At 40.4% G+C, this 259,641-nt stretch overlaps 6 protein-coding genes and 1 non-coding gene across 9 annotated transcripts; 3 read left to right on the forward strand and 4 right to left on the reverse strand.

Moving 5' to 3' along the window:
• Window positions 1-1,047: 1,047 nt before the first annotated feature.
• Window positions 1,048-93,287, forward strand: CDK17 (cyclin dependent kinase 17). 2 transcript variants are annotated; one of them, XM_048302114.1, is made up of 18 exons: window positions 1,048-1,455; window positions 38,607-38,755; window positions 43,296-43,334; window positions 52,002-52,166; window positions 58,324-58,457; window positions 75,105-75,230; window positions 79,110-79,166; window positions 81,129-81,243; window positions 81,758-81,852; window positions 82,481-82,543; window positions 85,234-85,357; window positions 86,330-86,450; window positions 86,980-87,077; window positions 87,335-87,440; window positions 88,220-88,262; window positions 89,132-89,222; window positions 89,453-89,530; window positions 89,951-93,287. In XM_048302114.1, exons 2-18 carry the CDS (start codon window positions 38,638-38,640, stop codon window positions 89,986-89,988), a joined length of 1,611 nt encoding a protein of 536 aa, XP_048158071.1. In that variant the 5' UTR covers window positions 1,048-1,455; window positions 38,607-38,637; the 3' UTR covers window positions 89,989-93,287. The 2 variants fall into 2 exon arrangements, with proteins under 2 accessions (XP_048158071.1, XP_048158073.1); XM_048302116.1 differs by lacking the exon at window positions 43,296-43,334 and having other exon boundaries at window positions 1,050-1,455.
• Window positions 93,288-97,015: 3,728 nt separating this feature from the next.
• ELK3 (ETS transcription factor ELK3) lies at window positions 97,016-132,856 on the reverse strand. The gene is made up of 5 exons (XM_048302117.1): window positions 132,436-132,856; window positions 115,324-115,532; window positions 106,336-107,130; window positions 101,252-101,374; window positions 97,016-98,632 (listed from the first exon to the last, which is right to left on the reverse strand). The coding sequence occupies exons 2-5, from the start codon at window positions 115,528-115,530 to the stop codon at window positions 98,534-98,536; spliced, it is 1,224 nt and encodes a 407-aa protein (XP_048158074.1). The 5' UTR covers window positions 115,531-115,532; window positions 132,436-132,856; the 3' UTR covers window positions 97,016-98,533.
• Window positions 132,857-174,901: 42,045 nt separating this feature from the next.
• TRNAD-GUC lies at window positions 174,902-174,973 on the reverse strand. Its single transcript has one exon. It is a non-coding gene; the product is annotated as a tRNA-Asp (tRNA).
• A 244-nt stretch (window positions 174,974-175,217) lies between these two features.
• Window positions 175,218-190,161, forward strand: LTA4H (leukotriene A4 hydrolase). Its single transcript, XM_048302206.1, has 19 exons — window positions 175,218-175,401; window positions 176,358-176,488; window positions 178,628-178,748; window positions 179,205-179,273; window positions 179,960-180,064; window positions 182,351-182,403; window positions 183,044-183,116; window positions 183,429-183,569; window positions 183,785-183,808; window positions 184,787-184,857; window positions 184,971-185,082; window positions 185,918-186,062; window positions 186,143-186,246; window positions 186,603-186,673; window positions 186,904-186,958; window positions 187,802-187,897; window positions 188,410-188,492; window positions 189,227-189,331; window positions 189,641-190,161. The coding sequence occupies exons 1-19, from the start codon at window positions 175,255-175,257 to the stop codon at window positions 189,759-189,761; spliced, it is 1,827 nt and encodes a 608-aa protein (XP_048158163.1). The 5' UTR covers window positions 175,218-175,254; the 3' UTR covers window positions 189,762-190,161.
• Window positions 190,162-192,206: 2,045 nt separating this feature from the next.
• Window positions 192,207-204,579, forward strand: HAL (histidine ammonia-lyase). The gene is made up of 20 exons (XM_048302437.1): window positions 192,207-192,583; window positions 193,005-193,065; window positions 193,234-193,261; window positions 193,559-193,633; window positions 193,732-193,804; window positions 193,889-193,955; window positions 194,144-194,181; window positions 194,266-194,391; window positions 195,764-195,903; window positions 197,297-197,344; window positions 197,953-198,100; window positions 198,177-198,272; window positions 198,388-198,446; window positions 199,218-199,298; window positions 199,918-199,983; window positions 200,084-200,249; window positions 202,376-202,510; window positions 203,086-203,194; window positions 203,288-203,357; window positions 203,800-204,579. The coding sequence occupies exons 1-20, from the start codon at window positions 192,337-192,339 to the stop codon at window positions 203,947-203,949; spliced, it is 1,983 nt and encodes a 660-aa protein (XP_048158394.1). The 5' UTR covers window positions 192,207-192,336; the 3' UTR covers window positions 203,950-204,579.
• Window positions 204,580-207,218: 2,639 nt separating this feature from the next.
• On the reverse strand, window positions 207,219-216,776 carry AMDHD1 (amidohydrolase domain containing 1). 2 transcript variants are annotated; one of them, XM_048302424.1, is made up of 9 exons: window positions 216,553-216,776; window positions 215,597-215,703; window positions 214,260-214,324; window positions 213,380-213,657; window positions 210,443-210,668; window positions 209,352-209,476; window positions 208,409-208,502; window positions 207,852-208,012; window positions 207,219-207,475 (listed from the first exon to the last, which is right to left on the reverse strand). In XM_048302424.1, the coding sequence occupies exons 1-9, from the start codon at window positions 216,636-216,638 to the stop codon at window positions 207,361-207,363; spliced, it is 1,257 nt and encodes a 418-aa protein (XP_048158381.1). In that variant the 5' UTR covers window positions 216,639-216,776; the 3' UTR covers window positions 207,219-207,360. The 2 variants fall into 2 exon arrangements, with proteins under 2 accessions (XP_048158381.1, XP_048158380.1); XM_048302423.1 differs by lacking the exon at window positions 216,553-216,776 and adding an exon at window positions 216,238-216,395.
• Window positions 216,777-221,629: 4,853 nt separating this feature from the next.
• On the reverse strand, window positions 221,630-223,210 carry SNRPF (small nuclear ribonucleoprotein polypeptide F). The gene is made up of 4 exons (XM_048301306.1): window positions 223,072-223,210; window positions 222,773-222,898; window positions 222,327-222,391; window positions 221,630-221,747 (listed from the first exon to the last, which is right to left on the reverse strand). The coding sequence occupies exons 1-4, from the start codon at window positions 223,072-223,074 to the stop codon at window positions 221,681-221,683; spliced, it is 261 nt and encodes an 86-aa protein (XP_048157263.1). The 5' UTR covers window positions 223,075-223,210; the 3' UTR covers window positions 221,630-221,680.
• Window positions 223,211-259,641: the final 36,431 nt, after the last annotated feature.

Consider the following 259,641-nt stretch of genomic DNA (forward strand, 5'->3'; position numbering starts at 1 on the left):
AGAGAAGGTAGGCAGCAAGGATCAGCAGATATCCAAAAGGAAAAAAACCCAAACAATTTTCCAAATTCTGGCCCAAGTGTACCTATGCCCTGATACTTTAAGTTCAAACCCATGTCCCTAAAATCACTCCAGATTTGGCCTTCCTGATAGATCTTATTCTTTGTGTGACGGAAATGTGAAAAAAGATAGTACAGAATAGGTGGCTCTCGAGACTACCTTTCACTTTATAGGTCTTGTTCAGTAACACACAAAGCCTAAGAAATTTAGGGCTGGAAAAGGCTGAGAAGTGAGGAAACACAGACTAGATCACTTTGAGCAGAAAAAGATTCTAAGCACACGAAGGCAGCGCGGTTGGCCCTGTCAGAGCAACCAGGAGGACAAGGGGGGATGGTACGGGGATCGTGAATGCAAGAGACAAAGAAAATACCACACGAATAAATACGGAAAACATGAGTTAGAAATTGATCTAAAGAGACATCCGGCTTCCCTTAACTTCGGCTACTGATGCGTCAGCCGTAGGAAGGGAGAGCAGGGGGATGCCTCAGAGATGAGCTAAATCGCCCTGCAAACCAAAGAGGAAACGCTGCCAAGGAACCGGAAAAAATGAAGCGAGCAAACGCCCCTTTTCCACCATGCCCTAAACGAAACCGCTCGGGGAGAGCCCTCGGACGGCCAGCACCACGCAGGGCCTCGGAGCGTCTTCCCGGGAGCCTCTGCCGAGGACACCCACTTCCTCCCGCGGGAGGACGCGGCCGCGCAGAGCCGCTAAGGAGCAGCGAAACGGCAGCAGCGCCCCACTCGGCTCGGCGCGGCCGGGCTCCCCTCCAGCGGGGAGGGCGGCCCAGAAAAGCGCTGCTGCGGCAGCCCCGCTCCCCGCGCCGCCGCCCGGGGCATTCCCCGCGCTCCGCCCTGACCCCCCCCGTTCCTCGCGCAGCCGCCGGCTCAGCCGGGGCAGCCGCGGCCGCCAGGTGTCGCCGGCGCACGGGCGTCCCCGCGGCCCCTCCTGCGCCCGGAGCCGGCGGGGCTGGCTCAGTGGAGCGGGCGGAGGCGTCAGCCCGCAGCGGGGACGCGCAGCCCAGCCCGGCTCGCCTCGGCTCGCCCCATCCTCGCACACCCCCGCGGCCCGGCTCGGCTGACGCTCTCGGCACCGCCAGCGGCCGGCCGGGCGGCTCCCGAGCACGGCCTGCGGCCGCTCTCCGGTGGCGGGGAGCCGCGGCGAGGAGAAAGCTGCTGCTGCGGCGGCGGCGGTGGGGGGAGCAGCCATGTTGGAGCGGGGAATAAAGTGACTTTCCTCAGGGAGGGAGCGCGGCCGGCGGTCCGGCGAAGGCTCTCGGGCTGCGAGGGGAGGGGGGGGTTCGGCTCCCGGCGGCCGGATACCGCTCCTAGGCGGAGGAGAAAGGGAAGGAGAAGGGGCAACGGAACCGCCCCCGGACCCGCGAAGCTCCGGCGCTGCTGGTGAGTTGTGGCTGCTCATTGTCTCCCGGCCCCGGGGTGCGGGTCCGGCTCGCGGTGGGGTGTTGGCTCTCGGCCTGCGGTGCGTGGGACGTCGCGGGGGGTGAGGTGACAGCGCGGCCGCGGAGGAGGGGGGAAGTGATGGTGGTCGTGGGGGAAAGCCCCGCGAGGGGGCCGGGGGCTGCCCGGGGAGCCCCGGGCGCGGGGAGCACCGCTCCGCGCCCCCGGGTAGGAGCGGGCCGGGCTGCGGGGGATTTCCGCTGCCCGGTGGCGGCTGGGAGCGGCTCCGCGGCGGCTGGGGGGCAGCTCCCGGAGGCTGAGCCCTCTGCGAGCGGAGCCGGGCGAAGCCGGGCCAGAGGGGTGAGCCGGGGATGCAGCCCCTGAGCGCTGCCGGATTTTTTGGTGATCCTGCGTTCGTCACCGTCCTTTCCCCACCGCCTCCTCCTCTTCAAGCGAGGCAGCGTTCTCCTGACAGCTCTTCTCCTCGCAGCCTCCGCACGTATGACACATTCGCTCCTACTGCAGGTCTCCCCCCACACGCACACCCAAAATATGTAGGTTTAAGTGCTTGGCATTCGAGTTTTTCTGCTCTGAGCTTTTGAGTTCGAAGGTGACAGGATACGTGAACATTGTCTGACCCTGAACTTCTGTGAACTCCTCCCTCCCCTTCCTTGCTCAGATATGTAATGGCTTGAGACCGGTGAGAGCAAAATGGTTCTCTTGAAAGGACGGGGAAAACCAGGTGGAATCATGTATCTTTTATATTTCTTGCAAATTTATTACGCCCCACCAGTGCCAATACCGTGTTCATAGGAGTGGATTAGCTGTTGTGTTAGAAGAATGCTGACCTTGATCCCCTTTGTCTCTCCTGCAACAATTTTGGTAGCTGGCTGTAGTTGTTTTAAACTCATTGCTGTCTTTGGCACTTTGCTAATGGTTGTTAACAGTGTTGTGGGCGTTATGAGCAAAGCGGGCCTGACTTATAATCCAAACTCAGAGATTTAAAAAGCATTCATTTCATCTTTAAATTTTTGTGAATAATTTCTATTCTTTTGTAGTTTAACAGAAGACCAGTAGCAACATTCTTGTAGGTATCACGGTATAGATATGAGAACAAGCCTGGTTTGATGTTCTTCCATTACTTCTCTCCCACCCCCCACTTCTTTTTTAATTGTATTAATTGAACTGGAAACTGTATCACCAAAGGTTAAATACAGGGAAGATGCAGGGCAGAAGAAACATTTATGAAAGTAGACTTAGTACCAGATTCAGATTTGTTTTTCTTACTAGAAATGGGAAAAAAAGGAAGTAGGTGATCTGGTATTTTATGTGCTTAAGATGTTAAAGAAATTGCCATATTGCTTTGTTATAAGAATTCTCTGTATTCACACACAGCTCTTGTTATTTACATCTGCACTTCAGTAAGTGATATGAGAGAGGCTTATTTTGAATAATTAATGTAGAAGTAACTGATATGAAAACATAAAATCACATGTTTGAATACACGGTGAAATTTTTCCTTAAAAATTGTTGGTGCTTGAAAGAACAAACTGAATTTACTTTTCCAACATAGATAAGCCATTATAATGTTAACTTGGCATTAAAAGGGCCACTTAAATTGGAAAGATGAAAGCGTCTTTTGCTGGCATTATTTAAATACTGCTTTGACGATAATGAGTCTGACTTACAAAAACCTTTAGGAAGGATAACGCAATGAGGTTCATACCTTGTATTTGCATATTGTGCTGTGTAGCCCTGTGTTTACCCAGGATGTAGCTCTATGCAAATAATGAGGTGGGTTCTGCCTGCATCCATACTGAAGAGTTTGCAAATTAAAGCCCTTGTTGTCTGAAGCAAATTATAGTTTGAATGTGGGGAGTCATTTATTTTAAGCTTGGCTAAGAATGTAGTGTATTAATTAATCTTTTTAATATGTAAAATGCCACTAGCGTATAGTGAAATACTTAATTTATAATTGCAAATATAATTTAGATGAGAAACAGGTCACGGCTGTGTATTTCCCCTGAATGGCTCTGGCTTCAGTTTCTGCCTGACACTGCAGTGTGTAAATATGGAATAGCTTATGACAGGGATGTTAAGATGCTAAGTCTGCATGTGTTACTGTTATGATGTGGAGCTCTTACAGTAAAACTGTGCAGAATTTTTTGAATGGCCTAGTAACATACAAAACCTTCTAATTTCTTAAATGACTACATGCTGCTAGGAAAAAAAAATAATGTTTTGCTCATCTTAATAAGCTTCTGTCCAGCAGTATATTTGAGTAATTGCACCTAAAAAGTGTAGTTGGGAAAGGCTTTGTTGACATCTGATTCAGTCAACAGTCTACATTAAAATCTTTCAGTGAGTTTTCTCTTGACCCTCTTTTCATTTAGTAGAAGCTGTTGATATTCCATGTACCAATCAGCTTCTATTTTTTGTCCAAGAAAGCTAATGAGCTGTATTTTAAGAAGTTGTATATAGTAGTTGTGTGTTTATTGAATGCATTATATGGTATAATGTGAAAATGGACAAGATCATGTCTAAAAATCAAGCTCAATAATGATAAAGCTTTTCTAGCGTAAACTCTCTAAATGTTGCTTACAGTTCTTAAGTTATGGGTATCTTAACTTGTTAGCTGGATGCTTTCTAATGGTTACTCTTTATTTCTGCAGCAAGCATTGTATAGCTATTGAGGCAGCTGGACACCACCGTAATCAGTGGCAGCTCAGAGTTTTATATAATACACTACAAGTTTAGCATGTAAAAAGGCTGTTAAAATGCCGAATGTTTACTCAACAGTTATGGTTCACATCTAAAAAACAAACTAAACCACTCTATTGTTAGCAATCACTGCCTTATTCTGCAGTGCACATAATCATAGCAATGGCTTTTTCCTTCTGAGTGTAAGAAGTGGGATTTTTTTTTTTTTTTTGGTGCCTTTCCACATACGGATACAGCAACTTGGATGATAGAGGTAAAAGCATTTTATATTTACATCTTTTGATCACTAGACAATAATTTGGTTTTTAAAAGTAAGTCTAGGCCTAGGGGGCTTTTAAACTTTGAATACTCTCTATCTTGTTATTTATTCCTTTGGGATCCTAGTAATGGTTTTCAGGGCTTTCTCCAGAAATACACTCTAATGCTGTGGGATGGGGTTTTTTTCTGTTTATTTTGTGAAGAGTCGTGATGCGCTTTTGACAACTTTTATCTGAAGAATCAAAGTTAATGCTTGTTTGGACAAATGACTTTTTATAATTCTGTATTGAATACAGATTTATATATACTCATTCTTAACTAACTTGATGGATTGGCAATTCTTCCAGAGTTGTTGGTTTCCTGAACTTGTTTTAGCAGTGATGTCAACTCCAGAGTTTAGTAGAACTGGCTAATTAGAACATTTACAAACAGCAGTGTAAACCACTGGTAGTCACAAGGAATAAACAAGACTGGTACTTGAGCTGATTTGTCAACTTGGAGCAGAAGAACATTGGGAAAGAAAAAAAAAAAAGAGTTCTTTAGTTCTGTGATCCCTTTATGTGGAAAACAATGACCATAATGGGTGCATAAATCAGGTAATTTGCATTGGATCAGCTTTTGATACATCTGTCCTTGGATAGTAAGGCTTTAGCCACATCCTTGGAAATCATTATACCCTATACCTGTATTATAAAATACAGTAGACAAATTGATACTGGAAATCGTTGTAACAGTGCTTTACTGGGATATTTGGGCTTTTGTGGTGTAGTGCTTGCTTTTAAAGGATTAGAAATTTCATTCACTAGGAAACATCAGTTTATCAGGGGTGCTGTGCATAAGCACGAATGTTGGAGAAAAAAGAAATGTGAATTGTCAATGCAGCACCAGAAGAAGCAGCTGTCGAGTTGTGTTTTAATTTTTCACACGGTAAGACAGAATTAGGCAAAATGACTTTAAGAAGACAGAAAAGTACCAACTTTATAACATTTTTAACTAAACACTCAAAGGCTTCTCTGAATTTCAGGACAATTTTCTGCTTGCTTATTTCAGTAATACCTTGAAAATGCTGTAAGCTGAAGGACAGTTTTATCTTATGTTTTGATTATGACCTTTTTGGTTTCCTTTTTTATTTATCTTCTCTGGAACAACTAGTTTTGCATATTTTATGATCATCAGGGCTGTGTTATTATACCAAAACAAAGAAATGACGTGTCTTTCAGTTGCACTCCTAGCCACAGTTCTTGCCTATCTTTAATTTTAGGTTGAACTTCTTAGGTATTTTGCGTAAGTGAATGTTACTCTGTGCCCTCTAATCATATTGCATTTAATTATTTTCTGTACCTCATAATTATACTCCTTTCTCTGACTGCTGTTGTTTTCAAAGGTTTGGTAGAGTTGCACGATGGTCTCTGATTTTTAACATCTGCATTTTGTCAGCTTTGCTAAGGATGATTGGATGCTTTCGATTTGTATTAAAGTTGTCAGAATCATGACGTTCTCTTCTTTGCTTGGTGGATTAGAGCATTTTGCAGGCATGTAGCTGTACTGAGACAGTAATATCATAGTCAACTGTCATAACCTGTATAGTCTTTCAGAAGTGTCTTTTCCCAAGTATTTCTGACTTCCTGTTCTTATCTTACTGATCTGGAAGTATCTTTGTTCGGATGTTATTCAGGTATGTGCAAGGGGTCTTTATATAGCAGTCATTAAAGTTAAGATTTTGTGAGGTTTACAGTTAATTGGTGTTCACTGAAATAAATATCTTTGCAAAATATGGATTACTGAGAATTATCAAAGAATATTAGTCATCAGCAATACTGTTATCCTGTAATTGAGAGAAAGCTGTTTGGATTAAAAAGTTACAATGGTCTATAGCTTAGTTTGCAAAAATGTGAAGAAGCCAGTTTACAGAAATGTAAAGAAATAGACATTGAGATCAATTAATAAGGTTTATAAGAGAGGCTAAAGGCTGTGATGAGGAAAGCCCATGCTGTCACCAGCTATTAAAATTAGGTGTATTTTAGGATGAAATTGAATTCTAACAAAGCCATTAGCCAGTTAGAAAAGCTAACGAAAATGTTATCATTTGATGTTCTTAGAATAGGTGGATGTTCATGAAATAGTGTTGTATTCTTAAGTAAACCAGCCAATAGTCATATGTGGTTCTCTGAGGCATTTCCTAAGGGAACCTGAAGGTGTTAAACAGCTGTCACTGAAGTTGTGTGGTAGGAATTGTACAAGGGCACTTTCTGGAGTGGAAATGCTGGTCATATATCTTGGTATGTCTCAGAACACTGAGAAATTATGTAATTTCAGCACAACTAAGGTTTCTTTCAGTGATTTTAGAAGTTAGTTATATGCATAGTAATGGATATTGGCAGAGCGGGAGATTAAGCAAAGAAAACAACTGTTGCTCAGCATGTATTTATAGAGGACCAGTCTTGTGAAATTAACGTCTGGTTCTCTTGATAAGATTAAATACTTCGTGTGGTATGTTGTTGATATTGCAGACAGGCGTCACTGACATTTTTTATTTGGTTCTTACGTGGCATTTTGATTAGGGAACTAAAATGGTAGATCAAGTGTCAATACATGAAATGGTTTAAAACCCAGTGGATAATGTGAATCAAGTGGTTAACTATAAATAGTTGCCGTTACGTAACTGTGTGTGATGAGGGCTCCTCATCGTCAAAGTACGTTCCTGAAGGAGCCCTGGGAAACCTGCTCACTGTCAGCTGTTGGGCATTGCCACTAATGAAGTGAAAGTCAGTGAAAATTGCTCATTATTTCTGTAGCTCCAGAAAATTGGGAAAACAATAGATACTGAAGAATGAGTCATTAGCGCAGGGTGGATGCTTGGAAAAATGGCAGCTTCCTGTTTGTTTACTAGATGTAGTATTTTATATCAGGCTTTAAAAGATTGAATACAGTGTATTAACTTTTAAAATAAATTAGTTGTATTTGGTAACTATATCAAATATATGCAGCTATTAATATTAGCTTTTAGTTGGGTATTTATTTTGTGAAGGTTTGGCATAGTTTCTCATGTATAATACAGAACAGATACTAAGTGTTGATGTATTCAGTATGTAGGGTTTAGGTAGAGCTTTTATTTTGAAGATATAGTAACCAATAATGTAATTCGTGGTACACAAGAAGAGGAAAACCAGTTATGAAATAATAGATTACATTTTATATTTCTATCAGTTTTCTGTATATGTTGAAATGAAGTTGAGTTTCTCAGTGTAGAGTTCGTAAATATTCTGTGTAGGCCAAAAAAGATGTCTATATATACATTTAACTGGGGAAAATGAAAAGTCATTTTTTCAGTCTGTTGTTAGCTCATTGCCAGTGCAGCTTTCTCTGTCCTTTCTCTCTTTGTCGGCATGTGGTTGTCATAAACAGCAGTAGAGTATCTACATGTGCAGGGGGCCTGTTGCCCGCTTAGCTGCTATTCAGTCTTAAAGCTATGTCATAAATACCGTACTAAATGGTTCAAGCATCTCCTTGTAAAGCGTGAAACTATTTCATAATTCACCTTATTTATGTTTGCTCTGAAACCCAAATACAAATTTAAAGACTTCCTATATGACTAAGCTTGAGCTGCTGCTGCCTGTGAATAACTCAGTTGCACCACAGAAGTTCAGCCTGGCATAACTCTGGTGCTATCACTCAAAGCCACGGTGATTTTCACCATTGCTGGCTGCCACTCTCATCCCCACACTGCTGCCTTTGTATCAGCAGGTGTCCTGTGCCTCTGTCAGGGAACTGGTGCAGGTTACATTGTGTGTTTGGGTTCAGCTTTACTTTTGTGTTTACAGGTAAATAATAGTCACTTTCTGCAGTATCAATGGAAAAACAGCACTTTGTAATTATTTATTTTTTTAAATATCCAGAGCAGATGGGAGGGGAAACTTCCTGCGTACAGAGAGGAAAGGAGGTGCTCAGCTGCTAAATATATCAATCATATATGCTGTATTAAAGTCTTTTAAAAATGAAGTGTAAAACAGCAGCTCAAAAACTTAGTTTGGTACTGGCTAAGAAAGGACAGTGTGGAAAAAATTACTGCTATATCTTATAAAAGATATTCTTAATTTTTAATATGGGTACACGTTTGAGGTGAGAGTTATGAATTGAAATAGGATTTTTGGTGTGGAAATCAGTGTTGGAGGACAGACATCTAAGAAAACTAAAAATACTTTTTTTTTCCCTAGTAAATAATATTTAAACTCTGAACTAAATAAGCTGAAAATAAGCTACAGTAGGAGTTTGAAAATATTTGGAAGATGCAACAATAAAAAAATGACTTCATAACTATAGTGTTCATATTTTAAAGGGGCCTAGTAGTGGAGTGGTGCAGGGTCCTTGTTTTGTTTCTGAAGAATTGATCACCTCTAGAGAGACAAGATCATTGGCTTCACTGAAGCCACAGTTTGAATTTAAATCCCTGAAATTCACACTCAGTGTTCTTGAGAATAATGACCTGTACAATACATAGGTAAAGGGATTTCAGAGGCAATTCCAAAAATTTAAGGTTTTTCATAATGTTTCATTACCTTTTTCGATGTGATTCAGTAGGTTATGGCAAAGAAGCAAAATATTTTGAAGCTTATGTTATTTACCGTCAGGATTAAACAAGATAAACAGCTTAACAGTGTTCCCATTTGCACAAGTCACAGTATTTTTAAACCTGCTGCTTGTAATTCTGGGTTGTTTATCAGGGAATACAGTTAAGCTAAATGTTTTTGGAGGCTTGTTTTTGATACATCTCAGTATAATTCTCAAAACCAAAAATGATTGATCAAAAAGCCAAGAAATAGCTTTAAAATGTATTTAGTTAGAAGGTGGCCTTTGGCTATTAAGCACAGTCTTTCTCTTTTCTTTTTTTCATTTTCCCTTCTGAGCTGAGGAGAAACAACAGAATGGCGTATAGTAATTAGTTTGTTCAGTAGGTGTATGCCTTTCTTCTTCTTCTTATGCAATTTTAGTATTTTAGAAGCAATACAAAGTAGATTATGAGTTCTGAAGATATGGATTTGATATGCTTTGGTAGTAAGCTTAATCACTGTATTTTAGAAGGTGTTTGAGTATGGTTTGTGTATAAAACACAATGTGCTGTTAATTAAGTGTTCTGAACCTGCTTCCTTTAAGAGGGGCTTTTTTTTTTTTCCTTTTTTTTTTCTTGGTGGTCTTACATAATAGGAGTTTTGGCTTCCTGGTATTTGGGAATATTTCTGGTATTAGTTGAAGGATTTAAGTCATTAGTTGTTTGTCACTGTTAAAAGTTAATTTGGGCATGAATGGATAGCTAGTGATCATTTTGACCTGTAGCTGCACCTTAACAAAATACCTATATTCATCTTAATCATCTATTTCTAGCAGTGGGTAGATAAAACCTAAATTTTTTTTCAGTAAATAAGTTATTTGCACTAAAGTATGAATTATGCCAGATTGACTGGTGTGCATTGTGCCTTTTTTTTAATGCATATCTCTGTAATCAGTAGAAAGAAATAGATTCAGAGGGTAATCCAAAGATCTTATTACAGAGCTGTCTTTCTTTCCACGTTTACCTTGGAGGGAGCCCATAAGAACCATTGTTTTTGTATTACAGCATTACAGTTTGTGTTGAATTAAGTGCTTATTTCAGAATAATTTCTGTTGCGTCAGTAAACTGAAGAGGTTTCCACACCTGTCTACATTACAAAGTTGATGGTGAAGAAGAAAGAGAGAGACTGGCTGGGGGATGGTGCCAAGCATTTTTTTACTGGTAGTGGGAAACTGTAATGTCTCCAGCACTGGCATGAAACTTTCCCTTAAGTGCCTCAGGTGCCTAAAGATGAAGTGTGTCAATTCACACCCCCTTCCACCTCCCCCATTTATGCTTTTAGGTCTTTTAATATGTAAGCAATAAAACATGCAGATTTTTCTTTATTCATCACTCTTGCTTGCAAGTGCTTAGCATGAATTAAAATTCTAGTCATGTGAGTAGTACTGATAGTATATTTTAATATCGAAATAGGTTCTTGAATGAACTGTGTTCATGTTATGTCTTCTGGCAATTTCAGAAGCTAGGATTGGAAGGACAAATAAAAGTGATCTGGTTTTTTGTAGTAGGAGAATCTTATTCTTTGAATATATGTGCTCTGTGATAAAATAAGTGAAGATTTGAGCGTATGTTACACCTGCAGTTGATGTTCATTCTTGACTTTTTAATGATATTATACTGCATTAAGTTAATGGTAAATTTACATCTTCACATGATTGGATTGTCATACGTGCTTTTGGTAACTGGAATTGTATCTTAGTTCAGAGTTTGTTGTTTGTTGTTTGTTTTTACTTGAAAGATAGGATGTGGAATCTTCCTTGTACTTACATATTGAGAATTATTTTCGTGGATTGGTTGACATTATTTGCCAAGTTCTATGCTAGTTTGGATTACTTGTTGAACCTTTTTTAAAATAGAACCGCAATAGGTTTTGTGTCGTGACATTGGCCAGTTCTCATGAAAAGTAGGGTATCACTAGCTAAAGAAGTATGTAGGAATGGATTATGTCAATTTTTGGTTATTTAACTTGAGGCTTCTTTAAGATACTGATCTTAAGGGTATAGGTGCTGAGGATGTTTTGAAAATCAGCCTTAGTGGGGTTGTTTGCAGAGACTTGTTAATAGAAATATTTACCAGAATCTATGCCACTAGGTTTTCAGACACTGTCAGGGTATTATTTCTAAGAAAAAAATGAAGGTGAAGCAAAGATAATGTATCTATAAAATACTGCTAAGCCACCTTTATACAAACAGAATGACCTAGCTTTTCCTTTTTCTATGGCTAGATGTTATCTTGCTCTTGTTCTGTTTATACCAATGTAAGTGAATCTAACCTGGATTATTTAATGTACATTAATGCTTTATGTCTCAGTGTAGTTAATTGCACGGGGCCTCTTCCAGTCATATGTCATACAGAACTAACATAATATGTAACCTCACTGCTTCCAGCCAGATCTGAAACACAGACTTGGAAAACAGCCCCGTTAACTGTCATCAAGGGAATGTTTTCTCTTGACTACATTTGATATGCAGGGCTTCCAGTAGCAAGCTGTTTTAAAAACCCCCACAAGGTCTTTGTCACTGAAGGAGGAAAAAAGCCTCAAACGTCTGATAAAGCACAGGAAGCAAAATTGTTGACAGAGAAAATTCCTTTTCTGTATAGTCACTTTTATGAGAAGAGCCACACCCCAAAGGTAATACATTTAACTGTTAGTGGATCCTGGTGTCATAATAGATTTTTCTTTCTCTTGTATTCAAAGGTTTAAGAGGGATAAAGAAAATTATGTATGTTAATATTCTTCTAATGTTTTTTGTGGTATTTTGCTGTGTTGTGCTATGTTCTAGTTTATAAATGTTTGCCTCTCTATGATCATAAAAGGCTTTGGAAGAAAAACATGTTCTGTTTCGTGCAGAAGGGGGAGACATATATGATGGTCTTTTCATTTTGTTTAACTCCTGTCAAAGCTCCTTCCGCAGTGTGCACAAGCCTTGCTTTTTCTGCTAGATAGTAATATTCTTCCAGTTGGATTGATTTATCATGGCTCTTTATCAGAAATTCTGGGAAGCTTTCTGATTAAGCAGTCTGAAATACAGAAAAGCTGCACTGTTTCACAGCATAGAGATACATTTTTATTTTTAATAATGTCCCTTTCCCATCTTTGGATGAGTGGCTCTGTTGTATTTTTGAACCAGACCCTAGGGTTAGCAGTGGTTTTGTTGGGTAGCAGAGGGGACAGGTGTCAGAAATGGGGGAAAGAGTGCATAACCAGGACCAAAAGAGAACTTTTCAGGTTTGGTGGTCAACTTTTCAGGGCATGGTGTTCTGTGCACTCATCCAGAATCGGGTATTACTGGAGTGTGTTCATGTGAAATACTGGGAATCTGGTGGGGTGTTGTTTCTTGGTTTTTTTAGGTTTTGTTTAACTTTTGGTGTTTGTTTGTGGGGTGTTGTTTTTTTGTTTGCTGGTTTGGGGTTTTTTTGATTTTAAGCCAGAAGACGACCTAGGGGTTGTCTTAGGGCTCTGCTATCTGTGCAAATATCAACAGTGTTTTGATCTAAAAAGTCAGACATTGATGTTTATCTAGTGAAACACAAGTACATCTGCTCTCAGATCCTTGTAATGCAAGTTTTCTTTGAGAGCTCATGTGTACCGTATTATTCATGATACATGCTGATTATCTGTTCTAAGAATAATAAAATGTTTTGAACTCTAGTAGGCCATAGGGATGTATCCAGGTATTCTTTTTTCTTCTCTTTTTTTTTAGATTACTATCATGAAACACTGTAGATTGAATAACACAATGTTGTAGAGAAGCTAGAGGTGATTACTGAATGATGTTGATTGATGTCAAACCCATGCTCTGCAGCATCAAGAGTTTTATGACAGAAGAGATTGAATTGACGCTAAGAAATGGTTCATGTGTGCTAATGCATTGTCTTACAGTGATATTGGTTGAATCTTATCCAGGGTTCTGGCACAATTTTTGGTTGACCGACCCTGTAGTAGAACACTGCTCATTTCTGCATCTCTACCCACGAATGGAATGCTGGGCTCAAGATCAGGTTATAAAATGCCTTGTACCAGTTCTCTTTTTTCAGTGCCTTGAAGCTTTAAGGATATGAAAGTTGGATATTGGGAATTCCATTAATAAGGTTTAAAATGCTGAAAGGCAAAAAGCAGATTTTCTCCTTAACAGTTTTGCTACCTTTTTTTGTCTGTCTGTATTTTAGGAAGTGCTGTGTTTCATCAGTAGGGGCATGCTATATAGTAATTGGAGATTTTTATATAACTAAACCTTTGCAACTTACCTGTTTTTTTGTCCTTGTCTTTTTCAGAATTTGGCTGCTACTGGAAATGACTAATATTTAAATGTGAAATTTAGATTTTTAATTTTAGAATTTTGAAGAGCCCTCTGAATATTTTTTATCTGCCATGTTGATCACAGATCTGATGGTTTTGGTGTTACTTCAAGTATCCAAAATCCCTGAGAGGCAAAGTGAATTATAGAGTCTTTATCTCAGCCCAGGTTTTCCTTACTCTTTTCTGGGTTTTGCTACATATGTTGTGCAGAAATTTATTTACTTAAATAATTCCATGAGATTAGCTGTAAGAATTTGTACTTTTGTAATAAAGATGGAAACTTGCAGCTTCTGATCAGGGAAAGCTATGTGTGAAAACAGTACAAGATTGCCCTGTAGAATTACTTAGTTCTGTGTCATTTCAAAACACTACTGAGGGACAGTCCATCTATTACATTGAAGGGGGATTTTATGTTGAATTTTGTTTTTAAAATGGTATGCTATCTAACTCATAAATCCAAATAAGAAAAAGGAGGAAATATGACGTAGATTAAACATTAATTAAATCAATAGAAAAAAGAAAGGCAGATGGATAGAAATTGTGACCTTGTAGAAAACCAAAGGTATTCAGCATTATAGTAAGCATTAGTAGGCCTTTGTATGCTTTGCTTACAGAGTCTGAAAGTAACTCTAATAAATGTGACTTATTTTTAGATTTTGGACTATTGAAAATCCTACTTACGATGTATTTGAAAGTGGTCTTACTTGAAAGGTGCAATGAAAGTTTCAGGTATTTCCTTAGTGAAACTTTTGTGTATTTTGAGAGGAGGAGGTTTAAAATTGCAATCTTATGCCTGGGTGAAATTTGTATCTAGCAAATGAGATGTAAAGAAAGGCAACCACATATTCTTCACACATGCAAGTGGATGTTCTGTAAGCAGTTTCTGCAGTTACTTTTGTTGCACACTTCATGATTAGTTAATGCATGTTGGGCATGTTATAAATGCATGTCTGGCATATCGGAATATGATTTATACTGTGTAAATCATAAATACTTCATTCAGTATTTTTACTGCTCATTACACAGAATTGTCTAGCAGCACTTGAGAGAGTAAATGAATTCTCTTAAGACCTAAATGCTGTCATCAGCAATATCTGTGTTTACATTCTCTGCTGCATGGACCACTTTTTGAAATTACCCACTGTGCAGATAAAGAATACCAAAGTCTTTGTCATGCTAAAGTAGGAGTTTAATACAAGCACTAAATAAATTAAAAATACCATTCGTTTCTGAAAGAAATTGATGTCTCAAATTTAGATATCCAATCTCAAAACAGCAGTATTAATCATCTAGTTGAGTTAAAGAGAAAGTTGCTTTTAAACAGCTTTTGGTAGTTACTCAAAGTTAATTGTGTATTTTAAAGGGGGAAGTGAACTTTCTTTGTATGAAATGGTGTACAATGCTGAAATTAACCTGATCTGTAGCATGTGATGTACTGTTAAACAAAATGATGCACCTTAATTTAGAATTGTTTAAGAAAATAGCAATGTCTTCTAGGTGTTTTTATTTTTACAATCAGATCAACATAAATAATCTGAATTAAAACCAAAATTTGAGTCTTATTCACAAGAGGTCGTGCCTCTCTAGAAATACAGGTATGTGGGAGTGACATTTCTGTCCTGGAAGGTATGAGACTGGGTCAGGGCATGGTGGGGACCAGGCTCCTCATAGCCTGGCTGTGCCATGGGGGTTATGTGGCCACTCTGGCTTCCCTTCTGGTTCCTCTGGTGGGTGTAATCTTTAATGATAAAACTAGCTTGCTACTTTAAAGCTCAGAAGAGCATCTTAAATTGTTGCTTTAATGCTTTTTTTTCAACTAGTGATGTCAGGTAAATTCTTGAGTTCTTGTTCCTGTGTGAATTCTCACTAACTTGCTAATTTCATCTTCCTAGCTGGCAGACATACACTCAGTTAAAACTTAATGTTGGTACCAATGTAAAGAGATCTCTAGGAAAGAGACTAGGTTGAGAATAGTGTGAGCTGCAGGAGAATGAACCTTCATTTGCAGGGTATTCATCTATTCGGAGCTATACTTAAGGATAAAAAGAAGTTGTGGTTTAAGCGTAGAAAACCTTTGAAGTAAATATGTATTTGCTATCACCTCCAAATGTCTTTATTGACTAGGTTATGTACCAATGTGGAAGGGGTCCCATTGTGATTAAATGCTTTCTTAGTTAACTCCACCTGTCCATAGAAAAGGTAGCAAATCTGTGTTACTCTGACTTCTGGGTTTAGTTCATAAAGCTGTAATGTGAGGCACAAACAAAAACATTGCTGTGGTACTATAAAAAGTGTTCTTGAACTGAGGACTTGTACCTGGTGTTAGCCCCAGCTATGCTACAGATACAGCACAAAAACTGATTCTAAGCCTGCTCTAGTGATGCCAGTAAATGTCTTTATATACAAAATCTGGATGGGGTGTGCATGTGTTTGTTTGTTAGTAGAAGACTGTCCTGAAGATGAACCAACTTGAGTAAATTCTTTTTTTCCCCTGCTGCACTCTGCCTGACGTTGAAAATAGCTTGCTTTAGCCTAGTCCCTACATTGTGTTTTCCATCAATGTGATGGTCATAAGGGTGGAGTAGAAAGATGGCCTTTTCCATCACCTGGTGCTCCAGGACAGCCTTCCTGCCCTGCAGACTTCAAAGGACTCCCATGGTAGGGGGATAGAACACAGGGTGGTAAATACACTGTGATTTTCTCTCTGAGTGGGAACGTTATTTAATGGCATTTAGAAGAGTTCATGTTTAGTCATCTCGTTTTGTTGCATGAGTTATTTGCTGCGAAGCTCTTTCCTGTATATGCTCATTGACCTAAGCATTAATGTGTCAGACTGCTGTTCATCAGACCTGTGCATTCCAAAAAATGGCACATTTTTGATTTGTCCTCCAAGATGCTCTGCAAAGTGCACGTAGTGTACTGCAAAACAAAGGGAGGTCCTTAGGTCTTTTAGCTGACTTGGTGATTAAATTAGGTAATTCTCATAGAGGATACTTTGACTCTGGTAATAAACGAAGGGATCCCATGAAACCTGTTCTTTACAAGCCTAATTAATAAGAAACATTTATTCTACCCTTACACCTCATGCATAACCTCATCATTTTAATAAATGTCAGCTAGTATAATACATAATTAAACTGTTTTGAACCATTTTTCAGTTATCATAATAAATTGTGAAACAAATAATGTCAATCCTTTAAGTCATATCAAAGCAAGTGGTTTTGGGCTTACTGTGCTGTCTTAAGGAAATATGTTCAATGAAAATTTTTGCTGGTGGTTTGCAAAGCATGAACTGCACAAGAAATTAAGCTTCAGAAGTTTGTTGAGCTGTAGATAGAGTAATACTGTTTTGATAGTAGCAGACTCTGGTCCCTATTCTTGCTTTTATTTTATTCTGAAGACTCAGTGTTTGAGTACAAGGGGTTCAGCGTGGTATTTACAACTGGACTTGTTTGTTACACCTGAGAATGGAAAGTTTAGCTTTAGATGTCTTGCTAGTAAGTATGACAGGAAGTGTATGTTTCGATTCTTGCCACCCTTTTTTTTTTTTTTTTTTAAGTTCGATTTGCTCTGTATTCCTGTGAAGAAAATGTAATAACATTTATTTCAAAGAGTTGATACAAGATATTTCAAGTGTTTATAAATCCTCAGATTTGGCTTATAAAATTCACTTAGTCTCTGTATATACTAACTGCATCAGGATGCCACATGTATGTAGCTTAATTTACTAATCTTTGGATTGGGGATTTTTATCTCATAAATCTTCTACCAAATGAAAGCTTACTACTGCATTTTGATATTTTACATCATCTTGCTGGGATACTCATGAGCATCTATAAGGTTAATTTTCTTTATATTGGAATTTCTAATCAACTAAAAGTATTTTCTGCTTGACTTCTGTACTTGTTTATAACTGTCATGTTTCAATAGTAAGCAAGAGCTAATCTAGTGTGGAATGGAGCAGGATACCTGGTTTATGTATAGGTTTCCACAGCATGCAGAGAGTATGAGTAGCAAGAATAGACTTTAAAAGAGTTGGTCCCAACCCTTCTTTGCTTTGTAAATCAGATTTGAATGTTTAAAATGCAAATTTAACTATAAATATAAATTCCAAACCAAATCAATGGTAATTGTATTAACCCTGTAGAGGGGAGAATCTTTAATAGAATTATATAGGTTTTTATTTTGAAGTCTTGTTAGAGTGATCAAGAATGTGGATGATGGATGTGGGAAAAAGGGCAGCTCATCTAGATCAGTCAGCCTTACTCCTAGGGCATCCTGACAGTGTCACTGACATTCAGCATGTGAACTCTGCCATTTTTTTTCTCTGATGTCTAATTTGAGACAAGTAGCTAATTTTGATTGGTTTGAATTCAAAGTTTAGAGCTTTTTCTAGCAGGTTATCAGGTAGTTAGTTGTATGTTTAGTTACCTCAGAAGTTAACTATGTGACTATGTTAATTGTTTCTTGTTGAAGGGGGAAGTTGCTTTTCGGGCATTGCTTTTTCAAGTGCGGTATAAATTTATCTGCGTGCATGCTGTCCTCTACATGCGTCTGAGATCTGCAAGCTGCCTATAGTTATGTTTGCAGGTTCAGTATTTTTTTCTTAGTCTCTCATACTTAGTGAAGTTCTTCAAGCTTGTTACAGGTACAGATTAATTCTTGGGAAGTTAGTTGATCTGTACCTACAGAATTTATGTTGCATGTGGGAATCATATTGTCTTTGTTATAAGGATCTGATTACAGCTCATGGAAGCATATAATGGGGAATTAGGTGTTGGGAAAAGAGGTCCCTCTATGCTTGCTTTGTTTCGGATTTGCTTTGGTAATGTTTGACTGTCTTTGCTTTTATGCTGTCAAAATGTCATTATTTGGATCTTTCCCAATGTTTTTATTCAAGTGATAGGAAACAGAAGGGAAGGAACTAATTGGTGCATGTCTCGGAAACATGCTCTGAATACACGTGCAGCATTTGTGCTTTCTTACCCAGATTTCCAGCATGTGAGATGTGTGATGGCAGAGGCATTGTCGACAATATAGTTACAGCTCGTGGGGAGTCCAAAATGTATTTTCATCCCTGCTGCCACTAAAGCAAAGTGTGTATATTTCTCCTTAGTGAGGTTCTCTTAAATTCTTGCTTTATAATAAGGAGCTTGTCTTGTTAGTTCATGAGTAATGGCTACATCCTACCATCTCTTTTGTCAGCAGAGGGTAGGATTTCCTCCTACACCGAGGAAAAAAGAGAAAATTAGAGTGATAGAAGGTAAAACCAAAATAAATGTGAGAATAGATAGGCCAGATTAATCACTGATTCTGTAAGACAGCAGTTCTTTCTTTAGGTAAGAAAATTACTCTATTCTTGATAGTGCTGTCTTTAGGAGGCTGGGCAACACTGATGTTGCTGGGCAGAGGATACTTCCATGTATTGATGTTACATATTTGATTAAGGCAGAATGGAAAGCTACCTGCAGTTCTGAAGCACCTCATACCTTGGTTGCTTCATTGCAAGAGGCTAAGGCACTTTAAAAACTCAGTAAAATCCTAAACTGTGAAAGCTTACAATTCTATTTGTGCCTAGCATAATTGTGAGGATAGTATAGGTGGCAACAATTTAAATAAAAGATGAAGGGAAATAGTTTGTGGTGGATTTTTGTGTGTGGTCTTTTTTATTATCTTCTGTGTGTACTGCAGTCACTGCAGCAGTGATACCTGAGCTGGCTATGGAGTAAATGGTATGCACATTGCTACTGACAGAAGCTTTTTGTTGGAAGTGGTTCCAAAAAATATTTTAAAACTTTCTATGAAGTCTTACCAGTCATCTCCCTCCATGACTTGAGGTTTTTTTATTTCTTGCAGGTTAAAAACCTTTCACTTTTCAATGTTCCATTTAACTTCAGCATTTGGAGACTGAGTCAACATTTTTTTCAACAATTAAACTGTTTCATGATTCACTGACAGCAAGTGGGCAGTGAATGTTTATTTCCCCGTCACCCCAACAATTTGTTACACGATTTGAAAATACAGTCTAAATACACAGAATAAAAATAGTCCATGTCATGCTGAAGTTGAGATGTTTGCTGAAGCTGTGCAAAGCAAGAGCTTGTTTGAAAACTGTGTATTTTGTTGGATTGTCATCACCTGCTATCATATTTCAAGTTTTCAAATCTAAAATGAAAGTATTCCATTGTCAGTCCTGAAATAAGCAATATCATAATGTTACCTGGGAAGTAATATTTGACAATCCTTCTGATATTCCTTGCTCTCCAGTGTTGTTATGCTAATAGGATTTTTTTCCGGTGGGGGTAGACAGCTTAAAACATCCCTATCGGGGAAGTGTATGAGCTGAAGTGGTTATGAGCTTAAGTGGTCACGATCTCCATTTGAATCACTGGTAAGAGTTATGTTAGAAAACAGGTAGTGTGGCATTGCTGACACGTCATTCTACTGAATGAGAAAATTGCTTGTAACTTCTTGCCTGTAAACCAAGCTTTCCCCTCCATCTCCCATCACATCTGGAAGGCCAGGTAATTGGTTTTTTGTCTTTTTTCTTCTTTATTTATGCGTTAGCTTGGCTATTTTGTTTTTCGCTAGCCAAGTGTCCTCAAGCATAATGACTTAGCTTTAGTTGACTTTCATATTGTCATTCTAGTGGCAAGATTTAGATGTAAGTTTATATGGAAAAGACAAATAATACTTACCAAAAATAGAGAGGGGAGAAAAAGTACTCTTTTTTAAAAATTTTTTTGGTAAATATTTAGATTTAGAAAATTCCTAGTATTTTTAAGGTTAAGGTGAAATATTAACACATTTCTGTTGATTTTCCAGTGTCTATGATAATTATTGATTCTTGGGAGTCAGCACTTGGGCTGAATATTTTGATGGTTGATAAATTGATTCAATATTTCAGATTTTCTAAATTACAATTTGTTAGATTTGCAAGTTACAGATTTTACCAGAAAAATTAAATCAAATGTGATCTTTATTTTTCAAAAGGATTTGATTGTGTATATCCTTCTTATAATCCCTGTTAATTTCTTCAGCTCTTCTTTACAATAACTTACTTGATTCAAGTTTGGGAACTTCAGAAAAATGATATGATTTCTTACGTATTTCCTACGTATCCTGAAAAGGGTAGGATTTCCTACGTAATTCTCTCAGCATCTCTCAATACTAAAAATAGATCTGTGAAATTCTTCCCATTTTTTGGCAGTTTTTCATTTGTGATTGTGCAATTTTAGTTATTTTTATTTCTAATAAAAATTTATAGCTGGTGTTTAAACAAACTAGGCTAGCACGAAAGTGGGAATTTTTAAAATCAAAGCTAAAAGTGGAAAAAAAAATGCTAAAAACATTTCTCAAGATTTCAGCATTAGAGTAGTTAATTTCTGATGCTTTCAGTAGAAGCCTCTCACAGATTACCATTTTATTCTTTTTGTTTCAAGTCTTCATTGTAGCTTTGCTTATTTGACTACAACTATGTCTTTACTTCCAGAAAGGTTACCTTCAGCAATTTAGGAGAACTTAATCCCTCGCCTATCTGGTGCAATCAGAAATAAGCTTTGACACACAGGGAAGAGTAAGCTAAAGAGCAGAAATGCATATTAAAGTACTCTTACATAAGGAGAGTATTTTTAAATGATGTTGGCTTAGTGGTGTGGATTTTGTAAAGGCACTCATATGGTCTTGTAAACACATGCAGTTAAAAAACAACACTGTCTTAAGCATGAGAATTTTTCTGTAGAGATCAGGGAGGGCTGAGAGACTAAATCCATTGTCAATGTTCTTTGTCATTTTACTTGGAAGGTTGGAGGGTTATTCACTGGGTTTTTTTGTTGTAGTTTTTACTTCACAGCGAGATTCAACTTGCACGCAATTTTCAAGAGCTTTCACAATTTCCTTTTTTGATGTTTTTATTAAAAGAAGAAAAAAAGGAGAGAAAATGATGAACACACAAAAAAAATTCACTACCTCTAAGGCATACTTAAGAGTCTGAAAATGCTTTTCTGAGCAGTATCCATCATAATGGAATCTGAATCAGACTAGGAGCAACTGTAAAATCCATTTACTTTCTTCCATTGTTAGAATGGCAAGATGTGAACTTCAGCTGTGTTCTGGGCTGCATCCAAAGCAGCGTGGCCAGCAGGGCGAGGGAGGGGATTCTGTCCCTCTGCTCTGCTCTGGTGAGACCCCACCTGCAGTGCTGCATCAGCTCTGGGGTCAGCAGCACAGGAAGGACATCGACCTGTTGGAGCAAGTCCAGAGGAGGGACACAGAGGTGATCAAAGGGATGGAGCAGCTCTCCTACAGGGGAGGAAAGGCTGAGAGAACTGGGATTGTTCAGCCTGGAAAAGAGAAAGGCTCTGAGACGACCTGAGTGCAGCCTTCCAGTACCTGAGGGAAGACAACAAGAAAGGTGGAGAGAGACTGTTTCCAAGGGCATGTAGTAACAGGACAAGGGGGAGTGGATTAAAACTGAGAGAAGGTTTAGGTGGGATAATGAGATGAATCCATTTACTGAGAGGATGGTGAGGCACTGGAACAGGTTGCCCAGAGCAGCTGTGAATGCCCCATTCCTGGAAGTGTTCGAGGCCAGGCTGGATGGGCTTTGAGCAACCTGGTCTAGTGAAAGGTGTCCCTGCCTATGGCAGAGAGGTTGGAACTCGATAATTTTAAGGTCTCTTCCAACCCAAACCATTCTAAGATTCATAGAATCATAGAATGGCCCATTCAGTACACCTAAATGTGGCTTTAATATTTGTTGATGCTATTAAAAAAGGTAAAATAATAATAGATTAGATAATGGGGGAAAAGATGGAAAAAACGGATTCTAAAAGATCTTTCATATTTTATGCTTTGATGTCAGGCTAGTAGCTGAATTTGTAGCTAGGTAAGCAGTCCTGAAAATTGTCAGGAAAAATGGGTATGTTTTTGTATTATTGACTTACTAACCACTTTATACAGTTCTCTGTTTGATTTTGATCCATAACTATTCTGAACATGTTTCCTGTTGCAGTTCCTTGAAAGCTTTCATCCTAGCATTGAATCCCAATTTGTCTACTGGATGACTTAAGTGATCCCTACAGAGAACTGAGGATTGCTGCACACATTTATCCAGAGCAAATGCTTCTTTGAAGATTAGTTTATAGATACGTTGTTTACATTATTTTATTTCCAGAAGTATTGTTTTTGATGGCATACTTTTTAACAGTGGGAATGCAAGTACAGTGAAGTTACTTTTTTTTTCATATTAATATTTTTCTTGTTAAATTTATCCATTTGTGGCAAAATGGTGAGACTGTCCACTTCCAGAGATCCAGTAGTTGGTTAATACGGCTTTATAAATTTTATATCTATATGGCTATATATTTTTTCCATCTATTGTTTAGCCATACCTGCTCTTACATATTATGATCGAATGCTGCAAATGTTTTCAGTAACTGTACCTTCAGTAATAATGCATTTTTTTCCAAGTAGTCTTGTTGCTCCTTTGCTGAAATAGTTTTATAAAATGTGAAGCACTGAGAAAACAGAAAAATCATCAGTGATGGCCATACAGCCTTTAGCTGTAGTGTATTACTTTTCATAGTCAAGAAGAATCATTCTTTCTTCCAAGAAATCAATTCCATTATTAATATGTATGCTTCAGCAATGTGCTATTGTGCAACTATTAGTGTATTCATATATATGTCATGTTTTACGGATTCAAACAAAAATTCATTGTGGGTCAGTAGCTTATGGTATCAGAAATTTTAGTTGTAGTTACTTCAAAACCAGATAAAAATATGCATTGTGACACTGTTGAAATTATGTGAAATATCAAATGTTCCTATCAAATTGGCTGAGTCACATATTTATCTCAGCTTTTCTTTTTTTGTTATTTCAAATTTAAGGAACTGTTTTGCAGCATACAAGACAATTAGAAATAATAACACACTTCGGTATTTTTACTTTGAATAGTTTCAACTGCGTGAAATTTAAGTTGGCCATCTAAGGTAAAGGACTGGACACAGACGGCAGAGCAATGGCTGGCTAGTGATCTGCTTCATAGTTTAAAGGAGTGCTTTAATTTTACAGGCAAGGAAGTCTAGTTTTAAAAACAGACTAGAAGAATTAATTTTTTAGAGCAAGCAGTTTAAGAGCAAAAGGATACATGATATTAAAACAGAATAACTTCCAAGTGCTTTGCCTTTGCTTTAAAATATATCTGATTTACCAAAACCAGTAAATTTATTTGCAGTACACATTGAAAATTTTACCTAGGCAGTGTAAGAGGTTTGCATATTGCTCTGTTTCTTACTCTGTGTAAGAGTTGGCATTTGTTTTTGTGCTGGCATCCTCATAAATCACAGCATTGGTCTTTTGCTGTTTCTGAAAAGGAAAGAAATTGTTGGTTTACCTGCAGGGCATGAGTTACAAGTCTGTTAGGAAACCGTTTTGAATATTACCTTATTTCCGAATAAAACAAAATTCCTTTGATTTGATAAATCTTTTTAGACTGTATTCTTTACTTCAGTTTCTCATGGTCTGGCTTCTTGTTTCATCACATTTTTGGGCTTTCCACTGTTTTTAAGGATGTAATAAATGAAGAGAGTACCAAAATGGAACCTGCATAATGTATTTGTGTCTCTGAGGAGTAAGACCAATTTCTGTGGTATCGGTAGTCATCATTCCTTTGACTAAATGTTCAAGTGATTTTTAGAAGATAGTAATTCTGCATTGACTGAAGGCTTCCTGTGCACAGTAAAGGAAACCAGAGATGTGTGAAGCACTGGAGACCTTGTGTGTCATTCCCTTTTGAAGATTAAAACCTGACATAGGCACTTAAGGGTTCACTAATTAGATGTGGCAAATCATTAGCATATTTTTCAATAGGTTGAAGATATATTACTGCTTTTATTCTTTCTTGCATTATTTTTATAAGAAGACTTCACAACTACAAACTAGCCCAGACTTTGTCGTTTCGTCTTTTGTGTCCTTCTTAGGAGTGATTTCTGAAGGAACAACCCCTTGAGGCTAGACACTTCATCGAGATCTGACTAATTTTGCAAAGTTAAATAAAAAGCAAAAACCATGACACTGAGTAAAGAGGAGAATGGTATCTTGACTGAACAATTCTTGTTCCTGTGCAAGACAGAGGCTTAGTTGCAAGATGGTCTTGGTTCTTAAACTTAGAAGTGGTTCTTGAACTTTTTTTTTTTTTTTCTTGAAAACACTTGAGAAATGGGAAGGTGAAGGTCTGGAAAACAGAAAAATTCATATTTTACTATAAAATTTCATGAGCTGATGTAAACTTTTGAAAACTTCCATTCTCAAATGAAATTTAAAGCAAGGCTTTTAGTCTGAGGTGTGTTATGTTGGTCTAATGGTTCTCATGGAAGTTGATGAGAGTTTTAATGTCTTCAGTGGGAGAGTAAGTCAACGATAGAAATAAAAAGCAGGAAAAATTTTACTCAATGGTGGAAAAGATTTTTTTAAAACAAAATACAAATTAAGAATGTTAACTCATAAATGGACTTCTTGCAAACCATTGTTTCTTTGATGTGTGGAATAAGGCTACTTAGGGAGCCATAGGGTTTTGTGGTTGCTGTTTTACTCTGGAAAGCTGTGACTACAGCTCTCCCTCTGTGGGCTCCTGTACCTCAGCTTACAGCTGCACCTCCAGCAGTAGTGGATTTCTTCATTATGCTCCCTGCAGGATCACCCATCAGTGCAAACTAGATCCAGATCAAGTGTAAGCAAATAATAACACTTCTGTTGACTGGATCAGAACATGCAACAATGCTGCCTTTCAGCTTTGTGGTGGCTGTGGTAGCACAGTTGATCCTCTGTTCAGTGTAGGTTTGAAACAGAGTTATACTTACAGTGTTTTGAACAAATTTCATACAGAAAAGCTGGGAAACTCTGGTGCTATGCATCATGTGAATGTGTGGGCTTTTGATCTAGTAATTAGGCAAGCTAATACCCAGTTTACTGTCTTGAAATGTAGATCAAATCTCTGTCGTTTTCCCTCTTTATTGGTGAGGGAACTTGTTGCATACAGCTTACTCTAGTCCTTTCTCTCACTGCTTTTCAATACCTTGTGAATCTTCTCTCTACTTCAGTTTCTCCTCTCTTTTCATTTTGGTTTGCATCTGGCTGTCATTCATTGCCCATTGCAGTTCCTGGCTGGAACTTAATTCTCCAGTGCTCTAGTTGCTTTGTCATGGAAATATCAATATGTGTTTAGCTTTAGAACTTGTTTTGCTGTAACTTTTTAAATTGTAGATTCCAGAGTAACTTCGCTATCAAGAACAGATTTGTATGTACTGCTTCACAGTCTTTTTTAGTAAATGCTTAAATATTGGTATGATACTAACAATGAAAATAACTGATTCTTTTTTTTTTTTTTTTTTTCCCAGAATGATAGGACATAATTTCTCTTTTGTAGCTTATATGCTTTAGTGGAATTGAAGACTGATCTGCTGAAGAGACAGTTGAGGTAGCTTTTATATAAATTATAATGTGGACAGCAAAGTACAGGTTGAGCTGTTAAAGTGAACATTACAATGAGGTTAGGATTGTGTTTAGATCATTATAATCTGTGCAGTTCTTTCATATTATCTTGGTTGCTTGCCACTTTCAAAGATTTTTGTTTGCGATTTTGCTCAGTTTCTTTTATGTTTGTTTGGTTTCAGTAACAGTGTACCAAGATAATATATATTTTTACTTGTTATTTCTCTGAAAATTGAATTTTTTTTTTTTTTAGCAAGCCCTGTTTAATTTAGCAAATTTGGTCTTGATTCTTGGAAACAACCTTCACTTTCATTAACTTCAGTATGTTTTATATTTTTTGCACAAAGCAAAAGTGATTATGCTTCTACTGCAATTTGTCTGACACTTCATGCCTGCCACATGTGCTGCCATCATCAAATTTCTTCTACTGTTCTTTTCTTAATAAAGCTAATGAATTCAGAAGGGAAATACTTCATAACCGCAGAACAATTTGTGTCTGTTTTATCATTATTTGTGATAGATAGCTCTCTCTACTGTTGGAAGCAGGGTCCAAAATGAAGCTAAGTTGTGAAGATCCAATGGTCTCTTGATTCTGTAGGACCGATCATAGAATGGTTTGGGTTGGAAGCAACCTTAAGGGATGATCCTGAACTAGATGATTAGTTCCAACCCATCTGCCATGGGCAGGAGCACCTTGTACTAGACCACATTGCTCAAGGCCCCATCCAACCTGGTCTTGAATATGGCCAGAGGTGGGGTAGGGGTCCACAGCTTCTCTGGAATGTGCTAGGGACATACTGGGTTCATAGATGGACCTTGGAGAAATGTTATTGTAGGTGTCAGCAGTGGTGTGGCATAAAAGATACAAATACCCAATAAACCTTGAGCAGTGAGATGGTCCCAATTGTTTGAAATTACAATAATAATGATAATAATTTTTTAAAAGAGTCCGTGAGATTAATCCAGTCAACTGATATCCAACTGTAGTATTTTTTAAGTGAAATTTCTAAATTTAATATTTTTAAAGTAACAAGATCTGGAAATAGAACCTCAGATTTGCACTCAATTCTAGTAAATTTGGTCAAAGGGTATGGCTTGTTCCAGTGAGTCATTCTGATGCAAGAAATGGTAATGCCTAGAGGATTACTGTTAGAGATGGTACCTGTATAACATGAACCATGAAGAATAAGATACGAGTTCATTGTGCTGTATGAATATACAGTATACCTTTAGGTGCCATATTGGTTGGACTGCAACCCAACAGTTTATTTCATATGATTAAAATCAGAAATGGCAGAAAGGAGAGTGCATGTCAGCAGTTCAACAAAAGGAAGCATGCATAGTTCAGTAGACAGAAATAATTCAGTTTTTCATTTCCCTGTTGCATGGTTGCTATAACCAGGCCTTCCTTAAAACCACTATTTCTTTGTAACTAGCAAGGTTTGCTTACTATTATCAAACACAAGCATAAAATTACCTAACTCTGTATGTGTATCTCGTTTCTCTGTGAAGCAAACCTATAGTTTACTGCTGTATATGGTAATAGTGCCTCTACTAATAGAAGCCTCTGGCATTCTGGTTTACCATTCAGCTGATGAGAAGTTTCATTCTCGAGTCTTGTTATAAAATGTATTAAAAAGATAGAGTCCAGGGAGATAAAAAATTAAGGCTCACTTCACGGTAACAGTCTGGCAGATTTTTATTCTTCAGTTTTCATCAGAATGTAAGAGCGAAATAATTGCATAACCAGAATCTTAAAGATTTGGAGTTTTTTAGTTAAGAAACCTTCTTTAACAGCAAGTGTAGTTAGTTTTTCATAATAAAAACACTCAACAGCTTGTTTTATTTACTTCAAAGATAGATATGGTTACCACGTATTGTGCTGAAACTGTATTCAAGATGCACAACTTAAATTTCAGTATGCTAATTCTTGATTATTTTGTGCTTTACTAATGAGGCAGAGGGCTGGTCCTTTAAAAGTCGTTTTCTTGGGTTCCTTTTTATTAAATAGTAATGTAGAAAAATTTTGAAGAAAGTAAAGCTATAAATCTGAATTACAAGTGAAAACTAGAAGCTTCTTGGACTGTTTAATTTCAGGCTTATGGATCCTAATTATTAAAAGGAAATAAACTGCGGTGGGAAGATTTCTGATTACTCTTCAGCATGCTTTGGTATATTGAAAGGCAGCATAGTTGGGTGGTAACACAAATACAAGCTTCCCTTAGAATGCATGTAATATTATTTTAAAGAATATTTTGGCAAAAGGATACTGTTTTCCAAGGCTGTTGAACTGTGTAATTCAAGATCAGCTCAAGTACTTGACGTAGAAACAGTAGTTTGGTGTAAGGGTTTATAGCATGTTCTAAATTTTTAAAGAAATAGGCCTTCAGTTACATCAGTCAAAACGTGATCTTTTACTCTGAGGTGACAGATGACATCAATTGGACTTTGTATATTAAGGCCTGAATACAGGGGGAAAAAACCAACAAGGGTGTTCGAAAGGAGGCTAAGGAACAAAGAACCAAATAGATAAAAATAAAATAAATTATTAAGGTAACATCTGCTGCTCTTAAACTTGGCTTATTAGTTTTGAATGTTAGTGCCACTTTAGCATGGATTTTCTCTGTGTCTCTCTATCCCAGCACATAAATTCCGGGAAGAGAAAAGCATTATGGGAACAAAGTTACTGAAAGAATGTAGTGGGAGTGGGAAGAAGGAATTAGAGGAGCTTGGCCATCTCTCTCTTCTAAAGGGATAGTGGTCCAAATTGTCCTTGAGCCTGTTGTGATAGGACAATGGGTGGTGGTTTTAAGCTAAAAGAAAGTAGATTCAGACTAGATAAAAGGAAGAAAATTTTTGTGCTAAGAGTGGTGAAACACTGGAGCAGTTTGCCCAGGAGGTGGTAGATGCTTCATCCCTGGAAAAGCGCAGTCAGGTTGGACAGGGCTCTGAGCAGCCTGGTCTACTTGAACATGTCTCTGTTTATTGCAGGGATGTTGGACTGGATGACCTTTGAGGGTCCCCTCCATCCCAAACCATTCTGTGATTCGAGCTCAACTGGACTGTTTTGAGAGTTGTGTCATCTGGTGACATTATAATAACAGGGTTCTTTTTTTCTCCCCTGAGTTTTCCAGCAAAACTGCTTCAGTACTTCTCCAAGTGAAAAACTTATTTTCAGTACAGATCTTTATTAGACCATAATAGTAAATGATGCTGAAGTAAGATTCTGTAGGGAGTTTGAGTCTATGTAGAAGCAGCAATTTAAATTTACCTTTTCATAAAACATTTTCTGTTGGTGAGACAGGTCTTAGAGTTTGGAAGCTTTATCCAGATCATTGACAGTAATAGCAATATCAGCCTTTGCAACGTGATTAACACCCAGAATGGAAAGTAGTTTGCTGTGCAAGGGTTTGGCTCACTGTCCTTGCCAAGATGAGACTGTGTAAGCATTAGGCTCTAACAGCAGAGAAGTGATAGTGTTTATAGTTTGGAAGAAATTATTTTGAAGATAAATATAAAATTTCACTTCTTTCTTCTGCCTGAGAAACAAAAGAGAGCAAATGTGTCTGCCCAGCACAAATATGTATTTGGAAACAGTACTCTGTACATCCTATTTGATTCTTTCACTGTTTTTTTACAGAAATTTTTTAGTAAAATATCCATCTGTCCTTACTTTGCCTTTAAAATGTAGCTTGCAGGAGGATCCTGGAGAAATTCTGCTTTTGTTGATGATATCAGTGTTGCTTGCCTGGCACTAGTCACAGTTATTTTACCTTTTTATAATTCTATTAAAAACAGATTTGGAGACTACATGTCCTTCAGGTTATGTTTCCTAATTATTCGTGTCTGGTTTAATGTTATTGATTGACATTAATACTTGTGACTCTCCAAGGTTTCTACTTGTCTGACATTTACTTGCAGATACATAGTTTAGTTTTCTTTTTTAGTGGTTTCTGTTTGTCTCCTCTACTGAGTCCAGCTGAAGTCTTGTCACTGACTCAGTTCTATATAACCTTCTGTTGTTGTTTCTTGATCTTCCTCTGGTCTCTGTTCAAGGTCCAGAAAACTTGCTTGGATACCGCCAGGTAGAGAATTGTTTATACTAAAAGCAGGTAATGTGAAGTTTGAGTAAGTGTCCTTTGATGTGCTAGACTGTTTGCTCTGGAAGGGGAGTGGCCTCTCAAACTGATTAACCGGAGTCGCCCAGATTGCATAGTGGTACTTGCGTTGTTCTGCGTAGTTTCAGAATCTGGGAACTTTTATCTGGACAGCCTCAGTTACCTGGAGGAAGAGCAGTATGTAAGATTGTGTGTAAAAGATGCACAGGGAAGAACAATCTGCTCAGGCAAAGAAAAGGAACATCAAGCGATACCAAAAGGTCTTTAGTCTCCATATCTGTTAGTCTCCACTTAGGGTTCTTGTGCTTGAGCAAACTGTGACAGTTTTGACAGCTTGATGTATGGCAGTTGCCTACGTTTTTTTACAACGGTCTTCATATGTTTAAGTAAAGAGGTACCTTTTTTCCTTTCCCCTGGCTTCTTGAATCCTGAAAAATACCTGTTGTGAGGCTGCCACCTGTTGAGACTAAATTTGGGAGCAGGATGTTGGTGCAGGAGTAAGGAGACAGAAGAAGAGCCTGCATGTAGTTTTTGTGGTGGGAATCGTAATGGCCTGAACACATTGCAGTGGATGAAGGCACTTGTGCTTTACTTTATCTCCTATCCATTTGTTATTTTCCCGTGTCACTTTCCCTTAACAGCCCTTGCTGTTGTCCTTTATTTTGTTCACAGATTGCTTTTATTTTGGATCCCAGGTTTTGTTTAGCTGAGCTAAATAGGCTTTAGGCAAAACTGCAGTTTTTCAGGCTATTTTTCTGGTGCACAATAATTCTATCCTAGTGCTCCCTGTGAGGACAGTCTTACCTTGGATTTGATGTGCACTAATGATCAGTCCTCTGCTTCTGTGGAGGTACTGAATTGGCTTAAGCAGCCTCATGCTTTCCTCTCTGCCTCGTACGGCATACTGCCACCACCTTGTTGCCAGCACAGCTATTTGCAAAGCTGCTTGGAAAAACATATGTTAAAACTCTTCTTTCTTTCCCAGGTTGTCAACTAAATAATCATTTGCATTAAGAATAGTGTCATACGTGTCTAGTATCCTTGGCAATGGATACTGCAATGATCCATGTGTGTATATTTGGTTGACCATTAAATGGCAGCATGAACACTTCAGACAGATGTAGCAACATTTGTCTGAATGCTATAATAGAACAAGTTGGTGCCATGCTGGGACAATCTTGACTGCTATGTAAAAATTAATACAGCAGGGAAATACTGCAATTGACTTACTGTTCAGAGATTTTTTGTTACTGAGGAATCTCTGAAGTTGTACCAATGACGGGATTGGAGAAGGGAAGAAAAGAGAATAATTTGTGAGCTTTAAAAAAATACTGAATCAGAGAAGTTTATAAGTTTGAGTAAAAGATGTTCATGAATTCGAACAGATTTTTGAACTGCAGTTCAAAGATTATTTATTGCAAGAATGAATTTATTTACTGCTCCTCTGGAATTACCTTTGAAATATCTCAGTGGAGCTATTAAACTTACTCAGCCTGACGATCAGACACTGTTATAGGCTGTTGCTTCTGTCAGTAGTTGCTTTCTTAGTTGTGTCCAAGGTATTCTACCTTTCTGTTATTTCAGGAATAGTAGTTGTACCGTTGACAATATTACTATCATCAGAAATCTCTAGAAAAATAACAGAATACAGAAGAGACTGATAAATCTCATGCATTAAATGTCTCAAAAGTGTCAGTTTTATCATACCATTTTTTTCTTAATGTTTTGTTTTGTATCTCTGTGTAATGCCTTCAGTGCATCAGATCTTCTATGTGACCTGTTATTTGTTGGAAAAATATACATACCTGTCATCAGTACTGTAGAGGATGTTCTGTACCATGATGCTTATTGGTCTCTTAATTCACTAAGTGAAAATTCTTTCTGTGTTGCTAATATTGTTCTTTCTTAAGAAAAAAAAAAATCAAAACCAAACCCTATTGTGAAAGAGCTTGTTTTTCCTGGCTTGGTTTGTTTGGGTTTTTTTTGTCTTCTGCATGTACATAGAAGTGTAAGAGAAATGCATCCAAAGTTGTCTGTTTTCAAACCACTCATGGCTTTTTGATATTATTCTTAGGCACAGAGCTGTACATACAGTAATTATGGAAGGGTTTGATTTTACATTGCCTGATTGGCTTTACTGTCAGGACTTTCTGGGTTGCTTGATGGTGCTTTTTTGTGTTCACACTATACAGAATGTGTATAGAGGTTCAACAAGTAATAAACCAAAAATTTGACATTTGGAGGAAAAATTGGGAGCTAGAAATCTAGTTTTTTACAATAGTCTTCATTTTGTCTGCAGTCTTAACAATTTTTTTTTCCTGGGATGAGTTCTCCCTTGGTGGGTAATTTCCAGGTAGGCCATCATAAGGTTTCCTCAACACCTTCCCCAGAGCAATTAATTTCTGTTCTAAGAGAAAAAGGCCAAACTGTTTGGATTTTTTTAACCATGTTTAGAAAATTGTACCCTTGTTCTTTGTTCATCCAAACAGCTGTGTCTTTAGTTTTTATCTCAGTTTATATTGCTCTGGTGTCTTTGTCTCTTGGTGCTTGATTCAAGAACATCGAAATAAGTTGAAAGCTTTTCATTGCCTTGGGTCTCAGGCTGTAAATAAAACTTTTTTGTTAGCACAACTAGAAGCAAATGTTGGGGGCTCTGGTGTGGGAGTTCAGATGCTTAGAGGACAGGTGGTTCTGGGCTGAGAGCTACTGGAGTTTGGGAGAAGGTTCTTTGGTATGAGATTGTTTGATTTGGTGCCTGAATTGTGATTAAAAAAAAAAAAAAAGGCAGCCTTGAAAACTGTGCCTTTTATTGACAAAATTGCTCAGGCTCACCAAAGATTGCAGATGCTTTTCAGTCTTAGAACCAACATTGTCTTCTTGAACCTAGAAGGAATTTTCTGCTCAGTGTTTTTCCAAAGACTTGCTTGTTTGCAAGACCGAGGAAGATTGTCCCAGAAGTGATACTGCAACATTGTAAATCTGTTGCTAAAATAATCTTAGTATTAGGGAGCAGCAAGCTTTGTGTGCACAACTTTTTTTTTAGTTGGTTGTTTTTTTTTTAATTTTTTTTCCTGAAGGCTCTACTAAGGCTTTATGATTATTAATCAAAGCTCAAAAAATTACAGACATTGCTTTTGGTTTCCAGTGCTCATTACACCTTTTGAGATCTGAAGTTCTGTGACTGTCTGGTAGTATTTATGCTACATCCATGTAACCTTTTAGTTTTTGCCTTCCCCTTCAATAGAAAAGAGACTTTCAGTTTATGGGTCTGACAGCCAGTGTAGAGCTTTGCCAGTCAGCTCATTTGTTTTCTTGGCTTAAATGTCAGCCAATCTAACCAGACTCGTACTGTGTTTTTTCACTTGGCAGTTGAGAGAACAGAGCCTTTGATAATTAACGTGCAGTTATTAATCAGTATGACATATCTAATCTGGGGAGATCTATCAAATAGTACATCTCTGTTGATTTTGCTGTTTGATATTGCTTGAATCTACATGGGAGTGAATACGTCTACATTTTAAAGAATGTAAATTTGCCGTGATTACCTAAGTAAAGCTTTTTGAGTCCAGAGAAAGAAGATAAGCGTAAGATATGAAAAAAGGACTGCAAAATTTGACCTTTTGGGCAAATTTGGTGGTTTTCAGTGTTTTAAATTCTGTACCAGTTGCATAGTTAAATATGTCTATAGTAATGTTCAGTATATTTTTTTACTTAAAGAATTAATAAAAAAAAAACCAACCATGAACCCCTTTTACTAATTTCTGTCCTTCATTATTCTTTAAATGCAAAGGGATTGGGTGTGGGGGGGAGTGAAGATAAGAAAAAGTATTCATCGTCTACATTAAATTAGGACAGGGTAATTTCCATATATTTCCTCTCTTTGGAGTGGTTCTTCCAGTTGATGATCTAGATCAAGAGCTGAATATAGATGCTCTCATTCACTTAGAGAGGAGCCTATTTGCCTATATTAACTAGTAAAACTATCCTCGGATAAGAAGTTAACCTCTGTGAATACCTCTGTACCTCCAATTTTGAGTAATTGTTTGGCTGTGATTCTATAAGTACATAAAAAAGGGCTTCACTGTGAAAGTTTAGTTCCATATTAAATATTGTTCATAAGAAAAAGGCTGTGAGGGTGCTTTTGCCCTTTTTGCACTGGGGAGGTCAGACTAAGCTGTGCTATTTGACTTCACAGTTTTCTTTCATCAGTAACAAAGGCCTTGTTTGTCAGGTGTCATTATATCTGTACAATGTCAATTCTTTGACCCAATGCAGCATAAAGCTAATAACTGTTTACGTAGCTGTGTTCCTGACAAGAGAGTCTAGTTGACCGGTTTCATGTTGTTTCCAAAGACAAATTGTGGGAAAATGCAGTAGAAAATTTTTTTCACTAGTGTGAACAAACGTGAGTTGAGACAAGTAGAAAGAACAGATGCAATGACTAAAATTCTGTGTTTATAGTCCATTCTTGTAGAGCAGAATTGTGATTGTAAGGAAGTGCATCTGTACTTTATGTGAATTTTATGAGTGCTCAAACTGGTTGGTTGTGATCTTGGGTAAATTATCCATGTATTTCTCATTAGTGTAATTAACAGTTTGCTCTGTATTTGATGTGCGACATGCTGATGTGGTCAATAGTTGCATTTATTTTTTAAATTCAGGTAGATTGAGAACAGTTTAATATAGTGGAAATCTGGTTTTCTTTTTAGAATAAGGGGACAATATCCTTGACAGGTGTTTCCTATTTCTCTTTGTAATTAATACTGTTTGCAGCAGTCCTGAGTTTTTCAGGCCTCTCTTTCTGACACAAGGAGTTCATATGGAGCGCTGTTACCTGTTTTCTTTGATGTCTTGTGCCTGGGCTTTAGTTTGCTAGCCCATCTTTAAGGGCCATGCTGTATCCATGCTGTTGCTCATGCTGTCAGGTAGGATTTCTGATCCTTTCCTCCCACTTCAGCTGTTGTCTTACAGGTGAGTTTTCCAGAACAAGAACTGCTTTTAGATGTTTGGAAAATCCCTACTGCCTTGTAAAGCAGCCTATAAAAATAGTCAGGTTGCATTTTCAGTGTGTATCTAAGTGGAGAAGTAATTTTAAAGTGCTTAATCTCTATGTAGATGGGCCTCAATGCAATATAACTTAAGGAAATGGAAGCGTCATCACTTAGACTGATCCAAAGCTAATTGAAGTTGAAGGACAGGTTCCCTTTGACTTCAAAGGGCTTTGAATCAGCAAAATCTTAGTGAGCTTTCAGTATTTGTGACCCTCCTGAAATAAACTGACTAAAATTTTAGCAGTTAAATAACTTTATTGGTTTTGAAAATTTTAACTGAATTTGTTTAAATTTACAAGGATTAAGCACACATGGTAATTGTGTATGAAAATCTTAATGTATTCCTTTTTTAACTTCCTAGAAACCAAGAGTCTGGGAAATTGAAGGAAGTGGTAGGGCTTTTGGAGAATTTTAGCCATTGGCAGTTTAAGACCTCTAAATTTTGGTGAATACGTGAGTGCAGAATCTAGCTGAGTTACTGCTTTGGAATCAAAATGCTTTCATGTCTGTCTGCTATATAGCCTGGGTGTTGTGAATATATGTGTGTGCTTAAAGAGAAGTGCTGTCCTTCAGGCATCGTGGGAAGGATTGTTGTGATTCAGAGAAAGTGAGCCAGAACACACCTGTTTAAATCTAAGCTTACCTGGATCATTTTAAAAAATGGAGTTTGTTTTCAGAACTGTATTATAAAAATCACTTTTAAAAGATGCTGGGTTCAAGAAAGGGTTTAAGACTAGTGAAGTGAACTGAGTTAATGACAGTGAATATTGGAAAATAGAAAAGGTAAATTTTAGCATTGTTTTCAAGGATTAACTTACGTGGGTTTTAAGAACAAAAAGACCAGTTTTTCAGGGTTAGACTGCAGATTGTTTTTAAGAAGCAGCAGTTCCTTTAATACAGTGTTGCTTCCTTTATTTCATATCGGTATAAGGATTGAACAAATATGTCTCTGCCAGCTTTTGTAGGTTGTATCAGATAATGTCATATCAGATTGCTTGTCCTCATTCTGTCTGCAGAAGACTAGAATTTGCATTAGTTGCATTCAAGTGTATGCATCTATCTACTGTGACATCTGAAATACTTGATTTGGGTATGACTTACTCAGAGTAGAGAAATTTAAAGAATAGAATAGTCAAGCCTGTGGGCTCAACTGTTCTAAAACTAAATATAGAAATAACTGTATTCTTCTCAAAGTTGTTAAGAATTTGGGGGAGCATTGCTTCTACATGTATATTACTAATCAAGTAACTCTGTTTTGGATTTAAACTAGATTTACTGTTAAAGGGAGAGAAGAAGTATGCATCTGCTATTAACTGGTGAAAATGAGTATCAGACAATTTGGACTTTCCTGTGAAAGTGCTGTCATTCTCAAGAACCAGTGTTAGTTTTGGATTGTATAGATCATATTTTCAAAGCTCTGATCACCTATGTCTTGTCTTAAACTTCCAAGATTGAGCAGGTTCTGCAACTTCGGCCATGAGAATAAAGAGGTCAAAAAGAAGACATGTCTAAGTGCTAGATACTAGTCAATTCTTCTTCCTTTTATTTTTTCCTCCTTTACAAATCTGAACTAGCAAGAATACTGGCACTTTAAGGGAGGAAAATTTGGTTTCGTATCGGTGAGCATCTTTTCCTTTAAAAAGCTGATATACATTTCAGTAGAAGAAAACATTCCCTCACATGTGGATTCCCACTCCTCATCCTTTTTACTGTTAAATTATTTGAAAGTCAAGCCATGAATTTATTCCAAATGTTAGCAAAAATGGTACTTCATTACTCCATGAAACCCTCCCATAACAGGAGAAATGTTACAATTATAGTTAACAAAATACTTCAGGGTTTTTTTATTAGCTTGAAATTTAGAATGTGTCCTTCCAAATTTTTTACGAAACTGGCCTTTTTAGAGAAACATGGGCCGTTTTTTTCAGAAAAGTTTAAATGCAGAAATAAAACAGTTTCAAGTAAGATCTTTAAAGCCTGGTCCTGAACTGAAAAGTAAATGTTCCCTTTGGAATGTCCTCTGAATGCAGTTTCTTAACAATAAGAATATCCTGCTTTTGAGTGAGAGAGAGCAGAATTATTCATACTATGGTGTGGCTTTATTGCACATACAGCAATGCATTAAAGGGGCAGTTTAAAAACTGCTGGCTTAACTGTATCTACAGCAGTATATTTTATTTCCTGTGTATCTGTACCCAGTGCCTGACTAATTCTGCTTTATAATAGCTGTGACTGTTTAAGATGTTAGTTAGCCTGTCTTGTAATCCACCTCTTTCTCCTTGGATGCAGCTGTTGCTTTGCAAGTGATTTTACTGTTCATCTCAGACTTTGGAGCTCATGTCGCAAAGGTCTTCTTTTATCCAACCCTAATGTGTTAGTTGCTGTCCTAAACAACCTGGTCTTGTGAAAGTTTAGCCTCTGTATGCGTTCTCCACCAGCAGCCACTTTCAGATTTGTTCTACCAATTTGTTCTCCTTTTTATTATGGAGCAGCTAAACAAAGAGTAAGTTCCACAGTTGAAATGTGTATACTTAAAGGGATGCTGTCAATATAAATGTAATCATATTCACAAATTGTTATTAAATGTGAATCTTTGGCATATTACTTCTTGCATTGCTCTGTTTAAAGGAGAACACTGAGGAAAATTTGATTTTGTGTGTGAATTACAAAGTCTGGAAGGCAAAGAAGCTCATGGGGGAAAAATTATATGAGCATTTCAGACTTAAAAGCATGCTGTGCTTGTGTTGAGCACTGCACATGTTATTCTTGGAGGCTATGAGCAGATGAACAAGTTATTGTGAAATAACATCAAGGGTGAGCTGTTCATATGGAGTAAGGAAAGACAGAATTGTGCCTCTTGTTATGTGCCACGTATGGCACACCACAAAGTTCACTTACCAGCTCAGACTTGTGGCAACGTGTTTATTGACCTGGACCTTTGTTAGTATGGTTTGTTTGCTTACAACTTTCCAGGGAGAAAGTGCCTTCTGCTTTGTTCCCAGTTCTGTCCTAGGGCTTGACTCTTAAGAGGAACATCCATTCTGGTCACTGTTACCAGACCCTTGCTGTCTTATTTCCTTAGGTGGGATGGTGTTTAAGAAGTGCTTTTGTGTTTTCAGAAGCACTTTCAGCATTGTCCCCTTCTTCCATTTCTGAAAAGGGCAAAATATAGAGGAGTTTGGTAAGTTTTCATCATAAAAAATTGGGCTGAAAAAGAGAAAAGGTTACAGTCTCCTGTTTCGTGCGATTAGTGACTGTGGAGGAGGCCAGAGAGCACACACAGAGCAAGTTTTCAGATGACCATTCCCTTTATTATTGGATTGTAAAACTGACAATCAAGTTAACTGTTTTCTAAAAAAAGAAAAACCCAAAGGTTCTTTTTTTTCCAAACAGAAATAAAAATTTCAAAAGTGTATGGGCATCAACCTCTGAAAACATTCTTCTTCAGTCCAGTAGACTAACCTTGCTTTAAGGATATTGTTTTAAGTATAACTTGCATACTGCCCAATTTTTCTGTAAGCCTTCCTGCATTTTTGTCAGTCAATTAAACTTCATTTTCTGATTAACTGATTTTTTTCTCACTTTTTGTTGTTTATTTTTGTTTTCAGGCTTCCTTAAGCCAGACTTAATATCGATAGCATGAAAAAATTTAAGAGAAGACTTTCCTTAACCTTGCGAGGAAGCCAGACCATTGATGAATCGCTGTCTGAGCTAGCAGAACAAATGACAATTGAAGAAAACAGCAGCAAAGATAACGGTAAGTATATCTTTCACTTTGTGGAAAGTGTTAAGAATTTTGTCAGGCCCTACTCAAGTGAGCATTGCTGGGGTTCATTTCAGTTTTCACGGTTGCAGGGACTTTCTCACTAACCTTTTTTTAATTTATATTACATTCCACTGCCCTAGTTCTTTCAACAGGTTGATATGTTATTACATATTGGTTTGGTTTGCTTTGGTATTGAATTGTAGAGCTATTGGTCAAAAGCTACCTAAATTTATCTTTTTATATTGTGTCCAGCAAGGCTTATAGATGCTCTTGCAGTAAACAAACTCATTGTATGAATTTAGTAGGTCTCACATCAGCTTCATATGGCTTCAAATTCAGTCTGTTCTCAAAATCATTATTTAGTAATATGATTGACTAATTGCTTAAGCATTATGTATAAAACTGTTTACCTTACATTGGTGATGCAGTGCAGTAGTCTAAATTCTGTCATCTCTTTATGTCGCTCAGTAGTACTTCTCTTCACCAATATGAAGGTGACTAGAAGCATTCAGGATAACCAGCTTGTCTCTGATTCTTACATAAGTCTTTGGCTGATCCCATAAATGTGCTGGCTGCTGTAAAGTCCACGTTAATGATGATGCCGTTTTTGGATGCAATCTGCAGTAACAATGACTGGAAGAGGTTTTGTTGCTTATTCTGTTTCCTGGGCTGCAGCATTTAAGTCATATTTCATCTTCAGTGCTGATTAGTGTTATTTTTTGCTCTGCTCATATCTAAGATTTTTCTCATTTATCAAGTGATCTGAATTTTATTTTTCTCCCACTTAACAACAGTAAAGGATTCTGAATTTTCCCACTGAAAACTGACAGGGCCGGGAAATTTGAGTGGAGGTAGAGGCAATGGAATTTGCCATGCAGATTTTTAAAACCCCATTCAAGATATGTTGCATACCGAGGTTTTGGAAGCAGAATTTACCTTTGGCAAAACAAAGCTAATAGTGTTTTTCATTTTTACCTTTAGTCCCTGGTATATTCATTGCTGTTGTCCTGTTTTTACTATGGGCCATCCCAGTATTTTGGGACACAAGGTTTATTACAACTTTTTATATGTTGATACAACAGGTCTACTCAGGAGCAACAACTGCAGTATTTTTGCACTGATACCTATTAAGTCCTTTCTGAGACACTGAGTTGTCCCACATGATTTCACTTGTATTCGCCTTTTACTGATGCATATTTTTTCAGACCTGTATATACTTCTGCAAGATTGATTTCATTATGTAAATAAGTGCTAAGAATGTTACTTTCACACTGAGAAATGAGCATGAAAAAATTGTTACCAGCATTGAGGAGGGTAGTGAACTGAGTTGCTGAATTGATTCATTGTAAACTGAATCCAGGAAGAATAAAAAGATTTTACCTTAAACTGGACCATACCTTGGGTGCCAGCTCAAGGGACGGAGAACACAATAACTTGTTTACATAAGCATGAGCTTATGCCATCTTAAACCATCTATAAATCCATTTACAGCTTGTAATATTTATCTGAGAATTATCCCAAGCAGTAATACTTGGATGTCTGCATGCTTGTCGCCAGACTGTGACAAGCTGAACTTCTCCTAGATATTTGAAGTGTTAAAATAAATAAAACATACAATTAAAGAAAATGCTCCTAATTGCAAATTACTTATCTAGCTTTTAGTGCTGTTTTTATTTTGCTTTCCATGGTAATTCATTGGCCAAAAGGAATCTTACGTGCTAAAATTGTGAAAACAATGTATGCTATGCTTATACATGCAAAAGGTTGTTGATGCCTTAGTACAGTCTTCTTGGATACGCTGGAGATGTTGTCGGTCCTCTTGAAAGAAGACAAAGAATATAAACTGTACTTTTGCTGTGCCTAATCTTTAATTCATCATTTTATGCCATTAAAAAAAGTTTTACTGACACTTGCTACCTTTTTCAGATTCTTCCAGAATGCAGTTATAAGTACTTGTCCTGTCTTTGATCTTGCAGAGGTGAACAGCATACTACATTGTGGATTTTTGTTTTCCTTTGTTTTTCCTTTCCAACCCTACTTTTCTTAGAAAGTAGGGTTGGAAAATGCTTGCTGCTCTAGCTAGTCTTGCTTTTCTGAAGGACACACTAGCTTTCCCACAGATGAAGATATTTTGGAAAGAGTATTTTTCAGACAGACCGCAGGGACTGGGCTTTGGGCAACAACAATTGTTGGAAAAAACAGCCAAGAAATTATTTTTCTCTTTTGGTGAAAGACCAGTTTGGTAAAGAACATTGCCCGGAAAAAATCCTTCAGTGGGCATTTAAAGAATTTTGCTTACAAAGGAGTGCTTAAATGAGAAAGGTTTGCCTTGGCATCTTACGAAATCCCAGTGCTAAAAAGCCTCTACTAATTGTAAATATCCAGCTGAGACGCATGAGAGGATGTAGTCTCTTGAAAAATATTGCATAAAGTGATAGCTGCATCAAGATCTTGAAAGTACATCCTTTACTGTGATGGTGCTGATCTCAGGAGGCAGGAGTAACCGTCTCCTTAGTTCTGCTTTTAAGAATAAACAGCTCCTTTACCCTGTGGAGCAGAGACACACAAATGTGCCCAGTATAACAGGTTTTGAATCTGTTCCTAAAGAAACTTAAAAAGCACTGTCTAGTAAATCAAAGGCATGCCACTATAGTAATCTACAGAGAATCAAAGTCAGGGGTACAAATAATCTTCAGAAAGTGCTTCTTCATGTGTGCTTAATTTTCGAACATTACATCATGAACTTGAGAAATAAGAGTTGAAGGGCGTTGAAACTGTGCATTTCAGGTCAGAAGGCAAGACTAGGCCCTGAATGCTGAAGGCCTTTACAGCAGAATTTTCTTCCATTGTTACTGTCCAATTCTTTTGATTTCACTTTTTCTTTCTAGCAAATCGCACATCTTGTCTCCTGTCATTCCATGCTGATGGCTGTGTTCACTGAAGGTTATCATTTTATACATGCTAGTTTTTTTCCTTCCTGGGAAACAGCTGTGTTACTGGGTTATAGAGATTGTAGAGACTGTGTCCATAGAAGACCATATCTGTGCTGACCAGGAATCCAGACTCATCTCCATCTGATTTATATCCTGTAAAATATTTATTATAAGTTGCAGTTCAGCACTGCCGTTCCAGATGTAGATCACTTGTGCATAGTACCAGGGCCCTTTCCTTATGGTCACCTTTTGCAATAACCTGTATTGTTCAGCCCCCTGTCAAATGTTTCTTCCCCCGCAATTGCCTGTAATTTCAAGTAACTGCAGCTCCCATCCAGAGGCCCACCTTGTCATTAGCTCCAGCTTTGAGTGGGTTGTTTCAAGATTCAGAGAACAGTACTCCTAAGTAGAACAAATTGTCCCATTTGTAGTTCACGGACATAAAGATAGATCCATAACTTTTGATTTCTTTGCAGTGCATTGATACCACTGAATCAGCTAACCTTTTGTATGCAGTCTCACTTAATACACAGCCTCCTTCATCGTGTGATGTCAGTACAATCTCAGTATGCATCACTCATCCATGAGCAGCAAAATGGGATTAGCAGGGATCAACCCATACTGTTCAATGCAGCAGCACAGAGCTGTTGCACTGAATATAGAATAACCATTGGGTTTGGGTTTTTGGAACACCATCAAATTATTTAGTGACCAGAAACATATATATAATTAAATCTTTCTTACAAATTATATTCATCATGATTGGCTTCTGGGTGAGGAAGCGCTGCCAAATCAGGTCATAAGCCATAAAAATAGGGGGACCAGTGAAATGCCTAATAATATATCTGAAGCCTTATGAACTGTGGACTGTATGAGGTATACTTCGGGCTAGTCTTTTATCTAAGTACAAAAGCTTTTCATGGTCTCTGATGTTTCAACATATAAAAACAATTAGGTGGATTTGTTGTTTATTTTTAATTCTGCCATATTTTAATTTCTCATATTAACAGTGTGCTGGCTTGCTTTTTAAATTCTAGATTCTACCTTAATATATGAATTTAGATTAACATTAAAAATACTAAATGATAATTTTTCGATTTGGCAACTAAATTTGCTCCTGGAACTTTTGTTTGCCAATGACATACTAATGAAATTTGGCTAGGAGTAACATCCAAATCATGCATATTTAAATCCTAATTAAGTGTAAAATTTATGCAAATACTTCAAATACATTTGATCTCTAATGAAAGCAAAAAATGCAGCTGTATTGTCTAATACTATGAAGTGCATTATCACAACCTCCAAGCATGCTTTTAAAAAGAACTGCAAGATGCGTTCCAAAATACATCCACAGCTCTTGCATTAATTTATAAGTAACTTGGAAAGCATTCTATTTTGTTATGGTTGGGTTTTTTGGGTTTTTTGGTACAGAGAAATACACATGTACATAATAAACCAAAAAAGGTGAAGTTCTGATAGAAATGGCTACATGAATTTGTAAAATAATACTTATCTCCATTTGGTCTCTTTTAGCTCAGTGATGTGATCATAGGATCCAGTCTCATGAACACTTGCATAATTTTTTTGTAATTTTACAGGTGTGAGTAATAATGGAAGGATCAGCTACGGTAAAGTGCGTAAGTGTTTTTTAGGTTTAAGGCATTAATGACTAGTTAATACTCTGATAAGAGGGATGAATGTTTATAAAAATCAACACATTGCAATACTGTCTCAGAACATCCAAATGCCTTTGTAGTTTTAATCATTTCATATCATCTTCAACAGAGCTGAGAAATTTCCATTCCATCTGCTATGTATAATTCTTTGAGTGTGGAAGGAAAACAGTGTGTTGCAACATATTTTCAAGACAGTGTTCTTGAATTGAAAATATGAGCACAGAAATGCTTACTGGTAATAAATCGGTAAAATTTCTCTGTTGATGTTGGAGGAAAGTATCAGTATGAAGGTGTGGGTGGGTGAGGGAAGAAGAAATCCCCAGAATTGCTAGAGCTCATTTTAGAGCTACAGATTACTGTGAGTAATTGGCAGTTGTCACAGCTAAACACTGATCCTTGTACTGTCCCTTACACTGTACTGGCAATGTTTTTATTATAGTCTGTACGTACCCTTCTGTGCTGTGGTATACATCCATTTTTGTTATTCCTGTTCAGTATGGTTTCTCCATCCTACATATACTGCACAACATAGTGTTCTTTCTTCCCTTCTGTTTTAATTTGCTTCTTCCCACAAAACCTAGGGTCTCTGTTCATATGTGAAAGTGCTTATAAAGCAAAATGAGCATGAAAATTCAGTGCCTGAAGCATGCTGCAGAGACCCACAGTCTTGGGGGGGCCTTGTGGGGGCCTTGTCCACTCATAAGTGTTTTCCTTAGAAGCAGAATGCAAGTTCAGCAGGAGAACACAATGTTTAGATGCAGAAGTGGACTCTCTAAATACACCAGATTTCTGTTAGTGTAGGCTCACTGATGGATGTGCAGAGATTTGTTCTCAAATGGTATTCAGATGGAGTTGTTAAGTACAGAAAAGTAAAATACACATAACTAGCCAACACAATTTATTTCTGAAAGTAGGACTAAAAGGAGCTAGATCCTGTTTCCTGGTTTGGTTGGCAGTGTGGTCTCACAGATGTTTGCACTGGGAGTTGTATGTGTGGATGCAAGGATAGAGGCCAGGGATACTTGCATCTTGGCTGTGGTATTGACTTGCATTAATGAAATTGTAGCTGAAAAATTTTTCTGAAGGATTTGGTGTAGTGTGATGCCTTCTGCAGTTACAGTTTTAAACTGATGGCGTGTTATGCTTATCTGATTTGAGGTACAGAACTACCATGCCTACATTCCAGTACAGGTTCTGATGGCCAAAAATATTATCTGAGAATTGTCTTCTAAGCAGTATGAAATACATAAATCTTAAATGCGGGGCTTTGGTTTTGAATATATTTCACTTGATTGTGATCTTTATGATTTTGGTACCCAGACTGAAGGCAAAACCTCACTCTGTATGAAGTCAACTTTGAAAGGTTTTTTGTAGTGTTTTTTAGATGTCTTGATCTCATTCTTTGCCTGGTGTATTTATAGTTTGGTTTTGTGCATTGTTTTTGTAGTTCAAACAGACAGAAAAAGTTCTGTCCTTTCTGTCTCAAATTAAAAAAAAAAAGTTTCTAGGACGTTACAGTGCCATTTTAATAATTGTGGTACTTCATTTCTCCGAGGAAGCTGAAGGCTGAGTTTCTTCAGGGTTATATTGGCATATTTTTTCAAATGTTCTACCAATATTTTTTGCCTTGTGTTGTCCAGGTGAAGAATATTTGCTCTGGAATGACTGCTGTACTCAAATGGATTAATTTGACCAGTGGGAGGAAACCCTTGAAGTTCTGCCAAGTTTTTAAAATCTTAATATTCAATAGTTTGAAGATTTCATCTTATTTTTTAATGAAAAATACTGGTTTAAGTGGTATTGAGTGGTTGCTCTGTTTTTACAGTGACTTAATATTTTCCTGAGTATCACATAACAGAATCTTAGGAAACAACCCCATAAAATAATCTGTAAATACACAGTGTTTTGTAGTGTTCCTCATCCAGCTCCTGGAGAGTACAATATAGCAAGTGTATTGCTGCTTTGGGTTATTTAAATGTATCTTTTATAGCAGCTGTCACCTGCAATCAACTAATTTTACTGAGTGGGTCTGACTGCCTTACAGCAGTGTAATTAAATATTATACGGTGCAGCATGCCAGCTCTGAAATATCAGAAATTCACCTGCTTGCATTCTACATTTTCTGAAGAAATAAAGGGCTCTTGACAACAGCCTCTTCAGCAGTTGTTCGAAATATTTTGTATTCCAAGTCCAAAAAAAGTCAGGTTTTATTATGTAAAAACTGAGTAATCATTAGCAGAGCCTAACATTCAGATCAGGTAAATGAATGTGTAGTTAATGATGCTGAAATATGATTAAGCTGTATGACAGTAGCATTTGAGAAGCCTACATAAATAAACTTAAAAGGTTGTGATGATGCATCACAAGCTTCATGAATGCAAAGCTGTTCAAAGAATGAATATGTAGTTTCACAAACGTAGATTTTTGACACTTTTCTGTTCTCTGTCAAATTGGAAATGATAAAAAACAGCCTTGGAAGTTTTCTGGAGCAAGGGTGAGGTCAAGGTGGTGGAAAAGAAACTAAATAGAGTCCTGTCCTATAAAAACCAGTAGTGGATTCTCAAGACATTTAGTGAGATTTTGTTACACTTGAGCCAGTCCAAAGTCAAGTTGCAGTTAAAAGTGTAAAGTGAGGTTCTGCCTCCACGCTTTTGCCAGCAGCTGTGCTGTGTATACCCCATGGAGATCTAGTTCAGAAACCTAAATCAAAATTGCACTTCTTTTTTGTTGGGGGGGGGGGTGGACCTTGAGCCACATTTTTGGTAGAACCAGTGAATTGTGGCAGGCACAAAGATTCATCCTTACTTAGAATATGGAACATGCCTGGGTTCAATCCCCATTCTGTACCCAAATCAGTAATCATAAATGCTAAGTCTCCAATATTTCTTACTTTGACTAGAAAATCTCCACATGTGTATTTTAATTTTATTTATATGAAGTTAAAACATGTATTTATATGGTTTACATGTCCAGAATGGATAGTGGTTGTGGAATCAAGCATTTTTTTGCAGACATACTCAGCTCTGTTTCATTTAAGGGAAAATGCCACCTTGTATGACTGTGATTTTAGTTCTTTATTAAAGCTAGTTGAATCAAATTTCATTGCAAAATTTAGGTAGTGAAATCTGAAAAACAGCTTGGTCTCTGTCAAATAGTAGAGATTCTCACAGGACATAAAAAAAGGAAGAGTTAGGTGAGCACATGAAAATATATATTCATAAAAAGTGTTTTAAAATGCATTTACATTCCTAATGAAAACACTTTCTTTCTTTAATCCACCAGCTGACTGACATGTGACAGTATGTCAGTTACTGAGACCATGCAAAGAAATGCCAGGCAATTCTGCAGGCTCTCTGGAGCTCAGCTTAAGTAAATCCAGTTAAGTAAATCCAGCACAGGAAAGAAGGTGATAGTGTGGGTCTTTGTTATCATAGATGGATGAGGAAAAGAAACATTGTGGATTAATTGAAAAATGGCTTAACTCGGAAGTAATTTGAGGTCAAGGTTTGTGGTTAATTTAAATTGCAGTTAAAGGAAGAAGAGGAAGCATCTTTATAAAATTGTTGGGTTTAGTTAATTCCTTGGCCAGGTGTCTTGTTTATACACACTGCTGTTCTAATTGTTATGGCAGTTTTCATAATTATGAAGTAAAAAAAAATTCAGTTCCACTTATGTTCAAACATAAATTTATTCCACTTTACAATTGAATAATTTCAGTGGTTCATTTGAGTTGCTTTCTGGTTTCTTATGTTTGTTAGCATTGGTGTTGGCATTATTTCAAACTTAGCAAAGCAGTGGTACCTTACTGGGTACAGTGTTTTCCTAAAATATATGTGTGTATTCTAAAACATTCCATGATCTAGAAACTTATAATCATTATTAAGCCAGGCTGATTGCATTTTGAACTGTGTTTTCTTTGAATAGTGCTGTTGTATTTATTTTGGGTTATGCCAATAGTAACAGAAGTTTGAATGACAGAATGTGAGAAGTACAAGAAAATGCTCCAGATTATATAAAGGGTTAGCTCAGCACTCACCAAACTTGAAAATCGAGTAATACAACAGTGCACAGTCACCATGCATTGCTCAATTTCAAACCCTGCTGAAGGTGCAAGGTTAAGCCAGATGATGTGGACGTGGCATTTAAAAAAAGGGATATGCATTTTTATAGATACAAAACAAATGTGCACATCTAGGTATACTTTATTAAAGGATGTCTATTGCAAGAATTTTTCAGGGACATTGAAAAGAAATCCATGTGGTCATCCTGTACATCAGTATAATATTTATAACTATTCTCATTGAGAATGTTGTTTAACCTTTTTCACACTTAAAGACTAGATTTGCACGATAGCTTAGTAGGCTGCCTAAGAAATGTAAGGGTTGAAATGGCATTCCTTGAAAGACGAGTCCAAGATTATATGATGGTGTAGCCAAAATAAGAAGAGACTGTAATAAAAACTGATGAAATACAATTTAAAAAGACCACTGAGAAGTCTGTGTTTCAGCTTGTTTTCCATACCAGTTTATCAGTTTGGAGTTACAGATGATAAAGTAGGGTGAGGAAAGAGAGCTAAATGATTAATAAGACCCGTATTGGAATGGTTGTGCCAGTGAAAGCAGCACAAGTGAACAGCCACTGCAGAAGTCTTGTGCTGTAAGGACAGCTGGAGTTGTGCCTGTCTGTTCTCCAGACTCTGAGGATGACATTTTAGGGCAACTCTAAGATTAGAGCCAAAAGTACAATATCATTTCCCCAGTGTATTGTATCAGTTTCTAGCTCAGAGACTTCCTGAACTAGGCAAGTCTCTGTGTGGTTAGTAACCCTGAGCAGATTGCTTGTTCAGTCTCCCCTTGAGTCTTGGAGGTTCTGGTAGTTGTAACATCCTGTGGTGAGGAGTTTCCGCAGAAGAATCATTTTGTGTGCAGTATGCAACCTGCCATGGCTGGCTTTTTCACTCTTGTGCTGAAGGAGGTGGTGGATGCAGCGAGTTCCCAGGTGTCCTCTTCAGCCCTCAACTGAGTCCGTGGATTGTATCATGCTTCTATTGTTTTAATCTATATGAGAGCGGAAGATGAGAGCTGTGCATGATCTCAAAATGCAGTAGATCTACACACTTGCACAGTGAATTTTCTAGTGGTTTTTTACTCACCTGTTAATTTCCATCATTCATTTTGCCTGTGGCTGAATATTAAACCAATAGCAACATATGGTTACTGAGTTATGTTTACCAAGTACAGTGACACTAACGTAAAGGATGTTTGTGAGTTTTATATGGGGGAAACATTTTTTTAAAGACAAATCAAACCTATAATCACAGAAATAAAATTATAAGAAGCAGTTTTTATAGATGTATATAGTAAAGGCATTTAACTTTTACAGTTTAGATGTATTTTCAAGCCCAGACAGTTGACTTAACTCACATCTTAAAACTGCAGTGTTATACTTTAAATATAGTGATTCAACGTATTAATAATTCTGGAAAAAATGAAGTGAATTAAAGGAAATTGTAACTTCAAAAGAAGTACTTGTGGGTCTTTGGAGAGAGAGAGAGAGAGAGAGTTAAGTAGTTGTTTCAAAAGCACTTTATTTAACTCTTGTATCTCATAAATGCATGAAAACTGTAATAAAGAGTCTTGTAAATTAATTTCCAGCAACAGTTTGCTTGATGATCTTCAATATTTGTTCCAGCTCTTGGCTGTTAACAGTCGCATTTGCAGGGAGGAGGTAATATAATGCAGAATTCATGCAACCATTTCTTTAGAAGTTCCTAGCATACAGCAATGCACACTGAATTGTTTGTAACAATTCTTCAACAATACTTTTCCGAACCATAAGCCCGTACCTTATACCATCATATGCCATACGATCCCTCATTTTGGTAAATTAATGTGTATCAGGATTTTAAACCCCTATTTATAAGCAAGCAGGATTAATACTCGTCTTAGTCAGAAATACAGTGTCATGTGAGTGTTTTTTTAACCTTCGCTTCATTGTCTGCCAGCAGTTATGCCTGTCCTACTACATAACCTAAATTATTGTTGCAAAATTTTATAATGGGCTCCACAATTTAGTACAGTACTTAGGACAGTGAAGGAAGTTAGTAGTTGTCTATGATGACAAAAGTTATTTCTGTGTAATTGGATCTTATTATATCAACCATTTTTCTTTCATTTTTATATAAATTTACTTAATAGTGTGATCTGTATTTATCCTTATATTTGAGCTGAACTTTTCATGTGTTAGGATATTTTAGGAATTTTGTTTTAAACTGTAAAATATGTACAAATGTACCAGTGCCATGAGGAAAACAAATTTTTTAAATAATCATCTCTGTGCATCACACTGTCATGTTATTAATGAACATAAAACCCAATCTCTACATAGACATTTGGTGTATTCATAAATGCTGGCCTCTTTTGTGTACTTCACAGTTCATGAAGGTAGATTACTTTTAGCATGAGTAGACAAAAGCCATAACATGCAAGGTACTATTCATTTGTGCGCCAGCACACATTAACTCAGTGTGAGGTGTTTAGACTCGAAACTTTATCAAATTCAAATCAAATTAGCAAGAAAGTTGGAAAGCAAAAAGCAGATGTTAACTTACCAAATGCAGTAGTTGTGCTGAAGGTGGACCTGTGTCCTGTCATGTGGAAGTAGTAATAGATTGTATTAAAAATTGCTGAGGAATTTGCTGCCTGCTGCCTTAGGATAAATCTGCTGTTGAAGGCATGCAACAAGGAAGCTGGTACCACTTAAGTCAAAAGGGTGATGCAAACTATTAGAACAGAAATAAGCATTTGGGGTAGAGATGTGCAGAGGTCTGAAGACCCTGGTCATACTTCACAAACATATACACAGATGTATGGTGTATTTTTCCTCATGTTCACCCGCTCTGAAGCTGTGTTTATCAAGGATGCAGGCAGGTTTGTAACAGTGCTGACATGTCCTTTCTGTTTTCTGCCTGCAGCATGTTTTTTTCCCAGGGCTTTTGTTTTTTTCCCTGCAGCAGCTGAGTTAATGTTTCTTGGGTTTTTGTCTCACTGTGTTATTCATGTTTATATGCAAAAATTCCTTGCATAATTATTTCTTAAGGTCACTGACCTGTCCTTGGGTAATTCTGTCTGTGTACTTCTGTCTCTGCTTCAGACTAATCGTAACGATGTATCTAGAAGGTTTTTGTGTTTGTGGGGAGGGAGGGGGTTCCCTTCAGGATCCTGTTTCCTTTAGGTTATTAGGCATTTGTTGCTGTTCCTTCTCTTCACCATTGAAATTCTGCTTTCCATAAAATATGTTCTCCTAGCTGTATTATTCTTACTACCTTTTTTGGAGCTGAAAGCAGGATTTTGGGGTCCCTGCATGTGGGAATATAAGTTGGAGTGGTGAAATAGCATCCCAGAGTGCTCCCTGTCCCAGGAGGCATGAGTGAAGCTCTGAGCACACCCTGGGAGCAGTGCCTCTGGTGGGTGCTGCTCCATTCAGTAGCACTCATGCTGCAGTTGCTCAGTGCATGGCTGCTGCCTTTTCTGTCTTCTGAATAATACTAAACATTAATCCTTTATGTTAACAAGAATCAAGTAATGGAAGAGTAAAATTACTTGAATCTCAGCTGTGCTTTGGGCATAGCTTCTGTTCTTTTCTGTAGTATAGGGACAGTGCTTGCATGTAGCTGCCAGATGACTCTGATCCCATTTTCTGAAGTGAGAGTATTTCATCTTTATTTCTGTATGAATGACTCCACTGGTGGTTCTGCTAAGTCCACTGCCAAGACAGTCAATGCAAGTGGACATCTGGTTTGCTTCTTTTGGGGGTAAAAAATGTCCTCATGTTTTTAGAGTTAGCCTGCTTCTAGGACCGTGTCGATCCTTGAGGGCTAGTCCATGTGTGAGGAGTCGGGTTGCTGAGGGAACATGAATACTCAATTTCTGTGCACACTTGTAAATAAGATTTAAAAATTTCCAAGTTTCATTCTTTTAGAAAGTTCTTATCAATGATAATAACTTTTTAAAAAAAACTCTGTGAACCATCTGAAACACAATCCAGTAGAAAGTCAAAATAAAGAATTGAACACTTAATTTTTCTGATACCCTGTAAGTTAATAACCTTAATTATGGCATGACAGGTCTGGGAGGTATAGACAGGTACATTTACTTCTAAAGATGTCCAATAGCAAGGCCTTGGTAGTAGTGACCTGTGAGAATTCTGAGAGGGAGAATATTTTCAAAGGCTTACAGTTGATTTTGCTCATCACAGTTGATCTAACAGCTGTCCTGTTTAAAAGTAAAGATGAAACATTGTGCAGTAAGACAGAAGAAAATAATTAGTGTTCTGGTTTTATTGATGTTCTAAGACTGGATATTCAGGGCATTTACTCGTCCAGCAGCAAAGTGACAGGATTTAGTAAAGTTAAATTTGGGTAACGCTTACTGCCATGTTTCGTACTTTTTTGTTAATAGAGAAATGGCCGTAGTATGATGGTCTACTGTTAGCATGAAAGATAATCTTACCAGACTGGTGATTTCCTGTTTACTAATTCTTTTTTTTCTTTCTTTTTTTTCTTCTGGCATGTTCCTGACAATCCTGCTTGCTTGTGGCAATGAATATTTTGATCCCTGTGAATTGTAGAGCCTATTGTGAAGAATGGCAGGCCTCCAACGTCTCACAGCATGCACTCATTTCTCCACCAGTACACGGGATCTTTCAAGAAGCCCCCTTTACGGAGACCACACAGCGTCATAGGGGGCAGTCTCGGCTCTTTCATGGCAATGCCCAGAAATGGGAGCAGATTAGGTAATTTCCTACATTGTTTGTTTAAATTGATTTTTCTGTGAAAAAAAACGTTTGTATGGATTTGTAGCAAGAGGTACAGATATTCTAATGCTTTATTAAATCTCTAAATATGCAGTAATTTTTTCTGGAGTTTGAGAAATTTGGTTTTAAGGAACTGAATGTCTCTTTAAGATTTTCAGGAAGAAAGCAATTAGAAAAACACACAGAAATCACCCATTAATTTTTGACAAGTTACAAAAGTAACAAAATAGTCTTTCTTAGTACTTTACAAGGAACTCATGTATCCGTCTTAGTTAAGCATTGGCAAGAATGTAATACCAAAAAAAACAAGAGGATAATCATCCTGTATGTGAGATTTTAAAAAAAACTGGTGTATCGCTTCGCATTATTACAGAGAAAAAAAATGTTTCTGTCAGTGACAAATTAAGGCCACTCAACTATAATTATGTTTTTGTTGTGGTCCTGAGCTATATTTGTGCTTCCATGAAGCAAATAAGTTATGAAATATTTTTTTCTTCTTCAAGTAATTTATCATGTTGCTGCCTCCAGTCACCATTAATGTTTTATCCTGCTTTTATGTTATTTTAAATTATGCTTAATTAATTGATACTAGAAAATGAGAGCAAGTCACAGCTTAATTAGAGTTTTATTATTTTTTCAATCTCCTGCCCTCCTTTAGAAGTGTGATAAACTGATCTTCAAGATTAAGCTGTGAATCTTCAAGATAGTAGTCAAACCACTTATATCCTCCTCTGGTGTAATACCACTCATCTTGTTCAAAACCATGCCTTTTACTGTTTGAGTTACCATTCAAACTGCGAAAAGACTTACATCCTTTTGAATTTACTGTAGCAGCTGTTGCTGTCACACAAGAAAATAGGTTTTAGTATGCACGGTTTGACTACGACATCAATTTCTGATTTCACTCAAGTCCTGTACACAGTATTTGCTTTTTCATTTTTGCCAAGCCAAGCTTTAGTTAAGTTGCCAAGAATCTAACAGGAAGAGAGAGTTTTAAAAAAAAATTAATCGTGTACTTAGAGAAATCTGTGTTTAGGAATATGTAGTCTGTATGGATTATTTGTCAAGCTAGATATGTGTAAACTAAGTACAGGAGCAGCAAAGATGTTTTTGAGTACAGAGATGCCTGTACTCTCTTAATTGTGCGTTGCCTTAACAATTTGTAATTTTTTTGAAGTAGTATGGAATACATGTACAGAATGTATTGTGGAATCACAGAATGGTTTGGGTTGGAAGGGACCTCAAAGATCATCTAGTTCCATCCTCTCTGCCATGAGCAGGGACACCTTCCACTGGGCGTGGTTGCTCTGTATTTGTATGCTAAACCCCTCTTTTTGCTTTGGATACGATAATGTCTTATTTTTTAGTGCCTTATTTGATGGAAATACAAGCTACCTGTACGTGTTATATAGTGGTAAAAAACAGGAGTACAAGTATGTGCAAGCATAATTCCTCTTTCTGCTCCTTTTTCACATCTTTCTTTCTTTCTTCTGTTCCTGCCATATGAGAATGGTTATTACTCATCAGGAAGCTGAGGTTTTCCCTGTTGGAATAATGACATCAGAAACAAAACGGTCAAATATGCTGCACTGCATGAGACTTTTATTTTCTTTGCTTTCTTCATCCACCCTCTTTTCTTTGCAGTTTTTCCTCTATTTCATAGGTAGAAAAAGGGTATCAGAGAGATGTCCTTGAAATACCACAAAATCATGGCAGGTAAAAGGATGGTTATTTGGTTAAAGAAAACCAGATTAATCTGAGACCTGCCACAAGTGCATCTTTATGCTGCCTGTGTTTGAATGAGATTATCAATATAAAAATCGATTGAGGAGCCCCAAGGTGTTTTGGAGTTTTGTTTGCTTTTTGAGCATTGAACTTGAGTTTCTGGAGTTGTGGTAACATGTACAATCCCAAAATACTTTAGAAAGTAATTTCTACTTGGAAATTCTCTGTTAGCTTTGTTTTGTAAAATGCTGTGTAAAGGAAAAATTTTTGAACTGTGCCTTTGTTTAAAAGTTTTTAGCAATTTTTAAATTTAGTGTTCAGTTACCAGGATGATTTTAAATAGCAGAGGTGTTTCTCAGGCCAAACTGTAAAACTACTGAATGAGGGTTTAGCTGACGGATTTTTTTAGTTCACTTGTATCTGTACAGCTTCTACAGTCTTGTACCTCTGGAAGCATTTAACTGCTGCAGTCCCCGACGAAGCCAGAGCTAATAAACCTTTTTTGGACCTGACCTGGCTGAATGAGGAGCAAATCTGATTGTCCTTGTTCCATATTCATATTAATGCTGCCTCTGGGGAGGCTCCTGGAATGTGCAGAGCTAACTGAAGCTGGTCCTCCTGGTGAACTGCAGTTAACGGCCAGGAGAGAGTTAATACTTGCTTTTTCCAGTTACGTTGATACAGTCATGGAGAAGTTTTGTTTCATTGTCATAAATATTAGTTGAAAGGAATGATGTTTCCATACACCTTTCATAGTTCAGTAATGGTAACAGCAAAGGCAGTTTCTCACTATGGCCTTCCTCAGTTTGCATTATATTATCAGTGAAACTAATCGTACAATGTAGACACTTCATAGAAATTAAGCTTCAGAAAAGTGCACCTTGGAAGAAATCCATTATGCAAGTCACATGATTATTCTTGTAATAATTTGAAGTAAGGTGGAGAGATCATGCAGTCTGACTCAGTACTAATTAGTGACTTTGATTATGGCTCACTTGGAGGAGTTCTCATTTGCTGTGCTGTAGGTTCCCTGTATTAATTTCTTCTGTGATGCGTTCCTCACAGCTGAAATGAGGACAGCCTTTTCCTTTAAGTGTAGTTCTCTAGTTTCCCTGTTATATTGTAGTCATCTACATCTGGCTTTTCATTACATGGCCATTCTGGATATTTAATAAGATATGTAGAGTACATTAAAATAAACATCTGTGTAAGAGAATGGCTTGGTATTGCAGTGAAAGCAATTCAATACGTTATTGAATGTTTAAAACCTCTGAAGACTATGCAAGCAAGCTTTGATGCAGGTAAACTTGTCTACAGAAAGACTTAGAGAAATTAAGGAAATATTTGCATGGCTTTCATCATTGCTTAATCAAACATCATTGTGCACCTGTGTAAAAATGATTAAAATGTCTGGGTTAATGCCTTCGTCTGGGGTTTATGCTATTAAAATAATGAACGTAAGGCTCTACCAATGCCTTTTTAATTGAATCAAATAAAAGGATGCATTTGTATCAGATGATAACACAGTCAAGTTATTTTTTAAAAAGCTTATAATTATATCTGTTTAGAAAATAATTAAAACATCTGCAAACCCTTATAAATTGGAACAGTGGGGTATTTAGCCCATTGGAAATACATCTGCTTAATGATATGTTTTTGGTTGCTACAGCCAGTATTCTGCTTAAACCCTCTTGGTTGTGGATATGTAGCTTATCCAGACTTACCAGAATTTATCATAACAGAGGGGTATTCAAATCATCATCCTATGTAAGTCTGAAATACTGCACTTTTAGACTTGAATGGTAGAGACCCTTTTTGTCTTCATATTCCTGATTTATAAAGAATAGAAGCTCCTTGTTAGCTACATTATCTGTCCCAAATATATGGGTTTGTGTTACTAGTTCTTGAAATAGTGCTTAGTTGTGTGTTATTACGTAGCTGATATTCTTAGCAGAAGAATTATCATTGTCAACTAGGGTGCTCTATGTAATTCTGAGCATTGCATTTCCAATTGTCTTTTTTTACTAATTATTTCATAATACAAATGTTTTGTGGAATTAAATGTGTAAAAATATGACAGCATCAATTCCATAATTACTTTATTTAAATAACCAGTCTCTCAGAAAAGAAATAATGTAATTGCACCATGGCTTAAAATGCAGCACTACTTCAATTTTGTCAGTTTTTATTTTGTGAGATTGGTGAGATAAGTGTCCCTTGCCTAGCTTCCATAAAGAAAACAGACTTTGGGTCCCACTGATGGGCTTTTTCTAACATGAGGATAAATAGATTGGGGAACCCCTGTCAGTAGCTGTTGCACTTCATTTTACTAACAGAATCTCAAGAGCTGTAACTGCTAAATTGGATTACATGACGTCTCAGAAAAGAGAGTTTTTATTAAAGAACCAATACGGTGAATGTGCTGTTTACCAGATAGTGCTGGCGTAACAGCTTTGCTGCAAGTAGTGTTTTCAATAATGCTTTTATATTACTAAAAGTAATTTTCCACAGTTTGTTAGAGATTTTAAAAAAGACAGCTGTCAAGTCACTACAGAGAATAAGACATTTCTTAGAAACTTGGCAAAAGAGAATTACATTTTTTCTGTTTAGCTTTAAAACTAAGGCTGATCTTTAGGAACCGCTTTCTGAAAATCTTTCCCTGTGATTCAAACTGCAGTGCCTTTAGAAGCACTGGTGAGTGTTTAGCTTGTTTGAAATCAGAAGATTACTTATTACATAAGGAGTGCAGGTTAATTTTTTTTTTATTTAGTCCAAATCTGAGCGTGACTTGCAGGGAAAATTCTGATTCAGTGTGGATTTTAAATAGAAATCCAATATAAATCCGCATCACTGCTGGAAAATTTGCTTTGTGCATGAGATGCATGCTTAGTTTGTGTATTTAATTACAGTATTTTGAGTTAAAATATGTTGCTAATAGCTTACAAGTTAATCTTTCTTTTTATATCCATTCTGTTTTCCATAAAAGGAAACTTTTTGTACTAAGGAAGAATTTGTTCCTTTGAAGTCTGCATGATGCTATGTGAGCCAAACTAGACAAATATTTTAGAAGATGTGTAGATAACGAAACATTGCCCTAATGGCTTTTTTTTTTTCCCTAGAAAATCCAATTTTCTTGCTTGTTGATGGTGGTGAAACTTGCAATTTCTCTGTTGGTTTTGGGGGGCTTTTTAAAGTTGCTGTAATGCTTTGCAAATGTTAAATACTTTCAAATGTATTGGTGGTAAGGCTGAACTGATCTCTGTGTGTTCTGCTAATATTAGCATTTTTTAGGGATAGAGTTCTGGGATTTTTAGTTGTTCCTCAGGTTCTCTTACACCTTGTACAAGATAATGATTACTAACAAGGATCAGAAGACAGCAGGGAAACTGGTGTCTTTTGAAGCACCTACTTTATATGTATAGGTATTCAATTTCTACACTAGTTTTGGAGTTCAGGTATTTCAGAGGTGATGATGGAGCATTATTCATAGTGAAGTGCTTGTATGACCAATTTCCCATGTGTCCTTTTGCAAATCATTTGGCTCTTCATGCTATTAATGACACCACCTTTATTTTCTTTTGTTCGCTACAGTGTTTGTCTCCGAAGTCTGAAAAATTCCTTGGTGCTTAAAAGCAACGTACATATGTATGCATATATGCATAAACTTTTATGTGCCTGAATCTTCAGGATTGTTTTAAAATTACCAGTTTCACTAGATATGAAGATCCTGCAACATCACATAACTCAAGTTGTCTGTTACGTAAATTCCTTCATAAGGTCACAAATTTCACTTAATGGCTCTTAAAAGTCAGGTCCACTTCTGAATGTACTTTTATCTTGTGAGCCTTGATTTAGATGGTCATAATACATCCCATGACTTCACACATGGATGCCTCAGGGTTTTATATCTGAAGCTTCCATATTTGTCATTTCTCAAAATAATACTATACTTCTCAGTAGGATTTTTAAGCTTTCTGAAGATACATTTAGGTTACTAGCATCAGGTAGTCTGATTTGAAAATGTTAATTATTCTCAGTAATGTTGTATATCCAACATTCTCTTCTAAAAGAGAAGTGGTACTGAGAGATTTTAGGAACTGAAGCTGGGAGAGGGAGGTGGCTTTTGGGAATTACAATTGGGGTTGAAATGTCTGTCTTTTGTTTTGGAAAATTGAGTTCTGCTGCAGTTCAAGTAAGTTTGCATAGAACTCCTATAAAGTAATCCTGTTCATTTTGTGGTTATTACTGAGCCATATAAAGTATGTATCAAGACTGCCATGGCTGTGATGAGTCTTCCACTCTGCTGTGTAACTCAATGCATAGTAATGATTCAGTTCTTTTCTATCTGTACAAGAAAGCTGTTTGATGCATTGCTGTTTAACCGTTTTCAATTCTTTGGATTATTTTAAAGATATTGTTCACGAAAATTTGAAAATGGGGTCAGATGGGGAAAGTGACCAGGCTTCTGGAACGTCATCTGATGAAGTTCAGTCTCCCACAGGAGTTTGTCTCAGAAACCGGATACATAGACGAATCTCAATGGAGGTAATTCACTTTTCATATAAGGATTGTTTAAATTGACAAGAGAGCTGGGGGTTGCTTTAATTGTTTATTGTAACTGGTTGTCTTCTCAATTAACTGTAACCAACCGTTCTGCCATATATTTCATGCCGAAAGCATTATTTGAATACTATTTAAATTTGTCTCCATTTTTCACACAGAACGATGGTTATCTTGCACTGTTTATGAACCGTTAATTTTGAAAATCTAAATGTTTTGGAACTTGAATTTTTGGGAGGAATTTCTGAAGTGTAGCATTTGAGTCGCTTTCTCTTGCATTGTGTGCAAGCCACTGTATGTATTCAAGAAGATACATGGTTTAGACATCTTTTACTTAACACTGTTTTCTAGTCTTTGCAAAACTAATGCTACAGCAGCAGTGGTCCTGACTGCTTCAGCCTCTTCCTCTCTTCCTGTTTTTTTTCATGAACGGAACTTTACAGGATGGTAAACAAAAGGAGGAAAAGTACCTTATGAATAACTGTGCACATAATTTCCTTTATTTATGAGTCTCATTATGAATACTAGCCACCCTTGTGCTTGCTTTGTTGTCATTTCCCTTGGTGAACTAAAACAGAACACTTCCCTTTTTCTAGAGTGTATAAAAGTTACAGTTATAATGATGCCTTTGTTACAGAAGCATGTAGAATTTTGTAGTTGCTGCTTTATAGTACACATAGGAATATGCATAGTTTTAAGATTTTGAATCTTCATTCAAGGCCTCATATCAAATACTGCATTGGGAAACAGATTTGGATAAGTTACAGTAGGGTGTACATGCCAAAAATTTTTTATTTGTAAGGCATTCTGTTATGCTTGAAATTCCAAGACTCCAAGCGTGTAGTGCAGATATGATTTCAAATATATGTAAATTAGCTGCATTAATTATTTATATAGTTTCTTGCACCTGGAAGGTTTTGTAGTCAAATTTTTAAATTTGTATGTTAATCTCAGGTTTGATCTCCAAACTTTGTTCTCCCAACTTTGCTTGTTCAAGTTTATTTGAGGGAACAAAGGTGGGTCTATTGGTTTATGCAGGATAGTTAAATTAGGGATAAAAGTCATTGTGAAAACTTGCTTATCAGAATGTATGCTGCAGAAACTAAAAATCAAGGAAATTATTTAAAAGGATTATTTACTTTTTGTTCATTGTCTGTTTCCTCTACATTTTGAAATGCGTATTTAGAACAGGAAAGAAATAAAGACATTTATGATACATAATGAAATTAAACAACTGAAATGGAAATCTGTCAAATCTTCCAGAGAGGGCTAAGAACCATTAAAGGATTCTCTTTTGTTTTGGAATTCAAGAACTCCAAAAGAAATTACTAAAGAACTCAGGAATAGTAAAGGTCAGGAAATTACTGTGTAATTTTTCAGAAGGCTTTTTTTAAATGAAAGCATCTTTTCATTTTAATCTTTAATTGTAAAACAATTCTAATATTACTGTTTAAGAGGCTTTGGGAAACTTTTAAGTTTTGTTTATGCAGTGCTAATTTTCTCATTTTCCTCCAAATTCCAAATGCTTGCTTCTGACTGTTGAAATTAACGTTATTTTTTTCATTGACTGGCTCAGTCAATGAGAGCATGAATAGTTTTTTGGCATCTATTAATGTATATTCGGTGAGAATTGTAATGTTTCCCTCAAATCGCCATAGTATTGATTGATACGGTGATACGGTGACTTTTCCTGTAATATTTCACACTGATGTCTGCAAAGAGTCTCAGCTCTGAATTTTGAGAATGCTTTCAATGAGAGATGTTTTTGGTGGCCTTAAAGTTTGCTTCTTAAAAGTGCTTTGTAGCAGAGTAGGTAGGACTTGTACCTGTTCGTGCATTCCAGAGGGAGGAAAATATAACAATCTTGTAGCTTTGGTTAAAATACCTTCCTAATGATAATCTTTTCAGTCAGCTTTATCATTTCCTAAGTGAAAAGGCTTTAAGTGATTACATTGTCTGCCTGTCTTTTTCTCCTCGTATTTATCCCATGGGTCATTTTCTGTCAGTTTTGACAGATGGATAAAAATCTCCATTTCTAGTTCTCTATTAATTTCTGTAAAAAAAACCTCTGCATTGGGAGATACTGTGATGTATCCCCTGCTAGTTAAAAACCACACTATCCAGAGATGAGTTGAGTTGCAAGCTGTAAGTCCACAAAAACCCAGTTTTAGTCATTTTGCTCTTTGTGGAATGGAATCACTTGCTTCCTTGGCCTTTGAGGGAACCAAAGCAAGGTTTCCTCTCGTAACAAGTTGTGCCTGTATGCCTTGTGTGATTTGTGCCATGAAGGTGGCTGATTCAGTAGTAGCAATGTGATTATATAAAGAGAAAGAAACAATCTTTGTTGTGAAGTAAGTTTCTATTATTTCAGTTTTATTTTGATGGCTGGTGGGAATCTGTTGTCTATAGAAATTGGGTAGCCTGAGGACATACTCCCTTTATAGCCATTTAGAATGAGTTATAGCTGTATGCTGTACATCACAGGTTGGAGTAAATTAGTACATGTGTGCCAGTATGTTTTTGCTGTAGTCTGCTGAAGTCATTAGTCCCAGTTGGAATCCATTGTAGAATGAATTTGATTAAATATACACAGTTGGATGAACTCAATAAAGCAATATTTCTTGTTCCTCCTCACTAAGATGGATGTGCCTGTCACACTGTGGCTGTGTCCTTCCTTATGTTTAGTTTGACCAATATTTGCTGTATTTATAACAGTTTTGTACATAATTTCTTGGTTATATATGCTTGGTTCTCTCTGCTGAATTGACAAAAGTCCTAATTCATTTTGAAGGTAACTAACCAGGTAAAGTTGAAACCTTGAAACGGTCTTTTTTACTTACAGGAATTTTGTGTATATAACCAAATTTTTGATGCTCGGCTTGAACTTCCTATAGAATTCTGAAAATTAGCAACCTAGCCAGGTTTTTCTAAATTGCTAAAAACATGCATACTGTACTCAAGTGCAACTTAGCAAAAAAAAAAAGTATTATTATTCCTGATGTATTTTGTCTATGAGAATACACGTTCTGATTTTTAGTGCCCATCCCCACTGCAGTTAAATAATGCATAGCTACAAATAAAATGTTGTCAAAGAGCAGACATATTCTCTGCTGCAGAATATATGGAAGACTCTGTTGGGAAATAAAACTGGATCTTTCTAAAATTTTCATATAGAGAAATACAAAATAGACAGTGGAGAGAGAAATGGAAAATGTGTTTGTTGTAGCAGAGTCTCCATAGCAATAGAAAGCTGAAATTTCATAACCTTAAATTGCTGTGCTTTAGATAGAAAATCATACTGCAATGTAACCTAATTATGAGGCATTTTAAATATGAAGTGGTGGTAGTATAATGAGAAAAAGAATCCTGCTCTGCAGTGAAAAGTCTGCTGGGGTGAAAACTTTCTATTCACAGTAGCAGCCATGGAGATAGCAGCTTTCAGTCTGTCATATCCACCCCCCATTCCCCCATGACTTATAATTTAGGCCAGCGTGACAGGGAGATGATAATACGTTTGCTTCTGAATTCGACAACGCTGCAGTTGTGGTTCTAGATTTTTTTTTTTAATGATTGTTCCTTGTTATCATGTGCTTAGAAAACAAAGAGAAAATACCAGAATCTCATTGTGTTGCCTAGATAAAGTTTATTTTGCTTGTAATCCACAGGCTACAAATTGTCAGTAAAGCAGTTGCTTTTTCTTTCTCTTTCCTTCTACTCGTTCAGGCAGGAATCATGCTGACAGTAGGTGTGAGCATCTATTGTGTGAAGAGTTTGGCTTCAAACAGCTGTTAGGTTTTAATTAAAATGTCTTGTACTCTCATGCTAATATTAATGGTTATTTAGTAAGTCAGTAAAATTGTTTATCAGACATCGGATGGAATAATTTTTTCAAGTGTCAGAAGCAATACAGCTTAAGAATCTCTACACATATTTCTCTATTTTATAAAGTGCAGGTCATGCAATGGGAAACACTTCTGCAGATCATGGGACTATAGCTTAAAGCATTTTCAGTTTGATTTTGCTGGAAAAGAAGACATGGACAGTAATGCATTAATATAACTTCATGTTACAAGCTGTAAGTGTTCACTGGGGGCCCTGTGCCCATGCACTGGATAGTGAGTGCATCATTAAGAGCTGTGGTGGATAAAAAATAAGGAGAAACAGTCTGTGCAAATTGAAACATCTGTTTCCCTTTCCCAGAAGTCCAAGGTCTGTTAGCTGTCTTAGCATGTGAACTGGCGGAGCGCCATAACCTGCTGTTCACCAGCCTGTTTCCCAGATATTTTATCCTGAGAAGCAGTTCTTATCCATCCGACTGTCACATTAGTGACAGAAGTGTGTTCCAGATCAGACTGCTCCTACCACACTGCTATAGGGTATAATTCTCCCCTGGGAGGATTAGCTCCAGGGTTAGTACTTGTAGCTGAACAGAAGGAAATACGAAGGCTGTGAATTGAAGCTGTAGGCAGGTGTGTGTTGTGCTGGTCACCTTCCAAAAGAAAGAATGTAGATGAGAAATAAGTTTTTATGAGCTTCACTCTTTACCAGGGGTGTAACTGCTTAGGGGGTCTTGACACAGCCTGAGTAACACAACATGCTGCTGGTCCACCTGGGCAAGCGTACCTTCTAAGAAAAATGCACAAAATTAATTGATGTTTCAACTGATAAAAGTGTTAAGAATTGGTTCATAGGCTTCAGATTAGAATGTGGTTTGTAGGTCCCCATTCTCACGTGCAAATAGTGCACTCTCGGCTCCGTTCAGTTGTTTAAATGCTTGAAAAGCAGACTGGATGCAGTACTGACCCAGGGTTTTGGTCAGGGGCAGTACAGCATTTTTTTCTGCCATTAGTTTTGGAAGCAGGAAGCTACTTTTTCCAGGATAGCCTGAGAATTCAGCCCTACGTATCTTGCCATCCAGGAGGCTTCCTTGTATACCAAGCAGGCATTACTACCTGGGGCCTTCTCTGAGCAAAGTTTCTTCCTTCCCCCTTCTGTTCTTGGCAGCTACAGAACCCTCTCTGTCTTATTTACTGGGTTTTGTCTAATTTACATCTCTCCAACTCCTGAGAAAGCAATAGCTTTTTTTCTGATTGTCTCTTCTACGAATCCAAGCACGTGATCACCTACCAGAAGATTTCAGTACTAGACAGAAAAAAAATTGAAGCTTGACACAGTCAAGACTTCTTTTGCTTTTCAGTGGTCACTGTAATTATCTCCATTCAGTCATGCTTGGCTCATTTTTTTCAACCTTTTCCAAGGTTACACTAGAAAATATGTTATCATTTTTATAAACTCCCACTTTCATGTTTCCATGAAGCTTGGTGATTTCAAAATCCCTCTTCTAAAAACCCAAGTGTATGTTCTAAATTACTAGGATGGTTTTGATTAAACTGACGGACCTCCTTTTGATTGGCAGACTCATTTCTTCCACAGAAGAAAACTGACACTGCAACAAGAAAAAGAATTTCAGCTTAGATAACAGATGACTTTAACATGCCTTTTACTAGACTTTTTAAAGGGTAACTGCCTTTGTTATCAGCAGTTAACACTTTTTTTGCCCTTCTGTTAGGAACCTTTGGCATTTTGGTGCTAAAGTTCTTGCATTCCACTTGCAAACGCTCCTTTAGTAAAGTTACTGCACTAGGCAATATTCTTTCTAAAAGGATGGAATAGATGCTTTTTTGGTTTTGTGTCTTCATGACTTGGATTTCCTTTAAGTTCCATTTAGGAGTAGTCTGGTATCGCATTGGATGTGTTCAGTCACCTATAAAACACACAGAAATTCATCAGATGAGAAATCAGTAATTGGGTGCAGTTTCATACCCAGTACTCCAGCCACACTTTCGTCAAGGAAGGTCAGATTTCCCATTTTCATATTCAAGAAGTTGGTTTCTTTTTAATTAGCCTGTTTTTTCATGGGACTTCCCTTTTGGTACTTGAAGTGCTGTTGATGATGTAAATGCTAGTGTTAGTAATGAACGTTACACAGAACTGTTTCAAAGGTCCAAGTTTACATTTTTGCAGTGATATGTTCTGTTTATCCTTTTCCTTCATCTTTGCCTTGTTTTTCTTACAAGCTGGTAAACTTGCACTACCTTTTTTCTTTCAGGGCAGTTTCTCTTACTACTGTGTTACAGAAACTGATGAAAACATAGAGAAATCCATGTTTACAAATCCAGAGGATGTAGTAGTAGATGAGGCAGAGCTTGCTTTGTTAGTTTCTGTTCCTGCCCAGCACCTACCACTGAGTCAAACAGCCACAGACCTTGGATTTTTGTTGAGGCTAATGCTGCAGAGTGATATCTTGATAGGTGATAATTTAGCAAGCAAACAAAATCAGACATGATATTTTTATGGTTATTATTATTATTTTTCATAGTCTTCCTTCTATTCTCTAAGTTCACTTCCTTACAAGCTTTCTGATGCAATAAAATAATAAAACAAAACAAAAAACAAGCACAAACAAACAAAACCCCAAGTAAAACAAAAGCAAAACCAACCAACCAAAAAAAAACCCCAGACGAAGAATTTTCAAGTGTTTCTGATATAATCTATCACAAATTCCCTGGGTATTTACATACTTGCTGAAAGGAAAGTTAATGTCTCACATTTGATTTTCATTTCTCCTTTCTCATATTTTTCAAAACTGGTTTTATGACACATGTATTTGTTTTGGTTTGGTTTCATTGGTTGTGAATAGAAGCTCCTGGAATGCAGTTTGTGAACACTGTGTTTGTGCTGATCAGTTTAAACCTCTCTCTTTAAAACTAATAGGAGATACAAAGTAAATAAAATAACAGCCTGTGGTTTTTTTGAAAAATGAGTGAAAGAGCCGGTTTTATTCAGCCAGTTGGTAGCCTAAGTAGCATATCCATGAAATGAAAATTCTTACTAAAAGTATTTTGAAAAAGAAAGTGCTCAGAATTCATATTTTTGCGTGCTTAAAAAAACCTATTGGCCTGTAATTCTAGTTTTGTGCCTTCAAAAATACTCATGGTTGCAAATACTACTGAAAAAGATGCTTAGCATATTTCAGAAGTTTTTCGTGCTGCTGAAGTAAATAAAAGAAAGATATCTGCTTGCAGTGCTGGTTTCTATGCTTTTAATTTTTATATTATTTATTTTATATTTTTATTTGAGGGCCATAGCTACTGTAGATATTGGCAATAATTTTCTTCAGCTACTGTCAGTAAAGTCCTTGCTCTGTTGGTTGATGATAGTAGATGTGCTGGGAAAATGAGACACCTAGTCCCAAAACAGAGACTAAACCCTAGAATTCATGGTAATAATATTTCACCGATTACACTTGGCTCATTGTCTTTTCCTGGCATGTCAAAATCAAATCTGACAAACTGTGTTTATGTTGGGCAGGAGGCAGAGAACATGCATTGTCTGTGACCAGTGGTATTTCTTGTGAGTCTGAAATAGCCTGTGGACCCAATCTCATGATAAAATCCCTGAAAGTGCTTTGTGTATTCAATTAGCATATTTGGGAAAAAAAACCCTTTTGATTTAATTGATGAATGAATTCTACCATTATTTGGGGTCAATTCTGTCACAAATGTAAAAAGCCACTTGACTCAGTACTTAAAATTGACACTTTCTCTGAAATTGTGTGCATTTTGACAGACTGGCTGAAAACCAGCATGGATTTGTGGTGTGAGATGTAGCAGTGATCCTTCGTAGATGGATCTTAAGATTGTGTTTTCATTATTGCTACTAACAGAAGAAAAGGTTCTTTGATGACCCTGTCCTCAAATTTAGCAGAATAGTAATTGATTAATTGTGAGTTGATGTTTTCAGTAAAATAATAACAATAGCAACATTGAAGTATAAGGGAAAAATGTAATATTTAGGTATAAATCACGCTACTGAAGGCAGAAAAAAATGCACTTTATGCATCATAATGAAATTATAGCTAAACCTGTCAGTTGTGTGGAGGAATGATGATGGCTTTATATACATATAAGGAAGACTGGTATAGATAACTCATCCCAGCTGTTAAAATAGTCTTTTTGGCTACAGTAATTGAAGCCTATCTATAAAGGTGTTAAAATAGTGTGCTGCAGGGATGGTATAGGTTTATTTTGGTGGATGTGTATGCTGATGTTTTACTTTGAGACCTTGAAGGTCTACAGAACTGTAACCAAACAACACAGTTTTTTACAAATATGTTCTCGTTTTTGGGGCTGGTTTTTTTTTTTTTATATATATATTTACTTTTGCCTCTAGCAGTCTTGTTGTATGTCATAATTCTGTAGAGGATCCAGTTGGCTTCAACTGTGCTGTCATTTGACAAAAATGCACTGAAATTTGATAAGGCAACCTTCAGAAAAAAGCTCCACATGGTATCTGATACTAAAATGATACAGTAAGTACATGCTTTAAAATTGTGTATTAGAATGTGTAAGTTCTCACTGGCATAAGCTAATGTCTTAAAAGTAATGTGTTTGCTTTGTGTATCGTGAGGTAGCACATAGTACACATTCTTAGTTAAAATATGCAGGGAAAGAATAGCGTAAAAATTTGATTGGTTTTGGGCTTTTTTTTTTACCGTAAGCATGTCATGAAGTTGAACTGCATTGCATAGAGGGTTATAGGATGCAGCATTTTAAATGTCGTTAAGCATGTGAACAAAAGCACAGTGAACAGCCTGTGGTTGCAGCTGAGATGTCTCGCTGCTGCTCACTAAAGCTGGTGAGAATGCTAATTCAGACTGATGCTTACACAAGAGAGCATTTTCATTTGATCCAGAGTGGATTGTTTGGGCCATAGGACTGATGTCTGTAGGCTTACAAGAACAATTCTTTCTTCTTTGTGAGGCTGTAATAAAATTTTATGGATGGAATTTAGCAGAATCAACTCTTAAAAGATAAACTAAAATTTAAGGGAGAGGTGACCAGCAAGTTGTCTGTTGCCATATGGTAAGTACATACCTTAAGTAATGGTTGGTCTCAAAATGTAACTCACCAATAAACAGAATAGCCAAAGCAATAAGGATTGGTATATAATGACGTAGCTTGGCAGTATAGTTTGTGTCATCCACTGACAGAGACAGCTTCCTACTCCTGGGCTCCTAACCTTGTATCAGTGGATAATTACTTCCTTTTTTTGGAAGGGGTAGTTACCAGACTTTCTTACACCCAGCCCGTTCTCCTCCAAAACCAATGGGAACATCTGGCCACAGGCAATGAAATACTGGCTTTGGAGATACTCAGCTGTTACATTTGCTAAATGAAACATTTAGTAAGAGTGAACTGAGGCTGATGTTATCAGGGTTTTCCCTTCCAGTTTTTTTTGACAAGAGGCATTAATCTTCCTTCTCTTGCTGCAGTTGCAGTTGTGAGTGTGGTAGCAGTCTGAAATGGCCTGTCAGTTCAAAGATTAGCAGCATTTGTAGCCCAGTAGACACAAGAGAGACTTACTGTTGGAGCAAGAAAGAAGCACTCTGCAAAATGGCACATTTGTTACAGGTTAAAAGTAAAAATAGTCTGGTTTTCGTTTTTGCTTTTTGTAGTGTAGTAAAAATTGGACTTGGGAAGACCTCAGCAAATCCTTCCCTGGGGCAATTTTCTGGTTGTGTATTTTTTGTGGTTAATGTTTTTTCTGTTTTGTCAAAAATATTAGTGTTTATTGTCTAAATGTGCTATGTAAGTCAAACACACAATGACTTGAGTTGAGAGAAGACAGCCTAAGAAATGTGAATGTTTCAAGTTGCTTCTTTTTAGAGCAGTTATAACATGTAGAGTTCAAACATTGTCTATCCGGAGTTAGAATCATCTTTATCAACTTCAGTGAAATTAACTGAAGTCTGTAGTGCGTCTTAGTCAAAAAAATTTGTGAGTTAAGGATATCCAGAAGTTTTTTTGTTATAATACTTGATTTAAAGTAGAAAACGTTAACAGTGTTGTTTCCACAAATAAAAATAGGTTTATTCTGTAAAACAATGTACTTTTTTTGACAGGGTTTAAGAGGAGTGAAGATTTACCTGTTGGTCAGGAATAAGGCTTTCTGAGAAGTGGCACTAAATAATATTAAATTAGACAAGTCAGGCAATTATAAAGGGGAATAGCTGGTAAGTTTGTATTATGGAGAGTAGGAGATGAGAAAAGGATAGGTAGCTAAGGAAGAAGTTGACAGAGGTGAAAAACAGAAAGTGGTAACAAAATTCTAGTATTAAAGTCTTGTGAATGGTTTTCTATGAGTGGCAAGTCAAGAAGCTGATGTTTGCAGCAGTATTTTAGGCCACCCAGAAGGGGACCAGAGGTAATGAAATAAAAAAAGTTAGGATTTTTGGGGTTTACTTATATGTGTGAAAAACAGGCCAGGTTTGGGGGCAAGGTGGTTGGTTGTTTTTCATTTAGAAGACAGGTTTGTTTACTTAAAATGTCAAATTCCTCAGCTCTCAGGACCTGCAGGATTTAAGTTGGAATTCCTGCCTCCTTTTCTTGTGTCCAAGTGTAAGTAGTTGGTGGTAGACAGAACTTCCACATCAAGGAACACACTTGGCTGTTAGGCAGATGAAAGAAAAGGCTGGACAAAGTGTAGCTCTTCCTAGAGCATTTGCTGTAGCTGGCATTAGAAATAGATGGTAAAGATAAGCACAAGTTAGAGTAGTTTATTTCCATGAAAAACAAAGTGGTATTAGTGTCACAAGTGCTTACATGTTTATCTGCCATGAAGCAGAGTAGGACAAATGTGAAACTCATTTCAGACAAATTATAAAAATAGATTACATTTCTCTGCCAGTAGTACCAGTAGTAAAGCAAAACTGAGAATAAGCCTTGCATATGAAGATAGAAAATGTGTTTTTAAGTTGTAGAAGGAAAATGCCACAAGCATTCCGGTTCCCCTAACAAATCAAATGGTGCCTAAATATGTTCCCAGAGTATAGCTTGGAACTGGATTAAAAACCAGCTCATTAAGTAACATACAGTTAACCACAGGCATTTGATAATTTAGAGTACTGCATTTATTGAATACTGATATATTTTGTTGCAAGTTGACCCTAAAGATAACTATAAAGGAATTAACTAGAAAATGCTATGAATTGACGAAAGTTTTTTCATAAATTAGACCTCATTTAGAAAAATAAATCTTAAGTGATATACAAGAAAATAATATAGTTTAAATTCTCTAAAAGATTGTTTGTTTTACCTGAAGTACTTTGTTGCCCCCAAAAGCTAGGGTTTTGCATTCCATTAAACCCTTGCTTCTTAAGAGTTACAGAGGAATGTACTCAGATTCCCTCTGAATAGTTGAGGATCTGTGTACACCACTTACACACCTGTTATGTTTAAAAAAGGATATATAAAATAACACAGGGAGTTGCTCCAATTTACTACCTTTAAATATTTAGATTTATAAAGGGATGCAAAATTAGTGTTTAAAAGGGACACTAAACTTTAGTGTTGACAGTCTCAAAGAGCATAGGGAAAATTCAGTCCTGCCATTAATTCTACATGCTTCCTTATTACTTCTTTAAACAGCATTGTAGCAAGGCATTTTATACCTTGGTTTAAGTTGTTCAGTTTTTTCTTTACTATGGGAAATGCTAACAGGTCATTATATTCAGTTGGTCATTGAAATAAGTGTGAGCAAAGTCCTCTGTCCAGAAAGTCTCTCACTGCTTCCCAGGATTCCACAGAGACTTAAGACAATTAGAAATTCTTAAAAATCTGTTTCCTACTGTTGCTGGCCCCTCCAGCCTGGTGTCACACCAAAATAGCAGCAAGCCATGTGGTTTAGAAGAGCGGGTTTTGCTGCTGGTAAATCAGCAATAGCAGGATTGCAGTGGGATGGCTGCAGGGGCAGCATGGGGAGCAGAGATGGCGACTGCATCTAATGAGCAGTCCCAGGCCTCATATACCAAGGCCAGACTCACCCTGAAGGCTGGTCAGCACCAGCAGGGAAACAGGTTGTTTCCCCTGGGCTCAACAGCCAACCCAAACTGGCCAAAGGGCTATTCTGTGCCATCTGGCATGGCATTTGGCAATAAAAGCTGAAGCAGGAGGGAGGAAGGAGGGACATTTGTGGCTATGGCATTTGTCTTCCACTTCTTGAGCCACGTGCGTGCTGAAGCGCAGCTTTCCGGGAAGCACTTGGACACCTGCGTGCTGATAGGAAGCTGTGAATCAGTTCCTTTTCCCATTCTGCTAGGGCACACAGCTTTTGCTTTCCTTATTAAACTGCCATTACCTACACCCACAAGTTTGCTCACCATCCTTCAGTCTTCTCTGCATTTTGTGGGAGCAGAGAGTGAGTGCTCCACTAGGTGAAGGCTTGACTGTTCACCAGGATCAGTCCACAGTGGGGGAGCAAGTGTCCTGCTGCCATCAGATGACCAGGCTGCCCAAGTGTCAGCAGACTGCCCGGCCTTGAACACTTAAGCCTCAAAATTAGTAGGTGTGTGGTAGGTTCTTGCTTTTCTTTTAGCATTATCTCAGTTAAATTAACTGGGATTTTCAACTGTGTCAGACTGATGCAATTTCAGTTTCCAGTTTTTCTATTTAGCCACTGTGAAACGTTGTGCTTATTCCTCTCATGCACATCTAATGAATCCCCTTTCATGTTACTGTATAGCATTTAATTATAATTGCTTGCTTTTCCCAAGAGGTAGTTGCTTCAATTATTGCAAAAACTGGGAGGAATTAAGTTGGTACAGACAAACAAGGCATAATAATTTCCTTCTTTCAGATATTTGTGTTTGTAGACTAAATTACTTTCTTCAGTTTTGTCTATTTTAAGCAGTTAGGTAAAGGAAAATTGTAATACAAAGAAGACTTCTTATATATAATTCTATGATCTTTCAAATATTGGTGTCATAAAAGGTTTCTGTCTGGTAGGTAACAATATATGGTTTTAAAACGGAAGTCTTGGCTTGGTTGACATTCTAACATAGCCAAATATGCATGAGCTTTGGAAGTATAGTAGTGTAAATCATTAGGAGGAAAAATCTGTAAAATACCTGCTGCAGATTCCATGAAATCATGGTTTTCTCACAGAAAAGAACCTTTCTTCAGCTCAAGAAATTTAAGGTGAATAGATACTGTTTTGATTTTATTTAGAACATGACAAAAATTTAGATTTTCAGCACTTAATAATCCTTTTTTTTTTTTTCTGAGGGGGAAAAAAAGAGCAATTGCCGTCATGTATTGTCTATTACATTACAAATGTGGGGAAGGAAGTGTTACTAACATCAGGTATTCCAGTTCTGAAAAAAATGTCTCCTTCTCCCATCAGGTTGTGGTGTGCTGTTCGGGGTTTTTTTAAAGACATTGCGGGGGATGGAGGTGAGGGTTGTTGTTTTATGTAAAAGTAGATTACTGTTTGTGGGGGAGTTACCCAAATTGGAACAGATTTTGGCCTTTGCAGCAGTAAGTACTTACATTCAAACTGTACTACCTACTGTGGAGCAACAAATATAAGTTTACAGATTAAGCTTGGTTTAGAACTGAGAATGTCACGTGAATCTCTGAAGTGAAGTCATCGTGCCTATTGCAAAAACAGCATAGGCAGAGGTTTTGAGAATGAAGGAATGGGAATTCTGTAATAGAATTACATCTGCCTCCCATTATCATGTTTTCTGCACCAAAAATAATGTTATCTCTAGCCTCTGTGATAGCTGGGCTTCAAAGTAATGGATTCTTTGTACCTGTGTAGAATCTCAGACTGGCTTTGTTTCCTTTGCCCTCCATCTGAAAAGGTGTGTGTTTGGCAGATGCAGTGCACACTTAATGGCATAGTTTTCAAATTGCCGTCACAGCCTAAAGGCTGCCTTTGCTTCCATCTTCCTATATACCCATCAACTTTGTATGCTTGGGAATGCTTCTTGGAGGCTGTGGAGGTGGGTTTCACACATGGAGAGCTTTGGGATACAATCAGGTCCGTATTTCATGAGGCCTTTGAATTGAGGTCCATAACTTCAATATCCCTATAAAAATTTTCTGTTAAAATTCCTATAAACAGATTTGTTGAACAAGCACTGTGGGACAGTGAGAACAGAGCAGTGCAACAGGTTTCTGTGCTGTAAGAGTTAATAGGTAAGAGTAGGAGAAAGCTATTTTGTCACAGAGTTTATAGGATAATGGTGGTATCTCTTGTGTTCAGGAAGTTATATTGAAAAACTCAGCTCACTGATCTTTTATCCTGGTCTTTTAGTATTTGTCAAATTGTTCTTCAGCCATCAGAAAAAGCAAAAAGCCAGTATATTGGCCCAGTGTTGATCTGGGATTACATTAGGAAGGTGAAGTAGAGATTGATGCTGATCCTTTTCCTGTCATCCCTGTCTTGTTCCAGCAGTTTCGTGGTTTTACTCTGCAGTGAGATGTCAAAGCTACTTTCTTTAAGTCAATGTGGCATGCTCAACTGTTTTGAACAGCTACCAGAATTTTCTGAAGAATGCAGTAAATCATAGGAGAAATAATTTTTTTTTCATAATCTGAAACCCTCTTCAGTAGGAGAGAGGCATTAGCAGAGCCTGGCAGAAAGAAGGAAAATACTGTAGAGGAAAATACCGTTTTACTTCAGGGAATACTTGTAGGTCCTGTTACAATTAGCTCCACCACTCTCCCAAAAACCACACTGGCAGTTTTACAATGGCTAATGTTTTAAAAAATTTAAAATACACAAGTTGAAAATGAGTTAATAAACTAGAAAGTATGCCAAAATGGAGCCATACTTTTTTTCTTTTAATTTAGCTTCAAAATGTTGGTCAAAGCTGCCATTCTGTGAACAGCACTTTTTTTTGTTTAAAGACAATTAAAAAATTCTATACTAGATGAAAAACAGACACTGATTTTTCCAGTTGTGCAAAGAAGCTCATGTTTGGCAGCAAAGCAGAAGCTAACAGACTTGATGCTCTGTACCTAAGGAGGTGTGAGGAGCAAAAGGAGAACAGGAGGATCAGCTGCCAGAAATTAGAGCTTTGCTGGCCTCTCTCCAAAAATTTCTGCCTGTATCAGGTGGCCATAGTGAATAGCATATGTAAATCATCCTGGAGGGTATATTATCATTTCAATCCTACCTGAGATTCAACTAATTCCCAAATTACATAGGTTTTTTTCAAAGTATATTTCTTTAATTGGTATTTTTTGCTTAGCTTTTGCTCCAGGTATGTATACAGGTCATGCATATACATGGTTCAAATACATTCTCATCACTGAAAGCTTAGCAAGTTGTTCACCAAGATCTCAAGTCCTGAAAAGTCTGATGATCCAGTTCTTTGTCAGCCTAAGCCAATTTGGCTGCTGGCTTCCCGGGCTTGCCCTGCTGTGCCTCTCTTGCCCTGCATTCAGGCTGTGAGCTTGTCTGACCTTACACTGAACCTGTTTGGAGCACAAAGCTGGCAGGAAGCTATGCACTTCTCCTGAGATAGTTTCTTGGTGATTTAGCATGCTGAAATAGTTCAAAGCTGCTGCAAAGACATGAGTAGAAGCACATGGTCAAGCCTGAGGGGAACTGAACTGGGATACAGCTGCCAACATTTGGGTTAGCTCAGGATGCCCAGCTGGAGGTGATAGTTAAGGATAGAAAAGGGTACCTTCAAGAAGGGTTTACAGCCCTCAGGTCAGTATTGATTAAATCTGAGGTCTACCAGCAGAAATACAGAGTTGCCTCCTCTGCTGGAGAAAAGTGTGAAAACAGTGATGCTTCCAGAGATGTCCTCTTCAGGGTAGAATCTTTGGGGGTGGATTGTGCACTTGATGTTGAGCATGACTTTCTTTACTTGGATAAACTACCTACACTGAAAAACAATTCCCAGTGTTTCAGAAATTGCTTCCCATTTTTTTGAGTCTGGCTATGTTGTCTTTTTATCTCATGAGATGGTGACTGGCCATTTTAAGACAATATTTAATATTTTGGGGTTTTGGCATGTTTGAGATTAAAGCCAAACTAAAATAAAAACAATAAGAACGTACAGTCACCCCAGAAAAATCTTCTTTCCCCCTCCCATTTGGTAAAAGATGAAGCAATCTTATTTCCCTCTTGCCTTCGAAATAATGTATGTTGTTCTTGAAAAAATTTACTGGGGAAAAATAGGATCTGATGCAGAGAGAATGGCTTTTATGTAATGGCATTTTCATTTTCAAAAGATCCTGTAGTAAAGAGTTATAAAAAACCAAATGTAATAATATTTGTAATAGTTGGCTCTAATAATGAAGTGATTCTGTTTTGTGAGACTGGAAAAAATGGACTAAGTTAGTAGCTTTTTGTAGTCAAGAGAAAGAGAGGGTGATATATTTTGAATTCTGGAAATCTCTTCTTATACTAAAGTAACTGCTATATGAAAATAAATGCATCCACAAGTCTCTGAATTCTCAGATTCTGGTGTTCCAGGTCTCTCTAAGTGTTCAACTAAACTCGATACATTTATCCACAATGTAGTTGTTTGCATTTTAATATTTCATTCCTCTTGTCAGAGTAATAAGTTTGCGCAGGTTTTTTAACCTGTTATATAAGCAAATTGAGGTATTTTAAGAAGAGAATATGTTTTTAAAACAATTTCTCTGAGATTATTTTTCATTGTATAAATATTTAAGCTTTAAATAGTAACACTACAGATGTTAAAGGATGTTTTAGGAAATTCTGAACTCTACTTGTCCCTTCTCTTTTTACCATTATTTGCTGCAGGATTTGAACAAGCGCTTGTCCCTGCCTGCTGACATCAGGATACCTGATGTCTACCTGGAGAAGCTGCAGATTAACAGCCCGCCCTTTGACCAGCCAATGAGTCGGCGTTCTCGTCGAGCATCCCTAGTAAGTGTAATGCACCTGCCTTTCTAGCCAACCTCTCAGGTCTTCAGAATCCATTTAATGCACAGGCCTGTGTTCCATAGGTATATTTCAGCTTCATTCGCACTTTGACTTTTTATTTCTGAACATCAGCATGTACCTGTCAAAATCCAATGAAGAACTTCACATTTTCTTTCATTTTTTTCTGCTAACTTGGTCCGATTGTATTTCTCTCTGAAGGTCTTGTCCTATTGAAATCAGTGGCTAAACTAAACTCCCGAAGTACATACTTAAATCCTTCTGCTTTTTAGAGCAGGGATCTGTTTGAGCAAATAGGCCACACAGTTTTAGGTCAAGGCTGGATCCCCTTGTGATTTAGTAGGAAGGCCCTAAAAGCAGCATAATATGAAGGCAAGTCCTCCTCACTGTTCGTTTTGTGTTTGATAACAATTCTTCCTCAGAATTGTTGTGGAGACAATAGTGGATGTTTTGTGGGGTTTTTTGTTTTCTTTTTTGAAGCACATTTCCTAAAAGAATGAAGGAATAAATCCACATATACCTTTTTAGATTATTGGGTTACTTTAAAAAATAAGTCTTTTCCTTAGAGATGACAGAATGAGGATTCCTATACTGTAATTAAAGTGCTAGAAAACATGGATATTTGTACATATAAATTATGCACATCCCTGGAATAATAAAAACCAAACATTATTGTCTTTATTTTTTTTTAAATTGCTGTGTTTCAGTCATAGTTTCAGCTATCAGTGTTCTTTAGTGTTGCGATTTTAAAGGGTTGCTAGACTGTTACTGACATCCTCAGTAAATTCATTGGTGAGAAATTTGTCACAGAGTAAAACTGAATAGGTTTAGGAAGTGTACATTGTTGCTTTCTTGATTTAATTACTTATTTGCTGAAAAATAAATATGAAAGTACATGTAGTGAAATAGGTTTCACTACAACTGAAACTGTAAAATATCTTTATTTTATTCATTATAAATAATATCTATAACAAAGCACTATTTGAGTTTTATCATGTATTTTTACCCTGAAAGAAAAAAATTAGTGTGCTGGATTAATTAAGCTCTGATCTGCATGCCACCTTCTGCAGGAACAGTATTAAAACCAGAAAATATTTGAGTGAAGCTCTGAAAGTAGTGATGATGTATCAGGCTTAAAAACCCGTGCTAGAATTTTATAGCTCCTTCACCACTTAGTTGCTACTGTAGCATGGAACTGAGGAACAGACTTCCCCAAACCTCTCTTCAGGTGCTGGCAAGATACCTTTTCAGTAGAACCTTGCCAGTGGAGTTAAGTATTTGGGGGCTGAAGGAATTTTTCCTGTGAATCTGAATCCCCTTGCTCATTTAATGGTGACCCCTGAGAGTAGTTGAAGTTCTCTCCTCTTTACCTCTGAGAAGACTGACAGAAAAACAGTGCCCTCTAATGAATGTGGTGTGTTCCTGGAATCAGCTTCCTGTCACAAGGTTGTTTTGTTTCTCCTTTTTAAATGCTTTCACTTTTATGGGGCTTAAAAGTCCAAAGTGAAACCTACCAGCACTGCTGTGGTATGCAGGCATACATTTGCTATGATTTCAAACTAAGCTTTCAAAAAAAGAAACCCAAGGACTGATTACTCTAAAATTGTTATTGAAAGCCTGCTAGTAGACTTTTACTTACAACAGATGAGTATTGTGCTCTGCTTCAAAGGCATGTCTCTTTTCCAGACTTAATAGGAAACACAGGAAAAAGGCTATAAAAAGTACCAGGTGAGGACTTGTTATACTTTAGGTCTGGTGTTCTTCTTTGAAATACAAGAAAAAAATTAATTTTTACAGTAATTGCATTTTGTGTATACATGTGCAGTATTGTATGCACAGTCATTAGAAGTAAAAGACCGTAAATATGGTGCATCAATGTTTCTGTGTAAAGTCAAGATAGATGCATATTGCAGAAAAAGATGAAACAGTTCAAAAATCATTTTGAAGAAAAGATGAAACTGATCTTTGTTTGAGGAATGTAAAACTTAATTTTTCTTAGGAGTGATAAGGAACCGAGACGTAATAAAAAATCTAAACACATTAAAGCAGGTCTTGAAGAATACCTGTCTTCTGTATGTAGGAAATACTGCGTGATTTTTTTGTATTAAAAAGATACTAAGTTTATGCGTCTTAATGAAAAACATTGAGGTTTCTTAGAAATGAAGCTTTTACATTCCAGACTGTCTGGTGACAGCAAGACCAATGGCTATCAGTTCTTCTTTAGTTTCTCCAAGAAACTAAGCAGCCTGTCTTTTTCATTCTAATACCATCTAATACTCACTTCAAGATATGTTTGTTTAAGTAGGTCAAAAGGCACAGTGGAAATATAATATTTATTTTGCTAACATTGTACCTATATCAGTGATATGTTTAAAATCTCACTGGAGTTACAAGGTTAGCAAATACCAACTTCGCTTGTATTTTGAGATAAACAGTTTTTCTTCAACGAGCTCCTAAATATGCATGATGCTAAAGTCTCTTTACCCAGTTCTAAAACATTTCAGTTCTAACACTAGTTTCATAAAGCAGAATTGCTCTTAATGTTATATTAATGTAATTATACATCCTTTTTTCCCTCCCTAGATATATCAAATATGTTTGCAGACAAGATCTTACCCTTAGTTTAGATGTATTTTCATACATGCGTTCTGAAAACTAAGAATTAATCAAACTTTTCTGACCTTCAGATATTGACAATGACATTATTGTCAAATCTTAATACAGTCAGCAGTATTTATGTTACACTGTGTTACCATGAAAGAGTAAGAAACTTTAATATCCATCAGGTTTTTAGGAGCAAATGAACATGTGGCATGTGGATCTAGGTGCTGAAGACAGCTTAGGTTCAAAGGATTGTTCCTTGGAAAGAAACAGCCAGTGAACAGGCTCTTTTGTCACAATGTGTGTTCAGTTGTCAGTAAAGCATAATCCCATGAAGCCTATAAATTTTGGAGTTTGACAGGGTACAGGCTATATGCATTTTGTAAATTGCTTCAAGATTTTGCATGTTTACATGTTTATTTTCAGCATTCTTTACACTGCAGGAACAATAGAAAGCTTTGGTGTAATTGACAGTAGTCTTAGGAGAAAATAACTGTAAGAGATAACCATGTTAAATATGAGAGTAGCAGTGGATTTGAACAGGAAAAGAGTAATGATCTTAGTGTCTTCAGAAATAAATCTGTTACATAGGCAGGCACATCCTTCTGGCTTGCATTGCGGAGCTAAGTTGGTGACAAAAAAAGAGAAGGTGAATAAGTAGATCCAAGTAAAATACACAAAGATTTGGAGTTAAGAGGTATCAAATGTGAACTGTTGAGACAAAGCTGAAACTTGCAGAGAGTGATGTTTAGGGATTTTCTTGCTAAAGTTTTAGTCCAAAAGATGAGCTGTCAGAATGGGAGAGGAAACTTGGAGCTAAGATCTTGAACATAGCAAACAAATAAGATTACTTTGAAAAAAGAAGCAGCGTATGGTTATGCTGAGCAAGAGAAAGGATGGACTAGTTTGAGATTACTTCTGTGCTTTAAGCTGTAACAACCTCATTAGTAGTAATCAGATCAGAAGAGTGGAGAAGACCTAAGTAGGCGTTAGGTTAAAGTCAGGTTTTGGTCTAAGTGTAACTCAGCTCACAATCCCTGCAGGATACACAGTAGACTGTCCAACAGGCTGAGCACTGGGCTTGAATGCTGGGATGCATTTATATCATAATGTGCTAATTTGTTCTTAAAATACCAGAATCATGCCGTTTTCGTCAAGTATTGTCGGGTAATTTTCATAAATGAAGTTCAGCTTGTTCATTAACTGATGTATAAATGAAGTGTTTGGTTTTAGTGATCAATTTGCCATTTCTTTTCATTGCAGTCAGAAATTGGATTTGGAAAAATGGAAACCTATATCAAGTTAGAAAAGCTTGGAGAGGTATGTATAATTTTCTTTTGGAATGATGACAATGTGCTGTTTAAAATTTTGCCTAAGTGTTAACTGAAATTTTCCATATCCTTCAAAATACCCGTTGAATTTATCTTTTCAGTAAATCGAACACATTCAACGAGTAACAATGTCACAACCACACAAATGTTTATGCAAATATAATAAGCAAAAGGAAAAAAAAAGCAGGAAAACTGTCATAGAGTTGGGGAGGAGCAAAATTCCATTAGCAAATGTGCTGTGATCTTCTTACATAGGTTGGCTTTTTTTGCATAGACAAAATCATTCTGTTGATGATAAGAATAGTTAAGTCTGGTGTCCTCCTGGCATGACTTAGGTGTTGAAACACTCATGATAGACTACAGACCAGTGCTTTTAAGGAACAGCCGGTAGCTATGCATGTTCTGGTAAAGAAGCCTGCACACCTGGGCTGGGCAGCCAGCCAGGTGCTGCCAAGTGAAGTATGTAACACTGGATTTTGTCTATCCTTCTGTGGGGGGTGGCAATGTGGCTTTCCCCCTCCACTCAGCCTCTGACTTCCAGAGAAACAGTGGAATTCAGGAGGGGCCGAGTGTCATTCCTGTCCAGTTTGATTGAGGTTGACCAATGGGATTGAAAATGGGCAAGGAGCACTGAAATGGGATATAGTGAACATTGCAGGAGGAGGCAGGGCTGGTCAGGATCTCTGCTGTGAATATTGCAGTCAGTCCTTCATTTAAAACAATTCAATTTCCTGTTACCAAATCTAAGCCTGCCTGATGCACCTTCAAGCCTATTCCTGTTTTCCTATCTCTTGTTACCTGGGAGAAGAGGCTGACGCCCACCTGGCTACAGCCTCCTTTCAGGCAGCTGTAGAGAGTGATAAGATCCCCCTGAACTTCATTTTGTTCAGGCTAAACACCCCCAGCTCCCTCAGCTGCTTCTCATAGGACTTTGTGCTCCAGACTCTTCACCAGCTCCTTCCCTGGACACTCCAGCACCTCAATGTCGTTCTTGCAGTGAGGGGCCCAGAACTGGATACAGGATTTGAGGTGTTGACTCACAAGTGCTGAGTACTGGGGGATGGTCACTTCCCTGAAATTGCTGGCCACGCTATTGCTGACACAGGCCAGGATGTAATTGCCTTTTGGCCACCTGGCCACATGCTGGCTCATATTCAGCTGCTGTCAGCCAGCACCCCAGGGTCCTTACCTTCTGAGCATCTTTCCAGTCACTCTTCCCCAAGCCCATAGTGCTGCATGGGGTTGTTGTGACCCAAGAGCAGAACCTGGCACTCGGTCTTGTTGAACCTCATAAAATTGTCCTCAGCCCATGGATCCAGCCTGTCCAGATCCCTCTGCAGAGTCTTACAGTATTGTAATGATCTAGGGCAGTTTCTGTACCTTCGTTGCTGCTTCTTGGCATTTGTAGGGATTAGTTTTTCGTACTTGTCAGGATTTTTTGTCTTAATTTAACATGCTTTTAGAGTTTTGAATCTCTTGCTGTCTAAAAATACATAATGATGACAAGAAGCTATCAAAAAGAGTTACATGTTTTCTTTAAGGTTGTGGAAGAGTGTGTCTGCAGCCTTTGGAAACATAACTGCAGCATAGTATAGAGATACCCAAGCTAGGTATCCATAGTCAGAGAGAGGCTTTCAGGAGTGTAAATGATCCCAGCAGTGAACTTAGCGAACTTAATGATACCTGATCTGACTTCTTTGGTAGCTCTGTGGTATTTAGGTTTCCATGTAATTTCCAGAACTGCTAAGCATATACATCCCTTGTGAGTTCAGTCCTGTGCTTAAAAAATATTTCTGTGCTTTTACATATGTCAAAAGAATATAATGTAAAAACTGTTCATATCCAAAATGGAACCGATTAGATCCTCAGACAGAAGTTATGTTTTTTTATTAAACTAATGTTTTGATGAAGGAACAACTTGTAAAAGTTCCCTTCTTTTTCCATTTTATAGGGTACTTATGCAACAGTTTATAAGGGGAGAAGTAAATTGACAGAGAATCTGGTAGCTCTGAAAGAAATCCGCCTGGAACATGAAGAGGGAGCACCATGCACAGCCATAAGAGAAGGTGGTAACTTTTTTTCTTAATTCTTAGAATTTCAGATACTTCTAGATTTCTTTTTGACCAAATCACCATCAGTACTTGGAAATAGATAGGCTACATAGGACATTAGTGAAATTGCTATTACTATTGATGAGGAAAATTATAGTCCAGACATATTCAGAGTTTTGTTTCAAATTTATTTTCCTTATGGGGGGTGATTGTGATCTCAAATGCAGTGGGTGATTTAATACTGAATTAGACTGCTGTTAGTAAGTAACTTTCAGGTACTCAGAATACATTTTACAAAATTCCTTCTGTCTGAAATGTATAGGAAATACTTACAAGCTTGTTACTCAAGTGGGTGTTTGGTGTTTTGATAAAATACCTTTCTTATTAACTTGATCTGTATGAGTATTATGTTCTTAAAAATAGCTTTTTTATTAAAAAAACATAGTTTATATGTGTGAATTTAACTAGAAATTGCATTTACTCCTCATGTGTTTTGCACTATTATTGTTCTTCCTATTCTCTCTTGCAGTGTCATTATTAAAAGATCTGAAACATGCAAATATTGTTACATTGCATGATATTGTGCACACCGACAAGTCTTTGACTCTTGTTTTTGAATACCTGGTAAGTGCTTAAACAATTAGTGAGCTTTACATTTTATTTATTGTTTCTAAGAAACAGAAGCACAACAGAATTCTGTACTTTTTTTAAAAATACTGGGACTATTCGAATTTTCTCCTGCATCTACAGTCCTTCAGCTAAAAATGAGAAAAGTGTATTCAGTTCTTAAATTGCTGTAAATTAGTAAATACTGTTGTGATCATTTCAGAGTTTCATTAATAGCAGATAGTGGTGGTCTGCCTGAGCAAACTGTCTACTTGTCCAAAATCATTAACTGTATAAAATGGTAATCACACTGTAGTTCCAATGATATTTTTCTGTTGTGACATAGCTGACTTTCAATGTAATTGGAGAATATACCAATTCTATAAAATACTGTGCCACACATAGATGGAGGAGAAGGCAACAGCAAATAATGTTGCCTGAGACAGTACAGCTTGCTGGAAAATGGGTCTTTCTATCCTCTGGAAAGCCAGGGGTATTTGTGTCCAGGCTTTTGGGGTTTTTATCATTTAATACCTTTTGCAGAAATCTCATTTTTCTGATAATCATTTCAGTTCCAACGATAAGTAACGTTCATGTAATTTGTTGCCCATAATTTTACTGAACCGTGATGATGGTGTTTTAATAGGACAAGGACCTGAAGCAGTACATGGATGACTGTGGTAACATCATGAGTATGCACAATGTAAAGGTGAGTGGTTTTAGTGACAGTGACTGCCTTCCAGCTTTGTCCTAAGAATTTCAGAGAGCTAAATAATCAGGAGCTATATAGTTTAGTTTCTTTAAAACTAAAATAAAGAAATTTAACTTCCTTTTTAGCCTGACTTAGCTACATTTGACATCGGATGGTATCTTTTTGTTTTAAGCGTTTAAAACATTGAAAAGAGATTATATAACTTCATATGTTTTCATTCTCTTTGAAGTTACATATCTAAAATTTTAAAATTCCTTAAAAATAATACATTCTTAACTCTTTTGACTTCTTCTTGTCCTCCCATTATTTTATACTCATTGACTAAGTCTGTAGTTTGGTATATCCTCAAATTTATATATGGACATTGAGGAAAATGTAGCCTCAATCATGAATGTGTTTTTGGGTGCCACTGCCTACCACACAAGTAAGAAATTAAAAATATATATTTAAGAATTAGTGATTTTCATCTTTCTGTTAGTAAGAAAATGGAAATAATTTTCCTTAAGGCCTAATTTGCTTTTTCTTTTAGCTATGGTTGTGGCCAGGTCAAGTGACTCAGTTTCCAATCTGGCCTGCTGAAACTAACTCTGGGTCAAGTGTTATTTCTCTTGTAAGAAGCAGGCTTTTATTTGGAAAACTGGCATAACTCGTTGTACTCTTTAATACTTAGGGCTTTAGAAGAGACCAAACGGAGTACAGTACTGTTGTGAAATGATTTGGTACTCAGGCTAGATATTGGTTACTGTTTGGTGAGCTTTCCCTTTCATTCCGTTGCCAAGTATCTTTAGGGAAAGACATCTGCCCATAACCTACTTCGTTGGTTCCTCTGAGAGTCTGCAAAGGGAAATTCTTTAATCTGTTTCTACTTCAGAGAGACAACCAAAAATCATAATTATGCTTGTGTTTTTAATTATCTGCAAGTTATTAAGCAGTGCTTTAAGCTTAAAAAAAAATGCTGAAAAGCTGTGAGTGAGAACCTGACTCTTACAGTAAGTGTAGTTAGAGAACAAGCCAGAATCTGCTTGTGGTAATCTGAGCTAAGCAGAGGAACTGTTTTTCCTTGTTTGCCTATGGTTTAAGCTATGCTCAAAGAGAAAATTTAAATGGTCAGTACCTTTGGCACTGGGAAACCAGAACAGCTGCTTAGCTGTGGTAGCTCTAGGTGCTTACCTTTTAATAACTGTGGGGGTTTGAGTCATCATTAACATTTGAGAGACCTCCCTGTCATCACTTCCCTCACATTCCTTGGCTAATTTTAGGTTTTTGTGTTTTGACAAAATGAAGGTATGTGTGATCTCTGCAGGTATTAGTGTTTTAACCAAAATTTTGAGCTAATACATGGCGTCCTGTGCATTTCCAAAAGGATCCCTGCTAACTGTGGTGAAGCTTCACAATTTCTGTAGAGCAATCTGCTTTGGATTCTTGACTAATCCTTGCAGTCCCAGTGTACACTACGGAAGGCCGTTGATTTCTATTGAAGTCCTGCTAATAATGCTTGGGGACTGATTACCCCTGCAACATTATGGGCATGAGTAGATGGAACAAGACTTGTTGCTTCTCATTCTGCTCTTCAGAAAAGAAAGCAAAGAGAAAGAAATCAATCCCAGTTCCTGTTTTTCTAGCACAGATGAATCCCATGTCAGCAGACTGAGAACAGATGGATGTAACTACACCTGCTGTGTATTTGTCCAGTTTATGAAAAAGAATTTGGTGGTGTCACTTGGTGCAAAAATAAACCAATATGTTAGAACATGGTCATGTAAAAACATTCTAGTGTTTTTCCTCAGAGGTCCTGTTACATGATGAATTTGTCACATTGTTTTCTGCAATGCTCTGTATTTTTTCATTGTACATTTGATTACCTGTGCTGAGGACTGCTGTGTGGTAAATGCCAGCAATGGCTACCCAAAAGTCCTATGTTCAAGATCAGACCCTTTATACATACAGAAACTGCAGAGTATTTGCAGCAATACATGAAACTTGCTTGGCTGCCCACTGCTAAACCTTTCTTCGCCCCATACTACTTTTATATCTATGTATGTGCCGGATTGATATGCATGACTGAAGTTGTTGCTTGGCTTGCTATTCCAAAGGATTAAAATAAACCTGTGTGTGTCAAGGTGAGGGGATGAATGTAAATACCAGAGGCAGTTGGGCTGTTTTAATAATCCTCATTTACCCATTTATCCATCTTCCCTAAGCTTGTGAATCTATGTGTATTTTTCCAGTAGCCTGCCAAGACATTCTTTATGTAGTTTAGCACAGTTGGATAGAAACGCTGCTGAGCTGCATTTTCAGAAGAGACTCTGCGGCAGAAGGGAACTTGAGTATATAGTCAGAGACAGTTATCTTTAAAGACATTAGTGTGGGGAAGAGAAGTGGTAAATGCTTACTTTAAAAATAAACAGCCCTGTGTTCCTCTTCAGTTAAACTGAACAAATTGCTCTTAAAGTCTTTGTTGTAAAGTACGGTGTTAAAGCAGTGCATTAGCATAAAAGGATTTTAAATCTTTGAACAATAATGATGATGTCCAGAATTTGCTCATAAGGAGAATAATTCACTTTTTGAGAAGTAATTTTGTCCTGCTTTCAGTACTTAACTCTCCAGTGCCCAAATGGGCTGTTCTAGTCATGAGATCTGTAGATTAACATTGTTTGTCTAATTTATATGAATGTTCTCTTTTGTAGCTATTTTTATATCAGATTCTTCGTGGTTTGGCATACTGTCATAGGAGAAAGGTGTTACATCGAGATTTGAAGCCGCAAAATCTACTAATTAATGAGAAAGGAGAACTGAAGCTTGCAGACTTCGGTATGGCCTGAAATTACTCTGTAATAACTTTCTTTTTGTCTCAGCAAAGGAAACTAATTTTGCCTTATAAAGGAGAAATGAGTACCTTGGGTCTGTAGTGAATTTGGCTGTTCTCAAATGGAAAATGAAAGTCAGTCTTTTACAGGGTATAATCAGAGTCTCTATAGGTAATACTGTCACTCGACTTGCAATTTGAAAGTAGTCTTAAGCTTCCTGTGAAATTGATACTTAGTCAAATCCCTAAGGTGGAGCTCACATTGCTTCTCCTAACACTCCACAGTCACTCTAAAGCAGGGTAACCATGACAGGAGAGAGGAAGGGCTTGTTCATGTGCTAAATTGTCAGGTGTTATGCTGTCAGTGATACACCAAATTCCTTGGGATTTACAGAAGAGTGGGGCATTCACATTTTCCTGTTTCCTCCTGTGTCTGGAAGATCCTTTGAAAGTTGTGCTCTGTGCCTCTGATTTTACCCCGTCTGTGTGAATGGAAGTTGCTCAGAAGATTGCATCTAACATGATAGACCTGAATTTTATTAAAGATATTGCTGACAAATTGACAGTGTTAGGATGGAAAACCCCTGCTGATCCAACACTTATTTGGTCTGTTTCCATCATTTAGTTATTTGTTTGCCTTCTGCCTTTTGCAGTGTAGTTTTCCAGAAACAGTGTAGGTTTTTGCAGCAAGGAGTTGTCGTATTGATCTAATGCTATACCAATTTAATGGAATTTACAGGATTAGTCTAGGTTTTGATCTGTTTACCTTTCTTCTGTGCTTAAAAATGCTGACCATGAGATTGCCATAAATACCAAAACGCAATCACAAGTTGTAGAAATCTATTTATTAGGGCCTTAAATAACATTAAGAGACAATATTTAGCAAGTATAATAAGGTCTTTAAAATAGTTTGTCAGTTTCATACAAAAAGGATTTCAGCAAGCTGTACATGACTCTTCATTTCCCTTTTTATCAAGGATTGGCTAGAGCAAAGTCTGTTCCTACAAAGACCTATTCCAATGAAGTTGTCACATTATGGTACAGACCACCTGATGTTCTCCTTGGATCTTCAGAGTATTCAACTCAAATTGACATGTGGTTTGTATAGCTTTGTCTAATTTAAATTTTTGTTCTGAGTCAAGTTGAAAAAATGTCAACTTTGCTGTTAAATAGTAACATTCAAATACTCAACCTTTGAATTTTTATAGGCTGCAACTGAGTTGGATTTTTAGGGAAAGGATTGTTAGACTGGGAAGATGCTATTATTCCTCTCTGAAAATGCAGAGTACTTTCTAATTTCTCAGAGTAAGCAAGCATTAGGCCCACAGTATTAGGGAAAAAAACAGCTGCCTTTTCCTAATGACAGGGTAACATGGTATTTTACCATGAACTTTAATAAAATTGATTAACGCAACATGTGAAGGAAGAGGATGTAATATAGCTATGACACAAGTTTTGTTTAGACTTTGACAGCTCTTCTGTTGCTACACATCTGTCTAAATATTTTAATAGCAGGGCGTGGCTAACAACCAATCATTTGTTTTAATTGAAGAGAAATCCCAGAAGCCTTTATGAGCTGAAATTACAGGGTTATTGCTGCTTTATCTTTTTCTCTGTCTTTATAAAGGGGCGTCGGATGCATATTTTTTGAAATGGCATCAGGAAGGCCTCTTTTTCCTGGTTCAACTGTTGAAGATGAACTGCACTTAATTTTCAGACTTCTTGGTAAATGGATACTTTTAGCAATGTTAATGTTAATGCACCGTGTTTGTATGAGAACTGTAGAACAATATTATATATTGCATTGTAATCAAGGTTATGAAAAATGATTCAGCTGAGTGTACAGCTGAGGGTGCACAATATGGGCTTATTGAATGATTTTTTTACCTTTCTCCTTTAAATTACAGGATTAAATGCTTTTTTATGTCAATGTTGTTTGTTTCCATTTTTTAAGTTGAATTTGTTACTGCTTCTAAATGCAGGAACTCCATGTCAAGAAACATGGCCAGGCATTTCTTCCAGTGATGAATTTAGAAACTACAACTTTCCTAAGTATAAACCACAACCTCTCATCAACCATGCACCAAGGTACTTCGTGTTTTATTAATAGAATATATGCATCCCTGTGGCTTTGCATATTCCTAAGTGGGAATGCATTTCCAAGTACAATCTGCTACTGAATAGTGTAAAACTATTCATCAGTTGTGTAACTGTGGGCAGATGATAATGCAGAGCAGAACCTGGTACTGTGTGATTGCTTTCTCTAATACCATTGTAGGTACCACAGCTCCTTAATGACCTATGGAACAATAAACTCTGATTAATGATATCTCCATAGTAGGAGAATTCACACAGCATTTCCCAAAAAACACTACTTCTCTTCTGGTTATATACTAGGCCTAGGCCATTTGTTAAAATGGCCAGGTTTCCTGTAATCATTTTAAAACCGTAATGACGAAGTTGAAGGGTCTGTGCAGTTATTATAAATAAACTTAATAACAAAGACATTTGTTGTTGACTTTGAAGAAGAAGGTCTAACATTGTGTCCCTCTAGTAAATGAGTATTATTAAGCTTAAAAGAAATAATTTAAAAAATTCAAATAAATGATCCATGTCAAGCTAGTAAAAGACAATCCAAACTAAGGATTTGTGTGTCCCCAGTGTTTTCCAAATAGTCTTGTTCCTCGATATTAGGACTCATGTATTCACATTAACATGAATAAATGTAGTTTGGATGAAAGCATTTCCATGTTTAGATATAGTTTTCAGGTTTGATACCATTTAATGAAGTCAGCTCCTCTGCAGTTTTACTTTAATAAATACAATTCCATAACTGTTTTAATTTTTTAAAATATTTTTCTTTTTAGGCTAGACACGGAAGGAATTGAATTGATAGCGAAGTTCCTTCAAGTAAGATGTGCTTTGTGGCTTTACTTTATAAAAGTGCAAGTTTCAAGTTTTAATATATTATATACAAAATGTATTAGAAGCCAGAGTATTTAGATCTATCTCAAAGTGGAATGTGCTGCTGAGTCTGTTGTGGGTGAAAGATGTGGGAAGAAGCCAGTCTAGTGTGAGAATTAAAGAACTGATGCTTGTTTTTTTTTTCCCCCAGAACCGATTTCTTCTCTTACTACCTTTTGTAAAAATAGAATTATTCTATTAGCCCTGAAAAAACTAAATCTCTTGTGAAATACGGTATTAAACCAAAACTTTTATCTAAAAATGCTAGATTTCTTTAATGATAAGCTGAGTTTAGTACTAAAGAAGGAGTTCCTAAGGTGTAATATTACTCCTTGATGTTGCAACTGTATTCAAAAGCTGAAGTGGTATGTGGGTTTTATCTTTGAATCTGTATTAAAAAGGAGCTGGAAGCAAGATGGGAGGCCAACTCTTGCATCTTTGAGTAGATGCAGCACTGTAACTTGCTTGTATGCAGCTTTTAAATGTCTGCAGCCTTGTCCAAAATTGCACAGATGCCAAGCAGGAGACATCTAATCATTGTGCCATCTATAAATAAAGAGTAGGTGTAGTTTTGACCTGCATCCATTTGCAGAAGTTGTTTTTACTATTTTAGTGATCTTGTTACATGTTGGCAGTACTGATTCTGATACAACGTTAGATTGTCATGTATGAAATGAAAGTAATGAAAAATAATTGTCTTAGTGAATTATGGGAAATATTGAGCAAATAGAACTCTTTCTCCCTTTGATGAAATCACTTGATGCAAAGAGATTTTTAATGGAAGCCAACACACTTGTATGCTTTTATATTAATAGTATGAATCAAAGAAGAGAATTTCAGCAGAAGAGGCCATGAAACATGCATACTTCAGAAGTCTTGGAACAAGAATACACACTCTGCCTGAAAGTAAGAGGAGTAGAAAAGTAGCAGACTGTTGTTAAGATAGTGCATTAAAACTAAGTACATGGTGTAAGGAAAAGCTCTCTAATCTATTAAAGAAGTCTGATATCTAGAGACTTATATATTTGTGAATTGAAAACATTTTTTATCTAAACTATATAATTAAGAATACAATTTTGATCAATAAAACATAGTTTTACATTTGTATATGAATTAATTTCTTTGTTACATTTCAGGTGTTTCAATATTCAGTCTAAAAGAGATTCAATTGCAAAAAGATCCTGGCTTTAGAAATTCCACTTACCCAGAGACCGGTATGGAAAGCTTTATTTTTTCTCATGCTTGCTAAAAGAATGCTGTGCCAGAGGCATTCGGAATTGAAAATGCTTTGTTAAATTGGTTTGTGTGAATATAGTGTCACAAAAATCCAGAATGATTTACTGAGATTCCTGTAGAGACATATAAGCTAAGTGCACAGAAAGATGTGAGTTTTACAAGGGATGGTCAGGGACTGCGAAGGTGAGAACTTTTCGGAGTTCCAAACCAGTACCATGTGGGGGTGAACGGTGGCAAAGTGAAAAACCAATGCAGTGAGCGCCGTGAAAAGAAAGATGCTGATGTTGGGTGAAGCACAAGGGGAGTTGCCTTGAAGTAGGACAAAGATCTTGGTAATAACTTAATACTCTGTTGTGCAAGCGCTTCGGTTTCTTACCATGGTCCGTGTTGTGTTGCAGGACATGGGAAGAACAGAAGGCAGAGCATGCTTTTCTAAAGGGGGCAGTGCAGAGTCAAGGCCAAGCCTATCCTGTCGGTCAAGGACTCGGATCCGAAGGCAGTGCTTTTTCTTGGTGGACTTGGAATCGCAGTTTGTCTACACTGTCCTCTTAACAGTGGAGTCTTTTTATTTCCAACCTGCAAATTATGTTTTTATATTTGTTGTCACAGTGTGACAATTTTTTGTACAGTTGGTTTTAAGGTCTCCTCTGCCACTAGAGCCAGTAGGTTACAGCTGTTGATGTAACTGTAGCTGCAATTTTTGTGCAGGACTGAGAAACACAGTGCATTATTTATTGCGGAATCATTGCTGCTAAATAACTACTGTCTGTATAGTTAACACAACAGTTCCATGCCTGAAGAAGTTGCAATGGCTTTATAATATGTGAATGCATCTGTTTCTCTTGATAAAATGTTCTACTGCTGCAGGGCTTTTTTGTATTTCTTAAACTGCAGTGTTTCCTGGAATGTAAACATAGCTTTGCTTGGCTATAGGTGAGCCATCTTTAATGCTCTAAGTTCTTGGCACTTAATTCCTTATTTAACATTGGAAGTATGTGTTGAAATAGTTGAAAAATTATAATGCATATTATGTTTTTGAAAAGCACATGGTGTGAAGGTTGATTCAAACAAGTGAAAAGTAACTATGATTTGCTCTCAGATCCTATGTTAGTTATTGATGAATTAGAGCATGGAGGCTGGACATTTTGTCAGGCTTACTCCAGCATAACATATTTGCACATTGTTGTGCATATGGGGCCTGCAGAAACAATAACTTTTTTACCTTGTTTTTAACTTAGAAATACAAATAGTAAAAAGACAATTCGTACATGTTGGACCCTGGCTTACTTCTTATTACAGAGGAACAGGACAACTAATTACACAAACATGGGAATAATGTCACACTTTTCCCACCTTGTTGGTCTCCCATTTGTGCATTATTCACTTGAAATCAACTGGAAAGATGCAAGTTTGTACTTGAGAAGAACTCACTATGCTAACAGAGCTTTTACAATGGGAACTTAGAGAGTTTTTCAGATCTTAGATGTTACCTGTTTTCCAGAGATAGTAAACATATTACTACTATGCTTATGCATCTCAGTGAGTATCATAAGTACACCCTTGGTGATGGTTACAGTATTTTTAAGCATTTGTGTTCACCTTTATGAACCTATTTGTTTAGTGCATCTTAAAGAGACTGTAAATCTTTATTGGTATATTTTGAAATGGTCATGTAAATCTTTGGCTGGTATACCATGAAAATAGTCATAGGTAACTTAATTTTTCCTGACATTCACTGTAAAACGTTCAGGGGTCCTACCATTTCTGTTCAGGAAATCTCGTAGTTTATTGTTATTTAACAGTATTAAGTGAATTTTTGTATATTTCATTTTAACTTTATTTGTGAATAGTGATTGTGGCATGTTTGGGGGTGTTTTATTAATATTTCATTGATACTAGTAAATTTGAATTGGGATTTTTTTTTTTATTTTATTTTCTGGAAGAGAGAAATTCATGTGTAACGGTGACTATTGGACCACTACTGCTTTTCAGCATTTGTAAACCGGTTTTACGTTAAATCTTGTAGACCTAACAAACTGCTGTTATTTCTAACTGACCGACCTGTATTAATATTGTACTTTTGAAAGTATAAATATTATGTGGAATTCTTTGGTTTTGTTTTGAAATTTATAATAACAAAAGCCCTGTGTTGTTAAAAATACAGACTAAGTGAACTTGCGGTTCTTGGGGCATTGTTGGCAGTGTTTAGCAAGGTCCATGTGTTGTGGGAGCCCCCAGGGTCACCTTTGGCTGCTCCTTTAGTTCCTTCAGTGCAGTGGCAGTGAAAGTGACGTGACTCATCCGTGACTGAGGCTGCTCGGGACCTTCTCAGTAGCGTGGTCCAGAGTGTCACTGCTGGTGAGCCAGCCCCGCGTGTCACACGGCCTGGGAGCATGACACGAGCCTCGGACACAGGCGCGGGGCTCCCCTGATCCCAGCATGAGCACTACATGTGTGGCAGAGGCACAGTTGGCACTGATGACAAACCTTGTCCTGAAATAGTTATTATATATTTTTTTATAGTTGCTATGGATCTGATTTAGATTTTATACCAATTAACTTTGTAGGAAATACATTGTAGATGTGACAGTGTTGAAGAAAGAAGTATCAGAAAAACATCTCCTTTTTTTACAGAAGTAGTGAAGGTAGACGAAATGTTCACTGTGGATAAATGTGGGATTTAGCATTTCTAGAACAGTAATACTTCATAGGTCATAAAAGAACAGGTAATAATGTGACACTAATTAGTAAAGGACTTAAAGGTTTACCTGGTAAAATGAAGTGCATTAATAAACTTAGAAAGGGATCAGCCGGAGCTAACAAAAGCATGTTCCATTTTAAGTAGGAATTCAGCTTTTTTGTTACAGATGAAAAGATCTTCCATAAAATTAAAGCAGTCTGTTTATAAAGAAATTTTTTCTAAGGACCTACAAGTGAATCTGTGTTCTTTGTTAGGAGGTAGCTTTAAAGAACATATTTAAGAAACTTGGCATCTGTGGTCAAGCCAGTTTGGGGCTTTTAAAAATTGTCTATTACTGAAATTCCTGCATCAGCAGAGACAGTTCTGTGGCAGTTGCCTCTTTGGGGCAGTAGTCTGCAAGTCTGAAGTTGCTGGGCATCTCTGACATCCTTTCTATGGAATTCGGTGCTCTGCCTCCTGTCCGGCAGAGTCAGGTACTACGGCCTTGGTTTCACTGTCCCCAAGAACTGTAGGAGTGTTGGCCTTTTTGAGAGAAGACCTCAAGTGTGGCAAAAACCAAGCAGAGAGTCGGTGAAAGTGGATGGCTTTCAGTGTTTGGTATGACCACCTTTGCTTGACGATGAGCAATCAGTTAATGAGAAATGGCCTGCAAGTCATGGCTGATTTTAAGTAGTTATTTTTAGATGATACCTGATGTGTCCCACCTAGCCCAGGGTAGGGATGGCAAGGTGTGGGTGTAGGTGTGTGTCAGAGTCAGGTGGGCTGGAAGCCAGGACAGAGGCAAGTGCTGGTGATGTGGTTGCATTCACGTGCAGGTGAAGGTTGAAGGGGAGAGGGTGGGTGGAGGATGGGAATTGACAGGACAGGGTTGGGAGAGGAGAGGGGCAAACCAACAGCTCAGCAATGCTCTAGTGGAATGTGCATCTCAACATGGCTGTGTTATTTTTGTGCTGCTTTACCACAGCATTCAGTAGCCAGAGTGTATCCCTGAATTGGGCAACAAAAGTTAAAATAAACAATTATTAAAGAATCAACATACTTTGTATTTGCAAATCATTTGAAAAACTGCAAGGTAGCGTTCTTGGGGCTGCTTGCTTGTTGTTTGTGCATGAGTTTTTCAGTGCAATAAAGGTACATGGTTTCTGTTCAGCAATGTTAAAATGGAATTAGGGTTAAGAATACAATTTCATTATTGAGGACAAAATATATGAAAGCTATGTTGTAAATATCCCCAGGCTAAGTATTATAAACCCAGGAAATACTCGGAATTAAGGTCAGACTTGAAAGAAATCCAAACAAATCAGAGTATGGAAATGCAGAGCCATAGCACATTGTGACACTGAAGAGAATTCAGAACTTGCCTTGTCTGTGACATGATCATTTTGTCTGGTCACTAATGAGCAGAGTTCAAATAATTCATGCACCTTGTTAGCACATTTCAGTACCTTATTTACCTTCAGAAATTTTGGCTTTAAAACAAATGTAACATCTCTATGAAATGCTTTAATTTTGGGAAGGAACTTGAATGCTTACTTTATGCGGTTTGGGGGTTTTATTTTTTCAGAGGTTGGGCTGTTAGAGATTTAATGCTCCCATTTGGCCTTTGTGTTGTTCAGCAACATCCTTGTGTCTCACCGGTATCCATATCATACCAGTCTAGGAGATGGGCAAGGGCAACAAGTGAAATTGTGAAACATAAAGGAGGTGTGTAGCAGTTGGAACATTGTAGGTAAGCTCTGACTGTACAGGTGGGATGATTGTGAAAAGTATAAAAGCCAAGCGGATATATGGACTTTGGAGTTCCTACCATGCACCTTCTTCATCTGTGGAGTTCAGCTGCACAGAAATCATAGTCCTGTTCTCAGCCATAGTGGGAACCTGTTTTCAGAACTGGGATTAGAGTTCAGCTATTCCAGATTGGTTTTTTTAATCTCTTGTATGTTACTTTCACTGGGCAGTACTGTGCCTCTCTCAGTAACAGAGTAAGATTGATGTCAATGGAAAATGTGAACAACTTCTGATTATTTTTGCATGTTTTCTAAAATCCCTTGACTCGTTTAAGTTCTGTAACTTTTGAGCAAACTTAAACTGTGAATGCAGACATACACACATGCTACTGTGGTAAATGACTGCTTCATTTATTGTGCTGGCTGCATCCTCCAAGCTCACTCAAGAAGCAGGCCTGCCTGAGTGCATCACTTTCATGGTCCTCCTATTGAAATACAAGTCTTACTTGGCTCAGATGCCCTGCCTTGAAACACATTTTTCCCCAGAGAGCTATGAAATTCCTTCATTTGTTGCAGTGGGATCTTTCTGCTGATGGAATTACCACGGCTGTGGATTGCAAACCAGCGAAAATGCTCTTCCCTGTCTCTTCTCCAGCGTGCTCTTGCAGAGCACCTCCCTGCAGGCTTTGCATGGCAGCGTGTGCGCTGTCACCTGCCCCTCCTCTTTCACACCCTGAGTTTGTTTTTTCAAAGACTGTTTTTTCCTTTTTTCACTGTCTTGTTATGTGATTTGCAGGAGGGGGTAGCTGGCCTGGAGCCATGTTAGGAATAATTAAGTTTACATTTATGCATTTGCACTTCTTGCAGAGTGAATGTGAACTGATGGGAATCTTTCACAAAAGAACTCCAACGTATCCTAGAATCCTCTCTTCTAGGGTGCTTTCTTCAAATAACAGCCCCCACCCAAGGCAGGCCATGCTGCTGATTGCTCCAGAGTCCTTGCTTGAGGTTCAGTCTGCTTTTTTCATTTAAATAAATTCATACTGCTTCTCACTCGTGCTGTCAGTCTCTTTGCCCTCAAGAAATAGGTTTGTCTCCATCTGTGTAGGCAGAGCACTCACACATTAATTGGTAAGAGCAGTTACAGTTTGGGACTAAAACAGATTTTAAAAGTTGTAGTCTTCTGATGACTTTGGAGGGATATGCTTAAATCTGAGGCCTGTGTTTGTTTATCCTACAGGATATACAGACAGTCTGAAGATCAGAAGGGAATAGTTATGCCCTTACATAAAAGACTACCTGTACTTACTGTGCCTTTTCTAAGTTCATTTGGGTGTCATGATGGCTTCTGAAGATGTTTCCTGTAGGCACGAGATCACACAGCCTCTTAATGCAGAGATGTTACGTTAAAATTAACCCTATGGTCTTGCTTGAAAGGACCACCTCCCCTTTAAACAGAAATCTTAGTGACAGTTCTTCACTTCTTTGGTAGGTATTTCAAGATGGGTGCGTGCCTGTCTGATAATAACCCACTCTGTACAGTAATGGGAACTTCTTGTGTATTGCTGAAGCATGAATAAAGTGCAAATGTTATAATAAATCCCCCAAGTATGATCAAATTGCAGTTACTACCAAGAATACTGAAGTGAGAATAAACTCCCATTTTGTTCCCCAGGATTGCTGGCTTGGAGGCTCTCCATGCCACAGAAACACTGACACTTCCACAGTATTTATTTAAAAACATTTATTTGATTTTTCTCTACAGTTAAAAAGATACCTGTTAATAAAATTCAGTAGATTACCAATAGAATATTGTCTTCAAAGCACAAGGCACAACAGTCTAGTGTTTCATGTAAGTGTTAGACTTGAGAGGCTGGACTTTATTTGCATAAATACCTCCCAAAAGCAAAATTTTTTGTTTCACATTATTGACTGATTTAGAAGGCAGATTTTGACAGCCTATTTTTTTTCAACTGAAAAGTCAACTAGCAGAAGATGTGCTCTCTTGCTATTTTTATTCTCTCAAAGATGAGAAGACAGCACTCCTTTGCACTTTCGGTGTCTTCCATTGTTTTATTGGATTCTCCCAGATCCTTTCCAGTAATTTTTTGAAATAGGATTTTGTCCCAGAATTGTTGCTTTCTGCTATCTTTAAAAAAAGTCCAAAATCATTTAAGGGCTGGAGGGAAGCTGTGGGTGTGTTGAGCCTTTTGAGAAGAAAAAATTCTGCCTTATTAATAGTAAAACCTTGGAAAAAAAACCCATGGGAATCCGGGTACTTCCAAGAAGCTCTTCTCTGTCACATACTCCCTCCTCTCATGGTCAACTGGTTTTTTGCAGTGTAATATTCAACACTAGTATGTTTTTCATCTTTACTTTTTAAACTCATAGTGAGGAACACTGTCTCCATGCCGGGTTCTCCCATTAGCTACAGTGGCACGTACAAGACAAGACCCAATGCTGCTGTTCATGCCTTATAGGTGTAAGTAGGTATTCATTTTAAATTTTTAGGTTTTTTTAAAATGAGGCAGGAGTCAGCTCTGTAGTGTGAAATAATTACCTCTCTGTAACTTTGGTATTGAAAACTGTTCCATGTACCTGGGAGGAATGCATGGGAAGAGAAATGTTCGGTCTGCGAGCCCGTGTGATTTATCTCCACTAACGTCGCCAGTCCCATCAGTTACACACTGCCCTTTCTTCCAACCTATTCTGATTTTACTTTGTATAAAATTTGCATTCACTCATAAATTTTGCATAGGTTCATGTTCTGTTTTTGACTCGGGGGTGGCACGTCTTGAGCTCTTGAAATGCTGAGTCGAGCAAATGATGTCCCAGGTGCTTCATTTGTTCTCCTCATGTCTGGCATTTAATTGCTGTGTTTATCAGCTGGTACTTACATGGATACAGCAGGTTTGTATCACTGCAAGTGGAACTGATGAGTCATTTTTGGTTGTGACACCCAGGAGCCTGAAGAAAATTCCTGCTGTCTTTTGTCAACCACCTCTGCCCCAAAAATGGCTTTTCAACATCAGAGCTGCATTAATAAAATGTTTATTTAGCACCTTTCAGGTTGAAGGATCCAAAAGCACTTTACAAATAACTACACACATCATCACTGAAATGCATCCAAGCAGAAAATCAGCAGACAACTCACTGCATACATTTCAAAAAGAATGGACTGTGGCCAGCTGCTCGGCCAGAAAGCGAAGTAGAGGTTTGAATGACCTGTCACAAACAGGAATCAGATTTGGGGCTGGCTTTTAGGGTCTCATCTGAAAAACCAACACAGTAAAGCTGCATTCAAGCCAATTTAGCCACCTCAGGAAACTGAAGATTTGCATCAGCCCTGCCAGGATTAGAGTCTGTGGTGCCAGGGAGTCTGGCCTAATCCTAACCTGACATTTAGATGACTAAGCCATCCCCTCAAGGTAGAGGACATACCCAGTAAGTCCAAGTTGCAAGTATATAGTAACACAGTGCTGTTTTTTCATCCAGAATTCATCTGTTTATACATAAACATCCCACATGTACAGTCTCTGCCTCTTTGCAAGCACCAGGCATCAATTTACAGACCTGTAACTTTTCCAGCTTTGGGGGAAGGGGAAATGTGACCTTCTGAGCTTGAGTAGCTACAATAGTCTTTCCAGGGAAGTAGTACAAGGCACTTGGCACAGCTGAATAAAGCACCTGGAGGTTATCAGGAATGATCCTCATTCCCTGGGTGGACAGAGATTACCTGCACTCTTTCCAGCTGTAATGGTGACAGTTCATGAGAAGTACAGGCCAAATAAATTGTGAGCAATGTCTCCTTTTCCACAGAAGTACTCTCAAATGCTGGAAACATGTCATGAACATACACAGCCCAGTTCCTCCCATTTGCAATTTGACAGAAGAACTTGGGCATAAATGTGGCTTTGTTACTCTGAACTACATCTGGCTGTAACATGGATTACGTTTTTCACTTCAGCAAAGAAAAATTATAAGGCTATTTTTATACAATTTGAAAGCACTTAATACAAAGTTACATTAATACACTGCATCATATGGCCTAGCTGTGGAGAAAATACTGAAATACTACCATAGGGCTGTTCAATACTAGTTTTTTTCTTTCAACTTTTTATCTTAATACTAGAAAATATATAAATCATTTACATGACTTTATGCAAAAGAAGGCACAGCCGGTTATAGTTTACACAAGCACAATGCATAATATGCAGAAAAAGGGATTAAAAAGAAGCTTCACATCCCTATTAGGTACATTGTTGCAATCCATTACGAAAAGTACTTCATCAACAACAGAAGTGTTCAACACTTGAGAGCTATGATATAAAAAAATTATAATTCATTTAATGCATAACAGATTTATATATACTTTTATATATAAACACTGTTGAAAAATGCTAACATAATAAAAGTAGATTATCCATGTAATGAAAAGTGCAAACCAAAGTAATAAAGGGTTTCACAATGTCCTTCTCGTGACACAGGAAAAACTAGCCCATAGGAATGAAGTGTTAAATCCACCAATACGTCCTTGGTGTGATGAGGCATCATCAGGATTTCTGAGCATTTGGAGGAAGCAGTACTGGTGAAGAGGCTCTGTCCAGACTGGGGAGTGGCACTGGTATGTGACCATTTAGCAGAGTTGGAAACTGTTAAGAGGCCAAAAGGTAAAAATCACTCTTTATCTCAAAACATTCAGCCCAAGAAGCACATGGATTTAGCATTTGCAAATGGCTCCAGATGGTTACAAGAGTTGTGATGTCTATACAGTAAGACATATATCAAATGCTTGCATCAGCCATTAGGAATGCAAAATAGAGGACAAAACCTGAATAATTTGTAAATGCACGAGGATATAAAAATCTGTTTTTGGCCACTTTATATATAAAAGTTCACATAATACATTTATCATCACCCTGGGAAAGTGAACACTACAGAGCAGTCTTTGCCATCCATTCTGCTTCCAAAAATGTTCTTCAGTCTACATTCTATTAATTACAGTACATCCTTTTTGTCTGTCTTTTATGCAGGAAAGAGTTTGGCAAAAGTGAAAGCTGAGATGTAGTTTTAGGGCAGAAAAAGTACAACTGGGGGTACAAAGCATGGGGAAAATTACTCTCAAGTAATTACAGTTTCTGCATTCACTCAGAACCTACAAATGAGCTACGCTGGGTCATTCAGCATGCAAAGCACAATGTATTGTCATTTAGATTAACCTGCTGCTTCTGAAGTACTGTGCAAAAAAACTTATTCAATACAGAAGCTGTATATTCCTAGTTCATGACGGTATCATGACAGCACCTTGCCTGCAGTGGTGGGTATTGACTAGTTCTTAACTTCTGACCTGAGAAAAAGTAAAGCAAGTAGGTGGAATAAACTTGCTGCAGCATGAGGCAGGAATTATCCCAGTGGTAGATACTGATCTGGCCTCGAGGCCCAGCTCCATGAGCTGTGCTGGGTTTCTGTTGGCTTGAGGGAGACAAGAGCTGAACTTTAAGCATCTGATGTATTTTTACCCCTTATCAGATCAGTCCTTGGACAGACAACTGTGGTAACCACCCCCTCCACATGCATGTAATAACGTGCTCGTAACAAGTTTACTCTTCCATCAGATGGTAGTTGGTGATTCCTGTCTGCCCCACTCCGTGTAAGGCCGGGCCGAGCAGCGTGGTGCTGCAGGGGGTCTGGCACCGTGCTCCTGGTGTGGCCCGGACTGGCTGATACCTCTGCTTTAACCACACCAAACCTCAGGAAATGCTTCCATCACTTCTGCCAAGATTCATTGAAACACTGAACCTGATTACAAGCTCTTCCCTGGGTATGCATGGAGTGTGGGCTGGCCTGTGCAGGCAGCCTGAGGAGAGCTCTGCCCTGGCGCCTACACTGGCTGACCCATCAGTTCTCAGTGGGCCTGACTGGGCCTCAGCTGTGGTTTTCATTTCCTATTTACTGTTAAAATAAGGCTTTGTGCTCTACAACTTGTCATCGTGGCCTTGGCTTGAATCAAACATAATTTATAAGGTCCTTTGGGTCTCTCAGAAGGGAAAGCTAGGGCCCCTCCTCACTTTCAGTTTCCCCAGGGAATGGCCAGCATGTGTCCATAGGAGCTCATCCCAGGCCTTGGTGTAGGCACTTCTCAGATGAAATGTCTGGCTGTTTCTAACCATGTGCGCAAAACTAAGGTCCAGTAGGGATTACTGAGTTTATCTGAAACACAAATAAGGAGCCCTGAGCTCCATGTGCAGCTGGAGGTGGAAAGACTTGACTATCTCAGTGCAGACAGTACCTGACCAACTACTTGAACTAAAGCCCAGCCCTGGATTTGGGCAGTCAGCCTCCCTGAAGGTTCACAGACTAACACAGGGTCCCTGTCTAGCAGCAGCCTTCTCCTCTGTTAGTGCTGGCCATCCACAGCAGTTCATTCCAGGGGTATCCTTGCACTCTTCAGATGGCTGTTGGGCTCCTGTGCTTCTTGCCAATCAGCAGATCAAAATAATTTTTTCTGTGACTTAATGAATCAGCTGTTTTGCAGCAGCTACAGCTGGAGCTGCAAATACCATCCCCACCATCTTCTTCCTGAGCCTCAGGCAAATGCTGCAGCTGAGTGCTGTGGCCATCATGGCTTACTTAATAACTTTTGTATTTACCACATCTCTATAAAACTTTGAGAATTTTACTCTGCCTATACTCAGGAGAGAGTGGACACAGTGCTGCCTTTCTGCGATTACATATGGCGAGGTCATGCGCAGAGGTATGTCCTTGCTTGAGGACACATGGATAATTGGCAGGAGAACTGGAAATAGAGCCTTTAGGTTCAGAGTGCCTTGCTTTCTGAGTGAGAAGTAGCTCATTAGGACAAAAGGATAAACCTATATCCACCTCACTGAGAGAGACCCAAACAGTCTTGGTTTTCCCAGAGTCTGTGTTCCAGCCCTTTCCTGGCTGGTCACTGACTGGTCTGCACTCTCTTCCTGCAACTCTGAGAGCTCTGTTACCTGTGCTCTCCAGGGTCCAGCATTTATTTCTCTTTCCTTCACACAAATATGTGTGTGCTTGCTGCAGCAGACGCTGCCGTGTAGGTTCCGACTGTGCTGCCAAGGACTGGAAGAGGGTACAAGTAAGTAGGCCTCTCGTTAAAAGTGCCCGGTAATGCCCGTATTTTCTTGATCTGTTTGAAAAGCTTCAGGATGATGTGAGGAGATGTTCCCCCAATGTCTCTTCCATGTGTGCACATTTAGCAATGAAAGCTGTGCATTGGGAAGACCTACCTGGAACAGAGTGTTTGGTCCCTGCAGCCTGGCAGGACTCAGAGGAGCAACAGGACTGAGGCTGCTCCAAAAGTGAATGCTAGACAGCAGTGGGCTGGGGGTCAGCAATAATCCACTGGGGGTCTGCAAGACAAAAAGCACCCCATCATGCACAGCTCAGAGTTAACAGCTCCATGCAGCACTCTCCACCCCTAAAGCCTTACACATCATCTACCCGCTCTGTTTCCCAGTGAATTCAGACATACAGCATGGTCAGCAGCAGCTGCCCATCCAGCCCTGCATCCTGGCCCCACAGTGGTCAGTACTGGATACTTGCACATTTAATATTCTTTCATATGTAAATTGATTTAATTTCTATTTGCTTAACAAGATGCACAGTTACTGTTTATTTGAACCACACTCATGCATTGTAACATACAGAATAATACCATGGTGCCTGCCACCATCACCTAGTCTCCTTCAGAATCAGTTTTTGCCTTTTGAAGGGCAGCAATTCCTTGACCTGACTGCAGCTTTTGAAGCATTACTGCAATCATGTGTGGAGCTGAAAGAATCACTGCTGGCCTTGGACGTTTAGTCCCCTGATGGCACCTCTTCATAATGGAAGAGGCTTCAAGAAGCATGCTTCAAGAATGCATGGGCTGAGCAGGGAGAGGCAGGTGTATGGGCTGGGTGCCCAGGGGGACACAGAGAGCACAGCTAGTTGTTTGAAAAGAACCAAAATGGCAAGAACTTAGAATCCAAGGCTTTTCCCAACTCAGAGGTGCCTCCTTCCAGTGCCATGATGCACAAGAATTGCTGGGATTGCCCTCAGCATTCTTAAAGCACAACTGGAGGGGAGGTAAGAGTTGGAACACATGCAAATCTTCATTTCAATGAAGAATTACGTGAATTATTCTGTATTCAGAATAACTTTCATCATGCCAAAAAAGAACATGTGACAGTTTTGAAAAAAGTATATGGCATAATGAGTTAATCTCACCAGTAATCTTGATGCCAATTATCAAAATCAGTCCTATTTAGTAAAGCACTTAATGGAATTTGAGTACACACTTAGCAAGCAAACATGTGCTTTGCTGCGTAGAACAACTGCCTCGGTGCTCTGCTGAACTGGGCCATCCTTTTGTCCAGAGTTTAAAATATGTAAAGAGAAGATAGAAGATAGAGAGTATCTGCATCTCCCTGTAGTAACAGCAGGTCATGTATTCTGGTGCTCCCCACTGGGCCAGAACTACAAATTCCCACGTAGGGCAGTCGCAGCCAGGGTCTCCCTTACCAGCTGCTGACTCCAGGGCCCATGACACCCCGCTGCCTGCCAGCCCCGGCAGAGAGCAGGCTCACACAGGCACTGCCACAGCTCACGTGCATTTCGAGTATCACAGACTTCATTCGCCAAGCAGTGCCTGAGGCATCAGCTGCGGTGTTTGGGGCTCTGTGCAGATACACAGAACACAGACCTGCTGTGACATGCTTGCACTGCAGTTCACAACAAGGTCAAACAGTTTGGCACCAGCAGAAGAGATGGGAAAGACAAGGAGCAGCAAACATTAAAGTTATCCTGGTGATTCTGAAAGGCTGTTTAATACAAAGACCTTGGCTGCTCTTGAATGGTTTTGCTAAGGAATCTCAGAAGAAGTGAGGTTTGTGGAGAAATGTGCAGGGAAAGGACCCTGCCACCTTCCTTGTGCTGAAGAAGGTGGATCAGAAACATGAAACCCCATGGAAGAAACCACAGTTATGTCCCAAGGAGTAATAAACCCATGGTATCACTGGGAAAGCAAAAGGTGTTGATGCAGTAAATCAGCAGGTCACAGGAGTACCAGTCAGGGCTGGGATATATCTGCATGACAACAAAAGGAGCAAAGAGTGGATGGAGGCCTGGCAGGGAGAAGACCTCAGTCTTGATGTCAGTAAGTGACAGCTCTTGTCAAAAAAAAACAAAAAAAACCCCAAAAAAAAAAAAAAACAACCCAAACCACTTGACAAGCAGGCACTTGTCAAAAGTCCTTTACAAAACACTCTCTTCCCAGGACCATGTTGCTTTCATGGAGAAAGAAATCAGCAGCACCAGTGAGAGCCCCTTTCCTGTGCTGCATTTCAAGCTGATGTTCCATTGGCAGGCGGCTACCGATGGAGATTTTTGAGGCTGACAACACACTGAATTAGGTCAGGATAAATACTCAGATCTACTTACAGAAGAGCCTACTAACCTTAAAACCAAAGATGTAATCAGCAAGACCCAACAACACTCAACTAAGGACACAGTACTGTGCCAGCTGTACTAAGAACTCCAGTGAGCAGCCTCCATTCTTTATTTTTTCTTTAAGAAGCTGCAGATATCCAGAAATGAAAGTGCAGTTCTTGAGGGGGTCTTTTGAAAATAATGAGGAAAATTTGGAGGTGTTTATTCCTATCTAGATACAGCCAGAGCAAGTCTTCAGAGACCTGAAACTGAGCTGCCCTCCGTTCATCTCTGCTAGCATGACTAACAACAGTGCTAAGCAAAAGCTCACGTCCTTTGATGAGCAGAGCACTAACATCTGCAAGTTCTGCCAGAACCAAGAGCCAGCCAAAGCAAGCCTCCAAATCTGTTTAATATTTAGTGTAAAAAGAGCACAGGGCCTCCCAGGCTTGTTCTCAGTGTTGCCATCAGCCAAGCATCAAAACCACCAGAGGAAACCTAAGTGTAAACAACACCACAGGACAGGCTATCCCTAAATTACATGCGTAAATTGATGTGTCACTTCATTTTCTGCCTGCATGCAGCTGTACATCTGGTCTTAGATGTGGAACCCATTGGGAAGTTCCTACTTTAAAAATGTCATTATAATCTAAGCACAGGAACAGTTTAAACAGAAATCATTCATTGCACAGGATTATGTTAAGCAATGATGCTCATGGCTCCTGACTTCCATGACAATGTGTGTAAGCACAATCTTGTCACTTCTAGCTGTTAGATAACAGGAAGTGCTGTCACACATACATTTCTGTTCTGAAATTGATTGTGTGTATCATGTGGCCTTTCACAGCATTCCACCTGACAGTATTCCTCATGACCAGCAGGTACAGTGGAAAGCCATTTGAAATACCCTCTCAGGCAGCAGGACCTTCTCAGAACCTACATCACTCCTGCAGCAGACATTCTGTTCTGCACCTGCCCATGGCAGCAGGTGTTTCACACTGGGATCTGATAAATCAGAGACCATTTGAGATATGATGCATGTTCTTCCTTGGATAATGGGATGAACAGCAGATTTCCAGTCTAAATTATGGTTTTAGTTATTCTGCATTGTGATATTACAGTTATCTGAATACAGCTGTTATGTAATTTTCAGTTTATATTCACTAGGACAAGCGTTTAGGATGCAGGGTGCTTCTTATCCACACTAGAAAAAGGAGGCTAAAGGAGAGGATAAAAGCTATGTTGCTGTATAGCCAAAAGTTTAAATAATTAGACCCAGAAACTATCCTACACAGATGCCATATGCCTCTTCTGTGATAGGACAACCTATCACAGAAAAAGGTTTGTGATGGCTTTAAGTTGGGTAACACTCATCCCAGCCTTAGCTATCCTTCCTGCTAAAGGAGTGCCACAATCCTCAACATAATTCCCTTCTACATCTTTCAGGGCAGTAAGTACACCAGTTTATAGATGAATGGGAAAGTTAAATATTCAAAGAAATAATTACAAAATGAGGAAACAAATCTCTGTTCATCCTGTGGTTTGGGGCAGCAGCAGATTAAAGTGGGTTTGAAACAACTCACACCGTTATTGTGTCTGGTTGGCATCTGATGTGATTTGCTCCCAACAAACAAAATACTGTGGTTATACCACAGTTAGAGGTTATACGTTTGTCAATGCATCTCAGTTTTGGTTTGCCACACTTCTGTTCTTCCTGTCAAACATAACTTCACTTAAAGGCTTTATGATGTCAAAAATGTCAAAAATGACAGGTGTCAGCCCACAACTCCTCTTTCTTGGTGACACACTTTTGTATCTCAGTGGCTTACAGGTGTGCCTGAGCTGCACAAACTCGCTGTGCAGCCAGCTGAAAAGCTCAGAAGAGCAAGTGCTGTGCTGGCTGAGAGCACTTGCCAACATTCATTTCTGCCAGGCCTTTGTGCCATGCAGGCACACAATGCTGCCTGCATCAAACACCTCCAACAACTTCCAACAGGGAAGAGGTGACAGGATTCTGGATACCATGTGTGTCCTAGACAGTCTGAAGTGAGTGGGAGCTTGTAATACACCTTTGTACATATTTATTTACTGTCCGGTTTGCTACATTCAATGCTAGTATTTGCATCAACTGCTATTTCAAGGCTGGGGATCTTGGGGGATATTCCACATTGGGATGATTTTACTCTTGGACTTTTTTTTGTCTAATTCTGAGGTGGTATTGTGAGACAAAACTCACCAATGAACATACATAGTCATATCTATATGATTTTCCTCTTCTGCTCTGAACTCCTAGGGTTTTTTTCACAGACTTGCTTGAAAATGAGAACTTGCTGTTGACATTACCACAAATATGTTATTAAAAAGAACAAAATAACCTTCTGGTTATTCACTAGGTCTGTGCTGAAGGGAAGCTCTGGCAAGTACTCTGTGGATCTGTACAACTTTGGAAATTGAAACTGACTTCAGAGCCTGTCTTAGGAATCACTTAATTTGCTCTGCATTCAAAAATTAACAAAAAGGTCACACTGTTTGAATGGATGCAACATCTAGTAGAGAAATCCCACATGCTCAAGTTGTGACCTACAAAACCCCTGTGGTTTTCTTTTTTGCTTTTTCCTGCTTGTTTTGTAGATCTGGAGGCTGGTTTGAACTGATAAACAATTCACTAATGGCTGCCCATCTCCTTATCCTTCCAGGCAGTCTGCAAACAGCTACGGCTTTTCCCACACTCAATTAGGAACAAACCCCAGGAGAAACCTACTTTCCACCCCTTGTTCAGAGCACTGCTGTGTTTCCCTCTTTCCCATGTGTTGGGGTTTTGTTCCCATCAGGTGGTGACAGACCCATAGATCTAACACTCTTGGCCACAAGGAGGGAATACCTGGAGACAGGCAGGTCTTACCTGTGCAGTGAAGAAAGCTGGAGTCAGGGATCCTGAAGGAAGCGCAGGGCTGTTGAGGGCGATGGAACCGATGTCAGTGCTGGAGAGAATCATAGGTGGGGCAGAGATTTCCAAGCCTTTGGGTTTTTTAGCCTTTGGGGGAAGAGATGGGGATTTGGCCTTGGAGCCTGAGGAGAGGTTCAGAGGCTCAAGGGAATCTGAGTCGTGGCAACTGGACTCAAGGAAGAAGCTCCTGTGTTCTGTAGGGAGGGGTGAGGTGGGAGACAGAGATGGTGACCTGGAGGAGGATGATGATGGAGATGAAATGCTGGCACTGTTGGGTAGCATTAAGGAAGATATTTTAGCTGATACTGAAGAGTTGAGGAAAGCAGAGGCAGCTGCTGTTTCAGAAGTAGAAGGCAACGACACCATGGGCCTTGTAACTTGTTTGTCTGTTTTGTTTGTCACAAATCTGATAACAGTCCGGACTTCTTCAACTGGTGTGTTTCCTTCTGACTTCTCCTCCAGTTTTTCTGTTTTGATTGTCTTGTAAGGGTCCGGCTGGTTCTGTAGAGAGTTGATAGTGAAAGAGGAGTACAGGCCAGAGTGGATATATTCATTACGGCTTGTGCTTTTCAGTGCTGACAAGCTGTGCTTGTGCTGATCCCTGCTCTCCGAAGGCATCTTACAGTCGCTGTCCTGCAGCAAAAGGCTCTCTCTGCTGATTTCCACAGCATGTGGATCCATTTTTAAAATCTCAGGAAAGGAGACAAACTTGTATACAAATTTTTGTCCGATTACTTTCTTTATGATGTTCTGCAAATACAAAGAAGGTGCTAGAAAGATCAGCATTTCAGAGGCAACCAGTACTGTAAACACAAGGGCAGGAGGCAGTGCTCCCTTGTCAAGCTAAGCAGGTCATTTTGCAGGGCTCCAAATGCTGATCACCCTTGACTTACTCCAGTACCTCTTTCTGCTCAGCCAGGGAGTCCACTCCCAGCTCCTCATGGTTTCCAACAAAATCACCATCATTAGGTGACAAAGACCTACTGGTGGCCTGTTTTACTTCTGCTTCCTCTGAAGCAGCTTGGGAATATTTTCTTTCCAGTAAAAGCAATTCTGCTGCCTTTGTGGATTCAAGCCATGCCACCACTTGCATTCTGCAATAAAGGCAAACTCTTTCATTTATGCCTCCTAAAACTGACACCAACTGCCCTGAGGATGAAGTACTCTCAGAATGTCTGCAAGGGACAAAACCACCTCAGCCTCCTGGCCCCAGTTATTTACCCTCTGTTCCTTACCACATAAGGAAAGGATTGAGCTAAACTGACAGTGACTGTCTTTCTGTCAATGATCATGAACTTATGTCTGCAAAAATGCAACCCCTTGCATGTGCTGGAAAAGTACTTATGTCCTGTGGTATCCCCTGCACTACCTCCAGGCCTGCATTAGGCTCCGGATGCTCACTGGTGCAGGCAGAAGGTTTTCATCAGTCTAAGCTAACTACGGAAATTAATTACTGAAAAAATCCCAAACTTTTTAAAGGTTTGTAGAGCCATGTATTTTTTTCTTAAAGTGTCCCTTTGTGGAAAGAACTGATTCCTTTTGAGACTTTTTATGAGCATCCTTTTTCTAGTCCTAGCTCTCCTCCTGCAAACCCAGGCTGGCTGCCTGCTCTAACACAAAGCCCGACATCCCCAAGGATATGTGAGCATATCCTTGTGTGCCACAAAGGCACTTTATGGCACAGGCCTGGCCTAGGGACTGGAATATTTACCACCCTAAGCCAAGATTTCCATGCTAATTTCTCTCTCCTTGAAGCCTCTGGTGGAGAGTTTAAATTGCCTCTGAAAAACCCTTTCCAAGAGGCTTCCCTTTAGTCCAGCACATCTGCTGCACCTCCAGCTGCTATTCTGCAGACATCTGCTTTGCTGTACATATGGGAGTGTAAATATTTACAAATTTCCTAAAAATCTAATTGGTTTTTCGTTCTACCACAGCTTCTGACACCAATAGTGGAAACATTTGTTAAACTAAATGAAAATTTTAAAAAAATTAAGGAAAAGGAAAAGAAACATCATCTCTCTCTATGTATGGACAATATGTAGGGCTGGGTGCTTGTAGTGCCTGCACTACACCTTGTTCAGTCACAAAAGCAAGGATCCTTTTGTGAAAGAATCTGCACTTGGGTATCAGAACCTCTTCTGTCTTTCAGCTGAGCTACTGCACTCTGTAATTCATCTGTTTGAATGTCCTGGCATTTCATTCAGGCACCTTCTTGAATACAAAACTAACCCTACAAAGAACCCTGGGATGCAGCTTTGCATCACAGGTCAGGAGCTGTGTCACAAATAGAAGATGTTGTTTCCCAAATTGATAACGGGGATCTGTAGCAAAGAGAAGAATTAAATTCAGCAAGCTCAGACTAAAGGCACAAAAAAGCTGCCCTCTTCCATGCTGAACTGTACACACATCTACCCACCTAGCAGATGCTGCAGTGTCTTTTTTTGCCCTCCAAAGGTTCAGGACAAATAGTTAGCCCACAGAATCTCAATCTGCATGATCTTTAATTCCCATGGCTTTGGGCTTGGCCTAGATTTTTTTTCACTGCTAATTAGATGCAACATTGGATGAATGCACTTCTTCTGCACTCTCAGTATTGCATTCTTTTTCCAAAAAGCAAAACCTCCAAACTACTCACAAATGAAAAAAAACATCCCAACCAGATTTTTGTTTTCTTTCTTTAATATATATATACTAATTTAAAATAATGCCTCCCCTCTGCTCCTGGCAGCTTTGAGTTATTGTAACATCAAGCACTAGCAACTGAGATCCTCCTTGGAAAATGTGACTCTCAGCAGAACAAGATTAACTGTATTTAAGGGTTGCACTTTAACACTGACGCAGGCTTGAAATGGGGGAACATTGCTATAAAAAGCAACTGAACAGGCTGGTGAGTTTATACTTCCTTTGTTATTATTAAATATAGTTATATTTTAAGAACATTGCAGTGCTGCTCCTCCGACTCTGCCAGCCTGCAGCAAAGGCCCACTTAGCGATGGCTGGAGATGAAAAGATTCAAGTGCAGATCCCTCAAGCACTTTTCAGGTTTCTCTTAAATGTGTAGCCTGAGGAAATCTCCACCAGCATGCAAGAGAAAATAAGGACACAAATTAATTAAGTGCCTTGGAAAGGCACCGACTTTTCTATATTTTGACAAATAATTGAAGGTAAAAAGCAGCGTATTTTTACCATCACATCAGTGATCTGTCAGAATCATTCTGAGCTATGATAGCTCAAACAGAAGACAGTGACGGGCACCACAACAAGCAGTTTGAAAGGGCAAAGAATGCATCTGCAGGAAGACTAGACCACTTGCTTGGTAGCAGGACAGTAAGTGTATGTGAACATTTAGCCCTATTTTATTGCTGTTGTTTGAATTTCCTAGGTAAATTCCCTCACGAACAGGCTTGCAATGAGTGCTAGTGGCTGCTGGCCAGGGCTGCAGGGAGCCAACAAAGGACTGCTGGGTCCATGCAGCTGCTGCAGAGAAGAAATGAGCAACTAGGACAAGAGCAGGGGCTCCAGTCCAACAGCTTAAAAAAAAAAAAAATCTTATCAATAGACAGCACTCTGGCACTGGGAGAGAGGGCAGGCAGTAGGGAATGCCCCTCTTCTGTTGGCTTCTTGACTCACTTGAACACTTTACACTTTCCCTCCTCTGCCCCCAGTGTACAAAACAGTGACTACAGCAAACGCGACCACCCCACCCTGTTGAGAAGTGCTTAGAAAGCTGCTGATACGAGCTGGGCAGAGCACTGCCTGCTGCCTGCTCCAGCACATCAGCCATGTTAGGGAGCTCAGGCTTATTCACACCCCAGCACTTCAGGAACTCGCTTTATGAACCCTCCAAAACCAGCCTCACCCGAGAGCTCTGAATCACCAGCTGCAGGGATGGGTCTCCTCTGCCCCTGTCCTTCTCCACAGAGCAGCTGGCTGAGCTGGATGCCAAAGGCTCGGTGGACTGGTTCCCCTGCAGCTTAAACTAGACTATACTACAGCAGGGTCGTGTCAACTATGCATATGCACTACTGAAATCTATCATGTGTTTGTGTTTTATTTTCATCAGCTCTGACTCCTACTCCCTGTTTGAGCCATTTAGAGCAAATGTGTAACTATACTACCAGCGTGACTGAAGGACTTTAGTGGCTTGGCCCAAACCTGTTAGCTAGCAAGTTTGCTGGCTGCAGGAGCCACTTGGGAGACTGAGCTGAGAAGAGGGATCCACTTCCTAGTTGAACTTCAAACTAATGAGGGACCTCAGGAGCAGGAAGACCATTTTCCCCTCCTCCCGGGAAGTGACCTATAATTAGGATGCCTGAGATCACAAAATTTATGACAGAGCAGGATGAACTTGTCTGTAGGTACTAAGCATCCCTGGTCAGGAAAGAAGAAAGATCAGAGCTGTAGCTGCTGCTCTTAAGTCCCACTTGGACGTGTTGGAAGTTCCCTGGCTCCAAGAGTCCTGAGGGGTGCAACACGTGTTAAAACACAGGCTACGAATTCCTCACAGAACTGTACCCAGGCTGCTTCCAGCTATTGGGACCCCTACCCAGACAGAGGGCTGCTCACACTCCAGTGTCTGAAGTACGTATGCTGGCAGGAGGTACCTGTGGCAGGATAGTTTGCTCTGAAAAATGGGGGTGTGTCCACATCAGCATGTGCAGGCAGGCAGATTCTGCTAACATCACAGATTATGGAGGTATGCTTATTATACTGGGTGTGTAGAAGCCACATTTTGTAAAATTTTTGATGCAGGCACAGGTGCTACTACACTGTGCACCTCTACTGACCTTTGGAAGACCAAGGTTCTCATTTAGCTGGATTGCAGTCTTTCCTCACTCACCTCCACTCATCTGGAAGACAAAGGTTATTTCTCTGGCTGGCACCTATGACCAGGTTCTCTGCTCTCTCTACTGCAGTTCACTGGACATCCCTTTCCTCTCACATCAAACATGAAATATTTTATGTCTCTTTTTGAGGCAGGTGTTCTTGGTTTTTCTCCTCTACCCATCACCTCTTACTGAGTATCAAATTCTTTACTCCCATCTTTCCATACGGATATCACTATATAACCATTTATGCCAGTTCAGCCAAGCACTTTCTTGACTTCCACAAATCACTTTTGGATGAAGCTCCTCCCAGTTTTCTATAAAGGTACTTTCTAATGCTCCTTAAAGTATTTCCTTGTAACACCTCTTACCTGCACCACTACAAAATGTCTGGTTGGTACTCCAGCACAATCGCACTGCTATTGTTTCATTGTAGGATTCTATTTCCCCTGAGGTATCTTAAGAGAAGACCTTGCCAAAAGCAAAATAATAGTTTTCATTATCACTTTATGCCCTGAAGGTCTGTAAGCACCCAAGCAAAGGACCCTTGCCCAAAACAATTCTTCCATGCTGCCACCTACACTTGGACATTAAAAGCAGGAACCAGTAACCAGGTTACCAGGTTTGACCTGTTATGGGAGGGGAGTGAATGCGCTGGAACCTCTGAATCCTGAGAGCACCTGAGAAGCCCTGTCCCCCACACTGCAATAAGCACAAAGCAGCCCATATTATTTTAGTACCACTGCCAAGCCATCTAAACAAGTGGGCAGCCATTAACTGAACCTAAAACTGAAACAGACTGAATAGCACTCACTGAGTAAAGCCTGGGCTCACATACTGTTCAGAGAAGATGCAAAAAATACTGAATAGCTGCTCATTACAACAGAATGTGACTGTGTAATTAAAGATGCAGCATAACTCATGCAAACATTAGGGTTATCCAGGGAACTTTGACTCTTGTATTTCCTAACTTCTGAGGACTTGACTTCCACAATTGCTACATCCTATTAATGTCAGGATCTGCATGTAATTTCCTGGATTCACTCTCCTTTCCTCAAAAATAAAAACCCTCATGGGAAAACTCACTAGCTTCTCTCTTGTGGTGTCATCTTGAAATATTCACAGGGACTTTAAGTAGTCTTGAAACCCCTGGTGACTTCCAAAAGATATGTTCCATTACAGCTACCAGAAAAACAAAATAACTGGGCAACTTGAGGAAAAAAAGGAAACTTATTAACCCTACTTTTAAAGGTATTTTACTTCAAGCTGAAGTGCTCTGTGTGGGAATAGTGCCAAAGCATTTCCTTGCCTGAAATCATTACAAGAGATTTCAGACCGGCAGAAGTGTGTGACAGGATGGACACAAGCTGTAGGTAGAGTGCAGGATGCCTTTCCTCAGTGCTATCTGTGCTGCTGCTCTGTTGAGGCAATAGGGGAAATGCATTAAATAAAAATAAGAGTGGAGGGGGAGGGGGAGGAATTTGGGGAACAAATGAAACAGGAAATGGGGTCTTCAGATTATCTACAAACCTTTAGCATCTATAATCATGGTAGCAAATTACAATCAAGACATGCCATACTCTACATTTCCTGGGGTGCTTTTTATGTGAATTTAACATAAATCTAGCCATCAGCCTCAGCAGCACATCATGCTCGCTTTCAAAGCCAAGCTAAGGAACTTGTCCTAATTGTGTTATTTTTCTCCAGTACTGGAATTAATTTACTTTTAAGTTCAGATGAATCAGATGATGAATTTTAACAAGTTAGTGTTTCCCCCAAGCAAAAGGCAGAGCTCATAAACCCCCATTTATCCAGCAATCAGGTTTTATTTCTCCATGGTGAATAATTTCAAAGATAGACCATGAAACATTAGTTCAGTGTCAGCTGTATGCAGTAAGAGCAGAGGCCAGTCCAAGAAAGGAAGGTCCAGCCCATGTGCTACCATAATTTCTAAAAAATCACTGACCCCTGTCTCAAACTCATATGCTGCCAGATCACTTAGGTTATAGGTAGAGAAATTCCTGTCATTAATTCCACAATGCAAATGAAGTCTTGTCCAGAGTTCTGCCTCATCTTTCCTGCTGCCACTCCCCCATCTGCAGCTCAGTGTTTGTCCCATTTGTTCAGTGTGCATCCCATTTGCCCCAACACCCGCAGCTGCCAAGACATCCATCACTGCACACAAGTAGGGAGAGGACAAGGATCTTAGAAGGCTCCTTAAGGCTACCTCAGCTCTTTCACCTCCCCAGTCCTTCCCCCTTTGTTCTGCAGGAGGGAAGGAAGAGTGTTAAGGGGAGCCTTTCCTCCCCTTCTTGACTTCTTCCTTTCTGTGCTATGCAGTATAGACTGAACTGAAGGCAGAGAAAGCATTTAGGACTGAACCCACTGCCAGTCTACAAGGATTCACTATCTGCTATCTTATGCCATTATCTCTCACACTTTAAAACCTGCAGCAGGTTGCTCTGTCCCTTTGCACTCTCCCAATAATCCACGTTTCTCCACTGTCTGGGAACCTACAGGACACAAAACACTATACTCACAGAGTGAGAAGCTCCCACTCTTTTCTTCTAAAGGAGTTACTCTTTCAATTTAAATAGGAATAGCCACAGGTCTGAGTGGGGGTGCAAACCCTGATTGCAATACACGGTGAAGAAAGAACTTGCTCTTCTTTCCATCTAGGAGCTCCAACCTCCATTGGACTGCAGAACGCCTGAAAAAATGGCCAAAATCTTTGTGCCACACTTAGGTAAAACTGTCAGACAGAAGACCTTCTCTACAAAGAGCAAGCAGCCACCTCAGCCACAGCCCTGGTGAAGAAATTGTACAGCTACTCTGGCAAATGATACTTGAGACACAACAGATGACAAAGGGGTGTGTGTGTACTGAAGCAGGGGAACCGAAAACAGAACTGGGGTTAAAAAAAAAGGTTAAGGGATAAAAGAGAGTCTGAGGTAAGGAGCCATTATATTCCATTACATCAAAGAGATCAGAGAGATCTCAAAGCACAAGTGCTACAAACATCTTGTTCCTTGTTTTTAAGCAATGTCTGTTCTGTCATTAACTACATATTTGGGCTCTGCCTGGCTGTGCTGCTCATGCACCAGCAGGCACTCTGTCTCCATTGATCCCAGTCAAGTTTATAACCAGAGGAAGCTCAGCAAGCTTCCCCATGCTGAGCAGAAGCCTTTTTAGCACTTAGTGAAGGGGATTCATCACATCAACTGCTCGGAACAGCCACTGCACTGTCCTCGCCAAATCCTTTTGTGCCTTCTCAGTCAGGCCACCTTGGAAACATGTGAAGTGGGAAAATCTGACTTCTAGTGGACAAAACACTTAACAGCTCTAAATCTGAAACTAAAAAATTCTTTCAGGAGAAGGAGTCCTTGTGAGTCATGAAAAGTCTGATCATCAAATTGTTCATTGTTAATTTGCAGTGAATGTGTTTTTTGATCGTGGTGTTAGATTGACAGCATAGAACTCAGCCCCACTGTGCCCTGCGAGAATTACTGCACTACAAATAATACATGACAACAGTACTTTAAGGTCAGTCCAGAAAAAACATCTACTCTCTTCTGCCTTGTGCAGGCAGCAAACATGCCCTAACTGCTGAATACTGGCATTACTCACTGTATAATCCCATCTCACCCCCTTTTCTGAAAATCAAGATGAGAACAGGGTACTAAGCATGGCTGTGAAGTTTTCCTTTTTAATATATAAAATATGTAACAGTCTTTGTTATTAATATTTAATCTTAAAGAATATAGGAAATAGTAAAACCTAATAACTTGGAATTTAGATAGTTTATTGAAAAATATCAATTTAAAGAGAGCTAATCCTGAAAAGATTTAATATCGATTAGTAAAAACAATATAATATTCATCCAAAAAAGGGTGCAGAAACCATTTGGAAACTCCCTGAATTTACTGGAGTCTAAAATTGAGAAATGTGAATATGCAAGATTTGTGTTCTACAATATTTGTGTATTTGTGTCCTACGATCTTTTCCTTCTAGTATCTTGACTAGTTAGAGGAACTTTTGAATAGCTTCCACACAGAGGAGAAATATTAACTGGTATCATTTCTATTTTATTAGTCTGCATGAGAATAACAAAATTTACCTTGTCATAATAGTATCTGAGCGCTCGGCTCAGCTTGTCATAATTCATATTAGTTTTGTTTTTTCTGAGTCCCCACAGCTTAGCCACTTCTTCTGCCTTGAGTAGCTTGAATTCGCCATCATTAGACGTCCAGCAAATGAGGTGCTCGTGTTTCTGGTCTAGCAGCAACTGCAAAAGGAACTGCCACAGTGTGATTGCACTCTCCATACCTACAAGGGACAAAGGAGAGCAACAGTGTGAAAAACATTTGGGAGCAGGTGTTCCACCCAACGCTCATTTCAGTAATAAGCTCTGTGCAGGAGTCATCCTACATAATTGAGAAAAGGAAGCTACCACACCATTTACAACCAAACAAGCACAAGACCTACAGGTCTTCCACTGCTTTTTCAGTATTTTTCCCACTGCTGTTTTCTGAAGGACACACAAAATAGAGGAAGTATTTAGAAAAGCACTGCCCACATAGTTCACATTGTACGAGGTCACCACCAGTTGGCGTCTTCCATTCAGTGTAAGCAATCACTCTTCAAAGGAACACATAAGGGCGGGGAAAGGACTTATATAACTATCCACTGAAATGATATTAAAATCCTGCTGTTTACTGCTGTTTTTCCCAGGAGGATTATACTGGACTTGTTTGGATATGTCACTGTGAAAAAGGGGGGGGACGAGGGAAGACCAGAGCAATTGCCTTCGATTAGAGGACCAGAAGCCACATCCCTTCCCCCTCCCACCACCATACAGCCTTTGCCTATTTTGTTTTTTCCAGGACCTGAAATTACTCTTGCTGTTTCTGCCTGTCAATTCAAATAGTTCAAAAGATATTCTTTATTTTTTAGAAAAGCTGGAAGTTCAGTACACTTAAGCACAGTAAAGTATGTTTGTAATGATGTTTACCCTGAACTCTCTTTTCTTTCATTATCATACGTACTACTGAGAATTAGGAATATTTTTAACAGTGCCTGAGTCTCACATCTGAGGTTGTTTGAATTTTTTTTCTCTGCTAAAGGTTGTTTGAATATCTTTTTCCTCTGCTAACTGCCTGTGCTACTGAGCCCTCCCTAGAACAAACCATTTGTTCAGGCACTGCAATAAAAGGATAAACTAAAGGCTGGCTATATTCTAACTCAGCACAGGTATATACACAACTTAAAAATTGGGAGCATTATCACTGCTAAAAACTTATCATTTTCATGAAGATGCAGCTAAAGTTGACCTTTTAAACTACAGAATCAGAAAATGAAATTTTCACCACTTTCAAAAACATTCCAGCCTTATCATGTTAACACTGGATCAAATTATTTTTTTCTTGGCCTCTTCTTATTCTTAACTTGGGTATGTTATGTCACACAGATTTATTGCTGGTATTGATTAATTGACTATGGTGCTAATGGGGCTAATTATTACCTGACTTACCTCTCTGCATGAAACAATGGATATTTTTGTCTTTATCTAGACAAGCTCACGATTTTTAGCGCCCTTGTTCATTTTGTTTCCCAATATATTGTTGTTTGTGCCCTAACAGATGACACGGAGAGAAAGCCAGGCTTGCTGCCTGACGCTTCCCTGGATGTGCATACCACAAGAGGGCACAAGACTTCCAGCTATCCACGGCAGGGAACGAACGGAACAGCAGAAGGCTGCGGGAACAGCTGCCTCTTCAGGTCTGCCCCAGCATGAAGGAAATCACCGTGCATAAGGTTCACGAGTATAAAGAAAAATAAATTGCACGAGCTTCACTAGTGTAAAGCAACTTAATGCTACTAGAGAACACTGTCAACAGTTTTATGGAAAAACAGGGTTTGGAACTATGTTTTGGTCCAAATAATTTCTAAGTACACTGGCCAAACAAGGGTCGGCAGAATTAATGATGGTTCTACTATCTCTTCAAAATCTTAATTTCTCTAATTAACTGAGAGTCCCATCTGAATGACAAAGACAAAACCACTGATGCCCAGCTGAGTGATACCATAACGACGCAGCACTTTCAAAGGTCCATTTGAGGTTCCTAGGACTGTTAGGGATCCTGGAAACAGAACTGCCCATATGGATGGTTGAGCACTTTCAAAGGTTTGCATTTACTTCATTGCATTTTGATACAAATCCTTTCCCACACAGCATAAGGCAAGAAAAAAAATTCATAGCTAGAATTAAATATACCTGACAGTTACTCACTTTACAGCCTTTAAAAGTTCCTTTAAACTACATCCTCTGTGCAGGTATTAGCATCTTTAACAGATTATTTATCTATAACTTCATAGATAATAAAGTGTCCCTATTAATCTGGTATAATAAATATACAGATACACATCATATATATATATATATACACTTTCTAATACTTGTAAGTTTTGCAATTTACTTTGCTAAAAAGGCATATTTATATACAATCATATTCCTCTTAAATAATCCTATTTTCTGTATATCACACATTTTGCATCATACAACTCTTCCTAACAAGAAATCACAAACAGAACTTTTGTTGCTCTGGAAAATTTTAAGTAACTTGTAAATACCTTGCTTCAAAATTGTACTAAAATGTGTCCCATGCTACAAAGACCTGTAAGGAGAACTTCAGCTGAGGAAAGTAAAGATGGATGAGAATTGTAGAAGTACCAATACAAACTTCACCACCATTATCATCACCCAAAACAGTGTAATACCTCAGAGACACAATTCTCTCATCCAGATCTTAAACTACAAGATCAGCAATTGTGACTCTTCAGAGAGGTTAGGTGGAACTGAACTAAAAGTGAAGAACATTTTGCTGCAGCCTGCTCCATCCCCATTCACCTCTGCCCATGAACACTCACAGGGTAATCTCCAGCTAACTTTGTACTACACTTTCCATTATGAACCTGTTTTCTGATGCTTATCATCTGTAAAATGTAAACAGTTTTGGATTCCATTTTATCTAATGAGTGTGGTGTTCATGGCGACTCAGCCATAGGCATAATGTAAAATGCATGAACAGCACAAGCCTGGGCAAGAGAATCTGACAGGAATACTCACTCCACAAACGGTCTATGCCAGCGAGTAAGGAGAGGTGACTCCCATCAGGTTATTACATGAAAGGTTACTGCCACCTTTCTGGAAGTGGCTCAGTTATTCCAGCTGACATGCACGGATAATCTCTGGGGGTCACTTCAGGTGATGGATCCAGGGCAGATGGCTGTGCTGGGATTAGATTTAGGCAGCTCCTCACAACCCTGGCTTGCCTGACCATCAACTCTCCCAAGCGTGTGGCTCTGAACAGGCTTTATAAAGGACCTGTGTACCTCAGAATTCAGCGTCAATGTGCTCAGTTGGTACATGCATAAATCTTCTACTGGTATGACCCAAGTCTGCCCCTACAGAAATGAGATTAAAACAGCTCAATGCTGCATTGTGCTTCATCCCTCCATCTGCCACTGAGTTCCTGTATAAAGCTTCCCATATTGCTGGTACAGCAACTGTATGTATGATCCCTACATGAGGCAAATCATGCTAATTACCTTTTCAGCTGATCATTAATTGTATGGTCCTACTGTTCCAATCACCACACTTGAGGTGTTCAGGTCTGAGTTGCACTGAATATTCACAGCTGTAACTACCTATAACAGAACCCTTGTTCTAAGCATATATGGTTAAGTAAAATCTCAGATTCCTTGAATTTGGTAAACTGGTGTTAATCTCATTTCCATTCTGTAAAATGTGATTTGCAGGGGAATAGTTGTAGCAGGATGCTGTGCGTGGACTCCTCTCTGAGAAGGTGTTTGTAAAGCAAAGGGGTCCCTTCTGCACGCCATGACTCAGTGGGAAGGCTTCTCTAATAAACTTTGTCTGAAGCTCCCATTCTGCCCATGGCAAATTCCCATTCTGCCCACAACAACAGTTAAAAATTTAAGATCCTACAGTGACAAGATTTTTTAACTGATACAAAATATTTAATTTCCAAACAGGCCAATAGAAGTATTAACCTGCCTTTCTCTGTGGGAACCATCTGGGGTTCCACAAGGCAATAACTGTCCCCTTGGGAGGACAGAATGGCCACAGAGTTTACTAGGGCTTAAACTTGTGCCTCATTTGAGTGGTCAAGCAAGAGAATCGCGACAGATGTACTGGATTTATTACAGGACATGTAATTCAACCAAAAATCTGGTACCTGTATTAGAAGTCATAATAAATTATGACTGTGAGGCGTGGGAGATCTTCAAGAAAACATTATATTTCATTTATGTATTTTCTAATTCTTTTGAATTTCTACTGACTCAAAGGGAATTCAGTGCCTTGCCTTACTTTGACAGAAAGGGTTGTTAGGATGCGGTCACTTCCTACAGTGACCACATTTCATTCAACTCTTTATTAATATTACATAGTAATAAAAACTATGCCTCTTACTTCTGTTCTCAGTACAAGATTTGAATGCAGGGCAATAAATAATACATGGAACCACATACTGAATTACATGGATTAGCAGAAAAAATAGTTTTAAAAAAACCCTTATCAATGAGTGTTTAAAAAACACTCATCAATTGGACAAAATGAGAAACAGAACCTATTTTAGAAACGTATATCCTGTGTCATGGAGAGCCTTATCAAAATTCATATGGACAAAAGAGTCGATTTTTTTAATTCATTAACTCTGACATATCTGATTTTCCCATCTTACCATTTTTTAAATAATTATTCAATGCATTTGACAGTCAAAGATGCTTTCTAAGCCATGAAACAAAATTTGCTAGTTTGACCTGACCTAGATAGCCAAGTAATTTTACTTTGTGATCAGTTCCACTACCACTGATGCAAATAATCATGGGCATAGTTAGAAGGAATTTTACTTGGAAATGCTGTGTTAGACAGCAAAATCATATTTTGAAGACTGAGTTTTCTGAAAATCCATTTCTCTGGCAGCTGTGACATGGAACCACAGTAACACCATCTGCATTAGCAATTTACATTCCTTGCAATGTGCTTCCCCCATACAAACCCTTAGCAACTGCATGATCAGTGTGACGTAACATGCTCTCCACACACCAAATTTTAAGTTTAGGTCTGATGACAGAAGGTGGCAAATCAGAGTATCTGTGCTGATAATTCTGCTCCTATTTCAACCAAACTGAGGGACTAACAGAAATGCCTAAACTTGGAGCAGCAGCAGAGTCAACACCGTAAGATCTCCCTGAGGAGGATAATGGAAATGGACAGACATCCATAGGGCAAAGTGTCCCATCTGAGAGATGATGTTCCTGTAAAGGGGCTACCCAAATTTCTCACTTAGGCAAGGGACCTCCATGCCAAACACTCTCTCTCCCTTTAGCATTTGAAGACTGGCTTCAACCAGCATGAAAAAACACTATGAAAACATTATTCAAGTTACACTAGAAATAGTTAAGATGTGATAATATATGTGCTGATGAACTGCATAGGCTTTTTTTTTATTACCAAGAAAATACTTATGAAATTCCACGCGCTAAAATGGCAGTCAGTAAAGTGGCATTAAAATACAAAAATACAGTTATTAATCTGCTGGTCAAAATAAAACGAATAAGCAAGGCATCTTAAATCCAAGCAGGAGAAAACCAGGAGGCTCAGAGACAAATCTAGCTAAGTAAAATCTCAGTATCGGAAAGATTTATGACATGAACTGTGAAATAAGCAGGATAGTCCTTGAAGCATTAAGTTTTGTAGGACTCTTGGATAGGAAAACCCAAATGAAAAAGACAAAAAGCTGGAAAGCAGCTCTGTAGCAATTGAGGACTTCTGTAGAGCTCCTTAGCTTCCATACAACTATGTTACAGCTGTAACACAGCTCTGCTCTCCAAAGTAGTCCAGGTTTCCGACTTAGATTTTTTCTCCATGTTAGCTCCCCTAGAGCCTTTCTAAAATAGAGATAAACTGCTGATCCTGGACAATCAACATGAACAAGTTCTGAAGGCTAAAACTAGGAATCCCTCCAGGCACTAGGATCAAAACCAGTCCCTTTTGCTTCAGAGGTCTGCAGAGGAACAACATCTGGGAGCCTGAGCTATAAACCAGGTCATGGGACTTGGGGCAGAGGAGGGACAGCTGAGTGGGGACAAACTGGCTGGGATGCCCAGAGGCTGAAAAAAAACAGCTGGAGATCAATTAAATCAGGAAGACATAAAAGGTGTTAGCCAGCATTAAGCCATATAGGTAGTCACAAAAAGATGGTGATCAGACATGTACATGAAAAGGATTAAGAGGCTGAGTCAGGACAGGGAAATTAATTTCCCTTAGCATATGAAAAAACTGCTGATTCCTTCTGTAGCCAAAGCAGCTGCAAAAGATTCAGCTCCTTTTTGTATGCCCCATCACAGCGGGCACACACCTCCACTTCCATTTCCCTTACAGGCACGTGTGTGCTTTTGCAAGCACACAGCATTTCTCAGTAACAGATGCCTTTTTTACCATTTCAACTACTCTGGAAAACGTGTGTACATTTTTTGTACGTCCATTTTCTGCTTTTGTATCCTAATTCTGTCCGGCACATTTCTCTGAGCAGCATGACGTGGGGCATTGTTAGTTTCTCATTCACGTTAGCATTTGGCTTCCTTTATTTCTGCAGGTTGCAGCCAGGAAACTGGAAAATGGGCCACAGGAAACCTGGCCTCCTACATCTGTCCCAGTTTGTAATAGCAGCTCTGGTTTTATTTTTCTAAGTGTCTCAGGTTCGTTTTAACCCTTGAGATGACTGCTGCAATACCATGTGCAAGAATGTGACTGTTTTGCCATTTTTTTTAACCACCATTTCTCAATACTAGAAATGGAGATTTTTACTTAATTAATTTTAAAGGCTATTAATACTTAGAAAATAAACAGTTATATGAGTTTTTTAAAAAACTCTTGTTGAAAATTACCAAAACAATTCCATATATAAATTTCATGCTATATAAAATATCAAAGAGTATATATAGCGAAAAATATGGAATAAGGCAGTGTCTATATACATCCTAAACATAGTTCTAAAGTGAATGTCCATATGAAATACTGAAGAGCTTATAAATCCTCTAGTACTATTTTTCTATTTCACATTTTAGTTTCCATAAAAAATTGAAGTACACTTGTTTTGCATTTAATTACAGAAGCAAGAGTGTCGATCAACAGAAGGAGCTTTCCTAAAATAATTAAAAAATCAGTCAGCCACAACATTTTTCACTGAAAATTCATCTGTGTAACTATGAGTATATCATGAGAGGTTAATGACAATTGCCAAATCTTCCCAAATGTTTGCTCAGAACTATTTGAAAGAAAAGGCTGAGTCAGTCCTAACACTTTATTTCTCAACAGAGATGCTTCAAGGGTGATAAATAGGATGTGGTTGCTGAGGAGTTAGTGATTCTGCCAGAAAGGAGGAAAAACAAATATCAATTTGTTTACTCAGAAAGTTTTCAAATATTCATCGAAGGAGATCTTACTGCTAATTTAATTGGGCTTGAAAAAATAAGCTCTCAACTACGTGTGTAAATATACCTTGTTTCATTTGATGCAGAACTTTCTCTGTTCAAGGTAATAAATCAAACTAGTGGTGCAATCCATACCCAGGACACTTTAGGGAACCAACTGTGTGTGTGATACAGAATGCTGGTAATTTTTCCACATCCAGAAACCAGGACACTTCCTGTCAGAGCATCCTCCAAGTCCTTCCATTGTGTTGAAACTGCAAAAACTTTCTAAATCAGGACTTCCTCCTATTATATTTTAGAGGCGTCTTTCTGGGAAATGCAGATTCAAGTGAAAAAAAAAAAAAAAAAAAAAAAAAAAAGGGAATTCCTGCAGCACCACCCAGTGGAAACATTAGAAAAAGCTACGGGGTGCCCCAGAGCACAAGTTCCGATTTACTGCAAAACTACAGTAATATTGCCACAAAACCAGACTGGTTTAAGGATGTGCCGAAAAAACACAGAGGGTTTTGCTGGCCGACGTACGTAAGAGAGTCATACAAGGTTTGACTACTCTGCTACTCCTGCGTAACAGTCATCTTTTTACTTTAAATTCTAATTGCAAAGATTATTTACAGTAAAAATTTACAAGGTCTCCTTCTCAAGCAAGAATACCCACTGTTATGATGCAGCACATAAAAGAAATAAACAGACTCCTGTGATTAAGAGCAACACAAAAGAGACAGCAGCACAATCTCGCAAAATATTAAGGGATAACATCGAGTTGCACTGCAGAGAAGAAAGCACTCACACATACGTCCAGTAATGCTTCAAGTAGATACGTTTGGTAATACAGTGTTTGCAGTTTTTAATTTTTTTACCTAAGTCAAAGAAAAGCAGAGGCAGATGTCCATGGGAAGAAAGTTCTGCAATCTCCAAACTAATACAACAAAGGACTGGTTGCCTGCCAAGCAGAGGTGTGATGACATTGCCTTTAGAACACAAGTGTTTTCACATTTTCTGTAAGGATGCAGTTCAAGAAAGAGTTTTAATCCCACTGGAGTAAAAGCCCTTAGCAGGAGGGAAAATGGCTAGTTGCTTCCCTGTGAAGGCTTAAAAAATAACCTGCTCAATTATTTCTAAAGCTAGCCATAAATAAAACTACATAAATCTGTAATGGCTCCAACCCTTCACCTTGGGACAGACATAAAATGAGTGCAGACTCCTCACACTGCTTTCTGTCTGCTCATGTGGTGCACATCTGTGGCATGCTGGCAACACGCTATGCTGCAATCTGAGGGACTCCTGCTTTCAAAGCCAGTCCTATATGTTTATTTTCCCCATATGACTTTCTCTTATATTTTTGTTGGCATCAGTAGGACGCAGATCATGATTACCTGACCGTCCTATATAAAACTTCTGATGTTCCCAAAGCTGAAGAGGGCAGAGGTTCCAACCTCCAGGAACAGTGGCTATTCTAAAAGTTTACTTGATATATCAAGTGATGATTACTCCCAGATGTAAATGCTTTATCTGTACTCCCTTCTTCAAATGAAGTATTAAAATTTTCAATTTTGCAACAACACACCAAATGCTTTGTAACTTGTGCAGTGGCTCTAATATGTTAAATGGTATACTATTACTATCTGCTGCCTCAAATGCTGCTTTAATACATTTCATATTCAGATGTTTAAACTAATATTCCCCTTGTCGTTGATTTTTCCTAGACTAAAACTCAGATAAAAAAGCAAGTATCTTTCATAGTGTGAACAGAGAGGAACCTGGCCAAAAGGACAGGAAATAGTCCTTGGAGTTCTGTTAAAGAAAACCAAGGTTGCTGGCAATTTTCTTGAAACCTGAAGCACAGCAAGATCATCACACCTTAGACTGGTAGTCATACTTGCCTTACTATGCATACAAAATTTTCAGAATTTGCTGGATTAGCAAGATGAGCCATTGAACTGTTAACATTCAGGCTTACCTGCATATTGCATGTTGCAAGGGGAATCAGTTATAGCATTATACCAAAAATGGTATAACACAATTCAGCAGATGGTAACCTACAAATATGGAATCATTTTACCTGGACAGTTTGTTCCCAAAACATTGGCTCTATTGCAGTAGTTCTTGTAGCACAATACAGAGTATAAGTTCCTTAGCCATAAAAAATAAGCACCTAGGCACAGCACTAGTCAAGGTCTGTATTTTTATTATCTCATAGTAAAAACATAAATTAAGAATCACTCTTACATGTAAGAATCTCAAAGATCTGGTATTCTTCTTTGTCAGTGCTAATCAAAGTTCTGATATGTGTGTTTATCATGCACTAAGCTAAACCAAAGCCCAATTAAAAGATTTTTATCTTCTGACATTATTCATTTGCCTACTACGCCAACAAGGACCTACACATTTCACCTAGCATTCTTCATTAAACACTGGAATACCCCACAGAATGCATCATGGAATACATGAGATTTCAGCCAGGAGAAGATCTGATTGTCGCTCTCCTGTACTGTGTCCTGTGTGCTTAAACTAATTCCCATAGCTGCTGCAAACGATGAATGAGAGACAAATGAGACACTATTTCAATGATTACAGCAAACTTTGCTGTACACGAAGTGCTCAGATTGCACATGTTTAGAAGTGACATCAATACACCAACTGGTTTGTGAATGTCTCTGCTGCTCAGGATTACGTAACAGCCACTATTTTGACTTGTGTGCTGAATCCTGTAAAAAATGACACATTTAAATAAAATGCAAAGACTCTCTTTCCTCTCCTCAGCTTGGATGAGACTGCACAGTCAGCATTATTGTGCCCTGCTCCCAGGGAATCAAACTGCTCTGTTTTGTAAGGGTTTTTATCACAGAGCTCCAGCACTGAAGGGGCAGCACTGAAGGAGTGCTACAGTCATACTTCCTATACCAGCTCTATTCCACACTCACAGTTTGCTAAACTAACCACACACACCACTTGCTCTGAGTCTGCTCTGAGTCACCAGACTTCACAGAGGTCTATATCCAGAATCTAAACCCACATTCCCATCTCAGCTATGTTAGTGTAGCATGGAAGAAATTCTCTGAAGGTAGTCAACTTTCTCCAGATTTCACTAAATCAGCTGCAAAAGTAATTTGTTCTTATTTTCTAAATGCTTTTTAAAGATTGTTTCTTCACATGAATTACTGTTAATTGCTAGGAAGAGATAATGGTGGTACTTCAGTCTATAAACTTTTTGTTTGTGCCGTATTGTGACTTGATACAGCAAAGGCCATTCAACATTACCGCAATATAAACATTTAAAAACAATAACAGACATTAGCATCCTTCTCAAAAAGCCTAAACTGAAATACATCTGATCAATTTTCATTAAAAAAACAACAACAAAAAAGAAGAAATATACAGAGACATAGTAAAGAGGTGCTGTCACCACATTAAAGGCAAATGGATGTGGAATAGAAATCTGTTTTCCAGATGAACTATCAGCTGTGTTGCAAAATGAGGATGGGAAACTTATAGGAGGACATTTGATTAAAAACATTTAGGTTCTCTAGATGAAGGATATAATCCAAGTCTACTCTTATGTGTACAACTGCAAAAGCATGTTTAACACAAACATCTTTGCTTGTTCACTAATGTTTTCAGAAAAAGACCCATCTTGTAAAATTGTATTAATGGGACTTAATACTTAGGTTAGAGCCTAGAAAGCTTTTACCAATTTTGAATGATTGGTAATAATCATAAAAATTACATATTATTCATTACATAATTAAATAACACTGAAAACTAAAAGACAATGTGTAAGACATAAGTTTTCCCCTCATAGTACTTCAAATGATCTTCAAGTTAGGATCCACAAGATAAGGAAATTGTATACTTTAAAGCTCAAAATCTAAGACAGGATTGTTTGCACAAGAACCAAAATATATTAACATGTAGTAAACTGGTATTTGCAAAGATCATCCAAGTTATATTCTGAATCTTCAAATATTGGGCAGTAAATTGGTAAGCAGAGACACAGACGTGATTGAAATGACTCTCTGAAATGGGTCTGGGGGAAGCCGTGGAAGGGGCAGTATCATTCACACACTCAGTACACCCTGACACCACAAAATTTAGAGTAAAGCTATGGAAGACTAGGAGGACCCTTCACAGAGCAAGCAGGAGCTACTGCAGTGCCTTAGCTACGTTCAACATGCAACTAGTCTCCATGCATTAACAGAAGTGCTGACACACTCGAAAGTAAATACATGCCTAAGTGCTTTAAAAGATCAAAACAAAGTAAGTTTGCGGCTTCCTACAGAGACTCTTCTCCTGAAGATCCTGAGCTGTGCCTAACTGCTCAGATGTAGACAGATCACATGCTATAGTCTTCAAAACCCTTTCTTTACATAGTTGATTGGTATTTATCTTAGAAGTCCATAGGTGTCATGTCCATAACTGTCATCATATAGTTGAACAGTTTTCAACATTTGGCCAATGCACGTGGGGGTCAATGGACCTTTCTCCTGACAGCGAGGCAGAAGCACTGCAGCACTACTACTGTAGGCACAACTGCTCAGAAATAATGATGGATCCACAGATAGGAGAAGGACAAACCCCACTGCTCCAGATAATCACAGCAATGCAGCCCAAAATCAGACATGGTGTTGAGAACTGTAACTCTCCTACAGTAAAAAAAAAAATATCATTTTCAGCTGAGTTGTACCTGCCTAGCACATGGCAAAATTGGCCTCCTATGTTCTTACACTCCAATATAACTTTAAAATATTACTTAAATACTTAGTTGTCCATTATAATGTGAGATCCTGCCCATGAACTGCACCTATCAAACAGATCGACAGCTCCAGCGTACATTTTGGTAGTGCAAAAAACCTACAACAGTATTCATAAAAAATTTAAAATGCAGAATTGACTATACAGGTATTAACTGGCATTGATTTAGCTGGCAAGTAGTGCCTTTATGATATTTTTGTATCAATGTTTATTGGCAGGTGTTTTCTCTTGTTCTTGCTTTTAGAAAAGCAAGTCTCCTTCAAAGAGCTTTTGAATTAAAATCCACTCTTAACAAGAAACCCTTAAGAACCTGAAATCTGATATAATTACTGGCACATAAAATCACAATGCATTAAAGAAAGTTTTAAGGACAAAGATTAATTTCTTTTTGTGAAGTGCACAAATGAGAGGCACTTTGTGCTTCATCTGCTTTGTTTCCATTCATGCAGCCTGGTATTTTGTGGTGCAGTGAGCTGGACTTCCTGTGCCTACACCTTGACATTCTCCTCAAAATCATGACTGAATCCTTAATCATTCATTATTCAACAAAATACTTCAACATGAGAACAGACATATTCGGTCTTTCAAGGGCTCTCAACAGCCTCCAGAATACTCATTGATTCATTTAACAAGCCACAGATGAAGTAAACATGTGTCTAATGATTCAAGGCTATGACATTCCCTACTGTGGAAAACACCAAGGAGAAAGCCACGGTGAATCAATCCAAGGATACACGGCGCAACAGGACTTTCACAGGCCCGTCAGTGACAGCCTGTGGCATGAGCCATTGGGTGTGGTTACCAAGCACAGACTGCAGCTCAAAACCAACAGTGCTCTTTGAAACTGGCCCAGGATAACTGTCCTATAATCAGTGTCACAGCTCCAAAATGGATTCCAGCAGCAGCGTCCAGGCGCACCGTGCACTGGAGCCACCTCCACCAGAAGCAAGCCACAGACTGATAAATCACCTCAATTGCACTAATGAGTGCAGCCTGCTATATCTTTATGGGAAGAACCAGCTAATTTATCAGTTCTTCGCTATCTTAGATTATTTAGCATTGTGACAGAGCACCCCTCAGAGAGATAATGGTAACTACATGAACTTACAAATTTTACAGGACGTCACCAAAACATACTAGTTAAAATCCTTTTTTATAAATACATGTATCACAAGTAACTGTGTTGGTGCTCCCACCCTTATTCCATGCTCCCTTTAGTGGCCAAATGTCTGTTTATTTTGGTACCTATTTCTTTCTTCTGAAGCAACATGTTGGCACGTGATTGCATTCCCAAGGCTAAGCTTTGTATTTTCCGTACAGCTGATGGACCTCCATGTCCGTATTAGGTATAGCTACCTTCCTACATGTAAACATAGGAGCCTCAGAGCAAGCAACAAGCTCCATGCACCTTGGTGAACCTGAAAATTGACTTTCATTCTGTGCTAAGTCTTGCAGAACCAGTTTTTGATCAATATTTGTGTTCACTTGACCAAAAATACCTGCCCCTACAAATAATTCTGTCGTAAGAATACCTCCATCCCAAGAAGGGCATTACAACAAGAAGGCAAAGTTTACATAACTGGACTTTCTGCACAACAAAGAGGAAATACTTCAGTCTTTGGAGTGATATACTTGATTTCTTTCCATGACTTAAGTTTAATGAAATAACATTAAGTAACAGGAGCAAAGAACCACTGTGAATCAGTAAACACTGAAAATGGCTAATGACTAAAACAAAATACACTTTTGTTTCTACATAAAAGTGTCCATGTGTGTGGTGTTATAAACAGTTACGAGGAAGGCTGTAGCTGAGTTTCTCCCCTGAGACTGAGTTGCTTATTTCAGCTGTTGCATCTAGGTGGAGTCGGTGATATCAGAAAGGATGTAAGCCTGTGGGTTTTTTCTTTTTAGGAACAACTTGCACAGCTGATTTGGAAAAATCAAGATGTAAGCAATGATGATAACTCTTGGAAGACAATATATATTCCTAACACATTTTTGGACAGGTGAAGAAAAAATCATATTTACAATAAAAGCACCTTTAATAGTTTTTTATTTTTTGAGTGGAAACTAACATGCATTATATGATATTTGGATTTTTATTTATTCCAGACAGAACCAGTCTATCTTTAACACATCTATGGATTACTTCTCATTCAGTCTTTCAAATTTACAGAACACACAACACAAAATACACTACTACTACATCTGTCTTCCTGAGGACATCAGGATGTTTTACACTTACGTCGAACGAACACAACATACAAATTCATAGAGTGTGGATAGACTACATATATATATACACATATATATGTGTATATATATATATATATATACACGTATGAATGTATGTGCTTCATCTACTCTGATCAGTAGACAGCACACTGAAATTCCAGCAATATTTAATGCAGTAAGTGAACAATTTAATGTCTGTATTTCAAAGAGAGACAGTAAGAGCCAGGAAACACTCTTCAGCAGGTTTTGGTGTTGCACACCACACTAACAGCTCCATAACATAATCAACAGGTTTTTGAACACTATGTCCAGAAATGCACTTCTTTCTTTAAAACTTAAGAATTTTACAAAAGAAGTAAACGTCCAAAACTGAAAAAGAATCTCTGGCTTCCTGATGACTGCATTTGACTGAGACAGAGATTAGGCATTGTCTGGTTTGTACACTATTCTAAAAATTCTTCACTACCCGGCTAGAAAATCAAGAGGCATCTGTGTCTGGAGATTGTGTCTGTAATCCACTAATAGAAGTCCTCATCACTTGTTAATGAAGAATTTTTCTGTGTCACTTGGACATAGGAAGTGCAGGAAACACTGCAGATCCTCAGAGGTAAACACGTGGTATACTGCAAGCACTATTTTTTTGCATAATGTTTGCCAGTTTAATGCTATCACATAGTAATTCAAGTAGGTAGCTAAGTGTTATTTCCTATTGCATACCATTTTATTCACATTTATTGACATTTCCTTTAGCTAAAATTCACTTGCAAGCAAGAATCCATTTTCTTTGCTTACTCCAGACTTTTTTTTTTGCAAAAAGTTGTTAACTTCTAATTTAAAGATTGGTGGGGCATGGCAAAAATCTTTCAGTTCTGAAAATAGATTTCTTTCATGACCACTATGAAAGAAAATCATCATGAAATAATTACACAAACCACTAAATCAAAACTGGTATGTACAAAATCACTTGAAATCTAGATATGAAAAGCATCAATACAGGAAGGCTATGCGCATGAATATATTTTTCAAATATGGCCATCATCTCAGTATCTTGGCACAAAAGTCCTCTAACTTTGCAAATACATGCAATTGTCAGACATGCACAGAACATGTTTATCATAACACAGACTTCTGCTACCCCATTTCTATGCTTCACCCTATGGAAATATTTATGCATAAATTAATCTGAAATAATTGAAAAGTCTTTATGAGCAAAATACGAGATGAATCACGACTTTCTGCTTGAAATGAAATGCAGCGATTGACTTTTGGAGTCCTCATGACCTAAAAGATGCTACATTATGTAAATTGTCATAGCACTACACTCCTAAGTAAATAAAGATGTAACTTGTCTCCCTTTCAACTGCAACGTTAGGAAGGCTGACAGGGCTTCACAAAACCCTCCTGTGTTAGGGAACGGAAACTCCTAATGAGATTAGTTGGTGTGTGTGCAGACATTACTTAGCCATGACTAAATGGGCTCTCTTCCTGCAGCCAGTGGAAAATTCAGGGAACTTTTTCCCCCTGCAGCATCAGAGTCCCTCTAACCTTCAGCAAAGCCAGATCCAACAACAACTCTCCACTTTCTCTCCCTTTCTCTTTCTTTTTTTTTTTTTTTCCCCTTCCCTTACAAACATTTTTTGTGTTTTTCTTTTTTTCAGTTGGTCGTGGAAACTATCCACGTCGGCCAAGGGGTCTGGGGGCAGGGGTGGCTAAGAAAAGCGGGTGGGGGGAGGTCCGGGGAGAAGGCTGAAGACTACAAAGGAAACTGTAAAAAGGAGCAAATACATAAACCTGAGAGGGAGAAAACCACAGAGTTTCTTTGTGAGCTGCAGTGACTCATTTTCAAGATGTTGTCTGCTGCCAGTTTCAAACCGGAAGCGCATGGCAATTAGTCTTGCTGTTTCCAGACAAGCCAGAAACTCTCCCGACACTTTTTTTTTTTTTTTTTCTCTTTTCCTTTTTAAAGCCTCTTCTGCAGTTTCTGCAGGAGCTTTCCCTTCCCTCCCCCCGCGCCCTCCCCGGCCCCGCTCGGCCTCGCAGCGCCGCCGGGGACCCCGCGGCGCCCCCGCCGCCCTGACAGGCACCGGGCGGCCCCCGCCGCCCCGAGCGCCGTGCCCGGGATGCCGCTGGGAAGGGGCAGCCCCACGGCACTGCCAGCCGGCACCGGCGGGGAGGGGGGGCACGATACGCTCCGGCACCGCCGAGGGGCTGCGGCGCGGCGCGGGGTCCCCGGGTTCCCCGCGACCCCCGGCCCCTCCTTCCCGGCCGTGCCCCTCCTCACGCCCCGGCTCCTTCTCCCGCGTCCCCCCCGCCCACACACACACACACGGTCCGTCCCGTCACCTGCACCCGCAGCTCCCGGGGGACAGCAGGGCCCCCGGGGAAACCCTTCACCGGGGCGGGGGGCCCCTGCGGCGGCAGGAGCCTCCTCCGGCATCCCGCCCCCCCGACCACCGCCCCCTGCCTCGTTACCGCCGCGCTGGCCGGGCCCGACCCCGGGGCAGGACCCCTGGGCTCCCCGGCCCCGTGCGGGGCTGCGAGCCCCCTCCCCGCGGTGCCCGGCAGCCTCACCTCCCTCCCGCGGGCTGCCTCGCGCTGTCCCCGCTGCCGCCCCACCAGCGACCGGAGCGCGGCCCCGCAGCAGCCGCCGGCCTCCCCTTCCCCTGCCCGCAGCCCCCCGAAACTTTGCGGGAGCCGGGGCGGGCGCAGAAGCACTTGTACCTACCCAGCGGCTGAGGGACTTCTCCGCTCTCTCCGGGTAGTCTAGAGGGAGCTGAGTAAAATTCCCTGGTTCTCCATGCTGACAGTCTTCTGCAGGCGCTCTGTTGCTCTAGTAATGAGATCCTGATTTTGTTTTCCCTTTTTTCTTTTTTTTTTTCCCCTTGGGCCGGTGTGTGTGTGTGTGTGAGCGCCTGCCCGTGTGAGGGAGCGAGCAGGAAGCCGGGGCAGTCAGACAGCGGCCCGGCTCACTTCCTCTCCCGCACTATTCCCCGGGCGGTTTGCAGTCTGTGTAAACAGCCTTTTCCTCCCCGCGCCCCTCGCTCTGGCCGCCGATGTGCAGCATGGCTGTAACACAAGACACACGCATAGTAAAGCGGGCAGCGGGGACTCCGCCGGCTCGCAGGGAGCTCCCCGACTCCCCCGACCGCCACCCCTTCCTGTGCTACACCCCTGGGGAGGAGCTTCCCGCCGGCTGCCCCAGCTGCTTGGGCCAAAATATCCCCGCGTTTCCCCGTGAGACACAGGAGAGATGCTTATGAACCCCTTACGAGCGGTGCTTCGCCATCCCGGAGGATGGTGACGGCCTTTGGCCCCTGGAGAGACGGCCGCCTTTGTCCCACCATGCTGGGACTGAGGTCACTGTGGAAGGGAGCCTTGGGCACCTCTGGCTGGGCTCATTGGGGGCTGAGGGGCTGGTGGGGTGCAGTAGCTCACTGGACACTCGCTGGCCATCTTCCCGAGCTGAACCTCACATGGATAGCAAAGTACAAGAGCAATGCAACACGGTGCAACAACTTAAATCAAGGGAAATAACATGTTAAAAATCAAGGAGCACTCAAATCGTAGAATCATGAAATGGTTGGATTTGGTTTGGAAGGGACCTTTAAAGGTCATCCTGTCCACCTCCTTTGCAATGAGCAGGGACATCATCGACTTGACCAGGTTGCTCGGAGCTACTGCTCTAACCTGACCTTGAATGTTTTCAGGGATGGAGCACCTCTACCTCCCTGGGCAAACCTGTGCCAGTGCCTTACCTCTGTCATTATAAAAAATGTCTTCCTTATATCCAGTCTGAATCTATCCTCTTTTAGTTTAAAATTATTACCCCTTTTCCTATTGCAAATCATCAAATACAAGCTGGATCTTGCAGCTCTACATCCTATCTCAAGAGTCAGACCAGTGGTAGTTTGTTGATTGAGATTCAGGTTTTGACCTTCAAGCTGTAGACCTCAGATCTAAGCTGTTGGTTTGGATTTATTAAAAGGGACACATTTTCAGTATTTGGAGTTTACATCAATTTTGTCTTTTCTTGTGTCTCATATATCAGCATTTCTAACTTTATTTGGAAATTTTCAGAGTGTGTGACATTATCTTCTGTCTGCCTAGAACATCAGTGACATTCAAGGCATAATACTTCAAAGTCAATACTGCTATTTCTTTTAATAGTAATGAGATTTATCATTCCAGCACTGAAACTGCAGTTCAGAATGTTTTTGATGAGCACTGACATAGAAGCTGTGATTACTTTTTATCACTCTATTGGTTTGTTGCTTGCAATGTCATTGGGAACAAAAGTATGTTTTGATGGAGTTAAAGAGATTGTCTGAATTGGCCACTAAGCATCAGTCAATAGCATCTGAACAGAGGTACAGGATCAAAATCAGTCTTTTGTGGAAGTCCATCAAATTTCTTCCTTCTCGTCTTCTAACAAGCCATAGAGGAGTAACAATAACTTGGTACCAACACCAAATAATGTAACTTCGTTATTTTTCTTAAATCATTCCCTTTTAGAAGTCATTCTGAATTTCAGAATACAGATGAGGTCTGATAAATCCTCATTTTGTGTTTCCCAAATAAAGAAGCATTAAAATTTTTTATTTCAGATATTATATTTCCTAGATTAAATGTACAATCCTTTCTGTAAGCACTAGTTGAAGTCATTAGGATGCAGGAATCAATCTTTGTTTGGGAACTACAACTGAAGACCCAGTTTTGCAAAGCAGGGCAGTCAGAGAAGTTTTTATGGTGTCAAAATGAAACATTGGACTGACAGCTGGGGGTGCCAGTATTCATCTTCTACGTTTACCTTTCATTGGCTTTCTGACCAAGAGGTGAAGTAGAGATATAGGAGAGTTGCCTTACCAGCTATTGGTGTGGAGATCTGAGAGAACAAACTCTCAAAAGCAATACAAGTTCTTTTCTTTTACAAATAACACTACATCTCTAAAAAATGTTTAAAACTTTAAAAAGTTTTTCTCCGATTTCCTATGCTGCACCAGTTTACAGTACTTTTTAATTTTTTTTTTTTTTTTTTTTTAACAGCAGTCCTTTTCTTGTCTAGTCAGGTAGAAACCTAAATAAGGCTGCCATGCTGGAGGTCAGATGACCACTGGATGAGGTCTCTTCATAATTACCCTACAAAAGCTGGAGTAAAAAGTGCAGAACTCTTTAACAGAATTAAGAGACCAGGATGTGTTGGAAACACAAGCAATTCAGAGAGCTCTGAAGGAAGTGGAAGAAAATGGGAGTTTTTGGCCAGGGCCACTGATCCTAGCACTATGGATATCATAGGAAAAGTATTTTTGGAAACTACATCTGTGTCTTGATAAAAGCACTGTGCTTTACAGAATGATTGCTGAAACTCGCCTCTGCAATATCTGCCTGGCTCGATTAATGTACACTTAGGGTTATCCTTAAGGATTATCTGATGCAAAAATACAAGATAATGAATGAGGAAAACTGTGTGTTTGTATTGTGTAGGAGCTTTTTTCTTCTGTTTTTCAGAAAACCTGTTGGTTGACATAGTTATAAAAATTGCCAGTTATATTTTTAGCAGTCCTTAGTCAGCTTCTGTGTCTCATTTCACATCCATTCATTGGCACATGATATCATTACAACTATTAATTGTAAAGCTTTAGTTCTGTCCTCAAGCTATGAAGATCTGAGGGTTTAGCTTTGAAAATTGTTTTTCCTTGCTCAGAGTTGGTCCAGACAACAGCTGTTCTACTTTTAAACGACTAAGTTTAACTGAGACAGCTCCCCTTCAACCAGAAAGGCAGGTTACTGCTGCTGAAAGTCCTAATCTGATGGGTTCAGGCAATCCTTGAACAAACATATGCACCCAGGATGTCTCTGTTTACCTAGAGACAGGGCAATTTGTAGAAGAGCCTGTATTTATAAGCCTCTCCTGCTGAAAAAATTGCCCCAAAGCATTCCTAAGAATAGTGACTATAATTCTGCCTCATTTTATTAGATTACATCAATTAAGAAACCAGGCTTTGTCTGTCTTTTCAGATTGTTTCTCCTGCATTTTTAAACTGTTCATAAATCAAATGTGCTGCTGTAATTAAACAATCTAAGAGAAGGAAACAAAAAAGTAAAGGTAGATTTGCTGTCCTCCAGATCTCTGTTTAAAGCTCTTCAGGCTGAGACTCATAAATGGGTTGGTCTAGGTTTTAGTGTAATTTCACTCTGAGACTTGAGTCCCTCTTTAATTAAATTATTAAAATAAATTATATAATTGTAATGTCACTTTGCAGTATACAATTTTCCTTAAGTGTACATACATGCTTATAATTGTGTGTAATTATCAAGAACAAAGTTGAAAGCATTGGAAAAAGTTGTTGTTTCATTTAATATTTTAATTCCTAATATATTTAATGAATGTATACATTGTTTCATCTTCTCTAATAGTTTTTTTACTTCTTTCTGGATTACAGGCTCTGCAGTGAAGAGGCTTCAGATTTGTGTCTGCCCTTATGACAATGAACACAATAGTTCTGTAGGAGAATCACTCTTAACCATCATTCTCTCTTATTTTCTAGCAATTCTAACTTGAATAACCACCTGATGAGTTACAGGAGGATTTCCAGGGAATTTCGGAAACTGGGTAAATAGAAACTAATTACCTCAGCTGAAATAACAGTCTAATTCATGTAAGATTCGTGGTTGCCCTTCACAACATACTATTTGAATGTCTTGCGAATGTTGCATCAATACTGATGAATGTTCTCTAGGAGGTTTGGCTTTTCTCTTTCACACTCTCCTGTAGCTGAACGAGCACAGGCTTTAGAGCCAACAACTTCATTATTGCAAAAAGCCCTGGGGGATCCATACTGCTCACAAAGTAGTCAGGTCCTCAGTTTTATCTCATCTCACAGGCAGCTTCATTGGCAAGAAAAGTTCTGTGTGCAATACTGTAGCTCCAGCATGTAACACTGACTCTGAAGCCATGGAAACCCAAGGGACCAGGTTGCACAGTGTTTCCCACAAGCGTTTCTTCCTGGGCTTGTTGCTGAGCTATCTAGAGTAAAATAGTGAACTTAGAAGAGGTGATGGCAGACATCAACAGAACTGTGTTTGTTCTTAAAAAACCTCTTGTTCAAATTGGTTCAGATTAATGGGAAAAATATTGCATGTTACCATCAAAAGCTTCAAAACCTCATGTCACATTTTGTGAAACAAAGGAGTCCTGCAAGTTTTAACCTAAAATATTTCCTGTCAGAGGCAGGAGAAGGGCTAAGTGCTTCTTCACACCATGAAACAAGTATACTGTACAGATGGTAGGACTTTGGCAAGGAAGTGGGAGCCTCTTCTATCTTCCCAGGGACTTCTTTCTCCCTTAGGGAGCATGTTCTAGTCCCTCATGACTGTCTGTGAATGAGATTTGTTGTTGGGTTGCAGTTAGAGATCTGCCTTCAGTCTTAAGAGAATAACGTTTTAGAGACCCCAAAGTTTTCTTCTTCTTCCCTATCCACCCCTGGAAGGCTGTGGTGCTTGATCAGGAAGGAGTGTTTGAGGGAAATGAATGCTTTTACACTCCTCTTCCTCTGGCACATTTCGCTTTCCTGAATGTTTTGCTTTCCCTGTGTGCTGTGGAAGAAAACACATGACCCAACATGTTTCAAGTAAAAGTATCATTGCGTGTACAATTTCATTAGGTTTGCCTTCTTAGTGAAAGATTTATAAGGAATTACATCCTGTGTGCACCGGAATTGCCTATGATATTTTTTGTCATTAAAGGAATGTGGTGTCACTGTGTATTGAAGGAGCCTAGAGCACCTAAATGAGCAACCCATGAAAACAGGGAAAGAGGATTCCATGAATCCCGACTAACCATAAAGTCTAATCTAACTGCAAAGATTAACTATTTCAGAGGTCACCAGGCTTCTCTTAAATCTTTCAATCTGTTCTACGGCAATTTCTCTTCCGGGCTAATTAATTAGAGGTCTGAGCTAGAACTTCAGTTGCATTTTATTGGTCTCTTTTTTCTTCCCCCCCCCCCCCCCCCCATTTCCCATCTGTCTATTTTATCCTAACCTAATCTCTGAATATAACTGATCCAAGGTAATTCTACTGCCAAATATCACCATAGCATCTGAACATAATTAAACTGCTTTTACTGTTCTCAAATGCTTTTGGCCAAAAGGAGCACAACTCACTGCCACTTCTGTTCAGCCCACACTAATTCTAAGATTTTTAAATGATGAATGAAATTGAACAGATTTTACCTGTTTTACCATGTGACCTTATAGTTTTTATGTTTCCCAGTGTGACACACACTTTGGGACACAGTTCTACTTAAAAATTTTCAGATAGGTGAAAATGACAACTTTTTTTTTTCTCTTCTAATTACTGTGTATTTTATTATAATGTTCCAATTAATGTATTTTTGTATTTTATAGCTACAAAGTTAATTATGCATGTTCTTGGTGATGTGCATTTTCTAATAAAATAACTGATGTTTTCTTAAAGCCCTTCCTGTTCTCATACTCCATAGCCATAATTATAAACCTCATATAAAAGACACTTTGGAAAAGCAAAGTCTTCAAAATATGCTTTGTTTTGAGAAGTCAAAACTAACCCCTCAACCAGTCATTGGTGCAGACCATAAAGTACACAGATTATGTGTTTCTTACGGGAAATGACTGCTATTAGCATAATTGTAGCTCCATTCTGCTTGTTAGAAAATCCTTTTTTCCAAGTCACGTTACACAAAAAGAGTTTAAAAATTAGTGTGTCTTAATACCTTTACCTTGCGTGTGCATGTGCACTCCCTTTTCTTGAATGGTAATGGAGAAAGATTTTGGAAAATAATTCAAGGCATGTAAGTTAGAACCCTGATATGAATGATCTGGAGGTGCCTGCTTCTCCCTGATGACTATGCAGGGATCCTGGGAAGCTTCTCCAGATAACTCAGCCACCCTAACTACATGCTTAGGGTTAGAAGACATAGGTATATCTTTGCTTCATATTCTGTCTTCTGTATGGCTGAAATGTGGAATCACTTTTCATCTGTTTATGAGGAGATTTTATTTGCTATACATTTTACCTACAAGTGCGAAAGGTTTTCAGTGTAGACATACATCTAAGTATTTAAAAGTGACAGCATTTTGATCCTCCTAAAAACTCCAGTAATGTAGGCTTGCAATGCAAACTTGATCTTGTTCCTCAAAAAATTTCCCTGTTTATAAATCTTTCATATATTCGCTTGCTCTATAATTGATCATGACTGCTGTCCTACCTGTACCTTTAATGTACACACTGAAAAGCCGATGCCCATTAGCCCAGCTGATACCCTTTCATCACTTTGCTTGTGGTAGTTGCAGTTCTAAGAGAATTGATGACAGACAGCCAAATCTACAGTTGTATGAATATTGCCTTGGCTGTTGTTGTCTGCGCCTGACTGGGTGCTATCAAAAGATGCCACATTTATATAGAAAGCTCTTTTGATGCAAACCACAGGCCCCTTCATAGCCAGACTTAGCAAAAGGCCGTAAACACAAGCCAAAGTCCATACTTACTGAACAAATTCTTGGGAGCTAACCGTGTGCTCTTATGTTTTGCTGAACACAAAATGTATTCAAGCAACTACATGTTGAGGAATGCATTTAATGCAGGTAGCTCGGGGTGCAGCTGCACTTCAAGCTGCGGGTTGAGCTCTGGGTGGCTGGAGCCCCAGGCAAGGGGCTGTGAAGTGCGTAACAAAGGGTCCAGGGACATGTGGCGCCAGCCAGGGGATCAGACACTCAGAGACACAGCAGGAGCCGACAACCCTCAGACTTCCCCGTGCTTAGGCTGTGAGGGGATAAAAGCAAAGCGGCTCCTTTTTTTGGGGTCCCTCCTCAGAGATGCCAGCTCCAGTTGGTGTTTTGTTAATTAGTTATTGCATCAAGATTAAATTATTTTAAGGATCATCTGAGACTCTGCTAAAGGAAACCTGGGGTCAAGCTGGTGTGAATGTAGCTGGGAAGGGGCTCCAGTCTCAGCTCAGGTGGTACGAGTGTGACTGCCAGGGTGGCTCCTGGATGGTCAGACAGGGATGTTTCCTTTACATACAAGCCTACGGGAACAGCTAACACGGATGTGTCCCACCACTGGCACCATCCCACCATGGCTGCTCCACGTGATAGGTCAGGTCTTTGGCTAAACTCTCTCATACGTATTTCAGCTGCCTGCAACACCAGGTTTAAGCATGTTCTTAACCTTTGCTAAAGCAAGGTCTTCAATCCTTCTGTAAAAGGTGTTGAGGTTATGTTAAGTTTTCTTTTTGGTGGATTCTAACCAGAGGTCTGTTGTGGAAGTGGTCTTCAGGGGGACTTTGGTTAAATACCAAGTTTCTTCAAAGTTCTACATAGATTGTAGTATCAACTTGTTAGTCTGACACTTGCTCATTCTGTTAAAAGGAGGATGCTATCCCAAATAGATTATTGTATACATTACTCTTATAAAGCTTTCACAATTCATGTTAAAAATTGCTTTGAGATATTATTGCAAGAGAAATTGTAAAAATACGTACACATCGAAATGTGTAGTAAACTATACTGTAATGTAACTGTCCTTAAACATTTAAAAAGAAAAAGGAAACGTTATAAAGTGTTGGTAAATTTTTTGGATGCTGTTTATGTTTGAACTTTTCTCTGTTTTCCTGTAGAAACTTCCGTATCCTCTTCCTGTGTCCCTACAAAGTTTTGTACAATGCAGAACAAGAAATGCTACAGGGATTGTGCTCCACCTTTCTCCTTCCTGCTGGGATATCCTTTCTGTAGAGAAATGTAAAGTATGTAATATTAAAGTAAAAATGTTATATTATTCTTTATCTCAGTAATTTTCTGTAATCTACAACATATCAATCTGAGTGGCAGAAGTGCACCACTATTTTTACGTTTTTATGACATATAAGTTTGTCAGCCAAAGGGAGCTAAAATCTATTAGAAAGTTTCTTGTTTTCCAGAGTCTTATCAAGGGTTCATGTCTAAGCCAAACAAGACAAGGGTGGGTTGGGTTTTTCTCTTCATTGTTTCAACTGAATTAACAGGAAGGCGGGAGTGCTTTACCTGTCTGACACTGGAGCAATATTCATTAGCTTCCACTTTTCACTTGTCTGTCTGTCCAGACTCTGTCTGCATCCTTGTGGGAATTGTAGGGGAATTTCCTAACTCCCTGTAATAAATAAGGAAATTAGTAAAGGCTTTTGATCCGAGTTCCAGTTTTAATTCATTCTTAAAGTTAATACTTACAATAAAATAAAGGAACAGGACTTTAGAAGCATAGGCAATGCTAATGGACCATGTTCCTGAGCAATCAGTGTAGGCTTTAACCATTGTACTCTTCCTCTGTATGTTGGAAGCCTGTTTTATAACCCCACACACATATAAATGCAGATGTATATATTTATGTTTCTCATTTGGATCATTTAGCAGTTATTCCCTAGCAAGAGCAATAAGGCATGATGCTGGTTACGATGGAGGAGAATTATTCCATCGTCTGGTAGACAGGGAAGATCAGAAAACAAACATTTTAACTGAAGTTCATGTACGCAGAATAATAAATAATCCATAGGGCTACCAAGCTAAAAACAATGTAAAAAGGCAGAAACTTTAAGAAACATGCAGATGTTTCAGACAATTTGTTGAAACACATAGCAAATAGTAAGTAGTTGGTTTAAAATTTACTTTTAAAATAATGCAGAACAAAACTCCTACCTCTGCATGGATAAGATCTGCTGAGTTAAGTTCCCTATAGTTATCAGTCTTTTATTTTCCCTCTACCTTTTCTGATAATGTATATATTTTATTGGGGTGATTATCTTTCTTTTTGTGCTAAATAGAAAAAGCAAACAGAATAAAATGAAGTGTTTTGACTTGCAGGAAATAATTAGCATGAAGAGCAAAATAACAATGTAGCAGCAAAATTCATGATTTCAAGTTTGTGTCCTCACTGATTACCAAAATGATTAAGAAGTATACATCAATTTAACATTTATTTTATTTATCATACCTATTTATATTATAATGTTCCTGCCTGGCCTTTACTTCTATAAAAATTATGTCTTTAATAATAAGTAATTTAGCACAAGGATAATATCTGGCAAGGAATGGTCCCTAAAAAACCCCTTGTGTTTAAAATTGATACAATGACACTGTAAATTAGCAAGTGGGTTTTTTTCTAATCAAATCTCAAGAGCACAGTTAGCAGTGGGAAGTATAGTTTTGCATGTGGCAAGTATTTATGACTGTGCTAGAGCATTCTGCTTCAGTGGTTAATGGATTTGATTCCAACTCCTGTTCTGCTCAGGCTCCCTCATGTCTAAATCAACAGATCGCTACTGAAATCATTGGTGTTACTCTGAATTTTCTTTGGGCTAATTACAATTTCAGAGTCCTGTTGATGTTTCAGAAATAAATATTGGCTTCCCAATCCCAGAGACAGAAATAACTTAAACCCATTTTTTGGAAAGGATGAGTCTTTCCTGAACACACACCTTGCAAGCGCAAGTTAGAGAACCAATGTGTGTGTGACTGTAGATTTGCACACTTTGATGAGTTTGAATAGCATCTGTCAGCTCTCCCTGATAGCAGGTAACCCAGACTTCCCATTTCAGCCAAATTGACAGAAATGGTCGCAATGGTCCAACCAACATTAGATTCATAGAAGCATAGAATAGTTTGGGTTGGAAGGGACCTTAAAGATCAGCTAGTTCCAACCCATCTGCCATGGGCAGGGACACCTCCCACTAGACCAGGTTGCTCGAAGCCCCATCCAACCTGGCCTTGAACTTCCAGAGATGCATCCACAGCTTCTCCAGGCAACCTGTTCCAGTGCCTCACCCCCCTCACAGTAAAGAATTTTTCCTAACATCTAATCTAAACCTACTCTCACTTTGAAGCTATTCCCCCTATTCCTGTCGCTACAGTTCCTGACCTAAGAGTCCCTCTCCAGCTTCCCCATCAGATACAGTGACCAATAAACAGCTGGACTAGAAGGCAGTCTGGGAAAATCTGCCTCTTGTACCCAACTCTGCTGCCAAATGGTAGAGAACTCAAAGTACTTAGAACATGGAGACTCGTTGGTCTGTATCTCATTTCCCCATTAAATACTGGAAGGTTGCTATGAGGTCTCCACTCAGTCTTCTCTTCTCCAGACTGCACAGCCCCAAATTCCTCAGCCTTTCTTGATAGGGAAGCTGTTCAGTCCCCTCATCATCTTTGTTCCTTCCTCTGGACTTTCTCCAGCAATATCCTTCTTATGTTGGGGGCACAGAGCTGGGTGCAGTATTCCAGATGAGTTCCTTGCCACATATTAGCCTTGTGCTAAATTACTTATTATTAAAGACGTAATTTTGATAGGAGTAAAGGCCAGGTAAGAGCATTTTAATATAAATAGGTATGATAACTAAAATAAATGTTAAATTGATATATACTTCTTAAACATTTTGGTAATCAGTTACAATTCTGATCAGCTTTATTAGATGAGACAGATAAGACCTGAGCTCCATGGAAGTAGACAGGGGCTGCTCAAGTGAAAGACTTACTAAAGAACAGTGTCTTGAATGTTTAATAGCTACTTCAGAGCCTGCATTTTCAGGTATGTTTGTTTGTTTAAACCTCATTATAAGCAATTCCAAACAATTATTTCTTCACCCCAGAAAAACTGTTTCGTAATTTGATTCAATTTAAAAAAAAAAAAAAAAGGTGGGTGTTTCTATGAGGAGTTTATTGAGGTAAAGACACAAAGAAAAGATGAGTGCTCTGTGTAATTCTGAAAACAGTGAAGTCAGAATCACGACTTGTGTCTCCTGTGGGAGGTATCCAAGTTGGGCATTTACCATGTTGCTGATTGAGTTTCCTTCCTCTTCCCTGTGCTTCCCCAATTAGCATGGTCAGCAAGACCTCCATGCACTCAAGTGCCACATCATTCAATCATGGCTCTAAGTCATATTTAGAGCAGGGCTGCATCTGCCCCTCCAAGTTCCACAGTCTTCACTTCCACTTGTCTCCCACAGCAAAAACCTTCCTTTGGCGCCTGATACTTTCCCTACTTGAGCAGAACAGCTGCCGAGGGAGTTTATGTTTGTGAAAAAACAAAAATGAGTCACAGGCAGAAGATTAATTTAATAATCTAGAAACAGATGCCCTCAAGGATGTGTGGTATAGAAGAGGAAACAGCAACTTCTATGATGCCTGTCTTTCTTCCAGCAAGAATCACCTCTGTCTTTCCTCACTGCAGCCTTGCCAGCTACTTTTAAGGTACGACTGCTAGCTTAGAGATGTCTAGGCACAAAGCAAATCTGGAATTGTAGTATTTTGGTCCTTATTAATGAGTTTTTCTTCTGATGAGACTGCTTAATTTCCATGGAACTGTATGGAAATAGAGGTGGTATTTTTTTTCCCAGATGCTTGTTGTTTCATCACCTCTCTTCGAAGTTCTGTGTAACAGTTGAGTGGGGTGAAACAGGAAACTGAGATGTTGTGGGTCTCCTGGCAAGGGTTCCAGGAAGTGATGAACAGTTATTGATAATGGTCCTTTGCTTAGGGAAGGGAGAAATACTTAGCTGTTTTAAGATCTTTGCCGAATTGTGAGAGTATTTTATATCTTTCAGGGAATATTATCTTGCAGTGATTTGCATTGTCAGCCTTCTCAGGTCTGGAGAAAAAGGGAGGTCATCTGTCTGGAAAACATCTGTTTGAGAAGGTGGAGCCCCAGATGTTGAAGCTAAGGCTTCTGGCATTATCTGTCTGGGTTTTTTCCCTGTGAAATTGCTTAGAAAGGGGTAGGCAAACTCTGCAGGTAAGATATCAATCACCCTGTCACTCTGTAACAGGTATTTGCTATTTGAGTGACTTCAAGCAAGACTTACACTGAGTCATCTGTCTGGAGATGACAAGGAGTCATCTGTCTGTGACATGAGGATGGGATTCTTCCAGGGTATAGAAGAGAAAAAATAACAAAGATGGAAAGGAGACAAAAGACATTTCATCTAGTATCACCAGCTTCCTCGAATGCAGAATGGAGGGCTGTAAAGTGAACAGCACATGTGAGAAGAGAAAAGAAGAGAAGAGAAGAGAAAAGAGAAGAGAAGAGAAGAGAAGAGAAGAGAAGAGAAGAGAAGAGAAGAGAAGAGAAGAGAAGAGAAGAGAAGAGAAGAGAAGAAGACAAGACAAGGGATTTAAACCGTGTTCAGTTTTATGTAAGAGTTTACGCTACCTATACAAATATCCTCATTTAGGAGTTATACCCTCAAATATTTGTGAACTTATACACCCAGTGGATATTCTATATGTTCGCTAACATTAATGCTTATATACAGGGTTGTTCTGTACTGATTACGCTACTGTATGAGATTACAGTGCATTACTGGGTCCAACATTAGATGTTGCAGAAAATTATTGGTCTGTGAGATAAGAACTGAAGAAATTTTAGAAGTGTCTGCTTTGGGTGGTCACCATTGCTTAAGAAGTTTCATAAAGACCTTGCGCTGATGTCCTAATTTTAAAAGTTTGGGCTTGTTTGGGGTTTTTTGTCAATGGCACTAATGAAATTTCTGCAAATAAAATTATAACTTGTCACTTTTTTTTCCCCCCGATATTTTGGCAGTTGGCATCTTGCATATTGTAAGCCAAATGAATTTGAAGAATTAGAATCTGTACCTGTGTGCACAACATCTTACATGTCTTGAAATCATGAAGAAGAAAATCAACCAAACCTGTTTTCTATCAGATACACACTTGGGATTTTTGAGTGAGCCTGCATTTTGAACATCAAAATTCACCGAGAATGAGGATTAATTTCCTAGAGGGAATAAGGATTGTAGCTGTTTGTGCTAAGTTTTCAACAGATACAGATGAAGCCTCTAACCCCACAGCTTTTCAGGTGTGGCTTTCACGATGTTCTTCCTCAAAATAGCGAGAAAAAAACCCCCCAGTTTGTGTTATTTATATTAAATTGATTAACTTATGGAACTTACTGGGATGAATTTTATTTTTAGGAGTTTAGTTGTACACCCTTTCTAAACCTTTCAGCCTGGAAACAACCCACACACTGCAAAGGAGTGTATGTGCCGTTACTGTCTGGAAACTTCAAACTAGCCTTGGTCTCTGATTTATAGAAAACAAACAAACATCCTTTTAAGTAGCATGCTGATCAGCTGCAGAAATTATTTACTACAGCCTGTTTAGGGTCAGAATTTAGGAAATTCCTGATGAAGATAACACATCATCTCTTGAAGTGTCATCTCTCCAACTTTTTTTTCAGCTGATGCAGAGACTACCTTTTCCTAGATAAGATTATTTTATTTGCTCTCTTCAAGTCCTGGCAGCATTTATTTGGCTTCTCCAAATCCTCACTCACTTTGTTCTTTTCACAAAACATTTTTTGGTTTTTTTTTTCAGGCCTATGATGCTGTATTTTCACCTTATTTTTCACTTTTCCAAGTAAGTTGTTTCCATATTTTGAGGATACGTAACAAAAATCTGGCTTTCTTTACCAAAAAAAAAAAAAAAAAAAGGATTTACAGGTCTGGATTTTATTTTATATTCACATTTAGATTTTTTCACATCTGTTTCTTTTTTTGCAAGCATTCTGAGGGAACCACTTTGCTTGAATTTTTTTTCATTGTAAAAGACCTCAAATTCTGTTCCTATGGCTTTTAAATATTTTCATGTTCAGTTATCTGCAAAACAAAATTAGTCTTCAACTCAATATTGTTTCAAAATAAAAAAGACTATGGTTTTAGGAGGCAGACAGGAAGTTATGCCCTTTTGACCCAAAGAACTAAGAGAAAGGTTGGGAGGAAGATGATAAAGAAAAAGAAAAGGAGAATACAATTTGTATGCCCTGGTCATAGATGTTAAAAGTTTTAAATCATCCCAGTAGGAGGTACTTGGGGAGCAATCCCAGGCAGAATGTGGAAACATGTTGTAGTGCACCAGACTGTATTGACTTTTTCTCCTTGTCCCCGGGATCTTTGGATATAGCTGTTCCCAGACATCTCACAGAAGACTGGGTTTTTGTGATCCTTTCAACGGGTTATGTGCGGAATTAGTGTTTATGAGGAGAAAATGTTCCTGCATAGTTTTGTTAATCTAGGAAGTGCACATTACTGTGGAAGTGGAAGTGTCAGCTATGCAAATACTTGGGATCATGGCTTCTTTTCTGTACCTTTGTTTTTTCTCTTTCTTATTTCATACTATTTTTTTCCTTTTTTTATTTTTTTCTATATTCTTCTCTGGCTTGCCGGTTTTTATCTTTCGTTTTTAATCTGTTTTCCCTAAACTATTTATATTTATGCTTTTTTATATCCCCCAGCCCTCCTCATAACCTGCCAGTGCCTATGGGAAAGGAAAATGGGGTAAAGCTTATCTTTTTCCATTCTGCAGATGAGAATCCAGAGGTTGCACACAGAGAGATCCAGAGAGATAGGGGAAGGAGTGCTCTTGCTAAAGGAGTCTTCTTTACTTCCTCTCTTCTGCAAGAGCTTGTCCTTAGAGAGTCTGGGGGACTCAGGATAGGAAAAGGCTCTGAAATTCTTGCCAGAAATAGAAAACAGGTAACTTGATCCTCCTTTTATCCCACAGAAACCTGAGGAGGAATGGGTGTGCCCAGTGTGACAGCAAGGCAAGAAATTAGAAACAGTCCCGTGAATGAGGAGAATAAAAGAGAAGAATGGACAGAGATGCCAGGACCGCACATTTTACATCTCCTTGGCATGTAGAAGGACAGGGAAAGGCAAAGAATTGCACTGACCCCCTGTTGCATCAGCCAAAATGTACAGCTGGACGGTGAGATAAATTACTCCCACAACCAAGCAGATGAGTCTCACTGTCAGTGTGTCCCGGTGCTCCTCCTGGCCTGGGGCAGCTGAATGCAGAGTCCTCCTGAGACCTCAGATCAGGCAGAAGGGTCTAGCTAGTAAAGCAAAGTGACAAATGTATATGGACATTTCTCATAAACCTAGCAATATTTTCGATGTCTATGTCATGACATTTTATGCCTTGCCATAAATACGTGTCAAACACCTTGTACAAGCAAATCATTAGCTGCTGCAGAGTGAAAAACTTGTCTTTAATTAAAATTTATTCCACACATCCTGGACATTTGAATTTGTGACCCTTACATTTATTAAAACAAACTTTCTTACATCTGTTGGGTTGAAGTGTTATTGGAGCTTATGTTTTCAGGCACTTACACCAGGCAAATCTGAGCTTAATAAATGTCTGAAGACTGATGAAATTGTGATAGAGAAGAATTTGGTCCAGTCTCTTCAGAATCAGGAGATCTATAGGTGGATGTAATAGCCCTACTTCATATTTGCAGGGGTAGATGCACGTGAGTTTCTGTTAAATTCAATTACTTCATTGTTTTTATAATATTTGACAACTTGTCCTCTTTATATCTTATATCTTTCCAGTACATCTAACAATGAATACAATGTAAAGCTGCTGATAAGCTGAATTGCATGTTTCCACTTAAATGTGCATTCCTTGTTGGATTTTTTTGTTATTTTTCTTTAGAAATGTCCCAATATTTTGCCTACCACATTTCCAGTATACCTGTACTTAATGCTCTTTCATTTCCTTTGTCTAGCACAAGATGCTGTTATTCCACAAAGTCCCAGGGAAAGTAGGAAAAAAAAAAAAAGAGAAAAATGTTAATTTACAAAGTAAATCTGCTCAGTGTTTTATCCCAGCATCCTGTCCTCCTACTGCTTTTCATACGACCTTTTGTGCTGCACAGAATTCATTACTATTGTAAAAACCATGGTTATGCTTCTCACAAAATTTCGAGAAATCCATGCCCTGTTTTAAAGTAGATGGAATTCACAAATTACAAACCATGCTCTCTTTGAAATCCTTTTCATTCAGTAGCAACTCTGGAAGTTTGCTAATTAGGCCCACTAAACCAAAACACCACAGCAATAGCACTGTGCAGAAGGACAGGAGAAGACATCATTATCACTCTATTATTTACCGTTTCACTGCAAGACAGCACAGGAACCCTACTCAGGTCACAACTACATTGTGTCAGGTGCTGTACACAACAAAGAGCAGTTCCTGCTTCAGGAAACGTGAAATTTGTGAATATATTTATAGGCAGGTTTGTGGCACCCTGGTAACTCCTTTCATAGTTACCTGGACAAATAAATGCCAGTGTAGGAATCCAGAAATGTTTGCTGCAGGATACAAACACCTATGGTTTTCTCGGGGCTCAAGCCCAGTACAGTTTCACCTCCATGGAAGAGTAATAGCACCTTAGTGTAAACAGAGTAGAATAAGACCCAAGACACTTTGTGTTCTTTATATGAAAGGCCTTCCAAAGAGGCATAATTATGTAGGAATCTTTGTAATATGCCTGAGTCAATGCTAGTGTTAGCCAGTACTTATTCTGTGGGGCAGATGTATTGCTGCTGTTTGCAGCCCTGACCCGTCGGTCTGTAATGAATCAATCTTCAGAAGAACTAGACTAACGTGTATCTGTCTCAGCTTTCTTAATTGCAGACCACAAACACTGATAGAACCTAAAATGTTTGTTCAGTGTAGATTGAGCAGAGAAACAAAGGAGCACATTGAATGTGCCCTTTGGGGAGCACCTTCAGCTCCTTTTAAGGAGGCAAAGCCTACATTTGGCACCAGAAATTCAGACTGTGTACAAAAGCAACAAGTACTAATAATTGGCTCCTTAAAAATAATTTAAATTAATACAAAATAATCAGATTTGTGGGTGCTAAAATTTGGGAGTGCATTTAGCATCTCTGGATGTGCTGGCTAGACCATCCACCACGAATACGAGCAGCAGGTGAGACACTGCCATCTCCCTTGTCCCATCCTAGAGGGGACAGGTCCTTTGCTTGCTGAAATGACCCCAGAGCTGCAAACGCTGACATCAAAGACACACCGAGTTATCCTGTCCCCAGTGTCCCTTCCTGCACCCCCAGCTCCCACAAGGAGAGGCTTTCAGGAAGAGCCATCCCAACTGACTGGCCAACAGAGGAGAACCTGCAATCTGAACCAGCAGCCTATGGTCACATTGCTGTCATGAGGTCTCTTTGTGCAGACAGGCAGGAATGTGATCCCACTCCTCCAGAGAACAGGGCGAGAAGAGCCCTGTGGGCTGGGGTGGGACAGGGCTGCTGCTTCCCTCTGCTTGGAAGCTGGGCACTCCATTTTACTGGAGCTACATTAAAAATGGCAGCCAAAGCCAAGTGCTGGGATATTTACAATCCAAAAGCCTCAATGGCATCCAAGAACACTTGGCTTTGGGTGCCAGGAAGGGTCATGCTGGGCTGTGAGTCAGTGTCACCCTCACAAGCCTCAGCAAGCCCATGGCCACTGTTTGAGGGAGACAGTCCCCACCTTGAGCCCCAGTGCATGTGGCCTGGTCTCGCCCTTTCACCGTCTGCATGCAGCTGGTGTGCTTCTCTCAGCGCCTCAGCTCTTCTTGGTGCAAATGGCACCTTCCACTGGAAGTAAAAAGTCACTTTCTAGCTCTGATGGAGCCAGTGCAAAGCCCAACGTGACTAAAGGGCTCAGGAGCCAGCAGGAAAGTCCAACTGCCAGTGTTAGTGTGGGCTTTGTCCAAGAGCTCTCCATCCCAAAGAAGGCACATCCATGGTTTCCCCAAGGCAGGGTTGGCTGTGGAATGGGGCATCAAGGCCTTCACCTTTCCTGGGCTGAAATGCTGCTGACAGAGAGGCAGGCAGTGGAAAGTGTGCTGCCTTGTTGGGAATGAGGCGTGCTTGGAGCTGAGGTTGCTCATGGTTTTGCCTGGCATCCAGCTTGGGCACATATTTTGGGTATGGAGATGCATCTCTGGCCACCTGCCCTTTTTCCTGTGATTTCCACATGGGGAACATTGAAGGCCTTTCCAAGAGTCCTTGGAGCAGTTGTTTAAGGGCAGTGCCAGCAGCTGTGGGGAAGCGCCTTGACGGGAGCATTCCACACAAAGCAGGACACCTGGGACAGGATCCTTGCAGCCCTGATGCTCCCATCTGTGCCAGCCACCAGCACTAGCCACTATGGGGGCCCCTCATGCCGCAGCAAAGCTGGAAGCTGAAGGCAGGAATTCCTGACTTGGCTGTCCTGAATCCAAAAATCTGAGATTTAGAATGAAAAAAAGAAATAAATAAAAAAGCAGTTAGCTCTTCTCAATTGAATTAATAATTAATGCATTTTCCAGGCTTGTCTCATCTGCCAGAGAACAGGAAGCAATGCCCCTGAAAAACTTCAATTTTCATGTGTTGCCTTGGCCCGTGAGGGTCACAGAAACAGCCTTCCACCTGGGATAATCCAGGGCTGCTCATCCTGTGCAAACACAAGCAGCCAGCTCCCCTGTGTCCCTCTCCAGTGCCTGGGATCAATAGGCATCACTCTGGAGAAGGCTTTAAAGGGTTACCAGGCTGTGAGAGGGAAGGGTGGGGAGCGGAAGGAGCAGGAAGGCGCGGGGGAACCGCAGTTCTCTTACAATCATCAGATCAAGTCACAGGGTGGAGGAGGATTTTCCAGATCCTCTGACCTTAAGGTTGGGGAGTGAAAGGAAGAGGAAGCACATTTGCACAGACCCTCTGTCAGAGCTTCCTCAGGGAGGGGCTTGGGCCTTGTGGCCCTTTGCTACATGCAGGGCCATGCACACACATATGCACAGCTAAATAAACACGGGAATGAAGTTCAAAGTAGACCTACGAGAGAAAATATAATCTATGGGAACCTGTGATTAACCCTTGTGTTCACCAGCCCCTCATATCTTAAGCATTAAGTGTGTAACCAGCCATAAAAGAAGATTTTTGCTGGGGAGGGGGACTACTTTGCAGTCCTATAGCACTTCCTAAGATCTTACAAACACAGTATGAGCCATTAAACCTGATTATGCCTTTGTGCAGGAACTTTAACAGACTCAGAAAAGCAGGGAAACTGAGGCATAAAGCATAAATTAACAGCTGGGATCACTTGGAAATCCTGTGGTAGAGTTGGACAGGCGGCAGAGACCCCATAGCTCCCCATCACTTACTTTGTGCCTGATTCTATGCCTATTGAAAACACCAGGAGATTTTTTTATTGACTTTAATATCTTTTGGCTTAACCTCTTCTGCCACAAAGATATCCTCATTTGTATTTTATAGGGCACCTGTCCTGCAGAACAGATATCTGAATCCTCAGCATAAGTTTCTGAGACAGTACACATAGTAGAAATAGACATGAGAGAATTTTTTTTTTTCTCAAAAAGTAAGCATCAAAAATAGGAATTCAAAGGTTTGTTAATGGTAGAACCAAATCTCTCCTATGTTTTTCTTCTTTTTCTCCTCTTGGTCATGTTTTTTGTCCCCCTCTTCATTTTGTTTTCAAGCTACAGGAAGTTTTAGTATGGACCATTTTAGATTGGACACAGGATTCAGTGGGTGAGACCTTCCCTTCAGCAGATTTCAAAGAATGTTATCACTGTAAAGATGAACTCAGAGCTGTAAAATTGACCAGTAGTTTATGTTTCCTAATCCTGAATAATTCCTCTCCTGAAGAACATTAAAAATAATAACCTAGCATGCAAGAAATTAATCTTCTTACAGTGGCAGATGAACTGTCCAAAGCGTCAAATTCAGTAAGACCTCTTTTCACAAGCATTTTTTTCTGTTACATACATCATAATTGTGTGTGAGTGTCTGCAGCAGTGTCGTCCACTGGTAAGTGAGCCAGCTGAAGGTAGCTGAAACTTTTTCTAGAGTCACTAAGCTAATTTGCCAAGGGTAGCAGCCGTGTTGGCATCTCCATTGGCTCTGTGGCTGGATTTTTATCTCAATGGGAAGGCAGTTCAGTCTCCTTCACTGTTAGTCTGATCACTTCTCAGTGTTTGCTCATTGTTTATCAGTCTTTTTATGGCACATCTAAGCCATTTTTTTCCTATCCACCTGTACTCCTACATCTCTTTCTTTTATTGCTTCTATGATGCCGATACAAGGAAATAATAAAACTCTTCTAGTGACCACATATTTTCTTCTTTTGGCACTAAGTGATGCTTATACAGCATTCTGTTCACCATAACAGGGGAGAAACAGACCCTTTAAAAAGTGCTTTACAAACTCTTCAATCTGTCATTTTTATATCCAAGAACCACTGGTTCTGACAAATGAGCCAACACATCTGAACATCGGTACATTCTGTATTTTTGATGTTTCTTTTCTTCCAATCATCAGCTTTGATTTAGACTATGTATTTCTTCCTCTTTCTTTTGAGTGCTTTACTCCTGTGAAAAAGATAATGCTATTTATTGATTATTACCTTCTGGAAGTCTAAATTTTATTCCTACAAGCTAACAAAGATGGCAATAGACCATTTGTGATTACACATCATCTCTGCCCATTAGAAAAAAATGCACAATTTGCAGAGATAAAGGGACCTAGACAGATGGAGAGCATTGAATACAATTGCCTTTCTGGTTTACAACTAAAAGGGCTCTGCCATCAGGAGGTCTGCAGGTAGTGAAACCCAGGTGCCAGCACATGCTGCTCACTGCTGGATTTCTATGAGCCATTGTGTAGATATAGCACTTGAAACACTGGTGACTGGCCTCTTCCAAGTCATCTCCATCCAGCCCCATCCTGCAGAAAGTCTCCAGGGTGTTCAGTACGGGTCGTCTTCAGGAGGCTCCAGGGTGAGGAAAAATGGCAGGAATTGGCTATCTTAGACTGAAATCAATGCATGAGTGGCAACATTCCCTCAATCTTTCTGGAATGTGCAGCACAAAAAGTCAGCCTTATCTCCCAATTCTTGATCATGCCTGTTGTCACTTGATGCCATCTTGGTAAATGTTGTACATATGACCTAAGTATCTACCGAGTGTTGACCTGCTTAGACTCCTGGATGCTTTTGAATAACCCAAATATTCAAGACAGCTAAAACTTCCTGTTCACTCTGTAGCTTCTGAGAAAATTGCAACCCTAAAATAACCTGGACTTCTGGACAGAGTGTCAGAACATCTTTAGCCCCAGCAATTCATCCAGTAGTTGAAATTTTTTGGAGGTGTACCTTACTTGTACACTGGTAAAAAAGCTCCCTTCAATCCTTCCTGACAAGGTCACTCCTTTCTGTCTGTGACAGCACCTGTCTTTAAGATTTGCATCCTCTTGGAGTGCTGACGTTACTACCAATAGGAGGAAAGAGCCAGGGCTAGATTAAACCATACCCCTTACTACATCAGAGACAGGAACAACTGCAGGGTTTGCAGGAGGAAACCAAAGGCAAATCTAATTTCTTCAACTTAGCATTTCTTTAGTAGCATTTTAGGCATATAACAGGGAATTTCAAGCAGTGATACCTCACTGCATATTCCAAAGTTTAGTCCTGTGGGTGAGGGGAGGAGGAGGAGGACAGAGAGTCTTTTTTTTCTGGAGGTGGGTATTCTGACTGCCTTATCCTGGGGAGGCTTTCCTGAGCCTGATGTCACAGGCTCTCCCATCAGCAGCCTCTGAATGATGCTGGTGACAGCTTCCTCTCCCATCTCCAGACCCACCTGGAATTGGGCAGAGCTGGATGGGGTTCCCACAGGAGGACTTTGTGATGTGAAGGATCTATTGTGAAAACTGAAAACCTAAGTTTTTAAAAGCAAAGCTAAAAGGAGCTTGGTGCTTCCTCCCCAAGGACAGGAAGAAAAGCTTCCAACTTGTCAGTCATGTGTTTTTGGTCTGCCTTGTGTGGACAGAGTAGTCATACTTGTCTTCTTTCAAGGCTCCCAAGAGAGGCCAAAACTAAGTTACAACAGATTTTTGCATTTCAGGAAGGACGTATGGTCTTTCAAGGAAAAGAATAAACAGTGCTGCTGTTCACATCTTGAGCTCCCACTGGAGCAACATGGCAATGTCTTTTCATAAACCAACCTCTCTTTACTTACTAACTGAACCAGTGCTCTCATAGGAAGTCAGACAGCTTGTGCATTGGGCTCTGTGAAGCTTGCATCTTGTCACCTGCAGAAAGTACTCCACTGGATTTGGTCATGGTCCTATGCATGGGGTCCTTTACTTTCTGCCAGTTAATGAGGCTTTTAATGCTCTCCAGGCAGAAATTTGAGGCAAAATCCCATATCGCATTTTAGAAATTATTTGTTTGCCACTCCAGGGTCAGATGTCTGCACTAGCTGAGCATTTTTAGTTACGAAAAGTCGTGGCCATGGCTTAGAGGGATTGTGTTCTTAAATAATTTGCAAAAAAACTAGTATGGAATTGAAATGTTTTTGAAATGTTTTTGAAATGTTTTCTGTTCTCCACTTGATTCCCATATATCTGTCTCAGAAGGGTAAAGAGCAATCTTCTAATAGTGAGGTCAAAATCTAATAGTATGGTCAAATCTTCTAGTAGTCCAAGCTCTGTAATAGTGGTGTACAATCAATTATAGCTATCAATCTGGAAATCTGAGATAAGCCTTAAAATTCATTTGGGCATAATTTCTGAGAGGAAGAGGTAAGTGTCTGGGGAAATCCCTCTGTGTGAATCCTCATTACTCCTAAATTTTCTGCTTTTCTTATAAAAAAGTATTGTGACCCAGACTTGGCTACAATTTTCATTTTCAAATTTTCATGCCTTGTAGAACACCTGGCTAGCTGCTGACTTCTCAGGAGTGGGTTGAAGCATTTAAAGCTGCTCTTGATGAAGTAGCAGTGCCTGGCACCCATGTCAGAGGGTAGAAGTGGCTGGAGGGGTGCCAGCAGGAGTGCAGAGGAGGGACACAGGCCAGCACCACTGCTCGGGCACACTGCTGAGTGTGCACTCGCACTGGGGCAGGAGAAGGCAGCAACAGCCCCAAACTGGGAGTGTGCTGGCAGACTGCCTTCCCGCCCAGCTGCAGGAAAGGTGGATGTGATTAAGAAAACTGTCCTGCCCATTAAATGCACTGGTACAGCAATTGCAGAGTGAAGGTCAGCCTGAGCCACAACTGTGGGACACTTGGATGTCATGGATTTATTTACCTCATCACAGGAGTGGAGGCTAGTGTTAAAATTTGCAGTGTACTGGTCTCTGCAAACAGTATGTTTCCTAGTTTGTGATTTCCATTAAAAAGATCTTTCATCCTCTTATTGCTTGGTTGTTTGTTGGTGTGGATTTTTTTACCAGACGAGAACACCTGTACACTGGCATTGGAAAGGAGAGGGAATTATCCTGTAGCAGGAGCCAGTAATGAATGAATTGATCAATTTTTCTTTTGGAGAGGAGGGAACAGAGGGTAGGCAGACATGGGTGGGAGGAAGTGCTAAATGTTCAATTAATCAAATGAACTAGCAGGTTCAACTTTGGGGAGTGCTTTATATGATATATTACCATGCAATTAAATGGCAGTATGGTGTCTTTTGGGTTACATCAAATTCAATTTTATTTCCTGTAAGCTGTCGTGATGAAAATGAAGGCAAAAGCTGATTCTGTTGATCTCTTTTGCTCTAACCTACTGGACAGCTCCTCAGTGGACAAATGACTGTTTTCCTTAGGTTAGCTATATATGAATATAATCTAAACTTAAACACTGTGAGGTAATGACTTGCTCATGTAAATGGCTTCACTGCATGCCTTTGGGACATATTTAGGATGTCATCTGATTGAATGCACGATGTGTATAGCTTAGTATGTGATGATAAATTTTTGTTGCTCTTTTTGTTCTTCTTTCCTTTCACTATTGCCAAAATCCATGATGATGACTACTTTTTTTCCAAATGCAGAAATGAGTCACTTTTTAAAGTGGTTGAAAACCAAAGATTGGGGTGTGGGGGGTGGAAATTAGTGCTGCAAGTTTAAACATGTTCATTCTGCCACTTTGTATCAGTCTTCAGTCACTAACACGCCCTTCATCTAAGGACTGAATCTTGCAATCACATTCCCCTAAAGCATAAGCAATTAATATGGTTGTGTGAATGAGGGGGCTTAAACCAACATAGGAATGCATTGCAAAGTAGGGATGTACCTAAGTACATTCTTAAATGCTCACGGCTGTAATGAAAGTCGTGATTGTTGGCCAGGTACCACAGCGCTGAAGTGTTAGTATTTCATATTCCTCTCATTATAAGAAACTCCAGTGGGTTCCCTAGCCTTAAATTACACAAAGTGAGTAATTCTTCAGTTCTTGCAGCATCTGCAGTTCCTGTTACCACCACCGTCAGTCTGGAAAGGAGCGTAACCTGGAGGAGGGAAGGAGCGCAGCCGGCCAGGGCCGGGCTGAGAGGGAGAGCTAGGACAGGCACTACCCGAGATACACCGAGACCATGTTAACTCCTACTTACTGATGCTAATTTGTAATTTTCATGAGCGCTGTGATCAAATAAATTTACAAAAACATAATCCAGATTGCTGGGGCAGAGGAACACTGAACACAGGGCTGTTCAAACATCCTGTGTATTATTGGCCCAGAGCCATTGCCAGCTGCAACATTTTTCTGTTAGAGAGATGAAATTGCTGCTCCTGAATGCACACAAATATTTAAACAACCAACACAATATAAAGTAATGGATATAAGGATGTAGAAGTAAATCAGCCTTTTGGCAATATATCTTGACAGGAGAGCAACAACCTAGTAAATCCCATCTAGCTTTTGGCAGAGCCTTAGCCCTAACACTGGCCTCTAAAAATACATTTGTTTATAGACTTGATAGCAATCCCAACATCTTGGGTCTTGGTTTTCCTTTCACCAAGTTATTACTAATACAGCACATTTGACGTGACTGTTCCACTTCATCTGAGACCTGCAAAATAAATATTCTCTTTCATTTACATTGAGTAATAACTATAAATAATTTGCATTTACAACACCTTCTCTTGAAAACCGAAAGCACTTCATAAGTAGGAGGATCAGAGCCCCTTAATACTTCTGAGAGGCAGTGTATTATTTTCCCTGTTCAAAACTACAGAAGCTATTGTAGAGAAAATGTCACATTTGGTGTTACGGCTGAAAGAGTAAGGCAGAGCCTTGAGGAGATGTCAAACCCCTTGAGTGGTTTTGCCACAAAACCACCCCGCAGTAAATGAGAAAACTGCATGCACCATAAAAAGGGTAGTCACTCTGAATGAAGCCAGTAGCAGTACCTCTGAAATACTAAGCCATTTTAGAGTCAAAGGATTTTTATGAAACCTGTTCATTTGAAGTACTTCCCATGAGGCATTTTGAGTCAGATTCAACCTGCTAAATGGGGGAGGGAATGCTAACTCACATTAAGGGAAAGGTCAAAACTGCATGGACTAGCAAATGTGGGAAATAACCAGGCTGTCTACAGCTCAACCCAAGGAATGCTGATAACTGGAGACCTCAGTCCTCCCACTCCGTGTGCCTCAGCAGACTCCTGCTTACTTGATGCTCCTCACAGCGGCAGAGATCTTCTCTCACAAAGGCACTTTATGGCACTGAAGTGTTCAGAAGGCTCCCTCTTCTGCACCGCACGGGTGGAGGGAGCTGGGCTGATACGAAGCCGGGTTTCTGCCGTCTCAGTGCCTTGTGACGGGAACTACAGCAATATGTTGCCTAGTAATGATCTTTCCAGGGACTCAAAAGGCTCTATAAATTTTTAATGCTCCAAATTCGTTTTCTGATAGCCTTAATACAGGTTTATGATTTCAGTCTGTGAAACAAAAGCTAGTGCATGTTCCCAGTTATTAAGGTCCTACATTTTTGTTTAATTTTCAGTAGTATCACAATTTTGTGTGAAGCTGCTTTTTTAGCAAGAGATTTGGCAATTTTTAGCAATCTCAGCTCACTGTTCTGTGCTGGCCACAACACAGGGTGATTCAGGTCTCGTACAAATGAGTTTTAGAGTGGGTTTAACTTCTGAGCTCCCTGTGGAGTGACTCCTCCTTACACTGTGGTTAGTGCAGGATAAGGATCAAGCTATTGATATTTACAACTTTTCTTCCCTAGGAACTGTGCACCAGAGTCTACTGCTGTGATATGGGTAGTGAATGTATCCATTCTGCTCCACTTACAGGCATTCATTCCCTGTAATATAATTTATAAGGTAGTTCAACGAAAAGAGGTTTTTTTTTCTTTTCTTTTTGATCTCTCTTAAAAGCCTATTACTACTTTTAGTTACTGTTGTTTAATTTTTAAGGACAGAAAGCAGACTCGTTGAGCCGCTTAAGTCTCTCGTTAATCACTTCAAGTCAGCATGGTTTGTGTCAGCTGCAAGCCTAATGCAGAAGAGGGCAGCAGAGGCAGGGACCGTGCATCTACCCACGTGTCTCTTTGTGGCATGCTTTTACCCGTGCTTCCCTGGGTTTTTGTCATTTTAGTCTTGCTCCAATTGCATCATGGACACACTGGCACCATAAGACCTGCAGAATCAAGAGTCTTTGCCTCTGCCTATGGCATATCAAGACCCCAGGCCCCCACCAACATGGATCAAGTGAGCAAAGTTAGATGCAGAGCCAGAGAACAGAGTACAAGGTGGGAAAAAAGGGCTTGTCTTCACCCTGCCTGGCTGCAGCAAGCTGTGAAGCACGTAAGAATACTGGGAGAGCATTGGTGCTCCTGCCTCCTACACAACTCACTTGTGACAGTTTGCTCTCTGTCACTAACAACCGCTGGTCATCATGGATGAAAACTCCTTCTGCTCCCCAAGGAGGAGCTAGTTTGGATATACTCTGCCATGGACCATAAAATAGTCATAGAGATGGTTGATTTTCTCCTATCTGAAGGACGTAGATAGGGGTGCCCTGTCTGCGGCTTTCTCCCTCCTTTACACTTCTTTCTTCACATTTCTTCCTTTCTCCTCTAAGAAAACTTTACTGAGGAAAGTGTATGTGTTAGACAACTGCTCACTTCTATCAGTGCTTCTTGAAGAGCTCATGATTCCTGGTTATTTATCTGGTTTGTGTAAATGAGAAAGTGGCACTGTAGTTTGAACGGAAAGAACAAAATAAGTAATGGTGTGATGTGTTAGGTAGTTTTTCCTCTTGAACACATAATGAGGCTGTTTACTGCTGGATCATTGTTTCTTCCTGCAAGCTCTGTTGTAAAACCTCTTGCTGCCACCATCAGGACATCAAAATATAAAATACTTTTTTTTTCCTTTTTTTACATTACACAGCATCAAATAAGTCAGTAGAACCAATAAAAATGTCACTGAGACATAAATCTTTTGAATGTACACAACAATATGTACTGGATTGTTGTCTCTCCAGGGAGAAGTCCATAAGGAGAAGTGTGTGTCAGGGGATATGTCTATTATTTGTGCAATGGTCATCTGGTAAATAAAAATCTAATTAAAATAACGTGCATTTCACATATTCATGGACATGAATTAAAGGGACATTTAATTATAACATTGTAAAAATATTAAGAATATTTTTGCCTGTACTTCAGTACATGGTGTATGGCTCATTGAACACTGTCTTCTTTCCATGTTGATGCTGACTGCATTCACAAATTATCAGAGAGCTTTTGTGTATAACCTGGAAACCTAAATTCTTAAAACATTCTTTCTGCCACTTTGCAAATTCAGTCTCAATTTTCTATGAGATATTTAACTGTCTAACACCAAATATAGCCAGGAAGTACCACATTGACATGGTATCACTTGGCTAACATCAGGAATTGTTGCTGGAGGCTGGACTGGGCAGAGTGTCAGGAGATGGAAATGGTCTCCTTCTAATGTAATGTATATTAGCAGAGAATTTGGTATTCTCTGTAGAGATTTGTGTAGTAGCTTTGTGTAGTCCAAACAAAGAATCACTAACACAACAATGCATAATAAAGGCATTGCAGAGTTCATTGCAATGCAACACTCCAGACAGCTTTTGCAGCCAAGGATGTGGAACAGCATCTGCTCTACCATCCCATCTGCAGTAAATTTTTGTTTACTCCTATTCACTAATAAATTATATCGCGATCCAGGTGAATATGGTTTGGATGTTTTCACTTAAAATTATATCAGCCTTAAATCAAACTGTCTTCCCTGAAGAAGTTAAGCTACCCTCCTTCAATGTCAGTAGCTCTCTACCTACTGTGCAGTTTCTCCAGTCCACTGCTGTGCTCTTCCTGCTGTGACTAAGGACCCCAGGACCCCCATGGGTGTAAAAGCAAATCAAGTACATAAAGAATTTACAGGCACGCTAAAGGTAAGTAGATATTTACTGTCAGCAATTATGTGCATACCTACATCCTCATTGTCCAATGAAATCACTGATGGTGATGCCCTTGTGACTTTACTGCTTTAATGTGTGTAACCCAGCATTAAAAAAATTGTAGGAACAGCCTTTGCTTTCCTGAATGAACAGGGCCCAGTCTTTGATAGCAAGTTGTTTTGGGACTTGATTGTTCTTATACAGCTGTCTCAAAAAGAACTTTCTGTCATTCCCAATAATTCCTTTAAAAGGAGAGGCAAATTAAAGTGGAAAGCAGTGGGATTACCAGGAGAGTGAAGAGCCATTCCTTATGGTCATTTGTGGGAACAGTTTTGAGAACATATAGGCGTTTCTCCACAGCTCAGTAAAGGGAAGCATTTGGCCCTGATGGGCTTATAGAAGAGATCACAGGGAAGTCCATGGAGCAAGAGGCATGGGGAAATGAAAAGAGGTGCAGAGTGAGGACAAGCAGTCCTCACAATGCAGTCTTGCATCTCACAGCTGACAATCTCTTGTGGGATGGATGGGGATTTCTTCTGGACTACATTTCTTGAAGTGCTGGGGAAATACTCTTGGTCATCAAGGAGGCTGGAAGAGCAGGAGAATACAGATTACAGGAGAGCTGGCAGGTTTGAGGTCTAGGTCTGAGACTGGCAGAGGTCTTCGAGTCTTAGGAATGGGGCAGGAATATTCCCGGGTGGGGAACTCCTATAGATGAATTTTAATGTTGGAAGAACTTTATACCAAAGGAGCACAAAGCACCACAGCAACTTCCCAGCCTGCTTAGGGCGTCTGATCCAAATGTGGAATCAAGGCAGGATATCAGCTAGCTATGTGTTACTGCAGACCAGTAAGGACCGTCAGGCTGCTGGGAGGGGGGTGTTGCACAGCTGTGGTCATGCTGAAAATTACTTGTGTTCTGCATGAACATTTACAGACTTTCAGGAAAAATACTTTCAATTATCTGAGTTTCCATGGAGGTCTGTGGAGGAAGACATGGTCCTTCGAGACCAGCCTCTAAATCACTTAGCGTCCATCCAGTTTTATACAGTGCTAACAGCTCAGATTACATCCAGATGGGGAAACGGTGTGGCTGTGCCACTCCTTCAGCCAGTCCTCCCCAGCGTGGAAACATGCTCTGCTCACGCTGCTGGAACAGGTGACTGGCTTTGCTGTATTGTCACTTGCACCAGCCATGGTCTGTTAAGTAACTAAATGCAGGAGGAGAAGTTTTGTGCGAGGTGGAACTATGAAGGTCCAGTACGGTCTCATGTCTGAATTACCGGGAATCTGAGGAGACATGAACTCTAGCAGATGATTTTCCTCTATTTGAGAAGAAATGGTTCATAATGTTTCTCCTCCATGATGCTAAAGAGGGCAAAATGTCACAGCCTTCCCCTCAGTAGAGGCACTAGTAGGATTTTTCTTCCCTTCCCAGTTATTTATTTTCATTTAATTATACTAAGCATCATTTTTTCAACTCATGGTAGCTGGGTTAAGCATACTTGGTTGTTACTCCCCTGCTTGTGACCAGTCTCAAACCCACTGAGAGTGGTTTCATTTTGTAGGTGTTCACCTCCAAAACAAACAAATAAATCTGTCTGCCTGCACCAGCATAGCATGTGCTAGCCTTCCAGCAAAGAGCTAGAAGAAGCCAAAATTAGAGGAAGGCTGTATTCCTGATATAGCTGAGTAACAAGATCTGTAAGCAGGTATTTGTGACCCTCTAAGGATGCTCTTTGCAGGAAAGGTAGTCAAGTAATCAGAGTACTGGGAGTCTAACTCTCAGCTCTGGAGAACATGGTGGGATCATACTGAGAGTAAGGCTGTGGAAAGCTATTCTCTACACCGAGAGCGATACAGGACAATCTGAAACAAAATTTTAGTGGGAACAACCACTCTTGTTTTGTGCTTTCCAGAACCAGAGACAAAAATGCCTCCTTCTTTTATTAATGTACTGCATATGTGGATGGTTGCCTTTTCTCTCTTTCCACATTTGAGGTATATTTGTATATTGTATTACGATTACCTGCAAATGGATTTGATAGGGACAGATTCCAGCCTGGAATATTTAAATGGCCAGACTGGATTGATGTATCTCTTTGTGCAAAGATGAGGTTCTCTTTTTTTTCCATGCAAAAGCACAGAAGGGCAGGGGGGGAAGGCGAAGGGGAATGTGGGAAAGGCATGAAAAATAAGGAAAATGGCACCTGGAAAGGGCAAAGGGAAATGGAAAGCACTCCACACACAAGCCCTCTTTGGCTCATGAATTTAACATGTGTGTAATGTTTCTTATGAGAAGTCATGTGAGCAATTTAAACTAGCCCCTAGGCAAGTCTAATCTGAACAAGCTGCTCTGTGACAAGCTACAAATTGCAGGATTTAATAAAAAGGGTTAGCAGAACAGAGGATAACACAGGAGGGGAAATGCTAGTATAATATCAGAACTAGAAATGAAGTCTCTATTAGCAGATCTTAAAAATACATTACACTGAGGTAGCCAAGGCTGAAAAGGAGATATTGCATCAAAATTCTGCCCAGTTGGGGGTGTACATTGCATAAAGTATCGTGACATTGACTTCCTATCCATGAAGAGTGATACAGTTCTTATATCTCATTTGCACCCCTGCTGTGTCCTTGTCTTATATTGTGCCACTACCATTAGGTGTCACCACTCCACAGCAGCAGATTTCTGAGGAGATAAACCAGAAACTCACATCTAATATGACAGATGCAGCCTTTCTTTCTTAAGGGCTCCTCTACTCCTACAAAAGAATTTTCCTGGCTAATGAATAGAGCTACTGCAGCAGACAGCAAGAGTGGCACTGGATGAGACTGAGCAGATCCTGCAAGTCCCATGCATTGCTGGAACAGTTTGGTTTCAGGCTCTTAATATTGAGGTTCAACTTCTGTGTAGGTTCAGCCTCAACACTGCAGAGCAAGGCTCCCACCTAGCCTTCAGAATGCCTCGCTTGCCTTGCTCAGGACTCGCTTGGCTGGAATGAGCGGGGTCTGAGCCGTTGCCACTGCACCTGCACGTGGTGCATCTTGGCTTCACATCATCCATGCTCGTCCAACAGACCGAGAGCCTACCTGTGGGTTCACAGCAGCCAAAGTGGCAATGGGGCTAACGTGGCTAGTTGTGTTTCATGAGGAAAACAGAGCTGGAAATGTGTTCTTTCCTCTCTGCCTCATGTACCGTAATCCTCTACACCTTCCTCACGAGAAGAGATTGTACAACAGGGGATCGAACACTGGTAAAACATTTCTCCTGGGACATACAAGCGTAATCTGCTTGGAAAAACAGATTTTGGAAATATCAAAATTATTTGTTAACTGGTCACAATTACAGGGATGGCCAGCAAACCTCACTCAAGTTTTCATGGAGTTAAACAACTCTTTACGCAGACATTTTCATAATAAACTGGTAACAGTGGCTGAAATGTCTAGTTCAACTAGTTTAGGTCTGTGCAAACTTGGCTTCCAAGCAAATCCTCAAGCAAAGACAGTAAGTTGCTGGCTCCTAGAGCTGCTGTCTGACCCCACTCCTTGAAGAGTGGGAAGGCTCCAGACCCCTGAGCACAGTGGCCAGGGCAAGGCATGAATTGCCAGGCTGCCACCAGCAACATCTTTCCAATTAATTCAATACCTTCAAAAAACCAAGAAATTTTTTTTGAAATTTTTCTCCTGTAACTGATATTTCCTTAGCAACATAAACAAGTGACTGAAGGAGAAAACATGAGTCACAATGTGAAATTAATACTATTTGTAATTTTTGCTGACAGGTGAGCGCTCTGTCACGCTGACTGCAGCTGCCAAGCTCATTTTAGCTGGAGACTGTTCAGACCCATTTCTTGGATGTGACAACCTCTTCTGTACTATTGGGAGAGTAACACTAACTGAGCCAAGTGTGTGGGCCCCATGGTAATAATCTTCTCTTCCTACCTTTCAGCTTTCTCCCATCAGGGGAGAAAGATAGAGGGTTTTCTTTCCTTTCCATGTTCTCTTGCTCTTTAATTAAGTTATATCCAAAGAGGTTGCAGGGACCCTGTGATGCTAGGCCCTGCAACCATATGCCTTCCCCACAAAGCTTTGTAGTCGAAATCACAAGCGAGATGAAGGGGAAACTACTCTCATTTAGCAAAACTTTTGAAACGAGCCACATGAAGAGCCTGTGGCAGAGCCCAGAAGAGCATCACGTTCTCTGAAATCCCAGTCAGTGCCTGAGACAAGATCCACACTGAGCAGACCCCTATCCTTCCAGTCAGACACTACACTTCCCAGTGGGATATATGGCTTGCCAGGGACAAAAATCATATATCTAATTAGAAATACAATCGATTAAGAGGGTCCAGAAGCAGGCTGAACCAATGGCTCACCTCACTCAGTACCTTTGTCCTGTTTAAGGAGAACAGCATAAGATGAAGTATGGAGTGATTTTTACCCCTGCTGTAATCTCCCAGGTTATGGAAACCTGCACTTTATAGATTTCAGGAGGTGGAAGCTGCACCCACTCAGAAGTGTTTTAAAGCACTGTTAGATCTGGATTTCACAACTGTTTAACTCTTTTGAATCTGTTTATGGTCCCAGTGTCCACAACATCCTGTGACAATGAGTTTCATAGTTAAAATGGCTGCATTTAACTCAACTGAATGAAAAACTGCTTTCTTTTTCATACCTGCTTGCCAAAAATTCCATTGTGTGCCTCCTAGTTCTCGTTTTATGAGTTCATCTTCCCCAGACCACTTGTGATTTTATAGACATCTATTTTAAAAAAATGTTTAAAAATACATTCCCTGAGCTTTCACTGATGTCTTCACAGAAGTATATAGTTTCATATTGAAGGTTGAAGCTTACTGTGGCTATTTTCCAGCTACATATTTTAGCAATGAAAGTAAATCTATTCAGCTCAGCCTCTTGCATCATTTTGTGTATTTGTCTGGCAATATTGCTTCCTCCTTTTTAAGGTTTGGCGGGAAGTATTTATTTAAAAGCAAGACTGGATGAATACTTTCTTCATTGGACTGTCTCAGACACTCAAGGATACTCCAGAGATCAACTGGAGGAAAATCGGGGGGGAGGGGGGAATCCTGCTGGATACAGGCAGTGGAAGAAGGGCAAGCACTGCACTTCCCATGAGCTGGACTGATGGCTGGAATATACCACCTGTCAGTGAACACAGGTCCTCAAAGGGTGACTAAACTTCCAGCACCTCTTTGTGTGCATGGGGATTCACCTCATGGTTTGAGATTTGCTATCAGCTGCAAATAGGAATGGGGTGCAGTTATACATTAAATACAAGCTCAAGTCAAAACCAGTGTAGCTGCTTACTTCTAATAAATTTTGGGAGAGAGGCTGTGCAGTGTGAAAGGTCATATGCAGGATTTCCTTTCCTTTCCTTTCCTTTCCTTTCCTTTCCTTTCCTTTCCTTTCCTTTCCTTTCCTTTCCTTTCCTTTCCTTTCCTTTCCTTTCCTTTCCTTTCCTTTCCTTTCCTTTCCTTTCCTTTCCTTTCCTTTCCTTTCCTTTCCTTTCCTTTCCTTTCCTTTCCTTTCCTTTCCTTTCCTTTCCCTTTCCTTTCCTTTCCTTTCCTTTCCGTTACTGCCGTAGTGTAAAGAGAGACTGCCCAGCATGTCTGTGCTCGCTTGTTTGTTCATTTCTTTGAGGTGCTTGGCACACTTTTAGCCTCCTTCTGGCAGCCCATACACTGATGCAAAATTTACCCTGCCAGGAGATGCTGGTAAGCTAATGAGGGCAATCAGACAGGAAACAAAAGGTAAAAAAAAATAAATACCCCACAACTGAAAAGAGAAATCTATTGATTCCTGGTAGAAATGGTGCATTTTATATTCCGTGAGTGGGATGATGTTGAGAAGGCTTTATGCTGTGCTTTGTAAAAAGCAAGAGAGAAGGGATGTTGGGAAGATTTAAGCTGCTATACCTGCACCAGACCACATGTGGTCAGTCTGCACTGCTTCTGAGAACCATCTCAGTGGGGATGGCTAAGGCTCGGTGGGTGCATGGGCTCCTTGGAGAGTGGCTGGTTATCCCATCAGCCTTGCGTGGTACTCCTTACAGCCTAGTCCTGGCTAATAGGGGCAAGATGGTGAAAGGTGTCAGTCTGGAAAGCTGGGGTGCTTTATTCCTCACAAAATCACAAATCCTGCATTGCTGACTGTTTGCTCTCCTGGCTCACAGAGAGCATGGGTGAAGGAAGGTCTTACCACTGGTCCTGGCAAATTCCAACTCCCAGAACTACAAAGGGGATGCAGCCCCCTTGGCCACCCTGGAATGCCTGAAACCAGATCCCAGAGAGCTAAATTGGCTCCATGGGACTTCAAGCAGAAACTTGCAGAGGTCAGGCTCTTGCAAAATAAATGTATTTGAACATGTCTTCTGATGAAGTATTTCAGACTTATTATTTCTCCTTAAAGAGATTATTTGAGCCAAAATTACTTCAGGGTCTGCTAAAGAAAGCTGTCTGTGCTATTTCTTCAGTCCAGACTGTGCAGTGTCTGCCCAAGCACCCTGGTGTGTGTTCAGGATGAGAAGATCCCACTCCTCGGAGGAGTCCCAGCAGTTACAAGAAGTATTTCTTGCCATGTCTGAGGGACTGCCTGTATCTTAGTGCAGTTCTTGATCATCCAGAGGTTTTGGCTCTGGCCTCTTGGGCTTTCTTGAACCTTTGTCTCTACTGAAGATGGCCTTGGACAACTCAGCAAAGACTTTCCTTCCGGTCATGTGACGAGTAAAGTGAAAAAGCATCTCAGTCCACCCCAGTTATCTGATCCCAATCAGACTCAGGGAGTAAGGATGCAGCCCCAAAGTTTTCCCTTGCACTGGGGATATCCCTCACCTATTTCAGCAGGGAAACCAAGGAGGGGAGGTGGAAAGGTCTGCAGTTCATGGCCCTGAACAAAACCTGCACAGGACCCCTTTCCTCTTGGTGTGAGGCCTTTCCCAAGAAGGTCCTGTTTCCCAGGTCTGGAGCTCTCTGCACAGAAAGGGCAGGGCTGCGGATGTCATGCTGTAGTAACGCCACATAGCTGAGGTTACTCCAAGAGGAGGAGATCAGTGCCTCCACTGAGAGCACCACACATGTGGAAACCTGGATGGATGGGATGCTCCATAGGTTTTTAGGGGACAGACTTCCACCTGAATAGCATGTTTAATCGGTTCCTGTATTATGTTCCATGTTAGGCAATAAATTGTGAGAGAAGTAGGAAGATATTTCACACTTCTGCCGTGTGAAATATCCATGGCAAAAAACCACTATGCAAGAAGTATGGAGATTACTTCCTGTGTTGTGAAAGGCTGGTTGTGCCTGTGGTAAGGGTCTCCAGTTGTCCTCAGATTTGGGGCATCCACATACAGACAAAGGGGGAAGTCTGCTAGTACATCTATTTAGAGAGACTTCACTTTATGGCCAGAACACTGTAGGCTGTGTGGGTATTTCTGCAAAGGAGCTGAGATATCCAGAGCAAAGAAAAGGCAGAGACAACTAACGAAGAGCATTGCAGGGAACAGCTTATCATGCAGAGTAAACACTGGTACTTAGTGACCAGTAGCTGAAATGAGGATAAGGAAAGGCTTGCCCATGTTTGAGAAATAGAGGACAACAAACTGTGAACAAGCAATTTCTGTTCACACCCTTACAGCCCTTCACCAAGGAGTGATAGAGAATCACATTATCATTCAGTGATTTTGAAAAAAGGATTTGTCTTTGACTCTTTCAATAATTCTTTTGCTTCCTTTCTGTCTTTTTTTTTTCTTCTCTATAACAACGTTTGATTAAACTTCTTTCATTGCTTATTGTGAAAAAGCAGAGTTTTTTAAGTATTGGCATAGAATAACTCCATTTTTCCAGCTTGAACTCTACAAATTGACACCAATGCTACTACCAGAAAAGTCACAGAGTGAAATTCAGGCTTAAAAAGATGAGATTCTTATGCATCCAATACAGAACTTTTAAAATTTGGAGAGACTGACAATACCACATAAGGCTGCATGGTAATATAAACATTGCTCTAATAGGTAGTCTTCAGCTCACCCCCCAAGTCTATGCATGAGAGGGGGCAGAAATGTAATATCAAATTGTTTGCAAAAATTTCCATTTGTTGGTGCTGCATCAGCAGCAGAATGCTGTAGGTGGTGTGACTGCAGAAACCAGGCAGAAGAAATAAGCAATGCCTCTGCAACCTCAAAAGTTACAGGGATACTGTTGCCCTAACTGACAAGAGGAAAGCACATGACTGAGCTTTTCTTGAAAAATTGTGATAGAAGCTTTTGCTGTTTAATAAATATTTCTTCTCTGCTCCCACTCTTGAATAAAGACATCTTTAATTGCAATGTATAAGACTTCCGCTTTTTGATTACATCTTCAAGTAATAAAGTATTTTTTCTGCACAATTATTTTGTTTCTACTTGTGTTTTTGCTCTGGTTTTTATTCCTGCTCTGAATATGGATGTAAGGGACAAATATCCAGATAATTACTTGCACCATTTCCCTGAAGAATCAAAGAAAGGTTCCAAGAAGCCAATCTAAGTGTAAAAAAAATCAAGCCTAGTTAAGTCCAAGCTACTGATCTACAGAAGTAGGCCTGACAATGAGCTCAAAAGCAGTCAAATTGCTGCATGTTACAGTGACCAGATGGCATGGCCTGGTGCAGAAGCAGGAGGTGGTGGATGCCTTTCTGTGCATCTGTTGGTGAAAGTCAGCAGCAGATCTAGGTGCAATTCCATAGCACTCCTGTAAAACGAGGAGCCTCTGCCCAAGCACTCTCACACCATTCCAGGAGCTGCACACACCACCTGAGACTGTAACTCCTGGGACTGGAGTCCCATCACAGTGAGCAGCTCCATGAGCAATGGGTGACCCTTTCAATTCATCGCTCACACATCCCCCCACTCTCAGGTGTACTTCCTCCTCCTTTGGGCTGGACCCTAGATTTCTCAGCCATCAGAATTTATAAAAATAAACAATTCAATAGAGTGGTACAGCAGCAGATCAGCTTGAGCTGGATGCCTTTGGAGACACTCCCCCAACACCCCCATCACATGCCTTTCTTGGTCCAGTGGTGATTTTCGGTCTGGGGTCGTCTAACACCTTATTGGATTCTTTCTCTGTGTCCATGCAGGCAGGCCATTCACTGCTCTTATATTGTCAAGTTGTGGTTTCTGCTGAGAGGTGTAGCCTCCTTATCTTGTGGTTTACACTTGTGGTGCACCTGCTCACTGGCAGAGCATGGAAAGCAAAAAAGTTCTACGCTTAGGATAAACATCACTTAGCAACAACCAAACCATCAGTGTGTTATCAATATTCTTCTCATGCTAAAGACAAAACACAGCACAGTACCAGCTACTAAAAAAGTTACTAATAAAATTATCAACAATTAGTATCTCTCAACACTCCTAACTCTAAAACAATACCCCAAGTTTATCCAGAGGCCAGTTTGTATTGATCTCCAGAGAAAATGTTCTGTTCCAGTACCTCATGGAACAGAAAGGACCCAATCACCCAGAAGCAGAAGTTATTAAAATTGATCGCCAAGAAGATTGTGAAGCTAGTAATAGCCATAGAAATACGTAAAACATAGGTGATTTCTTCATATGCCACAATTCTGTCTGTATAACAAATTTTGTATGCACTAGGGTTCTCAGATGGAGAAGGATGTTGTAACCCACTGCTGCTACCTACAAGTAACATGACCAGAAAGAGGAAGTGGTGTCATCCACGGTATTTCAAAACATTTAACAAAGGAAAAATTTGAGACAAAGCAAAATCCTGAATAAGCAAAATGGTGTAATAGACATTTAGCATCAAATCAGTAGAAGAGTTAACTGTGCATCATCTAGATTTTTGGGTTTAGGGCAGGAATTATCCTTACTTGAGCCAGTCATGATGACACCCTGAGGTTGCCAGATCTCCAAGTACAGTTAAATAACATCCTCTGGAGAAGAAAACACACTGCACACCTTGAAGTGGTAAAAAGGAATTGTGCCATAACTGTGTAGAAATATAAATATAGTCAGTTCAAGTAGCAATTTTAAAGTTAATTACTTAATAGTGTATCCCAAAGTTGTAGGTTAGCATTATCAAATGTGTATTGTGATTTTTGGATGCTTTCCTTTTGAAATAATATGAGTGAATCTGAACATCAGGTCTCTGTAGTAGCTTAAACATATCCTAAAAGACATAACCTAAAAGCTGGGGCTAATTTTTTATGGTGATGTAATCTGTGGGTATGTCTAGAAACATGGAAATTACATTTAACAGATTATCTGACAGGTAGAGATGTAACTGTATGAAGTGTTTGCTCACTTTTACAGAAAAGACAGCACTGAGGAACTGTCTTGCTAAGGAAAAATAAAAGAAATAGAATAGACATTCTAAAGCATTGTAAAAAATAAATAAATGGAGAATAAACTACTACTAAGATATTTCTTTAAGATATTTTCTATCTATATGTCACAGGAAACTGGATCCATTAATGGTCATTCATATACAAAGTGGAACAGTTCCTTGTACATCATTATGCTCAAGTATTAAGTGCTCAAGATGTTAAGAACTACTGGAGAAAAACTGGACATCTAATTTACCCTTCTTATAAGCTCATGTGGACAGATGCCAGGCTAGTCTGGAGGAGCTATAAAACCACAGCATGCACTGGGATCGAATGCCTGATGGTGGCCTGGGTATTTTTAACTGACAGGTAGGTCAGTGTCCTGTCTGCTTTATATTAGTGTTGTTCCAGCGACCCGAGTGGAGCTGCAGGAACATGCAGCACCTGAATGCCCAGGCCTGTGTAAAGACATTGGAAATTCTCAGTGAAGAACCAAAGTGGAGTAAAGGGCTCATATCCTCCTAAATTGTCAGTTAATCATGTTTACATTGAATGTCCTGACCTGCAAGAAAACTTGTGAACAATTTGTCATTGTCTATTCCTGCTACTACCCCTTGATGAGCATTTATAGTGACATTTTGTAATCTGCTCCACCTGATCTCCCTATTCATTGATTCGTTTACTTCCAAGTGATATGGAATTAATATAAGTTATTAAGTTTGAGAAGGGGGTCCTATCTTCTTTTCCTTGTCCTTAGAGTAATCATCAATATAAAACTTCCAAGATACTCACTTCTCCTAAGTTTGTGTTTCATCATTACTAATTACATAAAGTGGTTTTTAACATTTGCAAGCAATATTTTGCTTTTCAAAAATCTCCTTGACAAAGGTTAATTAAAATGTTTGGCAAAATTAGGCATACATAAAATGCACTTAGTTAAATACACATATGAATACAACACTCAGAGGACAGAAGACTTGAAATTACACAGTCCCCAGGGCTTGAACATGCTTAAACCAGATGCTTTAGCAAGATGCTATTAACATGCTTATGCTGACACTCCAGCCCACACCTCCCCTCAGTGCTGCTTTGCTACCAGCCTATGAATTCAGGAAGACTGGAACTGGTAATTTACTCTCCAACCTGCTCTTGTCTTGCTGGTTTGGCCACAAACCAGCCTCAATACTGGCTCTCCATGAGCTTTTGATAAATTGAGGATAATAAAACACACACACGATGGCAAGCCAAGTGGGAGGACTAGAAGCATCAGAAGAGATGAAGGTTAAAGCTGTGTGTGGATAATTAAAAAGACATTTGAAGAAGAAATCTGGGCAAGAATTGTACTATCAATACTAAATAGTTTGCTCCTCCAAATTTCATTAGTGCTCATTCAAATTCCCCTTCTGCAATCAACTGCAGAACTCTTCCAGCCAAGCGATCCCTCACCTTGTGCCTCCTGTGGACTTTGCCCATGAGGAAGCCATCCTGAACTGCACTAGAATTCTCAGGGAGGTCTGAAATGTGTGGGGAGCTGTGTCTGAGTTCGCTGGCCTTCCAGCTGTCCTGGCTCCACACTGCCAGCTGGGGAGCAACAGCACCATGGAGGTGTGTGGGAAGGATTTGGTAGCACAGGAGAAGGGAAAGAGGTTGAGCTAACCTGGATGACTCAGGTGAGAACAAAGTACCCTGCAAGTGGAGAGAGGCTGACCTTGTAAAACCGTACTCAATGCCCTGAGCTCCTTGTTCCTCTTCCTTTCACCTTTGCCCATGCACAAATGAGAATGGCTTTCTGGGACTTTAGAAAATGTAGGTTTACAGCAAAACTTTGCCTCTTGGGTAGTGGCTTGTGCACTGTGAAAGCTAAATCTGAAAACAAGAACACGACTAAGCAGGTAGGAAATTGCTTACAAGACTCTTTTTTTATGACTAAAAACACTGTCAGCAGAGTTCTGTTTTGATTTAATTGCTTTTCTAATCCCTTATTGTTTTATGACAGCTGAAATTGCCTGACTAGATGCCAACACACATGAACTACTAAATGGTTCCTGCATCTTATTTTATGGTCTGACCTCTGTTTTGAAATAAACTGCCTACTAAACAAAATAAGTTCCCTTGATTTTCTGATGACATATATATGTGTATTTTGAGAAAGGGAAGTAAGCGTGGCAGGAAATTCAGAAATCACAAAAGGAAAAATGTTATGGTTATTTTTTATTCTTTTGAAATACAGCAATAGACCTACTGAAACTCCTTTCCTGTCCTGAGCTAGTTTGGCCATGTGGCTCTAGTCTAGCCAGTTTATACAAAGCTCCAGGGTGTCACTGTGGATGGTGCTGGCAGTCCCCTCTTCTTCATGTGCTTCTCACATTGCCATCTCAGATTCACGTCCAGATGGGACAGCTGGGGCGGTGGGATGATCTTGAGAGGCCCATGAGCTTTGCCATCAGCTGGTGAGCCCACAGAAAGCACCTCTTGGTCTTGCACAGTACATCAGGCCTAGCATTCCTCCTGTGCCCTCAGCTCCCCACAGCTCCTGTTGTGCTGCTGTCTTGGCTGTGCACACTTGGGCTGAAGGTGTGCTGCTTCAGGAACAAACTTCTAAGGATGACAGAGGTTAGACTCTGCATTTGCCATTACATGTCCGTGCTTTCCAGCAACGTTGTGTCAAGAGTAATTGCCCTTTGTTGCCAAACTTTGCTGTCAAGTTCCCTCTTAGCTCTTATTACACAGAGAAAATTTCTCTTGTGTATATCCTCACTTGAGTGCTTGCTGCTGTTTGTGTGGCTGATGCAAGGTCGCTTATGGTACAGAACAATTTGCTTTCAGTGTGCAGTTCAGGGCATCAAATTAGTTTTACTGAAACTGTCTGAGTGCATAAAGCCAGGGCCAGAGCAGGGCTCACCAGCCTCCTGCTCTGAACACTAGGCACATGCATCCCGCACCCCTCGCAGCTGGGTGTCTTGCCCTTTTGCCTTGTGTCCTAATTCCTTACTCCTTTTATGTGCAATTGGCCATGATGCTATTTCCTGACTTGGAAAAAGAGAAATTTGGGCAATCATATTTTACTGCTCAGCATCTGCTGACCTCCCACAGACAGGAGGAGATCTCTTTTAGTGTCTTTTTGCTGAACTGTGAAATAAATAAATAAATAAATAAATACATTCGTGGCAAAAGGATTAAAAAAGAGGGGGTGCCTAAAAAAGCATTTTCAGTGATAGTAAGTAAAGGTAAGCAGAGATGCTGGAATCTCACAGCTGTTCTGCAAGCTACTCTTAGCTAGTGCACATACAGGCTACAGCCAGGATCCAGTGAAGCCTCGGGGCTTTCCAATCACCAAAGTTCTCCCTTCGAGGACAAAAATGTCAGGCTGTGTTACCACAAGCCAGGACATGGCCTCTGGTCTTCCCTCTTCTGCTGTGCCTGTTTGACCTGTCCCCCTTCCCATCGTTTCTAACTCAGGTGAGGCTGGGTTAGGTGTTTTCCATCTTGGTTTAAGAAAAAGGATGAATGTTTTTGAAAGGTTTAACCCCTTTGCTCAGCTGTTTGAGCCATTAAAATACGAAAATACTTTCCCTGCAGCTGATCTTGTGAGACCCTGCATCTACCCCAGCCCTGGAGCAGGGAGGCAGCCAGATCCGGATGGGTTTTTTCTCTGTTCTTCCTATTTCAGAGTCGCAACGCTTTTCCTACGGCTGTCTAGGAACAGGTTTGATTTCCCAAAAAATTTATTTTGTCTGTGGGGTACAGACAGCTAGCAGAGAAACAAAAGGCTTTGTACCTCCCCGTCGGGGAATCGAACCCCGGTCTCCCGCGTGACAGGCGGGGATACTTACCACTATACTAACGAGGAACTGTACTGGCGAAAGTCCTTCAGCAGTCATTATATTCTGTTTGGTCGCTCGCAGCCTGGTGAAGGCCAACTCGGACCAACCATGCTTCTTGGTTCGCCCACCCCGCCTCCCTCGCAATGCACCATGGGTTCTGTAGTTTTCTCGCCGTGCTCCCCTCCTCTCCGCGCGGAGGGCGGCACTACACCTCCCAGGGGCCTCCCCTCCGCGCTGGGCGGCGGGCTCTGTGCTGCCCGCGGTGGCCCGGCCCGGCCGGGCAGGGCGGGCAGACGGCGCGTGAGCGATGGCGGACCCGAGCTCGTTCGCGTCTCCCGCGTGCTGTCTCACGCGGCACTTCTACCTGCGCTGCCGCGCGGACTTCGGCGCGCGGGCGCTGCGGGGCACAGTCGCCCTCACCGCGCGCGCGGAGCGCGAGGCGCTGCGCTGCCTGGTAACGGGGGGCGCGGGGGGGGTGAGGGCGGGGGGCGCGAGGGGACCCCGCGGACCGTGAGGGGCGAGCCCGGAGCCCGCGCTGCCGCCGCCTTCCCTCTCCCCCGTGTTTCCCTCGGCCGTCGTCCCGCTCCTTCTTTCCTTCCTTCCCTGCCGCCGCTTGGCTCTCCCCGGACCCTCCGCCCCTGCCTGCGGCTCGGCTGGAGGCTGACAACGCCTCGCAGCCCCCGGTTCCCGCTTAGCCCCCCGGAGCCGGCGAGGTGCGCAAGGGACTGTGTCTCTTCCCTTTAAAATGGGAAAGAGCATGCTACCGAAAAGATAGGAATAAATCACTCGAAACCTAGATTTAGGGCTTTTTTCACCTGTGTGTTTCGTTATGCCGGCTGCTTTCTCTGTTATTTCTGCAAGTAGGCATATGAACCTCTTAAGCTTCTCATTATATGCGAAGCTTGGGGGGTGGTGGGCTTTTCTCATGCTGACTCCATAAAATTCCATGTGATTGGCGCTTATTTTTTTAGGAAAAGAGCCCAGTCCTGTTAGTAATAAAGAGTAACGCCTTGTTCGTGCTAAAAATGAGTACTGCGCTCTTTAATTCATCTTCCATTGCATGGAGGTCTGGATTCGCAGTGGCGTGTTCCAGGATGGAAGCCTTAGCAGGGGCTTTTATACTCTTCTCCTCATTTCATAGCAGTACTGTGGAGTTGCTACCTTTGTAGTTTGTTTAATAATCTTACTTTTATGGTTAGAAGTTAAGTTTTCTTCCTCTTTCCCTTCCAGCTTTCCCAGATCAGTGCTGCTCTCTTAAAATGCTGATTCCCGGTGGTCAACAGTTAGTCACCTTTTCTGCTTTTACTTAGTAAATACTTTTTCCTTCAGAGAGACTTGTGTTTAAGATTTCATAGTGCTGTATTTATTATTACATTATTTAACTGGTATGCAATATGTTCTTTATCACAGGTCCTGGATACAAGAGATGTACAGGTATTTAAAGTGACTGTAAATGGACAAGAGGCACAATTTGCTTTTGGAGAAAAGCACAGTTTCAAGGGGACCCCCCTAGAAATCACGTTTCCTAACGAACTAAGAAGGTATGCACTTTTGCCTGTTCCTTTAGGTTGTTTTTAAAATGCACTGTATAAGCTACTTGTCTGCCTGTAGGGTTGTTGAGTAAAGCTTGCAAAGGGACTTATAAATTAGAATTTAGGGTAGTGCATTCATTTGGTATGATCTTGTAGATTACTGTCATATTTGGCTTTCATTAGTCAAAACTTTGCGAGTCTTTGTACCTGTCCCCAGATTTTATATCTTGTACAAAATTACTTATTAAACTGAGTAGCAAAATGATGTGTAATGTATCACAATTTTTCCAGTGCTTATCATCAGTAACATTGTTTCGGCTTTAACTACCTGAATTTTGTCTAGTTCAGAATTGTTACAGTGCAGTGCGCATGGAGCTACAGCCCCTGTTGGATCTTCTTTTATACAGGGGCTGGTTCTGCACTCTGTAGAACTTTGGGGTATTGCTATGATTAGATAGAAGCATGTTTTCAAATCATGAAAGTTTTATTTTGCTGACTATGCTAAGTCGAAGTCCCTGAAAACTGGAACTTGAGTTTCGGCAGCATGATGGAGAGTGAACTAACCATAGTCTACCTCTTAAGCTGAATGTATTAAAAAGCTGTTGAAAATTTACAGTATGCTTTTTGGCAGTTTGCTTTGCATGTTGTAACTCGATAGCTCAGTCCTCTGTGGTGCCAAAGTTGAAAGCTGTGATTGTATAAGGAAGTTCCCTTGTTTGAATACAACTGAATATTAAGTTGCTTCTTACTTCTTATTGTTTGGTTTTTAGAACTCATTACTACCTCTAGAAACTCTTTCAGTTTAGTCTGGTTTCCAAGTTGGTTTTTTTTTAATGTTGTACTCTGAATTAGTGCGATTAAGAAACACAAATAACGAGGAAGAGAAAGGAATGTCATAAAATAGCTGTCCCGTCTGGAGAAATACTTATGGTCTGTTATGAAACTGAACAAATGAAGTACTTGAGCAAACAGGTCACATCAGAAATATGCACCTGTTTCTTTTGCTGCCTTTTTTTTTTTTAAGTGCTTTTTTTCTTCAGCCTCCTTTTTTTTTTTTAAGTGCTAAATTTCCTGGTAAGAAAAAAGAGGGAGGTATGAGTTGTGATCGTAAGAATTTGTAATCTTGTGTGAGACATAGTCCCCCATGTAACTATCAATAAAACAGCGATAGGAAAGGGTAGGAGTTACAACTGAAAGTCTGATTGTTCAGAAAGCAATGTGCCTTATGGTAATATCAATTATTTTCCCTTTTCTTGTCTAATATGTACTTTGGAATACTGGTTATAAACCAGATGTGTACACCTGGTCAGTTTATCTAGTGTCCAGCTCCTGTAATTAGCTGAAGTTTGTTCTGATTTATGGCTGTATTGTTTATTCCAAGAGTTGCATGTATAATCTGGAACTTTCTGAGAACAGAAGCAAGTACTTCCATGTGCTTTTGGTGTCAGTGATAGTTAGGGTATGTTTTTAAAAAATAAGAGTATGAATATGTCAGGTTTGTATGTGTTGTCTTGTTAGCAAACTGACACGTGTTTTGCACATAACTGTTAGTTTTTACTTGACACCAGTTCTGAAACCCTGAATAAAACTTGAACATTATTTATTTTTCTTGTGAACCCCTACTGTTAATAGGAATTTTCTGTAATTACTGATAATTTTCAGGGTGTTTTTTTCTTCTTAAGGGTAATACTTGCAGAACATTAACATCAGATGCAAAATCTAATTTTTTTTATCTAAAGAATACACATTCTATGTTATTCAGTCATGTGTCTTCTTATGTAGGGTTTTGCACCTTTTTGTGTATTGCAGAGGGGTTTTTATACTTACATGTACAAGGTTAGTTATATACGTGTAGCTGGTCCAACTAGTTTAAAGAAAAGGCCTGTGCTCTCCTTGAAGAGAGAAATGGAAAAGTTTCTGGTTAGTAAAAACAATAATAAAAGTGCCTTGGGACGTAAAAATTGAAATAAACTAGCCATTTTTTAATATCATTATTGAAAGGGAATAATTGCTTGTATGATGCTTACTCTCATTTTTAATGCTTTTGAGACAGTGCTGCAGACCTATTTTCCAGACATCTTTGCAGAGGAATTTCAGTGTGATCAGGATTTGTGTCAAAACAGTCTGACTGTGTTCTTTATTATACAGGGGACAAGAAGCAATTGTTGAAATCTCTTTTGAAAGCTCTCCACAGTCTTCAGCTCTCCAGTGGTTTACTCCGGAACAAACTTCTGGAAAGAAACACCCATTTCTCTTCAGCCAGTGCCAGGTTGAGTTCATTTTTTCCAAACTTGTTGACATACCACTGTAATTTCCCATGGTTTCTAAACAACTGGAGTGAAAGGGAAAGAACAATAGCCTGTAACTTCTAGTTGCATTGTCAAAGGTCCTAAATGAAAACACTTAATGTCAGGGCGTTGAGATTTTATTATATGTTCGCAGTTAGTAATTCTGGAACTGCTTCACCTGCTCCAGTATTCTTGTCGAAGAACATATGGTCCTTTACAACCAATATATGTGTCTGTTGGTCTGTCTTACCTACTATTATTCCTTTTACAGAGATCTGTAAGCTCTAAGTGATAGAAGTACTGGCTTATAGATAATGAATTCTCTGGAGGAGCTGTATAGATTTCCACTGTAGTGTATTAGTTGATTTATTTCTAGTCCTCTGCATTAGAAAGACTGTTTTGTTTCATCTTTTTTCTTTTCCTTTCTCCCTCTCTAGGCTACCCACTGCAGAGCCATTTTCCCGTGCCAAGACACACCTGCTGTGAAACTAACCTACTATGCAGAGGTAGATGAACCTAAGTCATGTGTCTTAACTAAAGACAACTGCTACAATGAGTGAATTTATATTGGTCAGGGTCTTTTGGTAGCTGCCAGCATGTGGCATAATATGAAAACAGAATATTGACTTTCAGCTTAATGTGAGAGGAAAGAACTGCTGATCTTCTCTGTGGCAGTTCTCTAACTTTACCACTTCCTTTTTGTATATATCAACTCTTTTTTCACTGATATGTGTCTATTTCCGAAAGGAAATAGAACTGCAGTAGTAAGAAAGAAATATGCTTTAAAATCAGGAAAAGCTGACAGTAAGACAGCAAAGAGTGCTGTAAAGTAAAAAATACCTGAAATGGCTCTCATGTATGCCTTAAGTAATATAGTTTGGTACATAGTTAGGGGATTTTGCAGTCCTGGCACAAACAGCTTTAAGGAAGCAAAAAGCAAGGTGTGCGCTGTGACATTACAATTCAGTTGTCTGAAGAAAGTGAGCCTTTTAACTTCTGTCAGAGGTACTCCTCTGATTAATTCAATATTGCCAGTCTTCAAAACAACATTTTCCATATGCCTTATGTTCTACTTGACAGAGATGACTTCACAACAGAACAAATCTGGGCTACTCTTTGTTATCAGCTGCTTGTAGTATGGAGTGTAATGCTGAGTGCCAGCTGTGTTGCTCATAGTTGGGTGCCCTTTCAGATATCCGTCCCAAAGGAGCTGGTGGCTCTGATGAGCGCTAATCGCGATGGAGAGGCGCCCGATCCAGAGGACAGCACTCGCAAGATTTACCGTTTCAGCCAGAACGTAAGTGCTCCAGGCTAGGCAATGGCTGCACAAGGTCTCATTCCTGACCTGTGCAGCTCACAATTGCCTCAGATATGCTTTTGATGTCATTGATAAGTCATGTGACTCATGATAGGTCTTTGCCACTTTAGAAATATGAGGTATTATGGAACTCCAACTCTGAGAAGACAACCAGTAAGCGCTGGTGGTCTTTTTGGCATTCCTGGAAAAGCCAAAGTTGAATTTTGAAAATGTTTCACATACTCAAGACTAGTCCTGTCAAAACCCTTTCTGTCTGCACTGATTCTTGGAAAATAATGCAGATGCAAATAATATGGGAGCAAGTCTTGGAAAACAGACCCTGCAAATTTTAAGCTCACTAAGATCTGAACAGTGAAACTCAGCATTGGGACCAGTTTTTAGCTGGATGTTAGGCAAATTCCTACAACAGGTTTTTTAAAATTTTTTTTTGAATGTGAAAACTTTGGTTTCTATGGAACGTATCTCCAACTAATTAAAGATTACTGTTCTCTGGAAGTTTTATTAAGTGCTGTAGCTAGTCTAATGATTCCACTGCTCATAAAGCAGCAGTCTTGATTTCCTCTTCTAGCATTTTTGTTCTCACAGTTTTTTGGGTTACAGTTCGGGTGTTTATGGGGTCTCTTGGTGAGCCTAGTTCATTTATCTGAACAAGCAGATAAAATTAACCTGAGATCTGGGCTGGTGAGACTTAATGACTGCAAGGAGGGTTGGGATGATGTGATTGGAGGAGAGGAGGGGAACCTACTCTGAACCGCAGCAGCTGTTGGGTTTGATTTGGCTGCTGTGTGAAACCTGAGAGAGGCAAGAGGGGAGAGAGCGGAAAAAACATTCCTGTATCTGTGAGCTCATCGGTAGGCGGTGCTCTGCCCTCTCCGTGGAGCCAAAACATTTGCCACTCTCAGTCTAGTACAGAAGACTTTTATGCTGTGTGTGTTATCTAGAAATACACTGTTGATAAGCATGGTGGACCTGTACTAGAAATAACATTTAGTGTAATTGAAATTATACTACACTTTCTGATCTAGAAAACCATTAGTTTTTTAGAAAAGACATGTTTTTCTTGAAACAAAAAAATGCATTAAGCACAAAATACATAATTAAAAAAGACAAATGCATGAAAAAGGACATGCACATCGTCTGATGTACAAAACCATGACATTGATTTGTTAGAAGTCTGTTTCCTTAGATGAAAAAGGCAAATGCATCAAGCTCTTGGATATGTATGTATGCTGAGCTTGCCTAGAACTACCTTTTTTCTCCTGCATAGCCAGGCTGGTAAGAAGGGTAGTGGAGAACAACCTCTGTACAACTGAGTTTACAGCCCAACAGTCATTGACATTTGAATTTCAAAATGTCAGAATGGCAAATTGGACATCAAAATGTGGGGTTGTATTGGTAGTCTTTTAATAACTTGTCTATAACATAAGTCAATGGACTTTGTTCTTTTCAAGAATATGTTCTGTGGATTAATAGGTAAAATTAACACATCCATGATGATATGGGTATTTTAATAAACAATACTTAAATGGTTTGTGCCTAATGGTGGAATAAAATTTTCTGAAATTTTGTCTCCAACTAATTATAGTTTAAAGTCTTTCTTATTTAACATTGTTTATTCAGATAAAGTGGAATTTTTACAGGGATGGCTGTATTATCCCTTTTTCTTTCCAGAGCACTTGGAGAAAGCATTTCTCTATAAAGATTCTTCAGTCAGGAGTTTTTTCATTAAAATAACAAATACTTAGATTTTATTTTAATTCCAAACATGGAAATCAAATATATACATTTTGATTTTTCCTGAATCTTTTGTCTCTAATCTATTTATATCCATAAATATTCTTGTTTACTTCATTAAAGCTCTTCCTGCATCTTTCTGTGTGACAGAACTGCCCTTTATCTGAGCAGTATCTCTTAACTTCTCCTTCCATGAAATTGAATGGAACTGAAATGGATGTGGAAAACTTACTTTCTTTTGAAAAGAAACCAAACCAGCAGGAATTTTGTGTGCAGATTTTTTCAAAGAGAGATGATATTTACAGTTTTTGTGGGTTTTGCCTGAAATATTTGTGAAGCAAGTACATCCTGTAGATAAAGGAGTATCATCTGGGGAGAAAGAACAATGTTTTTGAAAAAACAATGCCTGCCTTTAAGGCAGGAAACTATGGAGGAAAACTTCTTTATTTACATACCTTTGTTCTTCTCTGAGTCAGTAGTCTGATAACTGACATTGCAAATAAGATTTATTTTTCTCATGTTCTCCACTAGGTTCCCATACCTTGCTACTTGTTTGCTTTAGTGGTTGGAGCTTTAGAAAGTAGGTGAGTGAATCTGTACAATGTATAAATATTAATAACTATAATAAATCTTCAGAGTTTTTTTAAAATTTGTTTCTTGGTCTTATTTCTGAATTTAAAGGGTCTTAGAGGTTCAGTTAACCTGTTTATTTGTATCAAACTGCATGTATCTTGAACTGGTTTTGAATAGTTTTTTAAATTTTGCTGTAAATTAGAGAAACAGCATAAAGAGTTTGGACCTAAAAAAGCCCTTAGTGGTTACAATTTAGCACAGGGAATAGATCTTCTTTCTTAGGTAGCAGATAAGCCTTGTCATGTACAAAAGGCAGAAAAGTAAGGCTTCAGCTTCATTTCTCATGAGCACAAGGTTGTGTTAATCTAGGCCACAATAATGCCTTTATGTTAGGGCTTGATAGCATTTAAAAATCTCTAAGTGGTTTTCCTATTCTTTTGTGCTGAGCAGTGCGTGCCTGTTGTTTGTTTTGTTTTCTAAGGCTTTGCTTCAGCAATGGAGAGGAAAAGCAGACAAAGATTCTCTAATGAGTTTTCTCTGCAACATGGATTACTCAAGAGCAGAGTTACACATACACTCCCTGTATTAGTTTCCCATAAAATTATTTCTGGTTCATAGTGTTTTATTGGCATTTATTTTTACTTTCAACAGAAAGATTGGCCCAAGGACACTGGTGTGGGCTGAAAAGGAGCTAGTAGATAAATCAGCCTATGAATTTTCTGAGGTGAGTAGTTAACAACAACGAAAAACAATGTTGTAAGATAACTATTTCACATAGTATTGGAAAAGAAACAGACTGCAGGTTGCTGTTCTGTTCATCTTTAGTTCTTTCTCTACCTCACAACCCCCAAAATGCTGCTATTCTATTGCAGTACAAACTTAGTACTGAAAATACATACTGATATAGTCCCATATTTATTTTACATGTGGGACTTGCCAAGGTGAAAGAGAACAAAATACAGGATCAAGAGCTTATTATCTGTTCAGTGTTTGTAGTCAGAAGTCATCTAGAAACTGATGTGAATTCTTGTTTCAGGCTGAAGCTATGCTGAAAACAGCAGAAGATTTGGCAGGACCTTATGTGTGGGGACAGTACGATCTGTTAGTCTTACCACCTTCTTTTCCTTATGGTGGTATGGAAAATCCTTGTCTTACTTTTGTAACTCCAACACTACTGGTAAGTATAGCAGTGGTAAAAGTCAGTTTTTCCCTAGGGCTTGCTTATCAATCAGGTGTTGGATATTAATGCACAAATTGGTTTAGTATTCTTCCTAGAAAGACCGTAAATGTTCCTGCCTCCTTTGGAGGAATCATACAAGAAACTGCATAAAGTGGTCTGTTTTGAGGTTGACTTGGACTGACAACTAACTTGTCTTTCCCTTTTCTTTTTAGGCGGGTGATCGATCTCTATCAAATGTAAGTCAAAAATAGGTTCATCTCTTCAAGTAGAACACGACTTGAAGTTGTATCTTAATTCCTTTATAATAAATACCTGAAAACTTGGTCTCTTTTCATTGGGGAAATTAGAAGTTAAGGGAGTAACTCAAGAAGTCCTGCAAAAGTGAGTGTTAGTTTTAAGTGAACTCTATAAAACTGGAGACAGTTATTTTGTATAATGGACAGATGGAAATAACATGGGTGCCTGTAAACATAGGGAGCTGACTGAGGTTAACTGCTCAGTAGCTCTTTTCCTGTCCTGTTAAACCACAACACCTGTGTATAGATACGTTTAAAAATCGCAACTGAATTGGCCTCATCGAGATTGTTACTAGAGAACTACTTCTTCTCTGTGTGTGTCTGTGCACTAGAACTCATATTATATACAGTTTTCTTCAAAGTGGAAATAGTGAGTACAATTTGAGTAAATTAATTTTTTTTTCTGCAAAGTTGTGTACTCTGAATGCAGTTTTATTGCCTGTGTCTTTCTAATAGACTGATGTACTGCTAAATTAAAAAAAAATATTGTCTTAAACCAAGAATACTGATATATTTGACATGGATACTTTTTAATGTATCATGCATCATATCACCTTTTTCACTGCAGAAGTTGCTTACGTGGGAAAGCAGTACTAGTCCATCACTTGGTATTCTGTATTCTGAAATGTGATTTCATAAACAAATTACCTACACCAAGCTACCAGAGGGATTATTTTTGTTGATCAGTGTGGCTCTGTGGCTTGCAGGCTGGACATGGAAAATTATTTCTGTCAGCTAGGGTAGCGTTGGTCCTCTCCTTAAAATTTATATGGATAGGTCTACATAACTGTGAATGCTAACTGGCTTTGTGAACATAACATAGTAAATGAGATCTCATTAGCATTTTATTCTTTCAGTTGGGACTTGACTTTTTTTTCCAAAGGAGTCTAAATGGTAGATCTGTTTTTTGTGTTTTAGGTTATTGCTCATGAAATTTCTCATAGCTGGACAGGAAACTTGGTAACCAACAAAACATGGGAGCATTTTTGGTGGGTATGATGTTCAATGCAATGCAAATCATATTTTAAATTTAATCTGTAAAGAGACTGACTAAATTCATTTTGCCATCCTACCAGTGCTGACTTTCTCAATGTCTTCCCAGGCTGAATGAGGGTCATACTGTATACCTGGAACGCAGGATTGGTGGTCGATTGTTTGGTGAGCAGTTCAGGCACTTTCAGGCCCTAGGAGGTTGGCGAGAACTTCAGAATACGGTAAACAGCTTTAAAGTTACAATACGTGCTTCCCACAAATCAAATTTGTCTAGTCAGCTTCCCTAATGCTTTCTTATTAGAGGATGAACAAATTTGATTCCAAGGTGTTTGATTGCTACCCAAGGTAATATCTTAATATACCTAGATTAGATAAAGCTTTTTGAATTGTTTTAAGCTTTTCTGTATGGATGAACATCTTTACAGCTTCTTTTGGTTTTCTGGGTATGGCTAAATTTGCAGTATTATCTGTTAGCATACTGCTAAGCAGCTGAAAGCTTATCAAACTTATCTGCAACCATGACCATCAGAATTTCCAGTGCCTCATGCAAGCAACTGATTTCTTACTGTCTAAGAGGGTTGTTTAGTTTTGTGTTTTGGTAGCATAGTCAAACTTCAGTTTTCAGATTTCTAGTCTCTGATATCTTCCTAGTTCCCTGAGCAGCCTGAAGTCTGTTCTCTTCATATCCAGAGCTGAAGTTTTGCTGGCACTTCTCCCTCTCTCAACAGAGGTTTTAAATTTGAAGGCTTAATGATGTAGTTCAAATAGTTTGTTAATAAAGGGCTAAATATAGCTAGACTAATAGGTGCTCATGGTTATGACAGGCATGATAATAATTATTTGCTTTGAGACAGTTGGAGCACAGCGTGATTGGTTCTGAATTTTAGTAAACTAAGGTTTGTGCAGATTCAGAACTTCAGGAAAAAGGAGGAGAATGCTTTGAAAAGAAGCTGTCTCAGTTTTGGATGGTTTATACCTTTATAAATAGAATTGGTACAGATCTGCAGGAGTGCTAGTTTTCCTAGATTAGTATGTGTTCTTGTGTTTTTGACACAGATAAATACTCTTGGAGATAAAAATCCTGTAACTAACCTCGTCATTAATCTGGATGAAGTAGATCCTGATGTTGCCTATTCATCTGTGCCATATGAGAAAGGCTTTGCTTTGCTTTTTTACCTTGAACAACTCCTTGGAGGACCAGGTAAGCATTAGTCAGATTTTATATGTTTTTGTTTTCCACCGGAATTTCAAACACTAAACATTTTCTTTTTTAACTGTTAGATGTCTTCATTGGCTTCTTGAAGGCTTATGTTCAGCAGTTTGCTTATAAGAGCATTGTAACAGAGGACTGGAAGAATTTCTTGTACTCCTACTTCAAGGATAAGGTTGGGTAGTATTTAAAACTGATTGCTTGAAACCTTTCAATTATGTTAAATTATTACTTAGGTCAGAACTTATTAAAAGACCAGTTCTTTATATTTCTTTTTCTTTATTTCAAGAACTTAATAAGATGTAATCTGGCATCTTATGAAAATGGGTTTGCATTATGATGACTTATTTTTTCTTTCCTTAGAGGTGATTGCTTTGTTTTGAAGTAATTTGTGTAGGATTCTCCAGGGTAATTAGAGGAATGTTATCAAAACAAATAAAAAGATTGAAACTAGATTTCATTTTCTCAAAAAAAAAAAAAAAATCCTAAAATCGCATTTAAAATTTAATAAGGTTTTATGTTGCTTTGTAGGTAGATGTTCTTGACAAAGTTGACTGGAACTCATGGTTTCATGCTCCAGGAATGCCACCGGTGAAGCCTACGTAAGCTGCATTCTTCTGTAGTTCATCTTTTCCTTCTCCAGATTGCATGTGATTTTCCAGTCATGAAGCAGTCTGTAAACAGGGTGAAAGTCTTCTTATAAATGTTTATTTGAAAACACCCTAGTACTATGTAATTGTATATAGGAGTAAAAATAGTCACTCTTAACATTTTCAGTCTTTTATTCTGTGATTATTTCATTGTATGAACCTTCGTTTTTAATATTTGACAGGTATGATATGACACTATCAAATGCTTGCGTTGCCTTGAGCCAAAGATGGATCCAAGTGAGTGGTTAAAGAAAGCTGAGGTGTCTTTATCTTGAAAAGCTAATTCTCTGTTACACAAAGTGAGCCATTCTTTCCTGAAATCTCTCATTTGCTGAGAGTGTGTGTATTTATAGTCATAGTATGGCTGCCAGGGATTTTGCATTTCGTAGACTAGACCTTCATCATAGCCTGGGGATTAGCTGTGACTTCTGTCTGTGAAGTGCAGTCCATATTTTAACAAGGTACAGAGCCAGCTTCTTGTTACACATGTGTAGTAACCAAGTAGAAAATACTCTTTTTGAAACCCTGATATTATGGCTTGATTTAAAAACAAGTGCCCAGGTACCTCTACATTACTTACTTTATTGTATTAGCAGTAGTTCCCCTGTGGTATACTGGAGTTAGTATGCATTTCCCATCAAAAACTTGTACATAAATTATATTAATTAATACCACATAATTTTCTCCTCATTTTAAGCATAAAAGTCATACAGCTAATAGAGGATTCAGCATAGCTTCCTTTTGTTGCCTCTTTGGCTTTGCGCTGTACTTGCATGCTATCTTTTAACTTTCTTCTTCTTAATGTTACTTTTTATAAAAAAAGTACTTTATTTTTCACTTAACTAACAGAAAGACAGTGGAGATAAAAAGATCAGTGGAGAGAAAATAAGTGAAGAATGCAAACATCAGACAACACCTTAAGTCCCTCCCTCCCCCTTATTGTAATATCCTGCCCAGATACAAATCAGTATCTTCTTTATGTGAAATGACTCAACAGTAAGCGTGGATGTCAAAACAGAAAATTACATCTGATGGTACTTTGAAATACCGATTAAAAATTAAGTAACTGTTTTCTTTTAGGCAAAAGAAAGTGATTTGGGCTCATTCAGCTCAGCAGACCTGAAGGAAATGTCATCTCATCAGTTAATTGAGTTCCTGGCACTGTTGCTTCTGGAGGTAAATGCACACCTGGGATGACTTGATTCTGGTATCACAAAGCAGACACAGAAGCTCTACTGTGCTTTGAAATTAAGTTACTCTTTTTCTTTTCAGTTTTGCTAAATTAATCTGCTCTCATACATAGTTACTGAAACCTTCAACCTTTGCCTCCCTTACTATGTCTGGCTCTCCAGCTAATAAGCAACATACAGAGTATTTTGTATTGAAAGCTACAAACAAAACCATGAGGTGTTTGAATCCATCTGTATTGGATGTTATAGCAAATAAGCTATAAATAAAATTGAACAAAAATACTTTGTTTTGAATGTTTCAGTAGTACTGAATGTAGGAATTATTTATTCCTCCCCCCTTCCCATACACTATGAAAAGAAGAAAGGAACAAATGAAATATTTATCATGGTAAGACTTCAATTTCTTTGTAGCATCCATCTTCTTGAATTACTCTGTTTATTTTTGAAGTGTCTGGCTTGAAGTCTTCCTCTGGCTTATTCTGGCAATTTCTTTTTCAGGCACCTCTTCCATTGTCACATGTCCAACGCATGCAGGAAGTATATGATTTCAATGCTGTAAACAACTCTGAAATAAGATTCAGGTTTGTTCTAATATGGGCACTTTTCAAATCTTAAATGCTTTCTTAAAACAAGGTGTCCTGCTTCATCTGAGACATCCTGTTTTACAGAACTGGTGCTGGATTTGGGTTTGGGGTTTTTGTTGTGGCTTTGTAAATGCATGTGCAAGCATCATGCTTACCAGAGTGGTATCCTGCTATTTATGAATTGGGCAAATGCAGCCTAGTGAAGAACTCAGTGGACAGTGGATTAGCTGTTCTTTATTTTCATCTGGCATGCTAGTAAAGGAACCTGATGACCTGATAACAAAGTATTTTGAACATATTGTATACTTTGTATTTCTTGTAACAAGATCAATTTATTTTTGAAACAAAACAAGCACATGCCAGTATGGTGACATTTTATTTGGGTGTGTGTTTGTTTGTTTGTTTTACCTATTGGTCAAATGGGACAAGTGCTGTATAATTCAGTTCTGAGTGATGCAACTGGACACTATTGTAATATAAAAAAATACATAGCTGCAGAAAATAATCCTCCATTCCAGAGGAACTGCATTCTTTTCCTGTTTTACAAAAAAGTTGATGTTTGTAATGTGCTAGTCAAACACTGAATATTTTAGGTTGAACTTAGCTAGAATCTCATTCCCATGATGACACAGCAGTGGCCAAAGCGTTTATGGGAACAGAATCTTTAGATAACCAACCACCACACTACCACAAATGAAATTAAAAGTGCACATTTTTTCGTCTGCTTCCAGATGGCTGCGACTGTGTATCAGGTCCAAGTGGGAAGAAGCTATTCCTCTGGCTCTAAAAATGGCAACAGATCAGGGCAGGATGAAGTTTACTCGACCACTGTTCAGGTAAAAGTAATCTCCAAATTGCAGGAGCTCATGCTGTTGGCATTTCTAGTATAATGGAATGTATAATACTTGAAATGCATTTATGGTACATGTTGAAGTGGTACAGTGCAGTCTCTGTATACTCTGAACAAGCTTATCTTCAGAGGTGCTTTCCACCTGCTGACATTTTTTTGCATAGAAGAAAACTTAGTCCCAGTATGCACCTTAAGGCGAGGCTTTCAAGGGAAAAGTAAAAGCTTGGGGAAATCCCTGTTGTATTATTTTTCTGGATTTTTGTAATGGTGCCTCCCCCTACTCCTTCTTTTACAGGGACCTTTACAGTTTTGACAAGAGTCAGGATCTGGCTGTCAAGACATTTTTGGAGCATAGAGCCTCTATGCACCCTGTCACTTCAATGCTTGTGGGCAAAGACTTGAAGCAGGACCAGTGACAAATGTACTGATTTCTTTGAGATTTTCATGTTGCTGAAAGAAGAGACTGGTTGTCCAAGCTGTTGATATGTGTGCCTGATTATGCCATAAAATGCTTTGCTGCTTTGGTACTAATGTAACTTAAAATTAATTTTCCAAATCAAGTTCAGTACTTTCTATTTTGCAATTCCAACTAAAGCAGAAAAATTGCTACATCGCTGGAATTGAGAGAATGTTTTTGTTACAAGCAATTTTTAGAATACACAAAAACTGTTCTGAGATGTGATCATTTGTCAGTGATAGAATTGAAAAACGTGGAAAATTAATTGGTGGATCGTATGGCTCCTTGTGCACAACATTCTTTTCCATAGCAGTGGTTGAAACTTTAAGTATTTAAAAAATAAATCTTTTCATTCCCTACTTGTCTGTGTATTGATCTGTACAAAAAGTTTTGATTTAATAGTTTTATTTATTCTTCGTTGTTGTGGGAGAAATTTTTATTATGAGTCCAAGAGGACAATGAAGACCGAAATGATTTTTCAACCCACTATATATTTTCAAAACATATTATTGCAGGGGGGGCTAAAGCCCAAGTCTTTCCTTATCCAGTTTGATTTTTTTTAATATTTCCATTTCTTAACCAGTTGTGGGCACTACCCCTTATGCTAATATAACAACTTAGAGGTAAGTTTAAAAACAATGGGAGAGCTGTTTTTCCTGTATTTGTCAAGCAGTTCAAGCCAATGGTTTAGATGATGCTGTGGAGAATGCTGCCATCTCTAGGTTGGGTTTTGCAGCGAGTTTGACAAGAACTGCTTTTCCTGGAGATGATCAGTTGCATAAATTAAATCTGTTGACATAGGGATAACCCTGTCAAGGAGTGACAAAACCAAAAAGTGCTGGTTTAGGGGAAGAGGGTGGCAATATAAGTCGTGGCAAAAGGCTTGGTTTAATACTAGCACTTAGGATGAGAGGGGAGAGCCTTTCAGCTGATTTATTTCTGAGTTTTGATCCGTATAAACTTTCAACTTGTGGTTTAAACCCAGGCAGTAACTAATCCCCACGCAGGTGCTCACTCACTCCCCCTATGGGATGAGGGAGAGAATTGGAAGAGTAAAAGTGAGAAAACTCAGGGGTTGAGATAAAGAGGGACAGTTTAACAGATAAAGCAAAAGCTGCGCACACAAGCAAAGCCAAACAAGGAATTCATTCACTGCTTCCCATGGGCAGGCACGTATTCAATCTTCTCCAGGAGAGCAGGGTTACTCAGGGACACAAATGCCATCACTCCAAAAGTCCTCCTGCTGCTGCTTCCTTCTTCCCCCAACTGTGTATGTGAGCATGAGCTCTGGTCAGAGGAAGCGATATCTGATGTTAACAGGCTCTGGCTTGAGCTATCAGCTTGCAATGAAACTTGTTTATAAAGACATTAGGTCACTAGTGTTGGGGTAAATTGCGTTTTGTTGTAAAAGCCCATGTATCGTATATATAGTGCTTTGGTAGTTAGAGTTCATGCTGCCAGATAATCCTGGTTTCTTGGTGTCAGAGTCAGAAAAAAGAAAATTGTGTCAGACATGGCTTTCTCTAGCATGATTCTAGGTAGCTCTGCTGGGACAGTGTCTCCCACCAGTGGGACCCAAGTTAACATTTCCTACAATAATTAAACCCTAGGTAGTCCCTTTGTTTGGGAGCACTAGTGTGGGTAGCATGGACTGTGAGTGGTGCAACTGTTTTGCCTTTAAAAAACAGAGGTATTTTCAGATGCTGTGTGTACATGGTTATTGCTAAACTTTTTATTTTGGCACCGTCTTAACAGGTATCTCCACGTCTTTTCCTCTGCACCTTCTGCCTGCAAAAAAGCATCACGTAGCAGCACTGGGCTTGATAGTGTGCAGCTGCGGCCTAATATTTGTTGATACCTGTTCTAGTAACATCTTCCAGAGCATAAGGGAAAAGGCTATAGAACTTAATTAATCTTTTCCTTACCTACAATAAAAAAATTCAGTTTTTAAACTTGACCATGGGACTGATGAAAGCAGGCTTGCTGCCTCTGCTGCCTGCTTTTATCCTGCTCTGGATAGCGATGTAAAACTATAATACAATCTTCTTTCAGTCCTAAGAGCCATGAGCAGCCCATATTCCCAAGGTGCCTCTCTTGCAGCCCTGTCCCTTGTGGAGGTTTTTGTTAGGCAATAGCTGTTAACTCTTGTTAAACCCTTACATTTTTAGAACAGTTGCATTGCATCTTAGTCCAATTTATCTATTCCTGCTACATAAGCTCAGCTCCTGGATTTTCATGTCTATATTCCCTATGTGATCTTCAGAATAAAATTCCTGTAGCAATACCTGGGGCGTGTGTGCCTTTCTGTGAAAAGGGTGTGTTCCTTGGGTTTGTTTTGATTGGATGAAGTCAGCCAAACACATTGATCTCATGTATTTACAAAGGTGAGGATTTTGAGGGTGGATTTTTGCCTCTATCTGATTGCAACACTGGGCTCCAGACAGGCACAGCTCTTCAGGCCATTGTGTGGTAAATGTGAGGCTGCTGCACATTGCAGCCCTTCTTAGTCAAGGAACAATTTTTGGAGAGAAAACATGCCGAGGTACACAGTGCATGTCCGAGGAGAATGGCTGGCAGTGCCATGCCTAAACTCCACAAACACCATTGAGTGGCTGGGAAAGGAAGCTGTGAGACGGTACATGAAAAACAAGCCTGACAATGGGGGATTTGCCTCGGTGGAAGAAGTAAAGTTTTACATTCGAAGGTGCAAGGGACTTGGCTTGCTGGATCTTGATGATACCGTGGGGGATGCTCTAGAAGACAATGAATTTGTTGAAGTTGGTAAGCAAAACCTTAAGCATTGCAGAGTGACTGTGTTGTCATCTGAGTCAGCAAACTGTGGTTTTATCTAGATTCATCTAAAATTACACTGGAGAGATTGTCTAGAGTTTTTATGGGAAAATGCCCAATAATTTAAGAATATTTAGGAACAGAACTACACAAAAGTTAGAAGGTATAGGATTCTATATACATCTTCTCTATCTGCTGTCATATATAGTGTAAGCTGTTATGCCTTTGCTTTTGGAATACCTTAAATAAATACATACCTCCTTGTTATTTTCCCAGAAGTGAACAAATATGTTCAGGGATGATAACTGGAAATCAGAATTCTTACTGCTGTGAATTGTAATAAATAACAAATTAATTTATCTGAAGAATCCAATTTAATCATGTATGTGCTTATTCTGCATATTTCTTCTAGTTATAGAAGGAGATATAATGTCTCCAGATTTCATACCATCTCAACCAGAAGGAGTTCATTTGTATCCTTTTTGACTGCTTTGTGAAAGTTTACAATTACAGATGTGTAATTTTCCAGATTGCCTGGTTTTTTTAGAGTTCCTTCATTCTTAAAACACATTGCCAGCTGTAACTGAGTGCTCACTACCTGTGAAATCCTGTCTGCCCTTTTTCCTTTACAAAACTTTCAGATACAGCAAATACCGAGAACCTGAACAGGTAGGAATAACCAATGATTTTACAACTTGGTAACAAATCCTGCTACTCACCAGAAAATGCTGAGAGTTCAGCCAGTGCAGCATTCACAAAAGCAGGGGCTATTCGATTGGCTGGGTCTAGAAAACTAAACTATAATGTGCTTATAATGTTTTTGTTACCTGGGTTCCTGTCTTATGAATAAGCATGAAGAAGCTTCCTGTCATTGCTGAGTTTTGACTGTATTTTTTATTATTATTGATTATTAAGCAACATTATATGTATCCATATCCCAAACTAAAATGTGGTTCTTTGGTGTAGTATATTTCTTTAGATGGCAACAGCTTAACAACGGAGGACTTGGTCAATTTAGGAAAGGGACTCTACAAGATAAAGGTAAAAATTCTGAACAAATGCAGCTAAAAATTATGTGTTTATTTTTCTACAACTAAATAATGAGAAATAAGCTAATATTTAAACTACTTATGTTTTAGCTCACACCCGAAGCTGAAGCTAAAGTCAAACAATCACGAGAAGTGATTGAAAGGATCGTAAAGGAACAGACAGGTAAATAATTTTGCTTTTAACTATTAATTATTTAGAAGACTTCGTCAGGTTCCCTCCTTAACCAGCAGTGTACATTTCTTGCAGTTGTTTATGGCATCACCACGGGTTTTGGAAAGTTTGCCAGGACTGTCATCCCAAACAGTAATCTGAGGTATGTTGTGTGTGCAGCCTTCTCTGCCCTCACTTTTCAGGAAAGGAAGAAGAGGGAGCAGTTTGACCCTGTAGTTGTATAGTTTGGGGTTAAATGAGAGAGCTGCTTCAGGACTTTCTTCTCTTTTGTGCAAAATAAAACCTGATGAGACTTTTTTTGAGGTTTAACATATTTTTTTTTTTCTGTAGGGAGCTTCAAGTGAACTTGGTTCGTTCACATTCTGCAGGTAATGAGAGATTGCTTGGTGTTTCCCTTTTCTGCCCTTGTTGGTAGCAGGTGAGTAACCAAGAGGGTTCTGTTACTGTTTCAGGTGTGGGGAAACCTTTGACCCCAGAGAGATCTCGTATGCTGTTGGCACTGAGAATCAATGTCCTAGCCAAAGGATACAGTGGAATATCCCTAGAAACCCTCGAGCAAGTTATTAAAGCATTTAATGGTAAAAAGATGTTTAAAGAAAATCTTCCTTTCCCTTTTGTTTTTCCTTTTAACTGTTTTGTTAAGAGGTGTAGCTCAATGGGTCAAGCTACAGATGCTGGTCTTTCAGCTTGGTAGTTGAGAGATCAGGGCTAGAGTTTGGCTGTACAAACTCACAACTGGAGACCATTGCTCTGTTGAAGGACATGGGGTATGAGCTTAACTGACCGGAAAGGCTGAGAGAAAGGGATGCAACAGGCAGAAATTTGGGAAATGAGCCTCTGAAAGGTCAGATAATTAGTTCAAGGCTAAGCTTGACTAAGAGCATGGCTCTGGGAAAGCTTTCTTACAAAGGCTCAAGTCTCTGTCCTCTCTCTTCTGTCTCTTCTGTCCTGTCGGGTGGTATCGTGTGTGTCACCATCTCTAGGAATACAGGGATTTAGGGAGGAGGGGGCCATTACCATACAGAACACTGCATGTGTTGGTGTTTGTGAAGCAGACCCACTTAAGCACCACCTGGTTTTGGGAGCAGACCCCCTGAGACCTACAGAGGTGTTTGTACACAAGGGCTACGAGGTAGCCACACAGAAGCCCATGGCCAGTCAGCAGCTTACATGGCCACAACTGCCACAGCAGTTCCAGCTGGGTGGCCTTCCCTCCCTTGCCAGATGCTGTGGCAGAGAACCCAAAGTAGTGGCTGATGTTCATTAGCTGATGACCGCTGGATGGCCCTTCTGGTGGGGCCTGCCAAGCAAAGAGCACCTTCTGTCTAATGTCAGTGTTAGGATCAACTCTCCTTCTCTTCTTTTCCTAAACTGTAGATTGGGAAGATTGTTCTGAGACCACAGACCACGTGTATGAGAGAAGAGCCATGTTCATTTATGTGAGCCCCAAAAACAGTCTTTGTGCTGCACTCTGTAACACCCTCCTCCTCCTCCTGCAGCGTGTGAAGGAGCTGCAATTCAGTGTTTAGCTCTGCAAAATAAGAGGAACAGACAGGTTCCCTCCTTGCTTCTTCTGATGTTTCCCAGGCTCCATTTCTTCATTTCCACGTTTCAGTGCCCAGAGGAGTAGGACGGGGAGAAGAGAGCTCAAAGATGGTTTCTAAGAATAGCCCAGTGTTTAGTGGAGTAAGAAATTAGGAGATAGCTTTGTCCACACCAGGTGGTCACCCTGTGATGGAGAGCTGAGACAAGAAGCATTGTAGCTGCCTTGCTGTAGGTGCAATCACCCTGGGCTGTGTCCCCCAGGCTGCAACGAGAGTAGTCCTGTTGGGGACATTGTTCATGATTGCAGGATGTTACTGTGACCACACTTACGAGCTGGCTTCTCTGTTTTCCAAAGAGTGTATCAAGGGAAGGTTCTAAAATGAGTGATTTTTGTGTTCTTTCTAGCATCCTGCCTTCCTTATATCCCAGAGAAAGGGACAGTTGGAGCCAGCGGAGACTTGGCCCCCCTCTCTCATCTTGCTCTGGGATTAATTGGAGAGGGAAAGATGTGGTCCCCGAAGAGTGGCTGGGCTGATGCTAAATATGTAAGATTCGTGCAGCTGATTGGGTTTGCTCAGATTAATAACATGTAAAAGTCTTTGGATTTTCTATACTAGTTTGAATTAGGACTAGGTTGCCTTTAGCTACTCATCCTCTAATTTGAGGACGGTGGGTCCATGAAGAATGTAATAACCGACCCACATGTCACTGGAGGAGACATAAATAAGCAGCATGTTATTGAGCCCTGAAGACATATCATGCCATAGTATTGCAATACAAGATAGCACAGTGACATCATTTATGAACTGGAGAAAGGGACAGGATATGATACCAACTCTGAAAGAATTATTACTGTATCTCCAGCTCCATGAACATCAACGCTTTTCTAAAAAACCCGAGATCACCTCTCAAATGCAGAGAGTACCTGGAGATTTACTGGAGGCAAAATCTTCACAGTAAAATTTCTACTGATTTTATAAGGGCTTTAAGTAAAATACATAGGTTTGGATATTTTATTTTTGATAAACTAACTAGGGTTACAAGGAGCCTTTATATCATTCTCCTTCACAAGACAGAAGTGTTAGAATGGAATTAGGTTTTAATCAATTGTTATTCTGTCACTAACACATCAGCAGATTGATCTTGTGTTAAGTATCTCCAAGTCCAGCTCCTCCGAAGTCTTTCACGGTAGTTTGTTCTGCTACACCTATCACTCCTATCCATGAATATTTGAATACCAGACTTGTTCATGAATTGATAGGTGTACATCACTATAGACTGGAGAAGGATTGAGGACTACACAGGGAGAGGAGTAGGGAGGAAGCAGACCAGTGTGTTCTGGACCTTCGAAATCAGAAGTTATAGCTGTACACTTCTGAGATGCATTACCTCTTCTGTTGGAAAGGGTGAGAGGATTAAATGAGAAATAGGTTATGCTGTTTCTCCATTTCCTACAAGACCAATTGCCCTCTAGAATAGACATGTATAGAATAAACTGAATAGGACTCCTCTTGCCACTAGAGATTTTCTATAGAAAGGATTAGAGGATCATTTTAAAAGGAATAATTTATGCCAAGCCAAAATGCTACGAGGCAGGGTGTAGGCAGAATTGCCTTCCCAAGAGGTTTCCAGCCTTCTTTACTGTTGCCCTCTCCCATCATCTAGAACACAGTAGATGTTAATGGGCCGTGACAGTATCTTGCTTAGTGCTCCTGCTACCTTCTTGTACTGGCACTAGGAAATAAGGTGCTAGTTTGGAAGCCCTTTATTTAGCCCAGCAGAAAAAAATATGTTATATGTTTGTGATATAAAGCTCTTTTTCTCCCATCACTTAAGAAATTTGTTAGTATTTCTATTCATGGAAACATTTAAGTTTTAGTGACTTAGTTACTGAAGAGTATTTTTCATTAATTATCTTGGCATTGAACTCCTTCACAGGTCCTGGAAGCCCATGGACTGAAACCAATTACCTTGAAACCTAAAGAGGTAATAAAGTTTAATGATGTCAGCTGATGAAAACGAGCACAGTCAATCACTATTTGCTTTATATGCACAATAAAAGCATTAAATGAATTAATGATTTTAAATCAAGCTTCAGAAGGATATTGATGAAGTGTTGTCAGGAGCGGGATTCACTCCTCCTAGTGTCACCCTGCTTGACCTGAAATGTCAGACCCAAGCTTGGTGTTCAGATTGGCTCTGTGGTCAGTGGAGACAGACAGGCCCCTTCAGAAAGCACTTTATGCCATCCTGAAACAGCTGTCTAAGAGGCACCTTCAAGACAGTACCTATCTGCCCTTTGGCCGTAACAGGAGGTCAGATGACTGACTTGAAGCAGGTGTCTGACTTACTTGGAACTACTGGTGCCCCAAGGGTGTCTGCAGTGACTTAGTGGGGTCATGAGCATTGACACTTTACATAGCAAAGAAGCTCAGTCAAGCTGTGCATTTTATGATTTCAGGATGGTCCAAGAAGCTAGGCAAAGGTCTTTAACTTCTTCATGTGGGAAGGAGAATTGTCACAGATATGGGGAATTGTCACAGTGTGTGGAATAGCTGCAATGACTTTGCTTAACACCTGCTCTCCCTTTGAAGGGTCTGGCCCTCATCAATGGGACACAGATGATCACCTCACTGGGCTGTGAGGCAGTTGAAAGAGCAGGGGCCATAGCGAGGCAAGCTGACATCATCGCTGCCCTTACACTCGAAGTCCTGAAGGGTACAACGAGGGCCTTTGACACTGGTGGGTACTGGGCCTTCCCTGTCTGTTTGCTGAACAAAAGCTTTGCAAAGCCTAACCATCTAACTTGTCTTACTAGATATCCATGCAGTGCGCCCACATCGAGGGCAGGCTGAAGTGGCCTTTCGATTCAGGTCTCTTCTAGATTCTGACCATCATCCATCAGAAATAGCAGGTGAACAATCTTAACCTTCACCCTCTCAGATTACCAGGACAAGCTGGGTCCTTCAACAGGACACAATGCTTTTGTGTAAGGAATATTTGAGTTTTGCCCCCCTTTTTTCTTCCAGAGAGCCATAGATTCTGTGACCGAGTTCAGGATGCGTACACAATGCGCTGCTGCCCTCAGGTAAAAACTGACTTTTATATCCTTCTATTACAATAGATAAATGATGATGAAGTTTCCACCTCAGAAATACTGTCAGTTATGTGCTGTCTGACTCTGTCTGACTCTTATTTTGCTTCTTCTTCACTTCAAAATTGTAATAATGGAGATATGTAATTTGTTGATTGCGTGCATGCACCCATCAGCAGCATCTAACAAAGCAGTGTTCAGATCTGGAAGAGGCCAGGGGTCAGAAGCAGAGGGAAAGTGCTAGTTTCCATGCTTGCAGATTTTGTAGGGACTTTCTTCTGCAGTGGTGTTAAGAACATGAACTAGGTGTTTCCAAAAGCCAACGGAGTGTAGTATCTCAAACATGTTGGAAGAAGTCAGTCGTATGTGTTTTAACAGGAGCAAAGCTATTAAACCAGTGGAATTAATGGAAGCCAATTAATTAATAAGAGGTTTTCTGTGAGTCTTTGTAAGGCTACTTCTTCCCTCATAACACTTCTGCCACTGAATGAATATCTTCCATTTAGGTAAACCAACCCAAACAAGTAAAGAATGTCATATTCAGATTACTCTTTTGGCAAAACTGCCACAATAATAGTGAATATCATCTTTCAAGTGTCTAGGATTGGCAGTGATGCTCCTCATGTTAAAACAAATCCAAGACCGCCTTCCATGTGTGAAAGTCGAGTGGGATGATGGGAAAGAGGGTCCCTGCAACTCAGTCAGCATCCTGAAGGCGAACTAAGTGCAGATACTAAGCTCAGGCACAAATGTCTTTTGTTCTAGGTCCATGGAATTGTAAATGATACAATTGCTTTTGTGAAGGACATAATAACGACCGAAATCAACAGTGCCACGGACAACCCTGTATCTTTTCGATTACTTTAATACTTTGTAAAATCCTGCTTGGCCTTTTTTATTCTTTTCTTCAGTATAATTACTCTCACAGGAGGCAAAAAAGTCATAACTGGCTTTGGTCAATAACTGCCATTGTTTGCAACAGTAACCTCTCTTCCTTTCCTATGACTGCACGGGGGGATTTCTGTCAGCACTGCAATGCAAGGCTGCATTTCTGTCACCACTGTAATGATGCTGTACATAGCATCATATCAATTGCTGATAAGCATCATGGCTTCTAATCTGTCCAAAATTGTAACTGTCACGGAGAGGATCTATCAAGGAACTGAAAATCTATGCTAGGATCTGAACAGATGGGTTTCTTTGCCCCCCTCCCCACCCTCCATCAAAGACCTCCCTTTATGTAGCTTATTTGAAAAAAATACATATCAAAATTGTATGTACAAGTTTGAAGAACTGAGATTGTGTCTTCATTTCCTGAAAAGTGGAAGTGTGGATGCAATATAAAGTGCTTGCACATAAAAGCCTATGAGCACAAATACTCCTTCAGTTAAGATATTCCGATTACCGCAGATATCTCTCACGTAAACTGTGTTTCACTTGTGTGTGCCTCAACTTCTCCTTAAAGATGGTGTTTGCTGAAAGAGAAGAGACCATTTCTGGAGGAAATTTTCATGGGGAATATCCTGCAAAGGTAATTCAGCATTTGAAGAAAGGAAAAAACTTTGTTTCTGTTTTGGTTTTTTTGCTTGCTTGTTTCTGTCATCTGGTTTAATGAGATCTTTTTTTTGTAGGCTCTGGACTATTTGGCAATTGGTGTGCATGAACTCGCTGCAATTAGTGAAAGAAGAATTGAGAGGCTGTGCAACCCCTCACTGAGTGAACTGCCTGCATTTTTAGTCACTGAAGGAGGTCTGAACTCAGGCTTCATGATTGCACACTGCACAGCAGCTGCCCTGGGTGAGTGCTTGAGCAATACCACAGGGAGAGCAAGCTAGAAAGACTGATTTCTTTCAAGACAGATGTAATCTAATAGTAGACACAAAGGTATCTGGCTCCTGTTTTCTGTCTCTTCTCCACTTGTTTTTTGCTGTCTTATAAAGTGTGAGTGTTGAGTGCAGCTGCTATTATTTCAGCTCAGGCTTCTTTACTCTGCACTGACCCTTGGGCATGTTCAGTGCTCTGAGCGTGCAAACTCTTAAGTGGACTTTGGTGGGAAGGCTTGTCTCAAAGGTGGCCTGATGCCCTCAGTACTGGGTGTCTCCATTTGACAGCCTGGTCTGTACATCAGTATCAGACCCCACAGTCCTCAGCAGACCGGAGTTTGCAGGGCTGGCTATTGGGGGAGCACACTGAAATTAGACATCAGTTCAGTGTTTCCTCTAGTACCCGTGACTAAGGCAACAAGAAACCTGATGGCCGCTGGGATATCACAGTTCATAGGTTCAGGGAAGCATGAGCCAATATAAAGATAAACATGCTATGAGAAGAGAGTAAATTTTAAAAGATACAAACAAACACAGGAACAGAGGATATCAGATAAATGTGTAGATAAACATTCTGCAGAAAAACAAGTGAATTAACTAAATCAATATGCTAAAGGAACCCTGCCTAGAGGCTGGTTTGGCAAGTGGGCCTGGAAGAGAAGCTGAAATGCTCATCCCCCCTCGTTTAAGGGCTGGAAGCCTTACCTTTTGGCTGGGAAGAGTTTAGGATGGCTCCAGGCCTCAGCTGGTTACATGGCATCAGGTTTCACTGCACACTTTTGCAATCTGGTGTGACAGATTCTGGGGTGTTTGTGATTTCTGCTGTGGGAAATGAAAATTATAGCCCTGCCTCTGCTGACACTAGGAGTCCATGGGTCAAAATCATCTCATCCTGATCAAAATAGACAGGATTTTATCTGAATTGAAGTTTGAGTTCCTTTTATTTTTTTTAACCTATTTTTTAATCATTAGTATTTTTTTAATCACTCTGCCATTTTCTGGGCTGTTTGTGTACCAGATAATGTTTTTCACTCCCAGGGTTAATAGATAAAGCTGCAAAAAATTTGCAGGCATTTTGCAGCGCTGCTGGATGTGTCTGTCTGCCCCCGTTCCAGCAGCTCTGTGCCTGCCAGACCGAGCTGTTTGCAGCGGCCACATGCAGCCTCTCTGGGACCTGCTGTCACCTGCCTGAATGTGCCAGCTGGCCTCTGGTCCTAGACTGTGTCACTCCAGCCTGTTTGCAATTGGTGTCACCACCTCTCTGTCGCTCTTGTAGCTTTTCTGAAGCCACTAATTTGGCAAGGGCATTACGCAGCATCCTGCTGGGCTTCAGAAAGAAAAGGCCCAGTGCAGCCAGAGATTCAGACCTCATTTTTTCTCTTTTAAAGAGCAATTCTCAACCTCAAATTGTCATTGAATGGTGCCTAAGGCCTTTGCTGCAGCCAAATTGCCATTGCTTTGGGGTGCAGCATGAGAATTTACTCCAGAGCTTGCACCTGACTCTCAAAGCTGGAGTGGTGTCATGCTCATGGACATGGGCAGCCTTGTAGCAAGACGAGAGTGGGAGAAGATTTGTATCACACTCCTGCATTTTTGTACAGGAAGTTCTGAAAGTGCCTCAGCTGCAATGAGCAGACCAGATGCTGATCTCTAGCTGTGTTCTTGAAAACAGGGGAGGGGCGATATTCGTGACCAAAACCAGAGGGAGCCAATACCCTTTACAGAGAGTTGCCCTAGAGCAACAGGCAGGACCAGGCTAGTGTTTCAGTTATGCTGTCTGCTCTTCTTCTTCAGTTTCCTTCAGGCCTTTTAGCCACAGCAACTCAAGCCTGGAGATGGGGGAGTGAAGAGTGAGCAGTCGTTCCATATTTGATTAATATTTGAGTCTAAAGACTGATGTTGGTTAGTTTTCAGAGGCAATGGCAGATTTTCAAGGTGGTTATTACAAATTACTCAGTCCAGGTAAAATACTGATGCATCCTCAAAAGAGGAGCAATAGTTGGACCCAAGGTGGTAGATAGGCTCTTATCTCCATGTTGTCCATTGCTTCTGCTGTCTCATGCCCATTCTCCCAACATTCATTGTGCCGGATTTTTGCAGTTTCTGAAAACAAAGCCTTGTGCCACCCGTCTTCTGTGGATTCTCTCTCAACCAGTGCTGCTACAGAGGATCATGTATCCATGGGAGGATGGGCTGCAAGAAAAGCTTTGAGAGTTATTGAACACGTGGAACAAGGTAAAATTAAAATCCTGATTTCCAGACAGACCTTGATTCACGAAAATGAGAAGCTAATACCAATAATGATCAGGTGTGAGGTAGGCAGATACAATGCAAACATCTCCAGACAGAAGACTCTCTTCCAAAGCGCTGTCATTTTACCGCTGTTTTCATGTGGGCTCTTGCAAGCTTCATAGAGAGAACTTTCATTTTTAGCTCAGGCCCTTCTTTTCTCAGTGCTAAAGAAGTTTTCTGATATATGATGGACATTAATTTGAGTATTCAAGTTAACCTGGAAGAGATTCCTAGGGATTTAAGACACTGGTGACCAGGATTTCCTGGTACACTTGAAAGGTCTGTACAACAGAGCACCCAAAATCTGCTTGCTGAAATGCTTGATACTGCCCCCAGCATCATCCATGAAATGGTCCTGCCACTGGGCTGGCTCTCTGGGGCATGTGGATCCACTGGTTTTTCACATTGCCTGAAACCATATCATATTAGTGAGAACAAAGGCCAGGGATAGCTTTACACAGGAAACCTCGCCTTGAGCTGTACCTGCCAAACATCCCTTTCGCTGTTCTGTTTCCAAGTTCTGGCTATCGAGCTGCTCGCTGCCTGCCAGGGCATTGAATTCCTACGCCCTCTGAGAACAACAACCCCATTGGAGAAGGTCTACGACCTTGTGCGCTCTGTGGTGAGGTAAGATCAGATAAACACCTTCCTCAGAGGTTGCCTGCCTGGAGAGCAGCTGCTGGCGGTGGTGGTTAATGTTTCTCCAATGTCTTGTTACAGGCCCTGGATAAAGGATCGCTTCATGGCCCCAGACATTGAAGCAGCTCACAGGCTGCTCGTGGACCAGAAGGCGAGTGCTGGCTTTTGGCTTGTGCCGTAGGATTGTCTAGAACCCTTTTTCTTTGTCCATGCCAGCTGCTGTTTTTGCTGCTCTATCCTCTTCATGGTCAAGTGGTTTTGTAGCAAGTGCAGTGATTCTCTCCCAGCTATTGCACACAGAGCATTAGCCTGGTAACAAGACAAGACAAAGTATTTTTGCCTCGAATCCTTTCACCTTGTCCCCTTGGAGCTGTATCCTTTCCCATCCCTTGTCAACTCCATCCATGTGCTCTTCCCTAAACCTCACTCTATCTGCCTCTCTGGTTCTGCTCATCCCATATAGCATATCTACATAGCTTTGCCACCTCTATCCCAATAACTTTTCTATAAGGTTTCCTGAACTCATGTGTTGATGTCTTAGCTGACCTTTTGTCTTGCCTCTGACTCTGCTGTTTCACATTCTTGTTTCACAGGTGTGGGAAGTGGCTAAACCTTACATTGAAAAGTACAGGAGGGAACACATCCCTGAATCAAGACCCATTTCACCTACAGCTTTCTCCCTAGGATCGCTGAGAATGAGCGCAGATGATAGTCATGACCACAGGCATCAGAATGAACTTTGAGAGTTGCAATCCTCTGGAAGAGAGCAGATCCTTTCCAGAACCTTACCTGAGCATGGCTGTTCTACTCAAACTCAATGTGGTTTCTCCAGGTGACCCAGAGGACCTGACTGTCTAGCTCAGGAGCAAATAGATAGTGAAGAAAAGTCTCACTGCTTTCCTCACATGTGAAAGACAACTTTGTCATGATAGTGTGGTTTTGACTGAATTTCATGAACTTCTGAACACAAATCATTCAGACTCCTGCTGAAACCAGTATTTGTTTTGTCAACTCTTCGTTTGTATTCTCTTCATCTGTTCCAATGATACCAAACAGCCTAAGTTCAATATTCTTGATACCTTTTTTTTTCCCCCTTTGGGTAATTGCTGTGATCCCCTTCATTTTGCCACAAGCAAAATTATCTTTACACTTAATTCTTCTCTCTTTTGCAGATCTTATGTGAGGTACAGGTTCTTGTATAACAGGAGCATTTTTAGAGCAGGTGCTTCACAAATCAGAAAAGCTGTGAGCATAGGAGTGTGCTATGGAGATCATTGCTCCAAAACAAATGTATTATATTCTGGTGATGGACTACACTTAATGCAGCTTTCCAAGAGCTGTGGGCTGCAATTAATAAACTGAGGCTTCATATATGGCTGTAGCCATCTATTCTCCTGTCATGTGTGTGATAATGAAAATGTAAAGCAAAAGCTTAATTTGGAAATTAATAGGACAGGTGGCACAGGGGCCAGAAAAGGGGGAAGAGGTGTAGGAGTGGTGAATGTGAACCAGTGCTGAGGCAATAGCGCCAAGACCTACACTCACATGGCTCACCAGGGCTCTGCCTGTGTGCCAAGGGCCCTGTCCCCATAGATGGGATTATGACAGAGTGTGCTCTGTGTTACAGCACTGACCTCTGGCACAGGCTTGATTTTGCAAGGGAAGAGTCAGGACATGGATTTCACATCATGGTGCAGTGATCACATGGCAGTACTGATCTGGCTGTGGGGCATTCAGCACGAGCTTTGGCTAGGCTGCACGGGCAGCCAAAGCACCAGTGTGGGGCTGCCTTTGGGTGTCCAAGACCTGCCATGTTAAATGTGCCCTGAGGAGAGGGCTCATGCCTGCTGGCAACCTAGCAGGGAGACACATATCCTGGCCAGAAGATCTGGGAACTAGGGCACCCACGGCACATGAACTCCCAGCTAAGCTCCTTCCTTCTGCACCTGATGTGCAACATCTCCATCCTGTCTCTCCCTCATGTGCCAAGAAAGTCTCTATTTCTTCAGTGTGAGGCTCTCTGTAGCAGGCAGGTCTCAATCTCCCCCTGAAGCTGTTTCAATTTGTATAAAATCAGGTATTAAAAAGAAGTGTGAGAACAAACAGACAGGCTTTTATCTTGTGGGATCAACCATTTGCCTTCAGCCATGTGTTAAGGCTGATGAGTCCTTCAGCAGCAAGGCTGGCAGAAGTTCCTATGCCCACGTTACCTATGTCCTGCTCCCCGTGCTGTGGGAGCCAGCACTGTGCATGTCATCACTGAAGTGAGCCACGCTAAAAACAAAACAACATCCTGCATTCCGGAGGGGTGTGCCTTCCATGGCAGCTGTGGGGATAACAGTGCCACAAACTGCAGGACCACATAGCTGCCCGTTGGGAACCACTCAAGCCAGCTGTGCCCCTGAAGTAAAATCGCATGCTCTGACTGCAAACTGCCACTAGTTACAGCCCTGGGGCACATTCCCAAATGGCTGCTGGATTCACCCGAGCTGCCCGGGCAAACTCATGGTTTCAGGTTCCCACGAGAACTTGTGCATGAGAGCAGAATCCCCTCACATCAGTAGTTTCAGGCCACAAATGTCTATTCCTGTCCAAAAGGGAATATTTGAGGCTTTCCTTTATGCAGTCTTGGGCCCCAAACACCCTAGGCATTCAGATAAGAGATTCTGGGCCTTGCTTCCCGCTCACCTCTGCTTTTGGCTGCCTGGGACCAAGGGACCCCCAGGACACACTGCAGCATGGTGGCCTCAGGCTTTGCACCGTGCCTGTGCAGAACTGAGAGACAGCACTCTGCCTGCACGCTGCATGCAAGAAATGTCTGTGCTCCTTCCCTGACAGCCTTCTCAAATCCCTGTATAAACATTATTTATGAAGGCTGTCTTGGGCAGAATGGACCCTGCAATCACATATTTCTGATGTTCTTTCAAGCTTTATAAAAACAAAGTCCCACACCCACATCTGGTACAACATCTGTTTGCAGGAAAACACGTCAGGTGCCAGGAATGCTATTATATTGTTTTAAAAACTGATTTAGTTGGCTAGCCTGGATCAAATGAAGCATGAGGAAAGATACTACAGGGGATGGCTTGCATATTTTGGGTATTAACAGATATGCCCAAGGCTCAGGAAGATCAGGAGGTCATAATGCTCATAGATATTTGTGATGGCTTTCAAATATCTGTTAATCAGAATGAGACCACTGTCCTTCCTCAAAGGTCTGGTTCACTAAAGCACTGTGCTCTGTATCGCAGGTTATGTCACCTGCTTATATCAACACTTATTTTTGATGTGAAGTTCTTCATGCTTGTCAGGTGTAGTTTTATGACTTCACCTTCAGAAAGTAAATCCCTTTTGCTTCTGCAGCCACCATCCATTTGAAAATTTGAAGAAAAGTCCCAGTCCACGTGTATTCAGAGACCCTCCTACCCCAGACCCTCTGCTTAAGTACTGCAAAAGCTTCAACTCTCCAGATCTGTATCATCCTTTTTTCTACATACTGCGTTCCTAAATGATGGTGCAAGCTGTGGGGAAAAAAGTAGTAGCTGAAAGAGTGCTTTAAAAAAATTAAGCTCCTAAGTTTCAACATGGTTTTGAGTAGGAGATACCATACTTAACTTACCAGAATCCCATTCAAACTCCCAAAAACAATTACGTCCCATGTTATTTCAGATTCAGCCTAAAATAAATAAAATCAGGTCTTTTCTGGAACATCTGTATGACACTGCATGTGATCTCCCAGCACAGCCAAGGGCCATCCCAAATGTGCATGCCTGAGCCCCTGGCCCTCTGTCACATGTTACTTGACATCACACTCCCCAGTAAATCTTACCTGGATCCAAACTTTGTTTACTCATTGCCAGTTTGTTTGGGTTATTTTCAAATATAATAATATTATAGATTACTTGTATAGGAAAACATTTTTGGAAACTGTCTTATTTAAGATGGATACAATTAGAAATTATTTTATTGTGCTGGAGAGAAGGACAATGGACATGGAGATGCACCAAATGGGTAATGCTTCGTAAGGTTTATTTGAATAAGAGTAAGGTGAGCAGGCAAACAATTTACTGGTAAATACAAATCTGATTTGTCTGTTGCTTTGAAATACTCCATGCTAATTTGATTTTAGTAGTTTACTAAATTACTGCCTTCTCTCAGTAACTGCTCATTGTCTCACACCTCTCATTTTCATAGACAACTTTTCCTTTAATTATAACGTAGTTGATCAATGCTTCATGTCCACCAAACTGGTAAATCAAGTGCTCCCACCTAAAAACACAAGATGTTAAAGAATACAGAAACTTGCATAAGAACAGGTCACATGCCCAGCATACCTGGCAATTTTATAAGATTTGCTTGGAAATGGGAAAACACTATTCCATGTCTACATGTTGTCTCTTGCTGCATGAATACAGTGAGTCTATCAGTAGAGAATTTCTTCCACAAAATAAACACATATTCTCTTTAGATAATTTGTAATTAGGCATTGATTACTTGTAATAACAGCCCCAAAAGTCTTAGGCTTTATTTCCCACTGGAGTAATTAAGGAAAATGAAAGTGGGTCTGAAATGCTACCAGTGTCCCTTTATTCAGTGAGGACAACTACTGTTAAAGCACATTGCAAATGCCAATGGAAGAACAAACCTTGATGAATTTATGATAAGAAGATCCCCCTGCTTGCCGACTTCCAAGGAGCCATGGGTGTCTGATTTGCCCAGAGCATAAGCTGCATTAATGGTGGCAGCTGCCAGTGCTTCATTCATTGACATCTTCATGTTTACACAAGCCAGATGCATCACCATAGGCTGTAGGCAAGGAAGGGGACAATGGGACTGACCAGGAACACAAAGCTGTTTATGCTTCAAATCCCTAAGCGCTCTCCTTTTTCCTTGCACAACAGAAGGAGCTCTTCTGCACAACATAAATCTCGTCAACTCCAAAACAAGAACTCTAAAATCAGTAGCTCTGAGAGCATTTTGAATAGGCCTCTCAGTGCACATGAAGGATGGGACCCATTCTGGTTTCAAGAATTTCTGGCAAAAACTCCCAATACACACAAACAAGCACAGGCAGATGTCTGTGTGGGGCATACAGCTCTCCTTGTGCATATGAAACCAGTTTTAAGTGTGCAAGACCTACACACAAGTTGTACTAGTAAGAAATTTCATAATTCTGTGGTTTCAGTATTAGGATTATCTTACCATTGAAAAACAGTATGCATTAGGATTAAAGTCACTGCCAAGAGCAACTATAACACCTTCTTCCAACATTTTTCTTGCTTGAGGTTGCTTCAGTCTAGAGGGAAAAAGAAACTTATCAGTATGATTTGCTTAGTTATCATACAACGATTTACAAGGGCAAAAGTCATCTCTCAGTTTGGCTACATTCATGCATTCAGTTACACTGATCCTTTTGGAGATGAAAGCCCAAAATCTCCTCTTGCATCCCTACCTATCACCCTATGGACAACATAAATGGGGAGTGTGCGCCACAACTTTTGCAGTAACAGCATGTGGCAGCAGCCAGTATCAACCATCAGGCTGCAGGCCACTGAAATTCTGGTGTTTATCCAGACCTCAGACACCTCAGAATTTACAAGATGAAAATCTTCATTTCACTAAAAACCTGATTTTCTAGTTCTTACAGCTTCAAAGATAGGCTCCCAAATATGAGCATTGGCACATGCAATGTAACAGTCGCTTCCCAATTATTAAGACTGTGTGTTTAATCTGCATACATTAGAGATACTTTCACTCAGCAATTATAATGCAAAAGATGTTTTCAATAACTTCAATATCTGGAATAGCCATTTTAAAATTGCTCAGCCCCTGGATTAATATGTGTAGGTGTTTGCAGGGTGGGCACTAAGAAATACACTCTCTAGGAAGTTTTAGCCATAGCTGCTCTAAAGCCATTCTAAATCTACTGCGTGACTTTTCAGTAATCTCACAGATTTTTGCAGATTTCCAGCAGAAATAAGACACAAGGAGGCTCATTCAGTTTCTCTCTACTTGTGATTATCTTCACTGACTCAGACTCATCCTTAAGGCATAGACAGATGCTTATTTTAACATCAAAAGACCCTAAAACCACACACATGGACGTGCAGTTACAGAAGTTTCCCCTTCAATCTAGTGGCCTTACCTTAACATGTAGGCTGTTGTTGGTAAAAGGACAGCAGCACACTTAGCTCTTGCCATCGCCACAATACCTTCATCACTAACTTCTTCCAGGTGGCTGATGGCCCGGGCTCCTAGTTCAGCTCCAAGCTAAGTAAATTTTCAAGCAAATTATTCACTATTCTCAATTAATTCAGTAAAAAAAGTTGTTTCCAAATAACTGGAGGAGACAATTCACTATTAATGCAAAATTTACCAGAAGAGAAATAGAAAAGAATGCTTGGAAGAACAATCAGAATACAGAGAAAAATATTTGTTAATTTATTGCAGGAAAAGTTGATCACTTTATCCACCTATGGAGCAGAAGCACACCTTCAGCGGTGTTTTTAACAGCCAAACACAAAAACTGTGTGAGAGCCATGGACAAAAACATTACCAACTCCTGTTCATAAAGGATCCATCAGAAAATAGTTCACAAAACTGAATGATGCCTTCAATAGGGAAGCCAAAGAGATTTTTATAATCAACCAAGTTTTTGGTTTGGTGGCATTTTTTTAAAATACAGCAGAGAATAACCATGGGCAGACCCCACAAGGAGGAAGCAATGTTTAAATGATAGTGAAACATGGTCTCAAAGTGACTTCCTTTATCAAGACATTTGGGAACCTAGTCTTGACTAAACCACCCCTCTGAGTGTGCTCAGATATACTGATATCTGAGTAATGAGACTGCTGAGTGTGCTCACTGCAATTTGACTTGTTGCTTCTAACAGGACACTTAATGAAAAAAATATTTTTCAAGTTGCATAGAAACCATGTTTTTGTCATTCTTGGGTTCATGGATATCCACATTCCCGGTCTGTATCCCATGTGGAAGATTAGCAAAGTCAATGTTTGTTTAGTCAGTGCACATTAGTCCCAGAGGTCAAGGCTTTCTCCCATGTCCTTAACTCCAAAGCTGCACATGGACTGCTCTTCCTATCATCTGATAGAAATGATGCCTATGAATGGTCTATTTCATAAAGTCTTTGAAAAAACAACCTCAGTTTTGGAAACTGCAATTCTTTCACAGATTGGGCTCTCACCGGAGCAAAAATGAATGTTAAGAAAGACGTACCTCAGCAGATTTCATCGGATGGAGTTCATCACCATGGAAGTTAATCTGTAACCCTATATCTTTTCCAGCTTGAAGTATTCTCCTTGTAGACTCCAGATCAAAGACTCCTTTCTCACAGAACACATCTATATTGTTAACATGTATTTCACCACTTAGTTTGAGTTCTTTCAGTTTAGGAAGGTGGTTATTGATAATGTCATCTGTGGCTTCAGTAGCAGTTTTCCCTCTAATGAAAAAATGTTAGATCCATATGAGTAACATCCTTGAAGCCTGGCACACATTGAAGCCATACATTCAATTACTAGATTACTTAGGAAATGATGTAAATGTGAATTCCTCAAAAAAACTTCTTAAAAAATTAAACCCAATTGTAATTCATGTGCCCTCCAACATGAGTTACTTTCCATTCAAAGAATATTAGATTGTATTACTGAATATTTTTAATAAGGTTGGCATGTTGGATGCTAACAAAGATATGGGATACTTTAAAACAACTTCCTCTGCTTTCCTATTCATACATTCTGACCTCCTTATACTGTATTCTAAAATACAACTATTTAAAATATGTAAATGAGTATTTAAATATGTTAAATGGTATTCATGCAAAATTTTTATGCAAGTATCAAAACTCAAAGGGGATATGCAGCATAAGTCATTATTTTTAATTTCCCTCTCCTCCTTTTACATCATTCAGAGTGAGGGACAGATAACTGTTTCTAATCAAAGGGACTTCCCAAGGTTTGGTTTGCCAAAGTCAGAATAATTTATGAATCCTCTATTACATAAAGATAACCCAGGAGAGATCACTAAACGCCTTGGAAAGAGCAAAAAGTCCCAAAACATGCAGCTGAGTTAGCATTCTCGAATTTTAATATCTGAAGACAAGGGATGTGCAGCAGCCAAACGCCTGAGAACCGCAGTGCTCATTTCAGGCCTGCAGACACGGGCGTTATGGAGCGCCGCACATGCCTGAGCTGGGAGTCGTGCAGTGGCAATAAAGGAAAGAAGCCAAACTCTGCCTGAATTTATAAACAAGGTTATAAAGCAGAGCCCTTCTTCCATTCACTTCTCACCGAAACAGTCATTGGGGTTGCTCAGCCTCTGACCATGCCAAGGCATCTCCCTTTTCTCTTTCTACTCAGCAGCCTTTGGAGGAATTTGGGCTGAAAGAATTAGGGTCAGAGCCAAGACAAACCAGAGGGAAACACTAAGTATTAGTTTCACTTTTTGATGGATATAGTGCCCCAAAATGCAAAACAAAACTGCTGTTGTTTTAATGCAGAAGATTTCTGCTCAGGAAACCACTTTGAAAATTTCCTGCTAAAGTTTAAAAGGGCCCAATAAACACTTGCCAATAAAAAATAATAATAATTTTTAAAAATCAGACATTCCCCAAATCATGCATTGGATTCAAAATGGTGACTGGAGGGACCAAGGAAGAACTGCAGACTTCTTCCTAGTCAAAATGAAAACCCAATCCAGAGTCTAAGTTGGAGGGGTAGCATAAAATTCAAGCAAAATATGCTAGACACAAACATTTGACTGAAAAGAGAAGAGAGGATTTAAAAAGACACAAACTGGAAAATACAGATAACTCAGTATTTCCTTCAGGAAATTTCCTCAAATCCCCAATTACCTTTTCTCCTTACTTAAAATACAATATCCTTACTACTACTACTACATTTTGTTACGCTTGATGTGCTTCAGTGGGGACAGAAGTGTGCAGAGAATGAGAAGGCACATCTGTCTTTCTAACACAAGAGTTGCTATGTTTGTAAAAACACTGGAATTTATTTAATTGATTTGTAGAAATGCTCAAGCCATTTTGGTGGGAAAGACTATTAATCAGGATTTTGATTGAGATCCTGCCAAAGCTTTTTAGGGGAGGGAAAAAGGAAGGACTAAGAAATATATGTATCATTTGGGGTGAAAGGTCAATTTTATTTTACCATAAGTCCTCTAAATTTTAGTAGAACTTCTCGAAAGAAGTAGTTGGTGCTTTCAGCTGATTTTAGTTACTTTTTTCTTAACCATCTTCCAGTTGCTGAAGATGATACAGGATTCATTTTCTATAGTTAAATTGACAAAAGATAATTTACCATCCTGCTCCAAATACACAAGAATTAGACTGCAAAAAATATTTTCTGGGTCATGTTTTCTTGAATTTTTCAGGAGAGGTTGGGGTTTTTTTGGAGTATGCTTTTTTTTTCTTTTAATGAACATCTCTTGAATATTGCCACATAATAAGCCTGCCTCTATCTCACATGCCTTGTCTTGCAGCAGCCTACCACTTAGCATGTCAAAATATCTAGCTAAAACTCCTTGTTAATTCCTTCATACACTGAAATCTGGTAACATGAAGATGTTATTTTCATCATAGCAAAATAAAAATCAAAAGTGAGAAAGGACTTTTATGATGCGCCTACTTGAGCCATCAGAATAATTGTGATTAAACACATTTAGTTTAATCTTCTACTCATCTCACAGCTATAAGATATATGCAAGTCTTCATTGAATGGAAGCATAATTAAACTTTGTTTATGGAGGTATATAAGGATTAAATAAGGTATTTTTTGTTGCTTGCTGGCCAAAATAAAATCTCATGGCAGAGACTAAGCTTGAAGGATAGCAGCAAATGCAAGCAGAAGAACTTCTGTACAGGAAACCCTCTAATTTGTGTTATGTTGAGTGTGAGCATTGGCTGGAGGCAGGGGTTCTGCACTAAGCCTGTGTTGGCATATAGGAGTCATTAAATAATGTTCCCCTGCCTTCCTTCAAATTAAAATTTAGGAGAGCCTCCTATAAATACTGGCTGTTTTTTCTCAAGTAGGCTGTATTTTAGGAGTGAGGCAGAAGAAACCTTCCTGAAAGCAGCAGCCAATTTTCAATGCCAAGCAGCAGTACTTAACAAGAGAAAGACAAGTCAAGTCCCGTTACTTGGGCACAGCGTGAGCTCCGCAGTACGTTGAGGAAATGCCAATATCCATGGATTTCTTAGCACGTTCAATCACCCTGAGCATTTTGAGCTCGGTTTCCAAGTTCAAGCCATATCCACTCTTGCACTCCACCAGCGTGGATCCTGCTCTGAGCATGCGCTCAAGGCGGTGCTGGAAAGTGGTGAACAGCTCATCCTCCGTGGCCTTCCGAGTGTGCTCCACAGTAAAATGTATCCCTCCCCCAGCCTGGTGGATCTCCATATAGGATGCACCTGCCAGCTTGGGTTAAAGAAAAGAAAACAAAAAACACCCCCCCATACAATTAGCTAAGAACCGTGCATTTTCCATCCAAGAGATACTGGAAAGTGCCTTGAGGTCTCTTTGCAGTGAGAGAGACAAGGAGAAGAGAAAAAAAAAACACATTAGTTCTTCCTCCCTCCCCCTTTTCTTCTCTCTCCCCTCCATTTAAGTGAAGAAATTATGTAAGAAGTGGCACAAGGAGAATTACTCTGAAGACTTGTTTTCCCCTGAGTCCAAGGGGAAAACTGATCTCTAGCTAAAAATTCATTTATGTGGAAAAGAAAAAGGGAGAAAAAAAATCAATATTTAGATAGTAATAGAAGGCAGCACTCCTATATTGCTTCAATTAATGCAAAAATATATCAAGGCTGGCTGCAAAGGATGCAGGTACACTCCCCACTCAGCCTACCAGTATTCAAAAAATCATCCCTCCTCCCTCAGGCAGATTTTCTAACAGAAATTATGTATTTTTCTATAAAAGAAAGATGAGAGTCACTAGGAAGTAGAAATCATCATACATTTAAAAGAAAAAAAAAAAAGAGGAGAAAGAAAAATCCATCTGTGCAATTTTATGCTGTTACCTTCATTGCAAACTCATGAACCCTGTCACCAGCCCACACTGGATGTGTATGTGCATCTACCAGGCCTAAAGAAAACAAAGTAAATGTACACTTGGGTTACTTCACTGTGGAAGAGAAAAGATTATGAACATGCAAGCAAATTAAATAGGCAGCAGAAGTTCCCCTAAAAAGTCTCTGTTGCTTAGAGAAAAATAAAAATCCAACCAGCCAAATATCTAGGATTTTCTTCAGAGGCTATTTTATTTCAATTTTTTTTTTAGGTCTGACACCTTATGCAAAATGTCTCCAGCTAAATGCATCACTTGCTGAGTTTTTCATGTTATTTTGATAATGTTTTCAAACTGTGGAAGAAAGGAGAAATAATAAACTGTGAAAGAGTTCATTAGACTTTAAGCCTGTACTCTTTAAAAAAAGGCAAACTGCTTAGGCTGGGCTTAGCACACTAGACTTCCTCTAACAACACTTACAACAGTGTGAGCCTTTCTACACTTTGACACTGCTGAATGGCAAGGGCACTGTAAGAGAAACAGAGGTCTGACAGCTCATGTGCTAACACCATTTGGATAGTTTAGCATGCAATAGACTTGCCCAGCTTTGGGGGTTTTTTATCAGGCAAAGTTGCAGAGTATGTGACTTAAAATCTCTTTTGTCTCCAAACATCTGTGGCCAGGATGGACAGACTGAGCTCTGTGGCTGAATGGCTGATGGGCTGACAGAGTACAGAAAAGAGCAGTGAATCTAAAGAGTCACTCTGTGGGGCCAGCTACATCCCTCTTGTGATCTATGACAGAGGAACAGAGCTAAAGACAAAACTGGAGGAGACAGAGCTCCACCAAGAAGCCCAAAAGAATCCTTGAATATCTCCAGTGAGGGAAACTCCACCACCTCTCTGGTGGAGTTCCAGTGTTCAGTCACCTCCACAGTAAAAAAGTTCTTCCTCGGGTTCAGGTGCAACTTCCTGTGCATCAGTTTCCGCCCATTGCCTCTTGTCCTGCTTGGCACCACTGAGAAGAGCCTGGTTCCATCCTCTTGGCACCCTCCCATCAGTACTTACAGACAACGATGAGGTCCCCTTTCAGTCGTCTTTTCTTGAGGCTGAACAGACCCAGCTCCCTCAGCCCTTCCTCATAAGTGAGGTGTTGCAGTCCCCTCATCATCTTTGTTGCCCTTTGCTGGACCCACCCCAGGAGCTCCATGTCTCTCTTGTACTGTGGAGCCCAGAACTGGGCACAGCACTCCAAATGTAGCCTCACTAGCGCTGAGTAGAGGGGCAGGATCACCTCCCTCAACCTGCTGGAAATGCTCTTCCTTTGTATCATTATGAAAAATATACCTACCTGGTAACACGCACTTCCCAGAGCAGTCAATTATCCTTTCAAATGTTGCTTCCGAAAACTGATCGCGAATAACATCTGCCTGGCCCACAGCCTTGATACAACCATCCCTGCAAACCACAGACAACGAACAAAGAACACGTGAGACTATTTAAAAGTCAAGCGCTCAGCAACAGAGCTCCTGGGACAACAGGGGCGGGACCTTCAGCAGGACTGAAGATGCACATGTGGAGGTGGTTTGCTGGTTTTACAGACGCACAGCAAACACTGGGGTAATGCCACGCGTTCCAAGCTGTTTGCCATAACGCTTGTCCTCTGCTTAGATCCCTCTGGACAACACCTTGGTACTCTTCTGTTCTAATTCCTGCTAGGTAACATTGTTTTCCTGCAGTGGATCAGCGAGCATACAGCATTGCTCCATCAGGTATCTATCTGCAGGGCACTCTTCCCCTCACAGAAATCAAACTGCCATCGACTGCCTGGACCTCAATCACGCCCCGTGCCCTGGGAAGCCACTTTGGGGCTGTTCTCCCAGTGGAGTTTGAGGATGCTACCGGGAATCCTGGACGGCGCTTGGGGGACGCGTTCCACCCTCGCACGGAGCTCCCCGCTTTCCCCCCGCGCCCCGCCGGCCCCGCACTCACAGCCCCACCACCAGGCTGGCGCCCCGCAGCACGGCCAGCCCGGCAGCGCCTTCCCGCCGCAGGCACGGCTCCCGCCGGCCGCACACCAGCACCAGCTGCTCGGCGTTCTCCAGCAGCAGCCGCTGCCGCTGCCGGCCCGCCATGGCCGCGGGCACCGAGTGCCGGGGCCGCTCGGCTCAAAGTCCCCCGGGGCGGTGCGGCCGAGCGCCCCTCCTGCCCCCGGCCTGCCCCGCCTCGCCCGGCACCAGCCCCAGCCCGACCCCGATCCCGGCTCCGGACCCGGCCTGGGCCCTGCCCGGCTTGGTCTGCCCTAACTTTGCGCAGCCCGCTCCAGGCGCGGGATGCTGTGCTTGATTCGGTCCAGGATAGCGTGACAACATTCGTGCATCGCGCTGGTTCATGATCAGCTCCGAAACACCGGGTTTTCCAGCTGGGGCTTCCCGGAGCTCTCAGTCCTCACAGCACCACCTGGAGATTTCCCTTTGCCAGGAAAATAGGAGCCTCTGATGTGGGAGCGTTTGTTTGCCCACGTGCCCTGTTCCCTGCGTCCATCACCTCTCCAGCATCCATCAGTTTGCCAGCGCCCACCTCCTTGCCCGCGTCCCAGCAACAACCCCCGAGGTACCATAACACCTCCCACCCACCGCGCCAGATGTTCAGGCAGACATTCATTTGTCCAGGCAGATACTAATTAATCCCATTCCAATAACGAAAGGTTTGTGCGATTCTGCTGCCCCCTACAGGATGAGGGATTGGAGAATCAGGGAGCAAATATTTACTCCCAACACGGATTTTTTTGTTTTCTTCTCGCTTCACATATTCATAGCGTCTACAGGACTCCAGTATTTCCCAGCTGGAAAATGGAGTGTCTTTCTGAACAAGTGGTCCCTCAAACACTTTTCCCGGGGTGGCAATCTTCTTTAGACACTTTCTTTTCTTTTAAAAAGAGAATCGATTTAAAATGCTGGTAACACATCTACGTGCATATACATACTACTGGTCAGCAGAAACAGTTGGCTCTTTGAACGAGCCTTTCTGGTGAAGTCTTGTTTGCAAATGGGGCAAGATTTGCATCTATGGCCCAGTAATTTGTATTTAATATCAAACCTGAGAAGTGAGTAAAACTACAATAGCGTTGGGTGTTATCTTTTGATGCTGCTCCACTGGCTTAATGCTGCACCACCACATAACCTTTGTCCTCCTCCTAAACTCTCACTAGGCATGCAGAAGATCGGCAGGAGAGCTGGTAGAGGGTGCTTTACCACCTCCAGGAGTTCCTGCTGCTGACTTTGGCATTTCCCAGCAGTATCACAATACGTTTGAAAGCAGAAATCAAAGAGGAACCTTGCAACAGCATCATAACAAGGGCAGAAGGACACCCCATTGTGGGGGATGCTAAAGAAGTGGTGGTGGGCTGAGAGCTGTTGCATCAGGAATGAAACACAGCCTGCTGCGGTGGAGGGGGGAAAAAGAAAGATCAATGCACCTGTGAGCTGTGTTGTTACACTTTTAAAGAAAAAAAATCAGTTTTGTGTTCTAGGCTTCTCCAAGAATCAAGGTCAGATCCTGACCCTGAATCACTGATTCTCAGGTGAAGACCCTGATCTTCACCTGAGAATCGGTGAAGATTTTATGCTTAGTAAGATAGGGGCGTATTTCATTCTAAGACTTATATTCTGTTTGCAGAAAACTTACAGATGTGCTTGTGTATTTCTATATGCCCTGGTTCTTTTCTGGTGAAGAATTTTCTCTGCAATAGATCAGCATATGAAAAAAAAAAGTCAATCCACTGCAGTTCTGACATGATGTGCCTGATCTATTTTTAAGAACACTGCCCAGAAAGGTAAGTACAGGAATAGTTTCTAGGTTGCATCCTCAGGAAATTCTAGAGTTTGATTCAAAAAGTACAGATTCTAAATACTCTTCTGTGTTTTTGAAATGCTGGCAGAATTCACTGGATGTAAACAGAGGACCGTAGGGTGCTAGAGAAACCCTGCCTAACTCAGAGCTTTTAAATCACCTTAATGTTCCAGTGAAAGTTCTCTTTGAAAATAATTTTTAAATGTGGCATTTTCAGTAATAATGAGAGAAATAATCCCAGGAAAAGTAGAGGTTAAAAAGCTGAGTATCAGGTTATTGATTTAAGGGATTTCATCTCTTCTTGCTGGTGCTTTACATGATAATATGATACACTTATTCCTCAAGGACCACTTTTCAAATCCACTGTCAGAGCTACATTAGAATGTCTGTTCTTGTAAACAACTTGTAATTAAATAAAAAGGGCCCAAAGCTGGAGACAAGTCTCAGATCAAATATTGGCTAAATTTTCCTTAAATTTATATATTAGTTTTTTCATCCACTAAATAGGCCTTTCCAATAATACACTTAGCATGATGAAATGTCCTGAAAGCAGACACTATGCATGCCTTAACACAAGTTAATTACTAGTGAAATTTGCTGAATGCTGTTTCCCTGTTTACAAAAGCAGCAGAGGTCACTAGACCGTCAGGATCAAACATAGAAATTGCATCACATGGATGAAAGTGACTTGCAAATGTGGAATAGATCCAAACTAAATTGCAAATCTGTTATGTACCTTTGGCTTCCCTCACGTCAGATTCAGCTTAACATCACATTTACAAATACTTTTTGCATAGTTTTGCAAAAGTGAAAGTGAATTCTGCAATTTTTTTTCTGTGTAGAACAACTTGGCACCTCTCAAATCATGGAAACACTGCATTTGCTCAGATGAGCTTTCTGAATATTCTGTTCCCAGATCTGTCTTTGGCAAACTCCGTAACGGCCCAGGGAGGGGGTAACCTTTTGGGGAAACACCACAATTTGCTCCAGGGGACACAATTTTGTTCTCCCTGAGCATAGTGCAACTGTGCCAACCTGTGTGCCTTGGTTTCCTTTCCACAAAACCTGCAGCTAAGGAAAAGGAGAGCTTGTGTGCACCCGTGTTCTGTCAGGAGCGGGATGTGGGCACCTCCAGCCATAGAAACTGGTACAATTCCAGCATCTGGGCTTCTGGCCAAAGCTTGTCATTCTTTGCAGTCTGTGATCTGCACAATACAGAACTGGAGTTTGCAGCATTTTGTCTCTTAGCAATAAGGATTTAGGGTCTTCTTTTTTGCATACTCGTAGGAATGGGAAGGTTTCCAAGTAAAAAATAAACAGCAAGCAACCTATACTCAAATGAGAAACACACAAAAAGAAGCTCAAAACTACATGTGGTATGTGTTATGCCTTACTATTTCTAGGCTCTTTTTGACCACCTAACTTTTTACCATATTTAATACATGGTTTTCAGGGCATAATCTTCCTGGTGGAATGTTCTGCTACTTTGTCTCCAATTTCTTTTATCCTATAAACGATTTGAACAACTTAATCACATGAAAGCACTTTTTAGTTACTTAATGTACCTTATATTTAACATGTAAAATCACAAGCCCTTTTATTTGTGTCTTTAATACACACGTAAGTGAATATTTGCAGTTCTTCTGCCTTTTGGACTTGCTTCAAAGAGATGAAAAATCTGTATTTATGGGGCTTACTCCATACCAGCTAAGGACCAGCTCCAACTATTTTGATATATTCAGAGGACTTTATCTTCACCTGCACTGCAACTCTTACCACACCGTTTAGGACCAAGATCTAAGTTAAGCACATGTTTAAGTTGTTGTCTAACTTTATCTGCATGGGTTCTTCCACTGAAATGAATGGAACATTTGATGGTAGCAAAGAGAAACACATGCCTGCATTTTTGCAGCATAACTAAACTAAGATTAGTTCTCAAGTTACGCACCAAGGTATTAGTTAGTCAAAGTGATGCCTGGTGCTATGTAAAAGTAAAATGGTCTGAGTTTGAAGTCTAAGGAATGTAACTTTCAAAAAAACATGTATAACAAAAAATCTCGTAAGAATGCAAACCTGTGTGAGGGATCACACTTTTGTTGAGGATGAAAACTCAAGACTATAAAGCAGCTTATCTGTCTGAAAGAGGGAGATAGATTACATGAGAAAAGTATGTTTGTTTTCTTAGTTCTGAGTTCTTGCTTTTCCAAAATGTAAGTCCACTTGTCTTTCCTATTATTCATCTTACTGTACATTTTCAGGGTTTTTTTTTGGTTTTTTTACTTTTTTCTAGATAGTGGTTTCATCTAGATAAGAGTATTCATCAGCTGTGTCTTCTGAAAGGTCATAATAAATATCTCAGTATTTTGATTCATTTCTCAACAGCCCCCTGCAAAACCAGACATGGCATCATGAAGTCATTAACAGGATGTGCTGCATTGCAAACCAGAGATGCTTTTCTTGCCTCTCATTCCTGCCGAAAGTGTTCTAAGAACACATCTACTTGTTCTGAGGTTTCCTAAGCTCATTGCCAATTTTAAAGTACTCATTTATCCTGGTGATGGTACTGATTTTAGTTTAAATAGCTCTTTTCTTTTCCCTTTCCCAATGGGACTGCAGAGTACTTCAGCAGAGCTGCGAAGCCTCAACGCTGCCAAACAGAAGGGTCTGGTTTAAGCAATGAAAGACCTTTGCAAGTACATCCAAAATGATTTTTCACTCTTTATGGACTTACACATGCAAATATTAAAGGAACACGTGGATAGCTACATGGATGACTTCCAACATGAGAAAGAAACAGGTTGGTGTTTCTCTGCAGGATCTATCCTGACAAGCTGGTGTCCTTCCCCCAGTTCACATAACCAGTGTTCTATCCTAAAGCAGCCCCAAGCAACCACCACTCCAGTTGTCTCCGAAAGGATGTGTGATCCCAGCCAACAGGCCTGGAGATCTGCACTCCACACACACCTACTGCAGCCACAACCAGTGCAGCTTTTATCCAGAACATCTTCTCTTACTTCACAACACACCAAGGAGGAGCACAGGATCCTTTCCGTTCTTCAGCAGAGACTCACAAAGCACACTCCCATTCTGCAGTCTCTTGTCTCAACTCTATTAATGCCACTGAAGTCTGTGGATCTCTACAGCTGCCAGGAGGCTTTTGTTTGTCTGTGTGGCTACTAAGTCAATACAAATTTGTCCTTCCTTAATGTCTGTACTGCCACACTTCAAGCTTCATGCCTCAAAGCAGCAGAATATTCCTGAGAGATACTGGGGTATAACAGATCTCCACACCCCACCTGCAGTGAAGTCTTCCTGGCTAATTCCATATGGTTTATAAACAGGTTTAAAGATTAAATGTGTTTAAATAGTCGTTTTCATTTTAATATTTTCAGCTTTAAATTGAAACAATTACCTGGTTTTCCTCCAGCATTAGTTTTTGGGACACCAATAAAAGATTAAAGACCTTTTAAAGGGTTAACTTCCCCCATACTAAAACACAATGGGAAAAAAAGTAAACACCTTACTACAAAAATACAAAAAACAACAAAAAGAAAAAAAAGTTTATTTCCAGAAATACAAAACACTATTCTCTCATTTCTCCATCTTCTTCCTCTTCTTCCACACCTCTGATGTACAAAACATTATTGCACCTGTAAATAGGACCAAAAGTTCCCTTAGCTATAAATGTTATAATTTTCCCCACATAAAACATGCTTTAAGCATTTTTATTGAATGTAGCCTGGCAACAGCCAAATTCTACCAAACAAAATGCCGCTGTTGACTTTGTACACCTTTTCCACATAGTACATTAAATTGTGCAACTTTATACATATATACTGGTTGCCAATGCTGTACAAAAAATTTTTTACTTTTGGGTGAACAGTTACGGTCAAGTGTGACTTCCAAGCATGTGAAGCGTTTTCAGTTGCAATGCACTAGTATACACTGCCAAAGGATTCATAGATATACAATAATGTGGAAAACTAAAGTACTTAGTCACCACAAAAGGGATAGTAAATACTTCTTTAAATATATTCAAAAATTCATTTTTTCTCCTCTCAGAAGGAACTTCAATATGAAAGACAAACTCATAGCCTTCCTGTAAGAGCTACACTTGGCATCTTAATTAGATAAGAAACACAGCACCTACCCGTATAAGTTTTAATTCTGCAAGTACTGAGACGATTTAGAAAGAGCCTTCCCCCACCATAAATAAATACCCCAATTACCTTATCAAAACTTCACCCAGGTGTCCAGACAACGCACCGTCTATGTACTCCTCTGTGTTTGCAAGCTTGAAAGGAAAATGAGGAAAAAATCAAACGACATTAATAAAAGCAGCTTCACAAAGCACATACGGTTCTGCCCCCAGCCCAGGGCTCGGCTACAGTGACCGGGGAGGGTCGAGCGGCCCCGCTCCCAGCCGGTACCGCATCCCCACCAAGGAACCGGCCATCATCCCACCTCACAGCGGCCATGGGCGGGAAAGGTCCTTAAGCACCACCTCACTCCAACCCCCTGTCACGGACAGGGACACCTTCCTCAGGACCAGGTTGCTCAGAGACCCATCAAACCTGGCCTCGGACACTTCCAGGGATGAGGCATCCGTAATTTCTCCATCCACAGTGCCGGAGGCCGGCACCGCCCCGCCCCAGGCACCCCCCCGGCCCCTCACCTGCATGTTCATGTAGCCGTCCACGGAGACGAGGTAGCCCTTGTACTCCATCCCCCACTTCAGCTTCACCATCACCGGCTTCCCCGTCAGCCCGTTCAGGAACGGCTTGGGATTGAGGGGCAGGCTCTGGCGGGGGAAGCACAGGGTCAGCGCCGCCCGCCTCCCGCTCCGCCTCGCCCGTCCGCCTCAGGCCCGTAACGGCGCGGCTCCCGCCCCTCCCGGCTCCCGGGCCTCTCAGCTCTCGGCTCCCGCCCCTCTCGGCTCCCGCCGCCCTCCAGCGCGCTCCCGCCCGCGCTCACCATGGCGGGAGAAGCGCAGGCCCACGCGGGAACCCCTCGTGCGCGCCGCGGGACAACGGGAGGCAACGGGAAGCAGCTCCGCTCCGGCTTTCAGTTCCGGGGGCGCCGCCCCCCCGCTCTGACCTCTCACGCGCACCGCGCTCCCCATAGGCTGGCGGGTCCCGACGCGCCGAGCCGCAGCCGCAGCTGCCCATTCGCTCACGGGCGCCGCGGGCCTCTCTCATTGGCCGGGCCGCTCGGCCGCTCCCCCGTCCCAGCCAATCGCTGTTGCCGCGAGGCGCGCCGCGCTCGCGCGACGGGGGGCAGTCCGGAGGTGTGAGCGCGTGCCCCCTGCGCGTGCCCGTGCCCCGTCCGTGCGCGCGCGCGCGCTGTGCCCGTGCCCTGTGCGCGGCCCCGTGTCCGTGCCTGCGGGGCAGCGCCGCGCGCCCCCTCGGGCTGTGCCCGCCCCGCTGAGCGCGGCCAGCTCCCTGCTGCTCCGCACGGACGCGTCCCCACGAGGTGGCAGCCCCTGACCGGTGCAGTGGCCGTGGCACCGGACGGGAGGGCTCTGACGGCCTCTCCTGCTGGTGCCTGCGAGCCCCGCGGGCGGTGAAAGCCTGGCGGTGTCCATCCGTCTGTGAAAATAAATCCGCGGACCAGCACCTTTTCGTGACTCCACACGCAAGGATCGGAAATCTCAGAGTTTATAAGACACATAAGTGCGAATTCCCTGTCAGTGTCATTTGACTCCCCGGCAACGATGTTCCGGAGGTTTTCTTGGGTGTAGAGAGAGTCGTGAAACGTCAGTCCTGCACTGACTATAATATGTGACTCTTAACCTTTGACAGGCAAATATGTTGAACCGATGTCTGTACCGTTTACCAATTTGACGCACCCTCACTAATGTGTTCTACTACTCTAGGTATAAATCCATCAAATGCCACAATGTGTGTTTCTGTGCCTGCATACAGCATATTCCCTTGATCTTCAGTGTATTGGGTGCTGAATGTGGAAAACACACATTCAGGAAACTTAACATGTCAGTGACAGAACTATTACGGACTTCACTTCCAAAACGCACTTCACTTTCTAAAGGTGAGTCTAGTGCCCTAGTGTTGAAAGCAAAACCATTATCACCTCCTCAAATCTGCGCATTTAAAGCTGTTGACGCAACAAGCCATCTTCTCCAGACCCAGACTGTCCTTACGCACAGGGGCACCATGAGTGTGTAGGAGTGAAGCAGATGGAATTGTAATTCCTGTTAACTAGCATATATGAAAAGTGCAGTTACAGAATCACAGAATTGTTAGGGTTGGAAGGGACCTCTGAAGATCATCCAGCCAACCCTCCTGCCAAGGCAAGGTCACCTGCAGCAGGTGACACAGGAACGTGTCCAGGTGGGTTTGGAATGTCTCCAGAGAGAGAGACTCCACAACCTCCCTGTTCCAGTGCTTTGCCACCTTCAACATGGAGTTCTTCCTCATGTTGAGGTGAAACTTCTTGTGAAGATATTTAGTGCACGTTTCCATGGCCATCAGAAATAAGTGTGATTGTCTTTTAGGGTGAGCAACAGAAACAATGTCAAAATCATGCTAATTATCCTTCTGATAGCAGGACTCACTATGGGCCAGCTGAAAGAGTAACTAAGTTATAAGATTTTTTTGTAAGGAAGTCTGTGTTTATGTAGGTAAAATATGAGTACAATGGGAAATGGTATATATAGCAAAATGTTTCATGCCATTTGCAGTATAAAATAGCTGATTTCACATGATAACTTGTATAATGTGGCAGAATGCAATGAGCTTAGAGCAAGTGTCTTGAATAAAATCATACTGTGAGAGCAATTTTTGCACTGTTCTGACAAGGATAAACATGTATGTTTGTGAATGGCAATATAACAGGCTTGATATGTTATCTATAAATAGCACTACCTATTTTTACATATGGAACCTATTTTGACCACAATGTCTCCTGCTCATGTTGGGAAAACTTTTTGTGTACCAAGAAACAGGAGCATTTATATTCAGCTTTTAATACACTCTGTTCCTCAGGTGAGTAAGTATTCCAGCCCTGTTGTTAGAAGGAACAAGCATGTCCCAGAGTCATCGATCTCAGTGTAGAAGTCAGAGAGCGAAAGTGCTTGACTTCTGGTTTCGTAGTTGGTCCATGAATTCACACGTCAGTAATCTCATCAGCTGCAGACTGGGTCTGCAGCAATTTTGTGTGGTGGTAGGGTAGGAAGGAGTACTGAAGGCATAGAATGCATGACTACATCTGATGTAGTTAACTGAATAACTCAGTTAATCAGGAAATGAAATAGCTGCTGGTTTTCTTTCCCCCTTAAGAGGAATTTGCTGTTTACCTTGTTGACTGAATCATTCTGACTCAGAGACAGTCTTCTTACACTGATCTTCGGACCTTCAGCACAGGGGTGAAGTTCACCTTTCATCCTCTTTGTATTTCCCATGTAATAGGGGAAGTAATAATTTGCATTCTTTTCTGCCTTTGGGTCAGGGTATTTAGGTTGCTGCTCAACAGGAAGTGAACAGGAAAAAGTTGTTGTAATAGATTAATCCAAACCTTAGCTCCTGGGTGCATGGATAGTATATTCTCTTACAGCTCAGGGGTGGGAATTTAACACAAATGCCTACACTCTGTTCCTAAGGAAACACATTAAGCAGCTGGACATTTAAGGGCGGCAGCATTTCTGGTGAGGGACGGGTTAGATGGTGTTGTCTGTGTAAGTGCAAATGCTCACTGACATCACCAACACACTGTGTTGCCATAAACCAGGCTGAGAAGTCCCCTGTACCATCACATTGCTGAGAGAAACCTCAGCGGCCCAGAACTCCTTCCTGATTCAGCTGAGTTTGCTGAGATAGAAACTCCCTGCAGTAACCTGTTTCTGCCTGCCATAAACACATTATTATGGAAACTTTCAGAGCTGCCCCATGTTCCAGCTTCTGGGCTGTACATTTAGTGACCATCCCGTGCCTTTTCCTAGTGATATGCCAGTGTCAGTCGGGATTTCCTCCACTGCACTCTTATTCCACATCAGGCAAGCTACTTCTGATACCGCACAGTCATGTCCACCAGAGCAGTAAGAGCATCAACTTTGCCATCACACCAGAGACACCATGTCACGGGCACCAGTTGCAGTCAGAGAACTCAAAGCAGCCATGAGAGCACAGCCCAGAATTACAAGTGGGCAGAGATGAGTTAACAAAAAGGAAGCTCCATCAGGAGACAGCAGCTTCAAAGGACAGGTTTGTATCAAAAAGGATCCAGTGTAGCAGCACGGAGTTAGCCCTGCTATGCAGCAGATGAACTTGGCTTCTGCTTCTCTTGGGCTCATAATTGGCAAGACATGTAAGAACCTGTTGCTCTCCCCATACGAAACTGTCCCAGGTGAAGATGTGCCACCCTCCTTCATCCCCCTTGCCAGACTCCCAGAGCAAGTCTGGTCCTTGAAAATATTGGGGGATACGATACCTCAGTCTAAGGTTGACTGTTGTTAAGTTCCTTGTGCAAAGCAGTAGCTGATTCCTGACAAGCTCTCTGTTCTATCTTCTTGGGGATGCAGTGGTTATGACTGTCATGGACCTAGGTGGATTTTGAGGCTCTGTGCTCCCCTGGGGAGTTTTGCTGCTGTAGCAATGCTGTTAAAACGTGAACAGGACCTAGGACTCAGGCCAAGTATTGACATGAAGTAAATATATTTTTCCTTCAGGAATAGGCATAATAGAAGATTTGCCATTAGATATCATACTGGAATGGAAAATTTGATCTTGTCCATAATTTGTCTGTAGAAAGTATCTTGTCTAAAAATCTTTTTTAATAAGTAACACAAAATTTTTTGTACGTGCAGAAAGTCTGCGTCATTTATCAGCTCTTGGTGACTTGGGAACTGCTGTAGCAGTATTGTGTGGACTGTCAGCAGCCCTCACATGGGGTATAGTCCTGACTTTATGGGACTTTGCCTGAGTAAAACAGTTTTGCTTCAAGCAGTATTTTTTCAGAAATCTCTACCAGTGAAACACCTTTCCTCTCTGCTGATTGTCATTTTAATAACACCATCTCTGATCAAATCTCCATGTGAGGCAATAACCATCCACCACAGACCTTCACCATGGATTGTGACTGGGAATCAGGAAGTAGTGACGTCAGACTTCAGAAGAACAGGGGGCTGTAATTTCTCTCTGAGATCCTCATATACCTAAGCAAAGCCACGGTGTGCTACAGGATCCAAATACTAGGAAGCACAAAACTGGTAAGCCACTTTCAGGCTCGATCCAAGTAACATACTTTTTTCCACATGCTGACAGACTTTCATCACAGTGTAAGACTGTAGCCCAGAATAGATGCTCGGTCTTGCTGAACAGCACTTGGAAGCAGCCGAAGGGAAGGACACAAGGGAACCACAAAAACTAGGAGACTTGCCATTGGCCCTGCATGCCTGGCAGTGGCTAGCAACAGTAATGTGAGGGAACACAAACAAAATACAAAAGTCTGTTTGGGATGGACTTGCCCAGTAAGCAGGAGACCATGCTATGAACGATTCCAAGGGCAGGAGGCAGAGGTGCACCTGGGAAGACAGAAATGAAGGGTTTCTTCTTGGGTAGAGAATTTATGTGCAGTTTAAGGTCAGTACAGTGTCTTTTTTCTGCAGTGATAACAGTATAAAATGAGACTGAGGGTGTAGCTGGGGGGCAGGTATTTGCTAACAAAGGCCCAGATCTTTTGTCCACACCATCAAAGATCTGCCAGAGTGGCTCTTCTGTGAACCTGTCACAAGGCTGGGCTGTGCCAGCAAGAAGGGGCATGGGATGGGTATTGTACAGAAATTATGGGAACATTAAAGCCTCCTTTTATCCATATTGAAAACCTTTATTTTTCTGTGCAAATAGTGTTCATGCAAATTATGCAGCTACACTAAAGAGAGGCCCTTTAAGAATGTGTCTCTGAGAACACAGGCTCCTTTGCCAAGAAATAATGGGACTTCCTTAATTATCAGCTGTTATCTTCTGGGTTTGGCGAACTTTTGTTGCTTTATGTGCGGTTACTTCTTTTATGCTTTGACATTAATGAATTGGAATTGAAATTATGTATTGAGGAAAACAAAATGATCTGTACAAATAGTAAAATGGTGTACTTGTGTGCGTCAAAAGGAAGGAGATCAAGTATTGTACAGAAGGAATTTGAAAACTGCTTTCACACAAACATCTTAATAGGTACTAATAACTGGCTCCAAATCACAGAAGTGATTTAAGGGTTGGTGTTTTGAGAAATCTGATCAGAGCTCAGAAAGTCTGGCTGGTGTTGGAGGCTCTCTGTGTTAGGTGGCAAGCTCTGCTGTAACAGAGGAGCTCATCTGCTGCCATTTTTAACAGTGAGTCTTGTGGAGGGAAAGAAAGGAGTTATTAGGCAATGGCTACATAGGTCAACAGAGTGTTGCTGGTCAAGAGAGACTAGATATTGTATGGATTCCCTCACCCTTTCAGAGAAAGAGAAGAAGGAAACTAGCTGAATAGGAGAAAGAGAGATAAATGATGCTGGGTTAAAAGAAGGAGCTAAATCTAGGATTCCTGAATTTCTTAGAAAACTCTGTCTGAGCCCAAGCAATATTCCAGAGATGAGGAGAGAAACAGGAGGCCAGGTCCCAAAGAAACCTGAGTCATCAAGGTTGACTGGCAGCTGCAGGGGCAAATGTGTCCTGAACTCCCTCTATTACACAGTGAGGCTTTAATGTGCTGTCATTCTATTAATTTGGCCAGATACATCTACTCTTCTGATAGCCAAAGGGAAGAGTAATTTGAGGTTGGAGCCTCTGTGAAGTCTACTAGGTTATTTGCACCACTCCCAGAAAAGCCGGTACTCATCCTGAGGCAGGTGGGCCAGAAAGTCTCATTTCCAGGAAGGATCTGCAGACAGAAAAAATCTCCAGTGCTCTGGAAATATTCCGGAGGTAACAACTGCAATTCATGTTTGACTTGAACCTGAGCCCAAGGCCCACATCTCATCTTGGAGGCAGCAGTCACTGCCCTGCCTCTGAGACCAGTGGCTTCCAGTGGCTTCGGCCTCTCTGCTAAACTGGTGTTCCTTTGTGAGAGCCTCTCTAGGTGAGGGACTGCCAAGGATCCACTGTAAAGGCAGGCGTATGTGTACAACCTTCCCTGTGGAGCAGAGTGGAGGAGAAGCTTTCATGCAGCCAGTTTGTGGTCAGCTACCAGAACCTTGGAGTTTCTCATTGCCTGCCTGAAACAAGCAGGAGTCCAAGCTTGTGTAGGTGGACAGGCTTTTCTCTAACCCTGCAAATCCCACAGGCTTAGCCTGCCTGAGACAGGAAGGACTATAGGAACCAGGAATTAACTGTGGGGATGGTCAGTTAATTAGGACCAAATGGCTGAGGCAGACAGCGCAAAAGACTGCAGTATGCTCCTAACTCAAGATCCCATGGTTCAACACACATCATCTGTTACAAATCCAGGAGAGAGAGCATGGCTATAGGTGTTTACACTGGTCACATGCCAACCATCCCCAAATTAGCAGTGCCCTCACTTTCATACTTCTTGGGGCAGTGCCCAGCTCTATGTGCACAGAAGTGCCTTTTTTGAGAATTCTCTAAGAGCTCAGTATGTTGGAGTTTTGGCTGGTGAAGTTTCCACTGCGTTATGTCATTGACAACTCACAGAGACCAGCTCTACCTGGGTCGTTTCTAGCCAGGACTCCACTGATGTGCTGGTGTTCCCTTGTCACAGCTGCTTCCTGTAAAGCTGTAAGTTGTCATTTGGTTGGGCACTTCTGCTTTTGTTTTGCTGAGTACTCTGTAAGATAATTACACAACTGATCTAACAACTGATCTTTGGAAAGGTTTTTTCCAAAGAGCACAGAGGATGAGAGCTGGCTTCTCTTTGCCCAGTACGTGTTTCTGAGGAGGCAGCTGATGTATGTGCCCTGGGCTTCCCTGCATGGGCCAAGAGCCTGGAGAAATACTATGAGCAATTTCAGTGCTTCTGATGGTGCACTGACAGTTCCTGATGCTCCTTGCATGCCCCAGATGACCTGGCCCTAATGTCACACTGTTCCCTTTGGGTCCTTTTCTGTTCTTCGAATCTTTGACAGCAGCCACTGATGCTGTCTGCACTTGGCATGAGTGGCCTCAGCAGCACAGCATTGTCTTAGAGGCGTTCACATCCACTCGGTGCCTTCCTTCTCCAGAGCAGTGTCTTCTCTGTGGCAATGTGCACTGAAGGTGATGGGAAGGCCCAGGTAGGTAAGTGGTGAGTGTTCTTGTAGTAGGACCCAGAGGTGCTCAATAGGGATCCACTCATCTGCCCAGGAATGCAGTGACAAACACAGTTGCACGGATAGGTACTGAGCAGGCGAGCAAAGGGAAGATCGTGCCCTGATTGTATTGTTTACTGCAATGCAGGATAGAGACACTCAGCTAGTTTGGGTAATAAAAACAATGGGAAAAAGCTTGCTTCTGTGCCAACAGACATATTGTGGTGTCTGAGCTGCCTCTCTCCAACCACTGCATGCAAACTGCAATGATTTGGAGGATTAGGATATCTTCAAGGGTTAGACCATGGCCGCATCTCGCAAGCATAGCAAAAGGTGTACACGTAACAAAGACCATTTGCTGCAGCACTCAAGTCTTTGCTCCAAAACTCTTTTCTTTTTCCAGAAGAACTTTTTTTTTTTTTTTTTTTAAAGTAGGGGGGAAGGAACCTATTTTTTTCCCAAGCACCATTCTTGGAAATGACCTTCTGAAATTTTCTTGAAATATATCAGCTTGGAGCAGATATTTCCTGCTTCCAGGAAAGCTTTTCTAGAGGTCTGCCTCCTCTAAATATTTATACAAACAATTAAAGACTGCCAGAGTTACAAGTGGCAAAGATAGAGGAGCTTAGGATGGAAAACAGTGAAACCTTAATAATAGCATTGCCAACTCCACTTAATAAACAGATGCATTTGATATGGCTTTTGTATAATAAACCCTAGCTTAGACATTACACTTTTGTGCTTTTTGTTTTGCTGCACAGCGAGCAAAAATGTAGCATAGCCATACACAATGTTGAGTATTTTTTGGAAAATGTTGTATTTCTTAAGTGATTCTTAAGGTTGTTTGATCAGCTGTAGGTTGCAATGGACTGATATTGATGTTGCTTTCATATGGTGCTTCACGTGAGGCAAGTGACTGCTTGTTTTGACAGACTGTAAAAGATACGTAATTATACTGGGAGGAGGGCTACTTCATTCCTGGGACACTTTATGGATTTACATACTTCTGTGCATTGGGCATAAAACACATCAGCTCATCTGTGGTTTTGTGGGGTTTTACTTTAAATGCTCAGGAAGAAGCTCTTATCATGTTTTATCTCATGGAAGGGAGATCTAGAGGATTAAATTATACTGTTAAAGTCTTATTTAAAAACAGGTAAAAAGTTCAGTGCTAAACAGTCTTGTTTAAGCTTAACTCACAATACTACCATGTTGAGACACCAGCTATGACTTTGCATTAAGTATTTGATAAGATAATTCTCAGTAGAGTGAAGTGGATGGCAATTCCCATGCCCCCCTGAACTGGTCTGTCCGAGGCAAAGCGCGATTGTGGCGGTGGGTGACAGTGCTTCTGTCCCAGCATTGGGACTCTAGCTCCCACTGGAAGACTCTGGCAGACACTTTACCCATCCGGAAGATAAGAGTGGCTGGAAACCTGAATGCCATGACACTTTGTCACCATTTAATAATTAGCTGAATTTAGGGCTGTGGAGGGACTTTCCCACAGGCCATGTTGGCAAATATCTTTATTATAAAGCTCTACTTTTTGTGGTGTTTGGAGGGCAACATTTACCAGACTTAAGAACCTGTGTTTTTTGAGGTACCTTTAAGGTTATACATAAAGGAACCCCATTCATTTAATACACTGTTCATACAATATGTTTTCTTTATGGGTCTCATGAGAATTTCAGGGAGTTTATTCTGAAAATTTGCATGAAATTGGATTTTTTTCCTCTGAATAGTCAACATCAGCAAGCTAAATATAGATGGAAAATACTGCAGACCTGTGTTTCTGGTGCTGAGCAAACATATGAATATATAATTGCTTATACAAATGAAAATACAACTTTTTTGATGTTGCCAAGTTGACTCCAGACTTAGATAATGGACTAAAAGGTGCAAGCTCAGCACATTGGTTGGAGCTGTAATGTCTTTAGCAAATGAGGGAAATTGAATACCCTTTGCCTCCATAACCTTTGCCTTTACTTGTTTTGCTTTATTCACGTTTGGAAGTACACATCATCTTCAAGTGTGCTTAAATAGCAGCAGGATGGAAGTAATGACTGTGCTTTCAAGGGTAGAAGGCTCCTGAGTTCCATGGGAACTGGATGCTAAATTATACCAAACAGTCATAGAGCACGCATGACTCAGACCCGAGCTGCACATCTGAAATGTTGCTGAAATGAAAAGCATCACTTAATTTTTTTTGTTGTTGTTTATAGCAGAGGCAAACCTATTTTACATAAGTTTTAAAATATGTTTTTCTTTCCATATTTTTTCTGGTTAATACTCATATGTATATATATATATATGATACCACAGAACATGTGCAGACAGTACCATGCGTATTAATATTTATTTATGTGTTGGACATTATAGGTACATATACTCTATATTATTTACTAACAACCACTTTATTTCAGACATCAGAAAAATGTGGGATTTCACTGTCTGAGAGCACTGATTACATTCACAATGGTGAACAGATTAACCGTTTAGTTGCAGGTATCAAGGTTGTCACTCAAACTGGCAGCACCTCAGAATAGCTAAAGCTTATCAAAAATTGTCTGGATTGGAAATGACAGCCATACATGCATGAATGCGTCTGTATGGCTGGAAGATTGTTGAAGTGTGAAGTGAAGAAGTTCACTTCGGTTTATTTTTTATCATAATTACTGTATTTCATGAAGGAACATTGACTTGCCACATGATAAATACAAGGGGAAACAGAAAGAAACTTCATTCTCTTATCATTTTATTTCCCAAAGGTCACCACATTTGAACAAAGCATATTTATTTCATTCCTTATGCATTTATGTAGCCATTTACTGTACTCTGTATAAGTGAAGCAGAATAATTTTTTGCGAGACTAATTAAAAGTTGCATGGTAGAAAATGTTTTTGTGATCACAGCACCGTAACGAAATTGAGCTGTCTTTACTGACATGTGCTCCATTTACTGGGTTTTTTAAAACATATTTCCCACACTTCCAGCAGATCATTATTTTTTAAAAGCAAAAACATAGCAAAGCTTTTCCTCCTAAGTAAATTAATATCCTTAATGAACATATTTAGAAAAATAAAGTGACAATTTATCTCATCTTTTTTCTATATATTGTGTGGCTTTATTCTGCTTCTGGCTCTACAGCATCTTACAAAACTTCCATGTCAAATCAAGAACAACTAAATGACCTCTGAGTCAACAGGATTGATGTGTAAAGTTTATTTGTCTCCAGCCTGGTGGTGTTACGCACTCCTTCAGTCCCAGCATGAAGTACCAACCGGGCAATTTTACCATGTTCTACATTTTGGATTGCATGTGGAATAAGCCTTTAGTAAATGGAAAAGGCCAGTAATTTAGTTATATGATTTCATCATATACTGTTAACAGAGTTGAGGATTGCGCTGAGAAAGTCTGGAGGTTTTACCGTGACAAGTGGACAAACCCAAGCTTTTATTAAAAAAAAAAAAATATATATATATATATGTATATATATATATATATATATATATATATGTATATGTATATATGTATATATAGTTTAAATCCACCAAGTTAGCTCAAACCACTGTTAATTCTTCCCAAACACTTCCATAGGTGGGGTTGGGACTTAGTTCTGTGGCTGATGTTTTTGAGGAGAAAATGGTCTACTGAAGAAAGTGGAAGATCCAATTTTAACTGGCACATCGCTCCAAAGTGCCTCTTTGGCTTCCTCACAGAATGTGGGATGTTTTCTTCTTCAGGTGTTATGTGCCAGATTAAATTGGAAGCATTAATACTCTCTGTGTACACTCAAAGACAACTGCTGTGTCTGAACGAGGCAGTGGATAAAGAGTTGATAATAGAAGTTCACGTCATACCCAAAAAGACTAAAATATGTGACACCTTTGATGCGCTTTATCATTATAGGCGTGGGCTCAGGCATCACTCTTACCCCTACTACTGGTCCAGCAAGTGGCCTTCAGCAAGATGTGAAACTCCTGTTTGCAAAGCAGGGACGTTTTGTATTATTCTGACCCTTGATGTTATGATGGCACCCAGAAGACTTGTGCATGATGGAGTCTCTGTGCTGCAGGGCAACTGACAGTCATGAAAAGGGTGCCGTGCAGAGACATTCAACCATGGGTGGGGGAAAGGAAGCATTCTTTAAAAGCTGGAGAATGAAGGTAAGAAACATAACCCTTACTGCTCTACCTGCCATTAAGTAAGTGAAAAAGTCATTGCTAGGTTGTATTAGTTTTTGGTGCAAATCTGTGACTGCCTAAAGCAGAAACCCATACATACATTATTTTCCCTTCCCGGTGGCTGACCACATGAGCCAAGATGAAATGCCTCCCTTTCCAACTGTGTGCAAATGGCTCTGAGATATGGATAGATATGGGATTGTCAACTCCAATTAGTTGAAGAAATGACCTACTGTACTTCTCTTCTATAGGTATTACAAAAGCCGTTCCGCCCATGAATTAGACATCGGTGAGAAGCTGAATTTAAGCCCACTATTGTATGGGAATGTCCACTCCGCTTTGCCACACTAAAGACATTCAGGCAGGCAGAACACCCTCCGCTGACTCATTAGGGCATACATTAGAGGCAAACTCGCTGCGCTCGCCATGAACCCACAGCGCTCTCTTGAATGGTAGCCCTTGGTGGATGCTTGCAGGGCAGGCTGGTTCCCACAGCACCCCGCTGATCCCCTGTGAACAGATTCGCAGCTCCCCGCTGGCTGCAGAAATGGATTGCTTGCCCCATCCTCACCCGCCACTGACAGCCCTCATAATAATAACCTGCCTGGGAGGCGAGGCACAGGGACGGGTTTCTGACAACTCATTAGCCTGAGATACGGTCAGTTCCATCCAGGGACCGTCACCACCGCTGCAGAGGGAGCAGGACAATGCTGGGCAACACCGGACGTAAGGCCATCCTTTCCCAGAAACCTTACTTTCATCGTCAGAAAGGAGTGCCCGCCGGAGGTGACACCTTGGAGATCCCAGAGGAGGGAAAAAACAGAAAAATTGGAATGCCAGAAGTGCTGAGGAGAAAAATGAGGCCAGCAGGGGGTCGTATGATACTACAGTGAAACCACAGCTGCTCAGAGGGATGGGAGGCAGCTCTGGGCTCAGGCATGCACACATTGGCTGATTTCAAGGCAGCAGTTCAGCTCTGAGGTCCTGGGTCTGATTTCTGAAGTGCTGTCTCTCTTCCTCCTTTGGCTTCACCATGACATCTTGATCAAGGTATCAGCCTAGGAAAAGAAATCAAGAGCTGGGAAGACTATTAAATATTGCTTTTCACTGTTCTCTGCAGTTTGTCTTTTAAAATCCAGGTGCACTGAATTGTCCTGTGACTTTTGTTCCTGTCAGGAACTACACGTGAGATCCTGTCCACTCCCCATGTCACTGGAGTGGTAGACAGGGAACTTCTGAGTCTGGCAGAAATGCTCTGGATATAACTCATCTGTGTGTGAAAATCAGCAGCTGGAAGTGCCTCAGCCTGGTTCGGCTGGAGGGGTGTGGAGGGCTGTCCATGATGAGCTGTTTTTTTCTGGCAGTCACCGAATGCTATTACCTTACCTCCAGCTTGGAGAGTGATGCTTACGAAGAAGAGACCTTCACTCAAAGCACCCAGCAAGATCAATGTTAAGTAGGTTGGTCACTACAGGTGACAGATGCCCTTGCTTATAATGAGACAGGAGTGAGACTTGGGGAATCTTATTTCACCTTTGCTGCATATATCTTTTGTGATATCTGAGAGCATTTTCTATGCAAACTGAAGCCCTGAACTGTATGTCCTCTAGCTGATGTTTTCAGGTTTAATAATTTGACTCAAAAAGAGCAAAAGCATTTATTTATAAGGTCTTTGTCTGGCTGCATACTGGTAGACAATAAAAATTTAATGCGGTTTTTTGCAAATTTTAATGCAGTAACATGAAATGCCTTCATTAAGAGAAGCAATTTTCAGCACTACTGCAGGGAAATGCCATCTATCAAGACTGGAAACAGTCACTCTAAAGCAAATGCCAACAAGACCTAATTTGACAGCAAAGAAAGAAAAAACAATTCAGGCCACAAGTAAGTACATAAATAAGAAGAATCATCACAGTGTGTTGTTCCCATAGCTCAGCTGCTTTAGAAATAAGAAAGAAGACTTTCTGAAGCACAGCTCTCTACGTACTTAAGTGTTGTGGTCAGGAAAGGCTCAGTGCTATTGCTAAAGTATTGAGGAGTCTGTAAAATCACAAAGAAGCAAGTTCTGTTTCAGAAGGGAGGAAGTGGCCATGGTCTAAAACTGTGTTATTTTATTGTTTCTGTCTTCTAAGCAGCTTGTCTTGAGTGCAGCACTTGAACTATGGAGACACGGAAAATTTCCAGGCACACTGGCGATGTTCCAGACCCACTAATAGCCCCCCTTAGTCATAAGAAGCAGCAACACATAGTAAATCATACTGAGGACCAACAAAGGGTTTCTAACAGCTTTGTTAATGAACTGGAGGTAGGAGCATGTCATTGACATTATCTGAAAATGTTAAATCTGGATCTGTTGCAGGCAGAAAAATTGCTCAAAGACAAATGTGGAGGTTAAAATTATCTGGGCAGAATTCATACCAAATAATTCGATTTCAGGAACCACGACTGTTGAAAAGAAAGTCAAATATATTGCTCTAGGTTTCAGATGCAGTCTAAACCATGCAGTCTGTCCAGAACCTCTTGTGAAAATAGAGGCCCAGCAGATGTATGTGATGGTGACATCATCTGCTGGCAAGGGACAACTGGTACTGTCCCGGTGGCCTAAAACAGAGCTATTGATGGGAAAAGGTGCAAAGAGAGAGAAAGAAACTAAATTAATCCACATTAAAAGGCTGTCCAACATGGTCTAAAGCTGTAGTAAGATACTGCTAAATAAACAAGGCACATGTTTGTTCCCAAGCTGTCTTGAGAAATATGTGAAAAAACGCCTAGATGCAGAATTTCATGGGAGACTTAAACAGCAGAGGAATGAAATGGGTATGGGTGTAGATGTGTTCTTTGTCACAACCAAGGAAAATCAGAGTGTGCTGTGGGGGTAAACCACAGAAGAGTCTTGTCCTTCCCACAAGGAAAGTTGTGTTGCCAGAGGGAGAAACTCTGACTTCATGAAGAAGGAATTGTGATTGGTGGTGTAGGCAGGAGTGCAGCTGGGGTTTTGTATACAGTAAAACAATCCTGGGAGGGAGGCAGCCACATACGGCTCCTCCCCTGGGAGATTCACCAGTGACACCAGTGCCCAGTTTTCTGGACCAGGTTCATATTCCTGAATTGCTTTAAGCATGCAGTACAAAGCAGAGAATAAGATTTATTATCTATTTTTTAGGAACTCTGCCCTACCAAACTAGTATTGAAGAAGCTTTCCTCAACTACAAAAAAATTCACTTATGCAGAAAAAAAAATTTGCATGATTGTGAAAATGCACATTCTTTTATTCTTTTATTTTCTTCCAAGTTTATTTTCAGCACTGAATTTGAATTGGACTCTACACGACTAAGGAAAAAGGAAGACAAATCTCAACTGGGCCAAAAGAGACATAGTCCAAAGGAGCAAAGATTTCAGTGTTGCATCTCAGAGCCACTAACAGAGCTGTGTTGGTCATAGCCCCCAGTGACACACATCTTAAAATCTCAAATAAAGTATCTGCACCAATATTCTCCTAAGTGTGGTCTAGACCACAGGTTTGCAAGTGAGGTGAAGTCCAATGTTTGAAGACAAAAATGACTGGTGAAATGCAGGAGTCTGGAAGGAAGTGAGTGAGGAGGAATTCAGAGAGGAGTGGAGGAACCTTCGGAGGAGACTGATGCTTAACGGCCACCACCTCTGCAAACAGAACAAACAGCTGCTCATCTAATATTCCTTGGGGCAAAGGAAGGAGCTGATGTTACTTTTCCTAGCGTGTGAAGGGCTCCAGTTTCTGGGTGTGTGTTCATTTGGAAATATTTAAGACTAGGAAAAAAGGGTTTCAGAAGACGAGTCTTTTCACTCTATGATATGGAGACTATATATAAAGTATTTCATAATGTTTGGAATACCTTCACAGCAAGCCATTTTGATATGTTCCACTGAAACTACTTTTCAATGGGAAAACAAATACATAAAGAAGAATAGAGGATGTTTTTCAAACTCTCCAAAAGATGTTTTTGGCTTTTGTACACTTCCTTCCAAGCCCACTAAACACACTTCCCAAAAGTCAAAGCACTTCTTTCACTACAGCAGGCTAAATGAGTCCACAAAAGCGGCTGGTCCTGAGTTCTCAGTGCCATTTCTGACCCCTCTTGTAATATTTTAGATACCTCAGATATTTCTTCATCAAGCTCTCTGAAGGCAAGAACTGTTAAATCACATCTGTAAACTGAAGCATGGAGAATTCTTTACATGTGTAAAATTCCTTCTCATTATATAGAAACAGTTTACAGACTGCTTTAAGTACAAGGCAAATAATTCAGCAGAACAATAGGAGTAGTATATACAAGCCTCTTAGCTTTGATGATCTTGTTAGGCTACAAATGTGTGAATGGCTTGCCTGGTTTACTTGAAAGTGACTAAATTAAATGCTGTCTTTTGTTCATTAGCTGGAAGATTTTTTTCTAAGCACTCTACTCCAATTCTAAAACATCTGCAGATAAGTGAGAAAAAGAAAAGAAGGCAAAATAGCACATAAAGGGGATTTAATTCCCTCTTAAACAGAAATGCAAATTAAGGAATTCTAGCTAGCCTGGAAGATTCCTGCTCAGAGATGCTGGGTATTGGATGGGAAAAACATGAACATACATTTCTTAGAGCATTCATGTTACCCAGAGCTCCAAAACTGGAGGTCATCCATGATCATTTTCACAAGACATGATAAATTGTTGTTTAATAATTATATTGGGAAATGTCAAGGGAGAGATCAGACCAGAATCTGGATTTCAGTGTTCTAGGCTGAATTTACACATATGAATATGTTCTTCTGGAAAATTACTCTCTAAAGCTCGAATTCCCCTCAGGAAGCTAAACTTCAGATATATGAAACATGCTGAGTTGCATACATCCATCAGCACATGGGTTTCAGTGCCATCTGACATATTTTCAAACATATCAAGCTCCATGTATTCTTTGTGCACTCCTGCTGAGACTGCAAATCCCCAGACAAATGCCTGCACCACAACACTGAGTGAAAGGCCTTCATATTTTATTTCCTTCAGTGCTCACTGTGTTGGCTCTGTACCCTGGTTGGAGGCAGTGGTTGCCTGGGCTGTGATCGCCGAAGTTCAGAAATACAAGATCTGGGTCCAGGGAACAACCTAAGTGCTGTGCTGCAACCATGAGGCTAACCTTACAAGGTTCTTTCCCTGGACAGTTTCTTTGTTTTCCACCTGGAAGCTTTGCTCAGCTGGCTTTTGCCAGCTCCCCATAAGGGCCATGGATTTCCTGATCTCCCTCTCAGCAGGAAGGGTGGATCATGATGCACCTTCACAGTCTGCTCCATAGCACTGCCTGCTCCAGTCAGTGCAGATGTGCAGCGCCGTCCCATGGGATGTATTTCCTGAATGGGATGGCCAGGCCCGTGCTCAGCAGGGGCTGTGGGCAGACTCCCCTCCCTGCTGCTGCTGAGTGCCACTGCTTTCCCAGGCACATCGTCCCACCTGCGAGTGATGACACCCGTCACAGGACCCCAGGCATACCGTGTTCTTGCTTGCTCAGAGACAGATGTTGAAAGGTGTGTTTTCAGAGTTGCTAGCCATTTTTGTCTGAAGCATCTGCTCTACTGTGTGCTTTCTTGCTGTCTCTTATTCCCTCAAACAAGGAAGAAGCCAAGGTTTTGGGAGCCAAGTCTAATCCTGTTTACATGATGCTTTTAACTCCTGTATTACTAGTTCAAAGCATGTGTCCAAATTTAGAAGCAAGACTAATACAACCTCAGGCTTAGCACTCATCAGATCTCACTAATTAAGCGTGTTCAGGCCTGGTCAGTACCAGATGGAAAGTTGTCAAAAAATGATATGCCTTACCTAGGAGTGGTGTCAGAGGCTGCAGGTGATGCACTTGTCTCAGTAATCAGCTACTGTCCCAGCCACACTTTGCTTGGCAGTCTGGAACATCTGGAGCAGAGTTTGCTTTCATTACATGGATAGCACTTCACACCCATTTTTCCATGCGTAGAGGGAAAACCAGCCTGATTTTGAAGACCAGCACAGGACTACTTGGCATTTAAATTCTGAAGTTCATGTTCAGAGAACAAAAAAGTACTTTGATGTTGCAGAACACATGTGCTGGCCATCAGCTCGGCACTATCTGCTAGTGCCATCCCTTGTATATGTAATGAAAATGAGGATGGTTTGGTCTGGAGTCCTGCAGGTGCTCATTTATCATCAGTAAAATACCAAAATATTTTTTTGCAGGAGATAGGACATTCATTGAGTATCAAGCTCCAAAGAGGAGTACAATTCTCTTCTTTCCTTCATTCTTTGTCCTGCTTATCCATCTGATTCCTATTTTCATCTGGTCATGCTGTTGTTACACACTTCTCATGTTTGAGTGAAACTTGCCCTCAGTTTAAATGTCTAGCATGAGACCCACGAATGACCTTTGTAAGACTTCCCTATGAACCAGATTTATCATTGTATACCTGGGAGCTGAGTTTAGCCCTAAAGAAGGCTTTGCAAAAGCCTAGGAATGGTCATTATGACACAAGTGGTTGTAATAAACCACTTTACATAGAAGACACGATTTTGCCAGTGGCAAATGCTCTGCAACTGGAGAAGGGTTAGTAGATATACCTGCAAGACTTTGCAGCAGACTTTCTGCTACAAACTCTATAACTCCGTAGCTATATTGCAAAAACAAAGCTTAGCCCATAAGGTGACAGAAGTGCCCACAATGTTCATCATGTTTGCCATAAAACTGATGTGTGATCCAAAGCAAGCTGGGGTCAACACTTTGAAGCAATGGTGTCTTTCTGATTTCACCTGAATTGTCAAGAAGAGAGAGAAGGTAAAGGGGCAATTTACAGATTTAAACCTAAGGCAGGTTCCTGCCTACAACCTGGTACTATGTTTTAACTCTTTGTTAAGAAACATTCTCACATTCATTTTGCACATCATGCATTTTGAAAGTGTAAACCAGCTTGGCTGGTTTCAATAGCCAGTAAACAGCAAAAAACGCAAAGTGAAAATCAAGGGGTTTTGCAAACAGTGTCTAATTCTGTTTATATAATGCTGTCAGATTTAGAAATATCTCTGCTTCCCTTGCAGCCCATCTCTGTGGGATGCCACCAGCACCGTGGGATTCCCCCAGCTCCATGGAATGCCCCTGGCACCCTTTTGACCCACAGGAGGTGCACACATGGAAAGGTCCCTGCGCCCCAGTCCTTGCCCAATCCCCTCACCCCTCAGGTGGACTCCCCTGGCCTCTCAGCCAGCCACACATGCTGTCTCCTTTTGTAGACCCGTCAGTCAGGATAACGTCCTTGACCAGGCAAATCACAGTCACTTTTCAGCTGGAAACAATGCTCGAGCCACAACACGGCATTGTGCTCAAAGCGGATTACACAAGCAGGGCTGTCTGCCTGGCATGATATTATTATATCAATAGGACTTTTCTTTCTCCCGGAAAACGTAAGCTCTGTTATCTTTTAACAAAGAAACCCAATGCCAACCTGCTGCCAGTCGGCACTTTTAGCACAACACTGCTGCTTTTCTTGGAAAGCACTAACAGCTATGGCTTTTTGTGACAAAAGAGTCAGGGGCTCCAGTGGGGAGAGAGGGGAGAACTTCATCAATGGTCCAGATTCCTCTTTTCAAATCTGGCAATGAGCAAACCGTAAAATGGAGGTCACATGAGTAAAACCCTGCCCTGGTATAAAGTCCTGTTCCAATGCAAAGCCCCTCTGTGTTGGTGGAAAGCCCCCATCAAGTGAGTGCAGGCAATGGAGACAGCCCATGGATGGTGGGATTCGTGTCCCTGTGGTATCAGAGGGGTCTGCATCTGGAGCTGATGGTGAGGCAGGAGGAGGAGTAGGTACCAGTGGAGGTAGCAGTGGAAAAGTGGCACTTGCCAAGAAAACTCTTTTTCTGTGTTTTTCACTGCTCCTGAATGATGTAGAGACCTCCACTTCTGGCCTACGAGGAGTCAGTGACAGCCAAAACATTCCCTCAGGTCAGCTGATTCTTCTCAGTCCTTGGGTTTGCTACATTCAACAGTTTCTGGATACATTTTTCCCCTGAAGCAATTTTGCACCACCATTGCCTTACACTCTCTGTTATCTCTGGCTCCAGCTGGGCTATTTATTTCTCATTACATAATTCCAGTCAAGTTTCAGAGCATTTGATTCCTGTAAAGCAGCATTAAAAGGCTGTCGCTGCTGTGCCCACTGACTGTGGATAAAAACAAACATTATTCCATCTGGCTACATCGATCTGTCATGTTTGCCCATCTGTGGTTTTTCCTGACAGTTAAATTAATTTATCATTAGAAAAAATCCCTTTCAAAAAAAGGGAAAGGAAAAGTGAGGCCATTTGCTGGGTTGAGTTTAGTTTAATTTGAGATACCTGCTTGAAAATACCAAAGGAAATTTGTGAATAGCATTCCCAGTCCATGCTGGGAACTATGCCTGTCTTCACGTATACTGAATGTGTCTGCTTGCAAGGAAGGGCTGGAAGACAAGCCAGATATGTACTCAGCTATCAGAGGAACCTTGTCTAAGGTGTGGTCTGGTCATATTCGTCTCTGTGCATGTCAAAAGGAATCTTACTGACATCAGTGCAGGGCTTTGGCATAAATCTAGCATTAAAAGGTGACCCAGTAAAAGAGACTGGTTTACTGGTGCCTGTCAGCATCTGTAAATACATATGTTTGCAGAATAGAATCCATGCTCTTTAGCATAGATTTTTCCCATCTTTCTCTATTGTTCATCTATGGGTTGTATTTCCAGAGAATAATTTTCTTTCCAATTTGAAATTATCTAATCCTAAATTGTTCAGTCCCTGCTGGCCTGGCAGTCATTCCATCTCCTTCATCAACTTCAGTCTTCACTGTGCTGCTCCTTGTACAAGATGAAACATTTCCTAACTTGATGCTCAATTTCCTTCTTCCCAGAAGTATCTACTCTGCCTGGGCCAGTATTTGTAGAGCCGCTTATGCACCTTGCCTTGCAGATAGGAAGGGGCTTGGAGCCCTCACACAAGCCAGAAGTCCTGGTTGCCTTGAGATGGAGTATGTGTGCAATGCAAATGAGCACCAGTACTCCAGTGGGTCCCCGTTCCTCTGCAGTGCTTGTAGCATCCTGAGGCATGCACCACCTTCCAGACAGGAAAAGGTGACCCACAACTGGGTCAGAGATGTTGGATGTACACTGGAATAAATCGCTGAGCCTCTGAACATGAATGAGCCAGTCAGCTGTAGTTCATTACCACCTTAGTCATTACTTTGCAAATATTTGGACTTGGGCCAGACTTCATCAACATATTTCTGGATTCCAGGAGTGTCAGGAATTCATACCAGCTGTTTATTAGTCACTGCTCACCACTCAACTTACTCATGCTCGGGAGTGTCGGTGTTTGCTTAGGGAATTAGAAACCATACTGGTTCATCCACAAGGCACCCCAGTCACAAAGGTTCATTAGTGGAGCATGTTAGTCAACTTTTATAGGACACCCATAAGCGGAAAATTATTTGCCCAGACAGTCAGCTAATGTTTAAAAAAATACCCCAAATTCTTCAGACTCATTTCCCAAAAAGTCGTACTCCCTGCTGCGTGACTGCCCTGAGTGGCTCTGAGCAGGGGATCTACCAGGGGCTGGTGCTAGGCTTCTGCCTGTCACTTAATTGCTGCTCAAAGCTTTTTTTGAGTGTCTACTTGTCATTTCAGGGGTACTTCAGGCCTGAAGTCCACATTGCACAAGGCCCTGGAGCAGAGCCCAGAATCAGCTCCTGCCTCATTGCACTGCTGCATCCAGCTATGTCTCATGAGGTGACCTGACAGCCTAACTCAGGTTCACTTGCCCCTCCTGAAGGTGAGGCTCATACACTGAGGTGGCTCTGAGCAGGATCCAACTGCTTCTCCATGAGGACATGCTCCCCAGGAAAGTGGTCACAGCACAAGTCTGACAGAGTTCAAGAAGCTTTTGGACAATACTCTCAGGCACATGGTGTGACTCTTGGGGATGGTACTGCTCAGGGCTAGGGGTTGGAGTTGATGGTCCCTGTGGGTCCCTTCCAGCTGAGCATATTCTATGATTCTGTGGCTCCCACTGTATGATAGAGGCCTCAAAGCTTACCATCACTCAGTGATGGGGCCAGTCCCCTTTGAAAGGAGAAGGGAGAAGAGGTGAGGCAACATGATCAAAACAGGGTCCTCAATTCACCGCAGAAATACATCTAGGTTCCCAGTGTGGGACTTGACATGCAAGCCTTGCACAGACATAGTCTTCAAAGACTTACACTCCTGCAAGGCTTTTTTTTGAACTGAAGAGGTTGCAGCAGTTGCTCCTTTCATGATTTGGTCTGAAACAAGTAAATGGCTATCTCTCAGTGACTCTGCTCTATGCAGCTTAGCCAAAGCTGCTGCCTGCCTTGAGTGACTGAAGGGTGGAAATGTCAGCTGGGACACAGCCTCTCCCATCAGCTGGTCCTGGATGGGTTCCCACATCAAAGGCAGCCCTTTGCTGGCTTTGTTTAGTGCCAGTATCTTCTTTCTTCTATTTGTTCCTTCAGCTTTATGGATGAAAGTGAAGAGCCCTGGCTTACCAATGAGCACTGCCCAGGGGAATAAACCTTTAAAAATGGGCATGTGGCCCAACTCGGCTTCCCTACCTTTTGCTCTGGACGTCCTGGTGCCAATGGAAGGGCATCTTCTGCCCTGAGCCTCCTAAGGATATGCAAGGAGGGTGACATCCAGGAGATCTCTTTATGTAGGGGTATCTTCTCCAACAGGCAGCATTACCTGGTTATGGTATTTGGGGCTGGATGTTTGTAGGTGTTGCTCATTTGCAAGAGATGGGTTTGGCGCTAAACCAAATGTTCCCAGCTGATAGAAGGCTTTCATATAAGCTCACTCATGTCCATCTTTGCTAAAAGATCTCAAGTGGAAAATTACTGAGGAGAAACTAAATGGTGAATGTGGAGTTCAGTGTACCAAATATTTGTGCAGATGAAAGGAAATTGCCTCTATTATGGGGAGATAAAGAAGGTACAAACACAGAATTTTACTAAATGGTTGATTTTCTCCAGTTAGTCCAAAGGAAAGCTCTAATTTCCCTAGAAAGGACAAAAGAAAGAAAAAAGCACAGCCCAAGGGAAGGGAGGAAAGAAAGACATTAAAAAGCGTAAGACAGTATTTCCCATTATGAAAGGGGCTTTTTGGAGACATAATGCTCAGACCTACATTATTACAAGATTTTTTGTGATTTATGACAAATCTTACAGCTGACAGAAAATACTTGACATAATTCAGTTAATATTACAAAAGGTCTTTGGAACAAGCTAGCACAAGCTTTAAACTTTCAACTTTGGATAAATTAAAATTCTTACATGAAGAGCCCATAAAGGCAGCACGTGTCCCAGCAACACCATGAATGTTATGTGGACATACGCAGAACAGTTGCTGGGTTTGGGGGATTGTTCTTTAGTCTACTGTTTTAGAATAATCTTGAAAATTAACTGGGGGAAAGAAACCCAAAATTCATATTCATTCTTACTTTCAAAAATACAAGCAATCATGGCTGCTCACTGAACACTAAAATCTGCCGTCAGACAGTTCAGTGTCAATCCCACTGGACATTGCTTTTCTCAAAATACAGAGCTTCTGTGCGTAGGAGGCCACAAACAAACCCACACAATTACTCACCAAAAAAAAGCATTATCCCAAGATAGAAAATATAGATCACTGACTATGATCTGAGTAACTGCTGTTTTTTTTCCAAGCTCTGTTTTGAACCTGTGCTTTTGGTTCGGTCTCTGTCTTCCTTGGCAGGCTGGGATAGTTTGATTGCTTTCATTATGTCTCGATTCCTGTTCAATAAACGTCTAAAAAATAATGTGTTCCACATCTCCTTGCCTTTCAAAGAAGTTTGCTCAGATTTAGTGATGTGTTCCTGCAGCAATGAGGAACAAACTGTATGTTAAATAAAGCAGGAGATCAAAATGAGTATTGCTTTGTGTTGGAACACGTTAGAACAGAATTTTTAGTGAAATGGCTTTTAAAAAGTGGTTTCACACTAGTATAAAAATTCTTTTATTTAAGCCCTGAAAGAAAAAGCCAAAGCCACTTACATTTTTGCTTTTTTCTTTTCTCTGACCTTTCTATACTAGAAAGGAGAAATAAAGACTACAGGGTAAGGGAGAAACCTTACCTACAGGTTTAGATCAGCAAACATGAATGCAATATTGCTTTATACATTGGAGGATGAGTAGAGAAAGAAAAAGGACCCCTTTAATTCATTTTAAACCATATAATATCCCAGAACTTGTTCTGTATCCGTCTAGTCTGGAAAGAGAATTCATGTGTTGAGATGTGCTTAGAAATCAGAAATTATTTTCTTAGTTAAATAAGAGGCATTTCAAACACATCATCAGGTTTTTATGGAATGAATCTGACCTCACTAGACACTAGTGCTTACATGGCAGACCTCTGTAAGGTACATGTATTGAGCTGGTGGCTTCATGCTTTTTTCCATTCCCCCTGTCCTCTCCTATTTCTCTCCTTTGTTCTTTGGTGACTTTCTGAATGCCAGCTTGTTTTTCTTGGCTGCCTCTCAGGAACGTCAGTCGGCCTTGGATCAATGTATCTCATCTTCTTTGATTTCAAACCAATTTTAAACCCATTAAAAATCTGAGCCATTTGTCCTGTGGTGTTCCTGCTCCTGCTTCGTCTCCAGAAGCTCCGATGTGTTTAGGCAAGGGCAGTGAGGTGCCAAAATACCTACCAGTTTGTGGTCTGAGCTTTGTCCTGGCTGTCCCCTCTGTTGCAGGGCACAGTGCTTCAGGTGCTCTGGTTACACAAGGCTGCTACAGCCCATGGCCTGACCCTGGCATGAAAAAGGGACCTGGGGCACCCCATGTCCCCGCCAGCATTGTTATAAACCCCGTCCCTAAAGCAGCATTTTTCTAGGGTGCATTGTGAGTGGATGGGATTCTGACCACACATTTCAGATTTCCATCTGTAACCTCCTGTAGATATTTCTGAGCCAGGGATCTTTAGTAGGGATTAGGATACCACTGGCCTACAGCAGCAGTAGAAGTTCATTATAAACACCCAGATCACCAGTGGTCTGTTCAGGGCATCAGGAAAATTTTGTGACCTCCTTGTATCCCCTTGCACTTGGAAAATCCTCCCCTTGCCAATGATGAAGTGAAGCCCTGGTCTCCAGCCTGGCTGTCAGACCGTTTCCTTGCTGAACTTCTAGCAGCTTATATCCATGGCCCTGCCAAAGTCTCCCAGTCACTCCAGCTGTTAGAAATGTCTAAATTTATCCTGTATGAAATGCAAGTGGCTTTGTATCAGCTCATGTCTCTCCACGTACTTAATTATCTCATCTGTCAGGAATGTATTTAAAATTTTGTCCAATGCCAAAATCACAAAGCCATAAAAATATTTCCATCCTTAATAACTCCTGAATCTTTCTGAAATTTCCTCTTAATCATTGCTTATCTCTCTTCATCCTTTCCCGGTGCTTTCTGCTTCCAAACCAAGGAGAGCATTATCTCAGTCATAATTCAGTCATTCAATGTCCCATCTCTGAGAACGGCCAAGACCTGGGGAAGAGCCAAGTAAGCTCAGAATGGAAAACTTTGAAATTAAATGATTTGACCATAATTAGAGATATTCCCCAGAGTTTAGTGTCTGCTCTGTGTCTTAAAAATGTTTTTGATCCTGTCTATTTCTACAGAGTCCTCATTCATATGCAGCTATGTATGTGTTTATTTGCTTCTCTTAAAAGTCTTAGGTCTGCAGGGCAGCACATTCTGTTTTATGGTCTGTTAAGATATAGAAACTGGAAATGGGAAAAGGAGTCTATCTAACAGTGCTGTGATATCCTTGTATTATCCATTATTATGTTTCTAATGGAGTTGGAAATCCCCTAAACTTCTTTAATTTGTTCTTTCATTCCATCTTTCATTTAATTTTTCATGGCATTCTGTTATGGTTTTCTTTTGTGTGCACAGCTGCACACTGTACTGCCTTGAACAACCATACCATGACTCATTTATTATCAGTATTTCTCTCCAGTCCTTGTTCAGTCAGATCAGGCTTCACTGTCTGTGCTTCTAGCAGAGGTCTGTCCTCCCTCTTTGTTTCTTCCTGTTCTTGTAGGAATCCCACCAGCACGTCAGCATCTTTCCAACAGTGGGGTTCCCAAGTTGGTGAACAGACCTCTAGGTCCTTTGTAAGTAGTTTTTCTGTTACCGAAGAGGTCTTAGGGCAAAGGGAACATTAATTCATTGCCTGGGTTATTGGAGGGCAGTCAGCCTAATCCCCCTTGCATCATAAAACTCAAGCTAGGGTTTAGTGGTGCTTAAATAAGTAGGAATGCAGTTTCCACTGGTACTGGGGCCACAAGCAGACAAGTTTCACAAATCAAACTGTCCTGTCATCTTCTTTTTGGGCATCCTGCCACTTTCTTGTCCATATTTTCCTGAGTGAGCTGTCTGTGCTCACTGTAAGGAGATGGAGAAAGCTGGGTGCCCAGGGATGGGACTACAGAGGTCATGACATTGAAGATCCAGGACATGAGCAGGTAATTCATCATGCTAGATGGATCTGTATGCCAAATCAGCATCTACCATATCTGTCCAAGGGGTTTTCTTTGGACTGTAATGTCCCAATCATGCATGTGGCTTATAGGACCAGCCTGAAGGACAGGTCACTCATGTGATCCTGTATATGCCCCTGGGTGCTGGAGTGCTGCTGATGCTCACCTGGAGCAGAACTCCTGTTTAGTAGTCTTTGAAAGAAATCTCATTCTTGTGTGCCAGAACCACTCTGCAAATCCAACCAGTAAGCAGTAAGTGGAGATTATCAGGGAATGTGTTTACAAACTGCACTACTACTCCTACAAAGCCAAGACCACTCCCATGTACGCCTGTCAAAGATTTTATGGTCATAATGGTGGAAACATGCCACTGCATTGCTGGACTTTGATGTTTTCAGATTCTAAGCACAACAGTCACTTTGTCACCGCAGTCACTGTGCTTGCCCTGTGAAGGAGGGGTTTCAAAGCTCTCAATGGACACTTTCTAAGAAGTCTAGACTCATTTCATAAAAACAGGAAGCACAGAGAGTGATTGTCTCATATTTTTTTCATTCTGCAGATCACTTGGCTTTCGGACTCATGCTTTATAGCACAAAAGGATACTATAATGTCCCAGAAGAGTGCAGTCTGTCATGCTTGAGCATTTCCTTTATTGTCTAGTATTCTTTAGGGCTAATTTCTTACATACAATGTTATACTAATTTTGCTTAAAAATACACCAGCAGAAGAGGAATGAGAGAAGTGGGTGGGTATGGATGACAGATCAGGGAAGGGAAGACAGATATCAGGTGTAGGCTACACGGGTAGGATTGGTTTTTTTAACAGGAAGGAATTAAGGGTCATGATGGCAGGAAGTAAAGGATGGATTTAGGTTGCAACATGGAAAAGCGGAACAAGTTTGAGACTGAAGAAGGACTTAGAGTAAGGAAAAAAACAACAAGAGAAGATCAAGAAAGAAACAATAGAAATGAAATATCATTCAATTTTATTTTCCAGCCCAAATAGACCATTTTTTTTTCCTTAAAGTGTACAGTATATGTTTCAGCTGATAAGTTCATGACAAGGAGAAAAAACATTGCTGTCAAAGCTTTCATTGGCTGAGAGGTGCAGTTTGGAGTAGCAGAAAATATTTTTGGGTTAAGGACATAGGTTTAGCTATAACAAGGAATAATGATGGGGAAGTGCTAAGTTAAACCTTTTCATAATGTCCACAGAAATTTTTAGGACTCATTTGTGTTAGCAGCATAAGTTTAAATTCAAGCAGCAGTAGTATCAACACTGACTGCTGCTGGTGTCATCCCAGTTGAAACAGCAGTGCATCCAGGATGCATCACTTCAAGCCTTTTCACTACCTGCAGATGTTTAGACCACTGTCTCCTGCCACACTGCTTTGGTTTGTGGTGGGTGTTTTGGGATGTGCTGCTTTTCATTGCTTCTGCTGACACTGTACCTCTTTGCATCTACATTTATTTTGCACTTGGATGTATATCACTGCAAAGGTGGGCCATTCCTCCTAATGTTGTGCCCAAAGCATCAGGTGATAAAGCCATCCTCTCATGCACAATCTCTGTGCATCAGCACACTGTGAAACTTGCTAAAGAAACCTAAACAAGCAAGAAAAAACACTGAGAATAATTCAGCCTACAATAGCTTTTTCATTAGGATGTTTTCCCAAGAAGGAGGTTTAATTCTGCCCAGGACTCAAACCAACACTGTGCTGTTCATTGGTGAGCCATTCTTTCCCTCCTTTAGCTCCTTTGGGAGTTTAGCATTTCAGCATGCTGAAAATGGCAAATAGGAAAATTTTCAGGCATCGTAGTCAGTAACAACATCTAAGGATATGAAGAAAAGCTGCTTGAAAAATCAATGATGTTCAGATTTCAGTTTCAGGAGTAAGAATGGTATGGTTAGTCTTGGTTTAATGAGTGGTCATCCAAAAAGAGAACAATCGCATTTCTTATCAGATGATGAACTGAAAAAATATCTACTAATTCAGTCCTTTTGTTTTTCTTTAAAGCTGTGCTTCCATGGCCTAGAAGTGCTGCAGAAGCACCCCAACTCTCAGTGGTTTCAGGGGCCCACCATTGAGATAACTTGGAAATCCAGGAGGACTGACAAGTAATGTGTGCCAGGGAACTTCAGCAGTCTCCATCTCTAATGAGCAAGCTGAATCTTCCCAATGTAAGCACCAAAAGCAACCAAACCTTAAGGAGCAGCTGTGCCAGCTGACCCCAAGCAGAGATCATCTAAGGCTTAGCAGCAAACCTGGGCAGGGAACCAAGTCAAGAGCAACAGCAAAAAGAGAGCAAACCCCCTTGTTTTGGCATGTCCTAGTCTAAGCATGCAAACACCTCCAAAAATGCTGTAAAAATGTCCCAATTCCCCACTGAATTAGCATACACTTATGAGCAAGATGGTCAGGGCTGTTGATAGAATGGTCTTATTCACACAAACTAAGCATCTGGCTGGTATCTGTCCCTTTTTTCCCTCCCCTTCTAAGCACAGTCACAGCACTGAGTCATGGCACTTGAAGGAGTTGCCAGTTGCCCAGCAAAAGTGATTTTAAGCCACCATGTATCAAAGTTACCCTTCAGGAGTTTAAAGCAATCACCTGAAGAAGTCTTGCCTGTTGAAATGTCTTTATAGGAGTCCACAGGCCTTTGCTAGAAGACATAGATGAACTAATGCATCTAGCTGCATGTAGGTATGGCAGCTCCTTCCACTCCCACGTAGGACCCAGTGCCCAAAGCCCACTTGCAGAAATGATTTGGGCATTTCAGGCCTCATGGCCCTATAGCAGCTGTATTTTCTGTTCTTCCTGTGAATTTACCAGATCTGCCTGGTGTAGCTGGTGAGAACAGGCTGTGCAGAGTGAAGCTGGCTCAACTCCTCTTTGTTCTCTGAGAGCTCCTCCTAAACCTCTTGGGTAAAGGTACACAGCCAGCATGTCCTGGGGTAAAAATCTGTCACTTTACTACTGTGTACTGCAAAATGTCTTCAGATCCCCATGTTCCTGCTGCATGCTGTGGGATCAGAGGCATACACACCAGGGCCTGGAAATCTGAGCTGCTTGAGGAGGATGGAGAATCCCCAGAGGACTCTCTCTGAGATGATCAGGCTTTGTTCTAGCCATGTTGATATTTCATGCCTTCACTGCTGCCTGCAGTGTGGCTTAGAGGTACCAAAGCTAGCTGTAAGGAAGAGCTTAATACAGGCTAATTTAGCTTAATTGCTCTATTTTCAACCAGAGCAAAAGTCATGAGGCCCCTGGCATCTTTAATATATGCTGGAATAAGGTAGCTGAGAACAGTGTTACTTAGGCTGGTTCCCTGGCTGTCTTCCCACTCCGTACATGTTCTACATCCAGACACACTGAACAACCAGGACTGTCATATTTGACTGCCTATAAAAAAAGATGTTTAAAAGCTCCCTAGTGATCCAAGCTCGAAAGCAGCCAAAGGGTGACTAGAGTAAATGCAGACTCACATGCATGAGTTACATGAATCCATAGCTCTGCTACGTTATGGTGCCACTACAGTACAGACACAGCACATTCCACATTTATGGAGCTCTTTCTGTTTAAAGAGAGAAGTGCTCTTCCATTTCCACTTCCACTGAAGCTAATTCCTTTGACTACATGATATATTCCAGATAATCTACTAGATGTGTTAGCCGTACAGAAGTAATTCTCTTTTGAAGGTGCATTTTCCGCCATCCAGCACTCTGTGATGCTCACACTCAGTAACCTGCATCATGAACTCTGACTGCAATGGAAGTACCTCAACTAGCATGAGCTCTTTCTAGCATTAGGTCTTTCCACAGCACCCCATGGTGCACGGCCAGTATCCTCCTCTGAGTCAGGACTCTGGCTCCCTTGGATTACTCCTGATGTCCTAGATGCAGATACTTTGTTTTCCAAAGAAAGGAGGGAAAATAGACCTTCTGCAACATACCTCTTTGTCAAGAGAGCTTTTCCATCAGTACAGGACAGACATTATTTGTGTCATATTTTTGTGGAGTCTCTGCTACACAGAGGGGAAGGAGGAGGACAGCCAGTCATGGCCCTGCCCTCCCCAGCCATGCTGTCACACTCAGGACCGTGGCTCCTTCCATCTTTGCTGCTGGTTCATTGGTACAAACTCCCATCACTTCTGTATGGGGCTCTGCCTGCCTTTGGAGGCTGCACTGCATGTCCTGCAGCAAGCAGGGTGGGAGCCCTTGCACTGCTGCCCAAAGGGACTCAGGCTCAAGTGGGGACCAATGCTCACAATACCTCTTAGACCCCGGAAGGAACTTTCTATTCCAACAGCCCATTCAATCAAGTGCAATCATTTAATCAATGTTTTTTTCACATGTTGTCTGACAGTCATTTCTGTTTCTTTTTCAGTGGAGTCCAATGGGATCATGAAACAGTAATGTGTTTTCTCAAGATGCTGCCTTTATTGCTATGTTTGATAAATTGTCATTGTTTAAATTGATCTGGAATGCCTGAAGGGGGTGATTTACAACTGCCTAACCCTCCCTAAGTTTGCCATGAAACCACTGCCAAATGCTTGTTTGAGCATTTCTAAACTGAGTTTGTCAGATTTTCATTGCTCATCCTGTTGATCAGGCAGACAGAGGCATGTTTTTCCCATCTTGCTTTCTACTAAATCCATCTTTCCTCCGCATGAGTAGTGATTGTAACTGAAGGCTATTAAACCTCATTTAATTCAAATGTAGCGTGGTTCTTGAACAGTCCCACTGGGGAAGCAGGTTCAGCAACAAGTCACTGTCCTGGAGGAAACCCTGATCATCCAGTGCCTACTCCTGGCTTGCTTAGTTAGATTTTAAGCTGGATTTCTAAATTCATTCTGTGTTTGCATCTGAGAGTCCCTGCGGCTGTCTCTGCTGAATTACCTTTCTGTAAGGTGCACTGCAATAGGCTTGTTCCTGCACTTTGATACCAAATTCCCATTGATCAGGCCACCAGGGAAGAGCTGGATGCTTTGAGAGTCCCAGGTTGCCTGGACAGCTCAGCACCATAGAGTTGAAGAGGATCACAGCTGAGGTGACGCTCATAGATTGAACCAAAAAGTAAAGAGCAGATGCCAAAGAGGGTGGCATGGCCTCACCAATATCTATATCCCATATGTCCAAGGTCTCACAAAAGGGGCCTGCTGACAGATGTCCTGGTTGAGAGGTGGGAGCAAACACAGCTGTGTTGCCCTCCTTTCCCACTGGAAAAGGCACAGAGGGAAGCACAGCCTGACGGTTTCTGTGTCCACACACATAGTAACATCCACTGGCAGAGGACCCCTCCCTCAGTCACTCTGAACCCCAGCTTTGGCTCACCTTACGTCAGTGGTGAGGCAGAACAACGCAAAGAGTCATTCCCCCATCAGGAGTTGAGGAACAGGCTGTGCTATTCCATGGCAGGCCAGGTGTTTCTTGGAGGTGAAAGATGTGCAGACTCTTACCCTTGATGGTTTTCCAGCACAAGGCAAAGATCCAGACCAGCTTGTGGCCTGGAGGGTAGTGGCAGCAGGTTTCCTCAGCTAATCCTTTTCCCTCTGTATCCCCAGCCCACTCCTCCATCCCCACATCCCATTGCTGTGGCTACTGCTGGCTGCTGGGCTTTCCTCTGGCACTCTGCTCCCGGCTTTGGGATCAGGTGCCAGGGCTGAAACAAAAGCCAGTGTGAGGGCCTGGGAGGGCTGTGCGCAGCCTCATCCCACTGCCAGCCCCATCGCTGCTGGCCATGGCCAGCTGTCTCACCATCCCAGCCACCTCTCGCCGCCTCAGCTGCTCTCTCTGGCTGCCAGGAGTGTTTCTGCTGAGTAGATGCTGAAGTTGGCAGAGGTGGCACTCAGGAAGCAGCCAGCAGGTTAATCCTCCTAATAATTTGTAGCCTGAAGGACAGAGCAGAGAACTGACATAGAAAGCGTCAATGCTTTGGGTTTCTATGGCATTTAAATTTCATCCTGGTCTTGACATTTGCATATCAATTACCCAGGAAGGGAGGGGAGGAGGAAGGGCAGAGGTTATGCAGGAGCTAAGAAAACAGTGACAGCAACAGTCCAGCAAGCACAGGTCTTATTGCAAAAAATTATGCTGACTGCCTACCAACACTTTTCCTTAGCAAGTCCTCCCCATCTCTTTCTGTCTTTTACTTTGCTTTTTTTTCCTCCTGAATCCCGTATAAATGAAGCATGGGCAGATTAGCTGGTTTCACTTCATTCCTGCTTGTCCAAAATGGACAGTAAAAAGAGAGGAAGAGAGAAAGGGGGAAAAAAACCCCTCAAAATGCCTGGAGCCATGGCTTGTGGATAAAGAGCAGCTGCACATGAAAAACAATTGATGTGGGGTTTGAGCTATTATGGCTTGGAGAATGAAACACCAACTCACCATTCCAGAAAGATGGCACAACCTTTAAAAAGTGTTATTGAAAATAGGGTTAGACATTGGCTTTTTATAGCAGTGGATGTAGAGAATTTAATGCACTTGGATCCAGCCTTGTGCACTGCCAGGCAAATCCCCTGCAGCACTGGACTTGGGACTGACCTTTCTTCCTAAAACAAACCCCTGTCAGAAGGCATTTTGGTCCTGCTAGTCAGAGAAGTGTAGCAGCTACTGGACCTCCTGGATACGTGAAACAGCCTTAACCCTCTCATTTCTCCCATGCATCCCAAGAGAGGACTGTAAGTGGAAGCAATACCTGCTTTCACGACCAGGTGATGCACACTTACTGGAGCACAGGTGTGGGGAGACCCATTCCCACACTAAAAGGACCAATGCTATACACCAAGGGACAAGGATTCAAATCTTTACCAGACTACATAGTAAACAGGTTTTTCTGTGATTAATGAAGAGATTTAGCATTATGTGCCAGGTGCAGAAGTCTACCCAAGAGACTGTCATGGTCTCAGTTTTGCCCTCACATAAAATGTGAAGTGTAGTGAGTAACTCCAGGGTTTCTTCTTCCTCACTTTTTCAGGTTCCTGACTGACCCTTTGCAATTTTCCCTGTGGTGAGCAGAAATAGGATGTTTTCCATCCACAATACAGACTCCTGAAGAATATCACTATCATTGCATAATCCTTCTGTGACTTGACTTCCAATTACAGTGAATTCCATAAATCCCATGAAAGTGCTCCCATTCTTACATGCACACTGGTCCAGCATGCAAAATACTTGGTTCCAAAAAGTTAAGTCAGTCAGTCACTGGGTAGAGGGCAAAGTAAGGGCACTTCGGCTCTCTCATTTTCTCCAGTTGTTTGTAGGGTGGTGTCATGCATCATAATTCAGCTTCAACAGGAATTTGCATATCACAGAGCACTTGAACAGATTGCCCAGAGAGCCTTTGGAGTTGCCCTCATCGGAGATATTCAAGAACTGTCTGGACTCAATCCTGGACTCAATCTGCTCTAGGATGACCCTGCCTGAGAGGGCGTGGACCAGATGGCCCAGTGTGGTCCCTTCCAATCTTACCCAATCTGTGATTCTGTGACACTGTGAATATGGAGCTTTAATCAGTAATGGCTGCTCTGGGATTTCCTTTGGTTTATTTTCATACAGAAAACTTAGGAATCAAGTTGTTTCAAAATCTCCTGAGTCAGTGAAAAGTTTTTGTTGCTCATTGGATGATAGTTGGAAGATTCTCAGTGATTTGCAAATAATGGAGAAGTACAAGAGTTAACAAGGTGTTTTAATAAAAAGGATTAAAGATGTGGTACCAAAACAGAGAAGATGGAGGTGACTTCAGACCCCATACAAAATCCACTTATCAGATTTCAACTTCCATTGACTTCAGTGGGCTTTGAATCAAAACCATATTTTTTATTGAAACAAATTTCTATTCCTTTCTACAAAGCTCTTTTAACATGTTTAAATGTGTGCATGTTACATCAACCTCCATTCATGGCTAGAGGAGCAGATCACCTCCTGAAAATTGCTACAGCCACAAGATCTGGATCAGCCGAATTTTCTCTGAAATCAAAAGGACTGCTAATGCAGTCTATCCTTCATAGAAACAGTAACATCACCATTTCCTACACAGTAAAGGACCAGTACTACTGCTGAGCAGAGTGAGATACATCCAGTCCTGCCCAGAGGACACCTGATAGGGTCCCTCAATGAAAAATAATTAACAAACTAAAAATAAGCATCTCTAGATCTAAAGCCTGTAGGTAATTGTCCAGCTGGAATTGCTGCCCTGCAGTGATGCTGCTTGGCAGAGACTGCTCTGATCCAGCCTCTCATCTTCCCACCACATTGTGATGCTCTGTTTGGGGAGCACCTCCATTCCTCACACAGCACTGAGCAGGCCATGCCCAGTTCGTGGAGGAGCAGTGAATGAACTGGCAGGCTCAAGACAGCACACGTCACACCACTTAAAATAGCCAGGCATGTCTGAAGGACTGCGCTGACCCCAAGGGCCTCCTGTTAAATAGTAACAGGAGTTCTGCGTACTTACACAGATGCCAAGAGAGAAAATGCTGATCTTTGAACGAGCCTCTAGTTAAAAATAAGTTTGATCTTTTGAATTTTTGAAATGTTTTTAATGACAAAAGTCTAAACCAGGTGGCTCTAACTGGGTGGTAGGTGAGGTATTTCCCCCCATGGACTGCTTCTAGAATTAGCTTCATATACTGACTTGAAAGTGTTACTCCCAGCTCATCCTTACCCTTGGCAGGGAGCTTGGGGAGGAGATTCACTGAGAATCATCTCTCCTCAGGGGCTGGGATTTTGCACTGACAGGTAAGGCCAAAGGCTTCTGCTTCCTCTCCCCAGGGATAGCATCATGCCATTGGAGACCTCTACCAAAACAGCAGGCTCCTTCCTTCAGGCTACCTCCTCAGCATCTCTGAGAAGGCAGAGGCCATCCCTGATTATTTCCTTCAAACTTACTGTGACATGTCTGTCGAGGGAACATCATCACTCTTTAAAAACTTCTTAAGTATAATTGAGAAATGCATACACCAGACAGGTGATCTTCACATTCTGGGCCTTTCCATCTACCTGTCTACCTAAAACCACATTGCAGGAATCATAGAATCACAGAATGGTCTGGGTTGGAAGGGACCAAATATCACCTAGCATCAACCTTCTGCCATGGGGAGGGACACCTTTCACAAGACTGGGTTGTTCAAAGCCCTATCTAACCTGGCCTTGAACACTTCCAGAGATGGGGCATCCACAACTTCTCTGAGCCACTCTGTTCCAGTGCCTCACCGCCCTCACAGTGAAAGGTGATGATGAACTATCAAATGACAACTGTAAACAACTCTTGCTCTTCTTTAACTAGTAGTACAGTATGAACCCAAAAGCTTATGATCCTGAAGAAAGTTTGGGGAGAGGTGAACATTCACCTTCTCACAACTATGGGATTTTTCTTCCTCTGGCAGCTCAAGAGGGAAAACTGAGACAAAGAAAATGAAACTGTGCTGAAACACCTCTGTGCCCCTTTAACCCTCTGCTGAACTTCCAGCAGCCCTGTGAAACAGCAGACAGCAGCACCTGCCCTGGGAAGATGCCCACAGATTGTGATGATACACAGCTCCACAGGATGTATTCACCAAGCCACTGGCTTGGGTGCGCTCATGGCTGCAGGTGTGTGCATGTCCCATGGAGCCTCCAAGAGCCAGGAAAGGGGTGTCAGGAGGATACGAGTTCCCCGTGGCCCGAGTTGCAGACTGTGAGGCCTCCAACAAGTAAAACAAATTCATCTAGGAAGAGCAGAGGTGCTAGGAAAGAAAGTGCAACTCAGTCATTTGGCTCAAGAGGACTGAGGCACATGAGCCAGGCAGCATCTCAAAGGAGTGGACTTATGTTATCAAGCTCTCAAATGTGTGGATACCTAAGTTGACTTTTGGATGTCATCTCTGAGCTTATCTGGAAATTGTCCTTTATTCTCTCCAGTTTTCTATTCCATTAATCTCTTTCAGCAATATCTGACCTCCTGCCTCTAACAGTGCTGTGAGTTTGTCCTGAGCACATGCTCTTTCTCTCTCCTGTCCCCACAATTACACACCCACTGTGTAGCCTCTCTCCTCTAATTTCAATTCACTGGGCACTGCTCTTCCATCTTCCAATTTAAGCCTGAGCCTGGTTGCACTCTCTCTCTCCAGCTAGTGATAGCACCATTCATCTCCTTCAAAATTTTTGTTCTGCAATTTTTCAGTCCAGATCATCTCCTTCCCTCCTGCCTCAGGGACTTCTCCAGAGCCATCCTCTGCTCCCATCAGTCTTGTCTTCTGTCCTACCAAGAAAATTACTCCTGCTGCTTATGCACCTCAACCTGCTCTATGCTCCTGGTGCCAAACAGGTTGACATAGTAGTGTAAGCTCTTGCTCAGGTCCGCCCAGACTTATCATCCTACAGCATACTTAATCACCTGGCTCTGTTGACATAGAAGGAACTATGAGTTATGAGTTGCAATGGAGATAAATTCCCCACCTGTGGCTTGCACTTTTCATTTCCCAGACCTGCATAATGTGACTGCTGCAACCTGTCTGTAACAACACAAACCCCTGCATGATTCCTTGGCAATACATCACTGTTTTGAAAGATGA

Source organism: Corvus hawaiiensis, chromosome 4, assembly GCF_020740725.1.
Source record: "Corvus hawaiiensis isolate bCorHaw1 chromosome 4, bCorHaw1.pri.cur, whole genome shotgun sequence".
NCBI lineage: Eukaryota > Metazoa > Chordata > Aves > Passeriformes > Corvidae > Corvus > Corvus hawaiiensis.

Coding starts and splice junctions, on each gene's coding strand:
- CDK17 (XM_048302114.1), top strand. CDS start 38,638: ATGAAAAAATTTAAGAGAAGACTTTCCTTAACCTTGCGAGGAAGCCAG. Junction 85,358..86,329: donor ACTGAAGCTTGCAGACTTCG/GTATGGCCTGAA, acceptor CTTTTTATCAAG/GATTGGCTAGAGCAAAGTCT. Junction 86,451..86,979: donor TCAACTCAAATTGACATGTG/GTTTGTATAGCT, acceptor GTCTTTATAAAG/GGGCGTCGGATGCATATTTT.
- ELK3 (XM_048302117.1), bottom strand. CDS start 115,530: ATGGAGAGTGCAATCACACTGTGGCAGTTCCTTTTGCAGTTGCTGCTA. Junction 101,375..106,335: donor CAGCTTTCTTCACTGCACAG/GTAAGACCTGCC, acceptor TTTGTCTTGCAG/ACCCCCAGTGGATTATTGCT. Junction 98,633..101,251: donor GACCAAACACTCTGTTCCAG/GTAGGTCTTCCC, acceptor GCCTCTTAACAG/TTTCCAACTCTGCTAAATGG.
- LTA4H (XM_048302206.1), top strand. CDS start 175,255: ATGGCGGACCCGAGCTCGTTCGCGTCTCCCGCGTGCTGTCTCACGCGG. Junction 176,489..178,627: donor TTTCCTAACGAACTAAGAAG/GTATGCACTTTT, acceptor TTTATTATACAG/GGGACAAGAAGCAATTGTTG. Junction 178,749..179,204: donor TTCTCTTCAGCCAGTGCCAG/GTTGAGTTCATT, acceptor CTCCCTCTCTAG/GCTACCCACTGCAGAGCCAT.
- HAL (XM_048302437.1), top strand. CDS start 192,337: ATGCCGAGGTACACAGTGCATGTCCGAGGAGAATGGCTGGCAGTGCCA. Junction 194,392..195,763: donor AGTTATTAAAGCATTTAATG/GTAAAAAGATGT, acceptor TGTTCTTTCTAG/CATCCTGCCTTCCTTATATC. Junction 198,447..199,217: donor CAATGCGCTGCTGCCCTCAG/GTAAAAACTGAC, acceptor CTTTTGTTCTAG/GTCCATGGAATTGTAAATGA.
- AMDHD1 (XM_048302423.1), bottom strand. CDS start 216,380: ATGGCGGGCCGGCAGCGGCAGCGGCTGCTGCTGGAGAACGCCGAGCAG. Junction 215,704..216,237: donor GCCAGCCTGGTGGTGGGGCT/GTGAGTGCGGGG, acceptor TGTGGTTTGCAG/GGATGGTTGTATCAAGGCTG. Junction 213,658..214,259: donor TTCATGAGTTTGCAATGAAG/GTAACAGCATAA, acceptor CTTTAACCCAAG/CTGGCAGGTGCATCCTATAT.
- SNRPF (XM_048301306.1), bottom strand. Junction 222,392..222,772: donor ACGGCTACATGAACATGCAG/GTGAGGGGCCGG, acceptor TTTCCTTTCAAG/CTTGCAAACACAGAGGAGTA. Junction 221,748..222,326: donor CTGGGTGAAGTTTTGATAAG/GTAATTGGGGTA, acceptor TCCTATTTACAG/GTGCAATAATGTTTTGTACA.